This window comes from Mastacembelus armatus, chromosome 5 (assembly GCF_900324485.2).
Source record: "Mastacembelus armatus chromosome 5, fMasArm1.2, whole genome shotgun sequence".
Classification (NCBI taxonomy): domain Eukaryota; kingdom Metazoa; phylum Chordata; class Actinopteri; order Synbranchiformes; family Mastacembelidae; genus Mastacembelus; species Mastacembelus armatus.
The window spans coordinates 330001-547500 of NC_046637.1; the positions used below are offsets into that span (position 1 = coordinate 330001).

The 217500-nt window shown below is 45.1% G+C and overlaps 2 protein-coding genes across 6 annotated transcripts in view; one reads left to right on the forward strand and one right to left on the reverse strand.

Moving 5' to 3' along the window:
• Positions 1-51, forward strand: part of rnf123 (ring finger protein 123) — a 74866-nt gene extending 74815 nt beyond the window's left edge. For all 5 annotated transcript variants that reach the window (XM_026306587.1, XM_026306589.1, XM_026306590.1 and 2 more), the window contains exon 40: positions 1-51. This exon is cut by the window's left edge and continues 2045 nt beyond it. The gene's annotated coding sequence lies outside the window, so the exon portion shown is untranslated.
• Positions 52-32994: 32943 nt separating this feature from the next.
• On the reverse strand, positions 32995-197142 carry grm7 (glutamate metabotropic receptor 7). The gene is made up of 11 exons (XM_026306234.1): positions 196630-197142; positions 135675-135891; positions 112016-112151; positions 111027-111181; positions 91422-91559; positions 80220-80420; positions 75180-75319; positions 58709-59644; positions 41472-41718; positions 39824-39846; positions 32995-34565 (listed from the first exon to the last, which is right to left on the reverse strand). The coding sequence occupies exons 1-10, from the start codon at positions 197140-197142 to the stop codon at positions 39842-39844; spliced, it is 2688 nt and encodes an 895-aa protein (XP_026162019.1). The 3' UTR covers positions 32995-34565; positions 39824-39841.
• Between the last annotated feature and the right edge of the window lie 20358 nt (positions 197143-217500).

Sequence of the window (217500 nt, forward strand, 5' to 3'; positions counted from 1 at the left end):
GAGAGTGCACATGTACTGACGAAGTTACTGCATTAAATTATTTATCCTGAACCACAAAGTCTGCCCCGTCTCTTCTGTCGCACAGCGGTGAAAACAACCGGATCTTGTTTCTGTGGAAGGTTTGACCACATGAATACACGTTGGAGGTTTAATTAAACAAATTCAAGTTGCAGCGGACAGTCCAGCCCCGTGTATCATGGCAGTTTACTCAAACACTCCTTGATAATTCATCCTCAGATTCTCATTTTTTCTGACACGGGCTGAGAGGACAGTTTATGGATGGAGACAGGAATAGCTGCAGCTGAAAGAGGACACTGGCGGCACCAGGGTAGTTCTGCTGGAACAGGATCCGGCTTTTTTTACCCTGACGGACACTGCGTTTCTCCTGGAGCAGGAGGTTAACTCTTTAACATTCACCTGCACCTCCAGGACAGTTTGAAGGGATGGCCATTGTTTCATACAGTTTCAGCACAGGTTGGCCAAGTCCCAGCAAACTAGACCTGGAGCACGACGCTGTGATCAACTCCAAACATTCCCGCTTTTCCCCTTCAACAAATCAAAGCTTTGATTGAACTCTGGCATTTTGTAAAATGATTTGTGGGCCAATATATCAAATGTGAAACATTAGATCACCCCAGTATTTCACACATCACAGCAGGAACAGCTGTCAGTCCTGCAGCCAGGACCTTAGACCTGATCTGTCTCGACGCCGCTCACGCAGTCTGAAAACCCCACTGGTGTTTTCTCTTCACAGCTTTGTCCAGGTTCAGTCAGGAACCATGAATCCACCTGCGCAGGTGTCATGAGGCCTGAGTCAAGGTCTAAATCACCTTAGTGAATCTACAGTTCTGACTCCAGCTCTGCTGTGTGGCTGTGGTTTGGTACCAGGTCTGATGGAGTGCTGCTGCCCCCTGCAGGTCAGCACACATACCGACATCCTCCCAGACCAGGCTCAGGATTAGAGGCCTCAGTCTTTTCGTCAGTGTTTATGTTCGGACAGAGTTTGTGTTTCCAATAAACTTGTAAAATAAATGTTCATGCTTCTCCCCAGTGTATCTGTCTACACAGCTTTAGTTTGAGACCAACATAATACAAATCCCTTCATGATCCAGCTCCTTCATACCTTAAAGACCTCATAGTACCATATTATCCCAATAGACCACTTCGCTCTCAGAGTGCAGGCCTACTTGTGGTTCCCAGAGTTCTCAAAAGCAGAATGGGAGGCAGAGCCTTTAGCTATCAAGCTCCTCTCCTGTGGAACCAGCTCCCAGTCTGGGTTCAGGAGGCAGACACTCTCTGTACTTTTAAGGCTAGACTTAAAACCTTCCTCTTTGACAAAGTGTATAGTTAGGGCTGGCTTCAGGTAACCCTGAACCATCCCCTGAGCTCCCCTACCCTCTCCTGGCCCCACCAACCTGCACAGTGGTTATTTGTTTATTGTTGTTTATTGTTGCTGTTCTTTTCTCTCCTCTATCCACTCACCCCACCCGGTCGAGGCAGATGGCCGCCCGAACTGAGCCCGGTTCAATTGGAGGTTTTTTCTTCCGTTAAAGGGAGTTTTTCCTCTCTACTGTTGTCAAGTGCTGCTCATAAGGGATTTGTTGGGTTTTGTAAAGGGCCTTGAGATGATTTGGAGCTATACAAATCAACTGAATTGAAATGAATAATGCAGGAGAAAGGAGTTTAGTTTGTGTATTTAAAAGTAACAAGAACATGTGGGTCGTCCAGTTCAGAGCAAAAATAAATCTGCTTTGTCATATGACTGCACTCAGGTTTGGTTAGATTCAGAGAACCATCAGGGGCTGAGCATCAAGCCTGTCAGGTCCAAATACCTGCTGGGTTGAAGGTGCAGACTGATCGTGACCCCAGACCTTCAGCCCTCGTACACACACTGTCATTTACAGACAGATTTGAAAATCTGTGAACTCGTTTGACCGAAACTTTCCCTCAGCACCATAGCTCATATTCAGTGCTTCTTATTTCTACTTGAAAGTGTCAGGTGGAAGTAAAAGCAGTGAGCGTAACGTGCGTTAAAGGGATTTATGGCAGTGTTGTTGTCGCTGTGTGTTTCCACTGGCTAAGCCCAGTTTATCAGCTCTGAATCTCAAAGCATTAAAGCGCCATTTAGAATTAAAGCTGCAGCCTTCAGCCTGGACATGGAGGGAAAAGTCAGAGCTGCAGTTTCCAAAGTCTGAGGGAAGAAAAGTGTTTGTGGCCTGAATGAAGCTGGATCACGTCAGAGGCAGGTCAGCGTTAATGATGAAAACCTCACAGGACCATAATGTGTCTGCCTGAATTTCCATGTTTCCATGGTCGTCAGAGGGAGGACAGGAAATCAGTGTAACAGCAGCCACTTGCTCCGTTTGTGATGGACGATGCATCATCTCTGGTCACGACAGGTGAATCCAGGAGAGTCGACTGCTCAGGTGTTGGTTTGTCCTGTGGCTCCACTCCTGCATGGTGCTGATAACTGAAGATGAACAGGGTGGGAATGGAGGAGGTGGTTAATGTGGCTCACACACTGAGACCTGAGCTGCTGCAAGGACTCTTCACAAAGTCTTAAAATCTGTTTCCATCCAATATGTCCCACAGTGGTGGGACTGAAACCTGTTTATACTTGGTGACATGTGAGGACTTGGCTTCTTTGTGGGGACCAAATCCAGGTTGCGGTACGGTTAGGCCGAGGTTAGGGGTCTTGGTAGGATAAGTTGGTTCCTATATTAGTATTTTCTATAACATTCACTGATGATGTTTGAATTCGTGACCTCAGCGTGAACCTTGTTTAAATACTGAAGTGTGTTCATGTGCAAAGTGTCTAAAACAGACGGAAACTTGCTGCTGCTGTTTATAACAAACTGAAACCGACTCTCGATGTTTAACAGACCACACTGAGCTGTTTGTAACTGCTGCTGTTCCAAGTGCAAACATCTGGATTTATTGCCAGGACAAATAGACCAAATCATGGAACTTCCAGACTCGGGACATCAGTGCTTTTAGTGCAGATCATTAATTATCAGTCCAGGGTTTTGTTGGCGAACCCACTGACTGTTACGTGACGTCATATGGTCACCAGTCCACACCCAGTACCTGTGTCGTGATGAAGGATCCCAGTGTAAGTCACGCTGGAACATAAGACGTGATGTGGTTGTCAAACTGAAGAGGCAGTGGGACTTATTGCAGTGTTGTGGAAGTGGGTGGATCCCCTCGTATTGCTATTGTTGTGTGCTGGGTTGAGTCACCTGTAAAATTGAACACGTGTCCTGTTTATAACCATACAATAGTGGCGGCACTGAAACAGACCAGTTTCTTATCTAGTTCCAGTGGAGTCCAACTGGTCTCGGGTGCAGGTAAATGATGCTCAGGTGTGTGGTCTCCTGCAGCCTCCTCTCAGTCATCTCCTTCCTCTTTGGTTTATTTGGTTTATTCTTTTAACAGTGTCAGTGCTGGACTGGACAAGTCGCTTGGACCTTTCCACGTTTGTATTACCAGCAGGTGGCGCCTTTGCTCACCTGAGCGTACTGACTGCACAGATCTGGGTTACCCATGGTGACATGGTTGCAGTAAGGACAAATCATAGTAGCTGCTGAAGACAGGAGGAACAGGTTTAGCTGTGTTTTTGGAGAACAGGAGATTTTATAACCAAAACTGATTTTCCTCAGGGGTTTACTCTTGTGCTGCTGATTGTGGCCTCGGCTGTGCAGGGTTAGAAACACACACACAGATTAAGTCCCGAAGGCTTCTTTAATAGGATCTAGGCAGCTTCCAGAAGCCTGATCGATTTCAGATATGTTCCTGTGGCTGTTATTGTGAAGCCCTGTTCCACCTCCAATACCCAACGCTCCTCTCAGCAGTTTTTCTGGAGAACACAAAGGCCAGAGACTTGATTCTCATCTTATTTCCCCGAAAGAGGAGCCCACAGTATTGGGTGGTCAGTTAGTCTTTGAGGTGCGACAGTCTACATTGTGTATAGACTGGAAGAGCACATGAAGACTGACTGTCTCCTGGAAATGCCAGGTTATGTTGTGGGGATGTTAGCTGAAGCTTTTTTATTTTTCTTGTTTATGCTCTGCACAGGTTTTGTCAGTCAGAGGTCAATCTGGGCATATCGGGTCCAGAGTCCTGTGTGGTGAGATTAAGGTGAATCTAGGGACATGCTGCTCAGGATTCTTACCTGGACTACACCTGTGTGGTCATGTGACAGCTGATGTTCATATTGTGACCTGTGGATTTCAATGTAAAGTCATCACCTTCAAACTGAACCTGTGATGAGTCAGTTTCTTACCTCCAGCTCCAGCAGCTGCACACCAACCTGCTGGTCTATGTGGACCAGTGTCTGAGTCTCAGTCCAGTGCTCCCCCAGTTTTATCTCTGGTTTGGTCTCCACCACCTCCTAAGGGAAACCTCTGGCTCTTTAGCTGCTAAATGCTCCACTATGTTCCCCAGCTGGTCTCTGACTGTGTATGTCAGCTGTTTGCTGCTGAGCAGGTAGAGAACTGTGGCTTTTTACTGAACCAGGGGACCAGAATCCTGAACACTGAGCTGAGACTCAGTGTGGATCCACACTCTCTCTTCATTAGAGCCATGTCCTCCTCCCTCTCAATGGCTCCCCAGGTGTCATGGGGCGTGTCATTCTGAGCCTCCAGCTGGGCCTCACCCTGTGCTTCCTGTCGATCGATGGGTAACTGGAGAACGAGCTGAAGCATGAGGGAAATCAATGTCTGTGTGTGTTGATGACTGAAGGGACGTTAGCGCTTTAGCTCAGAGCGTTACAGGACAGCAGGTCATAAACAGAGCTCATCTGAAACTGGTTCACATTAGAGAAGTCTGAATGTTTTTGATCTAGATCTTGTGCAGCTTTGTCCTGGAGCAGAAAAATGTTGACAGTTGCTGTGTTTCATTGTGTTTTTACAAAGTTGTCACACACCTGTAATCCTTTGGCAGGTGTAGAGGTTTTTTCTCCTCTGGCTTTACGATGGGACGAGCCATTTTTAAACCTTCAGACATATGGTAGTATAAACAGTAACCATGAATCCAGCTGAAATCAGTCCTCAGACCTCTGGTCCTGTTAATCCACAGCCACCTCCCCAGACTCCTGTGAATCACCCGTAACTTTACAATAAGACAAATTTAGGCTTCAAATGAAAACCTGCTTTATATATTTTGATCAATTTTTTTAAAGGTGGAAACGGATCTATTCCTGACACGTGCTTAATGTTGGACTGTGACCATGGGCGGTTTGTTCATAAGGGCGACTGGGCGACGCACCACCAAAGGGTTAAAGAGAGGATTTAAAAAAAATGACATTAAGGTTTTTAATCACATTATCTGTCCCTGTTGTAGACAGTTAATCCTGCCTGTCTCTGAATATGGTCCAATCAGCTGCTCCCGCTCCATTTGGGCCGATTTCAGTCCGGGTGAAAATCGCCCAGATACTTTTCACAGACTGTCATATTAATGTCATATGAATTTGTTTTCCAACGTTAGACGCTGCAATGTATTCTGTATGGATTCCGGAAGGGCTTGCTCTAACGTGCTTTCATCATACGTAACCCGGTGTTACAATTGGCGGGAGTCGCAAGCTAGCGGGATTCACGGTCAACATAGCTGACATTACCTTATTACAGAGCAACACGATCAAATCGTTAAGAGAAATACCATTCAGTCGTTGTAGTAATCGGGATAAATTGGCAACTAAAGAATCAGGACCACCCCGACCAAATTTAAATCCAAAACAAGTTTCTATAAAGGGGGGAAATGTATAATCGGGGTTTTTCGCGGAGCTGGTATGAGCGGAAAACATGGCTAACGGGCTGTGAAGTAGCTAACGCTTTGTTTTGCTACCCCTGCATTCTGTTTCATCCTGATGGAGGCACCGGCACGGACACCACATGGACACCACATGGACAACGACAGGTGTGTGTTGCTTTTAGAGCCAAAAATATCTCTGAGGGTGAATATTTTGGGTTGATTCCATCTAGCGGTTTCTCTGGTTGTATTCATATATGCAGGGATCAGAAAAAACAAATTGTTCAGTGCAGTGTGGCAATGTGTAGCTTGCTAGCTGTTCATTTAATGGGTCACCCTAGCCATCATGGCAACCTGAGAGATTTGTCAGGAGCCCCCCCTGACTGTGACTGGTTAAACACAGTCAGACTTGCGGTGAAGACTAAATTAATCTGTAGACTATCAAGAACACAAACACTAGATTTCAGCTCTGTGGTGGAAAAAAGCTCAGTTGTTCATTTTTAACTGAATCCACCTCTGGATGCACCAAACATGGACAAACACTCTACACATCCAATCTAAAATAAAATTAGTCACTTTGTTTACTGAGCACAGTGCAAAAACAAAAGCTTTGTAGTAAACAAGGAAAAATAAAATCCTGTTCACAGCTGCTGCCTGAGCTTGTTCCCATGTGTGACTGCACCTGAATCACTGTCACAGCAGACTGACTCAATAATCATCAATAATTAGAATCCAATAATATCGGGTCCATTCATGTGAAATTCATTCTGCACAATGAGTACTTTTACTTTGGATACTTCAAGTACATTTGGATGATGGTACTTTTGGACTTTTCCTGCAGTAACATTGTGAATGCAGGACTTTTACTCTGTGGTATTTCTGCTGTTACTGCAGTAAAGAGTCTCAGTCCTTCTTCCTCTGACACGTACAGACATGTAGCAGTGATGGTGAAGGTCGGATGCATTATGTTAATGAGTTTCCTCTCAGAGATAGCTGTACAAATGTGTGTGTGTGTGTTTTTACCTCATTAAATTAGTGGCCCTGAAGAACTGGAAACACACACGCACACACACACTCTCTCTTCAAGCCCGATTGCAAAGAGCTGTTCATATGTCATTTTAAGGAGGTCAGTAGAGAAGGAAGATGGAAATTAAAACACATAAAACTCAGTCAGTAGATGAGGATCAGGCCTCTGTTGGACCCCCATCACCGATCCTTACCCTTATACACACACACACATCTTGTGTATTTCCTGATGCAGTGCAGAGAGGCAGGCGATGGGAATAAATCATTCAGAAAGAAGAAAAGAGGTTTTTCTGCCTCGGTGAAGCACAACACTCCCATCTGGTGTCAGAACAGCAGAGTCACCACACAACAAGCAGCTTCAGTAAACCAAGGTGCTATTCAATTTATACAGTGTCAATAAATAAACAGAGTAATCTCTAAATATCAATCATCATAAACCAAATCATCATATCAATAAAGCATCATCATAAAACAGCCAAAGAGAAAAGATCAGCATCGTTTTAAAGCAGTCCAGGGTCTGGGCAGCCCTCACCTGGACAGGTAGGTTATTCCAGCCGAACTGACTCTTTCTGGTTGTGAGTAACTCGGAGCTTTAGGCAGAGATTTAGAGCTCTGACAGATAAGGTGACAAACCATTTAGACAGTTAAAACATTTTTGCTTTGCAGCTTTTAGTGAATCTTTATCTGGGCTGCCCACTGCCAACACAGTGAGTATAAGCAGATGTACTCAGTGAAGTTTAGAAGTATTTTTACTTGGAGTAGTTGTATCTTGCACTGTGTTGTACTTCTACTTCTCTGTGTTTCCTGCACTGCTTCCATTATCACATGAAAGTGTGATGGGGTCATAAACAGCCTGCTTTGTGTTTCACGTGACTTGATGGAGACATTTCTGTGCACATTGACCGTATGACCCAACAGGCTGGTTATAATGAAGTGAGCAGCGTGTTGATACTGTGTGGAAGTGTGCACGCAGAAAGACTTGAGCCCTGCACCGTTCATCACACTGAGCGCAGGCTGCTGTCAGTCAAAGCCTACAGGACTCACAGTCTAAATGGCTGTGTATTGATTGCTGCGGCTCACCGTCTGGCAGGGATTCAGCTTCTTGACGCACATTATCCGTGTGTGATGTAGCGGAGAGTGACAGACTGCTGCTGATAATGGAGTCTGAGACACCAGAGGAAGAAGCCCAACGCATTGGGCCTGATATGAGCCTCTATGTTAGAGAACCAATGGGCTTTAATTAGGGATTAATACAGAGAGCCTAATGTCATCGCTGCCACTTTCCTGAGATTTTATTGGCTGGTGCACTAGAACATGATTTAGTCTGCAGGGGCCCTGCTCTTTGGTGATGATGCATGATGATGTGGAGAAAATGCAACATGTAATCTGCTGTCTGACCTGTGCACAGTCCAAACACTCACCTGAGTGTGTGAAGTAGTTTGTCCTGTTGTCCAGCAGAGGGCGCGCTTAGTCATTGTCAGTTTAACTTACTGAAGCCTGTTAAAAAGATGGAGGTTCTGGTCAAATGTGTGAAGTCAGTGTGAAACCAGAGCAGCAGGTTTCTCAGAACTGAACCAGACACCAGAAACTGGCTCATAAAACTGGACTCGCTGCAGGTGGAGCAGGACTCGGGTGTACGGACCTGTCATTTCGAGGAGACTGGGCTGTTGCACTGCAGGAAGACATGAAAATACTGAAAACACCACCATCACCTTTTCAACAGAAAACTAGACCGTGTGTGTATGTGTGTGTGTGCATGTGTGTGTGTACGTGTGTGTGTGTGTGTGTGCACAGTACTCACTCAGCTGTAGTGGAGCAGATGTGTAAAGTGACATTAAAGAAAATACTGTACGTATTTCTTTTCTGTGTGCAGGGCTGCAGGACAGAACCACTTGGACAGGTGGAGAAAAACCTCCTGCCTGATGTTAAAGTGCGAGGGATGTACCACAACACTCAGCAGGTCCTGGAGGACGGACGGGTCGGGCCGGAGCTCGGATCACTGCAGGTCTGTTGCTTTGTTGGAGGTTTTAACAGGGTGAATGTTTGGAGGTCAGTCAGTTTGTGTTTGTTATGAAGCCGAGACTAATTATCTTCATTGATTGATCTGTCAGCTGATCAGATGTCAGCAGAGGGATCGTGGCTCAGCACCACAGACACAGACATGTGACCTGGGTCACTATAACAGCCAGTTGAAGGGATCAGTGTCAGATCAGTGTATTTAGCAGCAGGTTTTGTGCCTCTGGCTGCAAACCAGGCCCACAACGTGGACATCCCCCTGGTGGACTGAGCCACAAGACCAGGTCCAGTATCCAGTGGTCCAGACGCTGCTTTGTCACAGACCTTCCTAACGTGACCCCACCGAAAGGAAACCAATGGACTGAACTCTACAGAAGCCCACAGCAGCTTTGTGAGTCTGAAGTTTCCTGTCCTGCTGTTTGATGGATCCGTCCTCGCTGTTTGAGCATCACAAAATCAATTTCTCTGGAGTTATGTGCAAATTATCCTCATGGAGCTTCATGCGCAGAATAAAAAGGCTTTTATTCCAATCAAGGAAACACTAAACCGACCACTTTGTCCTGATCCTTGTGCCAACATGTTTCTCGTGAGATAAAATGAGGACAACAAAGAAATGGACTGAAGCTGTGGGAGTCCTCTAAAGGCTGAAATCAATGGCACTGCTGACGTTAATGAGGACGGAAGAGGACTTCCCAATTATTGCAGCTGCTGACTGGGATTATTGGGATACACGGGTCCTAAAAACTAGATGATGACCCCGTAATGACCCAGGGGTGGTGGGACAAAAAACACATGTACTTTTTAAGATTTCTAAGGGAACTTTCATGTCTGTGTGTCCAGATTTAACTCAAGGCCTTGAGAAAAAATTGAAAGTAGTGGCAGGTCCTGACCGAACTGATGGAAGTGACTGAACTGAAACATGAAGAACAACAACGTCGTTTGTGCACAGTGTCCTCCAAAGCTGCTGGGTTCCCATATGTTCCTTCCAGTTTGGCTCCATCAGAAGCTTCTCCATAAATGTCCAACCAATGTGAAGCGTCCTGGTCTCTCCACTGCCCCCCCTCCTCCATGCTGATGTTTCCCACACTGAATGATGACGACAGGCGACGTGTGCTGAGGAGGGAGACGTTGAAACGACCACATGGATTCTGGTCTGTGCATGTTTGGCAGGAGCTCAGTGGTGTTGGATACGTGAACAAACATGGATGTGAATCACAAAGTTCATGGAAAATATCCCTCCATCATCTAGACCCCCTTAGTCCTAACCAGGGTCCCAGGGATCAGCTGGAGCCTATCCCAGCTCTCTTTGGGTGAAAGGCAGGGGTCCACCCTGAACAGGTCCCCAGTCCATCACAGGGCCACATAGAGACAAACAACCTCACACACTCACACTCACTCCTATGGGCAATTTAGAGTCACCAATCAACCTGACATACATGTTTTTGGACTGTGGGAGGAAACCAGAGTACCTGGAGAAAACCCACACAAGCACAGGGAGAACATGCAAACTCCACACAGAAAGGCCCCTGATGGGGGCAGGTTGATTGGTGATTGGTTGATTTCAGCCTTTAGAGGACCGTGCTGCCCTCATGGAAAACATGCAGACATGAAGTCCTGGGATGTGGATGCAGCCTCCGAGTCTTTTCAAACTAACACGTGGGAAAGATTTCATGGTTCTCCCAGTTCACCTGAAGGAGGGTTTATGTTCTCATACAGTTAAAGACACGACAAGCGGAACATAAAACGACGCAGCCGAGCTCATAGTGTAACAGACATACATGTCTGTGGCAAAGCAAATGGAGCTAATTGCTTTTTATCCCACAGCTGTTTACTCCGACCCCCTGCGGCGACACATTTCACTGCTGGAGGCTTCACTGATGCTCACTCACTATTTCAATCACAGCAGCGTCAGTGAAGACAGAGGAAATATTATCAGCTTTCCTCTTCATCTTTTATTCATTCTCATCAATATGTGTTTTCTCTGAAGGATGTGTGGACGCTCGTACCTGCTGCGAAGGAATCTGTCAAACCTCGTTACGGTGAACTGTATATACCTGCTGGCTCAAACGACTCAGACTCTTCTTGGGTTATTGTTCCATGATTTATGTGTTTGTTTACGTGTTTGTTTTCTGCAGAGCCTCATTAGTGGCGCCTGATGGAGCACAAACCTTGACCCGTCAGTGTTTGCAGAGACAAGCTGAAGCTTTTTGACTGGAGCCGGAATCCAGCAGCCGCTTCGACCTTTATCGCCCTTCAGCCTGGTTTAACTCCGTCTCCCGGCTGTTCACACGGCTGCCGCAGGACCTCATTATTTTTTTAAGGAGCTCCATCTTTTCAGAGAGTTCCTGCTGTTTTTACCAATAACTGCAGTCTGTCAAAAACCTCTGTCATTTGGTGATAATATTTACCGCTTCCACCTTCGCACTGGAGACATCTTTATCACAGAAAGAGTGTTTACATTACTTATAGTAAAAAAGTCAAATCCATCTTAAGTGGTCCACACAGCAGCTTGTGAGCAGCCAAGCTGTAAACACAGAATGGGGATTAATTTCCCGCCTCCTGTTGCAGTGTTGAGGCCCACGGGCAGCTGAAGGCAGCTCCTGCTCCGCGCAGCACTCAAAGATAATTTTAAACCTGTGTTTCTTTTCTCTGTCGTTTATTTTTCTGACAGCTACATCAAGCTTTCCTGTATTACTACCAGTGAGATGTATTCATCTCAGGGAACAATGACTGTTTCATTTGAAATGTATGGATTTCAGCAGCCTGTCGGTGCCACAGCTTTTCAGAAAGTGGTGAAGGGAAGATTGGTGGCCAGCTGGGATCAAGGAGGCAATCTTTTATTTCTTGACATTCTTTTTCCCTCCACTTTTCCACTGGCAAATGTGAACTTGTTGTGAAAAATGGCTTTTACTACCATTACTAGCAACACAGGAAATACAGCTCTGCAGTCTGTTCAATGGGTCATAAAGAAAAGACGGCTGGAGCTCTGCTCCTGAACCGGCCCGACCACTGATCCACCAGGACAGAAGGAAAATCTACAATATGCTGCTCAGGATAGAAAAGTGTAGGATAGAGAATAAAGTTAGTGTGACACCGTCAGGACTGTCAGAAGAGTCCACTTCATTCAGTTGGACTTGTGGTGATCCTGCAGAAAATGTATGTTTAAGCCATTTGCTGCTGTTTCAAAGCTGATGGAAATGTGAATCTAATTACGTGGGCAGGTGAAGCTCCACCAGAATGTGCACTCTGATCTGCCACAGCATGAATCCACTGAGGACTCCCAGCTTAAAGTGCTGCTTATAACAGCAGCACTGTGAGACTGTGGGTCCTCTGAGTTCAGACTCGGCCTCCCGCCCTGCTCTCCATCGTGTTTGCAGCACCACAGCCTGATGTTCCCTCCCTCCACCTCTATTTCCAAGGATGTTCTTTGGCTGCAGCCTTCAGGTCTGAGGCCCATCAGCGTAACCTTCAGCCTGCTGCAGTTTTTCTGCTGTGTACTGTCACAGAAACAAATTAAACCCAGTACGAACAGCAGGCCTGACTGCCAGCTCACCTCACCACTGTGAGAAATGTTAGACCTTGGCATTTGCAAAGAAAATGTTAACGCATTCTGGCTTCTTTACTTCCCAGAGTCCTTTGGTACCAGATGGGAACAGGCTGTCGTCCTGTCAGCTATTTTGCACTTGGACTTATGATGTTCTTTACATAATTTGTTCGCTGTGTGAGGACATGAATGCAGAGTATGGCTGCCCTCTGGGCTGTGTGTGTCTGTGTGTGTGTGTAGCCTCTGAACTCGCCATACTGTAGCAGTCAAACGGAGGCCGATACATCTGCAGTGACAGGTTTTAAACAAGAGCGAGGAAGATAAGTGAGGTCGGCGTGAAATATGATTAAAGCGCAGCCTTCCCCTCGCCTTTGATGTAAAGGAGCATGGCACAAATAACTCTTCCACCCACACACATATGATCACACAGCCATCCACTTCAGAGCAAAATCACAGAGAAGCCAAAAAAGAGCAAAGAGGAAACAGCCTCCTCAGCAGTCTGACTGACTTTGGAAGTTTCAGTTTGCAGACAGATTTTATCTCCACGTCTCACTGTCGCCTCCAGGACCGAAAGAAAACGTCCTGCAGGAATTTACAGATTGGACAAATGCAGTGTTTCTGACAATGTCACCAAACCTCTGAGTCAGCTCTGAGATCAGTCGTCTTGAATGAAGCTCCAACTCTTCTCCAACTGCACAAACACAAATGTCCTTATCCAGCTGCACAAAGCTGCCAGACTCACCCCACATTTGTTTCTCTGCACTAATCTGAGTGGACAGAAACATAACGACACCTGGATCATGTTATTCATTAACACAAGTCTCACAACCTTGTCCCTGAACAGTATCGACATATTTCCTCAGTTTTCCCTCAGAACATCAGATCCTGCAGTTCTGAGGCAGCTACTTTGTCTGGTTTCTAAAGGACAATCTTCTGTTACAGTAAATCTCAGACTCCTTTACGTGCATGAAGAAGCAGTTTTCAAAGAATAATTGAGTGCACAATGCATTAGCAGAACCGCAGGTAGAACAGTCCTATTGTTTCCTCAGAGGAACAGAAATTCATTTTGTTCTGTGCGTCATGTGTCCACCTGCAGCTGGTGCTTCACTCCTCACCTACGTTCTGAGCGCTGCCTGTTGTACCTAAAATCCTCTTCACACATTCAGATGCTGCTGCCAAAACACATTTCAAGTGGTTGGTAATTATTTTACTGCAGGATTAAAAACAAAAGAAGTTAGCTGTGACTTTAGACTCAGCACAATAATGTTTTTCTAAAGCACAGATGAACTTTTTAGTCCAAGACCAGGCACAAAAACAGAAACACGCAGGCTTCAGCTGTACCGTCTGCTTGTTTGCTGTTAGTCCTGCCTGGTGTTGTCTGTCCAGACTTCCTGTAATCCAGCCTGTGTGTCTGCATTTGTGTGCTGTAGCATCAAACCTGTGACAAAACTATGGGCTGGAGTCTGTGTGTCGTGTTCACATTCCCACTGGACAGAGTAGGAGATGGTGGATGAATTGTTTTGGTGTGTAGTTACTGTCTAAACCTCGGGAGTGCGATCATAAGCCGACAAAAGGAAACCATCAGTATGCAGCACGGGTCGGGGATGTTTCTGCTCTGGATAGAAGTTTGTTTTTCCTGCTGTTCTTGAGGCAGGTCGGCGTATAAGTGCCCTGAGCAATAAACTGCTGCTATCACAAATACTGCAAATTCTCAGCAAAGGTTTATCCACAAATATTTATCGTTCCAAACCTTTCCTCCTGAGATTTTTCCTTGCCCTCATTTTGCCATGTTGCCCTCTACATATTGGTATTTACAGTAAATAAGTGTTTTTTTCCTCCTCTTCATTTCCCCAGCAACAGATTCTGTTAATATTTCAGAAGGAATCTCCTGTCACTTCCTCTCCTCAAACCCAGAATCAGCAGAAACTCACCTCATAAACTATGTTGTTTCTGTTTCTTTGTCTTTCACCTCAACTGTTCAATAATCTCTGAACCTCTTGAATTACTGCAGCACTGTTAACAGATGAGCTGGAACTTACTGCAAAGGAGTGTGTATAGTACACAGCAGCTCTTAAAGCTTTTTGAGGAGAAAATAAATGAATTATTAAATTTTCCACTTTATGTCCCATTATTATCTACCAGAAGCTCTAGTCCAAACTCTTTTCTCCTTGTATGTCTTGAATTCTCTTATTTCCTCTGCTCAGCACGACTTTTCACACTGTGGCTTTTTGTTTTTAACTGCATGGAGTCACAGAAACATCTGGTTATTAGACCATGACACATTTTTACAACGTTTTGCTTCTTGGTTGATGCAGCTTCTCACTTTTGAAATCTAAGGGAAGCTTCTTCTTTCATGTTTTCCTTGTTTTTCTCCCAGTATGTGGAGAAAAACAGTAGCGCCATTCCCTTTAGAGCTAACATCTGTGCTAACATCCAAGTGACAGCACCTTCATGTTGTCAGGAGGAAACTGTGGGGAAATGCAGCCCAGCGGTTTATTGTTATTATTAATTATGCCAAACTAAAGATGATCTGAATCGCTGCACCGTGTCAGTGGATATTTGCATAGCTGGATGCTGTGAGTCTGTGGGTCAGGTCTCATTCACAATGATTGGCAGCTGTCATACTGCAGGGCTGATGAGGATAGTGGAAACAGGAACGCAGAGTCAGGTGACTGGGTGGGGAAACGACTATCCAGTGAAATAACATGGCCACAACACACAGGGCGGTGATTTAGTGTTTCACCTCCGGCACTCATCGTGTGAAACACATGGGCCCGTGATCATCTTCACATGCACACAGGCAACAGAACATCTGGAGAAGAGCGAATGTTTTTTCTGACATGACTCTTTTGGACTTGTTTGGAGCTTTTGGAAGACGAGTCAGTGCAGGTTGAAGCTCTAAGGAAGGAACTGATGCTGCCTGAGTTTTCATTGAAGGGTTAAAACTCCTGTTCAGGAGGCCGAGACTGATGTCCCACCACCTGCCATGCATGTGCGCTTGCATGCTTCTCTTTTCTTTGTGCTCTTTGCCCTTCATTTATTTCCAACCCTCCTTCATCCTCTGCTGCTCTCTCTCCTTGCTGCCTCCCTCGCCCTGTGGGGACGTTCCCGGGGAGCCGGTGGAGGGTGAAGAGGATTGAGATGGATGTCCGGCTGCTTGGCTGAAGGACAGAGTGGCACACAGACCCTGTTGGGGCTCTGAGCTAAATCAGCTGCTGATGGATGGTGTTTGACTAAAGTGGTAAAAGGTCTGTAGACAGCAGGTGCACTGTTGTCCAGCACCAGATGAACAGAGCGGCAGCTGACGCATTATTTCATTAACGTCTCACAGCGTCATGTTTCATGACGTGCTGTCTTGTTAACCATGATAAAGTACACATGGGCTGCGAGAGTCATGTCTTTAATAAATCTGGAACGCATCAGAGCAGAAGTGTGTGCAGACTCAGGCGTGTCCGTACTTTCTGCAGGAGCACTGGTCACACACCTCATGGCTCTATGTATACAGAGCTGTCATGTACTACATGTTTATGTAATACAGGGTCATGTTTGTAATGGAGTCAAGCTTTAGCTCCTCCTGCACAGCGCGTCCTGTGCTACTTCCTTACTGCTTTTCACAGTAAAAGCATTCACCATGTTGTTTCATGGTGAGATGCTTAATGTCATAATCTGATCAGTGAGTCTGAAAAAAGCACCCAGCTCTGTCTTTCCACGACCTTCTGATCATACATGATACACTTAGGATCCGTCGGGCTCAGATGTTCCCGGTCTGTGCGAATATCTACTCAGACAGACGGGTTGAGTTTCAGACGTGCAGGTCTCCAGCTGCAGCAACCCGCCTGTTGTCAGTGAAGTGTGTCAGCCTCTTTGTTGTTTATCATGTGGAAGTGTCTCCCACTGCAGACATCATCACACCCAGCACTCAGCCCCTCACATGAAAAGGCTCCAACACAAAGCTGATGGAGTGAGAGGAGCCGCGATAAGACGTTTCTGAGATAAGACAGGAACCACAGGAAGGTTCTGTGTCTGTGAGCAGGGAATTAGAGCCCAGATGTAAATTGCACATTTAACACTCCTCTGCTTTGGTCACCAGTTCCACATACTGGTAACATCCGTCCAAGCGGGCTGGTGTGTTTTTATCTGCATTTTCATTGTAGTTTCTTGGTTTAGACGTCGTTTTTGTTTATTTTCTTACTTTACCTCTTTGCTCCTGTTTTGTGATTCATGTAAAACTTGGCTGCTGTAACGCTACAGATTCCCACTGGGATTAATTAGTTTATTCTCCGTCTGGTGGGTGTCAGACTGAGGTGTACATTTTACCAGTACTACTACTAGAAATGCTGCTCCTGCTTGACTTTCCAAAATGCCATGTTGTTGTCTCTCCACTGCCGGCAGCTGCGTAGTGTTTCAGAGGTGGGGAGCGACATGTGGTGTGTCATGTTTTTCACAGATTTCTGGGGGTCATGTGGACAGGACTGCTGGATCATGGACTGATGGCCACAGAGCTTTCCCCGTCCTCTGTCTACGCTTCTACACATGCTGACAATCAATGGGAGCCAGATTTTATTTGCATATTTAAGCACGTTCAGTAGTTGGTATGAGAAGTGTCCCAGCTCTGTGCTCTGAAAGGAAACAGCAGTTTGTGGGGGGGACAGCGGTGGTCATTGTGGGCTATTTTCCTTCTGTGCTCCAAACTGGTGGAAACTCACAGCAAGCCTCCACTTCACAAGGAGAATAGTTTCTGAGGTCAGCGACTGTTTCTGTGCTTTTATTTTGTAGAACAGCAGTGAAGAAATGGGTTTTCAGTATGTGTCACCTGCACTGACCTTTAATTCAGTGTTAAATGAGAAGCGGTTTGAGCGTGGTTTCATCTTCCCTGTGTTTTTGATTGTTTTTTACAGCGGCCGTGTCCTTGCTCCGCGCTGTGGAGTCTTTACAGATTATTGTGATTTATCAACACGTCATAAACACACTCAAGGCAACAGCAGCGCTGAAATAAGAGCAATGTTCAATTACAGATGCAACACTTTCTCAACCATGAAATTGTATCTGAGGGAGATGAAGCTAAATAAAGCAGTCAGCCTACAGCCGATGTGCTGCTAAATCCTACTGAACAGTCCCATTAAACCTTTAACTGAAAATATGTTTTATTAATTCATCATTAAGGACATTAAGCAGTTGTTATTTATTAGAAATTAAACAACACACACTAAAAGGCAGAAAAGATCTTAACCTAAAGTAGGAAGTTCAATAAGTTCAATTAATTAAATATATCAACATATAAACATTAAACATTTCAATCCAAGAAATGTACCTAAATCAAATGGAACGTATGTAGAAATAACACGAAGCCGTTTGACAGAAATATGTGACCACTTTTCCAAGAAACTGGCTTTGGAGCAATTTACACTGAGAACTGCAGGATATAAGATTATTAAATGTGCTGTTGGTGAATTCTTTCATGTATAAATGCTGATTTAACAAACCTATGTTCCTAAAGGATGATTCACTCAATAAATCTTGCATTATTTTGATCAGTTATAATGAATGAATGACCAAAATATAAATGAAGACCTGCAGACTCTGTTTGTCTGGCTGTACAGTAACAGTCCACCTGGTAGAAGCTGTTCTTCATAGATACTGAATCTCTAAGGTTTGACTACGTTTAGAAAAGGACCCTGTGTTTTATTTTTGTTTCCTTTAAGTTAGAGGCTTCGTCACAATAATGGTTTCACTTTTTTATGGATGACAGTTCTGTGAAGGTTCTGCTTTATTTTAGGTTTAGTGTGAAAACTCAGTTTGGCTGTAGCTTGTCTGTGCAGCAGCTTATTGATAATTCAGTTTCAATCTCAGGTGGTTATTGTGGTGCAGTCATTGTTTCTGTTAACGTGACTTTGTGACCATTTGCTGTGGGGGCGTGACACACCTGCCGCCACGGGTCCACAGAGACCAGAGACGTTTGGCTGGGAGGAAAACACTGAGCTCAGTTTATGAACCAACACAGAGCAGGTATGAAACACACACACACACACACACACACACTGACCATCACCACCTCCTCATCGCTGCTGCTTCTGCTGCTGTCAGAAACGTCCTTGCTCTGTAAGTACGTGGAAACCCAGCCTGGTTTATTGTGTCGTTCTCTTGTGCTAGAAATCTCCTTTCAATGCCTCCAGGAAAAGTCCCTGCTGATCAGAAGTGTTATCAGACTTCTAAGCTGCTGAGGCCAGATGTTGCCCAAAATATGTGCCGTGGGACAACCTGTGCAGCAGACGCAGCTCCCAGTTTGGTTTCTCTCAGATCAGTCATGGGTGGATGAACAGATGATGGATGCAGTTTCCATTTTGGCCACAAAAACTGAGCACACTAGTTTTATTTGGGAACAGGTGAATTACAAACTAACTCCCAGCCTGATGATGTAAAATAATTCTGTCGCATGCACCAGGATGTTTGAAGACATTTGGTCTCACCAGTGTTTCTTTAATATCACTGTTTGTTGCTGCTCATGTGAGGTTACAGATGCATCAGTCCAGAAATGATTATTATCAAAAATATGTAATGTCAGGCTGTTTAGGGGGGCACCACATCAGATCCTCTGTGAAAAAAGGTCTAAGTGATGCATGAGGCCTGTGTTTCTGTGCTGCAGGCAAATATACAGTGACTCCACTGACGTGTTCCCCCAGGACTGATGACAACCTCTGGAGTCCCAGGAAAATCACATGTAGAATTAAATCATCAAAGTCTGAAGATTTGTTTGGTCACATGAATATTTCAGGTGTCATTCCCCGACAGCGACAGGGCCGGGCTGTTTAGGAGGGCTCCTCAGGGTCACATCAGATCCTGTGTGAATATACGGCTGCAGATCTGAACAGGTCTAACTGCTGCTTTCAACAAGCACCTCAGATTTATGGTCTGCCCAACCCAGATGTAAATAAGAGGCTGAGGGGAAATGAATGTGTCTTAAATCTCTTCTGGATTTTATTAGGATACGAGACACTTGGGGCCCAGGAGACGCTGACACACACACACACACACACCTGACAGAGCAGCAGATTGTCTCAGTGCATTACAGCACGACCTGTATACACACACACACACACCTCAAGATGTTTGTTTCCAGAACCAGTTAGAAAGAAGAAAATCTGAGTATGAGCCCATTGGTGGGGGAACCAGGGTGTAATGTGTTCGAAGGGAATTATGGGAAACATTAGTGACACATGGTTATAATCTTCGTTTCTTCAGGGCAGCTGATCATAAAGATTTGTAATGATCCTTTCTAACGTCCTCTGGTCAGCCCCTGAAAAAACTCCAAATGCAGATGTTTTGTGACAGAAACGGATAATATCTTTGTCGTACTCCCCGTCTGCCCCCCATCCACAACGGTTTTCCTCCCTGAGAAATTTAAAAACACTTGCTCTGTCACAGAACTGAAGCGCTGCAGAATTATTCATGTCTCTCCAAAGTAGGAGTTTATTTCTGTTTTACTGGATTTATCTCATTTTCTCAGGCTTTGGAATAGTTTGTTCTATTTTATTCACGTTAATTTGCTGCATTTGGTTTAATGATGGTGTTGATCTGTTTTGTTTTTCATTGGAAAGCCTCCTGCAGTTTCTTCTAAACTATACTATAAAAATCAGGTTTACTATTATTAGTATTATTAGCTCTGTAACATGATGTAGCTTTGTCAAGAAAACAGAAAATTACATGTTTAATTAAATGACTTTGTCTTAAAAAGGTGACACAAGCTCATCTTTTACACCCAGTGTGTGTCTCCTGGCCCCAGGCTGCAGGAAGCCTTCACACACATGAATGACTTCCTGTGTGTCACCTTTCCTTCTGCTTTCTCACACAAATCCCCAGGGTTCAGCAGCGGCTCGTACATATTCATGAACAAACACGGTGTGGTGTACGAGAGATTCAGAAGAGGGAATAGTCTTTCTGTCAACAACACGTCCATGGGCGGCTCTGACAGTTCGTACCTTATATTTCCGTCTCCTCCGTTCAGCCACCTACACTGATAAAAGCACATTAAATGTGCTGACACTGATGAAAATATAAAAACATGATTCTCATGATGCAACAAACATCCATTAACATCAAACTGTCCAAAAGATGAAAATAAAAAAACAACAGATATATGTTTAATGACAAAAGTTCTACACTTCATCCATAACGTCTCTGTGGCTCCAAAATGATGAATGGAAATATGCAAATGAGTATGAATGAACATCTGAATAAACAGGTTGTTTACTACACTCACAGTCTTGGTAAGACGTACTGTGAGCAGCACATAAAATAAACTAAAAAACTGGTCGAATGGAGCAACAACTGTTCCATTAGCTCTCAGATTTCATTGGCCAGAGATGAGAAATGTACTGCAGTGTTTCTTCTGAGTGACCTGAAGCGACAGAATCCCGCTGCGGTAAAAGGGAAGTAAACTCTGGCTGTATCTCCTGTTGAGTCAGCTCTGCTTTCGTCTCCATGCTGCTGCACTGTGTCACATTTTGCAGCCTATCAGACGGAGGCCGGCCTGTCGGGCTCAGGGTGACCAGGGTTTTCCCAGAGGATGGAGATTCATCTGATTTATTGTGGTCTGCAGCAGGGTTGTTTCTCCCAGTGGGATCTTGTGTCCATCAAATTTTGTCTTAGTTTATGCAGCTCTGGAGTATGTAAAATAATTCAGCCATCCATCCATCATCTAGACCCCCTTAGTCCTAACCAGGGTCCCAGGGACCTGCTGGAGCCGTGCAGCCGGAATCCATCCAAACCATGGATGGATGTGACAAAAGGTGTATCCAGGTGAGTGTAGCAGAAATGTGAGTGCTCAGTATGTTCTTCTACTTCCAGCTCGGTCACATATGAAGCACCCTTTGTGTCAGCCTGCGGAGCAGCTTGACCCTTCCAACACAGGCACTGGTATTATACATGCAAATGTATGATGATTTCCACTTTGCCTTGGTTGGCTGAGGAAGTAGAACTTGCCCTTTTCTTGACTGAGTAATGCTGTTCCGACTCAGTGAAATACCTTTACCTCAAACTTTTCCCTTCACAAAATATTTTTTGCTATTTGCCCTTATCAACATTAAATATCAGAGGGAAGGCTGGCAGAAAAATCAGGCGAGGAAACGGCATGTTTTTTGAAGTGAGCTCAAAAGTTTTTTAGGGGCAGCACAGGAAGTGGAAATAAGGACAAGGTAAGAAAAGATGTTTACTGTGACACACCTGATCATCCTGAGGAGGATGACAAACCGTGTGTGTGCACAGAAACACACATTAACATCACCACTGCCATCATAACCCCCTTCCCCACCTCCTGACCAGTCAAAGGACAGAAGCAGAATCATGATGTGAACCTGGAGACAGTTTGTATGGGACCCATCTCATGTTTTCAGTGACGACAGACAGCTGAGGCTTTACAGACCTGTCTCTGACTCACTGATCTGCTGATATGGGAATTGGAATGTTAGAAACTGGGAACACTGGGAAACAGGGTAAACCTTTGTCTGTCAGACACTTACGACAGATAAAACACAAACAATCTTATCTTTTCTAATTCAGACCAACATCTGGCCTGCTCAGATACTGGGCTCCAAGCATTGGACACAACAGGTTCAAGCCTTCACTGACTCACTTCATATACTGACTCCTCACAAAGCACTTTAATTCAGTTTAATCTCATTTTGCTGTGTTTGAACCAACACTTTCATTGTGTTTTAACTGTTGGATGTTTTCACAGGTCTGGCTGTTGTGGCACAAGTGAAGGGAGCCTGAGCTGATGTGCAGCATACATCCATAATCTATACCCCCTTATTCCTAACCAGGGTCACAGGATCTGGTGGAGCCTATCCCAGCTCTCTTTGGGCAGGGGTAACCCTGGTCCCTGGACAGGTCCTGCTGTGCATTCCTTCTATAAAAACCTCTGAGACAAAAGTGCAGCCCACAAGTTTCTACACAAAGAGACGATGGTGATTTCCCAAAACGTTAAAATGAAGAAACTAATCAAGGAGCTGATGAGCTGAGCCCCACGGCCTTCCTGACCTTTAACGCGATTGTGTATTGACCAGCCGTACCTACCGTATGGCCCCCATTGCTACCCGTACCTGCTATAGGTTCGATGCTAACGTTAGCCAAGCTAGCTAATGTTTGTATATTACGTTATTATTAGGGCTGGAAAAACAATGTTTTTATGCATCGTCGTCCGTTTTAAAACGATTCTGAATCGATGCGGAAAAGTTAATAAATTTGATTGAACAAAGTCCGCCAGTCAGACGCGTTTTACTACTACCGGACTACAAACGGCCTACAGTCAGTTGTGGCGCATGCGCACGTTTAGGCTCGTACGTTTAGGTGCGTGCGCGACTTGAGAAAATGGCGGAACAAATGAAAAGTGTTTCAGTTGCGCGTTTTCAGTAAAATCTGCAGTTTGGAGACACTTTGGACTTTCTAAAACTGAATTAGAGGCAAAGCGGGAGCCTGCAGACTGTAAATCTACCGTCAGTTTGTCTGTCTGTGGTAAATAAACGGCGGAAACAACCGGAGAACAAACGGGACTCAAACTTTTTAATGAGGACTGAAAAGTGGAGGACGACGGTTTTATGGCTTTCCCTCGAGGATAATTCGTCTTTTGGACTAAAAACCTGGAGACGGTTTGTTCACCGGACTCTTAGGAAAAGACTGATATGCAACACTTGGTGTTTCAGTCCATGTGTGGATCCGTGCACGTCAGCAAAGGTAAGAATGGACGTCTTCGTGTGTTCGTGTTAAGGTACATTAAGGAGCTGTTGTTAAATTCAATCCTGAATTTAATTTCATACCATGTAGTCAGGTTTTCTGCTTTCAAACAATATATAGTTTGTCGGACGTGATTTTCGGAAACACTTTAGAAAATACAGTTTTTTGCACTAGCGCCCTCTACTGGCTCCCTGCTGCTGTTGTCAGTCTGCTGCGTCGTGTCTCAGAGGTAGGTGGTTCTGTAAGAAGCTGCCGTGGAAAATTGAAATAAGTGATTTTTGTTACTAAAACATTGACATTTCCACACTACATGCTCAGTAGCAGTCAGAAATACGGCCATGTGCTTTGTAATAGGATTGACAGCGTCATATCACTGCATCAACTTTTCTAGCTTGATTGAGCCATTTTTATTTACTTTGTCTGAGAGTGTACTGTGACAAGCCTGTACCACGAAGCTGTTTGACACACATATTTCTATTGCTACCAGGAAACGGGCAATAAACGGGGAGTCGAAGCCAAAGCAGCACCCTGTATGTTTGTTTTTGACAACCAACGCACGAGAGAGACTACACAACCGCTACATGAGGGTGACACCTGCTTGTCAATCAACCTATGAGGGCGGGGTCACCAGGTAAAGCCAGGATGAAGCAGGATTGGACTCTCCCTTCAGGTGGTCTCAGCACCAGCAGGCTCAGGACTCCAGCTCCAGGTAAGTGACGCCCAAATGTTCTGTGTCAGACTGTAAACATGAAAACATGACTCATTTTCACACGTTTGCTTGATGACGAGACTGTAAGTTGGGACCCATGTTTAGTTTTGCTTCCTGTAAATAACTGGGTAGCTGCCGATTCAGGCTCGAAATTGTTAATCAGATATTTATTGTGGCTGTTTTCGATAATCGGATTTTTACTGTGGCTGTTTTCGATAATGGAAAGATACCACCTGGACACGGGAAAGCTGGGCCTGGTCAGTGTGGGAGCTTGTCTGGTTTCAACAGGTGTCTGGTGCCGACCCAGGCTGATGACAGAGAAAACGTAAAGCATTTGAGCAGCCCAGTCAGTGTGGTCAAAACAAACATGGAGGTTACACAGTGAGTAGTGATTTCTGAGATGTTAGAGCTGAGCCTTGTCATGGTGAGTAATCATCAGCTGAAATATTAATAGTTAGAACGAACCTTTTTAGCGACCTGTTCAATATTTACCTTGTTCCAACCATAACTCACTTAACTGCGTTCACATTTAGTGCGACTGCCAGTGAGTTCACTGCATAATCACGTCCTTTATGGATCGCTGCACCCATGTTTCTCTGTTCTACACAGTATATCTGCTGTGCATGAGAGTCTGGACCTCATCTGGGAAAGCATATACCATGCACCGCTCTGACTCGTGTTGTCATGGTAACTGCAGCTCCGTCAGGTGGTTGAATCTGCTGCAAACTGAAGAAGAGAAAAGAGCGGCAGGCTTCCTGACCTGTCAATGTGTACGTGAGCGGGTGCGCTGAGGGGAAATCATCGTCTTTAGGGTTTCCTGCCAAAGACAGTGTTAGGAACACGTCTATAGTTTCAGATTGATCTGGAAAGATCACCTGAGCTGGCTTTAACAATAGCACAAAAAACATTGATGATGGCTGCACACTGCTTCCATAATTTGTTAATGTACCTGAAGTTTCAGCCTGTTCCCAGAGCATCAAATACTGATGCTTTGTCAAGTTCCCAGTGGGAAACATCTTTTTTGTCTCTCTATTTATTTTTTTACTTGTTTAGGTTTCTCATCCCCCCCAAATGAACAGTAGGGAAGACACTCAGTACTTGAATAAAAATATACACTGGTCACATTCAACTTCCTGCAGACTCCAAATGACCACGTCGTTATTGCTCAGGCGGTGACCAGTGTTGTTCTGCATTAGCAGTGACCAGAGCGACCTCTGCAGCTGAAAGCAGTGACATCCGGGTGGCGTTGGTCCGACATCGGCTCGTGGAAGATTCCTACTCTCTCTTTTCTGTGTGCGGTCCCATCCATCACCGGCAGCCGGTGGGCGCCTGGACGACATTGTGTTTATGCAACTTAAAGAGCTTTTTTCTGTCCCGCCACAGTGATGTATCACCCAGGAGCCCAAAACAGATGATGTGTGCAGTGGGAGGATAGGAGAATGGATGAGTGGGCTGTGGCCGCCGGCGAGCGGGGTGCATCTCGCCGAGAGAATCTGTCAATATTCCTGTTCATAACAACAGCAAAAAATGAGGTGTTTGGGATGAAATGGGGCTGGCTGATGCTGTGGTTTTCTTTGGGCGATTTAAAGGCTTTTAGGGGGAATATAAGGCAGTGGGGTAATATGTCAGTGTTAATGTCGCTAACAAAAAGTGCAGCGTGCTCAGTGAAACATGTTGCTTTAATGTGAAGTTTGTTTTGTTTTAAGCTTTCGAGGGTTTGGTGACGTGAGACAACAGCACTGATGCAGAGGCTGACTGGAGAATTGCATCTGTTTCAGGTTGCACATTTATCGTCGGAAGATTGATTGAGTTCTGAGTATTCTTTGCTCCAAATTAAAACCAAATTAAAATTATGTTCAGTTTCCACTGTTTGCTGTGGAAAAAAGGCAGAAATTAACTCATATTTTGTGTTTAGTCTTTCATAGCCTGGTCAGCCAGACCCAGTCCTTTCTTAGCAAAAGACTGTGGGTCTAAACCTCCTGCTATAGTCTTTTCCTCCGGCCTCAAAAGAACCGGGCCAGTCACAGTCCCATTATTTGCAGTGGGCGGGCTTTATGCTCCAGTCGTCCAACCAGATTAAAACAAGCCTTGCACATACGCACCGACTTGTATGTAACGTTGCTCAATGCCAGTCTCATGTCATAGGTGCATTAATAATAGTTCATATATGTCGGTATCATACTTTTTCAGTGGGTGTCTTTTCACTTGGTCATCAAATCTGACAGCTGATGATTATATTTGATGTCTTTTCTGTGAGATTGCAGTTTTATTCCTCTCACTGCTGCGTTCAGGGTCTGAGCCTGCAGAAGAAGCAGCAGCTTCACAATAAAACCTGTGTTGACAGTAAGATGACACAGCTTTGTAGAGGCATGGGAGTTATGACCACATGTCTGTCTGGCACTGAAGTAGCTCGATGTTTTTAGAGCCTCAGGAGATTCGAGTGGATATTTTCTGATAGTTGGTAGTTATTTTTAATTCTGCGCTGAGTAAAATAATATAACGTACACTTTTTCTTTAGCTAACTACTTGGACATAAGGCAGAATTCTGCTGTTTTGGAGTTTCCTTCAGTGTCGTAGTGACAGTTGTCTGAACATCCGTCGTGAATGCTCAGTGAATTCTGCATACTTCATTTTCTAGAATATAAGCAAAGTTTACATCTGTGCATATTAGTTAAAACTTCACCATTGTCTTAACACTGACTGGGGAAAAGTCTGTTGGTCGTAGTGACACACAGACACATTTTAGCGCCTGCTAGTGTTTGGTTTTCTACGGTTGTTGTCTCCACATCATTTTATAACTCTCCTGCTGCTGAGAGAACCACGCATGCATTTAATACATTTTCTGCAAAAATAGTACATGTTAATCACAATTACAGTGTCAGGAGTTATCAGGTTTGTGCAACGTGCAGCTGTTTGTTTTGGAAGGTCAGTGAAGCACACTGGTTTACTACACCTCCTTTCGGTTTATTTCTCTTAACAGTTTTGATTGAGCACTTATCAACTTTGAAAAAGGTTCTTCTGCCGAATGTAATTTGAGATTTGATTTTCCAGTACATTTTGGGTTGTGCAGGGACAGATCATAGTCATTGCCGCGTGTTTCCTCTGGATGTCTGCTGCTGTATCTGTATCTGGGAAGCTTCTAGTTTTTCAGTCCGTAACTTGAAGTTTTATAAAGCCACTGTCAAATGACTAATGTACCTTTTCATCTGCTATTTGAGCTCCTAAGTCTTTGTCTGCTGTCTGTCTCTTTTACTTTCCTCCTCCCAAAATACAGCAGAGAGAGAAAGAAAGCGAGAGGGAGAGGAGGAGATGCAATTCCTTGGCAGGCAGGTTAATAACTTGCTTTGCTCTGGACGCCTTAAATTGGTTTCCATTGACACCTGCTATCTCTCAGCAGATAGCAGAGAGGACCTCATCAAGTGTAAAAATGCTGATGGTAGGGAGCCAAATAACCCACTACTGAGCAATAACTTCCAATCCACGTATACGCAGCTTTTATTGTGGCTGTGTCAAATCCCTGAATTTTGTTCTTCGTCTGGTTCTTCGCCTTTCAGCTCTGTAGCTCTGTCACTTTGCAGCTGCCCTTGATGCCTTGTTAAGATAGAACATTCATTTCCATTCACACTTTTTAATTGCCTTGCCACGAGGTGGGGCTTATCTCAAATTAGACGTTCAAATATTGAATATGTGTCATTACCGGGCTTTTTTCTCACAAAAGGAAGATAATCCATTGCAGGGCAGGAGGGACAGATGTCTGCTGAGAGAGAGAGACCGAAACACTGAAGTTAAAGGAAAAGGAAACGTCATGCTGTGCATTTGTAGTTTAGTAGATGCTAATTCTGCACGTTCATTTGTCAGTGTTTCATCTCAGGGAAAATCGGGTCAAAATATGTGTGAGTGAGCATGAGTCTTATTATTTTCTGCACTGTACAAGTCATGTTGATTTAAGTTAATGAAACCTGGAAATATTTTGACATGTATGGAGCCAGTATGGAGCCAGAACAGTGACAGTTGAACTTTGGCAGTGAAAAATAACACTTGGCACTGAAAACATAATTGGAACTGAAAAATAAAACATTGGCATTGAAAAAGGTTTAATATTTAAAATAATTACATTAATTATAATTAAATTCAGTCTGTGTCCAGTTTTCAATGCCTTTTTTCAGTTTTGTATTTCTGTCTGTTGGTGAATGACCTTTTACTTTACTTGAACCTTTACTGGTTTGGCAAAGGTCCGCTGGAGCAAGTGCTAATGTTAGCATATACCTTAACACTAGGTCTTAACCTTAGTCTCTGATCCTGTTGTGTTTTAGCTTCAGTTCAGAGACCAGTGTGCTGCTGCTGCACAAGGTCTCATGCTGCTGTGGACTCGGTCCAGTGGACCTCTTCCAAAACCAGTGTAACATTTGACCAGTTAAAAGCTAACATTAACGTCTTACAAGCCCAAAGCTGTGTGGCATAAAGGGACAGGCTTTGGGAGCCGCAGCTGAATTCAAGCTGGTCTACAGTCCTGCTGGGCAGCGAGAGTTGTGCTGTTCTATCATGTAGAGCAGGGGTATTCAACTAAAATTTAAAAAGGTCCAGTTAGAGAAAATTTCTTGAAGCAAAGGTCCGGAAGATCATAATGTCTAACTAGTTAGTGTGATATGTATTTAAGTAGCCTAGTAGTTTTATCAACATCTGCATGTAATCAATACCTGACTGTCAAATCAAATGAATTCATAATCTTTATGTTGTGTCTCATAATGGCGTTTCACATTGGCACTTTTAATAAGTGCCACGGTTTCTGAACATATGAGACACACTGGTTTAGTGTTCCCAGTGGGAAGTATGAACATAAATGAGTCTGTCCATTCCGGATTAAATGCTCTATTTTCGCAGTCCACTTTTCTTTTTTTGGTGGGCGCCATTTGTTCCTTATTTTTCTCTCTTTCTCCGTCTCACTCGCCTGTTTCTCTCCCTTTGTTTTCTACATGTATCACCTTTTTTCTTTTTCTTTGTACTATCTTTTCATGTGTAACTTGCCTCTGTTTACACTGTAGAGTCGTAATATTTACCGCCTGGGATGCACAGACTTGATTGGCTGTGGTATCACGTGGGATGGCTCAACTCGCATGCAATTGGTCTGTGCGTTTCCACTACCGTAAAGTCTAAAAAAGCCGGTGGAAATAAAAACGCCCGGTTAGGTTTTAAATCATAACCTTCTGTTTTGGCTGTAGGTCCGGGTCCGTATGGGGCAGCTTTTGGGTCCGCACCCGGACCGCGGTCCGCCTGTTAGTGACCTATGATGTAAAGGAACCACACTACTGTCCGATTATATTTTAAATAATGATATATAATAAAACGACATTTCTCCTAGTCACGTGTATTTTCACTGGTCAGTATGGTAATTAAAGACAGAAGTTGCTATTCTAGCATTAGCACTCAGACCCTAAAATATTATACGCAGAACATATATAGTCACCATATATAGTCCCTTAGCCCCGCCCCTCAGAGCCCTCCCCTCCATGGCAAACCAGTGACAGAAATCTAAAACTGTAAAAAATAAACTTTGGCATTGGAAAACATTGACATCGACTTAGAAGATTGTCACTTAATAAAATGTGATTGTTGTGATTATTTTCTGTATTAATATTTTTGTTTTCAGGGCCAAAGTTCACCTGTCACTGGTCTGGATCCACAGATGTGCAGATACTGATATTTAAAAACTGGAATAGTTGTTTTATTTTATTTGTGTAGGTTTGACAACTGTATCTACGCCTGGAAAGAAGTGACAGATGGACTGTTTAATTAGTGTTTCTTTGGTTTCGTTCTTGTTGTTTTCATGACACGGTGATAAAAACATTCCTTCATTAGTCCAATTAGCGCTGACAGAAGCTGACATGCTGACTCCTGCCAGACAGGACAGGCTGAAACACCAACATGTGGCTGATTAGATTAGACTGGAGTTTCTAGCAGGAGTGACCAAAACAAAATCAAGTGCAGCACCGCGGCCGCTTTCATTTATTTTCGTGGGTTGCCATGGCAACATACACCCACATGGCTTTGCTGCTTCTATAGTCATTGTTTTTATTTGCATCTGATTGAAACGGACGTACCTTCCCATGTAGCCGATGTTAGATGTTTAGTGTAACTGCAATACAATACTCAGTACAGACGGTTTGGGGTCAATTCCAGTTCCATTGATAGAGTCCATGTTTCCTTCACTTGTCTCCTTTCCTTAGACCTTAGTCCATCACACTGAAAACATGAGGAGCTGAAGGGTGAGATGTGCGAAAACGAGCCAAACATTGCAAAGATGGATCCTTGATATACAGGAGAGTGAAAGTGTCTGTAGTTGAGACTCACTTCTCTGTGACTGCAACATTATGCAGATCACACAATAGAAAATCTTTGTGGTGGATTGTGAATGTTTTTTTTTATGGATCCTTACGTTAGTCAGACATAGTGCTAATACAGATTCACTACTGTTAAGCCTGCAGGGTCCAGCTTTCCAGTAACTGGACGAGTTGGTCGATAAAAGACTTCACTGAAGGCTGATCTAGTGCATCTTCTCTCGTCGGAGCAGAAATGCTGATGGTGGACCAGAACAATTTCTGAGTTACAGGAGGATTGAAGAATGATCAAATAAGAGAACTGGTGTAGACCCGTAGATATGAGGGAATTGCAGTTCTGAATCAGATTTCAAGTGAACTTTGAGAGAAAGATGGAGGAGGAGGAAATAGAGTGTGTGTGAGGGAGAGAAGTGAATGTGACAGGAAGAACCTGCGAGCTGCAGTTTGCCACCTAAGCAGAACCTCAAGGTAATGATATGAGGAGTCCTCGACACGATGCCCTCACACCCCCACGTCCTCACCACCTCCTCCTTCCTGCTGTTTGTGCTCTGAGATGCGATCCAAGAGTCTCTTTGTGTCACCGAGTTAGAGTGTAAAGTTTCCATCTTTCACCAAATGTAGCGTGAAAAGGGCAGAGAGAGGGTTGTATGGCATGTGGTGCAATAACAGCAATGAGTCCAGCGAGTAATTCAGAACATGGGTTTTATTCTGGCTCACTGTCTTTCCTCTTAGGTGCAGTCTGGTAGAAAATGTCTTTTTCTCCAGTTTTACTAGCTTTGAAATTTTTTTTGGCACTTGGCAAATAATCAGTGAGTCTGTTTTGATCACGAACTCAAACAGCAATCCAGGGAATATATCTTTTAGCAATCTGGCAGTAAATTCCCAAAGGTGTAGGAGGTCACATGAAGGTGCCATCACTTTGCTGGGACAGACATAACATAAGAGGCCTGGAAATAGGGTTTTTGTGCAGGTACCACTGACTTAAAAAGGGTCACAAGCCAAAGGAGGTTGGGAAGCAGTAGATTATTGTACAGCAGTAAAAATCTCTGATACTTTGGGCAGATCTGCTAAAAAATCTCATGAAAACTTCAGTTCAGAATTTACCTTTAAATCATTGTTTTAATTTTTTCAGTATATTAACACAGGTGTTTCTACGACAGTATGCATACTGCTCATCCTAGCTTGTATGTGTTTCTGTCTGTGGTGTGAAAAGCAAATGCTGCTTTGGTTACTCTTTGTATATCTGCAGTACAGGTCTTCCACTGTCCCTGTTTGACTGACCGATACAAACTACTGCCCCCTGCTGGTGTGGAGAGGTATTTCCTCTCACCAGGTGCAGGACGTACAAGCTGGAGTCTGTGTGGTGCGTTCAAAGACAACAGTCGGCCTTCGTCACTGCTGGCTTGGACTGTTTGTCCTCACTGTTAAAATGAATTCTGTGGCCCCTCGTCAAAGCTGGTGACAAATTGTCTTTGTGGTTATTTTCACTCTTTGGTAGTTTTTGTGTCTTTGTTGTCATTTGGGTCATTGTCATCTCATTTTGTTGTGTAGTGTAGAGTGTAGAATATGCACTTTTAGTGTGAGTCCATTTCATTTTTGTTATGGAGGATTTGAACTTTAATTTGCCCATTAGTGCCTATTTACTCCATAGTCAGCTAACGCTAGCTTTGGACTGGACACTTTGTCCCAACCAGGCATCCGTAGTTCATGTCGTAGCTTCAGGAAACAGACCGGGATGGCAGGAGCTTATGGTGGGACTTAGACCCTCTAACGGCTGAGGAGACATGAGGGGGAGCAGCTTAATTTAATTTTATCCAATTACACTGGTATGTACAGTATGTGATTTTACTAATACTGAGGTTTTTTCACAGTAGCAGTAGTTTTACTTCAGTAAAATATTCAGGTATTCTCTCCATCCAGAACATTGAAAGGTTTTTCCTCTAAACCTCCATGTTTGGCAGATGGGCAGCGTGAGGGCACAGTGAAGGGCAGAACAGACATTTGTGTCGCAGCTCGTCTCTGCTCTATGCATTTATTCCACTCATGAACTGGAAACTTATCTCAGCGTAGCAGGTGTTTATGATAGTACAACAGCCAGGTGAATGCAGTTATCTGCACCATGCATTCACGACCTGTAGATCTGGTTTTATTGGTGGTACTCAGTGAAATTCTCTTGAATAACAAGCTACTCAGCAATTGAGATAAAATGCTTCATTTTCTGAAAATAACCCAAGCAGTGGTGTAAAATTCCCAACAGTTTTTTAGTGCCCATTTCTCCACAAAAGGAGAAATCTCAATTACAGTGTTGAGAGATTATTTTTTCAGGCAAATTATGATCCTAAAAGACACACTGAGTGACAAGATGGAAATAAAAATGTCTCAAGGCCATTCAAGTGAAAAAGATTTCTTAGAGTAAGACACGAATACCACACAGCATTTTCCTCAGGGAATATATAAAAAAAATAACCAAAGGTTTTTTTTTTATTTCATGTCGGTACATTCTTAGACAACACCACAGAATAGTTGCATGAGTGGCCAAATGTAAATTTCTCCCACAACATTGGCACATAAGCAGCAAGGGCAACATGAATATACCTAGTACAAACAGTAGAAAACATACATGCTTCGTTTTTTTGTTTACAAGTATTTACTTTTCTTAAATATATATTCATATTTTTATCCATTTCCCATAGTTTCCAGGAAAATAAACCAATCAAGGCCATATTCTGCTGTGTGAGAACGTATCAGAGAAAGTTAAATAAATCAAAAACAGTACAATTCAGAGCAGACAGGTGGACTCAACTGTGTTGTGAGAATTTCAGTATTTTAAACTTTTTTTCTGATTTGGTTTTAACATCGAACATATCAGGCATGCATTGACAACCTCGACAACACCTTTTGTTGTATCAGCAGTCCAACGAAATCACCAGATATTCAGCACAAATCCAGTGAAGCCCGGACCGACGTAGGTTCTCGTGAAGTCAGCTACAACACAGTTAAGGATCATCATCATCATCATCATCATCATCATACACCTACAAAATACTGAAAATACCGAAGTCGTCATGTGTGTGTGGAGAAGGAGCACATGTTGGGATGGGAACGCTTTCATCGTGGGACCACAAACATTTGAGACACTTAAAACAAAAAGGCCTTTTTTTAAATCTTTTGTTGGCTTTGCAGTCACCACCAGATGAGGAATCTGATTTTCAGGTTGGACGATTTAAGATTTAGGATTTTGGGACTCACTTCTTGCTGTCTCATCCCTTTGGACATCCATGAAGAGTTCACATCTTTCTGAGAAAACGAGTGAGAGACTTGCACATGTCCATGCTCTAAATATTAAAGAATAAAGATAAAATAAATAAAAACTAGTATGTCAAAAGGACGGGGACATGCAGGTCCAAATAACAGGACGTTTGGCAGCTTGGCTCAACCTGTATCTTACAGCTAATTCACTGAATCTTAAGCAAAGGATAATGGGAGCTGTAGTTTCAAAGCGTAGAACATAAATATGGATGCAGGATGCTAAGTAGGAGTGAGACAAATAATTTATAATTAGAGGAAATCTGATATAACTAAAAAACAAACCCTAATACATTCATGGGTCTCAGAATGGGAAGCAGGTTTTTAAAAATGTCCAGAATTTTGTGCCACATGATGTTTAGTGATAAAAGTCAGATTCCAGGTGGCTGTGAGAGAAAAGCCCTCCAAGTCTCAAAGCAAAGAATATGGCTTTAATAAAAAACAATATGCATCCAAGAAGCAAGAGCAAAACAGATTAATCACCAATTGTCCTAAAACCAAAATGCAAAATCAACATATAAGCCATAAAGAACTACACACGGGTGACAGGAAGGTTGGAAACTTGCAGCGTGGAAGTACATTTAGAGAAGAGAGGTGCCGGGCTGTGTAGAAAGGTGACGTCAGGCCGAGACGGCTGCTTTGTTTGACATCAACAGCAGATACAGCACTGCCGACTGCTCACAACAACCAGAGGCTGTGAGACGTTTGTTCTCGCTACCATCATCATCGTCACACGCAAAACGATTCTGGGTTTGATTAATTTTTTTATTTTTGGAACAATTTCCCAACATCACTATGTGTTTCCCCCCATTTTTATGACTTCTTGACTCGTCTTTATGCTTTGTGGCTCGTCTCTGACCCAGTGAATATCTGTGTGCCCCGGGTCTTAGTTCAAGAAAAGTCCCACAACGCTTTGCTTCTGAAAGTCTGCAGTGGGCAGTGAAGCACAGGAGACCACAAAAGAAAAATAACTTAAAACATCCTTCTTCTTTTTCCTCCAGTTTCTTGTATTAAGCCGGCAGAGCAGGAGACCAGACATCTCCTACTGTCATCACCGTTTCTCTTATTTCTTCGTTCCACTCTGTCGTTTTGATGGAGGAATGCCATTAGATCACAAGGTCGTTGTAGCTCACATATTTCTTCTTTGCTGCTGGGCCTAAAGAGGGAGAAAATGGACACAAAGCAAGGATCAGCTTCAGCCACTGTGTATGCTGCTATATGCTGCTATAGGTGAAGGCTAATGGCAAGTGATGTCTGAAGTAAATTCAACATCCACATTTTTTAAAGATGACGAGTTATGAACTCTCAAGAATGATGATTCTTGTTTAAAGTTTTTGCATTTTGTTGACTGGAGGTTGTTTTGTCGTCTTTTACAATTCAATTGTGTGAAGGTACAAGGTGCTGAGAGCTCATAACCCAGAGGACAAAGCATCTGAAGCAGAAGAGAGAAACACAATTTTCAGATCTACTGTAAAACTAGACTTTCCTGTTAGATTGTCTTTGGGCCCTGTTTGAAACATGCAGCAGCCAGTTTTGCTCCTCTGTGGCCCACAAACACAACACTGAGTTATAGACCAGTCGGATGTGTGTGATTTAACTCAAAGTGTAAAGGCGTTGTGCTCAGATGTTGGACGTGGTTCGGTTTGGGCTGTGTGAAGTGAAAAATGTCGTTCACTTGTTGAATGTAAGAAAACGTAGAAAGCTGACGCTGTCATTTCTGGTTCTGGTTGTGGTCTGTGCCGTTTTCCTTAAAGTGATTCCAACGTCGGCGACACAGGCTGCTGCACTGAGTGACAGGTTTCTTCATGACGTATGAGCTGAGTATTTGTCCCAGCATGAGATGTCAGTGTGAGCTCTCTGCTTTGTCTACAGTCCAGTAGTTCTGGCCGTTCTCAGCTGTATGACGTTTGTAGGAGATGAGGTGTGCCTGGTTTTGGAACAGTTTCTTCTTCTGTGGTGTGGTTAGTGAAGGACGGCTTGACCTCCGATTGCACTGATCAGCCATCCTTATTGATCAGCCTGCTGAGGGGAACACAACAGGTGTCTGGACAAAATACTTCATCCAGCATCTGCACTGGCCTGAACTAAAGACACATGAAAAGGCTTCATGCCAGCTGCCTACTGACTGTGTCAGTACTGACTCAGTACTGACTACTGTCAGTACCTCCTGTGGTTGCTGGAAAGTATTTAAGCTGTAAGAACACTTTAGTTTTTCATTGTTCATTATAATAATTTCACTCAGGTCTACTTTGGACCTGGCTCAGTCACATGATGCTTTTACAGACGCTGTGAAGAAGCTTTCCACAGATTACAATGATTAGAAAACTTTAATTAAATTCTTCAGCAAGCTGATAGTAAAACCGTTTGAAGTGTTGATAATCAGAAACAATCAATCGGATAATTTGACTAAATTCCTACTCAGAACCTCGGGAGTCTCTGAAGAACAAGGGTGGCTGAAGAAAACTGTAAAAATCTCAAAAGTAGTTCTTAGAAGCAGCTTTAGATTCTGGGTGATGATCATTGAGTCTCTGGAGTGGTCTTTCCTCTGGGCTCTAGTGTCTTCATCCCTGTGTGGAGTAAACCAGAGTCTGATCAATGCATGAAGCTGTTATGGATCTCTGACCTGTCATCACTGTGACAGTGTTTCACTTGCTGAAACTGGGTCCTGGAGTTTTTCCTGTGTAGCTGCTCTGTAGGATCCAGCTGAGCCTCTGAAAGTCCAGATGTTGGTTTAGCAAAGAGACTCTGACGGCCACACCAGCTCAGTTTATTCCTAAAGAACCAATTGGGTTCTCTTTGTGTTTGGGACATAGAGTCTCCAGGTGGTTCAGAAGCTGAAGTTTAGAGACCCAACCCACTGAGCAGCTGTAGTCCCGGTGAAGCTGAGGTCCAGAGCTGCCTCATCATCACTTCATGTCTGTGTTTTGGCTCTGTCCCCCAGTTAGATGTGAAATGAATCTGTGAATAAGGACTGTTCAGTGGTTCTTATGTCCCAGTTAGACCCAGTTTGAACCAAAAGTTTTTTTTGCATGTTGAGCACTTTGTGCTGTTGTTGCGTGGACATGGTCATCAGGTATCAACACCCTTTGAACTCATTTTTAGAAATCCACTGGAAAAGCCCTTCAGACCCGCCTGGATTGATGTGAATGTTGCGTAACACGGGTCCAACAGGGTTTAGTGTGGATTTAATGGTAAAATACACTTTACAGTTGTCGTTGGGCAAAGTTAGTTCTGCTGCTGTTTTGGCTTCTAGCTCTCTGATGCTGTCGTACCATGTTGTTACACACATCTTCAGAGTCTGCACAGCCTCAGTTTTCATTTGGGGGGTGTGTTATACATAAAGTGTCCCAGCAGTAGAGCAGTGCAGAGTGACGTTTGATATTGAAGTCATTTGAGTTGTGTTTGGGGCATAGAAAAAAAGATTCTGCTGTTTAACGCAATGTATAATCGCTATATTCTTTAAGTCCCCATATGTGGGGATGCTCAGGTTCTACGGGTTTTTAACTTAGAGGGTAGAACAGCTGTGGTCTTCCTGTAGTTAGTCCTGCAGCTCCACCTCCCTCCTCCCCTCTGTTGGCGACCACTTGGCCCTTGGTGGTGGTCCTGTGACAAACGGCTTCGGGCCAAAGGCCGTCATCAATCATGGCAGGAGATAAGAGGAAATGGCAGAGTTTGCATATTAAAGCCTGACTGTGTCTCTGAGACAGGGCCAGCTGTTCAGGCTGTGCAGTGAACATCCAGTGTTTTATTAGGCAGGAAGATTCATTTATTGGATCGATAGAAAGACAACCAGACAGTTTAATGAGGACCTGTCAATGGCTTTGTGTGAAATATAACATTGTTTTGATAATTATAAAAACAGCAGAAAGTTGTGAAGGTGTGTTAAGTAGTTAGAGCTGTTGTATTTCTGGGTCAGATACATATTTACTTTATTATTCAATAGGTCACATCTGTGCTTCCTGTTTAATTAACTTAGAATTGCTGTTGTCAGAAACTGGAAGTGGTTCAGGATCAGTTACCTTGACCTTACTTCACCATTTGGTGCATTTTTCATGTATTTGTGTCAGTTATGTAGTAGCACTTGTAGTAGTGGGACTGGTGAGTTGCAGTTCAGCTGTATTTTCTGTTTGTGTGTATAGAACAGCTCTGATCGTTGTGTCCACTGTTCATTTTACTGATACGGAGCAGAGATCGATGCACAGAGTGGTTTGCTTTTCCTGTTAGAGCTGCTGCAACTTTCATTCTCTGATTAATTCATGATTCTTCATTGCAAACAGTTGCCTCAATGTTGTTGTTTACTGCATGGTTAAATTGCGTCACTGTGGTACTAGGTGTGTGTTGTAGTAGTAGTAGTAATACTACTAGTAGTTGGTGGACTTTCATAGGTGAGGTGGGTTTTTCTTGGACTGTGCTGCCTTCAGACTGTGGTTTAGTTTTTCACATTCAGCTTCTGGTTTACAAATCAAAGAGACTGATTGGTTCTTCTAGCTAAAGAACACAAGAACAAGAACACACAGGCCAGTACGAGTTATTTGTCTCACAGCTTATATGTTGAAGTCTGAAAGTTCAGGCTGTGCTGTGCTGACGATTTGCTTGTAGAAACAGGTGCACACTTGATGTTCCCCCCCAAAAAAAGAGCTCATCCAAAAGCTGCAGTTTGTGCCAACTGTAAAGTGGGTTTACTGTTATGAAACCTAAGCTCACTAAACTCTGTACAGATGCAAACATCTGTCTCCACTCCCACTTCTTTGAGTCGTTTAATATTGCACAGCTGTAGTTGTGTACTGCTGACAGGATTCTTCCTTTGTCTGTCTCCTTCTCTGGTTTATTGCAGATTCTCTGTGCTGGGACTTGTCTCTCTCTCCCCTCTGGCTCAGCGCCTCAGTCTGGATCTGAATCCTGGTCCTGCAGGAGTCCTGGGCTTTTTGTCCCTCATTGTTCACTTAATGTTCATTTCCTTTTCCTTTGTGTCTCCCTGATGTAGGTCCTTCTGTATGTGTGCATGATGTGCCTGTGTCTGGAGGGAGGTCTTTTTGGAGAAACCTGGAACACAACTATGAAACCCACCTGGCCAATACTGTGCAGGCTATTGAGATGAATCCTTTGAAATGTTGCTGCTGAATTTTCACACACATTCCTCAAAACAAGATTTCAAAGGTGAGCTACGTATGTGTGAGTGTGGGAGAGACTAATCCCCTGACAAAGGAAAGGAGGGTTTCACTTCTGCAGCCACCAGGACAATGCCAAGAAAAGGTACTGCTTGTAAGGATTCTTTGTGAGAGCAGCCAGGGCTATATGAGTTTCAAGAGATATATAGAAGCCTTTGTTGTATAAGGAATCAGCTTTTGGTGAAAGGCAAAGAGCCGAATCAAAGAGATTTGGCCTTTGAGGAGCAGAAGAATGGTGTGAGATATGAGTCTTTGTTTTCAGGGAATCAGCTGCAGGAGCAGAGAGGACAGAAGGAGAGAGGGCCACAAGTGCAGAGAAAAAGAGATGAAGCCATCGTAAGTGACTGAGGGCTATTACAGGCTGTGAAGGGAGGAGGGGAGGCGAGAGGGAATAGCAGCAGCAGGTGAGGAGGAGGAGGCGAGAGAGCGAGATTGAAAAGGGAGAGGATTTAAAAATCGAGAGAGGGGAAAACCAGTAAACCTCAGCTGAATGAGAACACGTGAGAGAGAGAGAAATGAGGTGCAAAATGAGGCGGGAGTCGTGTGACTGGATGGTCCCAGACCAACAGATGGCTCTGCTGGTCTTCAGGGAGTCCTGGCTGAGCTGCAGTCTGCCGACACAGCTCCACTACTGCTGTGTCCTCTCTACCATGACTCTGAAGAGCAAAACAGGCTCCAACGTCCCTGCAATGTTGATGACACACCAGGAAACCTCCACCCCCTCCCACATTAAGAGACCTGACTGATGAGCTGAGATAATCAAGATCCCAGGTGGCCGCAATTTGTTTTTTGTTTTTTACCAGTGGAACTACAAAATTTAAATATTAGGGGATGTTAGAGGACTTAAAAAGCTTGTGCTTAGAAACAGGTTTGATTTGGTTTTATGGTACATTTAGGTTTCCGCCTGCAGGAGTTTGTCTGGATTATGACTTTATTTCTATAGCACATTTTAAACACCAGCTGTGACTAAGGCTGAATGAGCAACTGACTCTAATGAATTAATGGACTAACTCATGTCATCGTGATCTAGGGGGTCACTCAGAGCTGCATTACCTCTCTCTCCCGCCTCATGTGACAGTTAGGAGTCAGTTGAAAGATGGCGATGTGGAGCTGAAGTGTACTTAACATTCCCTCCACATCCTCCATCCTCTCACTAACCCCCCCACCCCACCTCCTCAAACCTCCAGAAGAAAATGGATCAAGGTCAGGACAGCAAAGCAGAAGGAGAAGATTAATTTGCTCTTACCTCTGATAAATTATGAAATTAGCCTGTCAGGGGGAGAAAAACATTATTTGGTGAGTTGTCTCTGAGAGCCCCAAAGGGAATCCCACAGCCAGGTGGACATTTGATCACATTGCAATGTAATATTAATTTGTGGACTTTTTGTTTCTGTTTTTTCTATTAAAGTTTTATTTGGAGGAAAAGTCTGAGTCTTTTCACTTCAAAGAAAAAGATGTTTGCATGTTTTTTGTGCCTTTTTAAAATTTAAAGCCTCTGATGGAGGAAGTCCCAAAATGCTGAGCACCAGGACGTTTTGAGCGTCGAGAGCTAAACAAAAATGGACTCAGGGCGACGTTGGATTTAATCCTGTGTGTGCTGAGGTAAAACTGAATGTGGTGCTGTTTGAAATCAGAAGTGTTTCACTGTTAGCAGCATTCAGCTCCGATACGCCAACAGCCTTTTCTTTGAATTGAATTTGCTCAGAGAACAAAGATCTTCAGAAATTCCCTCTGGCCAGAAAAATAAATATACGTGTACATCAACTGCTGTGACTGATGGTGTCCAATAATAATCTGATTACACATCAAATCAACACTGTCTCCAGAAACAATGTCTATGGATTACAGATTTATTTATTATTCTCCCTATTCTAGGGAAATCCAATTGGTGCCTGGACTTTATGGCCTTGCTAAGTTATTTTCCAGTGAATGAATCACTTAAACACTTCACAGCGGCTTTGGGAAAGGGTCATCATGAAATCCACAATTTAAGATGGTAAATCAGCCATACAGTGGATTTGTATGGAAATTTAAGACTACACTATAATCCAATCAGAATCTGAGGGTCAAACCTCTGAGCAGCTCACGTCTTAAACGAGCGTCTGGCCTGTAACAACAGACACTGGGCAGGTCACGTTTATGTTGTTACAGCAAAACCTAATTGCTGTTTCACTTCAGCACCATCCAAACATTGTTCTGAGAGCAGTGTGCAAACATACTATGTCAAATAAGTGGGTTTTTTTTTTAAAGGAGCAGTTCAGCATTTTGCAAATCCTCTATATTCAGCAGCTGTGGCTTAGCTTAACTTGGCACCCAGACGGGGAATAGGTGTGGTGGAGCCCTGTTGTCCTTTAAAGCCTGACAAAAATAAAGTGCTTTCATTTAGAAAGGATTAGCTCCATAAAGCACAGACACTTGATGAATCTTTGTGTGTTACAGAAGGTAACAGGATCTAAAGCCACTAATCAACATAATCCTTTCAACCATGTGCCAGGGGTGTGTGTTAGCTTCACTGCTACCATTTCACTCTCAGCAATAAATGTGTAACTATTCCTTTAAAGAAACCACATGGTGGGTGTGGACAGACACGTCCTGAGCTGGACCCAGACTCGAGGACAGACACACAAGAAGAATCCGTACTTTAGACGTTTGTGACGATCAGCACAGAACAGCCGTAACTGCAACACAGCCGTGGTTCTCTGGTAACACTGCACACAGCTAATTGAATGAAAAGTCAAATCTGATGTTAACTGTAACTCAGATTTCAAAGATTCTTCCAGTGTCTCGGTCCAGAACTAAAATCCAGTCAGTCCATGAGCAGGATGAGTGAAACAACAACAAGCTGTCCCTGTGGCAGATGTTAATACAGATGCTGAGTTTTCCTCAGTACTTACTGTTGGGGTCGACGTTCTCGCAGAGCTCCGTCTTGGCCTCGCCGTTGGGACGGTCGCTGGCCTTGTGGGACAGTCGGGACGACATGGTGGCGGCTGTGACCACGGCCTTGAAGGAGCGTTTCCTCTTCTGCACGTTGAGCTCCGGGTGGAAGATGATGACGTAGACTTTGGGCATGTAGAGCATCCCGAGGGCCACGGACGCACTCAGGTTCATGGAGATGGTCAGCGTGGTCGTCTGGATGTACAGCTGGTGGGGTTAGAGGGAACAGTAACGTTATATACATGTGGAGAAATATGAGCAGTTTTTCTTTGTATGGACACTCAGAGGAGTCAAAGGAGTAAAAAGGTGCAACAATCAGACAGAGATGTTACAGATCCACTCTGGTTTTAATTACTCTCACCTACAGCAGAGAGCAGCAGCAGACAGCTGGGTCAGCCATTAATGTTTTATGCATGTGAGATGGTGGCCCAGTGAACCCAGCAGAGGGCCAGCACGGGCCTGGGATAAATGCTGAAAGAGGCCCAGCTGTGCCTTAATGGGCTTCCCACAGTGGCCTTCATAGACTCCAGCCCCACTGCCTTTACGTGTTCTGGCCCTGCTGCCAGAGCCTGATGTATATGCCGTCTACAGTGGAAACACTGCGATCACAGGCCTGTATGTAGTGTGTGTCCACAGCTTTCTGTGCATCTCGGCAAGAGGATTCTTCTGAGAGTCAGCAGAGACTTTATCTGGACCCTGCCTCCTCCTATCTGGACAGCGGGAGGAGGTCTGATCTGGGGAAACAGACTGAGCTTCTTGTTTTCTTCGTTATCGGACAGTAAGTGAGTTTGTAGATTACGCTGAGAGCTGGATGCAGGTAGAAAGTGGATCATTTATCTTGTTAAGTTGAACGGCAGTCTCCTGTGAGACCACCGGTCTGCGCTCATTATCTGCAGCAGGTTAAATATTAAAGATGATCGGCTCCTTCAAGCAGACAAATAAAGTGCAATGTTAGGAAGTAATGAGGTTAATTTACTGCGAACCAGATGCTTCTAAATAAAACACCAAAAGTAGAAGAAGAAACAACATGATGGTCAGTGTGACCGACACAGAACAGCAGCCACAGTTAAAATCCTCTTTCATTAAACTCTTCAGTCTGATTATTCCTGCAGACGCTGACAGAGACCAGCTCACACTGAAGTCCAGATACAGACACAACTATTGGTTCTGTGCTTGGCCCACAACAAGATTCCTAAATACAGACACAACAGATGCAGCTGCAGAGTCATTAGTTCATGAGTCACTGGGATTTTCACTAAACTGTAAAACGAGACAAATATTGTACGGACTCAACAGTCGAGGACTAAGTCCAGAGTACAGTGTACACACCAACTGTCCACACGTCGCTCAACGTAACTGTGGCCTCTGGCATGAAAACACAGGTCGGACACTCAGCACAAAACAACTTTGTGTCGTCTCCGATCAAACCGGTTAATTCTGGAGCATGAAATCCAGATTTCCTCAGCCAGCTGATGGTGCAGTGAGTGTTGCTACGATAGAGGGTTATAAAAAAGGCCCTAACCCTCCTCGTATCTGACTGAAAAGAGACGAAGCAGAAGAGATTTAGTGTTTTCTGCTGTCCTCCACTGAAAACACCTGCACACTGTGTTAAGGTGGAGGCAGAACCTGAACTGAACTGTTTGTGCAGACAGAAAAGACAAAGAGCAAAGCTCGGCTGTGTTGGATCCAGTTGCACACTTCAGGGAAACTTCCACGAGCTGCAGACAAAATGTAGTTTGTCCACATCTCCACTGTCACAGGTTTTCCTGTTTTTCCTATCACGCCTCTTTCTGTGTGTTTGAAGAGTTTGTGTGTCTGATCGTCTCAGCGGGGAGCGGGGGGTGGGTGTGAACAAAGCCTGGTAATTAGACTTCCTGGGATCCCTGAACCGGGGGAGGACTCATTATGACGGATCTGAGAAACCATCAGTCCATCTGTGGCATGCTGGGAAATGCAACCCCTCTGAGGTGAAAGTAAGAAATGGCTTGAGAAGAAAAACATAATGTGAGTCAGGACACGAGCAGGTGAGGACATGATTTAGAAAACAACAACAGAGAAGAAGAGACTTACGGAGGAACCTGCAAAAACTGAAAATACATTTAACCAGTTGAGTTTGAACGTTCTTTTTCTTGACTGTTCCGTTTTCTGCTACTGTAAACAATGATCTGATGAATTTAGCTTTTAGATTTCTACATAATAACCATGAAGGACTTTCTATAGATGAACGGTAACAGTAAAATACAGGTGGAACTGAAGCTATTATTGGATTCACACATTTCAATTTTCATGTAAAGAATTAATATTTAGTTTGCAGATCTCTAATATTACAAATTATTTGCAGCCTAACAAGAAGAAGAAGAAGAAGAAGAACTGAGCTCAGTGTTTGAACTGGACACAAACAAAAAGGTTTGACTTTGGGCTCAGTCCCTGTGACAGTTTTTTACAAACTAAATGACAGAATCTCGAAACAGTCGATTAGTTGCAGTTGGTTTTAATAACAAGCCCTAATGCTGCTCACACAGGACAGTTAAAGGATCTTCCTCCTAAACCCTAACCCAGCTACACCTCAGCTTAAAGAGCAGAATGTGTTTCTGCCTGGGTGGAAAAGCATCTGGATGCTCAACAGAGGAGACAGCTGTGGCACAGACAGTCTCATGTCTCATGTGTGACAGAAAAATCAGGAAAAAGATGTTTCTGAAATATTCAAATTCACACGTGCAGCAGCGAGGTCTGATGGTAAGAAGACGCTGCAGAAGAAGATGAGCTGATGATAAGATCCAGTCAAAGCTCAAATCATGGAAAATGTGAGAAAGGAAGAGACCTGATGAAATCCAGCATTTCCTCACAGGAAATAAACGTCAAGTCATTGTGAATGTCTGCTGTTTCTGCCGCATCTCTTGGGTGGAAAACGTGTGACTGAGACCACGTGTCCATTTCTGGAAGGAAATGACTTAATTGATTTCTTCGTTGCTGTCATTTAGGTGAAGCCTGAAAACGGATTTTAGCACGAAGTCATCTGTGATTTTCTCTTCTAGCTGAGTGGTTTCTGCTGCAGGTCGACGCGAGCATCACTCAGCGTGACGAGCTCCGCATCAAATCAGGAACCTGTGTTCACTGAGCCACATACACAGAGTCCAGTCCAGCAGCAGATGGTTAATGGAACTCATGCATGTGAGGGTCAAGGAACCATATTAGAATTCAGGTAAGGAAACATGAGGGCAGTGAAAAGAGACAAACAGGAAGAGGGGAAACAGCCGAAGGTGCCGGAAGAACTGGAACCATTTCCGGATCAAAACAAGAACATAGACGACGCATTTAATGCAAATATTTTAGGTTTTTTGTTTAATTCTGCAACGTTGGAACATAACTAAGCAGATGCTGAAGTGTCTGTGTGCACCTGAGAATTTCATTTGTACTTCCACTGCATTTATGTCACAGTTTCAGGTACTTTTCATGTAAAGATTTTAAACTACAACATGACGCTTATGAAGTACTAAATGTGCAACTGTAGTTACATCAGGGACTGAAGCAAACCTTGGGATTTATTTTTACATTTATATAAAACTGGAGCACTGCCATTAAAGTGGATCTTTCACTCTACAAAAGAGCATCAGGGAACAAATTCAGTTTTTCTCCCGTTGTACAACGTCACCACCAGAGGGCGACAGGATGCGTCTGCCTGGCTGCTTCTGAGGGCTAATCTGGATTAAGGAAGCCTCAAAGCCAAACAAACCTCTTCTCAAATCTTTCATGTGAAGATGTTCACTTTTGTTTTTCTGTCTGAGTCTAGACCTCAGACTTTTGGTGTACGTTGCTTTTACTGTCCTTGCATCACGTCGGTGAAAAAGATGAAACAAAGACATGAAATTTCTGTAGCTGAACAGTTGGAGGTGATGTCGCTCTCAGCAGCTTACACAGCATCTGTGCAGAAGTGATGTGGTCTGAATGTGCAGCAAAACTTTACATGAGCTTTTAAAGAACAGCTTGCAGATCAAAACAGCATATGAGAAAGACCCTCCTGCTGCCTCGGCCGGGAAATATCAGCGGACGAAGCCTTAAATAGATCCACAGCGGCTGTGCTTCAGAAGCCCCCACCCTCCATTACTACAGATTCGACATGTTTAAAATGACAGCCTGCTGGAAATATGGCTGCATGTGTGTGCAGGCGAAACACAAAACTGCAGCATCATCTGTTTTCAGCCACAATAAACCTCCAGCCTGGTAACATCTGCAGCTCAGTGTATAATATAACATCAGGAATCTCGTCCCTCAGCATGAACCCAGAGCAGGGAGACCACACAAAATGTTCAAACACTCCACCTGGAGGAAGCAGATGCTGCACAGAACCCAGGCATGTACTGTATTTAGTCCAATTCTGAGGTATTTGTACTTCACCAGTATTTTCCATGTTACGTCAGCTACATAAAGTATAAAGTATATAAAGTACTTCAAATTAGAAGTATATAAGGTAGTTAACATCAGCTCCAACATTAAAGTGATCAACCCAATAATCATCAATAATTAGAATCCAATAATATCAGATCCATTCATGTGAAATGGGCCATTCTGCACAATGAGTACTTTTACTTTGGATACTTCAAGTACATTTGGATGACGATAAGTGAAGTTGTTTGAATAAATGTGTAGACAGTGGGAGAACAATGACCAGAGAGGCAGCAAGAGTTTAAATGTTGGTGGATTCTACACAGATGGAGAGAGACGTACGGTTGTGGCTGCCCTGCAGGAGGGCGCTCGGGGGAAACAGTAAAGAAAAGTCGCAACAAAGACAAAGATGAATAACAAAAGAAGGTGAAAGGACGACAGGGCTCAGAAGGTGGGAGGTGAGATGAGGAGGCGAAGTGGGATGAGAGCTCTGCAAATGATGAATGAACAGGAGAAGAGGTGAGGAGGGTCAGGACAGAAGAGGCTGGAAAGTTTTTCAGAGGCTTCAGTCAGCAGCAGAAGATTGATGGTGAAATCACGGAGCAGAGACTGATGGATGGAAACGGATGAGAGCAGGAGGGAAGCAAGAAATGAGGGTATAGAAATAGTTGTGCACTGCCAACTACCATTGACCTGACTAACCACCAATCACTAATAACCACCAACCTCTAGTAACCAATACTAACTAGAAACATCTGTTAGCCATCAATCACCACTAACCACCAATACTAACCACTGCTCACAGTAACCACTAACCAATTCTAACTATTAACTAATGTTAACCATTAATACTAACCATTATGCATTACTACTAACAATACTAACCATTAACTAATGCTAACCATACTAACCATTAACACTAATCACAAACCAATACTGTTAACTATTACTACTAATGCTAACAATTAATACTAATCACAAACCAATTCTGTCAACTATTAACTAATTCTAACCATTCTAAGCATTAATACTAACCATTAACTATTACTACTAACCAATGCTAACCATTAACTAATGCTAACCATTAATACTAACCATTAACTAATGCTAACCATGCTAACCATTAATACTAACCATTAACTATTACTACCAACCAATATTGTTAATTATTACTACTAACCAATGCTAACATTAACTAATGCTAACCATTAATACTAACCATTAACTATTACTACCAACCAATCTTAACTATTACTACTAACCAATGCTAACCATTAACTAATGCTAACCATGCTAACCATTAATACTAACCATTAACTATTACTACCAACCAATATTGTTAACTATTACTACTAACCAATGCTAACATTAACTAATGCTAACCATTAATACTAACCATTAACTATTACTACCAACCAATCTTAACTATTACTACTAACCAATGCTAACCATTAACTAATGCTAACCATGCTAACCATTAATACTAACCATTAACTATTACTACCAACCAATATTGTTAACTATTACTACTAACCAATGCTAACCATTAACTAATGCTAACCATGCTGTGTATATATTTACTGGATTTTGTTTTCCCTTAATAATAAAATCCTTCATTTAAAAACTGCATGAGGCTCGATCAGGCTCGATCAGGCTCGAGATCTGCATGTGGACGCAGCGCCTGAACCATCAGACAGCAGACACCATGTGTAATAAGACAATAAAAGCGCTGTATTATTTCCTGTTGACCTCTTCAGCTGCAGGAAGTGCCCCCCCCCCAATCCCTCAGTGGCACTTGTTGGGCGAAGACAGCAACAATTGCAGGTTGAGTCTTTAAATAGCCTCCCATCTTCCTCCCCCGCCTCTGCTGGAGCTTCCTCACACACATCGAGCAGCTGCATTCGACCATGTCATTAATCATGCTGCTGCTTGTCGGGCTGTGTGTCTGCATGTGCACGTACCCAGTGTCTATACGTCGCTGCTGGACCAAGCTGATCCTTTGTGTTGTGTTTATGAGATTATTGGATGTTTTTGAGAAAAGCAGTTGGAGTGTGAGGTCAGTATTTACTTACTTTCCCCTCCTGTGATCAAATCTAAGCTCAGGTGCAGGAAAGGAAATGATGCTTTATGTAAAAATCAGCTGATCTCAGCTCCACCTGCACACAGTCGCTCTCTATATGACACCACCTGACTTCCCCTCAACAGATGACCTGCAGGATCGTGCCTATAATATGAATGAATGTGTGCAGACGTGAAGTGATTAGTTGATCAATTTTTTCAGCAGCCATTCTGATAATTGATTACACGCTTCAGTTATTTTCTCAGCAAAGCATTTTCTAGTTCCTGCTGTGACATTTATTGCTTTTCTGCTACTTCATTGTGAATCAGAATTCTCTGGTCTGTCGTTCAAAGAAAATGAGACTTTTGAAGATTTGTGTGTATGTGTGTGTGTGTGTGTGTGTGTTGAGCTTTTTTATCTGCATTAAGTGCAGAAACACACACACTGTGTGTGGCATATAATCAATACACCTTCGTCAGAGAAAGTCGGGGGGATGATGTTGCTGGTGACGTTTAACCACATTACATGGTGTTGGAGCTCAGGTCTATGTGACCCCAACCCCTGTTCCTGATGGGGGGGGGTCTTAAAGTTGCAGACAGTCTGTTCAGTGGCACCAGGTAAAGCAAGTGGTTTCACACCTGGACTCTGTCTGAACCTGACACAGTCTGAGCCACGACGGCAGCTGGTGTTTATCGTAATGACTGTTATTGTGCGCCACTGGAGGGAGGGGGGGGGCTGGGTTTATGCTTCGCCTCGTTCAGCAGAGAGGAAGAGGAGGAGGAAAGATGAGAGGAGGGTCTAAGACGATGTGTCGTCTGTGGCAGCAGCTTATTAGGACTGACAACGTGGTCACTGTAGTAATGATGAGGTCAGGTGACGTATGTGGGGTGGACGGCTCAGAAACACAGGACTTAAAGATTTTAACCCAAGACACAGCTCCTCAAAACGAACACAGGAGGCCAGAGAAACATTTGACTGAAACCTGCTGACTGGCTGGCTGGCGAGGTGAATTTAAAGGTGATACTCGGGACCAGCAGTCAGAACTCCCAGCAGAACTCTCAGCAGTGTAGCTGAAGCTCAACAGCATTAGGCGTTAACTTTGGATGGACAGCTGCTGCACACTGACACCTCAGCCTGTCTGTCCCCATCACTCTGCCTCTTTTCATCTCTGTTACCTCAGACATAAACAGGCACCAGCACCATCCTTCCTCTTCTCCAACCCTGCACACAAATCCCTCTGTAAGATAGAAAACCTCCTGTGCTTCCACACAGCAGGGTGGCCAGCTTTCTCTAAGTGCTGCTGCTTTCGCTCCATTTTTCGATGGAAAATAGTCTAAAATAGTCAGCCTCATTTATATGGCCCTAAGTCACAAATCACAGGTTCCAGCATCTGCAGCATCAACTGCCTCAGTGGTTCAAAGACAGAGTTGCAAAATCGAGATAAAAAGGTATTTGTCCTAATAAAATGTAATAAAATCATGTGCTAAAAGTACAGAGAACAGCATCGTATTCGTATGATTTGAATCTCAAAAGGAAAAACTGCTCATACTCCAGCTGGACAACAACGAAGTCTCCAGGGATTTAACTGACCATGATCCCTGCATGCTGATTGGTTGATTCAGGCCTGATTGAGGCTCGTTTGATGTTCACAAAAATAACCTCTACAGAGACGTATATGTGCAGTGTCACATTTAACAGAGGCTTTAAAATGGTTACCAGTAGTTACTGGTTAGTTCTGCTCTTAAATGTAGTAGATAAAGGTGGACGACACGTCTGCTCATTTATGTCCTGAAATGTTATTAAAAATGCACAAAAATGAATCCTGACAAACCTGGAAAGGGGAAAATGAAGAAACATTGGGAAACAGATTTCCAGAACAGGCTGAAATAACTATAAATTATAATAACAACAAATATCATGGGCTCCTCGACTTTGTCTTTCACTATGAAATCACTGAGTCTTGGCAGGATCAGAGAGACGATGTTGGTTTAGTATTATTACAGGCTCTGGCTTTACACTGATCTGATGATGAGCATCACTGCTGCTTCCTGCTCCAGGATTTCACTAAAACAATCTGAGAACACACAAACGGGTTCTCTAGGAGTACGAGGACAAATCGGCAGAACTTTGAGACTTGTCCATTCAGATTTATGAAAATGAGAGAAGCTGCAAATGCAAACGTGCAGCATCAGACTCCACACAGTATCTGCAGAGGTGATTTATGAGAGTTCATGTTCCTGACGTGCAGCAGCTGCACATGGCAAACTGACAAAACGTTTCAGAGACTCTGTGGGTTCTGACCTTCTGTCCACACCTGCATCAACGAACTGTGGACACCGGGTCACATCTGTCCACTGCACCGCAGTGTCCAAACACTTTGTCCTACCTTATCAGAATTCCCACTGTGCTGTAGAACGATAGTTCCTAACCAACCAGATATGATCAGGAAATCAAAAACCAAGGGGCTTCATCTCAGGAGACAGTATTTGATGAGACACAAAAAGCTCCCAGCTCGTTTAACTAACACTGAAATCAACTCAAATGTGACGTAACATCACACAGACGATAAAAACACCTGTTTGCTCTGATCCTGTCGTCTCCCATCACATTTTTCCAACACATCCAGTTTAAATTCTGCCTGTTCACCTGCCAGTACAGCCAGTACAGCGCCACCTTTCGGCCTGAGCTCAGTAATAAACATAGAGCTGAGTTCATAACCTCCTGACACAGTCAGCCAACACCGGAAGTCCATGAGCTTCGTGAGGACAGGTGTTACAGCAGAGACGCTGTGCTGCAGGTGTGTGCGCAGACAGAAAATCTCACTCTAAAGCCCAGCACTCGTCATACAGAAATACAGCATTACCATAATTCATCCTAAAGCCTCAGCTTCCTTTAAAGGAAACTAAATGGGATTTACAGTGAGACTTGTGCATTAACACTTGTAGTACTAAAGTCTTTATTAAAGCCACTCTAAATACTTCTCCCACACACACACCTGTGGAAGCAAACAGCAGATTCTTGCTGAGGTGAGGACCAAACAGAGAAGACGAGAAGTAAGAAGTGACGACAGGCACAGAGAGCGGAGGAGGAGACGACAGACAGGTGGAAAACAAACATTAATGGATGCCATAAAACACACGCTGCACAGAGAAATGACATTAGCATTGCAAATATTATGCTGCCCTCTGGCCTCCTCCTCCATCCTGCCTCTGTGCACCATGGACTCACTTGGAGAACACACAGGTAAATCTCGTCGGACGTGGCGGTTCAAGTCTTGATGACAAGCGCATGTCTCGGCTGTTTGACCTTGGCGTTTTGCATAAGGAGACGCATGACTCCCCTGGGAAATGAGCTGCTCTGCAACGAAAACACTTTTCTCGCTGATTTATTCATGAAGTGCTAACATGTCAGAGTGGTTCAGTCTTTATGTCTCGATACACGAGACAAAAGCGGGATGTCGACACCGAAACAGCATTTAGGACGTCACCGTATACACGAGGTCTCCATTAAAAGTCCATGCCAATAAAAGTCTCGCACCAGCAAGCAGGTCGTTAAAGGGCAAACCCGTGATGACAAAACACTTCTCGTTCCTGTTTTCTTAAATTCCATGCAGATGGTGCTGACATTTTCAGAGCAGCTCAAGTTTGACAGCAGCCATCTTTCAGCCGCAGTAACCAGACAGACGCCGGTGCCTTCCTGGTCCGAACGAGCAGATTTATGACGTTCATTATACAGGCCGACCAGTGTCGTTTCAAAACGTGGGAAAACAGGAAACAGACATGGCAGTCTGATGGGAACCAATGGACTAAAGTATGTGGACACCTGAAGAAATCCAGAAAAACATCAGGATCCAGCCAACAATTTGACTGTGATGTCCAAAATCAGCTGAATCAAACCCTGACCGGACTCCTGCCAGGCCACAGACCGTTTGAAGTCACGGACATGACGTGGTCGAGCTGATCGCAGCAGCAGATCGGTCAGGTTTGGAAAACTCGTGACCTGAGCTACAGTTTTATCAACTCAGTGAACCACAAGCAGGATGGAGGATCAGACACGCTGGATTTCCACTGGTCTCTCTTAACATCTTTACATGTGTGACCCTGAGTATAACTGTTTCTGTGGCCTTTCACACATCTCACCTCTCTGTTGCTGTACATGCTGCCAGTCACCGGCAACCAAGAGGCGAAAGCTAATTCTCACTGCACTAAGTCCTGAATGAGTCTGCCACTGCATTCATATCAGAGAATCCACACAATACACCTTCAGATACAGCAAATCCCTGTTCAGGCTACAGCAAACAGCTTTTATCAGTATGAGAATAGCACACTGTTAAGCGCATAGAGGCTAATCCCTCAGCATTATTTGATATTACAAAACCTGCACAGCAGCACAGAGATGTGGGTGTACACGTGTGTTTCACACAGAAAAGTTGAGTGTGTTCAAACTGAGGTGTAAAGGTTTGTTTGAGGCTTCAAACAAATGAGAAACAACCTTAAACATGCTTGAGCCTCGTATGTGACGTGAGGCAGTCGTATGTGGGCTCCAGTGTGTGCTTCAGGGCCTGACTTTACCCTCAGATCCTCCGAGGACAGAAACAGCAGCTCAGGCTTCTCACATCTACGTATTTTTACGTTTGAGACGTTTAACTCCAGCTCGTACTGATGACAGGGAGGAGAAAAGGAGCCAAAGTGTCATTTTTATGGATTTAGCGTTTTTTTGTAAACAGGTGGTGAAATAATCGATGCAGATCAGAGGTGGTGCTGCACATCAATACTACATAAACAAGTCTCTAAACAAAGTCTCTGTCATCCACACCAACGACAGCGAGCTACGACACAAGGGGCTGACTTACGTTTCAGAAATCTGCTGCTTTGGTTGAGTCAAGCTTCTCAGAGTATTTTCAGAGGTAACTTACTATGAAACTCAGTGGTTCCAGTGGAATTGGAGCTGGACTCTGCTGACGTGGTCTCAGAGTTTTGTTGGTATCAGATGCTGATGTGGGTGATTTTTGTGTCTGCGTTCATTTCAAAGCTCCTCTGTTAGCATTAGCACTGATAAGAGCTAAAAATCTATGCTGTACACAGAGGAGAGTCAGTGAACACAACACATGACCTGGTTAATAACTGTGATGCGTTCAGGGTTTGACAAACCCGAACCATGAACTACACATTGACCCTCCTAGCTGCTAACTCTTCCTGTGTAGGGGAGGTGCTGTGGTCTGTTCCCGCCCTCTCTCATATTATTATATATATTATACTGTCCAGACTGTAAATCTGTTGCTTTATCTCGTGCACACATCTACGACCTGCAGAGGTCTCCTCGTGACCTCTGCCCCCATCGCACATTATGGTGCTCTCAGCTCCCTCACTCCTCCGTGGCATTTATAGAACTGCTGAGGGCGTAGCCACACTTTCAAGGGAAGGACACTAAACAGGCCAGAGCCTTTGCAACAGCATTCTGACATATGACTGCAAAGCCAAGTTCAGCATTATGCCCGCTAATCCGGATGTACCGGATCTGTGGGAAAGCCACTCTGGAACTTTTCCTTTGCCGGCCAAACTTTCTTGCAGGTGCTCAGCATTCCTGCAGCAGCAGCCACTGTGAGAAGAGATTCGGTGCAGCAGGATTTACAGCCGCCCCGAGCGGGACGGAAGAACACCATCGCTCTTCCTCCACAGCTCATCCTCTTCCAGAGCGTCACAATCACGTCTGCAGCTTCAGGGCGGAACAAGTATAATGTGTCTGGTGAGGTCACGAAATCACCAGCAAAGATCCATAAAACCAACGGTGTTATTGTCTCTACTACACACGGTGAGTGAGGAGTCATGGAAACCTCATCTCAGTCTGATTCAACCTCACTGTCCTGATATTCAGTATCAGTTGTCTTTTCTATACATGAACGCCGTGTGTGTGTGTGTGTGTGTGTGCAGCTTCTTCCTCACTCCTCATTTGTATTCTGCTCATCTTTGGACAGGTAGGTAATGACAAGCAGCAAAGGCCAGGATGTCACCTCTCCACTCTGCTACTGATCTCACACACACACACTAACACAAAGAAAGAAACACAAAGGCACACACACACACAAAAACACACTTGCACAAAGACACACTGTACAAATAAACACTGATCTATGTGTTTCACTGTTTCTAAGTTTACAGGGAACCTATCACTGTCCTACTAAAGGAAACTGAAAAACAGCAGGGTTCTCAGGCGGGTTCTGACTGTAAGAATATGTGTTTGAGGTCTGTGTCCAGATTTGTTTTCAGAGTTATGACTGTGTGTGGTCTTTCCTGAAAACTGCAGCAATAGTTTTTTAAAGTGTCTTAGCTTCATCCAGTAGAACAGAGTAGTGTAGAATAGAGTACAGCAGGTAGAGTAAGACAGCATAGAACAGAGTAGACGAGTAGAGCAGGCAGTCATTCACACTGATGTGCATGACTGAAGTCACATGACAGTAAAATCACTGTCCCAGAACGACTTCAGTGATGTCATCCTTCACCTCACCCAGAGAGGAAAATCTGGTGTGTCTCTGTCGGTCACTGTAAACTTACTGCAGGTCACTGTAAATTTACTGGACCTGTTCTTTGTGGTCACAACGAGCTCAGAAAACTGGTTATTGTTTTTGGTCAATGTAGTCACTGTGGTCTGTGTGGTCACTGTGCAGTCACTGTGGTCACTTTGTGGTCTGTGTGGTCACTGTGGGGTCACTGTGGTCACTGTGTGGTCACTGTGTGGTCTGTGTGGTCACTGTGGGGTCACTGTGGTCATTGCATGGTCACTTTATGGTGACTGCAGTCACTATGTGGTCACTGTGTGGTTACTGTGGGGTCACTGTGTGGTGACCTTATGGTCAATGCATTCACTGTGGTCACTGCATGGTTAGTGTAGTCACTGTGGGGTCACTGCGGGGACACTGGGCCCAATGTGTGGTCACTATGTGGTCACTGTGGGGTCACTGTGTGGTGACCTTATGGTCAATGCATTCACTGTGGTCACTGCATGGTTAGTGTAGTCACTGTGGGGTCACTGTGGGGTCACTGCGGGGTCACTGCGGGGTCACTGCGGGGTCACTGGGCCCAATGTGTGGTCACTATGTGGTCACTGTGTGGTGACCTTATGGTCAATGCATTCACTGTGGTCACTGCATGGTTAGTGTAGTCACTGTGGGGTCCCTGGGGACACTGGGCCCAATGTGTGGTCACTATGTGGTCACTGTGGGGTCACTGCGGGGTTACTGTGTGGTGACCTTATGGTCAATGCATTCACTGTGGTCACTGCATGGTTAGTGTAGTCACTGTGGGGTCATTTTGGCGGCACTGGGATCACTGTAGGGTCACTGTGGAGGGAAAATGCACTATAAACTACAACAGCTCAGGACTTCACTCTCCTCACAGGTTACAGTTGGCAGGCAGCTGATTGTGAAAACCTGCAGGTTTTTGTTCCTGCATACAGATGTTACTAATAATGATCTGAACTCTCAGGGCTGGCAGGCAGCTCAGAGACCAGCAGCTTACAGCAGTCGGCCAGAAGCAGGTTAGGGGGACAAGTGTATCCCTGTGGACAGGACAGCAGTCCATCAGAAGGCTTACCCTGATCCTCCTCTTTAAAGCTGAGAGCAGAGCTGAGGAGCTTAGTCTTCCCAGTGACTCAGCCCAAGATCAAACTCCAGAGCTTACAGCGACAGGCCGGACACTCTCACCTGGGCGGCTGATAACACACACCCTCCTCAGGGAGCATCGGAGGCCCTTTAATCTCTGCCTCTGGCTGGGTTTACAGCACTGCAGCAGAATTCAGTCGCTGGTACCTTTGGCATTAGAGGGATGTTCATCCCTATAAAAACACCTCTGCTGTTAATGCAGGAGTTCGTCGCATTAAGAAACACTGTCTTTTTGTTATTTTTACAGTTTAATACACAGTTTTTTGCTCTGACCTCACACAGCAAGCGTCAGCACAGAGACATCTGCTGTGACACAAATTATTTATCAAAACAAGTTTGTCAAGAACTATTTGCTCACTCAAGCACCTCCACCAACAAACCTCTGTGTATTTCCAGTGCATTCTGCACACACGCTGTTTGGAAAAAGGTTCATTCATTAATCAGTTACTTTAAATGAGACCGCACAGCCCCAGACTGAGCCTGCAGCCTGACCCTGAGCCCAGACCTGCAGCAGAGCCCTAAAGAACTGGGTACAGAGCAGGAGAAGCAGGATTCGTGCTGCAGAGCCTGATCTGGGATCACATTAAGAAATAGAGACACTGAGACAGCCTGACAACAACCTACCTGCAGAGCACCAGGACTAACTGTCTGCAGGTAGACCAAGCAGAACTGGTCCTGGTTTAAAGACAGCTCAACAGCCACAGCAGGTAATGTCCAAGCACAGAAAAGCACAGAAAACGAACTTGTGGTGTTTCAGGTTTGGGTTTCACTCAGGAAAAGTGTGAGTGCTGGTGTACTGATGGATTCAGAGCTTTGTCCAATAGGTGAACCTGGAGGAAGTCTGCCCCAAAATAAGGCCTGTGGCCCTGAGAATGCCGGGTTCCAGTACAGAATGGTTCTCTGCTGATTTGTTGGAATGGCTTTAGTGCAGAAAAATAAATCTACTAAAGCATCGTGGAGCATTTCGGTTTCATTTACACAACCCTGTGTACTGCAGGGGAGCACAATAAAATGCAGAGGTCTCATTCCTGGTTTGGGCAAACCTAAAATAATAACATATTCATGGAGGCGCTGTGCTGCCGCCAGCTGTTGTTAAGCTGGTAGCTGCTGGAGGTTTTAAAGTCTTGTGTGTGTGAAGTGTGAAGCAAAGAGAACACAGATTTTAAAAAGTGAATTATGGAGAAATGTGTGAGTTTGACTGTAAGAAAAATCTACTGCAGCTGTTTCCAGTCAGTAAAACCTTGATTATCCCTTAATTAAAAGGCAAACACAGCTTTTTGTGGTTTCCTTTGGATTAGTAAGAAAACCAGCAGTACTACTACATGACAGGTTTTACTGTGAGTATCTGTGGGGGCTCCACCCACTTCAGCAGCACTGTCATAATCATTATGTACTGTTGCACTGCATGATGGGGTTTTCCTGAAGCGTATTAACGCTGCTCTGCAGACTGCTCTGCAGACTGCTCTGAAGACTGCCCGGAAGACTGCTCTGCAGACTGCTCTGAAGACTGCTCTGAAGACTGCTCTGAAGACTGCCCGGAAGACTGCTCTGCAGACTGCTCTGAAGACTGCTCTGCAGACTGCTCTGCAGACTGCCCTGCAGACTGCTCTGAAGACTGCCCTGAAGACTGCCCTGCATGTTTCACTGGGGTCTGCATGTACATGATCATTGTGTTTAGTATCCACAAACTTGTGAAAAGACATAAAGGTCACACAGTTACTGTAAAGACCTTTTAAACTTTTCTAACAACTTTCCTACATCCTATAACTTTCCTCACATCACGGCCACATTCTGTTCGGGCCTGAGGTGTTCAGTGAAAATGAGCTAATCACGTCAGCGTCTGGGAGCTGTTAAAACCTGCTGTTACCCAAAAACAACACGGACACCAGGTTCGCTCAGGCTCTGAGGGGTTTAACCACCAACGCAAACACAGCTCCACACCTGGGGAAGGCAGCTGCCGTCCTTTATTAAGGTTCCACACGGAAACTGCCTCATCAGGACCAAGCTGACGAGAACAAACAACGCCTCAGGATGTAACAAACAAATAATAAGAAATGTGTCACTCTCTTAATGCAATATTTTAACAGCGACACAGGAATTCAATTTCAACTGGATTCCTACACTAGTGAAATAAAACAAGAACATAATAACTGCCTGTTTGATCTGTTTTATCTTTCGTTTTTCATTTCATATGAAAGCTTTTGTCTGTGGGAATGAGATTTTTTTTCCAGCAGCAGATCAGACTCATCCGGAAGCCTTCAGACTGATAAAGTGGCACACAACACTGATAGTCATCCATTATGAATGATGCGGTAATGCTCCGCTTGACAGATTTTTGCTCTATTGTGATTTGTTGGCCACTGGTAATTGTAATGTCAGAGTTTTAAAGCGAGGGAAACAGGGATGCTAATAAGGCTGCAGAATAAAACCCACTGAAATCGGCTTTTAAGTAGATTAACTGTCTTCACTACAGCATTTTCTACTGTAATGACAATTTAAAATGCATTCACTGAACTTTTAAGAGCGGCCAGACTCTGGCCTGGGGTAGCTAACAAATACAGAGTCAGCACTACACTGGTTTGTCCTTGCAGGTCTAAGCACCGATCGTGGCTGCTGATCTTAACAACCGCTGGTCCTGGTACACCAGAGTGTGTAAGAGAAAAGTCAAACATCACGTTCCTGCCAGAATATTACAGTAAGTGTAATGTGAGCAGTAAACATAGACCATAACACTGTTCATAAATACATTACACTAGCACATCTCCTTTACACTGTAACATGAAGTTACATGAAGAAAACATGAGCTGGATAAATAAGGTCCATGTTTGTCAGCACTTTCGTTCCCTGCCTTTCCCTATCCATCTCACACCCAGTTTAGGGAACAGCTACATGTCTTATCTTAACAAATCTCAGTCCAAAACGTTTTGTGACAAACCATGCCTCAACACAAAAACTGAAAAGCCAAGATGATAATAAACATGTTTCTGTAAACACGTTTCATGCAAAGATCATCCATCCGTCTATTTGTCCATCATTCATCCACACACACTGCAGTTCATCCAGTCTGTGATCCATCCACACATTCATCAGGTTCTTACCTTTTCTGCAGACTGTGCCGTGCCAAAGAAGATGGGTATAAAAGCCAACCACACGATGCAGGTGGTGTACATGGTGAACCCAATGGGCTTGGCCTCGTTAAAATTCTCTGGGACGCCGCGGGTCTTTATGGCGTAAACAGTACATGTCACCATCAGTAAGATACTGTAACCCAGAGAACAGATAATCTGAAGATCAGTGATGTCACATTTCAACACCCCTCGTGCCAGATCCGGGTTGATGGTCTTCTGCTCGTCATAGTCTATGATGGTGTTGGGCGGATCCACCCCAAACCAGATCAACACCCCCAGCAGCTGGACCGAGATGAGGCTGGAGGTGATGGCCAGCTGTGAGGTGGGGCTGATCAGCCTGGGTGCCGTCACCGACTTCTTGCCCTGCTCAAAGATTCGGTAGATGCGGTTGGTTTTGGTGAGGAGAGCGGCGTAGCTGATACACATTCCCAGCCCCAGGAAAATCCTTCTGAACGAGCACACACCAACATCTGGCTTGGCAATCATGAGGAACGTGATTATATAGCACAGAAATATGCCAGTCAGGAGGACGTAACTCAGCTCCCTGCCGGATGCTCGGACGATCGGCGTATCATTGTACCGTATGAACGTAGCCATCACAAAGATTGTAGCGATGATACCGAGCATTGCTAGGAAAACCGGAATCATTGCCCAAGGAGAATACCATTCCAGTTTTATGATGGGGATCGGCTGGCAGGATGTGCGGTTGGCACTGGGCCTCATGTTGTAGGAGCAGAGTTTGCAGGTGAACTCGTCGTATTGGTACTGGTAACCATCGCAGGGCTCGCAGTGCCAGCAGCAGGGCATGCCTTTCACCACCTTCTTCCTCTCACCAGTTTTACAGGGGAGGCTGCAGACAGAGGTGGGAATCTCCTGCTCCCCCCGAGGCCACTGCATGTCCTCAATCTGCAGAGAGAGCACAGGAGAAGAGGTTAGATTCAGTGGCTGCTATAAGTGAAGGCCAGCTGTGAACTCTAAAGGACAAGATGCATCAAATATAAACATGAAACATATGGGGCTTTTTCTATACTGGTCTCATGGTCTGACTGCCAGAATCTTACTGGACAATCCTGTCGTATCTATAAACAGCGCCAAAATGAGATATGCTGAAAAATGTCACATATTCTTCCACCGGAACCAGCTGGGGACAAAGACTCATGTGAAACCAAGACATTCTGGTGGACTGGGAGCATATCCCAGACACTGTCAAACTTCACCATGCTGTAAAACCCATTTTAAATAATGATGTCGAGAGATATCGACTCACAGAGGTTATGGCGTCTCATTCTCAGATTTATAGCTCTGATTTGATGTCCTCGGGCGTACTGCTGGTCTTAAACAAGGCATTTGCTTTTGCTCTGACTTCTTCCTAAAGTAAAGGTCGCATTGATTGGACAGCTTGACTGCTGCTAATGAGTAATGAATACTCTATTAGTGGAACATCGATACAGATAAATTCCACCTGCATCGCTGCTCATCGTAGTTATTGACACGTTCTAGTTATTGGGACCATGTGGCATATGAGGAGGGAGGAGACTGAACACTGGCAGCTACGTAACGTTCAACTAGGTACAAGTGCTGCACTTCAGTGACGCGCTGCATGTGAACTTAGATTCTTTACAGTAGGAACAGATACAGACTGAACTAGCCAGTATAAAGTAGCTAAACTGGGTCCAGCCTGAGCAAAGACAATAGTAAAATGACAACAGTAAAATGCTGCTAACACACTGATCACAAATAATAAATTATATCAAGACTTTTACCTAATGATTTTTTATAAAGCAATACTTTGAGCTCCAGTTAGTTAGAAAAGGCTTTAAGCAAAGGGCTGTGGAATGACACACCACTACACCTCTAGAAGGTAGGAATGAGGTTTTACAGATATTAGATCAAGCTTAAGCTTCCATTTGAAAGGGGCCAGATCAGATTAGTCAGACGTATTCAAATATATAATTCTCAGTTGCTAATATGTGAAATTGGAAATGAGCTAAACTGAGAAAACACTGTGGAAATCAGTCCAGGCCTGTGTTGAATCTCTGCCCAGACCCTGGATGGAGTTCTGCTGATAGTGGCCAAACTTCCTGTTACTGTGGACTGAACTTGATGATTTTGGCTGAAAGCTACTTTGAGTTTGCAGGACTTGGAAGAACCGGTAGGGATTTCTAATCCTGCTGTGACCCAGGGCTGATCAGTTAGACAGAGCTAAGGACGTCCTCAAACACTATACAGACCAAACATGATCTGAATCAGTCTTAGCCTCTAGGTACCAGGGCTGACACTTGCAAAGGAAGTTACAACAAGGAGACTGCATGTTATCACCACCCCCCAATTAAGCAGACTGTCCTCAGGCTCCCTGTGTGCTACCAAAAAGCCAAGTTGATCAGCTTCAAGCTAACCGCCTGAGGCAGCTGAGGGCTTCTATTTGGTTATGGTGAGAATCCAGGACCACAACAAAAAAGCAGACTCGAAAGCGCCCCCTAACCTCGCTCTCTCCCAAATGCAGCAGGCCAATGCTGAACAAGAGGAAAGCATTTCTCTCCTCCCACACATCTCCTGCATGTCACCCTCTTTCTTTTACTGCATTCCTTCTCTATTATGGTTTTCTGATCACATCCATCAGCCTCTGCTTCCACACATCCATCCATCACCCGCACATTTAGTCCGCTGCATGCCAAGCTCTTTATCGAGCTCGGCACAGCGACACACGGACCATCAAAACGATGTGACCGACTGACACAAATTCCTGCTGCCTCTCCTCGGCCGTAGCTCATAGGCAGGTGACTTACGCTGGCCCATTTACAATACGAAATGTATTACAGGCTGACTGGTCTCGTAAGGAACAAGCTTTAGTTTACAGAGTTGATGAGTGGCAGAGTGGCACCCGGTTATAAAATGACTCATGGCTTCACAAATCCAAAAGGATTTCAGATTGCAGATTCAGATGGGACTCAAAATGCCAGGAGCGACTTCTGGTCAATCATTCAAAAGGAAACACCATCTGTCTTCCCGCCTTGGCAGCGGTCAGGAGGGCTGCCAGCCACGGCAGCATGCTCAATAATTCACTCAGGTCTTTGAAGAGGTGTCACAGCTGGTAGAGAAATCCAGACAAGAGGTCTCTCTGGTCTTAAATCTTCGTCTATGTGCTCGTACAAGAGTCCACATGTTCCCCCTCCTCTTGGTGTGAGTGAGGGATTAAATCTGTCAGAAAGATGGCATGAAACGAGGAGAACGGACACAGACTTTATCTTACAGATTAAAACATAGGAGGAGCGGTGACGCTGCTGTGTATGATCTGGTCTTAATGGGTGCTCTAGTATTCAGGACCACCAGTTCATTTCCCTGTAGGGAAACTGGTGTCCTCCCTGAGTGCAGGTAAAGTGGGCCAGCTTCAGACACAGAAACCAATACGCATTGGTCAGGGAGCTTGGTTCCAGTAATAACCACATGGTTGCAGAGCGACAGTGGTCATGCACAAAGAAACTGCTGTTCCTGCTGATACTTTGTCACTTGCACAAAAACAAATATCATTGTTTGATGCTGTTTTTCCTGGGAGGAGAGTGTCAGTCAGATCAGACAGCTGGTGGTGTTAAACCTCTGACTGGAAAAGAAAATATTCAGCTAGAGAGAATGCAGAGGAGTAAAGGACTAGAAAAGCAAGAAGCTGCAAAGCCAAAGGAGGAGCGCTGATTTTCTTTCTCTCTTCCACAGAGAATTCTGTGTGCACAACCACCTCCTCTCTCCTCTCTGTCTCTATTTCTGTCGGCCTCTGTCTACCTCGGTTCCTGTGGTTTTCTTATCAGTCCCAGGCAGACCTTTGCTCCGCCGCCTGCTCTGCTCTGCTGTCAGACTCTGCTGTCGATAAACCGTCTGCCCACCCTGATGTCATTGTAGGCTGTGGGTCAGGTGAGCACTAAAACCAGCCTGACATTCGCTGCAGTCTGAATAAATACGCTGTAAACTGTCTACAACAAAAACAGCACCTGTGAGGAACCTGAAAGAGAAATCTGTCCTGGGTCTGCAGATAGTGGAGGAAGGACAGCGTCTCTTTCGTTTGTGTCCCGTTCAACAATGTCCTGTTTTTTTCTGCTTCATCCTCTTTTTTCTGCCTCTGTTGCTGCCTTATTTCTCTCAGCATCACCCAGGGCGCCCATGTTTGTTTGCCGATAAAATTCGAAAATTAATCACCAATAACAGGAATCGTCCCAGGGATTAAATTTAACCAAATGGGGTTAACGTTTGGTGCATGTGGGCGGGTCTACCAACCGTTAGCAGGGAGCAGTTCATCCATGCGCTCATTAGCTCCTTCCTCCTCCTACGCAGCAGTTTATTATCCAGCCTTTAGGGGGCCCCGGTCCCGGAGCTCGCCGTGAAATACTCTGAGGTAAACAGTGATGGGATGCATGGGCCGTTGCCACGGTAACCAGACAGGCTCCATCTCTGATTTTTTTTAAGACCTTGAGTCTTCATGCTCCACACCCCCACTGCTTCCCCTGCAGCTTGTTGCTCTGTTTCGATCCCGACGCTGCAGTGAACTGCTCTTAAAACCTGGATCACTGTGTTTTTCATTCTCCATCAATGTGCAGCACGTGTTACAACATCCTCCCTCCTCCGTTCATTGCAACTTCCTTCCTTTGGATTGATGAAAAGACTTTTTCTAGTAACACTACAGATGACAAGAAGCCTAACATCTCTCCACAAGCTTGTCGGTGTTTACTACAAAAATAAAGCACTTTCTGGAAACCTGTGAAAATTCCCGGTGGATCTGTAGGTGCCACCTATCCTGCACTACACACCACCTTTGATAGACATGATGATAGACAAATGAGCTGTGTGTGCCCAGCACCATGACAGTGCAGCTTCCCCTCCTCACACAGGGAGTGTCTGCATCACTAACCAACACTGCTGTTTGCTGCTGCACAGGCTCACACTCTGGTATTTATACTGGGAACCTCTCACACTGGATCTCTGCTCAAACTGCTGTTAGAGCTGAGCGCAGTGGAAACAGCTTCAGTCCTGACAAGCAGCCAGTGCAGGATTTATTGATCAGGCACCGGAGCACGGAAACAGATTCTGTCCTCTGATTTCTCTAGAAAACTATGAACATAACATCATAAAACGCACAGTTTAATCTTCACACATGGTTCAGTGTAGTACTGTGGGTACTTTCTGGCATCTCAAACTTTAGCTATAGCCATGCTAATGTGGATGAAGCTGTACCGATGACTTTGTGCTGGTTGGTCTGTTGATCCAGCACTTTGGTCCAGACCTTCTGACTCTACAGATTCAACACTACAGATTCTGAATGAAAGTGATCAGAACCACAGTGATGATGAGTTTTTTCCAGCACATCTTGAAGTACAACAGTCTCTACTTGATGGATATTGTCCACATTTTGAGCAGATGATGTCTTGGGGATGATGATAATGTTGCCGATCCTCTTTTCCTCCAGCGGCACCATGAGGGTGAAGCTTAGATGTTTAATGTTGTGATGTGGATTCAGCAGAGACTCTTATTTTGGTGCCGTCCTTTCTTTTGCTTCTTTCTCATATTTTTGTGTTTAATGTGTTGTCAGCAGATTTTCCACTGCGAGTATTTATGAACTTCACTTCCTGTTGTATGAAGTTGAAGCATTTGTGCGAGAACCTCACTATGAATGTTTCTTTTCTGCGGCTGAACCTCAATTCAGTGCTTCAGCTGTTCCAATTCACTCACAACCTCAAAACAAAGCAAAAGAGATGATTTTCTCTGCAATGTTACAATGCAAATCAGTGTGACTCTCCGCCTTCGCGCTCAGCCTTCCACACTGCAGCATCCACCGTGCATCACGACTCCGGCAATTATAGAAGTCGTCAAAACTCAAGCATCTCTCAACTGAGTCAGCTGAGACCTCCACACCACCACAAAAACACACACACAGTCTGGTTTCCTTCCCATTAATGGCTGCACAGTCATTAACTCTGTGACTGTGGATCATGATTAAATTGATTAATTGAATGGAAAAGGAAATAAGTGGCCCGGATCCCTGCGACGCTGCGTGAAGCTGAATGTACACAGTGGATCAGTGACAGGAAGTGACTGAGAAACAGACTCATCAGACTCAACTACGACCCTGTAACACTGTAGTACTCAGCTAGTACTCAGCTCCTTTACTGCAGTAACAATAGAAATACTACAGGGTAAAAATCCTCTGTACTGTATTCCAAATGTTACTGCAGTAAAAGTAGAAAAGTACCATCATCCAAATGTATCCAAAGTAAAAGTACTCATTGTGCAGAATGATATTATTAGTGTTGATCGCTTTAATGTTGGAGCTGGTAAAGGTGGAACTGACGTTAACTACCTTATGTACTTCTGATTTGAAGTACTTTATGTACCGCTGGGTAGCTGACGTTAACTACCTTACGTACTTCTAATTTGAAGTACTTTATGTACCGCTGGGTAGCTGACGTTAACTACCTTACGTACTTCTAATTTGAAGTACTTTATGTACCGCTGGGTAGCTGACGTTAACTACCTTACGTACTTCTAATTTGAAGTACTTTATGTACCGCTGGGTAGCTGACGTTAACTACCTTACGTACTTCTAATTTGAAGTACTTTATGTACCGCTGGGTAGCTGACGTTAACTACCTTACGTACTTCTAATTTGAAGTACTTTATGTACCGCTGGGTAGCTGACGTTAACTACCTTACGTACTTCTAATTTGAAGTACTTTATGTACCGCTGGGTAGCTGACGTTAACTACCTTACGTACTTCTAATTTGAAGTACTTTATGTACCGCTGGGTAGCTGACGTTAACTACCTTACGTACTTCTAATTTGAAGTACTTTATGTACCGCTGGGTAGCTGACGTTAACTACCTTACGTACTTCTAATTTGAAGTACTTTATGTACCGCTGGGTAGCTGACGTTAACTACCTTACGTACTTCTAATTTGAAGTACTTTATGTACCGCTGGGTAGCTGACGTTAACTACCTTACGTACTTCTAATTTGAAGTACTTTATGTACCGCTGGGTAGCTGACGTTAACTACCTTACGTACTTCTAATTTGAAGTACTTTATGTACCGCTGGGTAGCTGACGTTAACTACCTTACGTACTTCTAATTTGAAGTACTTTATGTACCGCTGGGTAGCTGACGTTAACTACCTTACGTACTTCTAATTTGAAGTACTTTATGTACCGCTGGGTAGCTGACGTTAACTACCTTACGTACTTCTAATTTGAAGTACTTTATGTACCGCTGGGTAGCTGACGTTAACTACCTTACGTACTTCTAATTTGAAGTACTTTATGTACCGCTGGGTAGCTGACGTTAACTACCTTACGTACTTCTAATTTGAAGTACTTTATGTACCGCTGGGTAGCTGACGTTAACTACCTTACGTACTTCTAATTTGAAGTACTTTATGTACCGCTGGGTAGCTGACGTTGACTACCTTACATACTTCTAATTTGAAGTACTTTATGTACCGCTGGGTAGCTGACGTTGACTACCTTATATACTTCTAATTTGAAGTACTTTATATACCGCTGGGTAGCTGACGTTGACTACCTTATATACTTCTAATTTGAAGTACTTTATATACCGCTGGGTAGCTGACGTTAACTACCTTATATACTTCTAATTTGAAGTACTTTATGTACCGCTGGGTAGCTGACGTCAACTACCTTATATACTTCTAATTTGATGTACTTTATGTACCGCTGGGTAGCTGACGTTAACTACCTTACGTACTTCTAATTTGATGTACTTTATGTACCGCTGGGTAGCTGACGTTAACTACCTTACGTACTTCTAATTTGAAGTACTTTATGTACCGCTGGGTAGCTGACGTTAACTACCTTACGTACTTCTAATTTGAAGTACTTTATGTACCGCTGGGTAGCTGACGTTAACTACCTTACGTACTTCTAATTTGAAGTACTTTATGTACCGCTGGGTAGCTGACGTTAACTACCTTATGTACTTCTAATTTGAAGTACTTTATGTACCGCTGGGTAGCTGACGTTAACTACCTTACGTACTTCTAATTTGAAGTACTTTATGTACCGCTGGGTAGCTGACGTTAACTACCTTACGTACTTCTAATTTGAAGTACTTTATGTACCGCTGGGTAGCTGACGTTAACTACCTTACGTACTTCTAATTTGAAGTACTTTATGTACCGCTGGGTAGCTGACGTTAACTACCTTACATACTTCTAATTTGAAGTACTTTATGTACCGCTGGGTAGCTGACGTTAACTACCTTATATACTTCTAATTTGAAGTACTTTATATACCGCTGGGTAGCTGACGTTAACTACCTTATATACTTCTAATTTGAAGTACTTTATATACCGCTGGGTAGCTGACGTTAACTACCTTATATACTTCTAATTTGAAGTACTTTATGTACCGCTGGGTAGCTGACGTTAACTACCTTATATACTTCTAATTTGAAGTACTTTATATACCGCTGGGTAGCTGACGTTAACTACCTTATATACTTCTAATTTGAAGTACTTTATGTACCGCTGGGTAGCTAACAATGTTTTTGAAAGTTCTGTTTTCCAGAAAACCTCCACATCAAAGCTCAGCTTGGTTAAATTTAGAGAAAGTGTAATTAAGTCAAACATTATTCCTGACTCGTCTGCTTTATGTGGCACAGCTTAAGAAGCCATTTCAACACGATGGTGTTTTGGAGGTTTAAAACTTCCTACAAGTTTTTGTTCTGAGGACAAGATGTAACAAGAGACGCTGCTCTCTCCTACAATCCACTCAGACACTTTGAGAACAGACAAAGGTTTCAAACTGGTTCAATACTGAGAGGAAACTATCTGCAGCCCAGAAAAGCCTTTCTCATAATCCCAGAGGCAACATTAGACGTAAACTTCACAGCAGCTCTTTGATTTCACTGTAATTTGAAGTCTTGAACGATGCAGTCTTGCTGTGACTCAGGGTTACTTTAAAGGAAATAATGAAAACACATTAGCAGGGTGTGAGCGTGGTGCTTTCCCAGAACAGGTGAGAAATTGGCTTTGTTCTCACATTCAGGTGTTGAATAAATCTGAATAAAAGACAGATCAAACCCTTCAGTGAAAAGTTACAGCTCGATAAAACAAGAAAAGTTTAATAATTATATTCAGCTCAGTTGCGTTGCAGGATTATATGTGTATCTATACTGTATATAAATAATAGACAAGTGCAGAGTGGAAATAATTTCTGCTCAGTGTAATAGTTGTTCTTTTTGGATGTGAGTGATCGGGTGACTAAAACAAAACCTGTGTCTGACAGAGACCCCAGTATTATGTCGTAGTACGTAGATACTGAACTCTGACTCTTGTCAAACATCTGGAGCCATCAGTGGCGAGTCAAAAATATCATCAAATCATCACACCCACAAGCCCCGCCCCTTTTACACAGACGCCAGAGTCTGTGTCAGGATATCGCAACAGCAAAAAGTCCAATCAACAGTGATGCACTGATCTCTACAAACCTGAATATACGTTGTTCAGAATAGAAGGTACATTTTTTAAGTATCTGGGGTTGGTCCACAGAATCACTGTGACGTGTAGGATCATGACTAGAAATCCTAAACTGAACATTTGAAGTTCTTGGTTTGGCAGGTATGACCAGTGAAACCCTGAAATAACCCTGAAGTTGTGGAAATATAGTAATAAATAGTCCTAAATAAAGGGAAGGATCTGAACACACTGACAGGATTCTGTGTGGTTCCGACAAAGTAAGATCCTAATAAGTCAAAGGCTAACAGAAGCATAGCTTGTGCTGTGATGGAGGTGTCTTACTTTGCCAACAATGTTTTTAGCTATTTTAGATGAAGTCGATCTAAAATGAGATTTCCAGTTCAACTTATTGTCTAAAATGACTCTGTATGTTTCTCACTTAATGTTCTCTGACGTTAAGTGTCTTGGTGTTTTATTGTCAATGCCCAGCAGCCATCATGGGCCAACAGCAGACAGACAGCTGATAAAATCAGTTTCATGGTCGTGGAGAAGAGGATGTGTGTGCGTAACACTCTGGATGCTCCCTGACAGTCGAAATGAGGACAGAGGGAACATTAGTTTACCCCAGTGCCAGATTTTCTCAGCTAATCAGTGGAAGGACTTGAAGCAGCGTCGCCCTGTCTCCATTAACCCTCGTGGACCGGTTCGGTGCCGCCCGTGTCTGCTGAGGGCCACGTCCGTCTGCTCCGTCTGGCTCATCAGACACAGCGAGCAGGGCTGCGAGGAATCGCTCTCTCAGAGATCAAGGTCAAATTACAGCTCTTCTAATGAGGCTTAGCGCTCATCACAATCTCTGCTCTCCATCTCGCTCCGGCTCTCAGACATGAAAGACAAGCAGCAGCAGATTTCTGAGCCGAGCCCAGAGATTCCAGGGCCATTACAGATAAAACTGCTGCTGGGTCAGATTCACCTTTAACTGTCAAGTGCATTTCACTGGAGACGTCTCTGCCTTTGAACAGCAGCTTCGACATGTTTGAAAAATGAGCCTGAATCCAGAGTAAAGAGCCAGTTTTCTGCAACAACATTAGCAAGATATTGCATGTTTTTTTTTTTAGCTGCAAATGATTTGTAAGAAAATGATCATTTACAGCAGATGAGGTTTCGGTTATCGTCAGGAATAATGTGTTTTCTGCTCTGCCCAGAGATGAGATGTGCAGCATTAATGTCCAAATATCCTGCTTCCCTATCGCTGACAAAATGCAGCAGCTTCATTTTGTAGAAGTGTGTGTTTACGTGTATGAAGACACATGCATGTGTGTTACACGTGAGCTCGTCTCTGGTCCGTTTGATCGATGCCGACATCAGATCAGCCGTTTCCATCCATGAGCAGCGATGAGGTCCTGGAGTCCTGCCACCCTGACGCATGATAGTTCTGTCTGTAGACATGTCACACCTGCTCAGAGGAAATGATCAGAGCATCCTCCCTGAGACGAGCTCTGCATCGGCACAAACTGTGTTTTAAACAGCAGCAGGTTTTTGAACAGTTGGTTTTTAACAAACCTACGGCCTTTTAGCTTATTAGCTATTCATTAAAACATGTCTCAAACATGTCTTCAACTGATGCTGAACTCAGAATCTGCATTTTAAGAGCAGTAGGCAGGTACCTGGGGACGTCTCCAGGGATGTTTGCAACATCCATCAAAACACATTAAACCAGAGCCAATTAACTTTGTTTTTATTTTACCTGGTAAATATTTGAATGTCTGACAAAGGACCACTACATCTATTAAATCCCAAAGGAGTTATGCTCAAACTTCTCAATGGCTACAAAAACCTTCTAACCGTCAATGGTTCCTGTTAAATTCTTCATTTCAGGTTTTATCTGCCCAGTCTGATGACAAGATGGCATTTCCAATGTCTCCTCATCCCAGAGCTTCCAGTGCTGGCACCCTGGGGTCCCGTTCAGGCGTGAACATACTTGACACCAGTAAACTGTTGGCTTCATGGACACAAACTACCTGGTGAGGTTTAGGATAAAAGACGTTTCACTCTCGTACTGAACCCGTCTCTCCTGCGGTGGAGCCTTTTAGTGCCTGTATGAGCCGCTGCAGGGGCGTGACAACGTGTCAGTCAGTATTTGAATGTGCTGCCATTTCTGAGTCGAGCTTCGCAGAGCCTGTCAATACACGAACATGAGCAAACAAGTTTCCACGAATATGATTTAATCCTGTTTAAAGAAGTGGGCTGCATAATCAGTGAAATATTGTTATAGTTGATCTTTTTCTTACACCACAGAAGATTCAGATTTTGTTCTTTCTTTTCCACTGAGTAAAGCACAGAGGCAGAGATGACGTGGTCCCACTCTTCATGCACTTCTATTAAACTGCCTCCAAAATGACAAGAACAACCAAACAGGCTCTTGGGGTCAGAGAAAGGCCAGAATCCAGAGTCTCCCCCTGTCTGGGCAGTTTCAGGGACAATTTCCTACCTTTCATTTTCCATCCATAACGCCATGAATACACCAACATAAGATGAGTTTCTGTTCCTCCATCTCTTCCCACTTTCTCACTGTCTGCTCTCAGTGACCTGTGTTCCCTCTGACTCGCTTCTCACGTCTCAGTCACTGCTGGAGTTTTGTCACATGACCCCTCGATGTACCGGACGGGTCCAGACCTTGTGCTGTCACAAATGTGGTTCCGTGAAGACGACGTTCTCCTGGATGGATGTGTGGGCAGAGCTGAGCCAGAGCAGACTGTGATGTATTAGACCATCATGTGAACGCAGACGAGACACAATGAGACAAATCGCTCAACGTCTGGTACATCTGTCGGACCGTGTATCAGGACATCGGGGTCGTCTGTCCCTAAAGTTCCACCATCCGGATGTGATCAGCTCCATCCAATACTGACGCTTTGTCATGGTCCATGACAAGTCCACTCAGCTGTTCCCACAGCACAGGACACACTGATGAACCCTGGATCCACAGGACAAACATCTCAGCTGACGCGTCCAACATGGTGACCAAAACAAAGGGTCATGTGACTTGGAGATGTGGGTGAAAGGTCATCGGGGGTTTGTAGAGGAAATGGCTGAATATCTTAGAAAGTGCAGCCAATCAGCTTTTTGAGGCTCATATTTAAACTCAGCTCCTTAAAAATGAGCACATTTCACTTTTTAAAGCTTTTTAAAACAGGTTTATTTTTCTGTTGATTGAAGAATCAATGAATCAACTGATGCTTTTATCAGTCACTTTACACACTGTGGGATGGTTTAATCTATAACTCTGAATTTTAAAAACCCTTCATGTGTTTTCTGAAGGAAAAGAACGAAATGGAAAGAACCAGGCTCTCCAGCAGCATGTGAGGCGAGAGGATGGTCAGGTGAGGTCCTTTCATCATAAATTTGTCTTTCCCTGGTTGAATGATATCAACAAATGGTTGATACCAAAACCGTTTTCAAACACGGGATTTTGTGTCAAGCAGAGTCATCATCAGAAAGTGCCATTTGATAAATGAACCTCTAATCCTGCATCATAAATACAAACTCAGCTCTGAGATTACACCGTGGTGCAGCTTTGACTCAGTAATCCAGCTCTTCCCTGCTTCCCCTGCCAGGTTTGATTTCCCATGAACTATTATTATGATTATTTTTAGGACACTGATTCATGGCAGAGAATGTTTTTTATTCAGTATTTTAAACCTACAGTGTAGCTGGTCCCACCTTTCATCGTTTCACTGGAGAAATCTGTCAAACTGTAGAAAAGCTAAAGCTAAACTTGGGCCCTGAGCTGTGTCTGCAGGTTGACCTTGGGCCTGCAGGTCGCTGCTGATTGTGCGGCTCATTTCTGAGAGGGTGCTCAGATAAGAGGACCACACTGACCCGTCACAGCAGCCCTTTCTGTACAGTCAGATTAGAGAGAGACCAGCAGCGGCTCATGTCGTTGTCTGGTCACAGGTCTGTTGTTAGAGATGTGGAGAAGGACCCAGACACATCCTGCAGGTTCATAAATGGACGGGACATCACCCAGCACATACAAAATCAATACAGACGCTCTGCTGAACGAGGCTGTTGGTGCTGATGAACGAGATCACAGGGAAAACTCACGGCTGCATGTTAGAAAGATGAACCCACGAGGAAACACAGAATCAAAGACTCCACATCCCTGAGTGTCCTGCTGTTCCCATCAGACCTGCTGTTTGTGTGTGTGTTGTCAGTCAGGGACATGGACCAGGCTCCGGTGTGAACCCCCTGAGCTCCTAAACTGCCCATCAGAAGCTTCTCCATAAACGAATGTGAAGCGTCCTGGTCTCTGGGCTGCTAATTTACACTGTGCATACACATGACCCATGATTTGGTACTGGGACAGTCTCACTGTAGCAGAAACAGCCGAACTGCTGCCGCCTGACCGACCCATAGACCGCAGCAGCAGGGAACTATGCAGAAAACAGCAGAACCAAAACACTTGACTTCATTTTTCCACATTTGAAACAAGTAAAACCTCAAATCAGCTCTGGTTTTCTAGGATTACACGCTTGTAGGAAGTCATTTGAATACATCTGTTCCACATGGCAGAACAGGACATGTAGAGCAGATCATGCATGTCAGTGAGGCACGTTAGGAGAACTCATCCATACGTAACATGGCAGACACCCCCCGCAGGGCTGGGATCTTCTTCTTCGGTTCTATTGGCAGCAACCAGTTGAAACAAAGGTTACTAATCCTCTAAATATTCTCCTGTGCCTTCGCCTCAAATTGCCTAAGAAGATCAGCACATGTACCTTGGTTAAATCACATTAGTCTGACTGCCACGCTTGAACATATAGTTTCACTAATAGCTCCACTGTAAGGTGGAGAGTGACACACACTACAGAATACACTCAAAGGAATTATGAGGATGGAGGGAAAGAAGCAATAATGGGACACCTAATAGCAACAGCTCTGCCACATCTGGCTTACCGGGGGCTATTGAGGTGAATAATTTAGTGTTGTGAAGAAGCAGAGACGTGGCCTTGAATGCAGAAGCACAGGAGCAGCCACAGCATCAGACAACACGCCTGCTTTCTGCAGCAACATCAGGCATATTCTAGATTTGTCAGGCTGAATCTCCAGCACTGGTGACTGTGTTAAGAGACGGTGGTGGGACATTAAATAATCAACATTTGAACATGGGAGCTACAGTTTCCTCCTGTTCACAGCTACAATCTGACAGTAATCTCTGTGTTTGGACCAGTAGTAATACCAGTAGTAGCCCACAAACCAATTAACTGCCTCAGGGCGGCTCCAGAGCAAAAAGGAGGGGATCAACGCAGTCGACTGGATTCACCATCTGAGTAAAACATGAACCCATTTTATGACAATCCGTCCCAAACCAGTTCACTGAAAGCCCAACATGTCAACACGTCATGGCAGGAAAAGGAAAAGAGGCCGACGTCTTTAGCGTCAGCGCTAACGTGGCTAAAAACCCTGTTTGGCTCTGTGGTCCATTTGGCTCCGTGGTGCCGGGTGGATCACACAGCCTGATAATCAATTTGTAAAACTCTCACGCCATCAGATAATCGGCTCTGACGATCAGTCCACACCGAGGCTCTAATTAGAAACCCCCTCAGACTGCGAGCACGGGCAAATCTGCTGTAAATTGGCTTGAAAATCCTCCAGCATGTCCCAGCCCGAGTCTGATAAAAATACATGACGGGCAGAGCAAACGCCTCCCGCAGCATTTCAGTGGGATTTATTAACGGAGCTTTTAGATCTCGCACACACTCAGGAAGGATTAGGTGAGAGGGATGTTTGTGGGCTTCTCCTTCAGAGCTGCACACACCCTGTGAGGTAACAGGTGTAAAGACGAGGCTCCTCGGTGCGTCTGTATTGACAGAGATGCCTGCATGCACACAACAGGGTGGTTGTTTTCTGCAGTGACACTGAGCAGCAGCTTTAACGCTTTTATGGATGTTTCCTGCTCATTCAGTCTCCTCCCGTCCTCACTCCTTTATCCTCCAGCTCCAGCCTGTGAGCTGAGAATCAAACGCACTCCTCTCATCACTGCAGATGTTCCAGTGACTTAAATACGCTTCAGAGCAGGCAAGGGCCGAGGAACCACAGGCCTGAAGCCTCAGAACATTACAGCATGTCTAAACCATGACTGAACCATAAACCAACTGCTGGTACCTGCAAAAGGTCATAGTTCAACTGTCTCCCAGAAAGGACCTTCCTATAGAACTGAAACAGCAGAGGCACAACCAGCTGGACTCAGATGGAAGCTGGACTGTGAGGTGGATGTGGACTGTGAGAGCTGTTGTCTGGAACATTTTGCTGATACTTTCAGATCAACATGTCAAATATATTAAAGAACATTTGCTCATTTTGTTACAGGAACATGATCCAGGCAGGTTCCGGTGTTGGACGTGTCATTTCGAGGAGATTGGGTTGCAAAGTTTGACTTGAGATCTTTTATAGTGAAACTGTCCGAAACAGGACGGTGAGGCAGTTCAATTATGATATCGGCAAAATAAAGACTCATGACCTCATGAGATCATGAACCAAATGTAGGAACGATCGGCCTGATGTGACGTCGACCGTCAGCAGGTCCAGCCAAAGACCTGCCAGTGGACCAGAGTCCACGCAGGTGTGATTATCTGATAACTACCACAAACCTGTGGATGCAGACACATCCTGGGAACCAATGGTTTTCATTTGTGTTTGTACTGATGCAGATAAGCTGCCAACATAATACACAAAGAGATATTTTGACCTGCATTAGCCTACATTACCCATAATTCAGCATGGTAGACTGAATACTGCTCCTGTTGCTTTTCTATTTAAGGCAGATTTTCTCATCAACACCTCAGACAGTTATTGGGTCAGTCACTGTTGACCTTTAAAAGTTAGTTTGTGCAGGCAGAGGGAAACAGGAGCTCTGACCCAGATTCACCTGGTCGTCCTGTGTTTACAGGTGAAAATGTGCTGAGAACAGGTGAAACAGTTCCACTCACATTGAGCTGCAGGGTCTCCGTCCACTGTCCGATCACCCGGTAGCCGGGCACGCTCACGTTGTTCCACTGGTACTGAAACAGATCGTAGCGTCCGGGGGCGTCACCATTACGGTTGAATGTCACTGAAGTACCGGCACTTCCTGCGGGGGACAAATGGCCGATCAGTCAGGCAGTCAATACATCAGTCGCTCAAACTCTGCTGTAAAGGTCAGAACATTTGTTAAACGGTAAATGGTCTGTGTCTGCAGCACTGTTATCCAGACCAAATGACACTTAGCAGTTTCCCTCCACAGCCAGTGGGTTCACTAGCTGCTGGTCAGGGTCACGGAGGAGAGAGGAGGAGGTCGGTGGACTCGCGTTAATCAGGAACAACAGGAGCAAAGATCCGGTTCACACAGATTGTTATCTACTGGTGTGTTCGAACAGCACCTGCAGCTCCTCCTCACCTCCTGCTCCCCCGAGCCAAGTTATTCTCAGTTATACTGATTCTTTAATTCAGGCACTTCAGTCATTACTCACCTTGTTGTTTTACTCCAAGTAAAACCTGAAGTATTTGTACTTTATGCAACTTTACACTTCCTGTCCAGCAAAAATCCTCTCCAAAGGTGGTGATTTGTCGAATAAATAACAAACAGTTTTAACACCTTGAGGGTCAGATTCTTAGAAAAGCTGACGTGGTTCTGATCAGACACGTTTTTATACAGAACAACACATTTCTGCAGATGAAACTACACACAGTTTATAAAGCAGTTAAACCTTCAACAAGCACCAGAGCTCAGCACGTACAGCAGCAGGGTTTGGCCACAATGTCAGCAAACACAATATCTCCAAGCTGATGAAGCACAAACAGCCACTAAACATTTGGACCGATGGTGGAAAAGGTGACGGCAGCAGCGATTTAATAACCACATTTGTCAGCAATAACCTCAGTGCAAGGTGGATTCTGTGTCTCTGATGTTTAGGGCGACTGTCCTGCTGCATCACTCAGCCTGACCTGAGCTTCAGCCTGACCTGAGCTTCAGCCTGACCTGAGCTTCAGCCTCACCTGAGCTTCAGCCTCACCTGAGCTTCAGCCTCACCTGAGCTTCAGCCTCACCTGAGCTTCAGCCTCCCTGGCACTGTCCTGCAGGACACCATTTACAGGCAGCGAGTCCAGCCTCCAAACCTCCAGTCTCCTTTCATTGTTTGGACTCCAAGGATGCTAACGGCTGACTCCAGGTCAGAAGCCTCATGCTGCCATCGCTCTGTATGTTTAATGGGTGTGTTAAATAAAGATCACGGCTCTTTGTGCTTTATCAGCTTAGAAACATGGTGTTCATGAATATTAACATGATCAGAAACAGAGCCAGGTCTTCCAGCACAGTGAATAGAGACGGATTATGACGCTGCGTCTCATCGTCTCTCTGTCCTCCCCGTCCTCCCTCGCCCTCATTGTCCCTGTGTTCTGTCTCACGCTGTGAGGCCTCCTCAAAGACGCTGCATTTGTTTACTCTGGCTCGTCTCACTTCAGACCGGGCCAGCAGCCCCTTTCAGGTCTGTATTTAATTTTGAGAGAGAGGGAGGGAGGCAGATAGAGAGGAAATAGAAACGTGGTGAAAAGAGAGAGAGCAGCAAAAGGCAGGCCGGGCAGATAGTGTTGGTTTTCTTCTCTACAACCTAAAACACAGAAGAATCCAGACACCAGGACTGACTGTTCTGACAGGAAACTCTCCTGTTGGTGCAGATTCTCTATCGTGCCATGTTTTCCCTTCACCACACTCAGGTTTCCCTTTTACCTCATGACTTAGTTTTAACATTTTAATGTGACACGAGTCTTCGGGTTCATGACTTATGCTGAGAAGCAAAGCATCTTATTTCTGTGTGTGATGACACATTATTCATCTGCGTGAGAACAAAGCGCACGAGAGCGTGCACGCGTTTATCAAAGGGGCTTTATGTTTGTGTGCTTGGTGGGACGACACGTCATATTTAACATCTTCACCCTGGGCTGAACGAGCAGGTCCTGAATCACTGCTGGCAAACAGCCACGTCACATAACACGAGGATGAGTTCTCTGAGTTCAGCCCGGCCCGATCCTCTCCAGCTGATTCACTCATTCATTGTTTTAATCGATAACTTGCTGCCCCTGAGCCAAAAACATAAACTTAAGTCCACCATGTCCACTTTCTGACAATTGTTAAACCGTATTCTGAGGTGACGCAGGGTTAGGGTTAACACAGCCCCATCCACCATGACTGGACCCTGTTGGACCGGGATCCTGGGGCTGCAGAGGTTTTCTTGGTTCTGTTGGAACCCTGCTTGTGTTCAGTCTGGGCTCAGTGAATAATGTGAGCAGCTGTGGTCCCAGGAACATGTGTCTTCTGCGTCTCCGCTCAGGTGCAGTGTGGTCACACAGGGATCGCGACTAAAGAGCCATTTCATTTCAACAGTTTTCAGGGTCTTGGACTAGCACTCGTAGCTGTGGCTGCATCACTTGGTTTGATTTATTAAGTTTTAATAAAAACCTCAGCACTTTTAATCAATGCCCTCAGTTTCTGCGTCGGGCACAACAAACTGGACTGAGAAGGAAACTGGTTCTCGATTCAAACGATAACAGAGACTTTAAAGTGCTAAAATCTAATGGCAGTTGATCTGGTGCTCAGTCATTCCTGCCGGCGGCCGACAGCTGCTTCAGATCAATACTCGGGTTAATAGCGACCAAAGGCAGCTCAGACTTGATACAAAATGGATTTTGCTTCTCAGTCGATATTTGGCTCATGTTTGCTTCATTAGGGAGCCAGGAGAACAACAAAGGAACGACACCTGTGGTAGAAAGTGAGGAGTCTGAAGTGAATGCTCTTCCTTCCCTTTATACACTAATCTATTATTTAATCGAACTGAACCTCGGAAATATGATCTATTCCTCTCAGGGAAGCAGGTACAAAATCATCAAGATTTAAAGGCTGCAAATCTAGAAGGGCTGTGGGCTGAATCCGTTCCTCCCTCTCTCGTTTTTGGATTCATTAAGTTCGACTGCCACATTCATTTTAAATGAGCACATTTCAGTCTTTGCTAATTTCCTAATAAAAGAATCCCTGGAGGGGCAGAACTTAAAGTCTCCGTCTCATGTAATAAAACTATGAAACTATGCAAATAATAGATTAAATACTATTGTCTGATGAAAAGATGTTTTCATGTGTTTAGGAGGATTTTTCCTCTTGGTGCCTTAAAACCTCCACTGCCTCACTGTTGTTGTTTTTGCATTTGCTTTTTGTAAAGTGCTGCATAAAAGTCATGTTTATTAGCAGGACTAACAGAGTCTGCAGGTCAGTGCAGCAAGAGCCGACACTGCTCTAACCCAGGAGGAGGAAGGAGACCGCAGGGTCCAGCAGGGTCCCGTGTAGTGATGAGGGTCTGACGTAGATGCTTCTAGAGTAAAACAACAAAACATGGAACAAGAAGTGACCAGGTTGGTGGGAAAACTCAAACCTGTCCGTCCAGAGTTGGCAGCCTGCAGGGACAGAGTCAAGTTAGCCAAAACAAAAGCTCCAAACAGGAAGTATCTGTGGAACCATGACCGACTTTTGCTCTACCATGACCAGACGGAGAAAACTGAAGTGCTGGTCTCTGGCTGTGTCTGTCTGCTGTTTGCTGCTGAGCAGGTAGAGGACTGTGGCTTTTTACAGAACCAGGGGACCAGAATCCTGAACACTGAGCTGAGACTCAGTGTGGAGCTGCAGGTTGTTCACTGAAGACACTGCAGTGATTTCATGTTATTTGACATGTCCATTAGCTGCTCTAATCAGCCTTTAATGGCAGCTAGCAGGAGTAGACCTGCCCTAAAACACACACACACCTTCAGTCCCCTCAGCGTAACGACAATAACATCACGCTGCACAAACGCATAATAAACCTGAGTTTCATCTGCGCTTTGGCTGCACAACGAAACGTCTTTGAAGGCCACGAATGAAAAGAGGAGCAGGGTGATGAAATTCCTGTTTATGTTCCTGGACAGAAAGGAAGTTTGGAGAAGCCAGAAATCTTTGCACCTGCCACAATCAGGCTTCAGCAAGAGCAGTCATCTAATGCTAGGGGGCAGTAAAAATCTTAATTATCGCCCCTTTAAAACCCAAACCATGTGTCACGTTACAGCAGGTTCTTCAGTCAGCACAACATCCGGGGGGTTAAGGCACAAGTTACATCGCAGAGAAAACTAACCTGCTAATTACCCTGATTACTCTAACCCGAACCTGATTCAGAACCTAAAAGTGTTGACCCCCTATCAAAATGAGGACCAGCCAAAAATGTCCTCATTAGGATAAAAAAAACGTCACAAACATAGAAATACGAGTGATGGGACAGTCGGAGCCTTGACAATACAGCAGCACCTCTACATTATCACGGTTTTAACTACAGTTTAGTGATTTAGTGTCTCATTAGCAGCAGAACTGACTGATCAGAACAGACAAATGTGACACTGAAGGAAACAAACATGTTTTTCTAAATCAAATCACGGGTTGTAAAGTGACTTGGTCTCAGATTTGACTGAGACTAAACACAAACTGAATTTATTTCTGTCTTTCATTGTGAGAACGTTGAAATCTTCTCATCTTTTCAGCTTGATAATAAAACATAAAAACCATTTTGCAGGGCAGAGCAGGTTTGATGCGCTTCCATAAAAAGCGGTGCTGGTTTTCAGTGTTACGTAACAGACACAGCCAGAACCAGAACAGATCACGAGCCTTGACCCGTTTTGTCCGCACCCTGGTCTGTGTTCAGGTGCCTGAGTGTTTTGATGAGAGGTTGGACTACAAGGCGTGGAGAGGTATGTGGATATGCTGGATGATAAAACCCATTAAGACCATGATACTGAGACAGGTTTATGAGACAATCCAGATGATTTTATGCACTTTTATAACCAGCAGGGTTTTTATGAGCAGGCTTAGTTTGCTCCTTAGTCCATCTGGACCTGATTTTGTCTCACTCATGCAGTTTGGATCATATCTATCGTACACTTTACATTTTATCATCGCAGAAGGACAGAACCGTCAGTCCACTCACCATTGAAGCTGACGCTGCGGATGTACTTGAGTAGTTTCTTCCCTCCGGCCAGGTCCATGTCTGGGCAGATGCCGGAGTTCTCTGGACACAGGTCTCTCTGCATGTTGTGGAGGGCGTGGGCCATGGCGTACACCGCGTCGATCACAAACTGCACCTTCCCCTCCTGCTCGTACTTGGAGTCGATGCCGATGCGTTCCTGGCCTGAGAGACAGACAGATGAACCGGACTCAGTATTTACTGTGATCTCTGGTCTCTGATAATCCCCACACACTGCACGATTTCATTTTCTTTATTGTTATTTATTTAATCCTCTCAATAAACGGGCAGCCTGATTTAGAGCATGATCCCAGTGATTGAACATATACACTTTAAATGTGGCCCGACACACAAACAGCAGCTGCAACTTAAACGGGACTGAGAATCCTTGAGTCTTTTAAAATCCTCACGTGACACGAGAGGTGTCCATTTTGTTTTCTGCAGCTCGTTTCAGGCCCTGAAACCAGTTCTCCCAGTTTGATCGTGATGTTAAAACACCCTGTTTCATCTGGGCACTGTCACAGACACGATCAGCCAGACTGGCTTCCACACAGAACTCAGCGTTGACCTTCAGTTTGCTCATCAGCTCTGCAGTTTAGTGATTCTGGTTCTGCATCTTAAAGTGAGTTTAATCTTTAGATTCCCAAGGATTTATAACAGTCCGCACTTCCAGAACCCTGAATGTGCGGAGACCAACTCTGTGCACTAAGTGCTGTTGCAAACAGCAGCTTCCACCTCAGCACCGAGACGCACGACCAGTCAGAGCAGGTTCACGAGGCCGGAGAAACATTACGCAGCAAAATACTGCCACAGCATCTGACCCAGTCGGTTTATTAGGAACCCCCGTGTCGGACCCAGTCGGTTTGTTAGGAACCCCCGTGTCGGACCCAGTCGGTTTGTTAGGAACCCCCGTGTCGGACCCAGTCGGTTTGTTAGGAACCCCCGTGTCGGACCCAGTCGGTTTATAAGGAACCCCCGTGTCGGACCCAGTCGGTTTATAAGGAACCCCCGAGTCAGACCCAGTCTGTTTATTAGGAACCCCTGTGTCAGACCCAGTCGGTTTATTAGGAACCCCCGTGTCGGACCCAGTCTATTTATTAGGAACCCCCGTGTCGGACCCAGTCGGTTTATTAAGAACCCCCGTGTCGGACCCAGTCGGTTTATATAAGGAACCCCCGTGTCGGACCCAGTCGGTTTATTAAGAACCCCCGTGTCGGACCCAGTCGGTTTATTAAGAACCCCCATGTCGGACCCAGTCGGTTTATTAAGAACCCCTGTGTCGGACCCAGTCGGGTTATAAGGAACCCCTGTGTCGGACACATCAACAGGAGAGGGGAGCTCAACATGAGTTGGCCGACACCACTAACTGCATGTTTTTAAACTTGTTTCTCTCTTATTTAGTAGAAAACAGTTTCTCACATAGATGCATCTGTACCGTCACACCTGAAAAGGACCAAACCTCCAGCTTCTCCAGGACTCCAATGTGTAGTGAATGATTTTAAAGAGGACAGATCTGTCTCGGCTGCTGTTGAAAGCATTTTTCATAAATGTGACTTCAAGCACATACTCAGCCCTTTAGAGGTTTTTAAATGACATGTTTGACCATGACATACTGACTAAACCCCTTCAGAGTGGGTTAACGTCTGTCTCGCCATCAGACCACTTTCAGCCAGGACTTTCTTCTAGCTGTCCATCATCCTTCCTCTTAGTCAAATCAGCAGGAATGACCCCACTGCACTGTTGAGCTCTACAATATGAATCTTTAATCAACCAGACAAGAACGTCATCAGTATTGGATAATTCTGACAAATCCTCGGTAACATCCATCTATTATCGTACTATTAGTTTCTGTACAGAGTGTGGGCTGAGCCAATCCCAGCATGCAGTGGGTGAGAGGCGGGTCCCCCCTGGACAGATCAGCAGCCAATCACAGGGCTGACACACAGAGACAGACACACACTCACATTCACACCTACGGACGATTTAGAGTCAACAACCAACCGGACTGATTTATTAACGCTCTCAAATGTAAACCGTCCAGTATCTGCTGCTGAAGTGTAGTGGAGCTTCAGGTGCAGTGAAGTACAACGAGAACATACTTTGCTAAACGCAGTTTTTTCCTACCATTAAAGATGGTCATGGTCAGTAAAATACTGAGGCTAAATGTTCCTCACATACAGTCTGTGAGTTCCAGGCTTCATACAAACACCAGACTGACCACGGCTCCCTGAGCTGAACTGGTCACGGCACCGTTAAACAAACAGAAAATATTCTAATGAAAAGAAAACAGGTTTCATGAGGGGCAGCTTACCGAGCAACAGGCTCACAGACAGAACGTGATGGTGCAGAGTTCATCCCCACTTGAGACCTCATTAACTGACCCTGTGGATGAACTGTTCCAGTGAGTAAATGTGGAGCCTCCTTGAACAGTCACATATGAGCTGAATTATGTATGACACCCTCCTCCAAAGACACAAATCCCAGTTTAACCTTGGCTCAGACATACAGCAGGGACCCCCTCGTCTCCAGACCAATCAGGATCCTCTGAGGGGAATATTGCTCAGGGACGGGTACAGGATGAGTCCAAAAGTCAAAAAAGCCACATCTTCATTTATCCAAGTGCTGGGGCCAAAAAATGGATCAAAACTACTTCACAACCTGCTCCCTTTAGAACCTCCTGCATTATTACTGCATTTAAGTTCATTCATTCAAACAGGATGAGTCCAAATCTTTTTCAGTGCTCTATTTAAGATCCAACCAGCTTCTTCCCAAACCATTACAGGTGCTGAACAAACTGGCCGTGTCTGATACTGATCTGCTTCAGGCTGTTTTCTTTGCTGCACTTTGGAAGAACACAGCTGTGGGTTACAAACAGTGACAACAACCAAAATAAAGAAAATACCAATAAAAAGTGGAAATGGGTCAGTTTCCCAGAAGCTTTTTGAAATGACCACTGAAGGAGATTAGGACTCAGAACCTGCAGGGCCGAACCAAAAAACACGACTGATCATCTGCGCAGCAGCTTATGATGCGTCTGACACGTGTTTACGTTTTGGAGGCTGCAGCAATGACCGCGGGCCAAAGGACGGACCAGGTGACCAAAGAGCGACAGAGTCCGAGTAGGGAGGAGGTCTGTAGCCTGCTGTCTGTTCCACGCCAACAGACACCGAACAACAACAAGGAGTTAAACCATCTGTCACATTGAAAAGGGGGTTTCAGCCTTAGGTGTGTGGGTTCTGCCCTCAGCCCCAGATCTTTAGTAGATAGAAGAAATTTAGCTTTAGAGAATCATCTCCATCTCTACTGTTACACCCGTGATACACAAACACATTTAATAAAATCTAAGCACAAAACGTAGCTGGTATGTTCTTCACCATGAGCTTCTCTCTGCACGTCTCTCAGTAAACAAACCTGCATGTGAACTGCATAATATTTCAATATGTGCTGCATTTACATGAGCACAACAAAAAGACCTGTTACTGCAAAGCCTTTATTTTGGCATTCAGGACAGACAGCTCTGGTAATTGGGGGAGACTTCCCTGAATCTCCGGTCAGAGATATTAGACTGGATTAATCTCATCTTACAGACAGTTTCCTCCCTCAGCTGGTCACGACAAGCCTCATCTTCTTACTGTTGTTATCACAGGATATGTTTATTTCAGTGACCCTGATGAAAGTGAGCACAAACCATCACGTCGCTCAGCCAGCTGGTGTTTTCACACCGTGTGGCTGCAGAACTTTAGGACTGAGTCTTGATGAGCATCCTCCCCTGGCTCCCACTGGTCCAGGTGCTGCTAGAAGTTCCTCTAAAACGACGTTTGTTAATGGAAACTCAGCTGTTGATGCTGACAATGCAGCTTTGTCTGACAGTGGGATCTGTGCTAAAGAGATATGCCGGGACATGAAACACACATGGACAGACATCTGAAGCAGCAGAGAGTGTGAACAGTAAAGCACGAATAATGTTCCTCTGCACTTCCTGTAGTAACTTTCCTCCACTGAAGGTACAGGCGTAAAGTGGCAGCTGCTGAGGGCTGGATGGAGGAGTTTCTACTGGAACAGCTCGTTTAAAAGCGCGCACACACACACACACACATTACATGTATCAAATACACAACATACAACCTGACATTTGTACCATGACCAGTTCCTGTGATGTTAATGTGGATATTTAATAGACAAACCACTGACAGTTTATTCTGATCAGTGTTGATGAACAGCTCTTCATGGCCGCAGTGACACTGAACTGTCTGTCTGGGACAACCAGGCCGAGTAGAAGCAGCAGGATGAGTAGCAAACACGGAAAACTAAAAACTAAACTCATGTAAAAAAGCTGAGCTGCAGCAGCGTGCGGCATCTGTTATGGCCTTATTTGGCTTCAGCGGCCCCAGACATAAATAATGAGGGAATAAAAGGAAAGAGGCAAACTGGATGAGGATGAGTGAAACGTGCTATCAATACCCCCATAACCTCGTTAACGTCAGAGGAGCGGCCGAACTAGCCAGGCAGCTAATGGCACAACATGGACAGCCTGTTCCCGCCACAAATCACAGCTCCAACAGGGAGCGCCAACATGTCCCCAGCACCACAACAGCCGACCTGCGTCAAACAACCCGTCCGGTCGATTTCAGTAACTAACCCTAACGCTGGTTAAACACTGTTCGTGTCCAAGTCATTTTCATGGATTTTGAGGAACTGAACTGAAAAGTAGTATTAAAATAAGCTGATTGGCTATAGTTTCTTTAAGTGTAATTATTTTTCCATGATGGGATTTAGGAAAATGTCACAGTCAGTGTTGACATTCATCACTTGTAACTGTGTATCAGGTCATTCTGAGATAATTAAGATCCTGAACGTGACAATAAAACACGAATCACACTCAGCTGAGCGACACCTGTAACATCACAAGCAGATGTGCCAACAGCTGTCTGGTCCTGACCACAGATGGGGATCAGACGGCCCTCAGCACCAGCCCTCGCCCCGGGTGTCGGCACGGCCGCTGGTCCGAGCCCCTTGTCTCTTTCTGGTCTCTAACTGCTGTTCCCTGCCTGTGGCAAAGGGCTTAATGCTGTCGCTCATATCGCTGCTCCGCTCTAAGTCTGCTAAGAGGATCAGCACAGACCCTGCAGGCCTCAAAGGCCATGACCACAGACTTATTGTGCTCATCACTGCCTGCAGCTACTGAGGGACTGAGGTACCTGCTACAGTCCCTCTTAGATTTTAGGAATACACTACATTTATCAGCAGCACATGGAGCTAGTCAAATGGTCTCCACCTTTAACAACATTAAAGTGATCAACACAATAATCATCAATAATTAGAATCCAATAATATCAGATCCATTCATGTGAAATGGGCCATTCTGCACAATGAGTACTTTTACTTTGGATACTTCAAGTACATTTGGATGCTGGTACTTTGGGACTGTTACTGCAGTAACATTATCAAAGCAGGCCAGTATTTGTACACTGGTAATGAGAGCACAGCACTAAACAGACTCTTGTTTGAGGCGGTGCTGACCTGCTCCTGGGTGAATTACAACTAATTTCAGCCAATTATCTTTTGTGTTAGAGGTAAAATTAAAACCATCTATTGTAGCATTGCAGATGAAAATTAATGTGCAAACTAGAAAATCTAACAAAAGGTTGAAAATCATTTTTTCTGTTAATTCATAAACATGACCTCTGGACTCAGGATGAAAAAAGCAGACAGTGCAGTTGGTAATCTAAAGGAGACCGATTCGCTCTGTTTGGTGACATAGTGAACCAGATGTCACCTTCTTTTATTTCTCCATGATGCATCTCTACAGTTCTGGTAAAACTACACAACTACACAAATACCTGTCCCACTTTCTGTAGTAAAATTACGTTTGGTCTCCCTGGAGAAAGTAACTGCCAGCAGGGCGATCACCCTCTCTCTTCATAACAAGCTCTTTGTTTACAGCGACTTTAACTACGTGATAGATCGATAAGAGGCAGCTCACAGCCGCTTCCCATCCAACCTGACGGAGCCTGAGAGGATGAATCCAGCTGTGCTGAGCCTGTAGAGGATGAGGCTGTGGCCAGAGACGCTTCTACAATGTCCTGGACTCAAAAATATTTCCAGTACTCTAATATTCCTGCTGCATTAATGTATGTTAAAGTTTACTGCTATAGTTGTCCAAGGCATGTTTGATCCATGTTCTATTCAGGGAAATATCACATTTGATTTTATTTATTCCAGATGTTGAACTATCCACTTTAACAGCTGTGTTTACAATTAGATTAAATGAAAGCAGCCATTTATTATTCTTAACAGATGCTCATCTCTGATGTCCACAGCATTTTCCCTGAAGTACCAAATCACAGTTGGTGGAGAGAGAAGTGAAATGATTTGCTCAGGATCAGAGGATGAAACTACTGATATGATATCAATAAAAGTATAAAAGTATATTTTGTACTGCAGCCATCAGGGTCGGTATGGATCTGGATCCATTGGTTTATTAGTTATTGTTTATCTGGATGCTTAGTGGTTAGCACTGTTGCCTCGCATCAAGAAGGTTCCTGGTTTGAAACCCATCAGGGGCCTTTCTGTGTGGAGTCTGCATGTTCTCCCTGTGCTTGTGTGGGTTTTCTCCAGGTACTCTGGTTTCCTCCCACAGTCCAAAAACATGTATGTCAGGTTGATTGGTGACTCTAAATTGCCCATAGGAGTGAGTGTGAGTGTGTGAGGTTGTTGGTCTCTATGTGGCCCTGTGATGGACTGGGGACCTGTCCAGGGTGGACCCCTGCCTTTCACCCAGAGAGAGCTGGGATAGGCTCCAGCAGGTGATGGATGGATGGATGCTTTTCTGTTTATCGATAGTGAAGCTGAGCAGAACATGTTCCAGTACCACATCCCAAAGTCCTGGATTACTGGACTCAAAAACAATAAATCCTAAACTTGGAATTTTTACATCTGAACTCTTAATCCCCGACAGCTGACGGCTGATGTAATAAAAAAAACTATATAGTAAAAATACCATCATATGGGCCAATATAATTACTTTTCAAATGGATAGCACCAGTGCAATCAAGCAACATAAAAGCGCTCAGTGTGACTAATGGCTGCTGGTGAAGTAAACGTCCTGTAAACAAACCAAAGCAGCCTCCTAATGCTGCAGCATGTGGCAGCTTTATTACGGCAGTAACAGCTGAGGGATGTTCTTCACGGAGATTAAGGGTGTGACGCTGTTGTGCATGCGGCCGCTGCCTCGCCATCATGAGGATACATAAAACTGCATTGTTGGCCGTGTCGTGTTTATTTCCTACTGTGCCTGAAGAAGCATGTGCAGCTTTCAGGGTGGTCCAGATCCGTCTGCTCATCCAGTTCGGAGTTGCAGAGGTTGTTCCAGCTCGGCCCGGAGTCACAAACACCTCTACAGTTGGATCATTTGGATTTATTTCATTCTTTGCTTAGACTGTGAGGGATCAACTTTACTCCTGCAAGTGTACACGCGTGTAATGTTTCTTCATGGAAATATCCAAACAACACAAAACTCCAATAATAGAAGCAAGAATAAAACTTCTAAAGTGAGTTAAAATGACGCTGTGTTTGTGCTGAAGTGCAGCAGGAAACAAGTGATTTTTCTTTAAGAACTGGAGGTTCCCCAATTAGTCAGTAAGAAAATGCTGCAGCTCACTGGCTCATATTGTATAATTAAAAAAGTGGTTGTGCAGTAGGAAGAAAATAAATTATCTGAATATTGAACTTCCAACTATTTCCACCTCTGTGCTGTAGCTTAAGGACTTTCTGCTGCTGATGTTCTGTTACTTGGGTTCTCAGCGGTTCCTGTCAGTATTTGGCCCTTTGGTCCTGATGTTACAAAGGATTAGCAGCACTTTGATGTTTATTATAGACATAACTATACAATCATCCATCCATACATGCCCCTGTCTATCTACGGATCAACTTATTCCGAACCAGACTAATGAGACTTCAGGGCCTGTAGGACACATACAAACTCTGAAGTTTGTGCCTTTCATATTTCATCATTCCAACACACTGTGTGTGTAATGACAGAGTTGGGAAAGACTGTGCTCCTACAGCCTTAAGCATTACTTAACTACAGACATTTTAGAACAGCTGGGAAACTGAGGTGCGACCAACTTTTGACTGGCACTAAATGTTGGAACAGACGATAGAGCCAATTATCTTTTCCTACACGGGTCTGCTGCATCTTATTTCCCCCAGGACGGGCTGACAGGTCCCACCCAAACAGGCAGAACATACAAACTCCTCGTACATATGTGCAAAAGTCCTCGCTGTGCCGGGGCAGTCGGATCAAATAATCCCCAGACGTGCTGATTCATTATGGTCTGCACACAGCCCCGATGAGGGCCGAGATGTGAAGCTTCTTACTCAGCGCTGAGCCTGAGCCGCTCCCACTGATTCATTCATGTCCGTGACAAACACCAGCACAGTGATCGGTCTCTGCCCATAACGAGCCGCCACAGTCGCACACAGCGGCGTGAGCTGTGGGCCGAAGTTAGGTCGAGCTGGGGGCCGAAGTTAGGTCGAGCTGTGGGCCGAAGTTAGGTCGAGCTGGGGGCCGAAGTTAGGTCGAGCTGTGGGTCGAAGTTAGGTCGAGCTGGGGGCCGAAGTTAGGTCGAGCTGTGGGTCGAAGTTAGGTCGAGCTGTGGGTCGAAGTTAGGTCGAGCTGGGGGCCGAAGTTAGGTCGAGCTGGGGGCCGAAGTTAGGTCGAGCTGGGGGCCGAAGTTAGGTCGAGCTGTGGGTCGAAGTTAGGTCGAGCTGGGGGCCGAAGGTAGGTCGAGCTGGGGGCCGAAGTTAGGTCGAGCTGTGGGTCGAAGTTAGGTCGAGCTGGGGGCCGAAGTTAGGTCGATAACTGCAGCAGATGTGACGGGGACGTGTGTAAAGAGGTGGAGTTTAAAACAACAACGATTTAGCATTTCATCTGTCGACTGACCTCTGGCTTGTGTTCAGCCTGTTGGCACCGCTTCACAATCCGATATAAAATTACACTGAAGCCCAGAGAAACATGGACGGACCAGAGCTGGATTTTATGGTTTTGTTCATTTTTTCCTTTTCTTTTTTAAAGGGTGGGATTTTCAGGGTTTATCTGTTCATCTATTGTGGATGTTTGAATTACTGGTAATAACCAGCATGACCTGAAGACACGTCACAGTCCTGCTGTGTGAATGGACGTTGTACCCATACGGGTCAACACCGCTACCTGCAACCAGCACAACTGGGCCCTGACACTCAAGCCTATAAAGATGAGCATGAAGTGGAGTTACAAATATTACGGGGGTCTATTATGTGACTAATTTCCTTCCAAGCAGGGAAAATGATGATGATTCCACTGAGTTGATTTAACAAAGAAAGCCTGAGCTCCTCAGAGAACATTTTCCGTTCATGCAACAGTGACTGAGTCATCAGTGTGTGCTCACAGAATAAAGCTGTCTGCTGGTGTGTGTCTGCATGCCTGCTGCTGTGAGGAAACACAGGCAGTCAATCATCCCCGAGTGGCACAGAAGGTGTGTTCATCTGCAAGTGAAGGGTTTCTGGAGGGCACAGACCATCCAGGGTGTCTGTGCTTCACATTCTGATGTGAGGAGGGACGTCGGGCAAAGGCAGAGGAACAAACTGAAGGTTGATGGGAAAAGGCATGGAGACGTTTCATGTGAATCGGATAACGGACTGAGACTGACATTAACACTGATGTTAATTGGACCGAGAGCGGGAAATAATAAAGGAGGGGGAAGGAAACAGAAATCCAATGAGGCAAATCTAAAGAAGACAGGGTAAGTTCTTCTGTAGCTTCAATCAATACTCTTAATAGAACAGGTTCATTAGTGCTCAGGTTCTGCTCACACTATCATACAAGATGACTAATTAGTATAGATTATTGATGGCAGACAACAGAGGCTCATGGATTTGTGTTTGCAATTGCAAAGGCAGTTTCCACAGAGAAAAATGATCCTGTGCAAAGTCATTCATCACACATGGAATCTCCTCTTTCTCTCAGCGATTCTTCTTCTAGACCAGGGCTGCTGAGGACTGAAACAGTTTTTACACATCAGGCTCCGGTGTGAACCCCCTGAGCTCCTAAATTGCCACCATGCACAGACTGAACTGACATGTGAAGAACAACAACATCATCTGTGCTCAGTTTCCTCCAAAGCTGCTGGGTTCCCATATGTTCCTTCCAGTTTGGCTCCATCAGAAGCTTCTCCATAAATGTCCAACCAATGTGAAGCATCCTGGTCTCTCCACTGCCCCCCCTCCTCCATGTTGATGTTTCCCGCTCTGTGAGGGGCCCCCACTGGTCAGATCAGATCTGGGCCATTTGCATCTTGCACTTTTGATTCTGTTGCTCCAAATTATTAGGGACACAATGCAACATGGGGAGTGTAAACATCTGTCTAAAGATGTAAACTGTGGCATAGTGACAAAGTGAGGAGATTATTGGGCTGTGACAGGATGTGAAAGTGATCTGCAGTACACGTTACAGCAGACAAATTCATAGTATTACAGCCTGAAAGAGGCTGCCGATGTTTCTGGAATCTAAAGAACCTGCAGTTCAGTCTTCTCAGGCTCAGAAACATATGAAGACTGGTTTTCAAAGCTGCAGCCACAGATGATGCTACACCGGATGGTCCAGAGACACTACAAGACTAGAACAGCAAGGAGGAGGTGCAGCGATGATGTGGGCTGGAGCAGCTCCAGACCTTTGTATAAAAAGAGACTCGCACAGGACAGTGCACTGAGCATCTCATGCTCCACAAAACACCGCAGACTCTTCGGGGCATAAACCATCCCCGCCCGACCTCAACCCTGCTGAGAACTATGGAGCATCTATAAAAAGAAGATCTACGAGGGGAGCAGCAGCTCTGGGAGGCAACAGTGGCATCATCAGATGAAACAGGCTCTACACTGAAATGACGCCAAAGAATAAATTCAAATGCAGCTCGATCTGTTAAACATTATGTTTTTAAAATGCATCGGAGAATAATCCATGAAACAAACAGCACATTTCTGCTTTGGCTTCATTCTGAGCCATTAAGTGTTTCCAACCTGCTTTCGGGAAACATGTATTTGTCCTTTCAAAACATCTGCCCTCACTATCAGGAGGTTTAGCTTGTGAACAGATTCACACCTCAGTCATTAATCACACACACAGCGTACCTGTGCACTTCCTGCTGCTCTCATCTTTCTTGGACGAGCTCATCAGTTTGCAGTTGAAGTTCTCCTCCCAGTACTCGGCAAACCACACGTTCCTCCGGTTGTTCTCCAGAGTGCGTGAGGTGAAGTAGGCGTCGAACCCTGAAAGACGAGGAAAACAAAGGTGGTTTGTTCTGGTTTGTTCACAGGGGTTCACACAGCAGATCTGAACAGTCCTAACAAGCAAGACGTGTTTCCTCATGTTTATCTGCTCATTTTGTGGAACAGACCTAACGGGCGCTCATAACTTTCATTTCAGTTCAATTTATTTCTATAGCACCAAATCACAATTCAATCATCTCAAGGCACTTTACACAAAACACAACAACCCAACAAATCCCTTATGAGCAGCACCTGGTGAGAGTGGAGAGTCCTGGGGCAGTCTAGGCCTATAGCAGCATAACTAAGGGATGGTTCAGGGTTGCCTGAAGCCAGCCCTAACTATATGCTTTGTCAAAGAGGAAGGTTTTAAGTCTAGCCTTAAAAGTGCAGAGAGTGTCTGCCTCCTGAACCCAGGCTGGGAGCTGGTTCCACAGGAGAGGAGCTTGATAACTAAAGGCTCTGCCTCCCATTCTGCTTTTGGAAACTCTGGGAACCACAAGTAGACCTGCACTCTGAGAGCGAAGTGGTCTATTGGGATAATATGGTACTATGAGGTCTTTAAGGTATGAAGGAGCTGGATCATGAAGGGATTGGTACGTGAGGAGATCATATTATATTGGTCTATAATTAGCCAAGACTCCTGGATCAAGACTAGGCTTTTTGAGTAAGGGTTTGATTACTGCAGTCTTAAAGGCCTGTGGTACGTAGCCTGATACTAGAGATAAATTTACCAAGTCTAATAAAGATGAGTTCATTAATGGCAGGGTGCCTTTAAGCAGTCTAGTCGGGATGGGGTCCAAGAGACACGTTGATGATTTAGATGAAGCAACTACTGATATAAGTTCAGAGAGATCTATAGGAGAGAAGCAGTCTAAACATAACTGAGGTCCTACAGATGATTCAAGAGCTACTGTAGTAGAAGATTCATTTATTGCAGTTATAGGAAGCATCTGCTGAATTTTATCTCTAATAGTTGTGATTTTATTTGTAAAGAAACTCATAAATTCATCACTGCTGAGAGCTAAGGGAACACTGGGCTCAACAGAGCTGTGACTTTTTGTCAGCCTGGCTACAGTGCTGAAAAGAAACCTGGGATTGTTCTTATTTTCCTCTATTAGTGATGAATAGTATGCAGTTCTGGCTTTACGGAGAGCTTTTTTATATGTTAGTAGACTGTTTTTCCAGGCTAGAAAAATTTCCTTTAAGTTTGTGGAACGCCACTTCCTTTCCAGCCTTCGTGATGCTGCTTTAAGGTACGAATGTGTAAATTATACCAGTCTTCTAGTCTTCTAGGCTAGTCTTCTCTGATTCACTAACTTCTTTTTCAGAGGGGTCACAGTATCAAGCGTTTCATGCAGTGAGGCTACAGCGCTGTCAACAACATGATCAATTTGGTAGGGAGTGGGATTGAGGCAGCTGCCCTCCACTGTGTTGGCACATGGCATAGATGGAAATAAAGATGGAATCATTTTCTTGAATAAATTAACAAAAAAGACTTGACTAGTATGTGACGAGTTATGAGCTGTTAGAGAGTCTAGTTAGTTTTTAGGTGAGTCAGCCTGGAGCTAACCTGTAAAGAAGCTGTACAGAAACACACAGCACAACATGCTAACAACAGGAAGTGAATTGACTGACCCAGGAAACACGTCACCACCCACAAACGTCGTCAATGTGACACATCTGGCTCCACAGCAAACAACACAGAGTAACATCCGAGATAAAAGACAGTGGTCGGACTTCTCGGCAACAAAACAATTATCATTTCCAAAATGTGTTGGCACCTTCTCTACGCTGACACCCTGAGCCAGTTAATGCAGCTCAAAATGATGCTTTGTGCATTACTGCCAAAACACATGCCAACACACCAGCAAAGCCTTCCATATGGAAATAAAATTCTTGGCAAAAAACAACAATTGCAACGAGATGAATAGAAAGTGAGCAGAAATAGCTGTGAACATATAACCTCTGCAGAAACCATAAAGAGCTTGGAGATGTGGAAGGTGGTGTGTAGGTTTCTAATCACATTAAGAGATTATCTCTCACTATGAAAATAAACAAGAAACAGGTCAAAGGCAAAACAAAATATAAGGCTTTTATTTCACCACACTAACCAATATCAGTAACTATCACACATTAATAGGCCCAGCTGCAGCCAGATGTGCCCTGAGTTAATGTGGAATCACAACCACATTCAGAATCATCTTTATTGGCCAAGTCTGTGGAATTGAATTGGAATGAAACAAGGAATTTGACTCCGGCTCACTAAGCTCTGTCTACGTGCAAGAATTAAATAAAGGGGATGAGGTTTATACAACTGACACTTGTGTTTTTGTTGGCAAAACCGGTGACTGGGAGAAATAATGATTCTTTCAATTACTTTCATTTCAACTGGTTTTTGTAATCATCCTGTTTTAACCATTTAAAGAAATGTTGGAAAGAACCATCATCACCATCATCATCATCAACATAAATGTTGATAAAATGTTCAACTTGCTGTGATGACAGATTCTCAATAGCATTGAAATCCTGCGTAAATAAAAGAATTGGTTAACTTGAGACTTGTCCTTTCTAATTTAGCGTCATAACAAAAATATATGTTTGAATCATCACACGGGGCTGGTCAAAGGCAGGAACGTGAAAACAGACGACTCTAATTTTCCTGAATCGTGTGTTTGTACAGTACTGATGATTTATGGGTTAAGATCTGTGGATTTTTTGGAAGCAGAAGCTCCAGAACTGGACAAAAAACAAAAACAACAAAAACAAGGCCACTCAGATTCCTTTCTTTTTTATCTTGATTTTTTTTTTACCTTTATCAAACTATAATTAAAATGGATGGTAATTAAAAAAAAACCCTTTAGCAATCAGAATTCATGTAGTTCTTTTTTGACAGCTTTGTCTCCTCCACTCTATCACCCAGATCCTCACAGCGGTGCAGGAAATTGAGTAATAAGAAGAGGAGTCCTTTATCTTAAGAAGTGCACTTAATCATCCGACTGCTCTGCTATAAGTATTGTCTTCAGGATGACAGGGCTCCTCTCTCCATCACTGATACTGGGAGATGTCCTTGGCACCCAGTGATGATGTCACTGATGCATAAATTTTAATAATTTCTGACGGGCTAAAATTAGGATTGTGACCTCTATAAGTTTCTGTGCACGGAGTGGGAGACGTCAGGGGAGGGTCAGTCAGGGAGGTGGTGCTGATGGGGGTTAAAGGCAGACATGAAAGTGCAGGAGAAAATAGAATAGATGACAAGAATATAAAAGTTGAAGACTCCATTACAGTGAAAGACTAATTCATAATTCATTCAGTGATGTGATCTGGCTGTGAGACGGGCCGACTCTGCAGGGAAAGACACTGAGCTGCTGGAGCCTGAAGATGTCGGCCTCATCCTGCCAGGGCCGGATATTCGATCTGAGGCGTCTCTGACAGGACAGAGCTCATGTCCTCCTCAGAGTTTCCCCTGCACAGCACAGAGTGTAACAAAGAGCGGTGCCTCTTAGACACACATGTTTTCAGAACCACCCAACACCTAACACCCAAACCTGACAGGCCAGTTTTAATAAGAGGATTTATGTTTCTATGATGTTCCTGTTATCATTGCTGCCAACGTCGATAGTGTCATTTCAACGACAGATCCACCAAAACACGAGCCCACAGGTCATCTGTGAAAGCAGCATACAACCCACAGTGAGGTTTGTTTGGTGACCCCTAGTGGCCGGGGCGGATCCTTGCCTCAATAAAACCCAGCACCTGAACAGGTATTTCACCAGGTACCTCTCTGTGGTATTTCACTGTGAGACCGACCGCCATTGTTTCTTTGATCCTTTGTTTCATAACCTAAACTGTCTCGTTATTATTGGAGCCACGGTGCTGAAGGCTTGGTGCGCCTCAGTACGATCTCCATGCATTTACGCTCCATCGCCCGTGGAACCAGATTATTCTGTCGACGCAGAACAAATGAAGAGACGTTAAACTGTGTCTGACTGAGGGGCGGACTGTTCCTGTGGAAACAGCTCGCAGCTTAAAGGAAACTTAATTAGAAACATCATTGTAACTGCTCTTTGTAAAGGAGCATTAGAGCTGCAGCAGCAAACGTTTGAAAAAGTGGGGATTGAACAATAACCACACCTGGATATAACCTGGACACTGGGGCTTAGCCTCCTTCATGGAGCACATGGTCTAAGTCACAGGTCCTGAGGAGAAGCAGCAGAAAACCAGCTGTGGATCAACCCAGAGCACACACTGACTGTACAAGGCCTCACACCTGTGGCAGCATCACCACAATTTTGCTGTGAGCTTCTGTGCTTTGCAGTAATTAGAACCCACCCCCATCCTGCTTCATGAGATGGGTCATACTGGGGTTAGTGGGGATTTGTCTAACACGGTCCGACTACGTTGGAAGTCCAATGGTCCACTGACTCGTGTTGCCAGGAGCAAAGAAGTGGGATGATGTTGTGCAGCAGTGGCAGAAGTTCTGAGATCCTTTACTGCACTAACAACAGAAATACTAGAGGAAAAATCCTCTGTTCCAAGTAAAAGTCCTGTATTCAATAAGTACTACCAAAGTGCAAAGTGTACAAATACTGGCCTGCATTGATAAAGTTACTGTAGATACTGCATGACCAGACTGTATTTTGTTGGATTCATTTGACTCTGAAAAGGAACTAAAGTTATTATTATACGCTGGTTCGGCCTGATGCAACATGCTGTTCAAACGTTTTAGAGAAATAAATCCGTTTGTAACCTCAACTGGAACAATGTCCTATTTAGCAGCACTTGACCAGTCCATCCATCGTTATTCAAAACACGTGTGTCCTAAAACACCAACAGCAGGGAGCTTCAGCCCTGACTTCAAATATGAAAACACTCTGTAGAGGAGCTTTTCAGACCGTGAGGGTTCAGAGCAAAAGCTAAAGGGACAGGTGCATACAGGTGTTCTGGGAACAACAGGAAGTGAGGTGTTGCCTCCACTGCTGATCTGAGCCAACACTCACACTGGCTGAGACAGATCATTGGGCAGATTAGCCTGAAAATGCACAGTCATCCTCGGAGTCATTACTCAGGGAAATGTGCGCCCACAGACATGGTGAAATGTATCTTTCAGATTAAATGTGACTTGTGCTTTTCAAGGAAACCATTATTTCTAATGTCCTTTACAAATAAACGTCCACAAATCACAGAAAATACGAAGTTTAACTGCAGAACCCGCCTGAGGATCCTGCTGTTTTTCAGTTTCCTCCAGTGCCACAGTGACATTTGTCTGTGCGTCCATGGACTGACCACAGTTCTGCTGCTGTAGTGATACGCTGACTAAACATGTGCAGATATGTGGGCTAAAAAAAACACAAATCATGGCCCACAGCATAACTGAGTGAATCCGTGACAGCATCTTCATCTTGTCAAATACAGCTGTAAAGACTGAGGTGGTCATTGCAGCTGGCAGCCCAGACCTAAACAGAAACTCAGCACATGTTCAGAGGCAGTAATGAGCAAAGCCAGATCTGTGTCGGACCACAGAGGAGAAAATGAAGGTTAGTGACTGCAGCTCTCTGAAGTTTGGTTTTGCAGTTCCTGTCTGACATTTTCTGGGTCAGGGATTGGGTCAGTGCGAGCTGCAGCATGTCAGGCTATTGTGACATGCTACGCCAGGAAATTACCACTGGGACGGCACCAAAGCCTGAGATGTTCACGGTCACATGCTGTTGAAGGAAATGATTACCATAAGTTTAATAAAAATGGGCCGTTTTGAATTTTTTTACCAAACATAACAGCAGCCAATTAGGAGAGAGGATTTATGTGGTGAAAATTGGGCTGTTTTCACATCAGAGATGATAAACAAAGCCATTCACACATGTGTGGGAGGGCGCGAGGTGTGCTGCAGGAAAAACATCCGTTCTAATGTGGAGTATTTCTGGAAATGACAAATATCTGCAGAGTCAAGTGCACAAGCACAGGCCGACTGTCCGACACTGAAAACGCTTTCAGCTGCTCAGGCCACGTGGTCCCTGAGAAAAAACCCAGGAAGTCTTCTGAGCTGCCGTCGCACTAACCTGCCTCCTCACAGCTTCATCAGCTCAGGAGTTTATTCTTCTTCCATTGCAGTGAATGCTGTTTACTCAGAGAGGGGATACAAACCAGTAAGTGTTTGCTCATTTCCCTGCAGGCTGCCAGTTATCAAGCTCCAAGAGCTCCGTTGATGCCACCGGGACTTTGCTGTAATGCATCCACATTTCACACAAGTTCAAAGCCTCACGTCGGCTCACAGCGGGTTCTGTCCTTCAAAAAAAGATCTGAAAGTCCTTATCTTTGTTCAGCGTAGGGGGAGTAAATAAAGAAAATACTTCAGTAGCTGTGAGTCATCAGTTCGTCACCATCCCACCCTGTGGAGAGCAGCCGGCGCAGGTGTTCTCAGGTGAACGCAGTCCCACGTCAAGTGCATGGAGACAGAACAGTGTTGTTGCAGACTGTAGTTTTTGTTATTGCCCGATTTTCGTCACATTGATTTATTAACAGCACACAGACCGTTGCTAAATCCAAACCACCACCTGGCAGCTAATTAGGTGAAGTCTGCTCAGGTCAGTCTCATGATTGGGTGATAATGCAGAGAAACGTCTGTACGAGAGAGACGAGGCTGCATTAACAGTAGTGGACATCAGGGCATGGGCCCAGGAACCCCGACAGAGAACACTCCCTTTCTCTGGTTTCACTTAATGAAACCCTGGGAAAACAGGTCCCAAGTTATAGTTTGGTCCAGAACAACATTTCTCAGTTCCGGCAGTTGATATGTCTAATGTTGACTATTAACACTCAAATGCGGGTTTCCCAAGGTTCGCAAATGGTTTCATTTGGTTTTTATTTACGTCTTGCACAAAGCTGCACTTACAGGCGTATATGCAATAAAAAGAGCCGAGCCTGAAGCCAAGGAGTCCGTCTGATAAATAGAGACTGTGTGTTTGGGGCTGAAACGCTGCAGTAAATCTGTCCCTCTGTGGTTTCACACTAATGAAGAGAAGAGGGGGAAGTAATGAAAGCAGTTACACACTGTCCAGCAGCAGACAGCAGCTGACGAGTAGCTTCAGTTATTAAGTCACGTGTGCGTCTGCAGACAGAGAGAAGCTGCCACTCTGACCCCGTAATTGCAAAAACTAATCAGAACCATACGTTTCCTCACAGACGCCTGCTAATTGCAGAACATGCATAATGAAGAAGGCTGTGCAGAGAAGCAGGAGGGGTTTCCTCTGGTCTCTGCTGCTCAGCTATCAATGCAGCAGTCACACTTTAAAGCCGCCATTAATCTGCGTCTCCCTCTGACTTGTCTTTCACAGCCTCCTCTCCCTCCTCTCACCTGCCAAGAGGCTTTTCATGCTCTTCATCAGGACACAACAACAATGATAATGACTGACACACTGATGGTTTCACTCTGAGCCATGTCTTCTCAGCATAGTAACACTCTTCAGTTGAGTCAGCTCTCTAATCCAGTTGTGTGGGGCAGGCGTTTAAAGTCTGACACCCCCAGACAAAATCAAGTGAAATAAAGAGGGAAAAGGAGCCAGGTCATAGTCCCAAACCTGGACATGCTGCATCCAGCATCTCCCTTCAAACAGCAGGAATCTGCAGTTTTAATGAAGCAAACGATATTTCATTTATCATTGTTAAGATGCTGTGATACAAGACTGAAATGTAAATAGGAAAAATATTTCACTAATTTAAAACAGAACCGTGAAGCTTGAGAAAAATCTACTTCATTTTTAAATTGAATATTTGTTGTGTCTTTTTAATTACCTCGAATAATAAACTTTCAAAATTATCATCAAATTAACATCATGGAAGCCAATTAAAACTGAAATTTAAATAAATATGCTTAAAAACTAGAGGGCAAAAAGATCACTGTCACTGTCTCCATCCATCCATCATCTATGCCCCCTTAGTCCTAACCAGGGTCCCAGGGATCTGCTGGAGCCTATCCCAGCTCTCTCTGGGTCAAAGGCAGTCCTTTGCTGTAATCTCAGTGAGCTCTGAGGCAGCAGCAAACAGGAGAAGAGGCACTTTGGCCTGCTGGTGGCGCTGCATGAAAAGTCAGCATCACCCAAGTCTGTGAAGTTGATCGGAAGCAAATTTCATGACTATCCAGCCAACAGTTGTCAAGGTATTTTAAACCAAAGCTGCAAACCTCACGAGCAGAGAGACAGAATCCTGACTCATCCTCCGATAAAAACAGGCAGAGCTGTGATGCTGAGTAACGTCAGGGGTCACTGCCCAGCATGTTTCCTGGAGGGACAGCAGACTGTGACGCACCATCAATCAACAGCAGCCAAGAAAACTGTGAGAGCTGCAGGTGGTTTTCTGTGACCTTTTCTTGTCTTTTCTACTTTCACCTGTACTTTCCCACAGGTGAAGAGACCTTGGAGCTGAGGTCGGTCCTGGATCCTGAAGAGGCAGAGACGCCGCCTCACGGCCACAGGGCAGCGTTTCCACTCAGGTCCCTGTTAGAACATGGGGCTGCATCGGCAGCTCTGGCGCTCAGAGGTGTGTGTCTGAAGCCAGACTGGTCCCACTGTGTCCGACCGATGCCCTCAGCTCCGGACTAACACCTGATCCGATGCAGGCTGTGAAGTCAAGGACCGAGCAGGTTGTTGGTGCCGATTAGTGAAGTACAAATACATTCATGTCAGTGCACAGGAAATGCTTTATAATTGTTTTATTCCTTCTCATATTTTTTGATTTCTCATGGTCTTTTATCTGTTTTCTCTAGTTTGAATTTTTACTATTATTTTTTATTTCATCCCATTTTTATAAAACTGTGCATTAGTCTCACACTGTCGTCAGACTGTTTTACTGTGGACATTTCTTCTCTTATTATCAGCAGCGTGAAAAGCACTTTAAACCAAAGCTGCTGAACAAGCAGCTTGACTGATTGATTAAGTACCTCAAATAAAAACCTGCCTTCAAAATCCCATTGAAGTAAAATGTCTCAGTTTTAATCACAGAAGCTGTTTATCATCCATTAATACTCGTCATCCATCAGCTGCTGGCACTTAAGCCTGTAAAACTTCACCGACACCTGGACACACAGTTTTGCTGCTGGTCTGGATGGTCCAAATAATGGACCCCAGTCTTTATACACACAGTTTGTTGGAAGGACTCAGCCGAAGCTGGGACACCTGGAGGAAACTGTTTCCATCCATTTCCATGGTTCATTTCCTTCTGCTGCTGCAGGAAAGATGGAAGGAAGCATCACTGCACCTCTGACATTTCACTTCTGACACTTTACCACTTGGGACCAGTTCAGCGTCAGACCTGGACCTGAGCTGAAACATGTCAGTCACAGCTGAAACATGGAGGTGACCCAGACTGTGGTGAGGATCAACTGTTGTTTGTGGGAACGTGCTGCTGCATGTAAAGAATGAATCGGAGGAAATCTCTGCTAAAGGCCCATGTTGTGCTTGTAAACCCTGTGAGGGACTGGTCGACCCTGGTAAAGACAATGAACATGTGCAGGCATCCAACAAAAGGAGAAGCATCTGTGGAAAACTCAAACTGTGACTCCAGCCCGTCTGGAGTCTGCTTCATCAACATGGTTTCTGGGGCACAATGCATCAAACCTGTGCCTGATAAAATTTCTCAGCAAAGCTCTTTCTGCTCCTCACTCAGACTCACGTACGTCTTCCTGTACGACACCCCGTGTGCCTTTAAAGCCGCCATTAATCTGCGTCTCCCTCTGACTTGTCTTTCACAGCCTCCTCTCCCTCCTCTCACCTGCCAAGAGGCTTTTCATGCTCTTCATCAGGACACAGCAACAATGATAATGACTGACACACTGATGGTTTCACTCTGAGCCATGTCTTCTCAGCATATTAACACTCTTCAGTTGATCTGGCACAAAGCCTGGACAGAGAACACAAAACAACGAGTATCAGCTTCAGCTTCATCCTCAACCGACTGTCCGTCTCATCACTCAGCGCTAACTTTCAAGTGCATCTCTAAAGGTTCCCAGGTTTCTGATTGGATCACTGATGCTTTTTATCATCAATACACCGAGCCACTCAGGTGTCAGCACTTTAAGACTGAATACCGTCACTTAGACCACCTGCTCCGTTAGCGAGTCTTTGTGGAGCTGTTGGATATGAAGAACGTCAACAATGTGATGAGTCTTGGCTCAGGCTCATTTTGCTCAGTGAAGTTTGCAGCTGGCGTTTCTTAAACACTCCTAGAGTCTGCAGTTGTTCATAAGCAGGTGGACGAGAGGTCGTATGGACTTTACACCCAGTCTGGTCCCTGCAGGTGCCCAGATCCAGGCCCTGGTGTCTCTCAGCTATATTACCCCCCCCATGACTCTCTGCTACCTACAGCCCGTCTGTTGTTATTCCAGCTTCTCTACCCTGTGTTGGCAAAGTCCACTCAGTCAACGACTGTGCTAATGTCTCAACTCTCTGTGAAGAACTTTGGTCCACATCTCAAGATGATGTTACAAACCTTCATTCAATTAAAAATAACAAGTACAGCTCAAATTATTTCTGATATGCAGCAGAGCTGACAGTACAAGCAGAATTTAAAAGTGAATTGAGCATCACCTTCAGCCCGTCAGCCGACAACAATCAGGTCTCTTAAATGCTTCTGGATCTCCATGTAGAAATTTAAGAGAATTCATACAAATGTTCTTAAATTCAAATCCATCCAAAAACTATTTAGTTAATAATGAAAACTGATTAGTTTCCCTCATTTAGCATTTTTCTGTTCATTGTTCAGTGTCTGTCTGTACAGAAAAGAAGAGACACTTCCCCGGAGGGTTCTAGTCCAAGATGTCAGAATGTGGAGAAGGAGAAACATTCATCAGGAAAGCGAGTAATAGAAACACCAAAAGCAGCTTTACACAAGGTTCACACTGACGTCTTTAACGAAGAGTGAAATCCTTAAAGCAATCTGTTGTATTGCTGCATCACATAAACACAAACCATGAAACAGACGTCGGAGCTCGGCGTAGTCAGGTTAGCAGTTCAGTTTCAAAGACAAAGCGGCGAGATGAGATTCTGTGAAGAGTTTGGAGGAATCTACAAGTGGGTGCGTATTTCTATTCACACACATCGTTTGGTGCTGCAGGGTATGTGATTCATCTCTCAGGGTGTGTGTTACAGGATACACAGCACCAGTGAAGTGGCAGGGGAATACACACAAACGTGCACAAAGGGCAGGTTTCACAGCACCTGCTACCATGAGCCATGTAGCTGCCGATGTCGCTCTGATCTGAAGCGTTAGACAAACGTTTAACAGGTCTAAGACGTTTTTAAAATAAAAACGTACCTCACTCGGGGCCATTTACCAGCTTTCCTCATTTTATTTTGAACATAAACAGGCTCTGAATGTCGGAGCCTTGAGAACTGGATGATCTGGAACACCGGGGAGGGTTCTAATGAAAGATCCATGAAGGATCCAGTGGAAACGTGTCCACCCACGACGGACTGAGCTGAAAACTTTGAAGGAAGAGGTGCTCCTTTCTGCTCCTGAGGGAAACCTTTTTCTTCAGCTAACACCATCCACGACGAAGCCAAGCTACGGGTCGCAGAGTTCAGTTTAAACACACAGGTAAACACATGCTCTGCCAACATCCTACACATCACGCCTGCACTGTGCACAGTTTCAGCCGGTGAATGTGGCACTCGCTCGGGGCAGCTAAAAGCTCCAGTGCTCCATATGAGGCTGCACTCTGTGTAGCAGTAATTATTTAGGTGTCAAGGCCGAGAAATGTCGACCTTCAGAAACTAAAGCTTCTTATTTTATAGAAAAGACCTCGGTGCAGTTCTGATCATCACTGAGTGCATGTTGGTGCAAACAGCGTATTAACCAGAGATATAACAGAAACATTACTGAGATGTGACCAGACACTAATAACACACACACACACACACACACACACACACACACACACACACACACACACACACACACACACACACACACACACACACACACACACACAGCAGGTTTCACATCTCCAATGTCCATCAAATGTAAACATTCATGAATTGGTGTGAATTTTAAAGCAGCAGCTTATGAGTCTTGCTAACACTTATAACTAAGTGGTTGGAGCAGAGACGCACCAAACGGACCAGAACCGAACCAGCAGTGATGGAGGCCGACTGTTGTCTCTGAGCGTCACCTTTGTAAAGGTATTAAAGCTTAAATTTAAACAGCTGATCCATAACAGTTACAGATTCATGTCTGTAACAATCTACAGCCATGGACAGCTGCCTTCAGTCTTTGTCCCCCAGTGCGTTTTTGTCTCCCAGTGCACCTTTGTCCCTCAGTGTGCCTTTGTCCCCCAGTGTGTCTTTGTCCCTCAGCGTGTCTTTGTCCCCCAGTGTGTCTTTGTCCCTCAGCGTGTCTTTGTCCCCCAGTGTGTCTTTGTCTTTCAGCGTGTCTTTGTCCCCCAGTGTGTCTTTGTCCCTCAGCGTGTCTTTGTCCCCCAGTGTGTCTTTGTCTTTCAGCGTGCCTTTGTCCCCCAGTGTGTCTTTGTCCCTCAGCGTGTCTTTGTCCCCCAGTGTGTCTTTGTCTCTCAGTGTGTTTTTGTCTCCCAGTGCACCTTTGTCCCCCAGTGTCTTTGTCCCTCAGCGTGCCTTTGTCCCCCAGTGTGTCTTTGTCTCTCAGCGTGCCTTTGTCCCCCAGTGTGTCTTTGTCTCTCAGTGTGACTTTGTCCCCCAGTGTGTCTTTGTCTCTCAGTGCACCTTTGTCCCCCAGTGTGTCTTTGTCCCCCAGTGTGTCTTTGTCTTTCAGCGTGCCTTTGTCCCCCAGTGTCTTTGTCCCTCAGCGTGTCTTTGTCCCCCAGTGTGTCTTTGTCTCTCAGCATCTTTGTCTTTCAGTTTGTCTTTGTCCCCCAGCGCGTTTTTGTCTCCCAGTGCGTCTTTGTCTCCCAGTGCACCTTTGTCCCCCAGTGTGTCTTTGTCCCTCAGCATGCCTTTGTCCCCCAGTGTGTTTTTGTCCCCCAGTGTGTCTTTGTCTCTCAGTGTGACTTTGTCCCCCAGTGTGTCTTTGTCTCTCAGTATGTCTTTGTCCCTCAGCGTGTCTTTGTCCCTCAGCGTGTCTTTGTCCCTCAGCGTGTCTTTGTCTCATTGGAGACCATGTGTGTCTCTTTGCAGGTCCTTGTCTGAGGGACCTGGTCCTCTGCTCCGCCTCAGGTTTCACTTTCCAAACAAATGACCAGATAACATTAGTGATGTTGGAAAAAACAGGCCATAATAACCTGAAAATGAGCAGCAACAGTAAAATGTCACATCAATTTATCAATAATAACCTGGTGGTGTAACACTCTGCATAATGAGGAGGCGTTAAGAGCATTATCCAAACAGTCAGTTTGATGAAAGGAGCGCTCTCAAGGCATTTTGAATTATTATATAGTTTGTGAATATACAGTGTGTTAGAATATCATAATTTCATGTTGTAGTTTTTATCATGTCAGATATCATGTCACATCGCAGCATTAGTGGAGTATGGAAGCCAAACAGTGTCCTCTAACAAGAGAAGAGGTCAGGGCTTTGGGACGAGGGGGGGGGGGGCGAAGCAACAGTGACGAGTGATTCAGAGAAGGAAATAAGTAAAGACAGAAAAAGACAAATAGAAAGAAGACAATAACCTCAGTGTGAGGTAGGAGAAGGGATGTTTAGCATGATCAGTGTCAGTGGCTGAGCGCCTCCTCCCATCCCTTCACCGTTTGTCAGATCAGGGTTCAGTCTCACACCAGCACCAGAGAAATCCAGTGCGACAGGCTGCCACAGAGCTTTCCCCTTTCATTAGCCCGGCGCCGTCAGAAACAGCCACCCAGTCACCACACGGTGCTGCAGCACAGGGCCGTACACAGGCCTGCACGACGGCTGGGACTTTTAAAGACGCCACTTTGGATTCTGCAAATTATGAAGGACATTTTTTACTATTATCTGATTGGTTAGATGTTTAAATAAAATCACAGACTTAACGGCTATTTAGATGCTGAAAACAAGAGGATCCCATCACATGCTGCCGATTAAGAAGCTAAAAACACAGGAGCTACGTATCACCTCAGAAGAAGCTAGTTCAGTCTGGGCCCCATCTCTAGTAAACATGTTTATGTACAACTAATTAGCAAATATGTTCAGAACAAACCCAAATACAACGGGATCATGTTTTCTGTCAACAGTCTCTCACGGCTCCTGTTCGAGCTCAGAGGAACCAGCTGCTCCTTCACAAAGACTTCACAGCTTGAACCCAAAGCACCATCTCTCCTGTACCTGAAACAAAAAGCTTTTCACTCTAAACCACAGGTGGGACTGTGGATGTGGTTTGACACACACGTGTTTGTATACACACCACTACGGTGGCCCCCTAGGGACAAAACTCACAAAGGTGAAACAATGCAAACCCAGAACCACAACACATAAGCAAAAAGAAAAACACTGTCATCACAGTACAATATCCAATTACCCTGGGGGAGGAGGAAGAGGAGGTGGAGGAGGAGGAAGAAGAGGAGGAAGAAGGGGAAGAGAAGGAAGAAGGAGGTGGAGCAGGATGAGGGAGAGGAGGAAGAGGAGGAAAAGGAGGTGGAGGAAGAGGAGGAGGAGGAAAAGGAGGTGGAGCAGGATGAGGGAGAGGAGGAAGAGGAGGAAAAGGAGGTGGAGGAAGAGGAGGAGGAGGAAAAGGAGGTGGAGGAGGATGAGGGAGAGGAGGATGAAGAGGAAGAGGAGGAGGTGAAAAAGGAGGTGGAGGAGGATGAAGGAGAGGAGGAAGAGTTGGTGGAGGAGGATGAAGGAGAGGAGGAAGAGTTGGTGGAGGAGGAGGCGGTGAGGACTTTTAGTGACTGACTCTATGCAGTTTGAAATGTACTTTTGACTTTTGTTTGTACTTTGTCCCTCTGGGCCACCGTACGTCGACCAGCCCAATCACAGTGAGTTACAGCTCTGCAGTAAACGACTACAGTAAAAACACAAACAGATTCTGATCATCATCCAGAACGTAATCAGAAGAAGAGTCTCGTACATCAGCATTAGTTCCAACAGCACCTGAGGCCGTTTAGCAGCAACAAAAGTGCAGGTCATGGGAAGAAAACATCCAGACAATAAAAGCACAGAGACGTTCGCAGTTTCAAAGATAAAAATCAGCCACTGAAATGTGACGCTAAATTTTTAAAATGCTCTGCAGTTCAAACACAGCAGGTCCAAATGAACAGTTCAGGGGTAATGAGCGTCTGGTCTGGTGTAGTGAGTCTGTGGCAGCTGCTGCATGAGACCTTTGTAAATGCTGCATTAAGCCGATGGTTGTGCATAGACAATGATCAATCTATCATTTATCTATAGCCTTGGAAAATTATGTGTCACAAAAATTACAATCTGATTTGTTGTCGATATGTAGAAGTAAAATCAGTTTCACTGCTGCAACATCAGTCCACCCACATTCCTGGGTATCACAGTAAAGTACTGAGACCACCACAGCACCAGGCTGCATCCAGCTCCAGCACATCACCCACAGTGAGAGGTGCTGCCTGCAGAGGCAGTGGTGCATAATAAATAACCTCCAATTAAAAAGCATCACTTCAAATGTGCAGCCCCGTCACACTCAGGACATCCTTGTTTGGAGGGTAAGCTGCTGTGGACAGATCCACTTACAAATCTCTTTAACAAATCAGAAATAAATCGGTGTCAAATTATGTCCATTTCTCTGTGTAACACTCATCAGCGAGTTCATACTGTTCTTCCTATCTGCTATACTCTGCTGCCATATTCTGCCTCTGTCTGAGCAAAGAACAAACTACTCTGCAATCTGAGCAAACACCTGCGTGGCTGAATAAAGTAAAGAGATCACTGCAGAGATGAGATCAATGGGAAGTCGACAGCCGGAAAAATGTCCTCGTGTTCATAATGTAAAGAAAGAGACCGTTCCCTGTGGCAGCTCTGGTCGAGACGACGTGTAGGCAGGCGCACGAATGAGCCGCAGAGGAAACTTTGCTGCGTCTCGGATGTTTCTGTCCACACTGACACTCGTCAAATGAAGCTTGAAACAAAAGTCTCAGGGTTCAGATGTTTTGGTACGCTGCCAGGCTGGAGATTCTGGAGGTGGAGGAGTCCAACAAGCCATCGCAGCCTCATGGACTGACCTTTAATATTTACAGCAGAAGCTCAGGTGTGAAGAGTAGAGCAGGTGCTGTGGGCTCAGTGACCCTGTACCAACGTAGGATGAAACTTTGACCGAGCAGATCAGCTGGAGCTGGAGCAAACATCGAGCCCAGATCAAGGTGCTGATTTACATATTTGACCAGTGACAGACAACATGTGTGATTTTAACTTCAATCTCTGCACAGACGGGCCTCAGGTGTGACAGGTGTTTGGTTCAGACACCCCCTGACGGATGAACCAACAGTGTGTTGGATGTCACACTGAGGTGTCATCAGTTCATCAGGAACCTGCTGTTGCTCCTGCTCTGCAGCTGCTGCAGCCGAGACACGTGGCTCCATTCTTCATGACGGCCCAGAGCAAAGGTCACAGACTGCCGCTCTGTAGCGAGGAGGCTTCATACACTCCGTTGTTTTTGAAGTCTCTTCAAACTGTGACACTAAACGTGGATCAGACGTAACTGACTCTGAGAAGAGGATCCATCTCAGCTGGAGGCCACGGACTCTGAAGGAGGCCTGAGCTTCCAGAGGGAAAGTTCCCTCGGTTTGGTCGGCGGCTCACGCTGACGTCTCTCAATGAAAAAGATGTTTTGGTGTGAAACAGACTTTCCCTGCTCCTCATGCTCCTCAAGCAGAGCACACACACACACACACACACACACACACACACTCACACACACGCACACACACGCACACTCACACACACGCACACTCACACACTCACACACGCACACACACACACACACCACACACACACGCACACTCACACACTCACACACGCACACACACACACACACACACCACACACACACACACACCACACACACACACACACCACACACACACACACCTAGGTCATTAATAAAGTCTGACAGTCTGTATGAGCTGAGCAAAAACTAACTGTTCTTCTGAGTGAAAATGTCTTTTGATATTTTGCAGCGTTAACTGACTCGACACTTGTTGTCGCCTGTTGGTGTGAGGAACCTTTGTCTTCTTCAGGTTTAGAGCTGGTGAACGTCAAACGTCCTGATTTAAGCTTCTCCAAATTGAACATCTGATGATTTTTCCATGTCTGGCAGTAAACTGAACATCACAGGGTCCTGACCTGGCAGCTGAATTTTAAATTCACTGGTTTTGTTGTGGAGACAATATTCAGATAATTTACAGACGAAGAAAGTAATCAAGACAATAATTAGCAGTCATAGATTAGGATAGTTAGATTTGTGCTGCATCTGTTTATAGATGATGCCGGAGCTTTTTCACGAGCACCTGGATCTGGCCTGGCACACCGTTATTCTTCCAGTGCTCGTGTTGATATTGTGCATATTCATAACATGTTTAATGAAATCACCCTGCAGCACATGGCTGCTGTTCCTGCATACAGAGCTCAGCGAGTTAATAAGGGCCCTGGAGCAGGTTCAACTGGACTCTGCTCTCACCTACACAGCCCTGATGGAATGGGTCTGCTGAGCTCTCAGGCTGCTCGTCACGCCCCCGTATTCTCTCCTACTGTCCTTGGTTTCCAGAAAACCTCCATTTCCACAAAGCATTTGTCCGAGGAGAGGAGACGAGAGAGCCTCACCAACTAGTCTTTCCCAGGGTGACCCCCTGCAGCTCCTGGCAGGGCTTCAGTTTTTGAGACGTGTTATTGAGGAGAAGAAAAGGTCACTGACAATAGACCAGGCTTTCATATGTTTGCAGGCCAATTAGAATTGCAGAAAAGAAAATCTGCTCTGGCAGCTTCCCATTAACATCCTCACTGTGGTGATTGTGTTCAAATACAAAGAACAAAGGATTCATATTTTATTTGAAGTCAAAACCTTCATGTTAAGACAACAAACGGTTTTTAAATGCTGTTTGATACGACAGCCACGCTGCACGCTGTCGGGTCAGCAGGAATGAAACAGCTCTGTTCTTCCTTACAGTCAGTCCAACCATCACTTATGTTTCCTCTGATCTGCAGTTTGTGCAGTTTTATCATGTCAGCTGTCAAAGACACACAGGGTCTTCACGACTTCTGCGTCTTAAAGGAAAAGGTCCACATTCTGGGAGACAGACCAGATTCACTTAGCTCAGTTTAGCTTAGCATCAAGCCTGAAATGAAACCTGAATGAAAGGCAACACAGGAGGCTCAGTGACACCATGAGCTCTGGTCAATGTTAAGTCATAATGAATGTGATCATTCTAGACCTCGGCCTTCAGGGCAGACCCATTTCCCAGGCGTCCTGTCGGCTGCCTGCTGGTTAGAGCTGGACTGGTCCATAGGGGGTTCACACTTCCCCAAACACACCGGAGCACATTTCCAGCTGGCATCACCATGGCATTGGACAGATGAAATATTTACATTTGTTTTCTGCCTGAGAAAATATCACAAACCCTATGGCACTTATGACAACTTGACCACTGCTAGTTGTCACATTGCATTCTGGGATACCTAATTATCCCAGCTCAATAAAATGGGCAGGAACAGTCCGAGGTGTTGGACCTGTGCTTATGGACCAGAACGGTTTTGTGTTGTGACTAATGATGTTTCATGAGCCCAGAGCGCAGCCTGACAAAGGCCCACAGAGGAGCCTGTGCACGTCTTACTCGCCAAAAGCCCTGGACCCATTTAAACAGACGCACGGTTCAGTTACAACTTCCCTGTGAACACTCACTTTAAATATCATCTATCTGCTCCGACGTCCGACAGCCGAATCAGAACTAAACAGAAGTAGACGTGTAACTGAATGAAAACACAGTCGAGCAGCTCGAGTGTCTATTTCTGGTCTCACTGTGCTGATGATTTTAGCAACAAGGGCTAAATAAATATTTGCAGAAAAATGCTGAAAATTTAGTGTGGGAGTTAAACACTTCCCCAACAAACAGATGTGTTTAAATCTGCATAGAACAAGAGCATTTGTTGAGTTTTAGTCAAAACGCTGAAGCATCAGCACAATTTAGTTCCCATCTCCTACAGAAACACGTCGGCCAACGTCAGATGAGATAAATTCTACAGAATCGGGTCCAGCAGACAGAGACTTTACCTCTTTATCAGTTCAATCAAATCTTCAGCAGTGACGGAGACACGGAGCTCGTGCAGACACAGCCGTCCTGATGGAGGCTCTCAGGCAGAATGGTGATCACAGATAATCAACATCAAAAGAGTCCTGTGCAATTTTATGCTAAAGGGAACAGCAGTGATGAATGTTCTCACTGATGGCTGAGGTTTTGGTTCTGCACAATCAGGAAGAAGTCATAAGGTACCAGGTGCAGAGATGAGAATGAGATGAGATGAAGAATGAAACCTGAGAGACACGTCGGCACAGGTGAGGCTGTCGGGATGAACTCACCGCTGATGGTGGCCCTCTTCGGCAGGATCGTGATGGCTCCTACGGCAGCGTCCTCCAGCTGGTGGATGGGACTGTTTTTGGCCCCCCAGCTGTCGGAGCCGATCCACAGGAAGTGACCCACCTGGTCTGCTCGCTTGCTGGCATTGAGGATGCCCCTGCACGCAAACACACACGGATGAGTGTCATAGCAGCTGTGTGTGAGCTGATCAATCGATATCGCACAAACAGCACTGACCCCAGTCGGTGAAGGAAGCGCCCAGTGTCTGACTAACTTTCTTTAAAAACAATATTTTGCCGCAGTGTGAGTCTGTTTTGTTTAAGAACTGGCACATCGACTGAAATCACAGTATAAAATAATGTCAACATGTTTTTAAATGTACTGTTCTACTTTTGCATTATCACAAATCACACGCTGGGCTGGAGCGTTGGTCTCCCACACATCGACCCAACAGCACCAGGATGGACACGTGTCCACAGTGACAGAGCAGCTGCAGACTTCAACCATAACTCTGTTCGTTATTTACATTTCCTGCTGTGACGTTTGGATCTTAGTGTAGCTGGATCAACCTCAGGGCTTCTCTGCACAGAACCACATGTTTCCTCGTGGACACACACGGACATGAGTTTCACTGCTCCTGAAACACAAAGTCAACATCTCCACCACCGGCAGCGTGTTCGGGAACAGGCCAGTGTTGATCATCGAGTCTTCACAGGCTTCATGTGGTGAAATTTCTCCCTCACGTCGGATGCTTCTCAAAATTCACTCACATTACAATGAATCTAATAATATAAGATGTTTAGAAGGTTTCAGTTTTGTTTGCAGGAGAGAGGAGCCCCGGCACCCCCAGACAAATCCCAGCAGAACCTTTAAAAATATCAGAAATGCTGCTTTGGTCAGATGAATAGATTTGGAATTAAAATAACAGTGTTGATGCACCTGTGTATCTTTCTTTATTTGGAAACTAAAAGGTGTGGAAATATTCCTTTACCTGATATCTTCGTCAGAGGCGAACAGGATGACCGCCCTGGCGTAGCGAGTGTCCAGCAGCAGGCGGATGATTTTATCGAAGTCGGACGGTTTGTGGTCGTGTGGGATTTTCAGCGACTGGGCGATACAGATTCCACCTGAGGAGACAAAACGGGACATTAACATTAACACACTGTCATCTGCAGCCAGTGTTTGAAACTTCATGGACTTTCTGTAAAAAAGACATTACTGCTGATGATGTGGCTGCTTTAGAGCTCTCAGAGGTCCTTCAAGACCAAAAGCTTGAGAGCAGCAGTAAAAGGGAGGGCAGAACCTAAAAGCAGCAAAATGCAGCAGACTAATGGAGCAGCAGAACACAGAGCTGTGCTCTTCTCTCTCCAAAGTCCGACATTTCATGAAACCACCGACATTTCTTCACACAGTGGTTTTGAAAAGACGAGGAAAAAGGCTGAGAGAGCTCCAGGCCGAGGTGCTGCTACTTTCAATAAATGTCACTCAGACTGGAAAGTGTGCAGCCTGTCGCTGAACTTTTCTCTGCTCATGGCGCCTCATCAGGACTCTGGCTCTGCTGTGCAGGGTGAACACTCAGTCCGTGCACAAATAACATCAAATCACATTCAAATAAAGGTTGTACTCTGAAAAACGAGTCGCCAACATTATAGCTGCGGCAGATTTACTGTAGTTCTCAGTAGGAACTCTGTTGTGTTTCCCTGACGCTCCCATCAGACGACACCGGACACACATAATTGGATCTCTAGGACATACAGGAGATATTTCAGTGGCCCGTCAGTACGAGGCTCTGAATCTGTCAGGCTGTCGATACAGGGAGTAGCAGCGATAAATCACAAAGCTTATCGGCTGCTTGAGGAATAAATCCACTGCTCGGTGTAGTTCTTTGTTGGATCAGCTGAGAGTGCAGGCATGTAGGAGGGAACAGACCAGGCAGCTGGTGCAGCAGGAAAGAGGAGAGGCTGGTGCAGACCTCATCATCCTGTTGCTCATCAAGTGTCATCAAGTCAGAAACAAACATCCATAAACACCACAAACAGAAAGCAGGTGAACTTATTGATAAACTTATTGTCTGAATGAATAAATGACATTTACTAAGAGCAGCAGAGTCGCCGGGAGGATGAGGAGCCCACATGAACAAACATGATATTTTGGTGGAGAATAAACATAATTTATCGTTATGCTGACAGAAAACATGACCCAGTTGACATTATGTTTAGCTGTACAGGAACATGATGAGTTTTGATATCGATACCTGCGCTGCAGCACGGAGCTGAGCTTATTTGTTCAGGCAGCAAGGAGAGAAATTTACAGCCCATGTGCAGCAGCTCTCAGTGAGGGACAGACATTAATTTGACAGACTCCCTTCCTTAATTAGGTTTTTCAGCAGCTGCTGATGGATCACCATATCAGGGAGCTTTAAGAGCGATCACATTGGGAGCCTGTGAGAAAATAAATGTTTGTGACGCCGGATACTTCTCATCATTACCAGCTGATTTACGCTCTGTGCTCACACACAGTGGAAACATTCAGACAGGCGGTGCATGGACTCACAGCAGCAAACGTCGAAAACCACTGGACACTACCGTCCAATAATATGAGACAATAATGTGTTTCTAAACACATCATCGTAGTTAATCTGACGCCGATCAGGTGGATTTATGCTTCACAGAAGGGGGCGGCAGTTCAGGCCTGGATATGTACTTCTTTGAAATAAAGTACTTTTACATTGTTATAGTCCCAAATGATACTGAGCCACCCTGACTTTCCCTTAAATCACCAGCTGGATCAGTAAATACTGAAGTTTCTGACTCAAATATACAGAGATCAATACATGTCATATCAGTTTTATTGATATTATCAATCAATCAAGTTGTTTCTATTAAACGGCCCAGAATCGTCCTCTGACATTGAGCTGGAGAAGAGTGTGCGATCAAACATATACGAGGAATGAGCCACCCCACATCTTATTCAACAAATGAATAAAACATCTGGCAGCAAGTCCTCCCCCCAGATCTCTTACTGACATCTGTGCATCAGCACTACATGGTCTGATTCTAGTCTCTGCTCCTGATGTTTCAGTGCACACATTCATGACGACGTGTTTCAGGATCAGTCACATGTCCGAGGGATGTTTACTTTCTGAAGACGACTCTGCTGATACAAACTTCGACAAAAGACAGAAGAGTCGCTGCCTTTCAGCATCAAGTTTCTTGGTTGTACTTCAACCTGAAGTCAAATCTATTTAACTATTTTGATATTTAGATAATCACATGGCTGTTTTTGTTGTAGCTGCAGCCTGTTAAGAGACTTCAGACTTCACACCACAAGTGAACTAAGGTGAAGTTGGATTTAAAACAGGAGAGCAGTTGTTGTTTAACTGTTGTGTTGTTTGTTTTGGGTCTGTACAGACAAAATTAGCATGGGATAGCTGAGCAGAGGATAACTCTCCAGTCTGAGCAGCTCCAGTGTGACTAAGAGCACAGATTACTTTTACAGATCTATCTTTTATGGATCTGAGAGTCTTGGTCAAAGTCCCTGAGGATGGTGTCTGTTGTCAAACAGCAGAAAAGCCCCTGGACAAGCTCTCTTCAGGCATCTGGTTTTTAAGAACAACACCTGGCCTAATAAAAGCTATAAAAACAAAAGTGCACACATTTCGAGTGTGGTCCCATCATGCCTCAGTGCTGCAGAATAATTTTAGAACATTTTGGGAGTGCAATAAGAAAACAGCAGCTCTCAGGAAAACGGCAAAGACCTTGTTTCCTGAAGGGGTTTAGGGTCAGTGACTAAAGCTCAGGGTACTTCAGAAAGCCTGACTGCTACATGATGTGGCAGGGGGCCTGAGCTATTTTCTTTACTTCAATCAAATACTGTCAGGCAGGAAGCTGCAGTCACACTTTAATCTGACCTGTGATTAATTAGAAACACAAACTAAAACCAGCTTTTCTGGTCCAGACGTCACTAGAAAAACATTTTCCAGGTTCACACTGACACAGTCACTGCTGTGAACAAGGGGGGCAGCGGCATTTTGTCCATTCCCATGTTCCAACAGAGCCCGGAAGATTCTCCTGAGAACCTCCTCGAGGTGATCAGCCGATCAAACACAGCCTGCATGTGGACAACACTTCGGCTGAGTACAGACGACACTGTTCCTGTTACTGCACCGGGCAGATTTACTCTCATTTGACCTTTAACTACTTCAACATGCAAACACTGATAATACAGTGTCTCCAACTGTGGTACGACACGTCTGAAGCAGCACGAGCAGGAAGCAGCTGCATGTTCTTCATGTCAGACGAACAACTGAGGTCACAAGGTGGAGGAGGTAGAAAACATGGCTGACACAAACACACACAGCTCAAACATGAGAATGAATCATGTCCATTCAAACTGAGGACATCTAGGAAACACGTCACACCACACTGGCCGTCTGATGTGACAAAGTCCAACAGCGAAAACCATTTAAATATATTGATCTTAATAGCAGACACAAATTTTGTCCTGAAACCTGACTAGTATTATTATTAGGGACAGAGCCAGACTTACGGCAAGAACCGTAGCAGATCGCTGCCAGACGACCTGCAGCAACTTTCAGGGAGTTTGCAGGTCACAGGCAGGAGGCTGCAAAAACCTGCAACACAACCTTAAAATCAATTCCCAGACTGACGACACTCTCACTTCGATTAGAGCTGTGAAAACTCTGGCAGCAGCATTTTTCTGCTAAGCTGTTTTTGGCTGAAGGGAGTGCAACGGGCAAGTCTGGAAAAGACGAAGGAAAAATGTTTCATCCACACTTTAATTCCAGTTTTTCTGTTTAGGTGTTTTTTTAAACTAAAGGTGAAGGTGCTGGAACAAAGTCCTGGATTTCTGAGAAGACAAAGTAACTTACAATCACTGTTGTAGTTGGTGCCACTGACTCACTGGACATATGACCTGGAGTCTACATTTAAACACAGGACCCACAGTCCAACAACTTACTCATCATCTCGGCATATGGATGGATGGATGGATGACGGTGGATGGATGATGGTGGACGGATAGATGGATGAGTAAATCGATGGATGACAGGCTGGATGGATGGATGAATAAATGGATGGATGATAGATGGATGAATGCATGCATGGATGGTTGGATGACAGGGTGGATGGATGATGATGGATAGATGGATGGATGAATATATGCATAGACAGATGGAAGATAGATGGATGACGGTGGATGGATGGATGGATAAATTGACTTGAACAAAGAATAAATTCAAATAACATATTTTCCATCATCTTCAATCGACTTAGACTAAACTTTATTGATCAGGCCAAATCAGAATATTTGGTAAACTTGGATCGGCCCTGAATTCATCAAGACGACAGGTAAACATGCAGGACGATTCTGGTTTGCATTAAAGGGCTCAACGCCGCAGTCCATTTGGGCCCGAGTTGTGCTCGACAGCGAGACTTATGTGGTTGTGATAAGCTCGTCTGGACCCCGACGCCACGTTCGCTTCCAGGGCCCGTTCTGACCACTCAGCCCTGACACCCTGGCATCACTTCACGCTTCGACCTTGCAGGTTTTGACACGCGCCACCATAACTCCAACAGTGAAGTGGAATGGCTGGCTGGACTGGAATGAGGCCATAACTCAGTCAACTGCACGGCCTCACTGCACACACACACACACACATACGAATGCACACGTGCACGCACGCGCACGCACACGCACACGCACGCACACACACACACACACACACACACACATATACATTGACATACTTTAAGCAAAGACTGATTACCCGGATCAATATTTAGTCGCAGGTAATACAGATAAATTCCCAGGATGGCTCAGAGAGGAGGTGTGGTTAGGGGGAGGCTGAAGACGAGGCAATAAGTCGCTGGTGTTTATGAGCGCCGTCTGGCTGGGACTCACCGGGTGCTGGAGTACTGTAACGGTTCCTGCGCAGTGAAGGATGTGGACCCCTGACAAGGTCAATTAAAAGGGGTTTTGTGGCTGTAGATTCATGGCACCTGCGGCAAACCTCTCAGGACTGTGTGTGTTTACATACACTCACATCGTGGGAGGGAAAGTGACGACTGTCTCGTTTATGAGTCGGGAGTTCGTGTCCGATAAGCCAACATGGCTGCCGTCCTGCTCGATGCACCGATGTTCTGAGTTGGTCGACACACACACATGGCAGCTTATTGACGCGTCAAAACAATGCAGTGCTGAAACAGTCCTACACATTTCTGTAGTCTGGTCCTGAGTTCACGCCGCTCTCAGTGCATTATGGGAGGACATGACACCACCAGTGTGTTGGCCTTTAAAAATACTCGGCTGCTCAACAACAGACTTTGGCAGAACTTTAAGCACCAAGTCCAACCTTCATGAAAATGTGACTAAGTCATGACTAAGTCATGATCACCTGCACGTTCTGTACAGGTGAGAGTCAGTGAATGTGGCAGCAGGTACATCGAGAACATCATCAACTACGACTATTTCTCAACTAAATTAGGCGACTAGTGCCTGAAATGTTAGTGCTGGGTGTCACAGAGGACGGGCTGAAACATTAAACATCAGGACCAGAGACTAGAATCAGTTTTAGGACTGGACTGGTCTGAGGATTAAAGAAAACCTTTTAAAAGTTCTAAACATTGTGTTACAATAAACAAACCCTGAGGGTGAATTAACGACAGTTTCACATGAAAGTGTCACAGCTACAGCGCCTGTGTCGAGTCGTGTCTTTACAGTGCACGTGTCAAGGAGACCGCCAACAGAAGCGTGAAAGAAAACTGGGCCTCTCAGAAATAGCTGCTCCCCAAACAGCCAATTTCAGAGCAGTGATCATGTGACCTCAGCTTCTACCGTTTCTACCTTCGAAACTTTTTTTTATTGTGTTGGAAAAAAACTTCAAACCCAAAGACAAGAAAGCGAACGTGTCACTCTGTGTTTCTGTCACTGTCTGCCCATCTCACCACAGACACACTGCCTTTCAGTTTGGATGAGGAAAGCACTTAAAACCTTCGCCCTGATGTACTTTCTGTGTTTCAGAGAATGTACCTGGTAACGTTTCCTGCTGGAAAACATTAAGAACTCCTTCAAAATACATGAGGAAGTTCAGAAAAAGAGCTCTTACTTTGAAAGGAGGACAAAGGGGGACAGAGATGATGTTTGGTGGATGGACATGGACTTTTATGTGGTAAAGTTACGGAGTGCAACTTTAAAACAGCAACGAAATAGGAAGAGACGAGCAAGAACCAGAGCTACAGAAGGAGAGGTTTCATTTTTCTGATTTCATGTGAGTGATTTCATTGCTCGTGCATGGAAAAGTTAGGGACCCTTTTGTCCACCCCAGTCGGTTTATTAGGAACCCCTGTGTCTGCCCGGTTGGTTTATTAGGAACCCCTTTGTTGGACCCAGTTGGTCTAATCCAACAACCCTGCAGTAAATCCTCCTTCATGAAAGCGATAATGTTCAGTTTGTGTTCAGGCTGTTTCACCTGTTCATAAACCTGATGATTGTTATGGAGGCTGCAGTTTGTGTGGACAGATGTTTCTGGTATTTTGTCCATCCTTTTACAATATATATTCTCTGTATAACAAACACAAACTGAACCTTCATGAAGGAGGACAGACTCAGCACAGATTCAATTTTGGTGAGAAAAGATTTCAGATTATTAGTCCACTAACCAGCCTCCACATGCAGATTTGCTGCGGGTCATGTTTAAATTGTGTTTGAGGAAGTTGATTGGATTAAGCCAAAACAGATTTTGGTCCAGGACACAGACATTATCCCTGAAACCATGTCATTAAAAAGTCTGTGGTGTTCGCGCTTTAAAAATGTAGAAACGTGTAGAAACATCATGCATATTTTACAGTGTTTGATCAAATATCTTATAAATGGTTTGCTTTGAGAGAGGCTGAATCGGAAAAGAGAGGGAGAGAAGCTTTCATCATCAGAGCCATTTTCCACACAGGCCATCAGCAGAATATCAAAGTGCTGCATTTGTATTCACAGAGACAGAGAGCGGGCACAGGCCGACTGCGCTTGTTAGCGACCTGCAGGTGATGGTGGTGGTCAACTCCAGGTCAAAAGTGTTTGCACACTACACTTCACAGCGACAAGGCAGAAAATGTCAAAACGCTGATTCCATACAGTCCGACGAAGCGCAGTACGTTCACACCTACGGGCAATTTAGAGTCTCCAACCAACCAAACCTGCATGTGTTTGGACTGTGGGAGGAGAAAACCCACACAGACACAGGGACAACATGCAGACTCCACACAGAAAGGCCCCGGGTCCACCTGGGTTCAGACCCTAGTCCTGACCTGCATGTGTTTGGACTGTGGGAGGAGAAAACCCACACAGACACAGGGACAACATGCAGACTCCACACAGAAAGGCCCCGGGTCCACCTGGGTTCAGACCCTAATCCTGACCTGCATGTGTTTGGACTGTGGGAGGAGAAAACCCACACAGACACAGGGACAACATGCAGACTCCACACAGAAAGGCCCCGGGTCCACCTGGGTTCATACCCTAATCCTGACCTGCATGTGTTTGGACTGTGGGAGGAGAAAACCCACACAGACACAGGGACAACATGCAGACTCCACACAGAAAGGCCCCGGGTCCACCTGGGTTCAGACCCTAATCCTGACCTGCATGTGTTTGGACTGTGGGAGGAGAAAACCCACACAGACACAGGGACAACATGCAGACTCCACACAGAAAGGCCCCGGGTCCACCTGGGTTCAGACCCTAATCCTGACCTGCATGTGTTTGGACTGTGGGAGGAGAAAACCCACACAGACACAGGGACAACATGCAGACTCCACACAGAAAGGCCCCGGGTCCACCTGGGTTCAGACCCTAATCCTGACCTGCATGTGTTTGGACTGTGGGAGAAGAAAACCCACACAGACACAGGGACCACATGCAGACTCAGAAGTCAGTTTGGTGCTTACTGCTGAAATGTGCTGCTGAAAAAGAAAAGTCAGGCGTATTGGGGCGTACAGGGGCAGAGTAGTCCTCCTGTCCGAGAAACAGAGAGGAGGAGGCCTCAGGAGGGGCAGCAGAGGACAGATGGGGGTAGAGGCTGTGAACAGAACCAAGCAACAGATTCTGGACGGAGCAGAAAGTCACAGGCAACAGCAAAAGTTATTGCGTCTGCTGCGATGAAGAAAACAAATTACCTGCACACAAACACAATCATGAACTGAACTTCATATGGACTCAGTTTTTCCAGTTCATCCTCAGGGAACATGAACCTCCTTATTGCCTCGAGCACGTCTTATAGCACAGCTGCTCCTGAGTCTCCGTCCGATGACATGAAGATTTTCTACATCATCTTTCATCAAACATTAGCGTCTCTGTCACCGAAGCATCACCAGCTGCACAGAGCAGTCACAGGGTTTAAACAGCAGTAAAAGTCATTTGTCAGTAAAGATGCTGGAGGTTGTTCCTCCTCCACGCTACGTCTTTATCCTGCCGTCTCAAAATAGGAATAAATGTCAGAGACACCTGGGAAAAGAAGAAAGTTTCTGAATGAATTTCCGTCGACACACTGAGCTGAGGTGATGGCAGCAGAGAGGAAGAGCTGTGACAACAGGCGATGAAGTCAAAGAGAATCGGAGCGACTGCAAACAGGTGAGGAGCTGCAGAGAAGGAAAATCACAGACTGGTCAAAGTGACCAAATATCACTGAGGCTTAAAAACACAGGAATCAGTCAAATGTGTTAGAAGATGTGTCAGCCTGAGTTCCTGCTGTTACCGCTCTAGATGGTTTGACTCTGCAGGTGTTTTCTATGGTTGGTGGACTTTCTGATGTTCAGCATGTTAGAGATGAGACCTGCTGCACAGTCACCGTCTCCTGGAAACGATGTTTCTATTCAACTGAATTGCACTGACAAATACTTCTAAAAGTGAAAAACACCGGTAGCTGGATCACAGTTTCTAGGAAATGTCAATTTATGTATTGGTCAGACATTTAACCAGAACCTCCATCTTTCCGGATCCTGAACCAAACGGACTCTGTTGGTTTCTGGGTTGTCGGGATCAGCTCAGGGCTTCAGACTCTGCCGGCGAGGCCTTTGTGCTGTGTCACAACAAGCACCAGTGAGATTGAAATGTGAAATATTAATGGGGAGCTGCCAAAGAATAAAATAAGAACATTTCCACAGGAGGGAAATTTTCTGGGCTGAGATGGTGAATGATTAAAACATGTCAGCTGCGTCTCTTCATGCTTTTCTCACTCTGCAGACAGTCCTTCTCCTCAGCCCTCTCAATTCTCTCTGCCTCTGCTTTCATTTATTCTTACGCCTTCATTTCTTCACATTTGTGCTGCAACAGAGTGGGCACATTCAAACATGTAGCAGGTATGTCTGCACAATCAGTCATTCTTGTAGAAATGCCCACACACTGAGTCAGTGTTGAGAAAAACCAGCAGGGATGAATCCACTTTGTCTTTGAGTCCAACACAGACACAGACCCACAGACGTGAAGCTGCCATGAAAGACAAACCATCTCTGAGCCACAAAGAAGTCACACAAAGGATGAAATGAGCCTCCCTGTTGATGACCAGATACAGTATCAGCCACAAAGCCAGCTGCTGTGTGCGCTTAATGCCAACATGCACAATAACACAGGAGTCAGGTACAATCTACCCGAGAGTGACGCTAACCTGATGCTAAGCTAACGAGCCCAGTCCACCCGTCTCCCACTCGTCTGCTGACCAGCAACAAACTGTCGATCAATTGGTCGTTTAGTGTTTTCAAACAGCAGCTGAGAGGCCGATTAATGTGAAGTGACAGTGCCAGTGTGTGTGTGTGTGTGTGTGTGTGTGTGTGTGTGCTGCGCTACACACAGCCTTTCAATGCTGCTTTACACCATCAGACCCAACAACAGGCAGAAAACCGAGCACTACGACCACAATGCTAATTAATACGGCGACTAATTGATGTTTGACCTGTGGGGCCAGAAAACCAGACAGTCTGTAATCAGCCTACAAAGCTGGCAAATATAAGAACAGCCTGTTTCAACAGTTTAACTTAATGCAGCTGAATAGTTGTTGACAGTGGAGCTAGTTGTTAATATGGTAGTTGGTTTTATGTAACGTGTTTATCACAGGGCAGTTTGGAGGTGGCTGAAGTTTTATTTAGTCTCACTGAGATGAATGTGGTCCTGCAACACGATCACCCAGCTGTGAATCAGCAGCCGTGAAACAGTCCGAACACAGAGTGAACATTGATCTTCTTATCGCTGATTAATTAAAGGTCCCACTTATAACCTGACAGCAGGTTTTTGGCCGTCAGGCGGCCTGGAGTAGAAAGCAGCAAACTATTCAGGTGGAGTCCAGACGGACAATTTCTGTTCAAATACTGACAGGACAAATTTCCCATGAGACCTTGCTCCGGGGGAGATGCATCATACATGACGGCTGGAGGAGGCAAAGCTCTGCAGCTGAGGGAGACGTTTCTGCCTCCCAGGTCTCAGACGCCTGCGCCTCGTTAGAGATGATGAATGGGGAGAAGAACGAAGTGCTGCGAGGCAAACCGCCATCCCACCAGTCCCAGCCCTGCAGCTCTTCAACCCTCCCAACACACACACACACGCAGAGCATGTCTGCAATGATGACAACATTAAATAGTCACACTTGGAATCACCTTCCGTCCACACTCAGTGTTATACGTCCTTCCTGAGTGTTTACTGAGTCAGACTCTGCTCCACCTGCACAGACTCACTCATTAACGTTCTAAACAATCGGCCTCGTGCAGGAACCATCATGTCAACTATTAATGTGAACACACGAGATTTGAGGAATAATCCGGATGATCATTTAACACAACTCGACCATGTCATATATTTAAAAAAGCTATTAATGCCCCACGTTCATTGTAGCTGCATTTAACTTCCTCTCGACGAGAGACGAGCTGTTTCTTTTCTCTAGACGCTGCTGATCATTGAAGGTTCTAGTCATCATGGGGTCCAGGAGAATTTGCATATTCACTGATTTATCTTAGATAAACAAAATAAGATTAAAGTCCAGACAGACTTGAAATGATTTGACAAGAATTTCCAGATTAACTGGCTCAATGAAAAAAACCAGTGGGTTTGGTCACATGATGCTGTGCCGACTTTATTCTGTCTCTAGTCTGAACAAACGGCAGCGTCGTGTGTGCAGGTTCCTCCATCTTTAACCTGGTTTTCATTCTGTCCGAAGGCTAAACACTAGTTTGACTAGAAGACAAAAAACATCAGAACAAACAAATGAATAAATAAACATCGTATTTCCTTCACTGCGTTCTGCCTCGTCCTCTCCTTTATTACTCTGTGCTTCTGGTGATGGGGAGAAGTAAACAGCTCTGGGGTCCAGTCTAACCCCCGGGGACTCAGTCCCTCAGGGAGCTCATCAATTGACACCGAGTTTGCTCCGGTAACTGCCAGAGAGAGGAATGGGCCTGTGGCTCGGTGTCGCAAACACAAACAACAGCTGTGACGTGGGCATTAAATAAACCGAAACACACCTGCACCAGCACGTGCATGAGCGCAGACAATCCACTGACACGTGCACACACACAAATGCGAGACGGTCTGCAGATCCGGCTGTAAAGGAGCTGCCGGACGGACTCATCATTTTGGCAGCTACTTGTCTTTTACAGGCTGCGTCTAAAAGAGAGCGCGAGGCCGCGGTGACGGCTCAGACGACAGCGTGATGCAGTGAAAAGTTTACAGACTGAGGCTGGACTGTGTGTCGTGACTGCTGGACTGAAACTCTGGGCTGACCCAGACGAGAGAAAGGTCACGGCTCCAAAACACTGGGTTAGAGGTCCGATGGCCTGATGTGCCAAGAAGGAATAAAAGTCTAAAATGCAGATCCAACACGTGTACTGCTCAGAAACACAGTTAAGAAGCGATGAGTTGTTCATCTCACCCCCTTCAGACTGTAAAGACAGACTGGATTAATGTACATAATAAGAGCTTTACACATATTCATATGCAGAAACGTTTTAGCTGAATGTTTCTGTTAAATAAAAACTGCTTCTGTATGAGACTGTGGTGACACAGTGGTGCATTATAAATAGGACTGAAAGTCAATATAATCAATCCTAAACAAGCCAGTTATGTGGGCCAAATGAAGGAGCAACCTCTGGTCTTTTTTAATATAACTCCTGTGGTTAGACTTTGGTTTTAGTCAATAACTTATGTCTAGTCCTAAAAATTTACTCCAGGGAATACTTGTGTTTCATCTCTTGAGGAGCATTAATGTCAAGGATCACCAAGTGTTATCTGCAGATAAAGGTTCTGATTGATTGTGTCTGGAAAGAAAGAGCCGTTGGATCACTGATATCTGTGTTTCATTGCAGCCTCAGCTGTAACAATTGTCCGAGTGAGATAACGAATCTGAACGACGGATAAAATACTGAGGGATGTGAAACAAAGCAGGAGTGTATTTTGGCTGGTGCTCATAATCCTGTGGGGATTTTTCCGCAGTGGATCAACACAGATTTCTGCGTGAGCTCCGGCAGCAGCCTCTCGTCTGAGGATCGAAGCCGGGACGGGCACCGAAGCTCGATCTGTGGCTCTGCCTTTTCCTCAGAGATCCACGGCTTCGGTCTTTCACAGTCTCCCTGAACATCCAGGCCTCACACTGCTGCAAATCTGCATCAGGTCTGGCTCCTTCTTCAGGTCTAATGGGAACACGCTGGGGTGCCAAATAAAGTAAATAGGTCGACGGTAAAGCAATTGCTGACATCAGGAAAACATTTGGCGCGTTCCGTAGGTGTGTTGCTGCTGCAGTGTTCGATTTCCTGGCTCGGCCACAAATGAGACTTAGATTTCATTTTTAAATTTGGACACAAACAGCAGGGATTTCTCTTTTTTCTAAACTCGATAAACTGAACCACAAAGGAGTCAGTGTTAACCTACTAAAACCATCAGAGAACACCCAGTTAAAACTAACATCTGTCACATCTGCGAGGATAAAGCCCACACTGTGCTGATGCGGAAAAATAAATAAATAAAAAATAAACCAAACTACAGGTTTATCTGTTCACACTGTTCTGCACCAGTTTGTAAACCTGGTCTGGCTTCTGTTCCCACAGACAAAAGTCCAAGTGAACTGAGAACATCCTCCTGCTCACTGGTAAAATGAGTGAGGCTGGAACGTCCTGGTAAACATTCCTGTGAACCAAACTCACTGTTCAACGTGGAGAAACAGGACAACTGACATCTGCTCAGCGCTGTGGTGATAAGGAGAATAAACACAGAGCAAAGACCTTCAGGCTTTGCAGAGAAGACGTGCAGGTAAAAGTAAAAGCCGCCTGAACAGAACCCTGCACGTAGTTAGTCCGGATCACGTTCCCAACCAGTTTGTTTGAATGGAGTCTCGGTGCAGATGACGATCCACGAACGCTATGGTCAAAACGAGAAACGAGTCTGATTTAACAAGACTAAAGGAGGCGGGTGTTAAAACACCCTTAGGCTCATATTTGTGGGACTTCACAGCCAGTTGTATTTTCAGACAGGCTGAAAGAACAAGCTCAGTGTGGGGACAACATCCATGATAACAACATACAGTAATCTTCCCTTGGTGTAATATTAATTTCACTATGATCATGTAGGAACGGGATGTGGAGGAACCTGCCTCTGCCTCTTATATGAATGTCCCTGTGAATCAGTGCTGAGCACAAGGATTAATCGCGGGGCCTAAAAATAAAAAGGAATATCCACAGTGCAGAATGAAAACAGTCTTTTCATTCATGCCCACATTCATTCCCCTTCATGCATATTTCAGTAATGTAAACACTGCGGCCTCCAGATGATTTTTATTTGTGGTGCTGATGTTAGAGCTCAGCCTAACAGCCTGCAGCAGTGTGCATGTTTGCAGTGTGAATGAGTGCGGAGGCAGGTCATGGTAACTGTATGCTGATGTGCACGTGTCCTGCATTGAAGCTACCAGCTTGTTGCATGTCGCTGTGCTGCAGGGAGCAGCCACGTCCATGACCCGATACCTCCAGACTCGGACTGTCCGTGTCACGTCTGTGCCGTCAGGTTGGTCTGTGAGCTGCTGCTGGAGATGCCGTTTAAGGCCCCGCTGACAGTTTGATTAATGACCACACTGAGTCAGGTAATTATGGCTATTAACTGTAAATGTAACATAATGACAAAAGTGCTGCTTTTACAGTGGCTTTCATGAGAATAAAACACGTAATAGTATAATAGTCATTGCATTATTAATTCACAGACAACAAGGTCTTATGAACAAAAAAAATATGGTCTTAATATTTGTCTGTGCAATTTATCTCTTTTGGTAAAGCACCTTGACAGGTTTTAGGGGTCACTTCAGATGTTACGATTACAAAGTAAGTAAAAGCACTTAAAACGAACCGTTTCCATGAACCGAGAAAGCGTGTTCAATATTTTCAATTCATCTAAAGCACGCTCAGCGCTCACATCTTTGTGAAGCATGTCTGAACCACAGTCTTTAGTCTGAGCTGAATAAAGTGACACGGTGAAATTAACGTGCACTTCACTGCAGCAGAACATCGAGGCCCTGAACAGCACAGTGCACAGGATTTTATAGCTACTCGAGGAAGAGCTATCATTCTTATTTTTATCTGAGCAGCAATTATGGCGGGGTCGTCTGATCAACAGATCATTTATAGCACACCAAATAGAGTGTCATGAATGAAATGTCATGGTCCCTCCTTCCCTTTATGTGGACCCTGCAGCAAAGCAGGACCACAGGTTTGGACCCCTGTTTACGAGAGAATACTCTGAACTTTGAACCTGCACGTTACCGCAGTAGAGGAGCAGCTGACAAGAGTTTTAGGACGTACATGCTCTCCACCTTTCAGCGGCTCAGTGACTGACGGCTAACTCTTATAAAGTGACAAGGAACTACACGGTGCCAGACCCCCCCCAGGCTGTTTGATGGCCACGTCTGGCCCGTGTATTTGAAACACAAGAACGTCATGTGCAGAGACAAAGGAAGACTTTACCTCCCTGACATTTGTTGTAAGAAATCAATTCTGCACTGTGTCTGCAGTCTGAAAACCATGTACATTTCGTTGCTGCTAAAATTGGCCCCTGGCTGCTGCTGTATCACTAAAGGCTTCATATTGTGCTGGGTAGCTGGGATGTTGCCTGTGGCAGATGCAGCTCAGGGAAATTACGGGCATATGTCAAACCCCAGACTGGATAGGTTTACAGAAATTGCTCCTGTGTCATTTGGGTTTTGCCATCCCACAGTAACTACCAGACAGAGAAGACTGAATCACTCCAGAGAAACACTGCATATATATATATATCACACTGCATACTGTAGTATAGACTCAGAGCAATAACACAGAAGTGTGCTGAACATCCCTGAAGGGGTGCTGTCATGAAAGCAGCATTAGAAGATAAAAGGGGAAATTGTGAAGCCTTAGCTCACATTGCACTGGGTAAATTATTAAAAAGTTGTGGTTAAAATCAACCTCCAGACTTTATGCTTGTTTTTTCTTTATTCACTTTAAGCTGAGTCACCACATACTTTAGCCTGATGTGGTGGATTTTATTTTGCCATATATTTCCAAAATAAGTTTGGCTACTAAAAAAGCCACAGATTTACATGTGAGTTTTAGCGTTTAAAGTTAATATCACTGGATTCTATCACTCCTGTTACCACTGTTATGTGTTTGTTCTTCAGCCAATGTCTCATTTACAGCAGCTGTGATCTCTGTGATCAGGGGAACCCATGGGCATACAGACAGCTGTCACTGGATCCATGTAACGTGAACATGCACAGTAACGTCATGTTCGTACAGCGTCACTGACATGATGCATTCACGACCCTGACCTGCGCGCGCACACACACACACACACACACACGCACGCACACACGCACACACACGCACACACACGCACACACACGCACACACACGCACACACACGCACACACACGCACACACACACACACACACACACACACACACACACACACACACACACACACACCCCCCCTCTGGATTTGTAATCAGTCCAGTGCTTTCCCTCATGTCCTGTAATGAAAGAGGAGATCAGAAACAGCAGATCCTCTGTCTAATCTTTCTCCTAACAGAAGGCTAATAAAGAGGCCAGAGTCCGTTATTGACCAGAGAAATGAACATTTGATGAGGGGCTGAGAGTCGAGGGAGACAGCAACAGACATTTCTATTTTGTCCACAGGACAAACGGAGACAGAAAACCAGAGAAATTGTCATTTTATGAGCATAAACAGTCGCCACCATCTGTCACTCACCAGCACTATGCTGAATAAGCTCTGGAGCTGAAACAGGAATCTGAAGGTTTCCTGAAACTTCACAGATCCACCTGGATAAACGGTTGCACTCACAGGCCGAGCAGCTGAAGTGTAGTCGCCATGAAAGCACCTCCTGTGACTGAATGGGCGATAACAGCCTCCTGAGCCAACTAGTAGGTTGGGGCGTTCGAACAAAAATGTGAAGAACCAGGTAAAAATTGGGCGTAACAGCTTGAGACAGTCCTGACAAGAACAAAGTAACCCGCTAAGTTCAGTGTGACCTGCAGAGCAGATCTGGGAGGATGGGGGTGCTGTGTGTCAGGGAGATGGATAGACTAATATGGGATGTTATGGCTGCGTTTGTCAGGCTGGAATATAAAAGGATAAATGGGCCTACACTGAGAATGTACATATTCCTTTTCATATTTTCTGTTAATGCCCACAGTTGGTAACACTTCATTTTTTACAGGTTTAATATTTGTGTCTGTGTTGGATTAGTTAGCGGATCAATTTCTATATTAAACGTTGAATTTTGAATTTGTCCTCCAACTCCTGAGCACATGACCTCCGAGCCTTCGATCGCAGCTGCAGCCTTGAAACAAACCACCACTAAGAAGATTTGCAGCCCCAGGGCAGCCCCCTGATTACAGGTAGGATTACTACTATCCTTTGCAAAACAGGAAACATCTCTGCTATGAAATGTACTGTTAGATTACTTTATCCCACTTCCATCCTTTAACTTCCACTTTAAGCTTCTTAGCCGATGAGACGGAGGCTGATTTTAAAGGTTGGGGTCCTCTCTGATCCTTCCTGTTTGCTCTGAGCCTAAATGGACTGTGGAGCATCTTCAGTTTGGTTCACGCTCAAACTGATGCACAGACTATTCCTCCTTTCAAACAAAGTCCGTCAGGGACCCATCACCCTGTCAGATATATGAAACCTCCTCATGGACTTAAACTGCAGCTGCCAGTGAGTCAGAGTGAGTCATTACCGATGTAGACTCCAGCTTCCTCAGAATGACCTGCGACTGGCCCGTGGACTCTGCAGACCACCTGCTGGACTCGTTACCTGAGCTTGTAACAACCAGCTTCACAGCCGTAGTTGGTCTGTGTGTAGCGTTTGACGTCTGCGTCTCATCATCTTCCTGTCATCCTCTGAATAAGCTGCTCAAACGACACCACGGTCTAAAACCAGACACTAAAACCTGATCCCCACTGGCTTCCTGGCCCAGATGTAAAAGTATGAATTAGTAGATGATTCATTGAATAATAACTGGATAACATGATGTTATTCCGATGGCACCACTGAAATTTGAAAACTACTATTCACGTGAGGGTTTTCAAAGAAGTGACACTGGAACGTTTGATTTGATTTCACTCAAGGCAGCAAAAATATCAAACCTGCTTTAGTGGAGAGCTGAGCTGAAGTGAACAGTACAATTAAGTCCTGTCCTTATTTGCAAGTGCTTTATGGGAAATGGACTTATACAGCTCTTCTCCACACTAAAGTGCACCCACAGCACTTAAACCCACCCTGCCCATTCACACACAGTCATTCATACTCGCTAGAGGGGTCGGGGATCGAACCGCCGACCCTTGGTAGATGACCTGCTCTACGTCCTGAGCCACACACGCCCCCCACTTTATGTCTCTAAAGAATGACTGCACTTCACTCCACCAGGTCGTGATATTAAGGTCCATCCTGCGGCCTGAAGGAAAGAGCCTATTAAGCTTCTCTTCAAAATACTTGTTTTGAAATTCCTTCACGTCAAATCCGCAATTTGTTTACGCCCAACAAAAGCGAGAGGCTTGAAAATGCATCGGTCAATGTCGGCCGAGGAGAAACACTGCTGTTTGGCAATTATGACTGAGCTGTGTGGGGGAAGCAGCAGTGAATTTGTTTGACAAAATGGAATATTTGGGGCAGAGCAGTTGTTTTGATGAATGTACTCAGAGAAAACATTAGTCCAGCCTGTGCGGCGAAGAAGAGGAACACCGAGCGTGAACGCCATATGTTTCCTTCGTTTGACTGATCTCTCCCTGAATCACTTCAGACGTGCTGTCGTTCCCAGAGTCACTCACCGTGGCCTGATGAAGTAAAGTGAAACCACCTCTCTTTTCATTTGGAGTATCTTCCTTCACACCTCCAGCCTGCAGCTCCCACCGCGGCGATAAGGACGTGTCACTGTGCTGCGTTTATGGGAGCAAAAGAGCCTAATAAATGGCCGTGGTGCCATCTGGGATTCCCAGGTAATCAAAGAGGCAAATTAGACTCTGCATTAGCGGCTGTGTTGCTCCCAACACCTCTCCAGCCTGGTGAGTTCATAGACAAACACACTGAGGGGATGGCTGGTTAAGGAGGAGATGGAGAACGATGAAGAGGCGAACAGCTGCAGACGAGCGACGGAGCCAGCATGGAAACCGGAGCTGAACTATCCAGCTGTCAAGTTAAAATCTAATAAACACCCTTCAAAATGATTCATTAAAAAATGTCTCTTTTGTTCTCTACTACTGCCTGTGTTGTCTTTTTGTTTTGGGTGTTTTGTGGTTTTGTATAGTGGAAGTTCCAGTGTTAAACAGCTACCTTCCAAGGTTAGTGTTTGACTAATAAAGCAGAGAGTCTGCGTGCTGCATCACTTTATCACTTTGCAGGCCCTAGAGTGGGTTTTAAAGAAGCCTCTCTTCTCACTATAAAATCCAAATAATGCCTGAGTTGTTTGTGCTTTTCCCCTCAGAGGGTGGTAACATCTGAAACGGGTGTAATCAAACCGAAGCAACATGACTGGAGAAACAAGCAGTGACCGAAACTCACACACCAGAGAATATTCTTCTACATTACACTAGAATAAGGCGGCACAACAAGTCAACCTACAAAACTACATCTAGATAGGTGGCCCACGGTCTAACTGTCCACATCCAGCAGCTGCAGACCAACCTGTTGGTCCAGTGTCTGAGTCTCAGCCCAGTGTTCCCTCAGTTTGAGCTCTGGGTTTGGTCTCCACCACCTCCTGAGGGAAACCTCTGGGTCTTTAGCTGCTAAATGCTCCACTATGTTCACCAGCTGGTCTCTGACTGTGTCTGTCTGCTGTTTCTGAGCAGGTAGAGGACTGTGGCTTTTTACAGAACCAGTGGACCAGAACAGGAAAGTACCAACCATGGAAACACGATAATGAGCAGAGAAAAGTGAAGATGCTCTGCACAGTCAGGTGAAGAGTTGGATGATACTAATCTGAAGGTTTGTCACCGAGTGCTCCCTTTCTCACACACACACACACACACACACACACACACACACACACACACACACACACACACACACACACACACACACACACACACACACACACAATATTTTCTGTTACAGTCCCCAGCCTTCTTACTGTGAACTGCTCAACACCACTGTACCACCATGCCACCCTGGTTTCATACATGTTAATGAATTTATTCAGGAACACAAACGTGATTCACACTTCAGAAGACCATTCTCTCTGACGTGAACCAACGTGCACAGTAGAAATCTGTGGCAACAGAGGCTGCAGGGCCTCATTCAGAACCTGCTGTTTTCCTTCAGTGTCACAGGAATCCAGTGACTGTTGTCTGCAAACAGCAGCTGATCACTGTGAATCTGCTGCTGCTAATGGAAATACTGATAACATCTAAACAAACATGAGCTCAAACTTTTAGCTCACAAATTAACTCACTGGAGCAGCTGTCTTCAGTTTGCCTGATGGAGGGAGCCACGGTGTGAGACTTTGAAGCCCCCTAGTGTAAATGAAATTAATTAAAATGGATGTTAACTGATCTGGAAGTCTGTGTTGTGTCCTCAGTTCCTGCAGCACTGTCTTTGAACAGCTTCAAACTGGCAGAGGCTCAATATATTTTCAGTTCCCAGCTTATTTCACCTGGTAGCTCAGGCACGGGGACCAGCGGCCGCTGCGATGCTGCTGCCTCCTGTGAGATCTACGATTCGAGGAAAAGTGCTGACATTTATCTGAGCGTCAGCATTGCTCATGTAAGACACTATAAAACAATTTAATTTTAAAGCAAACAGTAGCTGCAGGTAGTTTTTCATGCCTCGTGTGATTTTCACTAGCACTCTTCACTCAAACACTCCACATGGCAAATAGCTCGGAGACATTATTCCCTCCTGCTCGGTGCTGCCAATACCAGGCTCAGATGGTATTAAAGGGCCCAGTTACCCAGTCAGCATTCTCTACCGTGGAAGGAATGGAAAGCAAATATCTCACAGCATTTTTCTTCCCAATCTTGCTGATTCAGAGATAATAAGGGCAGGTTCCTGAGGGTCTTTGAAATGGATTTGTATTCAGGAAGCTGCAGAAGAAAAAGCCCCGATGTCCGTAGATCCTGACTTTCTCTCTCACACGTTGAGGATTCATCTCACGTCCAACCCCAAACTAACCTGGCTCAGAAAGTTTGTTTTTCTAATTACTTTGCACTTTAAGTCAAGGTCTGGTTGTATAGAGGCAGATTTGGTTAAGAGGCATGAAATGAGTCCAAGCTGAATGTCTGGACACAGGGTCCAGTTAAGATGTGTGGCTCCTGCTGAAACAGGTCTTATTTACTGTATATACCCTGTTCTCTTTAATTAAAGCCACAGGCCAGAATGTGAAGTTCTTACAATGACAAGAAAGCGCAACATGAATTTCACACAAGCTGATCACTGTCTCTTCTGCACTTTCTAAGCTGGTTTTTTTTCTCAGACCAGACTAGTCTTCAGGTAAAACAAGTGACTGATAAATTGATAAACTGAGGAAGTACCATCTCCATGTCAGCAAATCTCCTCTAATGTCTCAGATACTTTAACACACGTTTCCTCCCAAATAGAGGAGCAACGTTTCAAGTATGTAATATCTTGTACTGTCTGCTGACAGAGGCAGAGCTGGGCATCATCTGCTCCTTTTCTTTTATAGTGAACAGGAAGGAAAAAAGAAGTCCAGGCCCAAGAGGGGAGTGAAAGTGAAATGTGAATATTTGGCAGAGTAAAAGTGAAATATCTGCTTTATGGGACTACGTGTGTTTGCACTGGAGTCCTGACCCAGGCCCTGCTGTGAGTATCCAGCGGGCTGCTGAGACTCTGCCGAACAGAAAGAGTTGAGAGAGAAGTTGAGATAAGGGAGGAACTCTTTCCTGCTAATCAGTCTCCCACCCCCCGACTAATCAGCCTGGATGTGTCCTCGCTGCATTACCGCCCGCTATCTCCAACACCCTGCTGTCTAATTATATTACCTCGCTGTGTGTCGGCGTGTACGCGGGTTCACCTAAGGATGTGTGTCTGTCAACTGATAGGAGGAACGTCGCACAATCTATCCACAATGGACGAGTCTCAAATCTGGAGATAGCCCAGCACATGAATGTCTGTCAGATATTCATCAGCGGAGCAGAGAGGGCCGAGTGTGTATTCTTGGGCCGACAGCATCGGGAATAAGAGGATTTAGCAGTAATTACAACAACCGTACAATGAGCAGGCCTCTGAGATGGTGTGGTTCTCCTGGACGTGTCTCAGCCCTTTGTGCTGCATTGGTCTGTGTCCACTGCAGAACTACAACCATGTGTTCAATCTAATGTCCCTCACCCTCGATATAATGTGCCTAGACAGCATTCACCTGTTGCACATGGGGGCAACTACACCCCCATTGATCACAATAAAGAATAAGGTGCTGCATTCACAAACATCCTCAGGCTGTGACTGGGCCAGGAAAGTCCTACAAATATGTCCTAACCTGAGGAGGACTGAGGATGAAGCAGGTCCCAGAGGTCCTGTTCAGTCAGCTGCTGCAGGGAACAAACTAGTCAACCATCTAAATCTTCCTCTGGACGGATACTAAGGAACCACAGCACAACAGGACTCAAATGGAAAAAAAAAATGATTCAATTAAGAAAAAAATGTCATTTTTATAAAAAAAAAAACTGAACCTAAAATCAGACCAGAGGCCAAAATGAAACATCACAGTGATATTAAACTTTTAAAAGCATGTTGGGATGGTGGTGGGTCCAGCTCTCTAAGCACTGATGATGGTTTGTACAACTCTCCACTACTGTGGCCACAGAAAACCCCAAGACTTGTGAGAATTATTCATTAAATCAGGCATTAACTCTTCAGATTTGATTACAAATTCATGAAATCACCAAGTGCAGTAGATGAAGCTGATTGCCTGGTGAATGTGACGGTACATGTGAAAGGGACATGAACAGTTTTGTCCATTCAGGAAAACACACCCTGAACTCTAACTCATCTTTCTGGTCACCTGTTGTGGATCCTGCAGAAAAGCAGGAAAATTCCACTGAAATATATTAAGACTTAATGGATTAAAGCATACAGCCCAATTACAATGACCAAACAGGTTATATAGCAGCTTCACACTATGAAGCTGCCGTTGTTCTCCACATAAATTCTTATTTGTGATAGTCTGCTCATTACCATTACTAATGGAGCACGGTGGGGGATTAAGGCCCAAGATGTTTCTGTTTAAAAAGAACCTGTTGCGAGGATAAAGAGGGCGAGTACGGCTCAGGCTGACGCCAACAGACTGCTGTGCAGTTCGTTCTGATCAAATCATTGTTCAATAACCACCACAGATCAATCCATCCATGTGGAACGCTGGTGTCAGCACGGTTTAGAGGGTTCTGGGTTCCCTGTGTGCTCCCTGGCAGCACTGTGTCCTTCAACAACCTGCCAGGACACTTCCTGACTGCTGAGCTGTGAAGAGTCATCAGATTCATCTAAATGTCACTGAGATTTCTGAGAGAGCAACCACAACACACTCATTAATCCCTTTAAGCGTCTGTGACACAAGCATTTCCATCAGATCTGTTTCCTGTTCATACACGTGCAGGTTTTCTACTTCACACCAACATGACAGACGTGTTTCTGAGCTCTGGGACCTAAACGAGCCCACGGTGCTGTTGTTTGGCTGAATTAGCCATTAGCAGCTCCTGTTAGCAGTGAACTGTGATACTGAAGGAATTGCTCCATGGGTTCAGGGACGCTCATCAGATATTCTTGGAAATGCAAGCCTCAATCTAAACACATGCATCACGTCAATCACGTCTTCACATTCACTTCACTGAGTTATGACTCAGGGGAGCTTGATTTTGACAGTAATTGCAGCTTTCAGGCACTGAAGGCCTTTAAAGTATTGTACTATTCCCTTTGAGCCACGCTGCTGCCGACTGCAGTGACAAGGAGACAAAAACACTCCGTGTTCATACATACGCCTCCTCCAGTAGCATGTTTCCTTCAAACCAGGTTCACAAGGTCTGAACTGGGTACCAGCATGTCTACGTAACAGTGCATAAACCTAAAGACGGACCTGTGGACAGAAACTAGATCACGTTGGACCCACGCCCAGCAGTCTTACCGGCTTCTCTGGAGAGCTGCATGAAGGCATCCACCCCTTTCTCCCCGTAGCTTCCCTCGGACGCCACGGTGGAGACGTAGTTCCAGCCCATGGCCTTGACGATGTCCACCATAGCCTGAGCCTGGAAACTGTCCGGAGGGACCACCCGGGAAAAGAAGTCGTACCGCCGGTCGTCGCTGAGCTCCGGGGCCGTGGATGCATAGCTGATCTGGGGAATCTGCAGGGAGACAGAAGAAAGAGGAGGAGTCAGGACAACGCCCAGGTGAAAACACCTGCACTGTGGGCAAATCAAACAAAAACGAAGAGAAATACTTTCCAAAATATAAGTTGCATAGTGTGGAACATACGGTATATTCCACAGCAGATAATCATACTTTAGTTGATTATTATAAACATTACATTTGAAGTATTTTGCACATGCAATGAAGCAAAACAAGCAGAGGACTTTTGATGGAGGCCCTGCAGACTTTAAGGATCCGTTACGATCCACATTTAGTTTCCTGTCTTTTCCTCTTCTTCACCTCCTGTTCACACTGTTTATTGAAAACAATAAATTTGCATTATTGCTCAGGAAAATAATTAGTGTATATTATAACGACTCGGCCACTGTGTCCAATTATGTTCAGGAACCTGGATCTAAACAGAACATCCTTAAAATGTATGAAAATCGAGTTTGGGCGTCTTTCACACCGATTTAAACAGCGGGAGCTGAGGCAAAATTCTCTGTTTGCTGGGAAATGAGTTTGAGAGGGAAAGGTGTTCAGGTAATTAGACAAAAGCTGTGTGAGGTCAGGATTACGTGATCTCTGTCTGAGCTCTTCCTCAGGGATGGACTTTAATTTTTACTGGCCATTAGTGAAGAGCAGGATGCACAAACTCTTAAAGCTGCAGATCCTCTCATTAGATATTTCTTCTAATTAGCTTCCGGTCTGCTGAGAGCAGAGATGAACCCACTCACAATATGGATGGGTTAGAAAGTTTGGTGCATGTTAATGCTAAGCTGTGCGTGTGCAGGAGGTTAAACACAGGCCTGCCTGTGGAGCCACTGTATTACACAGGGCTCATTATTTTCAGTTTTTACGTTTCTAAAAAGAAACAAGACAAAGCTCTGGCAGGAAATTGGATTTTAAAAATACCATTTGCAGCACAAACATGCTTTTATTCTGAGAGGAGCCCTGGTGCATAATCAGAAGCTTATTTACACTTTGCCCCTGTTTTTCTACAGTTTCCATTGGGCCTGGACCACATATCATTTATGGATCGTCATTGAGATAATGCTCATCTGCAATAGTATATATATCAATAATAATAATGTCAAACCAACGCAGAGTCGTCATCTTCAACATGACGCACAAGGATAATGGAGGAAATCGAAGGGATGTGGTTTGTGATTCCCTGTATGTGCCTGATTGTCACAGTTTGTAGGCAGAAGGACAAAAACTGCTTGGAACCTGAACAAAGGTGGTACCAAAAAGTGCCAGGTCCCATCTACAACTTGTACCTGACAGAAAACCAAACAGCCTGAGCTGAGCCAGGACCATGGAGAGAAAAAAGGGCCAACCCTCTGCTGAAAAGTCATTACTAGTGACATTTCTCTAAAATCTCAAGGACATAAAATTTAAACTGTTCAAAAAAATATGTATTTGACAGGAATTTAGATATTCTGCAGAAAAATCAGCTGGAAGAAGAGAAGTGACTTCAACAGAGCAGCCTCATTGCTTTAACAGCGTGCACGTGCTGTGATGTCTGAGCGATAAAGTGGAACGATGGTGTTTCAGGGTGTGTACAAGGCTCCATGGTGCACAGTGTCGGTGCTGGGCTGAACGCAGCCAAAGCTGCTGAGCCCCCAGTCTTCAAGAAAATTCTCCTCTACTGGCTGCGTCCTTGAAGTGATGCTGAAATGTGTTTAAAGTTTTATGGCTTCTGACTCAAGACGTTACAAAGGCCAGCTCATCCAGCCAGCAGGGATGGATGCTGCAGCACACACACACACGCACGCACGCACGCACGCACGCGCGCGCGCACACACACACACACACACACACACACACACACACACACACACACACACACACACACACACACACACACACAGTCTGATGACTTCTGGACAAGGTTTGTAATTGTGGATCATTCCGGGTAGACTGCTGGACAAGAACAGAAACTTTATTAACATTAATATATGTGACAAAGTGCAACAATCTATGTGTTCACACACACACACATTTCGTCTGCAACAGCCAGAAATATTCAGACACACCCTGTGTCTATCAGGAGCAAAACAGGATTTCCATTTTTTCCACGTTTCATTTCCATTAACCACGACCTCCATCGTTCACTAACTTACCGGGGGGGGGGGGGGCTATCTACTCCTCACTGGACCCTACGTTACCACAAAGCAGCACCATGCAGCAGGAATCACAGTCCAACCCACAGAAGCTTTAAAACACAGGAGAGATATGCAGATATGCAAAGTTGTGGAGTTTTCCAGAGCCTCCACTCACTACAACACTTTGATGGATTGAACATCACGTTAAAGCAGAGACGTCACTTCCCATGAGAACCGGTGACGTTCAGCTGGTATAAAACGTGACTGCTCATCATCCTCAGCTGATGACGACAAACCCTGAGTGAGGACTAAATGTGCGTTGCCATCTTTACTGCGCACACACAGAAAACAAAACTACCACTGCAGGTGAAGCCTGAATTCTTGAGCAAGGCCCACGTATTCCAGAAAAGGAAGAGGAAACAAACAGAGGTGAGTGATGATGCAGGTAAATAAGAATGAATAAATAAAAAGAGCCGGGGCCTGAAGTTTGGCAGCAAACCCAACTCTCGGCCCCTGTGACAGATTAGACCCATAAGCAGCTTGGTCATCCCTTTCTCCCTCTACTCTATCATACCTGCTGGCATCCCGCTTTCTTCCCCTGGACATAGAAAGGTCAACACCTTGACAGCTTCAATAAAACACAACCGGCACTACAATGTGACAATGGCTAAACCGCATTGATCTGAAGCCCAAGGGGAAAAAGCCGGAGGGCGGAGGCGCAGGGAGTCCTGGAGAAGTAAACATGACCTGAGCTGGAAGGTGAAGGAGGATAAAGCCGCATTGATCCAAGACAGATGACAATAGACGGAGAGAGGAAAGACAGGAAATGATCGACAGCGAAGACAGAGGGGCTGACAGCAAAAGGAGCAAAGACGGGAAAGAGACGAGGAGTTCGAAGGAGAATGACAATGCGACAGAGAGAGAGATCCAAGATTGATTCGGGCCCCACAGCTCCTCCGGACCTGAGTGGAATAAGAAAGTAGTGCAAGTCATTCAGAAGAAACAAAGGAAGAGCAAGTGAGGGAAAAACAGTCTGGGTGGCCTCCGAGATGCATCCAACATGGTTATTGACATTTCCATCTGACATTTGTGCGAGCCTCGATGGCAGAGGACTTGAAGTTATTGACCTTCTGCTGAACGCTGATGTCTATTAAATGAGTGTTTGTCTGGGACGAGCGCTGATTTGTGACAGCTGCCATCGCTGGTGTCCCGTGGCCTTTTGGCTTACATGTACTGTCTGAACTTTTTGTCACATGGGTCACACTCCCTGTCAGTGCACAGAGCATCGCCATGGATACAAACAGGTGGAAGGACTAGAGTCCTGGACTTTGAAAAGTTTGTTGTTATTGGGTCATGTATTAAAGCAGAACAACAAACAGCGATCCTGTTTGAAGAAGGTTCACGTGAACTAAATGTATTAAATCTAATTGACTTAATGAAAAGCCGTCACATTCGTTACTGTAACACCCAAATGTAGACACATTGGTCAAAAATGACAGAAGATCAACCTTAAAAGAGAGTCAAAGGCTTACTGAGAGTTCAGACAGACACAACAGAGCCAGGGAAACCAGAGGCAGAGTATAGTCCAGATCCAGTTCAACAAAACAGAATCAGTCCAGACAGAAACAGTCCAGGATTGATCAGAGCAGGGTCCAAAACCGGCGTGTAGATCCAAATGTGACGAGCACAAGGTACACAGGGACTCCCGCTTTAGAGGACAAGACAATCTGGAAAAGTCCGACTGTGACGTCACACGGGGGAATGTTCTGCCTGGTGTCGCCTGTCGAACTGCAGCAGGAGGTAAAAAACAAGAACCGGCTGTTATTCAGCAGATTCCAAAGACTGTAGGAGAAGCACATTTTGAACATGTCTGACAGCACCACACAGAGAGAATACAAAAGACTGAGCTGTCCCCGTCTGCATTTGGACTCAGCAGTAACCAACTCTGCCGAGAAAAGAAATGAGGTATACACCTGTTGATTTGTGCTTCGTTTAGCAACATCGCTGCTGTGTCAACATGAAGGGTAATTCAAGCAAAGCCCACATTTCCACTTGTCACTGCAAGTGTCTCATATCCAGATGAGCTTCTGGCACTTTGATTTACACTCAGCCCCATCTCTGTGTCTCTGATGGTCCCATCATGGATCCGATTACAACCGGTCCTTGTTTTCTCTGCAGCATGTAAATCAGTTGGTGCTTGGTAACTGGCAAAACAGCAGAAGAAGAACCTTTGCCCTTTAACGGTGACAGCTATCCAATGACTAACACAACCACATCAGAGAGTCTCTGTGAACTACAGCTCCTCCACACGTGTGGACCATGCAGTGGTCCAACTGATCAGGGATCAGATGAATGCTCCCTGACCTGTATGATCAAATGTGCTGAAGTCACCAGAGACAATAACTGTACCGCAGGTGTCACAGAGGTGATTTCCACTCACTGCTGGAGAGAGGTGGATGAATTTACACCTTTCAGCCTCACCAAACTCAGGTCGGCCAGCCTCCCCTTATACAGTGTCCCATTACACCCAGTCAGAAAACTGACTTGCACTGGAGTCTCCAGGTTTCAAAGTGACTGTTGAATGTTACATATCACTGAATGTGGAATAGCTCTTGCTCGAAATATTCGTTCTGTAAGAGCACGACACAAAAGGACTCCAAAGAGTTAAAAACCACCATAATTAGGCACAAAAGGACTGCAGAGACGTAACTGTCAATAAGAGTCACAAAGCTACCACAAAGAGACAGAAAATTACCATAAAGAGACTCAACTATCAAAAACAGACACAAAAAGACTAAAGACAGACACAAAATGACCGTAAAGACACCAAAACAACAACGAGCGCTGGATCGTTTTCCATCAAACATCAGCTTTAATGCGAACATTGGTCAGACCCAGGTTAGGTGAGGCTTAGGGTTGGACATTTAGTTGGACTGGCTAAGGTAAGGAGCTATGGGAGGCATTGTTCCAACGAGTGTCCTCACAACTACAGAATACAGCGAGTGGAGAAACACTGTGTCCTAATCACACTTAATTACAATGACCCTGCCAGCCCAGGGTACAGCAATCACTGATTTCATTACAACCTCTCATTTTCTCACGCAGGAAGCACACACACACACACAGACAGACAGACACACACACACACACACACTCTCTCACTCTCTCACACATACACACACACACTCAGACAGACAGACAGACACACACACACACACACACTCAGACAGACACACACACAGACACACACAGGCGCATGCATTCATCAACACGCTGTTATTTTCGCAGCCTGCTGATGGATGGCTAAATGAAGCAGAAAGCAACAAGCCCCTGCATGGTTATACACGCTCACTGGGCTCATGTGCATGTCCGTGTGTTTGCATGTGGATGTATTGATGTGTGTGTCACTGAATGTGTTAGTGTGTGTGTGTACATTGTTTTCACTATATTTGTAAACCAGAATTCAGACACACCATGGTTCACCCAAAAAAAAAAAAGAACCCAGACTGACACACTTTTGTTGCATCCTCCCCTCTCCACCCCCCCCTCCATCCTCCCCCCTCCATCCTCCCCTCTCCATCCTCCCCTCTCCATCCTCACTCCTCTATCACTCCTTCCTCTTCGAATCTTCCTCGTCTGTCTCAGCGTAAAGAGTCCGAAGGTGATCAGTGGGCGACAGCTCTGACATGCCTCTGATTTAATGGGCCGCACAGATCGAACCACGGTACATGTGTCATGTGATATGAATGGGTTTCTATTTGTCCACATGTGAAGGTCCATAATAATTACAACGCTTCCCCTCCATCACCCAGGAACAAACCACTGCCTGTGTAGAACTGGGGACATGAACAGCATAGTTCTACCTGATGCCTCAGAATCACACCTGTAATAACTACAAAGTTGTGAATCATGTCTCAGACACCTGGTGCAGTGTCAGTGACACCGTGTTACTCAAACTTGACTTCATCATTTCTAACTCACAGCCACAGACCCACTGCAAAGAGACAAAGCTATTTCAGTGGTATAAACCTGAACTGCTCTGCAGGTCTTTGTACTGAGGAAACAACCACAGACACACAACTGCAACAACAATGAAGCAAATACCAATAACTTTTGTAATAACTTGTAAGTTATTTCTGTACTTCAGCTGTTTCTGATGTGATTTGATTTTCATTTTAACAATCTTCACTTTGTCTGTCAGCTCAGTGTGATGAAGTTTAGCAGCAGCACAAACTGCAGCCTGGAACCAACACGTCTCTGAAACACCATGAACCATTAAACTCTATTAGTGCTAGATGGGCACGCCTAGAAATTACTAACCTCATCCGCTCTTTATTGTGCTGATTTAACTTTAACATTGCATAACATTTCTATTATTGCCCCCCAGTCTTCACTCAATAACCCACACGAATAAAAAACTGTTTAGATATGTCTGACAAGTATTCAGAGCCTTAAAACTGGACTTTGTCAAAGTTGCTTTGGCAGCAGTTTGAGTCATCTATGTATGAAACATCCACATGGCCCATATTTCAGTCTTTGCATAAAACTGGTATCTTGTTGGGATTCGGTGACGTCTACTGCCAAAGGTTTTAGATTAGTCACAGTTGACTGATTCCTACAGATGAGATGCAGAAACACACCGTGACAGCTTCTCCTGAATTTCTGTACATTTCCATCACATTAACATCCTGGTCCTGCTCTCTGACACCACACACACGTCCCAGCTGCAGCTCAGTAGCAAGCCATTAAATCCGGACAGGACTCTTTGTGCTTACATAATTCATTAGGAGCACCAGGCCCCTCGCTGTCACTGAGTGGAGTAATCCTATTTAATCTGATGCTGTTAATTCATTTGTCCTACATCGCCCTCGATCCTCACCTCGCTGTCACCTGAAACAGAGGAGGAGCGGGAAATGTAAGACAGGTGAGGAAGAGGGGGAGGAGAGGGGGAGGATGAAATAGAGGAATGTGAGGATGAAGGAGGAGACATTAGAGGAGTAATACTGAACAGGAGAGATGAGGTGAAGGGTCCAAACACACTCTTAGGTTTTAAGTAATGACCTAGCTGCCAATTAAATTTTAAATAACCTCACTTAATTGAATGGCACACTTCCAGTTACAATGAATATTTTAATTTAGCCCATTTGGGAAGCTGGGAGGATGGGGCCCCCACATTATTTTGCTTTAAAATAATTTTAATAGCACTTCAGAGATTTTACAGTTTTGCTTAGAGCTGCTCATGGTTTTCTCTGAGATCATAACACGATAACGTTTGCTATTTTTCACTGCATTGCTGCACCACAACCTCAGTACGGCCCCTAATCTAATCTCCATACAGTAATTTTATACAATTACTGAAATGTGTCTGGTATCTCAAAATGAGTTTTATTCTCTTCACTGCGCTTTGTTGTTGACATAGATGGATTATTGCAAAATGTCACTGAAAGAGACTCAAAACAACAACTTGACAGAGACACGCAATATCCGCAAAGACAGAAAAAAAGAAAAGAAAAACAAACACCACCAAGAGACACACACACAAAAAAAAAAAAAAAATCACTGCAAAGAGATGCTAAACCACCACAGAGGGATGCCAAACCATCTCAAAGACAAAACTGAGAGAAGAGACTAAAAACCAGCACAAAGAGATGCAAACCCATCTCAGTCTGATGCAAATTGACGTATAAGAGACTAAAACCAGCACAGAGATGCAAAACAGTACAGCTCCGTTTTATTGTAGGGAACAATTTCTCTGGAGTCGATGCACAAAAAGACAATGAGGTTTATGACTTTCGTCCAACTCCATCCCAACCCAGCACCTCGCCCTTGTCTCATGGCTTCTTCACCTCTGTCAGTCTCACCCTGTGAGCGCCTCTCGCTGCCAAAACCAAGCACTCGACTCTCTGTGGTCTGCCCAGAGCCCATTAAGCAATCATCAACAAAATGGCAGCTCATTCATTCATTTTGTTTTTGATGCCTCTCGCAAACACACACACACACACACACACACACATATTGATCCTGCAGTTACACGGTGTGAATACTCTGCATTCAACGGCAAAGTGCTGCTAAGAGCAGCAGCATTCTGCTAAAAGCAGCAATGAAACACTTGTCTGTTGAGTGGATATGCTCCAGGCTCTCAGTATCACTGGCTCACATAAACACACTCCTCTCTGCAGCATCCAGCTCTCTGTGGGCTTTTTAAATGTCTCGCAGCTCGGAGCCAGGCGTGTTTCTCAGAGATAGTTGCTTCACACCGCAGCGCCGACAATGAAGCTCCCCCAGTGATTTGCTCCAGTGATGCCGGTCCACCCTCGACACAGCTAGCTCGCTAGCTATCACAGACCAGATTAAGCTTGGTCTCCTGCCTGGTGTGCACACTAAAGCAGAAACAGATTACACTCTCAGACCATAGAGGGTTCACAGGACAGGCAGAGACTCAGGCGCTTTGTTCAGGCTGCTCTGATGCCACAGCGCTCAGAAGTGGAGAGCAGTAAATTGCTGGTATTGTAAACGGCAGAAAAAGACTGAATGAAATGATCAGTTATTGTGTCTGTCACAAACAACTAAAGAAGAATGTGGAGGAGTCTTCATTTACTGCAGCAATTTGCATTCAGCAAGAAAGAAAAGTGGCCTAAACTCAGAGTGACGGAGCTGAGAAGCAGACCGACAGAAGGATTTACCTGTGGGCCTCTATTTGTGATGTTTTAAGGAGGGAAATGAATATTAATAGCACACCTGAGACACACCTATTGTGCTGGCCTTTGCTAATTAAAACACTAATTACCTCATTAGAGGAAGCTGATACTTTAAATCATAAATACTTTAAATTCATTCATTCATCAAACCTGATGGTGGCACCAAGTCAAAAGTCAGACCAGCTAATTACAGATCATCCTGAAGGGAACGTGTCATCACAACCCACCTGTTGACCTGTTTCAGTGCTGGACACAGACTGAGACCACGTCACTGGTGACACAAAGCCACTTCAAATGAATTAGAAAGAACAGAAGTACTGTGATCCTTTTACTGCAGTACCAGTAGAAATACCACACAGTAAAAATCCTCTGTTCCAAGTAAAAGTCCTGCATTCACAATGTTACTGCAGTAAAAGTCCAAAAGTACTACCATCCAAATGAAGTATCCAAAAGTAAAAGTACTCATTGTGCAGAATGGCCCATTTCACATGAATGAATCTGATATTATTGGATTCGAATTATTGATGATTATTGTGCTGATCACTTTAATGTTGGAGCTGATGTTAACTACCTTATATACTTCTAATTTGAAGTACTTTATGTACCGCTGGGTAGCTGACGTTAACTACCTTATATACTTCTAATTTGAAGTACTTTTTATACCGCTGGGTAGCTGACGTTAACTACCTTATATACTTCTAATTTGAAGTACTTTATATACCGCTGGGTAGCTGATGTTAACTACCTTATATACTTCTAATTTGAAGTACTTTATATAACGCCGGGTAGCTGACGTTAACTACCTTATATACTTCTAATTTGAAGTACTTTTTATACCGCTGGGTAGCTGACGTTAACTACCTTATATACTTCTAATTTGAAGTACTTTATATACCGCTGGGTAGCTGAAGTTAACTACCTTATATACTTCTAATTTGAAGTACTTTTTATACCGCTGGGTAGCTGACGTTAACTACCTTATATACTTCTAATTTGAAGTACTTTATATACCGCTGGGTAGCTGACGTTAACTACCTTATATACTTCTAATTTGAAGTACTTTTTATACCGCTGGGTAGCTGACGTTAACTACCTTATATACTTCTAATCTGAAGTACTTTTTATACCGCTGGGTAGCTGACGTTAACTACCTTATATACTTCTGATTTGAAGTACTTTATATACCGCTGGGTAGCTGACGTTAACTACCTTATATACTTCTGATTTGAAGTACTTTATATACCGCTGGGTAGCTGACGTTAACTACCTTATATACTTCTGATTTGAAGTACTTTATATACCGCTGGGTAGCTGACGTTAACTACCTTATATACTTCTAATTTGAAGTACTTTATATACCGCTGGGTAGCTGACGTTAACTACCTTATATACTTCTGATTTGAAGTACTTTATATACCGCTGGGTAGCTGACGTTAACTACCTTATATACTTCTAATTTGAAGTACTTTCCATACTGCTGGGTATCTTGGGAATTTCCCCCCAGGGGTCAATAAAGTTTGATGATCAGTCTGTATTTTGTTGGATCCATCTGATTCTGAAAAGGAACTAAAGTTATCAGATAAATGTAGAGCAGTAAAAAGTACAACGTTTGGATGAAGTAACACAGCATAGAAATACTGCAGAATTGGACTGAAGTACAGTACTTGGGTAAATGTACTAAGTTACTTTCCACTATTCATGGACATTAGATAAAAGTGACTGTTCACCATTCAACTTCTAGTCTCATTCTAATTTAATATGAAGTATTTTTACACCACTGTATTGGTGCTTTTACTTTAGTAATCATCTGGTTGTTTCTTTCACCTACTGACTTGGACATGACTTTATTCAAGGAGCATTAGATTATTTGTCTTAACACACACGTACATGAAAACACACTAAGTAGGTATAGAGTCTAATATGTTAACAGTCTCACACACACTCTGAAGAGAGAATTATAATCTATTACTTACCTGAACACACACAAACTAAATTTGATTATGAGACTGTTATTCTGGCCAAATGTGCCATATTTACCCATCAGCTATCAAGTGGTGTTTACAACATAGTACTATAAACTCTGATTTATAGACATCTAGTAAAAAAAAACATGTATTCTCCTGTGGCTCTCTGAGGTTTATCAGGCCCTAATGAAAACATCACTCCTGCAGCCGTGTGCACTTTTAAAGGTCCATGAAACAGAAATACTGCGCTGAGGCTTTGCAGTGAAGTTTGAGATTTGCCTGTTTGTCTGCAGGTGTTAAACATTAAAAACCCTAAGTTGAAGTTCCTGCTTCTATGAAAGTAGTTATGTGTTACACCTGCTGTGCGAGTGAGAAGCTCTTGAGCTCAATCAAACTCACACACCACAGTTATTTTCCAGTTTTAAGAAGTGGAAAAGGAACACTGAAGGTCGCATGCTGTGCAAACCAGGACTGGCTCTTGCCAAGGGAGGCTTTTACCCTCTCACGTAATTGCACGCTGACCATTTTTCATACACTCGCCCGAACAAAGTCCCCTGCCAGCTTCCCTCCTCATCAAGGCACAGTCAATTCTGCTTCAGTCCACTCTGCGCTCAATATGTTTTAACACCTGCTGCACGCCGCTGGGTCTCAGGGCTCTCGCCGCCTAAGCAGAGTGAAACAGGTGGGTTATAATGAGCAGAGGACAACAAAGATGACTGAGGGAGGTGAAGTGCACGGTTTTCTTCTTTTTCCCCAGAGATATTCTACAAAGACCTCTTCTGAAAGGTTTGAAACTTGTTTTTGACCTGCCAGTCTCACACACTCTTGAAGCTCTTCCCCACCGGGTGGGAAAACAACTAAACTGTGCATGAAATCAGTCGTGAGTGTGAGTGTGAATCAAAGGACACAAACACAAAAACTCTTTCTGCTATTCTGAACACCGAGTGAAGACCCAGTGACTCATCCCTTTTGGGCTTTCATGCTTCGTGTTAATCTAGGTCAGAAATAAAGGCTTTTAACTGGCTTTACACTGGTTGGTGCCTCGTTTGTCTGTAGTTGAGAAAATACTGTGCTCAGCCTCCAGTGCTGTTCCAGTGAATACAGTTTAAAGAAAACTGAAATCTACTCAGGCAACAAGGAGGACAGCATGACATTTATGGTCACCTGCTGAACACAAAGTCCCACATCAGCCCAGATAAAGGAGGGTACTGGTTCTCTGGCAGTTCGGTTTGTCTTTATTCAAGGACAACACCATGACTCAACCAGTATAATCTCTTACAGAAGCTGAGGCATTATGGGTAGTTTGGCTAGGCTAGCAGGTGTTTTCAGTGTTTGTTGTGAGTCAGTACCATTGATGTGTAGAGGGGTTCAGTTTAGTTCAGTTACTCTGTGTCCAGTGGCTTCAATGTGTTGCTGTATTTCATGTTTCACTTTGACAAGACCTGCTTCAATGGGTCTGTCTACAGCAAGCAGCTAACAGCTAGCAACAGGCGGCTAACAGGCAGCTAACAGCTAACGACAGGCAGTTAACAGGAAGCTAACCGCTAATAACGGGCTGTATCAGCATAGCAACGGGGGACTAACAGCTAGCAACGGGCGGCTAACAGCTAGCAGCAGGAGGCTAACAGGAAGCTAACCGCTAATAACGTGCGGCTAACAGCTAACAGGAAGCTAACCGCTAACAACGGGCGGCTAACAGGTAGCAACGGGCAGCTAACAGCAGGGAGCTAACATTAGCTAAAAAACATTCTAAAATAGTCATACTGCTAAATCCACCAACCTGACCAAACCTCTTCAGTTGTCATAGAAACGTGCATGTTGACAACATCAGCTGCAAACAATCATAGCCTCAGGTTCTGCACTCACCTGGTTCTGCTCCAGTCATTCATCTTTCTGAGTAGGAACTGGCTGCAGTGTCGGCCATGTTTTTGACCACCTGTTCTAGGCTCCACTCCCTCACACCCTGGTCAGGTAGCATGGAGAAAACTGATTCTACTCCTCTGACCAGACCCTTATTTTCTGACACTCTAAGCCAGGGGTGCCAAATGGTGGTCCTGGGGCCGGTGGTCCTGATTGTTTTTCAACTTTCCCTGCCCTACCCACTGCTGATTACATGGATCAGGTGTGTTCAGCCAATCAGAAGCAGGGGGAGACCATTTTGCTTTGTCTTCCCTCACTTCCACCCTCATCTGAGATGGTGTCTTCCAGATTCTAATGGACTGACCACACTGGAAAACAGGCAGGACAGTGGCCGTTGAGGACCAGGATTGGGCACCCCTGATCTAAGCTCTCACCTCTCAAGTCATTTCAAACTTAACACTGTGACTATGGCATGAGTTTGAAGGGGTTCATGCTTAAATCAAAAATATATACTGTTATATTTCCCAACTGTAAAACCTTGTTGCTACTGCAACCAACCAATTTTGGTTTCTTCAATATTTAATTTTCATAGCAAAGCACAGAAGAAGAATGAATTGGGACACTTGGATTTTCTAACTTTCTTTACAAAATCAGGCTGAAAAGGTATAAAAACATCATTAAACTCCAAATTTATTTGTGACTGAGAAAGTACCAAAAAATAAAGCGTAGAAAGAAAGCCGCCGACCTCTCGGCTTTTATTTTGTTTGTACCGTGTAAGACTCCTGTCTCACCACGTGAAAAATAAAGGTAATCCTCTTATGCCATCTGTCTTAATAAGGAGGAAAGTGGTTTTCTCATGGACTGCACTGAGCCACAGAGTGAAGAATAACAGCAGCACCCTCCTTATGCCACCGTCCGTCTTTATGTTCTTGATGCCAGTGACGGCCCAGGGCCCACACCGCAGCCTGGACAGCAGCTCTGACAACGTTTCAGTCCGACAGATTAAATATTAAACGTCCAATCGTCCGCTGAGCGTCTGCGGGGAGGCAGCACCAGAGGCACCGAGCAGGAGACAGATCTCACCGAGAGACAGTCGAGCAGAGGCCGGCAGGAGACGCAGACTGGAAGCGAGACAGACACAAAGAGATTGAAACTCATCTCGACATTTGGATAATGAAGACATTGTTCAGAGACGGGCTTTTTGCCTAACAAGCTCACTTTGTATTAGACAGGAGCTTGTATTCGAGTGAACCCGGAGATACGACCCGGTTTTTCTCCCTCACACAGACTGAAGCTCAGTAGGAACAGACAATAACACATGCAGCTGTTCTACAGGACATTTGCCACAGAATGCATTTAAAGAAGAGCTCTTGCAAAGCCCCTGAGCAGAAGTCCAATCAGGTCTGAATGGACACATGAGGGTTGGACTGGACTTACACAAGAATAATACAAATATTCCGAACATATTGACTCTTCTTGCTTCTTCGAATGAACACGTTCACCAAACTGTCTTAGCTGTGCAAACCTACAGTGAATCAACGACAAACAAGATGATCATTATCATTAGCAATCATTAGGCTTGGCTGTTCTGCTGTTTGATTCACAAATACGTGACCAGCCGATGGAAACAGAACCAATTTAGCAGCAGCAGTGGTCACATTAGGAGAAATAAGTGGAAGATACAGGAACAGTCACAGACTATGCGTCATCAGAGCAGAGCAGTGACAGAAATAACGAGGGGAGGGTTCGGTGCTGACAGCTATGCTAACATGCTCACAGTGTAATGCTAACCATCATCGCCACCTGAGTCAGTCCAGTTAACACTGAGCAGAACGTGGCTACAGAGACTAAAGCTGAAAGTCCTTAATTGATCAGTCAATCATCAGAAAATAATCAGCTCTTTATAGGAACTATAACTGATCTGAAATTAACATCTATTCTTTCTGTCTCCTGTTTGATTTTCAGCGTCACATCACCTGTGTGGACTCAGCAGAAGAATGATGAGTTCAGAAAATGAATGTATTGATCTGCCATATAGCTGCACCAACACCTCGGGATACATCCTTGTTTTTCTCAAAGGCATCCACTGTTACTGTAAGGAGCCAAATTATAAATGTATTGATCACATCTACCCTCACCTTAGCTGACTTTGGAAAAATGTAATGTTGGTCTCAGAGTCCTGAGCCATGAGCACGTGATAGTCCTGACACGTGTCCTGTGTTTGCAGCCAACTCAAACCCATTCTCCAACCACACTGATGATGTTTCTCTTGTCTGTACGTCATTCAGGTAACACGAGGACAACCCGCAACTTACCGTCACTTTTCACTACCGGCCGTTTCTTTGAGACGCTCATTACAGTAAAAAGAAAAGCGGCACAGTGACAGAGGAGGGAAGATGCAAATGTTAAAAGAGGAGCATAGTGGGTATGTGGGATCTGGGTAAAGATGGAAATAAGTAAAACTCTCTGATCTTTTTCCTGTTTCGCTCATCCTCTCTGCTCTTTCCTCTGCTATCTCATCTCTCGCTTTCTCTGTTGCTGTGTTTTCCTTGGCTGGCTGCACTGGCACAACTCCTGTGGAACAAGGACAAGGCTTGGCAGGATCCGTTTTCAGGATTGGCTCTAAAGTGGCACTAATATGCTAATTCCTCTCTGTTAAATGAGGAATGTCTTCAGTGGAAGCTCAGGCATCAGGGAACGCTGCTCCACTCCAAGTGATCTATTTATAAAAGCATAGCAGAGTAGGTGGAGGCATCAATCAACAAGCCCAGGAGTGGAGGAGATACGTGGTTAGTGTCAATTACACTGCCGAGCCGTATGTTTAGTCTCAGATGTATGATGTGAACGCTGCTCTGGGCCTCGTTTATCTGTATTTATGGGTTAACATATGAGCCCACAACCAAATGCCCCATCTCAGGTAAAAACAGTCCCACCGGTATTTTGTACTATATAATTCTGTTGGTATATGAGACATATAACATATAAAGGTGCTTGTACTTTCCGTAATCATTAGTACTGACTTAATATTAAATAGAACTATTAAATACACTTTAATGTTCAATGCACTCTGTCTAAAATAGCCACAATATGGGTTAAGGTTGTGCTGCTGTACACCAAACAATACAGTCCAGTTTATTTATTATTAATGAAGAGCTGTGACCACAAACCCTTAAGAAGACATTATTTGAAGTCAGGCTCCATCCTCTACATTTTTAATGCTTATAATAATGTAGAATATTAACGTCACATTTTACCACAACATAAAAGGGAGCTAGCTTATTAAACCAGAGACCCCAAAACAATCCAGTGCATCATCATAACGACCAGCCTACAGTCAGAGCTGTGTTATTTACATTTTGGATTGTCCTGCGTGTGTTTTGGTGACGTTTGCGTCTCATGGAAATATGAGGAATGTCTTTGTTAAAAACCAGCTGAAAGCCTGAGACCAACCATATTAATATTCAACATGCAGACTGCAGAGGCTGGGGATTGAACCGACAACCCTGCAGTTAGTGGACAACCTGCTCTACTATAGTAATGGCTCACATGGTTCTTCCTCACCAACAATGGCAGGTCCGCCTTTTTCCAAAAACCAGCTCCAGACGCTGAGAATGGCCGACACTGAAGGAACAGAGTCCACTGGGGTCTGTTCCATTATATGTGTCCAGTAAGCTAACAAGGTTCTGCATTCACACACATGATGCTGAGGACACCACACCTATTGTTGCTGTGAGTCTCTGGATTGGACTTGGACTCAGCAACACACACACAGAATCAGCAGCTGGTTCCTTCACTGTCCAGTGAGTTTTAGGTGGAAAGTCTGCGACAGTCTGTGAGAACGTAATCATGGAGTTATTAGTGAAAAGGCGTCGATCCGTTGACCCCCCACAGATAAACGATGGCAGTGTGCATGTTGAAATACCACAGCACCCCCACAGCCAGAGACTGGCCCCACACAGCTGACGTCACACTGCATGCAGCTCCCGTGTGGACGCTGCTGTCAGTGCCAGTTTTGCTGTGCTCTATATTAGCTCTGCTGTCGAGTCCCACCGGTGAGCCAGCGAGAACAGAGGGTGACCCGCGGGGTGAGACCACCATCTGCACCTGACTCACGCTGCTCATAAAACATGCCAGCAGCAGAGCGGGGGCCACTCAGGACCTGGGCGACGCTAACAAGGACACTTGTACTGCAGCTGATAATGAAGGTTTGCACACCTGCTTCCTTTGTTGCTGCTGCTGACGTTACACTATACTGTTTGCTTGAAGGGTGATTCCAGCATGATGTGATTTAGGTTTTCATTTTCTGCAGCCTCCACAGGGACGCTCATTACAGCCAGAATTAATATTAAAAGACAAACTGGAAAATAAATAAACTAGGTACCCATAGATCACTAGGTGTTCCCTGAAGCAGGACAGGATGGGCGGGGCAAAGAGCAGGAAGGAGGGGCTTTTGGTGGGAGTTTGTTTTCACTCAGAGACATGAAGCAGAGCAGCTTTAAAAGAACAGGTCAAAAAAGTAATGTAAGTAAAACTGTATAAGCCTTAAGTTGTTTTTGTGTGTGTGTGTGTGTGTGTGTGTGTATAGAAGCCAGCTCTCAGAATACACAGCACCACTGCAATATCCTCAGTAAATACTGCAATATTCACTGGGAAAACCCAATGCAATACTTTGACGCCTCCTGTAAGGTAGAAACGTCACACCCTCAGTGTACATGCAGTGCACTTCCTGTCAGCCAGTGAGATTCTCGTGGTTTTAAAAATGCTGCACGTACAATAAGACTTTAACAGACAACTAGTTAATGAAGCTGAGTGAGGGTCCTCACACCGCTGCATGTTTTAATTTGATTCAGCACAGCACTTCACACGTTCTCTGATACGCTCCTGCATTATTTTACGTGTCCTGGATGTGTCTGTGTGGAAATGCATGGAGGTTCTTATTCCTAGCTGTCACTGAAAAAACAGGTTGTTATGAATCTGGTGACAGATGTGTCGACATGCAGGTGTGTTAAGCTGCACATCATCCTGTCAACTCCAACCTGTTTTCAGAGAACAATTAGTGTAGAAACATCACGAGCATGTAAGATGAACCGCTCCCTGTTGTTCTTACGTTCCTCATTCAGTGTAAGAACACTGATCTCCGAGCTGCAGGAAGAAAAGAGATGGGAGACATGAGATTAAACACTTCCTCCATGTCCCCTGGGCTCAGTCACATGACCTTTGTTTTGGCCGCCATATTGGACGTGTCAGCTGAGATGTTTGTCCTGTGGACCCTGTGGACATCAGTGTGTCCTGTTCTGTGGGAACTGCTGAGTGGACTTGTCATGGACCAGACTCCTGCCAGGTTACTCCACAAAGCGTCGGTACTGGATGGCGTGGGAACAAGAAGGAGCTGATGCTGATGTATTGATGATGTACTGATTATGTATTGATGACGTAGTAGTATTTTAAAATGTCACACTCTGAACGTTCGTGTGTAACTAAACTTCAAATGTGGATAAGCTTTGTAAGGAACATATTTGATTGATTGTATTCTGACATAAGGAATGAGCAGGTATAGATAATGAATCAATGATATTCTGACATATATCTTGACTGCACCTTTCCCTAAAGTAACACCCAGGTGTGACAGGGAAGGTTTGGCTGAGGTGAACAGTGCTGTGCTTTTATGCAGAAGACTGGAGTTCAGTCCTGTTTGAAGCTGCAGTCTGACACTGAGATGGAAACTACTTTTACTTTTTGCTATGAGACTCTGCACATAATAAATCTTTAAGTAAATAAAATTTAAGCTATTGTCAGTAAACTGGAGGATCAGATATTTAGATTTGGATTTAGAGTCGTAGATTCTGGCCGGTCTTGTCTTAATGTTGTAGATTTGTAGATTTAATAATAATAATTAATGAAGTTAAGAGATTATAAAACATAAAAATTGTTCCCCAGCCTTACTCCTCTTACTCAGGCTGGAATCATCTATTGCACTAAATCATCAAATTAAATTAGCGATAAAAATGTAAACCTGAAGTTCTGCTGAAAAAACTCCATGAAAACCAAGTGTGTTGCTATTTTACAGCAAAATAAAGCAAATCATGCCCAGACGGCCAGCATTACTACAGGTATTGTACGATGTGAATGCTTTTCTATAGGAGTACCTTCCACATTAACATCACATTAACACTGCAGGTGTGTTTTGCATCCAAAAAGACATTTACAAACACATGCACACGTGAACCAAACACACCTCAGGTTGTTTTTTGAAAAACCGTTCAGTGGTACCAGGTGATATTCTGCCTATATTAGACCTTCAATCGCTACATGTGTCACGTGACCTGATGGTGAAAACCTCAATAACGAATCTTTCACCGGACAAAGCAGCCGCTGCTCTTTAGTTTTTGTTTTCAGCGTTTCAGTGAAATTACAGCTCATAACTTTCCACTTGCGACTCCTGAATTTAATTTGAGCGAATCTTGCAGTCCAGAGTTTCATTAAGACGAGTCTCCGTTGCAGCCTCATCCTGTGCTTGATGCTGATAAGACAGATGTATTTTTAAATCAAAATCTTGCTGAGCGCAGCCTTAATGGATGAAACCTATCACAGCTCATAATTGTCATCTGGTTTCCCTAAGCTCAGTCTGTTCCATGCAAAGCACAGGTGTTCCCAGGATTTCCCAAACTCTGCATTAATCACTCTTCATATTTGACGCTTGTACAACAGCGCTCGAGGCCAGCACACAGTTCTGATGTGACTCTACTATCAAACAACTGCTGGTGCAGACTCTCTGACGGCAGTTAGTAAGCACTGGGTCGGGGCCCAAAACGAGCCAGGCTTGTTTTTGATGGGCCCTGACTTGACAAGGCTACCTGTATGTTTTAATGAGCCTGGGTCTCTGGCTGGGAATAAATTATCATAATTACATCCTAAGCTGAGACACTTTAAGACGCCTCAGCTCTACAATAGAATAATCTCTGTCCTGCACACTTAAAAACCTTGTCGTGTGAACAAAAGCCATCCATACGGTTGAGGGTGGGGATGCTTTCATAAACAAACCTCAAACAGCACATTCATTCTGGTCCAGAGCGAAGAGTCTTTAATTAACAGCCACTGGGTGAGCAGGCGTCAACATCCTACAGTAATTAAGATAGAAATCAGTAGAACGAGGACGTGACACTGTGAAGCTGTGAATGTCAAAATGTTCAGAAAATGGTCAAAAAAAGCAAATAAATGTTCGTTTTTGTTTCCCTCCATTACAGTTATGTGAATATTAGCAGGTAAGAATGTCCCATATAAAAACATGTGGCTTATTATTTAATCAGACACTGATGAGCAGCTGAATAATAATAAAATAATAAAAATACCTTCCACGTTTTTCTAATTCACAGTATGTGAATAGAACTTCAGATATTTTTATATCTAGGACCTTGAAGTGTAAAATACTGATTTATTCAGCTTGTGATGTATTTATCTCAAACTGTTTAATACTGTGATCACCATAAATCACATAAATCATATCTCTGCATTTTTCTTTATCACGCCAAAGTGCTCCACTCATTTGCATAATCACGTTTGCCACCGCCCTGTTATCGCCTCCTGATGTCGTTCCTGCTGGAAACAGTCGAACATCCTGCTGATGACGACCACAAATAGTGAAATACACACTTCCTGTGTTCTTTTCATGGCGTCAGACACAGGTCGTGGTCAGTCCTCACAGCTTTAGTATCTCTGAGCTGCCCAGAGTGACGTGTGGACGCTGTGTCAGAAAAGATCTGCAGCAGACAGTCCATCATGAGGTGAAGATGTACAAGCGCTTCAGAATCCATGTGGTCGTTTTCACGTCTCCCTCCTCTGCACACGTCGCCTGTCGTCATCGTTCAGTGTGGGAAACATCAACATGGAGGAGGGGGGGCAGTGGAGAGACCTGGACGCTTCACATTGGTTGGACATTTATGGAGAAGCTCCTGATGGAGCCAAACTGGATGGAACATATGGGAACCCAGCAGCTTTGGAGGAGACTGAGCACAAATGAGTTCAGTCTGTGCACGGTGGCAGTTTATGAGCTCTGGGGGTTCACACCTGGTCCATGTCCCTGACACACATGGGTCAAACAGCAGGTCTGATGGAAACAGCAGGTCAGTAAGTTCTGGGATGTGGATGAAGATAATACCTTCATTTTTTCACTCCAGTGTCATCAGCAGGTTCACATTAGTAGTTTTTGGTCAGATCTTGATAACTATTGGATGAGTGGTACAGATAACTGGGATCCCTGGGACCCAAGAATGAATCTGTCTAAATCTGCTGAATCTCACAGTTTAGCGCCACCTTCAGGTTTTCATGAATGCAGTAAAAGATTGGAGAAAAAAATCTCCAAAAAGAAATAACACCCTTGGTGTGATTTATAATTAATGGATTAGTTCAACAGCAGCACAGTGTGGTCAGCAGTGTTGCCTCACAGCAAGAAGGTTCCTGGTTTGAAACCCATCAGGGGCCTTTCTGTGTGGAGTCTGCATGTTCTCCCTGTGCTTGTGTGGGTTTTCTCCAGGTCCTCTGGTTTCCTCCCACAGTCCAAAAACATGTATGTATGTATGGAAACACACAACACATACCAGGAACACACAAACAGCATGAAGACACACACTGTTACACACACTCATGCACAGAGTCTGATGAAAACAGAAAAAAGAAACAGCTCGATCCCAGCTCTGTTTTTATGGCCACATTGTGTGTGTGTGTGTGTGTGTGTGTGTGTGTGTCTCCACCAAACAAAGACCAGGCATGCAACGTGCATTTGATCTCAGTGGCCAACAAGCAATAAATTTTATATCAGGCTGGAAATGGAAATCCTGGTGGGCTGACTAACAGTGCTGATCCGAATACAGACATCTTCACAGAGATAGACAGACAGATAGATATTATAGATCAATACATAGATAGATAGATAGATCAATAGATTGATAGATATAGATATTATAGATCAATAGATTGATAGATTGATTGATAGAGATATAGCTAGATAGACAGATAGATATTATAGATCAATAGCTAGATAAAGATCAATAGATTGATAGAGATAGATATAGATCAATAGATAGATAGATATAGATCAATAGATAGATAGATCAATAGATAGATATAGATCAATAGACTGATAGATAGACTGATAGATAGATAGATAGATAGATAGATAGATAGATAGATAGATAGATAGATAGATAGATAGATAGATAGATAGATAGATAGATAGATAGATAGATTGATTGACTGACAGAGCCAACAAACAAAGAGAACAGGTTTAATTACAGAGAAGAAGAAGAGCAAAGCTGCATCATATGGAAATGTGGTATGAAGGTGTGTTTAACTGCCAATGTGCTGCTCAGAGACCTGGACAGAATTAATGAGGCCCAGCATGAGACAGTTGGAAAATAAATGAGATGGAGACAGTGTGTTGGAGAGAGGAAGGAGCTGTGCACAGTGTGTGTGTGTGTACAGTGTGTGTGTGTGTGTGTGTCTGTGTGTATACAGTGTGTGTGTGCACAGTGTGTGTGTGTGTGTACAGTGTGTGTGTGTGTGTGCACAGTGTTTTTGTGTGTACAGTGTATGTACAGTGGTGTGTGTATGTACAGTGTGTGTGTACAGTTGTGTGTGTGTACAGTGTGTGTGTGTGTGTACAGTGTGTGTGTACAGTTGTGTGTGTGTACAGTGTGTGTGTGTGTGTACAGTGTGTGTGTGTACAGTTGTGTGTGTGTACAGTGTATGTACAGGTGTGTGTATGTACAGTGTGTGTGTGTGTGTACAGTGTGTGTGTATGTACAGTGTGTGTGTGTGTGTACAGTGTGTGTATGTACAGTGTGTGTGTATAGTGTGTGCACAGTGTGTGTGTATGTACAGTGTGTGTGTACAGTGTGTGTGTGTGTGTACAGTGTGTATGTACAGTGTGTGTGTACAGTGTGTGTGTATGTACAGTGTGTGTGCACAGTGTGTGTATAGTGTGTGCGTGTGTACAGTGTGTGCACAGTGTGTGTGTATGTACAGTGTGTGTGCACAGTGTGTGTATAGTGTGTGCGTGTGTACAGTGTGTGCACAGTGTGTGTGTGTGTGCGCACAGTGTGTGTGTGTATGTACAGTGTGTGTGTGCACAGTGTGTGTGTACAGTGTGTGTGTGCACAGTGTGTGTGTACAGTGTGTGTGTGTACAATGTGTGTGTGCGTGTGTGTACAGTGTGTGTGTGCACAGTGTGTGTGTACAGTGTGTGTGTGTGACTGACAGCTGCAGTGAGTAAGACGATGTGGAGATTAATGCCCTTGGATCAGTTGCTGCTCTGCTGTGGGCCTCACTCCTCTGTCCTTGCTCCTCCTGAGGGACAGAAGGAGGCAGGCGCCCTGGGCTGAATAAGGCTTCTTCACCTCAGCGTCTCCTCGTCCTCCTCCTCTCTCACGACGCTCCGGGAGACGCTGGTGTCGAGCCTCTGGAAGTCAGTGGTGGCTGGTGTCGTTTTACACACTGATCTGTGAGTTGTCATTGTTCTGATCAGTTGTCACAGATATAATATTCCACCTGTAATCAGAGGAAGCTTCTGTCGTCCTGTCCTGTCGTCCATCTCCCCGTCCCCACAGTATCTCGTTCTGCTTCGCGCTCTGCCCCCCTTTCCTCCTCTGTCTCGCTCTGAGCCAGTTAACGTAATCGACAGTGGGGTCTGGGGGATTGGGGCACGGCAGGAGTCGTTAGCAGGAGCTGGCAGGCTCGCCTGGCGACTCTTTCAGTTTAATGTGTGTGCTTCCCTGAAAGGTCCCTGTTGTCCACAACGAGATGCTGTGTAAGGCCAGAGCAGGTAGCAGCATGTGGGGGGGGGGGGTGAGCACTTTATATCAGTGTATATCAGTGTATATCAGTGTATATCAGTGTATATCAGTGTATATCAGCGGTGTGACGTCCTGTCTGCTGCTAATCATCAGCATATTTACAACAGCAGCAGAAATCTGTTTGTCTGGTGCAACTTGTCTTTAGAATCAGGCCTCAGCCCTGAAGCTTTGCTGAAACAGAGTCGCACACATCAGTGCTTGAACGTTATTATTGATTATTAATGACCAGTGTACAAACATTATTTTACAGTGATAATTAGATTATAATGAGGAGGATGGCAGACTGATAATAAGATTCCTGATTAGGTTGTTTGTCAGTTTTACTGATTGGGGGTTTTTTGCAGAAGATAATCAAAAGTGCATTTTTCTTGTTTTTATTTTTTATTCACTGAAAGTATTTATTTTTTCCTGTTTGACATTTTTAATTTCCTTGTTTAACAGTTTTGTTTTAAGCCTGACTCAACTCACCGTCAGCGCCACTCAACCCTGTGCGATATTTGTTGACATTATTTATTGAGACTGTCTGGTTTCGATGATGTGCAGCTCAGATGTGATAGTTTGAAAGATGCTGCACATGAATGGAGATGGAGACACATCAAGTGTTTCTGCTGCTGAAGCCTGAATATTTGCTGAGGAGAAGATGCTGCTGGATCCACCAGCTTGTCTTTGTTCAGCAGGAGCAAGTTCATATGAGAGAAAAAATATCTATTTCCACCAGCTAAAAAAAAAAAAAGCTTAATTGATTATCAGCATGTCACACTTTACTGGAGCTGGAGTGAAACATTAAACGTCAGGACATAAAGTTAGAGAACACAGAGGGAAAGAGAAAGATAACGTGGTGCAACAAATAACTGGTTGTTGCTCCTTTATCTTGTGTTGTGCTGCTGAACTGAGATATAAAGGGACTTTATAAAACATCTCTGGCCTGCGTCTCCCTCTGTGTCTATGGTAATAAACACAAATACAGTTTTCACCCTGCTTTTCTCAGGCATTAAAGCTGTTTCCTCAGGTCTTTGTATAGATTTCCACCCCCCCTCTGGTACTTCTCTAACAGGAACGTCTTAAAATACACATCAGACCAAACACGCTGCTTTTGCTCCTTTGGTGTAAATCGTCCAGTAAAACACACGAACAAAGAGGAAACATTTAGCGGCGGATACAAACCATCACTGATGATCAGGAGACATGACCGGTGATGGTTTAATGCTCTCTCTCTATGACTCCGTCTCTCTGAGTAATGACACAGGTGGGAACAGTGTGTGGTGGCAGCTACTGAGCCATGGCTGCAGAAACCGACACAATCAATGAAATTGCACTGCACTGTCCTTTTCGCTGACAGCTCTAAAAACGGTGGAAACGACAGGAGAATTGATCAGAGAGTCACAAATGCAAGTTCAATTCAAGCCTGGAGTCTCCGAGTGGGAGTCTGAGTCAAGTCCAAGACTGAGGTTTCCAGCTGAACCTGTCTGTTCCCAGAGCATTTCCTCCTGCTGAACCGTCTGCACACGCCTCTGAGCTTTGTGCAGCCCCACGCCCCGACACGTCATCGTCCACAACACCGTCGACACTGCGTCACGTGACGGGCATCGTGCACGCTAACAGGTCGTCAGACCAGCAAATAGCCAGGAGCTCCACGAGCAGGACGTGTTGGCAGAAACTCACAGGGAGCAGTAAAGTCCAGCACGAAGAGCCAACACACCTGGTGCTACGAGAACAATGTCACGCTAACCCCAGGTGACCTTAGTCAACCTACAGATCGCCTCCAACACTGAGGAGCTGTCAGGTGTTCTAGTTGGACGTGGTCGACCCGCTTTCTTTTCTCTGTTTCTCACATTGTCCACTGGAGGCAGATTGTGGTTCAGCCCAGGGGTTTTTGTATGTAGAGCAGCAACACAGGTGTGTGTGATACTGGCACGTCACACACACCTGTGGTCACCTGTGGACACAATGCGATGTGTTACAGGAGTACAGGCGGCTGTAATAACCAAACCTTTCCTCCTGCAAAAATGTTCAGTATCTCAGCAGTCTTTGAAGGTTCATGGGCTGGGGTCAGGTCTGGGGTCAGGTCTGGGGTCGCTCAGGATTCACACTGTGAGTCTGTCTGTGTGAGGACGTGTCATATTATTGTGATGACACAATGTTTTGTAACTGCAGCAGCAAACAGGACTCAGATCCACAGGGACTCTGAAACATTAGCGGGCGTGCACACAGCTTTACACGGCTGCTGAACAGAAAGTGTGCTCAGGTTTCATTTAGGTTTCGTTGTGAACGGCTCCGGATGAAGCAGAACCTCCTCTGAGCAGCAGGTTTCTGGTGTCTTGGGGGATGTGAACCAGTGACCTTCCAGTCTCAGGCTCACTACAGAGTAAGACAGATGCACTGACTCTCACATCAGTGCACCCTTTTAACATTTATCAGCTCTGCAACACTGAGAGGGATATTGATAGACTGCTGAGCGCAGACACACCTGGACCAACACTAAATGCCAAGACTCAAGAGGGCATCACTGACAGCTCGTGCCTTGTCCAGGAAAATCAATTCTCAATTTTTGTCATGGCTCTAAGTGGATTATAACTGTCAGTCACTGCAGGGCTGCATGCTCTGAACCACAAGTAATGCTGCTCTGTGGGTTCCACTATGTGAACCACAGCCATGTTCCCCTGGGGACTTTTCCATTGGCTCTTTTTCTGCACCCAGAACAAGACACAGCTGACACATCTGTGCCTTTATTAAGACACATTCTTATCAAATATTGAAATTAATAATAACTTTATTTCAGTTAGACTGGGGCAGCTCGACACTAATTACATTACTCACTTATTTATAAGCAGTATAATAAAGCTGTATGGGTGTAAACATACTCTACAGTGCTTCACTAGTCACCTCAGGTTCCAGTCATCAGGAGGATTTTCAGGTGAAAGGTGACTGGTTCCTGTTAACCAATCAGGATTCTGTCCCACAGCCCTGTCAGAGCTGCATCTGTTATGTTGCTGCAGCTCCTGCTCTTTAAAAGCTCTGCATGGGCAGGTTGACCTGAGACTTTTATTGTGAAGCAATAAAACACAAAAGCAATAAAAAAATAAAGGTGTCTTACATAAATATGAATTACAACATTCAATCTTTGGTTTGGAAGCAAACCATGATAGTTAACATCCAGAGAGAAACCAGCAGAAGTCCAGCAGCTGGACCCGCCTCACCTCATCTTCATTTGTAAACCAGTGAACAGCTACTTCACATATCCTGCACTTAATGTGGAGGCTCTGTCCCGTCGGCCTCTGTTCAGGTGAGGTCGCTTTACCTTGTTACCTTTTTGACAAAGTAAAGAGTAGAACCCTCCCAGCATCAGGGAGGGTTCCTCAGGTGCTCCCTAACCCCAGACGTCTTGTAAAGAATTACTCAGCTGTGATTACGCGATTATCATCACAGAGTGTTTAAATTTCTGTAGAGACACTGGTTTATGTGGGGTCATTTCTCCTGCTGCAGTCTGGATGGTGGCAGACTTTCATTGCTGCAGGCTGCATGCTTGGCACTTTCAAGATTAAAACCCTCTCCATTTTTCTCGCCCACGATGCACAGTAAAGAATACCCGGTTAGAGGCTCCTGAGGATCAACTGGAGGGGCCCAGTGGGGACAGCAATAATGAGAACTTCAAACTTTGTTTATAGAGCACTTTTCCAAACCTCTGTGTATCACAGCAAAACAGAGAGAAACAAACAACTGAGCTAAAACCGAACTCTAACTTTTTTAATACTCTAGGGAAGTATGGAGGCTAATTTCACAAGTAAACAACTAAAATGTGCAGCCTGACAGGAACCTGCCACCTACTCTCTGCTGCTGCTCAGGCTTCAGCCTCTCCTGAAAGGAACCTACCACCCGCTCAGGTAAGTATGAGGTAGGCTAAACAGACTGAAAACATCCAGTCATCCAAAGTAGTCAACAAAGCACTAATTTACTGCTGGTCCCAGTGAGTCCAGGGTCATAGAACACACCCACGGGTGCACAACCTTTTTGCATCACCCGATGTTCACCTGCTTTCACCGATTCATTCCTTATGCAGAGGATGTACCGTCACCAAACAGCCTTTTCAAAAGACACCAATGTGTCCAATTGTTCTCAGGTCTTAGGGCTCCAGTGTCTGTATAAACCTTCTGCATGAATCAACAGACTTAAAACCAGCTGCACTTTTAGCAAAGACAGACAAACAAACACACATCGATGCATCACTGGAACAATCCTATAGAAATAAGAAATGCTTTTATTACCTCAGCTAAGTTTTACTGATGTGACTTATAGTAAATTTCTATTTGTTTATTCACCACCTGCCTCGACCGTCTTCACGCTCTTCAGTGGCCACTGTCAGTCGCCATCGATCCCATAATGATGCATCAGAAGGCGTGGAGTCAACAGCCCCGTGGGCTTTGAGGCCGGGGGCAGTCGACCACCGTTACTACCTCATGACTCCATCACGTGCTGCACACTGGCCTCAAAAACATTTTTCACTTTTACAATCACTGCAAAAGGAGCAGCAATAAAACCGTGCTGACATTTTTCTGACAGGGAAGAAAATGGATGGATGGATATTTACACATACTGTCAACCATCATGTTAATGCAGCAGTCCACATAAAGCAAGAGAGATAGACCCACTGTGTCTGTGACAGCAGTTTTAATTGTTTAGTGGATGTTAGAGCTAATCCGACTGGCCTATCTCAGTCCAGCCCCACGGGGCTTTGCTATATGGGTTAGTGGTGTGGACCCTTGGCCACAACAGCTAAATTATTAACTCACCTTCTGGCTGCTGTGTTTCCTTCATTGCTACAGTCAGCGTGGAGATTACTGGCAGTGAAAGGCTTAGTCACTGTGCACGATGGCCCACGCAGCCCCCAGAGCAGCCAGAGACCAGAGGAGGTCAAGTGGAAGAGGACACGTCAACAATGAAAAACTGAGAAGCTGCAGAGTTTTCATTCATCATACCTGCAGCTGATAAAACTGCAGACGCTCTTTACACGTCTGAGTCTGACCAGGTAAAGAGGGGAAACGTGTTTTAGTCTGAACTTTGGGACTTGGTGGAAACTGGAGCAGATGAATGTGCACTGAAGGAGGAGACAGAAAATCTCAGGGTTCACTAAAGCCCAGTTGTCTCTCAGCCTTTCTGCTCGGTCAGGTGTAGATGGCACCTGAACTCTAAGGATTAAAAAACGTTAAACATTAAACGTTGACATGCAGATGTACAGTAAAGTTACTGGGCTCTTGTAGAAGTGTCTTTATAGACAGTTCAATTTGCCTGTTACTACAGTTGCTGTGTTTGTGGTTGTTTAGTGTTTCTTTCCGTGTCGATTTGCAGGTGAAGCCTACAGACCCCAGGCCCAGGTAGTCCCGTTTAGAAACACATCCTCCCATCCTCGCTGCCACATCAGTCATTGCAGGAGAACGTAAAAGGAAAAGACAACTTGGAACAAGCCTCGACTGGACGTTCTCTAATACAAATGACACTGTCCAATGAATTTATGCATTAGCTTCTTCATAGCAGCATTTTCTAATCAGGCCCCCTCCCAGAGCTTTTGATGCATGACTTATTAGCCTGCCAGATGGCACTGTAGAAAATTTCTGCACTATTAATTTTAGCAATACAGCAATACATTAATGAGGCCTCCTACTCATCACACCTGCAGCAGGTGCCATGCAGCAGGAATATGTAATTAAGGCTTTATTTAAACGTGTTTGGTTGGAGCAGAGCTTGTAGAACAAGAGGTCAGGGCAGCGATGATGAGCACAACTGTGTGTGAGTGTGTGATGAAGGTTTGCAGTTTTTTTAACATCCTATAGCCCATCAATAATCTGAGTAACTACAATCCTTTAAAGGTGCTTCACCTGAGACTGGGATGTATGATACTGTTTAGTCACAGCAAACACACAGTCTGGGACCAGCTGGTGTGGAGTCAGAGGTTTCCCTCAGGAGGTGGTGGAGACCAAACCCAGAGCTCAAACTGAGGGAACTCTGGACAGTCCACATGGACCAGCAGGTGCTGGAGCTGATGTAAGAAACTCCACTCTCCACTCTTTGGTCGTGGCGTTTAAAGTGGCAGAGAAGCCCACACAGACAATAAAAGGACACTGACACGGGCATATGCCACCACTGCCTCTGGTGCTTCCAGTGTAAACATGACGGCAGCCGAGGTTTGGCCCCCGTGTTTGTGCAGCGTTGTTTACCACTGGCAGCCCAGAGAGAAGCTGCTCGTTACAGAAAATAAATAACAAAGGGACCAGACAGCGTTTGTGCAGTGAAACAGTGCAGATTAACAATAAGGAGCAGTGTAACCCAACGATAAAGTAGAAACTGAACAACATATTAAAAATGTTGTTCCAAATCTCTAAAATGCCTCTGCACGTCTCTGACGGAAAAGGAAATGTGAAAGACCAGGAAATGCACCGTGCATGTACGTGACAATGGTAGGTCTTATAGGATGCCACACACACACACACACGCAGCCATAACAGAAGGTACATTTATTAAGCAGTAAATATGGCCGACGGAGCGGGTAAATATTCTCTGCACTTCTGTTTCCTTCACAATTTTCTGACAAGATTAATTAAACTAGGCTGGAAGGCAGTTTCTTCGTAATAAGCAGCTGAAGTCATCTACGTGACGTGTTTATTATCCTTCCTGAGATGTTTCAATGTTTTAATGACAGTAAAGTCACCTTCTAAAGACAAACTAGTCCAATTTGCTTCTAAGGTCACAGATAACCCTTACACCTGAGAGCCATGCTTTTAATTTGAAGCTCTAGAGTCCAAGTTCCTGTTCCGCCTCAACTAATGGATGAAATGTCTAATGGCACAGGTCAATGCTTATCTTTCAGCCGACATCAGCTGCTGTCGTCATCCCGGCAGTCGAGCTGATTACTTGTTAAATTACGCAGCACTTTCCAAGAATCGTACAGTTTTCAGTCGACCTCACACTCTGAGGTCCGGTCACAGTCCTAAGACAAACAGCGAAGCTGCTCGGTGAAAAGGCGAGCGCCGGCCTCATTCTCTTGGTAAATTACCCACACAGCTCTGCACTGAGCTAGATATCATTACCTCTTTCTTTCCACTCCTCGAGGATAAATTCTGCTGCCGTGCATTTTCTAATCATCAAAACAGGAGGCTTTTCACCATGAGTCACTGGTAAACAGAGAGAGAAAGAGGGGAAGAAGCATTGAGATGCACAGAGGCTGAAAATAATTGAGCCGAATACAAAAACCTTATGTTCCTTTGCTTTTTGTTAGGTTTGACAAAAGGGTGCAGTGTTCTGAAAGAGACGGGGACGCAGTCAGATCATGAAGATCCATGCATTCATCCAGAGACGTGTGCTGCTCTGCACATTGTATAACAAATGTTAAAGCGCTCGGTGAGGACGGATCATAGACTTTGTAAAGGACATAAGAATGGAGGTTCTGGTCAAATGACTGAAGTCAGTGTGAAGTATTTGTGTATGAGACCAGAGCGGCAGGTGTCTCTGAGCTGAACCAGGAGCTGAGAGAGTCCGAACAGAACCAGAAACTGCTTCATAAAGCTGGACTCGGGTGGAGGCCTGTTTTACAGACATTTTCCTGATCAGTGTATTTGACGGCGCCTCTCGCTGAGGGTCAGCTGGGATTGGCTCCTGGATGTGCCAGGATAAGGGGTAGATGACGGATGGACGGACAACATCAGTTCTTCCCATCACGAAGCCCTCCACGACCAGGCTCCCTCCATGTTCCAGCACCCTGGACATGGTCGCTGCCGCCCCCGCCCTGTGGAACTGATCCGAATCGGCACCGACCTGTTCAGTTTATGTTCTGGGCTTTATAGTAAACACATGTATTAATAAGTAGCTGCTGTACAGTTTGCAGTGCATTAAAACTGAGAGCGTAAGATTTCAACCAATGATCACTGATCACTGCTGATACGTCCAGTTATCAGTCATGACCATCAGCTTCATGATCAACAAGCAAATCTGAAATGCTTCGTTTCTGTTTGTGCCTGTGATCATTTTCTTCCCATGTTAAAGTCAATGGGTGAAAATGGCGTGAGAGCCCGGCCTCAGACCACCCCCCCGAGGCGTGACAGTCCAATTAAAAGGTGAGTAAATCTGATGTGTCAGAGGATGTCTAATCCAGAGCTGCTCCGACACAAACACCCCCAGCACTAATAACACGTCTGCCTGCTGGCTCGGCCCCGTCCCCCCTTCCCTCCTCGCCTCGCCGCTCCTTTCTCCCGTTTTCCTGAGCCATCGTCTCCTTCATCTCCCCGTTTTCTCCCTTCTCCTCCTCCCCTGGTCAAAACCGCATCATCTTTCTGTCTTAGTGATAATCTGATTGCAGTTTTTTACTTGGAATAATAACCTGCTGCTACACCAACAACCTGTGTGCTGCTCTGCTTTAGAAATGGACCCTGGGCCCATCAGAGCAGACCTGAGACCATCCATGGTTACAGTCAGGATTACAGGTATTTCATGACATCACAGGTGCTGGGTCAATTTTAGTGTCAGTGGCAGCATAAATAAAAATCTACTGTAGATCTACTGTGTCTACACACACAACCCTTTAACCCCTTCACTGTCTCCGCCTGTGCACAACTATGACTGACACCCTGTCACACCCTGTTGTTGGAATGGGATCTCTGCTCTAACAGCCCCTGGTTGTTTGCCTGGTCACACAGAAGAAAAGGAAACTCATGAAAACCTCAAGAGAAACAGAGAAGCATAAAATCCCCAGAGAAGTCGATTAAATACATCAAAATGTGATATTTATTCCCGACACCAGACGTGTTTTTGTTCAAAGACCAGCACAAACACAGGCAGGTTTATGTTACGACGAATCCCTGTGCAAATTACTATCCTTTCAGGTTTGTAAGTGCGTGTGGAGAGGTCCGCGCAGATGTAGGCGGTGATGTCAAACCCGGCCTGACAGGATGACAGAATCCTTTCAGTCTCAGTCGGAGCGATGTGTAATTGAGCTCCGACTGCCAACATTCATTTGGTGCCAAACTGGTTCAGGTGACGTGTCTGACAAGAGCAAGTGTTTATTCATGTTTTGAAGTCTGCTGCGTTCCTGTGTCTTTATCCACAAAGGACAATATTAAAGTTTGAGATCACATGTGACCAAAGTGCTGCAGGAATCACACCCACAATCAGATACAGCATGTGGTTTATTAGCGGATGACAAGACTGTAGATTAAAGCTGAGCTACAATCTGCCGAGACCGTTTCGGCACCAGTGGACAGTCAGAGAATTAGACACAACGCAAACCCAAAAGGTTCCGAACCAGCTCCCGTGGTTGTCTCAAAGGGGGACATTTACAGTCCGGCGTTCAGGACCAGACGTCAGAGCGAGAAAATGACTGAGGACTCGAGACAGATGAGCAGGACACACACAGGATCTGACCTGTGACCTTTTCCTGGGCCTCTGTCCCCTCACACATCCGCACAGCTGCCGAGACACGAAGACAAACAGCGAAGTCGACTGACTGACGTGAAATTGTTGTTCGCCTCCACAAATGAAGGCATTTTATGCAAACCACGGGGCTCATTGTTCTCTCTGCATGTGTGAGTGCAATCACATTTACATTTTAGTCATTCAGTGTGCACTCACACAGACTTACAACGAGCGCACTCATCAAGCACAGGTGAGCCAAACGCATGTGATTACAGTGAGGGCTAAAGTCCTCTTCAAAAACTCAGGGGAAATGAAAATAAACTAGTGGATACTACGGCGTAAGCGCCATTACAAGAGTGTTCTAGTGTGTGTGTGTGTGTGTGTGTGTGTGTGTGTAAACCATTACAGAAGCATAAATTCACAGCCAATGAGATGTCAGGGTAATTGCCGTCTTTATGCCAGGCGGGATCAGCAGCTCTGAGCTGGCCGCTTCCTGCCACGTTAGAGAAAAACACCATTTGTCTTTGGAGCCACAACACGTGATGCGTCACAACAACCCTGAGCCTGTTAGTCGCCAATATAGACGTCAGTCTGGTCGCCATCGCTGTCAGCAGTCGTCATCTCCAGTGTTTACATTCTGCTGCTAGTGGCCGTATCTGATGGAGCCCTCTGCAGGAACCATGCTGGTCCTGGAGCGTTTTCATCCTTATTGCATCACGTGTACAAACGCAAAGGGAGGCAGACTTGAGAACTGAGCCTTGTTCATTAAAACACTTTTGGACCTGAACTCAGATCACAGCTACAAGAAGAAATAAAGTTTGGATCAGCAAATGAGAGTCTCTTAGAGCTGAGGTGACTTTAATAAACAGCCCAGCAGCAGCTTTTATTACAGTACTAGGTGTTTTTCTGCAGAATCTAGAAGAACAATATTTATAAGCCAAGAGATTCTGCACTGTCTGTTTTCTGCATGGACACGTCAAACAATGGGCACAGGTACGCCCAGAATGATCATACATTCAGACAGAAGCACAGCAGAGCAGGGTCTAACCTCGTAATGAGCGTTAAAAATAGACCCCTGTTGAATCACAGCCATGAAAAGAGTCGATCTGTGCTGCAAAGCCTGGAAATTAGTTCTCTGTGTGCTCATGTAAACTCAGTGGAGCTGGACTGGACTGTGGGTGCTGGGCCTGCCGCTTCTCTCATGATACACTTGTTCTTGGTTTACCTGATTTACAGGATGTGGGGACCTGAGTGACAATGATCTCACACGCACACACACGCACGCACGCACACACACGCACGCACGCACACACACACACACACACACACACGCACACGCGCACACACACACACACACACACACACACACACACACACACACACACACACACACACACACACACACACACACGCGGCCGAGGTTTCCATGCAGCACAGCCATGTGATGACGGGGCTGTGATCTATAATTAATTTGCAGCTGTAGAAATGTAGCTCAGAAGATAAATCACTTTAATACTGAGGAAAATATAAAAAGAAAAGAGGGAATAAGAAAACACTGAGGGCGAGCGAGAGGAGAGGAGAGGAGAGGAGAGGAGAGGAGAGGAGAGGAGAGGAGAGGAGAGGAGAGGAGGAGGAGGGAGGGAGGAGAGGAGAGGAGAGGAGAGGAGGAGAGGAGAGGAGAGGAGAGGAGGGAGGAGAGGAGAGGAGAGGAGAGGAGAGGAGAGGAGGGAGGGAGGAGAGGAGGCGAGAGGAGGGAAGGAGGGAGGGAGCACTGACACACAAAACGATGGCATAATAAAATCAGTGGGTAATGTTGGAAACCTCTTGGTCGGTTCATACGACTTTTTCTCTCCTCACTTTCCTCCTGCCGGACTAGTTTTTACCCTTTCCCCTCCTCCTCCTCCTCCTCTTCTTCCTCCTCATCCTCTTCCTCCTCTTCCTCCCACCACCAGTTATTGATCCCACCAGGGATCAATATAATCTGATGATCAGTCTGTATTTTGTTGGATCCATCTGATTCTGAAACTGAAGTTATCAGATAAATGTAGAGCAGGAAAAAGTCCAAGGCTGAAAGGTGAAATATTAAATATTAGTGTTTTTAATTTAAAAATCTTCCACCACTGTAACTGATTCATGTTCGCGTCACACATCCTCTCATCTTTCCTCCCCTCTCGCTCCTCGTCCTCCTCCTCTTCCTCTTCGCTGAACGAGGCGAAGCACAACAATTGACGTACAATAACAGTCATTACGATAAACACCAGCTGCCGTCGTGGCTCGGACTGTGTCGGGTTCAGACAGAGTCCAGTTGTGGAACCGCTTGGTGCCACCGAGCAGACAGGTGACTGTGCAGCCGCTTTTCTTTGAAGCTGCAGAGATCACTGAGGGGGGATTTGTACTGATGGGAGAGACAGAAACTAGAAGAGAACGTAACATTAGTGCCCGTTCCCGTTTCCCTCATCATTACGCTATGGCAGTGATACTGAGCGGCTCCTCCTCTGCCCCTAATTTCATCCTTAACATCAGTCCTCATCTCCTCACCCCAGTCCTTCCTGACCCTCACTCTTCCTTCCTGTCGTGTTTTCTTTGTCTGCTTTTCTTCCCTCTGCCTCTTTCTCTGCTTGCCTTCGTTATTAGTGGTACTGTTGTTATTATGCAGGCGTGTGTCCTAAGGCGAGCAGGCTAAAAACAACAGCTGCTGAATCCCCAAACACACATGGGCGCAGAATTAACTCACCAGGAGTCAGACACTAGTTGAAGGCACCACAGTGAAATCCAGCTCTTCACGAGCTGGACTCTGCATCTGATTCCAACTAAAGCTTCTTTCCTCAGCTTCTGTCTCGCTCTCATTCTCTTTCCATCCTCATCAATCTCTGCTCGCTGCCTTCATCCTCACTTCTTCCCTCTCAGCCTCTCTGACCCAGTTGCATATTCTCATCACAGCAGAGAGCTGCAACTTCTAATCATACAACTGTGCATCTGCGCCCACAGCAGAGCTGAGCCAGGACTGTGGGCACATAATTGGCTAATAATTCTCTGTGTTTGTGTGTGCGCCGCACGTCAGGTTGGATCTAAGCATGTTTTCATGCCCCACATTCATATATGGCTGCGTGTTTTCATGCTCTTTAATGACGTCACGCTGTTCAGGCCACTCGTCTTTTCAGTTCACTGTAAAATCACGTAGAGAAACAGCAGAACCTGAAACACTCACCGAGCTGATTGTACAACATATGTTTCTGCTCTGAACCACGTTTCATCGCCATCTATCCAACAGTAGCTGTTTCAGTCTGGAGCTGCCAGTCAGATGTTACCTGGATTCATGTCGTCCCCGAACACGTCACATTTGATGAAGTTCTTCCTTCGCCACTTGTTCCTCTCAGGTTCCGACCGCAGCAGCTTCGCTCCCACCAGGACTGACCAGTTGCCACTTTGGCCAAACGTGTTTTCAGGATTCAAGCTGCAACTGAAACGTTCAGATCATTATCGTCTGAACAGCAGAATATTTCACAGTTTCATCGAGAATTTACTGGAAAATCGTTTTTGCTGCACATCCTCTCAAGACACTGGGACACAGGATCGTCCTCTGAGTCGGTGTGTTGGTGTGTGTGGTAGAAACAATACGGACAAGCACCAAAATGTGTTGACATTTAATTAGTTATGTACAACTGCCATCGTCGTTTCACGTTTCCTGACCTGTGTAGAGTCTTCTGGGTCTAACTTTAGTCTGCTGTGGTCGTACTGCAGGTGTTCAATTAGCCATTTCTACAATCATTAGATTAACACAAGAGTTATTCAGTGTCCCTGCTGGGCCTGAGCCACTGGTGCACATCACTCATCACAGACCTCGAGACAAACCAAGTCAAATCTGTAAAATCAGCCCGACAGACCCATCGTCCATTATCGACTCATACAGTTCATACATCTGGAACGTAATGAGCTAAAAATGAGCTTAATGACAGTTACTGTCAGAGCAAACAGCAGCAGAAACCACATCATGTCCCTGCTGGACCCTGCTGTGCAGGTTTAATCAGGGCCCTTCATGCAGCCTGTGGCCGGAGGGGCAGCTACAAACACATCGAGCGAAACCTTTTCTGCGGAAACAGGGCCCTTATTTCCAAATGTCCTGCAGCAACTCTCACTCTCACCAATCACCAAGATTCATTAAGCAACGTCTGAGTGGCAGCTGAGTGCAATGACAACCGGACCCCAGTGAACCTCTCAGCAACCTCTGCATCCTCAAAGCAGCTGCTGAGAGGACGCCAGCTCTGAGTACAGGACTGACTGGACCTGGGCGGTATCGGGTGTGCTCTGAGGCGAGAAAGAGGAGTTCACAGCTCACTGGGTTTTTGTTCTGACCCGGGATTACTGTCGGAAAATCAGTCACCTGAAGATTCCTGCTGTGAAATGTGACTTTTGTGGAACAGACATTAAACAGGAAAAAGCCAGTCCTGGGTCTGTCGCTCAGACGTGGTTTTATGTAGCGGTAAGAGGATATTTCATTATTTATATTATAAATTTATCTATGAAGCATAAAAATATTTTAGTTATTTTAGAATTTACGTTGACTCTGATGACAGATTAATAATATTAATAATAATAATATTAATAATGATGATTTCATCATATCCAGTGGCCGATTGCTGCTCTATCGATCTGATCCATCATCGTGCTGCTGCCAGTGTTTGTTTCAGGTCAGACACATTTTGGATCAGGTCACATTACCCTCAGGGGGGTTCGGGTCAGGTCTGGCTGTACTCAGGTCCACTGGATCTCGGGTCTCTTTTTTTTTTTAAATGAATGTGTGTGTGTGTGTCAGATCTGAACTTTCAGACCCATGAAGTGAATTTCTGCAGTGTTTGTGTGTCAGGCTGAACATCTAAAGACGTTTCTCCACTGTCTGACACACAGAAACACTAATCATTACAGTGATCGATAATGAAATTAAGTGTTGGCTGCAGCCTGTGCTCTGGCCAGCAGAGGCACAAACAGTCTGTAGGTAAAACACCTGGACACAAAACACTCAGCCTGTGCCCACCATCATATCTTCTGCATGTTCCTGTGGTACATACGTTGTAAATATCGGTGCATCGATGAACCTGAGCCACGGGGCAGAAATAGCACTGAGTCTGATGGAAACCATCAGTGGCAGCGATCGGTGCATCTCTGTGCGTCTCTGACAGCAGCTCCATAAGGAGATTAATTACTGCTGCTCGCTAAACTCAGGAGCTGAAAGTGTGTGGATCACACATGGCGGTGTTTTCGATCAGAGGCTCAGTTCTGATGCATTGAATGATGTGTGTGCAATAAAAATGATTATGAGTGAAACTATAAGCTTATTGAGACGAGACCTGGAAAACCTTGCATTTGTTTCCAGACAGCTCCAAAGTAACAAGCACCAAGATAAAGACCATCGACGTCAGGCTGTCTTCAGCTAATCAATAACCAGTTCGACTGAGCTTCGTCCCAATTATCAGAGATAATCATGTCCCTGAAAATGTAAATCACATTGAATCTAGTTATTATTAGGTCCGGTTTCACACTTTATATCTCTTGATACTCACTTTTTAACTGAGTTGACTGAACTGTCACGGAACATAAGTGTTTTAGTTTCATGCTCCTGTAACAACGAGACATAACCACAAAGAAATGAACATCAATAATTCTGATAATAATAATAATAAGGTCTAATGTTTGATACTGGTGTGAATGTTGCTGAGCAGATGGTGTGTGAATGTGGTGTGCTAGGACACACACACACACACACACACACACACACACACACACAGACGTGACTCTCACCTGTAAACAGAGCGATTACTGACAGTTCCAGCAGAGCAGCGATAACGCCGCAGGTTCAACAGCCGAGATAAGGACCATTGAAAACAAATGTGTCTCTGTGCGTCTGCATGTGCGCATTTTGTTTACATTGCTGTGCATGAGAGCGCTCCCTCTGCATACAGTGTGTGTGTGTGTGTGTGTGTGTGTGTGGGCGCTGTCTGCTCGTGCACGGCTCCTCCCTGGGGGGGGGGTCGCAGGGCTAACGTGCTGTGACAGACCAGTGAACTGATGAAAAACAGGGCAGAGGAACCACAGAGACGATGAGACAGGACAGTGTTTACTGGTCTGACTGATCGACTAAATTGACTGGGGGGGGCAGGACGTAGGTGGCCCGTGATGGCTGTCGACAGCACAAAGTCCCACCTCTTCCTAAACCTCACCGAGCTGTTTTAACACCTAAACGCAACATTCCAGGTGAAATGCATTATGGGTGATGAGGTGATATTCACCTGGAGTGAACTCATCTGCCAAAATGTCAGCAGGTTGTTTCCATCTGTCTGTACCTGCAGTGGACGTCTGTGATTTCCAACAGCTGCTGGACATGAAACCAGGAGTGTTTGTCTCTTAAACTTCATGTCCTTTAAAGGCCACAACAGCAGCATGAAGTCCAGCACCACGACTTAAACAAAGGACGACACTTCACTCGCCACTATCATTGGTCCTGTGTGGACAGACAAGCACACTTCATTTCTACATGGAGGGTGGATTTAAAACTTAGTTCCAGAAACTGGCGAGACGGATGAGGAGCTTTCCAGGATTCGGACAGCTCCGGCTCCGCTGCGCGAGGTGGAATAAATCTTCCCATGTTGTTGACAGTTCCCAGGGGCAGACGGGCCTAACGGGAGGCAAGACGCAGCCGTGGATGAGCAAGCATGACCGAGTGAATGAATTCACGGTTTCCACCTGAGTCAGAGAAATCCACTACACAAGGTGGAGTAGGGGATGACTCATGTTTGCAGCTGAACACAGGCCTCCTGGTGCAGCAGAGACTGAGTCAGGCAGGTATTAAAACCAGGAGAGCAAAGAAAGAAGAGATGGACGATGATGGACACCTTCACCTGGTCGTACCTGCACAGACTTAATGTGAGAGACAGAGCTGCTGCTGTTACACACTGGCTCTTTAACAAGGCCACCTGGTGCTGAGCCAGTAGACTTAATGAAAACACCAGATAACAAGATAAGTTCAAGTTCAAACTTAATTGTCCCTAAAGGGAAATTCATCCAGTGGCAGGACTGTAAACAGTGCAGCGTACAAGAGGAGCAGCCTGCTGCACACGTGCACGGTACACCTGGGACGTCAAACCCTGACAGATCTGATGGTCCTGAATGTCTGATGCAATCTGCGTCAAACATCACACTCATTTTCAGTCATAACACACCTGATATTTACATTTTTACAGTCAGTGTGTCTCAGGCTGTGTGAGGACACTCTGATGTCTAATGCCTGTTAGAAATAAACCTCCATATATGCACCTACAATCCATCTGCAGCCTAAGAACCCTGCTGGGTTTAAGGTTTTCTTCAGTGTCCTGATAAGCTGTCTCTGCATCCGTGGGTTCACTGCAAACAGGAGCTGATCACAGTGAATCTGCTGCTTTTAATGTAACGCTCTGATTCATGTCAACAAAAATAGGCTTAAAGAAAACACAGCGTAACTCACCGAAACATATTTCACTTCCAAAGCATTATGGGAACTCCGGTCCCAAAACATGAAGAGCTCCCACACAGACGCAAAATAAAAAAATAACAGAACAACAAAACTGTTAAAATGAATATTTTTCCTAACCCTGAACGGCTCATGAAAGCATCCCATTATTTCTTCTCCATGTGAAGATACTGCAGAGGGTTTGAGGCTAAAATCTAAATGCCAGGCAGCAAAGAAACCCTCTGAAGTTCTGTGAGTGCTGCGAAAATGCCTCTATGACATGAAACAATTCTCTTGTCTTGTGTGAAATTAAGAAAATGTCAGATAATCCTTCGTGGCTTCAGTTCACAGCCCTGCTGGCGTCAGGAACAGCTTCATCTTTCTACTGTGTGGAGCTGAATCCACACACACACACACACACACACACACACACACACACACACACACACACACACACACACACACACACACACACACACACACACACACACACACACACACACACAGGTGAGGTAGGGGCCAGGTCAACAAGCTCAAACTGACTGATTAGTATCAGTGTCAATAATATATAATCATGTGAGTCACTTTCATTAGGTCAAGCTTCTGAAAAGTGAATAACTGAAGGTTTTCTCCCTCTTCAACAACACTGAGCTCATTATCTTTGGGATTCGGACTGTTTGAACAACACAAGCTTCTGTTGGCTCAGCCAGACACACACAGACACACACTGACACACACAGACACACACAGACACACACAGACACACACAGACACACACTGACACACACTGACACACACTGTTCACTAGCTGCAGACTAGACAAACCACAGGAAGATTATCAGCTTATCAGAAAATTGAATGTTATCAGCCGATAAATGAACAAAGTGACAAAGTGGATCTGCTGGTTAAGCCCTTAACTCCAGGTTTTTAGCAGTGCCCAGAGGCTGATTCTGGTCCCCCCCAAATCACTAGTTACATTCTTCAGGACTAGGCCTTCACTTAATCTGTGAACCCGAGAACATTTGAGATAAATCCTGCTGACACCAGGACGTTCACCATTGTGGTTTGGATGGTTGAGAGGTTCATGTTCCTCAGTGGAACAGCTGTCCAGATTCTTCTCCTTTCAATCTGAGCTTTGGTTTAAGGCCAAATACCTGCAGAACTACCCTTCCCATCAGCCTCAGCTGCACTTTGGTGCTAACGTTAGCACGCTAAACTACAGCGGTGAACATGGCAAACAGACAGTGTATTTGTTAAATATCAGCATGTTAGCATGTTAGCATGTTAGCGTGTAGCTTAAATGTGCTAGAAAGAGTGTGAGAAATGAAGGTGAGCAGCAGCAGAGTCACATCAGGGCATTAACCTGCAGAAATATGGTGAAGAAAACACATTTATCCTGAGCATTTTCAATCCATCTAGCAAAAACAAAAACATTTCAGCTACAGACGTCTGGATTTATCACATGGTGATTCCTTTATTCACTGTATATGACCCTGTATGTGAACAATGGAACAGAAATGAAACTCGGCCCTAAGGTAGCCCCGTAGTTTCTGCCTGCCACAGAAAGGTGTCTCTGATACGAGCACAGACAGCAAAAACATTTTTCTCCGCCTAATTAAAGAAACAGTCATTCAAGAGTGTCGGCCGAACAAAACTGACAAAAATCCTAATTCAATTCAGGAACGACCTGATGAAAGAAAACTGCAAACATCTGACGTCAGATTTAACACAGCTGCCAATCCTCTCCCATCACTTTTCAGATTTGCTTCTTGATTCAGTCGCTGTTGTGCTTCCTCCATGTTTCTCCTTCACTCACACACACACACACACACACACACACACACACACACACACACACACACACACACACACACACACACACACACACACACACACACAGCCTGTTCTCCGCCCAGCAGGTCGGACACCGACACCGTCGGGCAGCTCCTCCCTCTCACACACACACTCAACACATACTGGCTGCAGCATCTCAGCTCCAGTCGTGTTTTGGTCTTACAACATGGGCCTGTGCTGCCGCACGGAGGTGTTTGAGTCCAGTGTGAAATGTTTGACATGTGATGTCTCTATAAACCCGACCATCTGTCTCAGTGTTTAAAGCCTTACGATTTGTTAAGCACCTGACAAAGCATCGGCCTGAAGACATGGGCAGCTCATTTCAGCCGGTCCTGCCTGGACACTTGCACAATGGCAGCATTGGCTGTTGACATGGACCTGTCGGCTGCAGGGACCGAGGGAGAGGAAAGGTCTGTGTCTGTGTGTGTGTGTGTGTGTGTGTGTGTGCGTGTGTGTGTGTGCGTGTGTGTGTTGCTGTGTTTGGACACACACCATGTTTCCACACAAACACACCCTGGCCTTTTCCAATCAGCCTCTGGGGAGGAGACACAATAAGTTATTGTTCTTTTCCTTGACTGCTGTCTAACTCCCAGGTGGCTCAGGTAGAATCTGTGTTGTTCTGTTTACTTAGTGCTGGTCTCATATAACCCTGATCCTGTCTGCTCAGGTCGGGGTCACACATGACACAGGTCAAAGGAAGGAGATATCACACTACATTTTCAGCTACTAGTTTCTTCACAACTAGTTTGTAATAAAAAGCAAATATAAACAAAACCACCAAATCCTTTGAATCCTGAAAATTCACTGGCAACTATTTTAATGAGAATTTAAGTAGATTGTTCTGTAAAGGCAGGAATTTTTTGGTGATTTTAAATATTTCAATAATTTGTACTAAGTTTGAGTCAGTGTGTTAGTACTTTTACTGCAGTAAAGGGCCTGAATACTTCCTGTAGCAGTACACTGAGGGATTTAACTCTGTGACTGTGACGTTAACTCTAGACGAGCTTCCGTTCAGCTGATCTGAGCAGCTCATTTATTCTGACACTCCGGCTCAGACCTGACGTGAGAGATTTTGAATGGGGACCTTCTGTTGTCTCTTGGATCTGGATGTAAAGGTGTTTAAATCATCTATTTCTAACACTGGTGACGCCTGTAGAGCACCCAGTCAGTACACACACTGTGAATGCTGGCACTGAACTGACTCCCACCATCAGCTCAGACTTGAAATATGTACTTTGACTGCATCAGTCAACTAAACGTTTCACCTCCTCAGGTGCACAGCGCATTAAAAGGGGAATATTTCATGGTGCTTATTGTGACTTGTAGAAGAAGCAGATGATGGATGATATTCAGCTTTGAATTATTGAGCGTTAATATGCTGGGGGGGGGCCTGGTGCTGCATGAGGAAACCCACTGCACCACAGTGTTAGGGCCCCCCTTTATTTTGAGATAGTATTACTTCTTTTTAAGCTAATACTGCATCTGTACTCACATGACATGAAATAATTCCTGAAATATAAATAGATTATTTTCCTTTTGTCCTGTGGTCCTGACGCTGTGAAGGGGCTTTAGTCTCCTGTCACACTTTACTTATCACAGTCAGCCCGGACCAGAACCATCCGAATGTTAGTTAAAAGGAAAGAGAGACAAATGACACCAATAAAACCCAAACTGTGTAGAAGCCTGTTCAGGTTTCAAACAAAGGTTTGCTGAAGGAAAGCGCCGGCGTCTCAGGCTCTCGTCGTACAGACCTGGTTTCCAGCTGCTGCACCCTGTTCTATGCACTAACCAAATTTCCAACCTGAAGTGCTGGACCGACAAATGATTCAGGCCCGGGGCCGTGTGTCACGCTCAGCTCTGCCTTTAGTCACTGATAGGATTTAGTGTCGCTGGGAGCTCAGCTGTTACCGCAGAAAACACATTTTCTCTGTGTACGTCACGGAGGACTATTGTTTTACCACAGCTGGGCTTTGCCCGGCAACAAACATGGCAATGTCTGAAAACCCCCAGTGTCCCAACAGCTGCAGAAACAGGCACATCGTCAGAGGAGAGGAAAAAGGAAACAGCTCCTCCTCTTCTCAGCTGCTGTCAACCCAACTCTGGGTTCATACTTATCATTTTCTCTTTCCACTCGTTTCCCACCATAACGAGAAAAACAAACGGCCATCATGAAAATCACTGGTTCTCATGGATTTATTGCAGTTATCCAGGGCACAAATATTAGAAAACTGTTATCTCAGCATTAACACTGGCTCTGGATTAGGGTGGCCAAATGGACCCACACACGACTCCAGAGTCCTCACTGAGGTTTTATTTGAGAACATACACTGAAAGGACCGATGGGATGATTTCACCTGAATCTCATTATAAGCAGCTTTCCATCAACTTTCAGCTGCTGAGTCCAGATCCCATCCAGAGACCGACAGCACCAGTGAATGTGTGTGACTCCAGAACCTGGTTCAGCTTATGGGTCTGAGCCGTAGACCTCCATTGTTGTCCACAAACTATTAAAAACCCAGCAGGGAGCCACACCGCTGACCTGGCTCACATGGTTCTTCCTCACCAACAATGGGAGGCCCGTCTGTTTCCAAAAACCAGCTCCAGACTCTGAGGACGGCCGTCACTGTTTACAGAGACGACTGGTCTCTGTTACGTGTGGGTCGGTGTCGTGGAATCACAACTGAAACCTTCCAGCTCTGTGGTTGAGGAGCCTGACTAACCTCCTGCGCCCCTGGTGTCACTGCAGGCTCCTGGCCTCATGTTTGCACTGTCACTTTCTCTCTTCCCTCCTCATTTCCCTAAGTGAGCCGGTGTGTTTGTGTGCACACATGTGGAAACTCGCAGTCGGACAGGAAAACACAGCCTCTCACGCATACACCCCATCACAGCGCTGGTGTTAAACAGCAGCAAATGAGCCTTGAATTTGCATTAACATGCCAGAGAAATTTAGTGCATGGTCGGAGTCTTCGCTGTCCAATTAGGAACGCATTGTTCTCTTCCATTCATTTAGCAGACATTAAAGCTGAGTGTGGTTCTGGCCCATTGATTAGAGTCACACCACTGTTTGTCAGTCAACATCCTGACTGAAGCTGCGCTGGAATGGAAAGAAAATCAATGTCAAACAAACTGATTAGACTGACTTCATTAAATTCTGACTTAATGGATTTATAATCAAACCATTTTCCTGCAGGTTAATTCAATCTGGGCCAAGTCTCGTAGCTTATCGCCTGCACCTGTGGGCCTCTGTTGGTGCCACATTTTAGTGCAGTGAATAATTTATGGTTTGTTGTTTTGTGTTGATTGCCAAAAGATAATCTTGGCCCTTTGGAAGTTTGTGGTGCAGCGGAAAGTCGGTCTGGAAAGGCCGTTTCTGAAATCTGGCTCCTATCTGACCGTGACCAGTGGGTCTGTGTGTTCAGGCGTCACTAAACTAACAGCACAGCTCGATGGGTCGGCACACAGACCCACACTGACCTGTGGGGGCAAGATAAGGACGCGCAGCACAGAACGACTTTACTCTGCTCAGACTCGGGGTTGGCAGGTCCGAGCAGCCACTGTCCCAAAACAGTCCCAGTAGCTCCCACATGGTGGAGGTCGGAGGGCGTCAGCTCTAACAGGACTGCCTCATCTCTGCTGTGACTCACAGCTCCTGAGTCACTGAGAGCAGCTGCAGGTAATGAGCCTGCAGCAATAAAGAACTTTTACATACACATTTTATTGGCAGCAGTTAATAAAGAAGCAATCAGCTCATCAATAACTCAGTAAATCCAAAGCTGATGGTTGGTACAAGCACAGCACCGCTGTCAGGGTGGATTCATCAGACCACGACACAGTGTGAGCGACGTGCAACAGCTTTACAGCCACAGTGGTGATTTCTCAGTGTCAGGTTCTAACTGAACCTTTTATTTTGTTTCAGGTGCAGAATCTCAAATAGTTTATGTCCGAACATTAATCTGATCTGGTTCTTCATGCTCCTGTTTGCTCGTGAACATAATCACTCATAGTGACGAGGTAAACCCCGCCCCCTGCCCCGTGTCAGGTGTCTCTCAGGTAGAAGAAAACTTTTATCACCATCCTGGTGATGTGACAAGATGCTTCATGAATTTATAACAGGTGGAGACAAGTGAATGAAAACAGCAGCAAAGGAAACAAGTGTCAGGTGATGACAGGTGGACAGGTGAGACCGAGTCTCAGCTTTTAACCTGTTTCCATATGATGACGTGATAACATGAGACTCAACAGAGGAGCCGTCACATACTGTACGTGTCTAAGGTCCAAGTCCTTTGTAGCAACACGCTGAACTCAAGTGACACCAGTTTTCAGACAAGAAGCAAAGAAACAGACAGTGTGAGCACCGAGCGCTGGCTAGTTTCTCCTGGATTTGTGTTTTCACTGGTTTTCAACACAAAAACCTGAATTATTCACCTTGAATTATTCACAGTGCCAGGGCAAGTACATGAGCTGCATGCACGTACTGTACTCAGTTATAAGAAAGTGAAGTTATATTTTAATTAGCGTAGCGCCACACACACACACACACCGAGGCCACACAATTAAAGACTAATTACTGATTAGTGTTAATTCGGTTTTAGCATAAATTCATTTGTTGTCGCACGTCCAACCTGAAATCAGGTGACTGAAACATGCACAGACAAAACTGTGACAGTGGCTTCAGACAGAAACATCATTCAGATCCTCAGCTGAAGTAAAAAGCACAATATTTCCCTCAGACATGTAGTACACGCTCTCAACTCCACGCAGTATCAGTGGTAATGAGTTATAAAGTAAGAAATGAGTCATAATAGATGAGTCACTTCTGTCTCCAGCAGAGAAGGTGTAAAGAAAAGAGGAAGCTTGTTACGCTCAGGACCCGAAGCTTATTACGTCTCACAAACTCACTGAGTCTCAATCCCTGGGCAGCAAAACCAGCAGTTTGCTCTGCATCACATGACTCACTAAGAGACACATGAACTAACCACAGGCGCTCGGCTGTCGGCCTTTATTTATGTCGAAATTAGCTCCGAATTAGAACGAAATCTTGATAATAAATATGAGATATAAATATATAAGATAATAAAGATGAAATGAGTCAATAAGTCAGATTTCTACACCGGGAGAAACTCTCCTTTTGAGAAAAGGCAGAAAAGAGTAAAAGTCGTGTGGCGGCACCAGAGCAGCAGACAAAGGTGAAGCCAGGCTGACGAGCGATCCCAGCGCCCCAGTTTGTGACAGTAATGAGCGGCAGGAAGAGACGAGACGGAGTGCAGTTATGTGAAGTGTGCGTTTGTTTGAAGAAACTGAAGAGAAGGGGAGAGCATGAAGGATGAGGATGTGTGTTTGTGTGGGAGGTAAAGAGAAGAGGAACGTGTGACAGGGAAGAAGAAAAAAGAGCAGAGAAGCTCAGATTTTGTCTTTTCTCTCTGTGTGACTGCAGGTCAAAGTCTGGGAAATCCAGCACAAAAACAGGCTGAAAATGATGCAGCTACATGAAATTATCATTCACTTCTTTCAGTACGTTCAGATGCATAAGATCTCGAAGCCCTGGGCCATTTTGGAGCCTTCACAGGAAACAAGACTAAAGGGCTGTTCACACGCAGAGAGTGGAAAAGCTGGGCCTGCTTACTGCCCTGCACCCTGCTGATTCAAACAGCTACGTTCCAGAGGAAAGATGAGACAGGCTCAAATATCCTCTGAAACATTATGAGCGACAGGCAGGAGACAGCCGATGGCAGCGTTTCTCTGTGGACTGGACATGAAGAAGAAGAAGAAGAAGTTGAACTGTCCAAAGACCCAGTCTGACCATCGTCTGCTGCTTTTCTCTAGATAAACTGCTAAAACAGTATCTGGGACAAAAACCAATAACGCACGTCAGACATGTCCTGACAGGTTGACCCTAGAGTTGACCCTCAAGATCAGCACTGGGCCAACCAAGCCAGAGTGAAATCAGCAGATACAGGACTCAGCTTCATCACCATCCACTGTTCTGTTGAGAAAGTTGAGCCTGGACCAAAGTGAGTGGTCACTGAGCGAGCGTCCCTGCGGCGTAGCTTCTAGCCTGCATCCTCGTGTTTGGGTTCAGAAATGCAGGAACGGAAGCAGGCAGCATTTAGGCTCCCGGCCTGTCAGGGCTGCTCAGGCTGCCTGACTGATTCACTGAAGCTCTTTTGCCCAAGGTACATAGCTGCTCTACTTTTGACTTCTTGGTGTGTTGACGTCCTTTAAGATGAACCCAGAGAAACTCTTCCCACTGCAGCGTTAGCACTCACGCGGTCTCTGCTGCGACCGCTAATCGATAACACCGTCAGGTCCGTATCACTGGCGCTGCAGTGCCATCTCCAGAACAGAGAAGTTCTGTGACTCTGGTGCTCCTGAGCCACAGATCCCATTAAACAATGGGCTGCAGATTGGCGTGTCGTCCGACAGCTGAGGAATGAATAATGTTTCTGAATTTTGCAAACAGCTCCTCTCCAGCAGAGCAGCAGTGATTCAGACTGGAACCACTGCAGCGTCTGAATCTGCATGTACGACAAAGAACAAAGCATGAAAGGGCAGCACAGAAGCCATTGTTTCAGTCCCGACAGATATGCAGAATAATCATCTGGGACGGAGCCCCGGATACGTGCTCTAATTAATGATTTCATTATTTTTATGAGACGGTACATCAGTGTTTGAAGCTGATGTGTCTTTTTTGTCTTGTTCTCTCATTATACGGTGATGTCATTATAATTTCACCCCTTTAATTCTCTCATCCAATGTTCATTATGGTGCTTTTAAAGCAATTTATGTAACCAGTGTTTCTGGAGCCGTGGAGCAGCGTGTTTGTGTGGAGGTCTGATATCGCTCCAGCACTTTGCTCCAGCCTCACAGCTGCACTCGTGGCCCCCTGGTCATCGACCCTGTTTTCATCTGCAGCGCCACCAGCAGGGCGACAGAAATGAAAATGAGAAGCAAATAAATAGAAGACGCATAAACCAATAGGCTCTTCGATACCACGGAACAAAGGATGTAACAGTAGAGGAAGGAAAACATCATCTTTACAAAATAAACACGTTTGTTATTACAATTTGCTGCATTTATCAGTTGAATACTGTTCCGAGGCTGGATTTCTAATTATTTTAATTAACACAAATGCCAGTGGGACTCTGAGGGACTCAGGAACAAGTTTTACGTGTTAAATGTTTTGAGTACAAGTTCTGAGTCTGTTTGAGGTGAAGGAGCTGGAACATAGTGCAGAGTATTGGAATAAGAGTCCACAGTCCACAGACTGTGTCATTCAGGAACAGGTGGAGGTTTGCGAGTCGTCTATTTTAGATTTGTGTCGTACTTGTGATTTTCAGTCTCAAATGTCTCAGCAGCTGCTGGATGAAACGTGGTTCAGATGTTGGATGAACTGGACTGAGTTTGCTGTTCCCCTGACGTTCTCACAGCCTCACAGAACCTCCAACATGGCTTCGCTCTGCTGTGAAACATGGATTCTGCATTTAGCTCTGGACACTGATTCAGTGAGGTTTTTCAGCGCAGAGATCAGAGGACGCAGTCCGACTGCAACCTGCTACATGATGTCTGCTGACATGAGGTCTTGACCCAGAGATGTTCGCACCACTCTGCTTTCTCATGCATGATGATTCTTCAGCTGGAGGAGCATTTGTCCTGACCCTTGAATCCACTACTGTGCTTTGCTGTGTTTGCAGTAACTAAGACCACGCTGCCCTCCAAACAGTTCCAAGCATTCATGAATAAAAACATGGCAGTCACTGTGCTCCTGTCCTCTTCGCTCAGCACTAGAAACATAAAGGAACTCTTGAATACTGGAGGTCGTATACAAATGAGCTCCTGTTCTAATGAGAAGGTCAAACAACTTCAGGTGAAACTGTTCAGTTTTACTTTCTCTGGCAAATACTGATGAACTCTGTGATGAACTGACCACAGGTCAGTTCAGCTGCAGATCCCACCACGGACACGTTACTGAATGGGTCTATGGGCGCAGGGTCAGGGGTCACAGTGTTTAGAGCTGCTATAACAATCAGTCAACAAGATGCAAAATAACCACAGAGAGAAAACGAACTATCAGGGAGAGACACAATATCACTAGAGAACAGACACAGAACCAGCAGAGACACAAATCAACCACAAGGAGACTCAACACAACAGACTAAACCACTACGGCTTTCGGTCTAGGGCTGCGTCAGTCTTGGCACAGGCTGAATTAGGGCAGCACTACTGCATACTGGTTCGTGTTAAATCAGTCGGACCCTAAGCCAGAACACAACTGGTCCCCACAGCGGCTGCAGCTGCCACAGGCTGACCCTCTGAGACAACAGAGGTATCACTTTGCCAGGCCTGACGTATTTTTGAATTACATATAATTATTACCGTTTTATTATTTACATTGACAGGGGCCCTGCCAACAGATGGTGACAGGCTGGAGGGTGTGTGTGTGTGTGTGTGGTTATTATGTGTGTTGTGTAAAATGATCAAAATACATGACAAAATGCTGCAAATGAGCAACTAGAACAGATCTATCATTAGGCTGTAAGAGCTGCACCAAATGAACCTGGACCTACATGCAAATACAAAAACACTGTGTTGACACAGGTTAATTCCACACTCCGAACTGTTTATTGTCTCGTCAGCCGCAATCACACACCCGCCACACATGTAATTACACAGCTGCTGCAGTGATGCTGGGCTCAGTTATCATCGTATCATGTATGTGACAGTCGCCCACCACCCGCTGGCACCGAACACACACTCCCGTTCACAGTCGTCACACCTCCCACTGCTGCTTTAAAGGACGTTGCTGTGTTTGTTGTGGTGCGACTAACATCTGCATGCAGGCTGCAGCGTGTGTGCAGTGTTGGTGACAGCTAAGGTGAAGCAACAGGCAGACTGGGAGCAGGAGGAGGAGGAGACGCTGCTGCAAGTGCAAAGAAAACCAAAGAACAGGGAGTTACCGTCATTTGTTCCTGATGGAGAAAAACAGGTGTCTTCCTGTTATGACGCAAAACGTGTTACTGCGTTAAATAAACACCAGTGGGGACATGACACCGGACAACTGTAGTCAAAGTCATGTTTGGAAACAAACCTGGAGAAATGTAGAGAACCAAAGACAGCCAGTTGAAGTTTTCGAAGTAAAAGTACTAATACCACACTGTAATAATACTCATGACAAGTAAAAGTCTTGTATTGAAAATGTTAAATAAGTTATGAAGAATTTAAAGTTTATTAAAATACTTATTATTGAATTTATTATTATTATTATTACTGTGGTTATTCAAATAGGGTTTTAGATTTTATTTCAAATATATTCGCACATTTACAGGCAACAGATCATCATGTCTGAGCCGTGAGAGTGAGAAAAAGATTTCAGTGATTATTCAGCTGCACTCCTGTGGCTGACTCACTACAAAATGTCCTCTCTCATTAATCGAAGCTGCTGCTGATTCTGTGTGTGTGTCACTGAGTCCAGATCCCGTCCAGAGACTGGCACCACCAATGAACGTGGTGAACCAGAACCTGGTTCAGCTTATCGGCCTGAGCCTCCATCGTTGTCCAAAAACTATTAAAAACAACAGTAAAATAATAAAACAGAGAAAATCTCTGGTCTTATCCTTTCAGTCCACTACTGGAGCAAAATGTACTTAGTTACTTTCTACCACTGGCTGTTTCACTGAAGTCCTAACTAAAGCAGATTCTTCAGGCAGACGTGCAGTGCAGCAGTAACCAGCTGGACTCGTGTCTCTCGGCCGACCTTCACCTGCTGACTGACTGAGCTGGAACGGCATCGATCCCTCTGCTAAAAAACTCCACTCTCAGGAGGTCTGCCTGGCCCTGCTCCATGTGTCCTGATATGCAGTACCCCGGCACAGGAAGCAGAACTGAGGCCTGTTCCCTGCTGTACTTTTCTCCCTGGGCCACAGAATCAGCCTCCACACATCAGCTGCAGCAGAAGCTGCTGAGAGCCAGTGACTGGGTCTGTCAGGCTGCACCGGTGTCGTCGGAGTCAATCACTGCCCTCAGTGTTTGCAGTCGCTGCCAGGCTGATGCTACATCCTTTACTCAAAACTGGGCCCAGACTGATCATCAGAATGAACCGAGATCATTTTATCTTAGTTTAGCGTGTTAGCATGCTAACACTTGCATATTTGCTGATTAGCACAGATTAAAGCTGAGGCTGATGGGAAAGTGAGTAGTTTTGCAGGTCTGTGGTTATAAACCCGATGATGGTGCTGGTCAAAGAATTAGAGGGTCAGCGGTTGTTCCAGTTCATCCTGAGGTGAACGTGAACATCTGGACCCTCATCCGACTGTGTTTCTGCTAATTCACTGGGAAACACAGTCGAGTTCAACTGTGTTTAACTCTGTCATGTTTTGCTCCAGTGTGACATCTGCAAAGCTCATTTCTGCACATTTACTGCATGAAATCCTTTGTGTGGAACTGAAACCGAACCTGAGGCTGCTCACATGGAGCCGGAGCCTGACATCTATGAGGCTTTTATCTGCAGTCAGATGTCAGATGAATAACAACAGACAGACTTTTCTGCCCCTAACACATGAACCCACAGGACTCTACATGCCTCACGAGGCTCTGAAAACACGGGTGGTCACCCAGAAACAAACAGAGGCCTGAACATCGGAGCAGGGTTTCTGCAGCGAGGACATATTTTCAAAAAACAAAAACAACACCAATTGGAAAAAATCAGACGTTTGGCTCTTGTCAAGCAGCAGAAAGAGCTTCAGTTCCTGAGTGACCATTTAAAAAACCCACAGGCCGGGAAGTTCTACAATCACATTCAGACTTTAAGTACATTTTTAATAAACTCAAGGCAATTACTCCTGCAGCAATGTCAGCTAATGAAATAAAAAGATAATGGCCAGTCACAATGCCATAGAAATTGTAATGAGAACTTCCCTGCTGCTTCCTGACTGGGCCTGATGCACAAACACGTCGTGATCCCTCTGCAGAACCTCCTGCCTGTGAGCTTTTTCATACATGCAGTACACACCAACTCAGATTCTCCAAACTCGCAGCCTCACAAACTCATCATTAATACCTCGTTTCAGCCGGTCCTGTAGGAGGTGTGTGTCCGTGATCGCAGACAAACCTCACATCCACACGCTTTTACATTTAATTTGTCCCAAAGAGAAAATTCTAAATGTAAATTCAAACGAAAATTGTTCCCTCACCCTGCAAATCCTTAGTTAGTAATTTAAGATGCTTAAATCTATGTTTAAAGGATTCGGCCCTGTGGTGACAGTTTGTTTGCTCAGTGAACAAAATAGATCTGAGCCCAAACCTGCGTTAATGTAAAATCACTATCAACAAACTAAAAAGAGGCTTTTTAATCTGAAAGTGCACCAAAACACAAAGGATACAGTCCCAGACCCTCAGGAGCTTGTCTGTCGGTGATATTTGGCCCCGTGTGGCTGAGTCTACTGCAGCGATTCTTTTATACTTAGCAAAGACAGCGAGGAGAAAAAGCTTCCCAAGCAGCTGTGAGAGGCTGAGGAGCAACACAAAGACGAAACAAGGAGAGGAGCAGCCGACAGTGGAGCCGGACTCTCCTGGGGGCCCCATTAATAGAATGCAAGGTTGCAGCTTTGTGAGGCGGCGGCTGGACTCAGGGTCGAAATCAGGATGGAGGAGAGAGAAAACAAGGAGAGACAAACCCGAGAGCGAGATCTTGCTTTGCTGCTGCTTCCTGCAGGACTTCAGCTGGTTAACTACTGGAAATTTAAAACAGCTGGTTAACCTACTTAGATTTAGGACGTGTTAGCACACACAGTGCAACTGAACCTGTTTCACAAGCACATCACCTAAAGAATAATGAAAAACTGTTCATACTCTTACTGCCCAGATAGAAGATATATAACACTTCTTCCTAATGATGGAATTATTAAACTGCTGTTTCCCTCAGAAACAAGCTGTGAATGCCATCCGGCCATAAGTTGATCGTTCCAGCTCCAGCAGCTGCCGAGCGTTCACAGAAACCTTTCAGAACAAACGTTTCTGCCTTCACCGGTTCTCAAACAGGATTTATCACTGTTGTAAATTTCCAGTACTTCCTTGGGCCTTTTTGAGGGAGCCACAGAGAAATTTTAAGACCTGCAGATTCCCTGTGTCTCTTATTATTTGTTTTTCCAATAAGGCAGCAAAAACAGTCAATAACAGAGAGATGGGCTGTGATATTGCATGGCGAATGATTTGTTAACAGCAGCTGCATTAACAAAACACTGTGGAACAAAAATTTTGGATGCTACTTTGAATTTTGCCTCAGAAAGAGAGGCTTTGCAAATCATTCATATTTCTAAATGATTAATAGTTTTAATCAGTAATGTAGAGGAGCAACTCTGCCAGCAGGTAATCAATCAAGTGAGACAGGATCTCACACCCTTCACACACATTACAGGAAACAGGAGCTTCATATCCAGCAGCTGTGCTGAGGGTGTTTTTGTGTTTACGTTACTGACTGTTTCCCTTCGGAGACTGGATTTGTCTTTCCTCCACACAGGGACCACCTGAGTGTCTGGAAGCTAATGAAAGACAGACACTGGGAGGCCCAGCTACAACCAACAAGTGTAGTTCTAAGGAATCAACATTCGTGTTGTGGCGCCTCAGTGAATATAAAAAAGGAGTTAAGAGTCTGTGGAGGCCAAACCTTTACCCAGTGCTGTGAAATACAACATTGGTCTGGACTGTCACTGAGCTGCTCCCCGTCCCCGCCTCACATGGAGCTGCAGCATATCCCAACATGCACCTGGACACATCAACAGTCAGTCAAGTAGGACATGGACACAGACTGAGCGACAAACCCAGTCACTTTCATAAGAGCAGCATGAAGGCCCTTTACGCTGAGTGACTGTGGCTGCCCCAGGAGAAAATTGTCATTTGTGCTCTCTGCAGCTAAAAGTGGGGAACTGAAGAGGCGGCGTTCTTTAGCACAGACAAAGAGCAGCAACCAGGGTTAACATGGAGTAGTCATTTCCAACATGGAGGAGCTCTCTGCAGCTAAAAGTCCAACTGCCCAGTCAGAAAAGTCTAAACTGTCTCAGAAACTGGAGCAGTGAGAGGAAGCCTGGACTGACTCCAGCACCAACCAGGGATTCACCCTGCAGGACCTTCTCTCTGTGAGCCAACACATATTTAAATGAGTCATTATGAGACTGTCAGGTAAATTTCAGTCACAGATGATTGGACTGAATATTTTTAGCGTTTATTTTTTAACCGGCCTACCCAGTATTTATGCTGATGTACCCACCGGTCAGCAGTATTATGTGAGCGGTGCTTGACTCAGGTCTGATATTTAGCACAAACACAGTTGCCTGTTTTTCTCACTGAACCGATGCTCATTCACAACCAGGATGAAGAGGTGTGGACAGAAATGCTGGTTTCTCTCCTCAGCCTCGTTTCTTACACTTTAACTTCAGGATCAGAGAGAAGCTGAAACGTCCAGCTCATCATGGCTCACAGTGAGAGACTCAGCCTGAGTCACTGGGTGACTCCCTCAGGTCTGACAGTAAAGACAAAGTCAGTAAATAGAACTATTTGTTTCTTACAAACAGAAGGGAGTAACAAATGAGAGGCTAAATTACTGATATGTACCAACATATTATCTACATTAATGGACTGTCTGTTGTCAAACATCATGACATTCATGCATATTAAGTGCATGTACCCAAATATCTGCTGCAGCTGATTTATCTCCACAGACTGAAACCACAGCAGAGTTTGAAACGCAATGGCTGAGAATCTGCAGCAAGTGAGCGAAATACTAATTAATTAAAAGGTGTTAGACAGTTGCAACCAGCTCCATATCAAACCAACAGTTCAAAACCCAAATGTCTTCAATTTACAGCAGCATGGAGATCAGCAAAAGCAGCAAAGTCACGAATTAAAGCAAAAGGAAAATGTGGTTTTCCTGCTTCAACAGCAACAATTAATGTTTCCTGAAGCCCAAAGTGACGTCACCAAATATTCTGACCAGGTCTGAGCAAGAGTCCAAAACCTGAAAGGTATTTCTTTATTGTCGTGGTGACAGTTCAATAATTCAACAACAGCAACAAACATTTTTTGCTCTCAGTTGCTCTGCAGATATCAAACCAGCTTTCCTCAGGTCAGTTCACAGAAACTACAGCAACAGCAGCATCTGCAGTTTAAGTAAATATCTGCTAAATAAAGTTACCTTAAGAAATTCTGTGGCAAAAATCAACTAATGCACTTCCTGCAGTGTTTCGACACTGGCCACACATATTGGCCCCATTTTTGTCAGTCGATGTTCCCAGGCAGCCCTCCGTCTTTGCTATGTACAGTTACTATGGTTACAGTCACCTCCACCTTTGCTGTGTACAGTTACCATAGTTACAGTCACCTCTGTCTTTGCTGTTTACAGTTACCATGGTTACAGTCACCTCCATCTTTGCTGTGTACAGTTACCATAGTTACAGTCACCTCCGTCTTTGCTGTGTACAGTCACCGTGGTTACAGTCACCTCTGTCTTTGCTGTGTACAGTTACCATAGTTACAGTCACCTCCGTCTTTGCTGTGTACAGTCACCGTGGTTACAGTCACCTCTGTCTTTGCTGTGTACAGTTACCATAGTTAGTCACATCTGTCTTTGCTGTGTACAGTTACCGTGGTTACAGTCACCTCCGCCTTTGCTGTGTACAGTTTCCATAGTTACAGTCACCTCCGTCTTTGCTGTGTACAGTTTCCATAGTTACAGTCACCTCTGTCTTTGCTGTGTACAGTCACCGTGGTTACAGTCACCAACGTCTTTGCTGTGAACAGTCACCGTGGTTACAGTCACCTCCGTCTTTGCTGTGTACAGTTACCATGGTTAGAAGTCACCTCCGTCTTTGCTGTGTACAGTCACCGTGGTTACAGTCACCTGTCTTTGCTGTGTACAGTCACCGTGGTTACAGTCACCTCTGTCTTTGCTGTGTCCAGTCACCGTGGTTACAGTCACCTCCGTCTTTGCTGTGTACAGTTACCATGGTTAGAAGTCACCTCCGTCTTTGCTGTGTACAGTCACCGTGGTTACAGTCACCTCTGTCTTTGCTGTGTACAGTCACCGTGGTTACAGTCACCTCTGTCTTTGCTGTGTCCAGTCACCGTGGTTACAGGCTCAGTCCCATTTAGACCTGAACACTTTTGAGTCTGAATGTTGTTGATCCTCAGACTACAGACTGTAGATGAGTTTAGTCCATAAACCTGTTCCTTCCAAGAGGCTCTAACATCAGACAGAACGTTCCTTAAGGGAAGATGCTTCTTATTGACGGCAGCAACAGGTCAAGCAGCTGAATCAGCATCTGAACAGCAGAGATTTGGTTTCACGGATCAGCAGCTGCAGGTTGTGGCTGAAGTATGTGTACACCACATACTGCAGGTCAGACAGTGAGACTCTCAGAACATGGCAGAACAGTCACACGGCTCGTTCTTGGTGAAGTGAGTGGAAAAACAATCCTGAGCCTACGTGTGTTGTCTCTGCTATCATCAACATTAATATTGTCACATATGGTTGAGTCATAAAAGAATGCATGCACCTAATGGACTGTAGCTTACATCTCACTCATTAACTCCCATCATCGCTGATAAAAACAACACATATCGCACCATGTTTTATGTTTTATAATCACCCAAACCCACCTGCCGCTAATTATCTGAGAGCGACCCCCACCCTCACAATTAAAACCAACAGCAACACTTTGTTTTGCTTTTATATGAGACATGGGGAGAGGACGCATTTTTATTTTGCTCTTCAGCTCGCTAAAATTTATGGCTACCTCTGTGGGTATACTCCATAATGTGCAATGATGGGGGGAGTTTAATGATCCTGTATCTTCCAGTCAACCTGCACCTGTGCTGAGTGTTACGGCCTAATGAAGCAGGCAGGGGGGGGGGGGGACAAAAAAGAAAAATGGGATGGAAAAGACTGAGAACATGAATGTGGCTACAACTCTTTTCATCAAGACTTAATATGATGATGATGATTTGCTTGGTTGATTGTTTTGATTCCTTCAAATGGCTTTTTCTGAATGAATAAAAAAACAGAAATACTGAGGTGTCCCTCATATATTCCAAAGAAAACACATCCTCACATTCAGCAGATTTTGGCCTTTTTGAGTAAATTTATGACTAAAACATTTACTGATTACTATTCTGTCCACTGACTAATCAATAAGGCATTTTATCATGCAGCCTTTTCACAGGATGCTGTGAACACAGCACAACGCTCAGGTCTTCATTACTGTTTCATTAGGAGTTTGATTTGCAGTAATTCCCTGTGTTTTGTGATGTGATGCCTCTGTCAGCAGGACACGTTCATTACTGTGTGTTACACGTCACTGCAGGTGGACAAATCTCAGGGCTGTGGCCTCCGTTTAGACCCGGTTCGGTTAAAATTAGACGACTGCTGTAACTAAATCTGACGTCGTACTGGCCGGGGATGGGGGGGGCAGTCCAGAGAGCGAGGCCTTAATGTGTTCATGATGCGACTCCGGTGCCAAATCGTCCATTTAGGAACATCAGGAGGGTAACGAAGTGAAACCAGCTGTGGAGCAAATGACTTTCTATCACAGGGGGAAATAATTTCCCTCCCATTTCATTTCGTTCTGTGTTGTGTTGGAGATTCAGCTTAATGCCCCCCGACCCCACAGCCCCACAGCTATTCTCTTCAACATCTCTACACCGGCCGCGGTAGATTAATTGGGTATGGACGATTATTAAATGCTTAAAATGAGGTTTGCTTCCTGCCATGTTATTTAGTCAATATTAGACTTGTTCCCCCACTGGGCAACTTCAGTTCACTATCAGGAGAACCTCAACAATCCTGGACACACCTGAAGATAAGGTGAATCAATAAGACTTTTACCTGCAGGTCCATGTGCCTCCACACAGCTGCCGACAACAAAGCAGCATTTTCGTGCTGTGTCCTTTAAAAGAATTCAATAGGAGAAAAACTTTCTGCTCCCACAGTGAAGCTGCCTTTCAAGGGCTGTTAATAAAAACCAGCACAAACCAAACTAATCCCACTAATATTTCCATGACCCTGGACGTCCCGAAGAAGCTGGGAGTTTGGCGCCTGCATCAGCAGTCACGTCATGTGTGATCCCTCATTTACAGCCTGGATAAAACACGAGCGCACAGACACACACGAGGCTTGTTGGAGGTGAGCACCCCTGTACCACCGACAGCAGGGCTGCAGCTTCAGCTCACGCAGCACTGGGGCCGGGATATGAATGAGTGATGTAAGCTTTTGTGTAAACACAGTGAGGAGCACTGATAATATTTCTGCTCCCAGTCTGTGATGGCTGTGTTTATACTGGGGGTGGAGGGTGAATGTGATAGTTGTCGGTCTGGAGGAGAGAAGGGCTGCTTCTGTCTGGGAAGAGCAAAATAACCAGAACTATAAACTGGATGACGTGAAAGTGTAATGCAGTGACAACTTGTAATTGAATAAATCAGAAAAGTGGATGTGGGGATGAATGACCTGTTAACATGAGCCGACGGGAGGAGAAATAAAGAGCTGAGGGCTTTGAGTTGAAGCGGCAGCCTGTAATTGGGAGACGTATGCAGGGTCTGAGCGGAGCTCTGAGGGTATTAGCACCGACGGAGAAGGGGAGGATTTGCCCAACAAGCAGCAGTAACGGCAGGGAGGAACGAGAGCGGAGTGACAAACGGCAGCCGGAGCAGGGCAGCATTCACACCTGCATTCACGCCTGCATGTCTTCACTTCCCTGTGTCACCTCGACCTCCCAGAACCACCAGAGAAGGTGCGGGTCAGCCAGAACTGCCCAGCTTCCCTTCCATTCTCCTTTATTTACCCAGGTACAGAGAGCTGAAACTAGATCCAGTTCTCAGGAGAGGGTTTGCATAAAAACAGTCATAGATTAAAAACAGCTCATGTCTGAGGAAAAGGAAAAGCCTGTGAATGTGTCTGTGCAGAAACTCTAACGTCACTCAACAGGTTTTGGACTAAAACCACCAAACTGGACGTGAGCTGTAACACAAGCAGCATTTTTAATGGATGGTTTGATCCACATCATTTAGACCTGGAAGGTCCTGCGCTGTGCCTATAAATGCAGCAGGAGGAAACATCTGAGCCTGCCAATCTGTGATGTCAGTGTCTGATATGTGGGGGCTAAATCTTTGATCTGAAAAGGAGCAGAGCAGCCACACAAACACCAAACACGCCCAGTCGCTGCTCCAACCTCTGCACTAATGTGTCAACATGTGCCAGATTCATCACAGTCCCTGGGCCCGCTGTGCCAGCCTGACCCAGCCTGGTCACACCTCACACTCAGAGGCTCTTCCACAGGCTGCAGCCAGCGCAGCAGCGAGGGGGCCCCGCTGTGCAGGAATCCGCTTCAGACTGGACGAAGTGCAGCGGAGACTGGGGGGGGGGGGACAGGCCGCAGCGTCTGGGGCTGCGTGTGACATGTGCAGTTACATAAGTACATGCGAAGCTACTGTTAATGAAAACGCATCAGAGGCCAGAGCTCAGTCACAGGTGCGGGCTCAGCTCCTACCTGGAACAGGCGCAGTATGTTGGCCACCATGATGGACACCGAGCTGGCCGACGCTCCGATCACCCCCACAACTTTCTCGGGCTTGACAAACACCGGCGGCTCTCCGTTGGTGCAGCGCACATCCGACGTGTCCTTCTGAATGAGCGCCTGGACGAAAGTCAGCGACTGCTCCAGCGCGTAGGTGTCCCGGGAGCAGGTGTCCAGGATGCGGGCGCCCAGGGTGACGTTGGGCAACAGCTCGTCGTCGCCGTTGATCTGGTCCAGGGCGTACATCATCGCCTCCAGCCGGTGGATGCCGTTTTCCTTTTTGATGTCCCCGCACGGCATCCCCGGGACCCCCCTGGCGTGGACCGGGAAGAGCCCCCCCAGCGTCACGTCGCCCTCCACCCGGATCGAGTGCGGCGCGTAAATCTCCTGGGAGCCGGCCAGGTCCAGGAAAGCTTGAATCATCCACACCACCCGGAATGTGAAGCAGGCTTTTAGCTGGGGGGGAGTATCGGGGTGTCTGCCCATGACTGGGGCTGTTCTCCTCCCCACGAACAGTTCGATCACAGCAGCTCCGCCACGGAGCCCGAGCGGAAAAACGTAGAACCGCTGCACGGTGCGGGGCACTTTTCAGGAGAGTTTTACAGATCCAGCAGTCCAGCTCATTCCGGTCCTCGGTCCGGCAGAGGAAATAAAGGCAGGTTGTCACACCGCTGTAATTCCGCAGGTAGAGCCTTGAAGCAAACCGAGCTCAGCCTGATTCACCAACGCGTTTCCCCCCGTGCGTGGAGCCGCGGCCGCTTGTTGCGTGAACAGCCATTCCAGGATCTCAGAGCAGAAGAAACAGCGAAAGCTGCACCGGCCGCTCACGAGGGGCGGCGAGGCGCGTCCGTTCCTACGCGCTGCCCCGCTGCTCCGCGTTTGGAGACGTGAACAACCCAGCCCACGTTCGGCACTGATGTCATTCCCAACAATAACATTCGCTGATCTGCTCACACCTGCGGGAAACGCCAAGTGGGTCCGGACTTTCCTCGAGCCTCAGAACAAAACGTGAAGAAGGATTTGGCGATAAAGCGGCACAGCACGCGCTGGTCAGTGCGCTAAATAACTGCGCTCCGCTGAGAGCCGAGCCGCGCGTGACAGGCTCCTCATCCCTCCCCCGGGTCCGGTTCCGGGTCCACCTGTCCGGGATCCGAAGCTGCGTGAAAAAGAAGCCGAGCTCCGCGTGTCCGCGCTGCAGGTGTCCGAGTACCGCGAACAGGAGCGAGATCCTCCTCGGTCTGCTCACTGAGGTGGCGGAGCAAACCCCCGCTCTCTCTCTCTCTAACTCCACCAACCCTCTGTCACGCACAGACACTCACGCACTCACACGCACACATTCCACCCACGCGCGTTCGTGTAAATATCCATGAATTCCGAGCCTGTTGTTGTGAATGAAGACAGGAAGCCTGAGAATCAAATGTTGTGATCTCGGTCCAGAAACGCACTAACTGGTTTATCACCTTTGCGTTTCACGGATTCTCCTGATTCTATGAGGATCTTTATGAGGCTGGTTTCGGTTTGTGTCGCTGGACTTTTATTTGTTCGTGCGCAGCTTTATGATCCTTTGAGCACCTGTCACTTCACACCTGCAGCCTGACCTGTGCCATGAATCACTGCTCCGTTTTCTTCCTTATAGTCAATATTCATTCAGATTCTCCAGACTGGGAATCCGTGATATTGATCCGTTCACACATCCACTCCCTCTCTGTCCGTGCTGAAGATGGATCCGTCCTCAGGTCCCCTCATTTAGCGTTTTTCTTTCATCACATTCAGGTGATGAAAGGGGGGCAGCACGAAGTTCAGTCCTGGTTTCTGTCGGACACGAACACGGGACGTTACTGATTCTGCTGCTACATCACACTGCGCCAACCTTTGCTCAAATAAAAGTACAAATACCACGTCCTAAGAATACTCCAGTACAAGCAAACGCATATTCTCAGATTAATGTAGCTACAGTATCTGCAGTAAAAGTACACAGAAGTATTTCAGCTTCGTGTAGTTAAAGTATCTGCAGTAAAAGTACACAGAAGTATTTCAGCTTCCTGTAGTTAAAGTATCTGCAGTAAAAGTACCCAGAAGTTTTTCAGCTTTGTGTAAAGTATCTGCAGTAAAAGTACACAGAAGTATTTCAGCTTCCTGTAGTTAAAGTATCTGCAGTAAAAGTACACAGAAGTATTTCAGCTTCCTGTAGTTAAAGTATCTGCAGTAAAAGTACACAGAAGTATTTCAGCTTCGTGTAGTTAAAGTATCTGCAGTAAAAGTACACAGAAGTATTTCAGCTTCCTGTAGTTAAAGTATCTGCAGTAAAAGTACACAGAAGTATTTCAGCTTCGTGTAGTTAAAGTATCTGCAGTAAAAGTACACAGAAGTATTTCAGCTTCCTGTAGTTAAAGTATCTGCAGTAAAAGTACACAGAAGTATTTCAGCTTCCTGTAGTTAAAGTATCTGCAGTAAAAGTACCCAGAAGTTTTTCAGCTTTGTGTAAAGTATCTGCAGTAAAAGTACACAGAAGTATTTCAGCTTCCTGTAGTTAAAGTATCTGCAGTAAAAGTACCCAGAAGTTTTTCAGCTTTGTGTAAAGTATCTGCAGTAAAAGTACACATGAGTATTTCAGCTTCCTGTAGTTAAAGTATCTGCAGTAAAAGTACACAGGAGTATTTCAGCTTCCTGTAGTTAAAGTATCTGCAGTAAAAGTACACAGAAGTATTTCAGCTTCCTGTAGTTAAAGTATCTGCAGTAAAAGTACCCAGAAGTTTTTCAGCTTTGTGTAAAGTATCTGCAGTAAAAGTACACAGAAGTATTTCAGCTTCCTGTAGTTAAAGTATCTGCAGTAAAAGTACCCAGAAGTTTTTCAGCTTTGTGTAAAGTATCTGCAGTAAAAGTACACAGAAGTATCCTCAGCATGTCACCCCATAGGCTGAAGGTGTACTGTGTTTTGTTGTATAAATACTGTATTACTAGACAGCGTGACCAGTTTTTACTCCATGAACCCACAGAACATGTATCACAGAGGAATCAGAGCCTGAGTACTACATGAAGTACTACAGTACTGGGTCTGTCTTCGTGACTTTGCTCCTGCACAGAATAAACATCACCTGGAAGTGCGACTGACTGTGAGGCGCCGATCAGCCGCCGTACGTCAACGTTCAATCATCACTTACTGGCAATTTTTCTATCAATGAAAGGTCACGCAGGCTGAGGGAGCCGCTGGCTTCTCACTCATGATGCTAATTTAATGCATAACTTAAGTCTGGATAAACGAGCCCTGGAAACGTGATTAGGTAGCTGCTTCTTGATCAGCTGGCTGACATTTCAGGGTGTAAAAGGAATAATACCCATAATTAATCACCGACACCGTCGGGGGAAGGTGCAGCAGCTCTCCTGGCAGATCTGGGCTGCAGTCAGACACCAGGAGGAGCTGGAGAGAAGCTGGAGGTGTCCACCTCTGAGCTGAGACACGTCTTCCTGCAACTACGTCAGCAGGTTGTCCTGGACCTTTGTGGCCTGACGTGCATTTACAACTTAAAAACCCCCTGAGGTCAGGCACAGGTCAAACCAACCTTCTGCCAGACGTGAGCAAAAGCACACAACTTTCTCAGGATATTCATAAAGTCTGAGCAGATACTTTCTGGATGCTGAGACGAAGAGAGACAGGAAAATATACTGACGACTATAGCAAGAGTTTGTAACTTTAGTCAAACTGTCCTTTATTTCATCACAGCTGAAGGAAAAGTAAAAACGATGCTGGGCAGGTTCAGTGTCACGGCTGTCAGACGTTTCCTCTGCGATCTGATCTCCAGACTGACAGCTGCTGAGGTGAAGGACGAGCCGCAGCTGTTTACTTCCATTCTTTGATCCAGATTTTGTTTTACTCTCATCAATTATTCATCCTATAGTTGAAGCTCATACAAGGTCATACAAGGCCCTCAAAGAGAGAAAGAAAGCCTTAAAGGAGCAGTTCAGCCTTTCAGGAAGAGACTTTGGTTTCAGGAGGGAAATGGTTTTTTTCTGTTCTCAAGGTTTAGGAGACTTGTTTCCTACGTCCATTGGTCCTTCATGTTTAGTCAATGTATAATTAAACAATTATAAATAATTTAAATAATAATTAATATTATTAATTAATTATATAATAATAATCTAACAGTGCATCTAATTGTCAGACTGTTTGAGGACATAATGTCCAGTTATCTGACAGGAACGAGGCGTCGCCCGCTGGTTTTCACTGGAACCAGTTTGAAACCAGAGCTGCAGGTCTCGACTCCATCCTTTCCTCTGGAGCCAGGACCGCCCATATAAGGAGCTGTGGGCGTGGCCTCTGCTCTACCTGAGACTTAAAACAGCAGCTGAGTGAAAACAGCAGCCCTGATTTCAGCTGCTCGCTAAACGTGCACAGTTGTGTTTGGTGACGTTTGGTGAGGTCAACTCCACCTGATGCAGAAAATACACCACAGACTCTGTCAGAGTCCGGATCACACGTTGGCCAATAAAACATGAATGTGCTTGCTGAACGATACCAACAGTCCAGATGTTAATAAAATACCTCGGTGTGACTCCAGGTCTCTCTCACTCTGTTTCTGCTTCTATCAAACAACAGCAAATAAACAGTCGCATGACAAATCTGGTGACGCCTCAGTCCGCACTCTGAGAACAAACTACAGAACATCTAAACCACGAGCAAACTCATTACACAGGGGAACCGAGTCTGCCCTCGCAGCAGATGGACTCACATCTAAAATCTTTACGAGCACAGCTGAACCTTTGACATAATCCAATAAACACGTCCTTCTGAAAGACATAGTAGTTAAAAACACAAACTCTGCACTTCTGCATTCTCACATTTCCCTGTACTGATGTATATTTCACAGCAGCAGGGCCTATCAGCGGAGCAGCAGCCTGAATAATGCAGACCTGCAGTCTGAACAGGCTGCGTGTCGAAAGGCAGCACGGAGGAGTGTGTGTGTTCCTCTCGGTCTAATGTACGAGACAACAAGAGCCTGATGCTGGAGATAACTGACAGTGAGAACATCATTCTGTCTGAGTGGGCAATCAACGCAGAACAGCTTCTGGGTGGAACGCGTGGGTGTTTGTGTTGTTCTGTGGTGTTTAGGGTTCTGGCTGGAGACAGAGGGAACACTGGACTGAAATTCATCGGGTGGACTCAGACAGTGTCCAACGTGGATCAGCATGTTGGTCTGGAGCTGCTGGAGGTGGAAATAAACTGTCAACTCAAAAAGGGGTTCTGTGTCAGTGTTCTCCCCGTTTCCACTGAAACCACAGGAGTAAAAAAGCTGCAGTTACTGTAGGTGAAAATCAAAAACATCATAAATAAAATCAAGCAAACTGTCAAAATTAGTCAGAATGTCCTTCAACCCGTTGTAACACACTGCTGTTGTTCTCAGGGATCTCCATTTCAGACTGGACCAGGTGACGCTGGTCTACGGCAGAACGTCTTGGTGCTCTTACATACTGACAGCAGCACTGTGGCACAAATCTCCACGTGAACTTCAGTGGGTATGCACCAAAAACCAGCAGCATGGATCCAGCGGTCAACAAACTAACACATGGAGTCTGACCAAGAACGTTGAACAGTGTGACGTGAACGTACCGTTAGTTTGGCTGAATCCAAACCTTTGCAACCGCTTTGTGCTGAGAAAATGTGGCACCGCATCCTCTGATGAGGCCCAAAGTCAAATGTGACGGAGGTTCCTCTGCATCACTCCACAGCTGATGCTTTCAACACTTCACTGCCACTTTGAACAACATCTCTTTCACTTTTCATTCACACAACAGCCGAAGCAAATACGACAGAGAAGCTTCAGTTCCTGGATTACAAGCATTTTACTGTAAAGAGGCAGAACTCTGTCTCTAACGACTGTTCCTATATTCACACGTATGAGCAAAATACTGGGAAAGGATTTGTGTCTGTCAGAGCCTGAATGTGCACGACAGTGAATATGTCATTTTCTACCACATCTCAAGGCTTCCAGCTGTTTTCTTCACGCAGCACTGTTCTGTGTGTGAGACTATTCAGACTGAGCTCAGTCTCAGGAGGGAGAGGGGACTCTCTCACTGCTGGTCCTGTCCTTCTGCACTTTATTAGACACAGATGATTCTGAGTCTGGGTAGAAACCCAGCTCAGCCTTGCACCCATGGGAGAGGGGACGGTTATTGGAGCAGTACTGCTATTTATTTCAATTTAAAATATAAACATTAAATTAAAAATATCACATAAACATGAAACTATTTGTGTTTCTGAGTGTAAAGTGAATCATAGTTAAGATTATTTCCATATGCAGCAACTGATAATTATTAACTACTGAGGACGGATATGATGAGTCTGTTCAGAAGGAGGAGGAGTTCTTACACAACACAACTGCATAGAAACACACAGCACTAAATATTTACACACTGGAGACAGAATGTCTCAGAAAGGCCCCTGGTCCACCTGGGTTCAGACCCTAATCCTGACCTGCATGTGTTTGGACTGTGGGAGGAGAAAACCCACACAGACACAGGGACAACATGCAGACTCCACACAGAAAGGCCCCGGGTCCACCTGGGTTCAGACCCTAATCCTGACCTGCATGTGTTTGGACTGTGGGAGGAGAAAACCCACACAGACACAGGGACAACATGCAGACTCCACACAGAAAGGCCCCGGGTCCACCTGGGTTCAGACCCTAATCCTGACCTGCATGTGTTTGGACTGTGGGAGGAGAAAACCCACACAGACACAGGGACAACATGCAGACTCCACACAGAAAGGCCCCGGGTCCACCTGGGTTCAGACCCTAATCCTGACCTGCATGTGTTTGGACTGTGGGAGGAGAAAACCCACACAGACACAGGGACAACATGCAGACTCCACACAGAAAGGCCCCGGGTCCACCTGGGTTCAGACCCTAATCCTGACCTGCATGTGTTTGGACTGTGGGAGGAGAAAACCCACACAGACACAGGGACAACATGCAGACTCCACACAGAAAGGCCCCGGGTCCACCTGGGTTCAGACCCTAATCCTGACCTGCATGTGTTTGGACTGTGGGAGGAGAAAACCCACACAGACACAGGGACAACATGCAGACTCCACACAGAAAGGCCCCGGGTCCACCTGGGTTCAGACCCTAATCCTGACCTGCATGTGTTTGGACTGTGGGAGGAGAAAACCCACACAGACACAGGGACAACATGCAGACTCCACACAGAAAGGCCCCGGGTCCACCTGGGTTCAGACCCTAATCCTGACCTGCATGTGTTTGGACTGTGGGAGGAGAAAACCCACACAGACACAGGGACAACATGCAGACTCCACACAGAAAGGCCCCGGGTCCACCTGGGTTCAGACCCTAATCCTGACCTGCATGTGTTTGGACTGTGGGAGGAGAAAACCCACACAGACACAGGGACAACATGCAGACTCCACACAGAAAGGCCCCGGGTCCACCTGGGTCCAGACCCACAACCTGCTGCTAGGACACCAGCTTCAGCTTTAACACAGACTGTGCAAACCACCGCTCAGCCCCCATTGTTGACAATACCAGTTTACAACATTATGCAGTATTCTGCACATCCAGACACCACAGCAGCACAGACAGGTAGAAGCTGGGCAGTACTGGCTGTACCACTGCACACACATCAGACAGAAGCACAAATACACACTGCAGCAGTTGCACAGTGGCCTACTTGCATTTTGAAGTGAGGTTCTTCTGACTTTCTGAGTCAGAAGTCCCTTTCACAGGTTCCAGTTGAAGTTACTGACTGGAAACTTCGACTTCACAGATAAAATGGAACGCACCAAAACACATCCCAATGTGTCACCCAAGTGTCAGCAGTGTAATTGCACTGTGGGTAATGTAGGAATCAGTTTTTGACAAGAATGCCTAGAACAGCAAAGACAGTATCTGAGGTGCTGCTGCATCGGGGCCCAAACTGCATCAACCATCAAAGACTGGGCGGTCACATGTCCTGCTCCTCTCTGCTCAGGTTGTCTCGTTAAGGACGACACCCTTTAATTGTCTCGCACATGATGACAATCAGTCAGTTTGTGGCCAGTTCCAGTCTTTCTCCTCCTACCGTGCTCTTTTGAGAAGTACTGGAAAAGGAACGAAGATGGATGAAGCCGAGTGTTTGTTTTATGACTAAACACCAATTTGTGCTGCAAAATTTAGGTTCTGAAAAATGTGTTTAACCAAGTGTGACTGTAGACAATGGTTGTATCAATCTCTTTTCTCCTGATATGGCTCTTAAATATTAATACCCCGTTCAGTCAAAACAACTGTTGTACAATCTGCTCTTTGCTTCTAAAGGGGGACTCTGTAATCATTAAATAAAAGAGATTTTTCATTTTGGTACATGCTGGAGAATCATCAACAATGAACGGAGGTGTGACCATGCGTTACATTTCCTGCATTAGATTTTGTTGTGCATGAAGAATGCTGATACGGCTTTTTAATATTCATTTGAGTCATAACAAACAAGCAGATTGTTATGACTGCACATTAGTTCTGTGAAATCCTAAATTACTGTTTCTGTACCCTCCAGTCTGGCAGGTCCGTGTTTGGTCTTATCAAACAACAGCATGTTTATTTCCACAGCGACACATTTCCAGAACCTTTCCAAAGGGTTCTGCGCCTTCCACTGATAGAATAACATCATCTATAGGATATAAATGACTGCAGAAAACACACAAAACTAATTAAAGTTTCCGAAAGTGTCAGACATCCACACATACATGCAAGAGTTCTGCTGCACTCGAGCTTTTTCAGCAGAAACACTGGACACTACACTGACATATCTTCATCATGAATGATGAGTCAGTTTCTTATCTCCACCTCCAGCAGCTACAGAATAACCTGCTAGTCCATGTGAACCAGTGTCTGAGTCTCAGCCCAGTGTTCCCTCAGTTTGAGCTCTGGGTTTGGTCTCCACCACCTCCTGAGGGAAACCTCTGGCTCTTTAGCTGCTAAATGCTCCACTATGTTCACCAGCTGGTCTCTGACTGTGTCTGTCTGCTGTTTGCTGCTGAGCAGGTAGAGGACCGTGGCTTTTTACAGAACCAGGGAACCAGAATCCTGAACACTAAGCTCAAGGATGTGCAGAGCTGCAGAGTCCAAGACAACTATCCGTGACTTCATCTGTATGAGCCATATTTAGGATTTAATAATTTGATCAGTTGTTTTGGCTGCTGAGTCTGCAGCTAAACTCTGTGACGCAGCGCAGCATCTCAACATCTATAAACTTTATTAATTCCCAGGTCGCCCATGCACAGCGGGTCAGAAAGTTCACAACAGATAACTCAGAACTGTTTGACCTGGATAACAAGCCACAGAAAATGGCATCATCTGGTTCTTCTGACACAGCCAGTGACAGAAAGCTAACATGCTCAGCAGGTAATTACTAATCAACCTGAGGAAAAATCAGCAACGTTATGACGGTTCATCCTGAGGGAAGCATGAACGTTATTAACCAGCCCACTGCAGTGTGGCCTCATTGAAGCAGCTGAATCTCATGCTGGAATGGATACGCTACATGGAGGTGCTGCTGTTGCATCGGTCTCATTGCCCAGAGCACTGAACCTGAACAGACTTTAACTGATGTCGCCTGGTCCCTGGTGTAAACGTCTGTGAAAGGCAGCGAGGGTGTAAAGGCTCAAAACGCTGCATGAGGAATGGGGCAGCACTCTGTGACATCAATAACGTTACCTGAGGCCGAGGCTTTTATGTGGCCAGTAAAGCCAGGCTCATATTTCACACGCAGTTTTATACAAATGGAGCTTTATCCTGCCAGTCACTGGGACACAGTGTGTACACGCAAACACGTCTGCTGCTTCCATGCTCCAGGTATTTATCCGATTATTATTTAGCTGAAGGATGCGTCTTCAAATGAGTGTCCTGTCTCCTTTAAATGGAGGTGCACAGCTGACTGAGGTCCTGGGGAGCTGCTCCTCCTGTTGAGTGGTTCTCTGGTTCCTCCAATGTAGAGTTCTGAGCTTTCTTCCTCACACTGGACAGCATACACCACATTGTTCCTCTTTTGTTTTGGTGTCCGGCCTTTAGGGTGAACCAGTCTCTGTCTCAGTGTGTTGGTGAGTTTGACGTGAACTGGTCTCTGATGTTTCCCAAAAATCCGTTTCAGCCTCTCTGATACACCTGCTACACTGGGGATGACCAGGTTTTTCCTCTGTGGATCTTGAGTCTCAGCTTGTTTTCCTCCCTGATGTGGATGTTGAAGGCCCATTGGGACTCTAGCCATAAGTCACTAATCAACAGTACAGAAACTAAAGTGGAACATTTCTTTACTTCAATAGTCCAGAAAGGAAATAAGCGCCTGGCAGAGAGAGAGAGGCTGCACATAATCTATGCACCCAGGATTTTATTATGTTCAAAAGGTCTTAGGAGGAAAAATATGGATCAATGGTGATGCAAGAGGACGAACCAGAGAAGAAGAATCTTGGTCACATGACATGAACCAATGTGCAAAGGTCCACTCGGTTCCTGATGCTTCAGATTTTCTCTGCAGAACCTGTGGGAGACGTTGGCTCCACATTTGTGAGGCAGCAGTTTAAAAGAGAGAAGAAGAAACTGAAACTTTCTGAGACTGACATGTTTCCCCACCACAGACGTGCTGTCTTCTCCCGGAGCTCAGCTGGAGCTCTGGCCTTTTACTCCTTGACACAAAAGTCACTGTGAGCTGAGCTGAAATGTCAAACATCCCACAAGTGTGGACGAAAAACTGTCAGCACGACAAAGAGAAGCCAGAAGAAGAAGAGACAGCTGACTCTAGTCACATGAGTTAATTCATCACGAACCCTCGATAAATACTAATCTGAATAAAAACCCAGTCCTTCCATTAGCATTGTCCAGTTGGCAACGTGCGCTGTGGGACTCATTAAGAAGGCCACTAAATGCCACCCCCGCTCTGCTGCTGCTCCTCAGAGCTCAGAAGTAATTTGGAAAACAATCACATCCTGATGAGGTTTGCTCCCATCTGCGCACAGATCAGCAGGGAGCATTTTAAATCCTTTCACCCATGTACCTGAGGCCTCGGCAGGTAGACCGAGGACGATGGTCTTCAGCTTTTAGAGCGACGGGTTCGTGACCTGCTCTTCACGTTCTCTCTATTTAACACTTTAAACACAGCTTTCACTCACTTCAGTGTTCTGGACACACAGGACCTGAACACGCCGTCAGGATCAGACGCCTGCACTTGTCAGTTTATTAGGTACAGTGACAGAGCAGCTCCATAAAGGGAACATAAAACACAGTCTAGGGACAATTCAGACCGTTTTGGGTTAAGAATATTCTTTGCATTGTTTTAGACAAACATCATAACTCTGGTTTAACGGGGGCCGTTCCTGCATGTGTTGTATCTCAGTGCGTTGAAGAGAGAAGTCCAGACTTTAGAGCTGTGAATGTGTCTGTATAACCGAGGACAAACTGCTGTTATAAGACATGAGTGGTGATCAGGAGCTGGACTCAGGGTGATGTGGAGGGACTGGGCCTGCTGGAACTGTAGTTAAACACCAGAACAGGCTGATTGTGCTTCATACTTCAGCCAACTCACATTCAGAAAAACTGTTTTTCACAAGCACCCAGTGTGATGGAGAGAGAAGGAAGGAGAGAGTGAGAGAGGAAAGGAGGGAAGTGCTTCGTCCATTCATCTGTTTTTGAATTGGAAAACAACAAACTGCAGGAACATCTGGAGCCGTTTCAGTCGGTTAAACCTGCATCCTGCCTCCTCCTCTCTCTGTGATCACCAGCTCTGGGTCTCATCCTGCCACATATTTTCCTGTTTCTGTTGTCAGATCCCAGAATCAAAAAATCCTCACTGCCTGGGTGAGAACCGAGAACAACATGCATTGAACATACACGTGACCAGCTTCAGCGTGGACGGGGCGCAGAGGGAGGGTGGGAGTGTGTGTTTACGAGGGAGAACGAAGTCAGAGAACAACAGATGTGAACTGACGCTTCACTTCTGGACACAGAAATGACCCAGTGCTGATGCCACATTGTTCACTTACATACAACAGGAAGATATTTGAGCTGCTGAAATCTGTGAAAATGCATCATATTCTATAAACATGCATTTTAATATGCAAATCTACATCTGTAACTACATTTAAATGTAAAAATATTTTACTTGCTGTGAACTTATTTATGCAGAGAAGAAGAAACTCAACTTTAAAACTTTTAACCTGAATAAATGTGAATAAAGTGCAGTTAAAATGTGTTTAAGCTCTAATGGGGCTTTTGTTTTTTCCAATCTAATGAAATCAAATGAGATGGTGCCAGACAGAAAGTGGTTTCCAAACCAAAGCTTCCACCACAGGCCTGACTTTGTTTTTATCCTCACAAAAATCAACAGCTGAGACAAAACCAAACTTCCATCTGTACCATGTTTGTGTCTCTGGGAGCCTGGTTCAGTTTCTCTGCTGCTCATTTGGTTGGAAAATGTAGAGTTAGCATCAGGAGACCAGGGCTATGGTGGAATCAGGTTTTATTTCAGGGACATGATGCTCGAGCTCAAACAGTCTCTGGGTCCAGTCACACTCGACCCGACAGATGGAAAAACACCAAATGAACTGCAATTGAATTGATCCTCCAGGCTGCTGCTTTACATCATATTCTGCACATGCATTCATGCCGCACTGAAAGCCTCGGTAATTAAACTGCATTAAACCATTTCCACAGCCAAACTATCGACTGTAGATTTGTCAGTTGGGCCATAATGAATAAATCAGAGTCACAAACTGGATTATTTGGCGATGAATCAGCCGCCTGTCACCTGCACACGGTGCTGACCTTTACTGTCACCCTGGCGTGATGTGTGAGGGGCCTTTGATTAAAAAGAACATGAGGAACTGGATTAATTCGCCACCCGCCGGAGTGAGAGAGGAAGAGTGGGAGACGGAGGTGGTGAAGGTGGAGATGATACGGGGGAGAACTGATGGGGACGAGTAAACATCGAGATCAAAGTTGAAGCGGTTTGGTGTGGTCAGAATAAAATCATCTGTTGGTGTCAGTAAAAGTCACATTTCTCTCTGGGGCGGCTCAGATTCTTGTGTGTGTTCGTTCTTACTAAGAGGCTCAATGGGCAGAAACGTTTGTGTTATGCATTGTGTATTTTTAAGGAACAGGTCACTGCTCCATAGATGATCATTTAAACCAGCTCAGCCCTTTGTGTGTCAAGCAGTAAAATGTCCTTAATGCCCTGTGACTGGAGAAAACATTCTTATTCCCAAAAGCTCCCAAGGTGAAAAATCCTACAACACCCAGGATGCATTGCACCCAGTGCATCCCAACGTCATGTCCATTGTAGTTCATTTAACGCCAACTTGACCAGAGACGAGCTGGGTTTGCTTTTTTGCACATGAACTTGAAAACTAGGTTTAGTAAAAACAACATGAGCTCCCACGTCTCTGCACCACAAGAGGGCGCACTTTCAGTCCAGACAGGCCACTGGCGCCGAGAGACAGGTCACATCAGTGCTGTGGCACCTGGAAACACCTGACGGCTGCAGCACAAAGTGAAATTATGCTGCTAAACATGGTGGATGGGTCAGGGCTTCATGAGCTGCTAAACTACACTGAGCCGGGCTGTGACGTCCCCTCTACAGGTACAATAACGTATTATTGATTGATTGATTATAGATTAGAGATACTGCTCATCCCCTGGGTAGCTCACATCCCAAACGTGATGACAAACCATCCAGTTTTGCAGGTGACCTACAATCAGTAAAAGTTCGTATTCTTAATAACAGACCTCCTTTAAAATGGGCTAATTGGCAAAGCGTAAACTCCCCAGGGATTTAAACTGGTTCTCACTGTGCTGTGTGTTTCTATTGCTGCAGCTCCATCAGGCCCCGGAGCCCCGTGTAAAACTAAGGAGCTGATTGGTCTGAGTCTAATCCCTCGTAATCCACAGGTTTTTCTGCCGAGGACGTGATTGGAGGCGTTGAGCAATGTGTGCGACACTGAGGAGTTTATGTTACATGTCCATGTGAAATCCCTGAGCCCCTGCAGTAATTAGCAAACTGCTCCTCAGGGTTTAATTCCATGGGAATCCAGCACAGCCGGCTTTCTGCTAATGGTGTTTGTCATGAGAGGAGAGGACACCTGTTAATCCACACACTCACACATTCATGGGGCTGCTGTCGTCTGTGGCACGTTCAGCTCGACACCACGTGTCCAAAATAATTGCAGATGTGTTTTCTGTGCATTCAGACACATGTATTTATTTTCCCATGTTGCCCTTTTTCACGCAGCGCCATGAATCCTGACGTGCTCGGCTTCACAGCTGAGCCTGTTGACCTGTACGTACAGCAGGGCTGTCAGGGACTGCAGGTGCTGCACATCAACATTCACAGTCAGTCACAACCTGAAAACGACCCACACAGGTGCCTTCACCAGCAGCAGGGAACCACGGTTCCCCTGTGGCCTGTTAATCTACCGGCCTTAATGACTGTAAACACAAAGCCACGTAGCCAGAAAACCAGAGCTGCAACTGATGGGGAGTAAACAAATATGGACACATTCTACATTCAGGCCAGTGTTTGGTTAGAAATGAGCCAACAGCTATCTTTAGCAAAGTTACCCAACATTATCAAATGAGTCTCATAGACCTAAACTAGCATCAGGAAGTACCAACTAACTCCTGTGTGTTTAACAGAGTTTGATCTGGTTTTAGCCAATTTAAACCAGAATATCTGACTAATTCTGCTCCTGGTGACTGGTCCATGTTTAAAGACCAACTGCAGCAGCAGTTTCTTAATCTCCTCAGTGACCACTGTTATGTTTGATGACAGCCAGTCCTGCACAGCCCTGACAGATGTTCTGCTGTTGCTAATCTCTGCTTCATTGCTCCACCTTTGTCCTTCCCACACTCCAGTCGTGTCCTGCTGCGGTGATCCCAGGTCGGTTGTTCCTGCGGCCGTCACAGGTGCATCTGTTGTTTTTGAGGTTTCACTTTGGGGCTTGTATTTTCAGTGTGGGCTGTTTGTTTACACCGATTCCATACAGCTGCGCTTCAACTGAAACCATCCAGTAATTAGTGTGAAACAATTGTGACTATTCAACCTTCATTCATTCATGTGTCACATCTTGTTTACTGAGCCACAGACGGGAGGAGCAGGAGATGCAGGTACAGGTGCGAAGCCACAAACACAAGACAGGACAGGTAGAGTGAAGCAGGTGTCGCACACAGACCTGAGCTTCAGGTGGAATCAGACTTTTGACTCTGACCAATCAGAGTTTCACCTTTTAAAGACAAGTGCAGGCTTCCCCCTTTCGTATGTGTTGAACAGTTTAAGGGGTTTTAATGAAGCGTCATGATATCTGGGCCCCTGATGCTTTGACTTTACTGCTTTTGTTGTTAATCCATTTTTCACAAACCACAGACTCTGAAGTCTCTATGGTCTTTTCAGTAAGAGAGGATTTGGTGCTGGATTATATTCTGTCCTGAAATAGAGACAATGATGTGCTAGAACATTTTCCTATTGTTTGCTGAAATGTAAATCTCTGCACATGCTCTCACATGGTTTTCTCTAATCTTGACATAAAAGGCCCCAAATTTCCCGTCATGCTTTGTGTCAGATGTTTGTGTGAGTGATGTGCAGCTCAGTTCTCAGATAAATCGATGAAACAGTTGATAAGAACGCTTCGCATGTCAGATTATAAGATTAGAAAGAAATCATTTTAGCATTATCTCAGCAGCCTGTAATGTTAACCTGCAGTTATTTGGGCCATTTCATGTAACACATATCGACTCTGCAGCAAAACAAATGGCAGCCATTGATTTCCTCTCAGAAATACTTAATTTTCCAGCTGTAAAAAGGTCAGTTTCACAGTACTGGCCCGGACCAGAAAATACTGGGGTGTAATGAATCTTAAAATACTGAGTGGATGTTTTCATATCACTGTCGTGCAGAGATTCTCTGGGAAAAGCTGCTGTGGCTCATGATATGAAAGTCTCATATTCTGTTTACCCACAATGACCAGCGAGAAAGGTCAATGAAGGCTTATCCAATTATACCTGCTTTTTATTCCCATAGGCGCTGAGGGGTCATATCAGTGGGAGTGTGGGTGATTAATGTATTAGCCAGTCACATCACAGTCCACATGACTTTTCAGCAGAGCAAAGCTCACACCTGCTGTTCTCAGTAGCAAAAGAATAGTCAGTGAGTGTCAGAGAGGCAGTGCTGAACATGCAGAATTATGTTCTAAAGACTGTGTCTGGTGCAGCTGCACAATGTGCAGAAACCAGGGAGACATGCACAGACGTGTGTGTGTGTGTGCGTGCGTGCGTGCGTGTGTGTGTGTGTGTGTGTGTGTGTGTGTGTGTGCATTGCAGATAAATTTAGCTGCTGTCAGCTGCCTGAAGTTTTAACCTGCTGGAAGAGAAGATTCTCAAACTGTTGCAGGTTGAGCTTCAGAGGCAAAGATACAAAACAAAAACGATCCAACAATCAAGTTAAATTTATTCAACCTCAGTGAATAATTATGATCCTGTGGTTTGTCCAAGGCACCACTTTGTTGAAACAGCTCAGCTACTGTTGGATGTTGATGACATGTGGTGCAGATGTTCATATTCACCTCAGGATGAACCAGAACGACTGATGCTCTTCCTGTTGCTGCTTCACAGTGTGGAGAACAACAACTGGCAGGACCTTCTGTGTGCAGGTGTCTCCCCAGCAGACATGACTGGGTGATGACTGTACTCATGGACGTCATTGCACAGCAGCGTGACCAGAGTCCACAAGCGTAACCTGCAGGAGCCAACAGTGACACTAAGCATTTCTACCAACACATGCTCTGCTCTGAAAAACAGTCAAATGACTCCAAGTCAACAACAAACAGATTGTTGGAAGTGAAGATAACTGATTTTGAATAAGTGGCATTAGTTTGCAGCTGACTGTGGCACATATTCATGGATTTACAGTCGCAGCACATTCCCTCTCTGCCTCCTCTCGTCATACAGAGGAAGCACAAAATCCAGTGGGAGAAGTAAAAAAAAAAAAAAGTGACATCGTCCTCTGAAAGGACATTAAAGGGATGAGGTATGGAGTGTACAGCATGGATGCTTCAAATGCATAATTAAACATCTGAAAGGTTTCGTCGTTCTTCCATTTCCTCGCAGTGACACAGAATGCATTAGCAGAGCACTGCTGCTAAACTGTATTCAAGATTTAAATGCTCATCTGGGAAGGTTTCAACAGGAACCGGATCAGCATGCAGAACACGGACAGGCTGAAGGCAACGGAAAAGCACAGCAGCGCGTCTGAAGCAGCCTGCAGGTGCACTGCCTTGCTCAAAGGCATAACACGGAGGAAAACCTTGTCTGAGAAGTGATTTAAGCAGGATCCAAATGATGCAGGTAGGAAACCAGGCACAAATCAAAAAGTAATTATAGTTTCGTGTGTGCAGCATCCTTTTATTCCGAAGTGTTAGATGTGCTTTTTGCAGCACAGCAACAGTTTAATCAGACAAAGTCTTCTCTGCACTTGCTCAAGGGCACCCTGCAGTCATGGTGGAAATTACAGACTGGGTAGCAAGCAGCCATTTCCTCTTTCCAGTGACTGTGTGTGTGGCAGTGAATTTAAAGGCGGGAAGATTTGGTTTCCCAGCCCGGGTCTCATTTTCACTGCTGTGATGCCAACAATGGTCTGCACATGTGGAAAATCCAGGGCTGCCTGTGACGACACTGTCCTGCCCTCGCTGCAGCACAGCTCCACCGTCCGTCCACTGACAGGAACCAGAACCTGAACCAGAGGGTGCTGGTCTCCAAAGCTCTGAGCTGAGCTGCCGCTGCTCCCTGATGAATGGGACGGCATCACGTGTCCCGGTCTCTCCACTGCCCCCCCTCCTCCATGTTGATGTTTCCCACACTGAATGATGACGACAGGCGACGTGTGCAGAGGAGGGAGACGTTAAAACGACCACATGGATTCTGGTCTGACCGTCCTGACGGAGCTCGCACACTCACACATCGGACAGACAATCAGAGGTTTTGGATCAATATGGTCAATGTGACTTTTGTCATTGAAAAAACTTCTTTGTCTTTTCATATTTCAGTGTAACTGGTTGCTTCTATCATGCACCACATCTCTGATGAATGTTGATCTCCAGCTGTGGCGATGAGGGGGGACGTGCAGAAAAGAAAAAGAAAGGGGCACAGTGAGGAGGTGGCATGACGCCACTATTCACACAATTCATTTGACTCACTCAGAACGATCCTACACGGGGTGGCTTTAATTGCAAGGCGCTCATTCCAGCATGTAAGGACAATATTAGAGTGACAAAGTGATAATTATCAGGTTAGAATAGCAGGGCTGCTCCTGCTGATTACAGCTTCTGCTGCAGACGTGTGTGAAGAGAAGCTGCAGCAGAAAGAAGCAGGTTACGGTTCTTCCATTCACAGTGACTTCTCCGATTGTCTCTGCAATGCACCAGGACATTACCGTTTGCAGGTACATGGTGACGAGCCGGTCCTGGTGACAAAGCAGATGCAGCACACCTGCTAACAGCAGTGCTCAGTTAGAGAGATATTCCATAAATGTCAAGGCCATTTTAAAATCTGTTAACTAAACTGATGATTAGAAATCCCATAAACCCTGTGCACCAAACGCCTGTGGAGGCCAGTAAGTACATTTTGCACTTAGGAGCAATTTTGCGATCACTTAGTTGAGCTTTTCCAATTTATGCTTCTTGAACTGCAGGCAGAGAAATCTGTTTTACAGGCTTTTAGAGCAGTAGTTCCAAAGCTCAGTCACAGAAACGCAATGTCAGTGAACTGACCATTAACAGCAAAAATCAGCACAGCGAACGCACCATAAAGAGAACAGAAACAAGGTGCAGTAGGCACCGCGTGCTGAGCTGCTCTGAAAAGTTGATGCACGTGACAAACAGGACGTAGCATCATGTGGGCTGAAGTGGAAAACGGCGTGCTCCCTGTGTCCGACAGAGTTCTCCTGCTTCAATCCCCTAAAAGGACTAAAGACGGCTCTGCAGACAAACATATGATTGGATGTTACTGGTCAGCTGGAAGCCAAATGATGAATCGGAGACCGATGGTGGAGCATGAATGAAGTCAGTGAATATAACGGTGACTTTCAGAGCAGAATGACCCTCAGGGCTGTTGGAGGAAGTTCCCTCGTTTTCATGTGTCTGTGCTGCAGGAACGTTTTTAGCAGCAGCTGTTAGAAGAAGTCTTTAGCATTTGTGTCAACTTTCCAGCCATCGGGGCCGGGTTACACCACCTCAGCTTTGTGGTTCTGTGGGGAGCGCCATAGTGGGGCCGGCTCCAGAACAGGTCTGATAGAGCCCGGCCACGTCAGTAGGAACACTTTGCCACTACTAGGTAGGTCCTCCTGTTGCTGTTCATCGGGCTGGTTCCTAAGAAAATGGAAACGCTGCTCTGGGATCCTGCTCCAGAACCAGTTTCTCTAAGAGACGTCCAGGACTCAACATCCTCAAACTACAGAGCTTTACTTTCCACAGACGTGAAATAACAGACGGACAGCGTGACCCTCAGCTTAGGACGGGACAGAAATAAAACTCTACGTGTTGTGTCTGCAGACCTTTGACCTTCGGTCGGTCACAGTGGCCAAACATCACAGCAGCAGCAGACCAGGCTGGAAACACCGTTCAGACTTTCCTGGGGGAAGAACTAAGAGTTTTAACGAAAGGACTTTCTCTGGAAAAAGGTAAAACAGTAATAAATACAAGAACCAGTTGATGATGGAGGGCTGCTCATAGCTTGTTCCTGAAGTCCAGGAGCAAACTTAGCAGGAAAGTTGTATTTCACTGGTGGATAGTGAACTTTAAATCTCACGTGAAGATTAACTCTTCCACGTTTGAGTTCAGCGAGAAGAGGAAAAGTGAGGATATAAAAAAGCGCAGCAGTGACACGTTTATTAAGGTGATGAATTGCTTTTGGATGAGACATCTTGTACTGCCTCGAAGAAGAAAAGTGTGATTTATGATTATCGCAGAGTTCACTGTCAAAAAACAATACTGGGGAATTATCTGCATTTGAGAATCTCTGTAATACAAATTAATGATCACATCACATGCTGAGCCCAGTCAGGCCGCGCTGAATTACACTTCTTAATGGCCTGTTTTAAAACATTAATCAACTGCTGACAAAGCCATAATTCAGTGCAATGGTGAGAAAAGTCAGTGTCCCCTCCTCCTGCCACAATCCTTCACTGAGGGCCAGGCTGTTATTTTCACCTTAGTAATGAACAAGGCAGCCCCCCCTGTGTCGGGCGGCTGTGATCGTCCCTGATTACCACTTCAGCTGAGCAGGGCTGGTGGAGGTTAAATACATGTAAACACTGTTCATCCATCTATCAGTTCCTGACACAGCTCTCCCCCACCTCCAGCTGTTAGTGGGCCCCGACTCAGCTCTGGGACCACAAGGGATCAGTTAATTAGCCATTTCTTTGAACATGTGCCTCATCAATAAACCGACTGCACGTTGACCTGACAGTGTCACTCAGGAAAACACGCTGTGTGCAGTCTGATAAACATCCAGTGGGTTTGAGATGGTTTGGTATGAAAATATACTGCGATCGTATTTGGGGCCAAACTGCACAGTGTGTATAATTTAGTTTAACTCCTCAGTCAGGACGGAGCTGGCCTCACGTTAACCAGCAATTAGCAACACGCAGGTCACATGACTGCTTTTTTACTGTAACGCCTTTAAAACGGAGAGCTGTCATGTTCGAGTAAAGGCAGGAGGCATCGGACGGAAACATGGATGAAATGAAGTCCAGATTTAAAGACTCAGGAGACAGACCTGAGCAGTCTAATTAAAGTCTCAGCTGTAACCAGACTCAATCCATCAA

Coding starts and splice junctions, on each gene's coding strand:
- grm7 (XM_026306234.1), bottom strand. CDS start 197,142: ATGGGCAGACACCCCGATACTCCCCCCCAGCTAAAAGCCTGCTTCACA. Junction 112,152..135,674: donor GCAGCTCTCCAGAGAAGCCG/GTAAGACTGCTG, acceptor TTGTCTCCTCAG/GTGGAATCTGTATCGCCCAG. Junction 75,320..80,219: donor CCGCAGCGTCAGCTTCAATG/GTGAGTGGACTG, acceptor TGTCCCCCGCAG/GAAGTGCCGGTACTTCAGTG.